Source organism: Corvus hawaiiensis, chromosome Z (assembly GCF_020740725.1).
Source record: "Corvus hawaiiensis isolate bCorHaw1 chromosome Z, bCorHaw1.pri.cur, whole genome shotgun sequence".
Classification (NCBI taxonomy): domain Eukaryota; kingdom Metazoa; phylum Chordata; class Aves; order Passeriformes; family Corvidae; genus Corvus; species Corvus hawaiiensis.
This window is the reverse complement of record NC_063255.1, coordinates 52,322,405-52,547,983: the sequence shown is the minus strand read 5'-3', so window position 1 is coordinate 52,547,983 and position 225,579 is coordinate 52,322,405. Positions and strand designations below refer to the sequence as shown.

The following is a 225,579-nucleotide window of genomic DNA, read 5'->3' as shown; positions in this document are numbered from 1 at the left end:
TGTGCAGCAAGATCGATTTATTTAATTATTTTACAAACTCTTTTATAGACTTTTTTCTTCATAGTCTAATTGGACAAAGGATCAGCCACCCCCTGGCGTGATTAGCTAAAATCCTAAAACATCCATTGTCAAAATATTTTCTACTGTACCATAAACAAAGCTCTGCAAGGTTGCAGGTGTTCATAGTTTATAGAACTCTGCTAATCTCTTCCGTGAGAGAGAAAAGTATCTCACGGGACTGGAAAAAAGCAAGAAAAATTCTTGCTAGCAGCAATATTGTATCCACAACTTAATACTTAATGGCTTTGATTAAAAGCATTTTATGATTTCTTTACAGAATCCTTCTGATGACTTGGTGACCAGTCAAAGATGCAAAGATTTCTTTACATAATCTTTTCTCCTTATTTCTTCCTTTCTCCTTATATTTGTCCCATATTTAAAAGCTGATCCTTTACCCAGTCTGGGAATACAGTGCAGCAGTAATCCCCTGGTTTATGGACATAAGGATGAGGAAGAACAGGAAAACACAACTGTGGCAACCTGTAACAAGACTTTGTCTTCTAGGAAGAGCCTACTTGGAGAAAAAGAAAAAAAAAGAAGTTGATTTCCAAAGATTTAGATTAGATGATTTGAAATGGAATGGCTGTCCATGCCTCTCCCCAGGTGCAAGTTAGCAGAAATCCCTCTGTTATGGGTCATACTAATGGCACATTATCTGAAAAATTCAGATACCTGTTGATAGTCTCTAGTCTTTAATCCATCAGATTTCATGAACATGATCTCTGAGGACAGTTATAAGCCCAAGTAATAAAAGCGATGCATCCCACTAAGTCATAAAGTGGAGTTCTGGTACTCCCTTGGATTTTGTGAAAACCTTCTTCCAAATTCACCAGTTTCTTCTTTGAACTCTTTGCTGATAGAGTCTATCTTTTACTGATTTTACCTTAGCTCACGGAGCTAACTGGTTTTGCTCACAGCTTTCCCTTCACTCTTTAAGTTGAATTTAATATTCTGCCGTGTTCTTTCCCTATTTGCTACACATGCATTCTGTCGACTTTTCAAAAGAAGGGTCAGGAGTTGCCGTTTTTCTGTCAAGAGTCCTCTGTTGGTGTGCACTTTTGAAGGACTCAGTACAAATCTTAAAGTCAGTAAAAAATCATTCACAAGTGGATTATACTGTGTAGAATTGCACTATTCATCACAATGACACTCAAGGTCACTCCTGGTGATATGGGGAAGTGGTGAAATAAACCAGCTAAACAACTGAGAAGATCAGAAAACAGTAAGATACAGAAAAGAGGAGAGGAGAGGAGAGGAGAGGAGAGGAGAGGAGAGGAGAGGAGAGGAGAGGAGAGGAGAGGAGAGGAGAGGAGAGGAAAGGAAAGGAAAGGAAAGGAAAGGAAAGGAAAGGAAAAAGGAAAACATCTCTGGATCCTTGGACACATGAAATGCATTTCTAATCCACCTTTATTAGCTAATCAGTCCTGCTATGAAACAAATGTTTCCCTTGCTACTTTAAGTGATCATGTAAACTTTCACTCTGCAGATGTTTTGCTGCATTAGCAAGAAGATCTTTCTGTTATCTGTGAGTACAGTCTGTTTATTTGAGTACACAGTGGTTTTCAGTCCACTTTTGAAAAGCAAATAGGTTTGAGAATGTCCTAGGCAATATGCAACAGCCTTATAAATTAATTTTACTATCTATAAGGAATGATGTTCAAAAGTACAGAAGGCTGAAAACATTGATGTTTCAGAAATATCAAAATTTGAAGCAGATTTTTATAATCAGAACAAAAAGGCCAGCATGAAACAGCATGGCAAAAACCACTCAGAGTCTTGTCTACAAATCTGATGAGATTTATGATCTGCAGTCCTGGCCCATGCATTTTTGCAATGCTGAAAAAGCAAACACAAGGTAATGGAAAACAATTATGAGTCATTCCTTTACTTCAGAGGTGATTAATGTGACACGGTCAAGTTAAATCCTCCGAAGAGACATCAGGTATGTTTTCCACTGATGGGTTTTGTAAGCATGGGTTTGATATTCTTGCACAGGAGATTTTAATTTCCTGCTAAAAGATATGGTTCATGATCAAAACCAAAAATATATATAAATACTAGCTGCTGAGCTTGTAAGACTGATGGTTTTCTTATCAGCAAATGGTAAGAACACAGCACATCTTTAGTTTTATGATACAAGTAACTGTGAAGTACCAAAAGCATGCAGAACTGAATTGAAATATTCTATTCGACTATGCTGCAAAGGATCTAATAGCATCTCATCAGACTACCATATTCCAGGTCTGTGTGTGCTCTCAGTTTAAAAACTGAAAGTATTTGTTGCTTTAAGTGAAAGACAGAGTGGCACTCAGAAATACAGGCTACAAAAAGGATGAACTCAAAAATACAGAGGTCCTTAGAAATGCTGCCAAATGAAACTGTCTAGAGCCCAAATCCACCCACCTGGATTGTCACTTTGTCACCGTGCTTGCAAGCATTATTGAACCTTCATCTGGCTCCCTGAGCGTATTTGCAAGCTTACTGGTGTGGCTGCAGAGGGCACAAAGTTACCTCACTAGTTTCTCTTGGCACATGTCACTTAAGGTGCTAATCCAAGAGCTCAAGACTGTCTTTCATCCAGTTTGTCTCCAATTTCTAATGGGAAACATGTCGTGTGGATGCTTTGCCATTACTCCCATCACTTCCGTCTTAAAACACCTCCATTCAGACTCACGATTCCAGTTTTGAGTGTGCTAAGTTAGCCCAGCTCTTCTATTGCCTTTCTCAGTTTTCAGCAAATCAGTAGTTGGAGCAGCCTCTCCTTTGGACGGGAGCTGAGCCCAGAGGTTCCCTCCAGTGTAACTGAGCCTACTTTTGTGGATGGGCTGGAGGGAAGTGTTTTGCAGAGGTTACTTCAAATTTTGTCTTCCCTTACCTGTCATCAGGATGTCAGCTCCCAACTTAACTCGCATCCTATTTCCGTGTTCAGAAAGGCAGAGATTGGTTATTTGAAACTAATTTTTGATGTATTTAGTGCAGTTACATTCCTCTAAGGTCACAAAATCAGGTACTGTCCTACCACTCAAAGCCTGAAGTGAATGTGTTTCTTGGGATATGAATGCCACCCAGGCAAAGTCTGTTCACTCCTTGTTTCCCTCCATTTCCTTAATATCACACAGGTGAACTCAGAGCTGTGTACATCCACATCCACAGATGTGTCCCGGTTCATCATCCCTCTGCAGAGGGATATATCTGTATTGAATTAACCATTTGCAGAAGTATTTAGCACTTTTATGGTCAGTTTGTTCCTAGGGAAATACTGGAAAAGCTCAGTGATCTCAGTGTTTACCTGACACTTAATGAACATATTTTTGGACACAATCATTTTGGCATTTGGAAAGGGATGACTCATTTAATAATAAATTTTTAAGAGCACTTCAGCAGCTTGTTCCCACCTGATCACCTCTGAGTTTATCATTCTTTGCATCTTTTCCCCCTCCACTTTTCACAGTGCATCTTCATTTCCATATTTATTTTGTTTTCCCAGATTTCACCCATAGCTACCTATATCCATATTCACCATACAGATACATGTAGTGGCTGCTCAGGCTTCAAAGGGTCAATGTTATTCCATTCTGTGTGGCAGATGAGCTGATGTCCTCCAGGAACTGGATTTAGGGTTTGGTGGCCCTGGAAAGGAGAGAGCTGAGCAAGCAGGTGGGGCTCGGCTCCTTCTGGCATCATTCTGTCATGTGGACTGCAGTACTGTGACTCCTGCTTAAACCCCTGCTAAAAGCCTTTGTTTATCTTGTAGGTAAATTCCTTTTCCAAGTCACCATTTCTCAGATTGCTCTCTGACACCTACTTGTTCTTCTCCATGGAGAGCTTCTGATACTAAATTTCTCTCAGTCAAAGCATATAATTTAGTACATTCTTTACACCAACCCTGAGTTTAGCGTGTCTTCACCTTTACTTGTTCTCACATTACTCATTTACAGAGATAGTTCTTATTTTCTATCAGAATTATTTTTCAGGAACACATAGTGTGACAGGTCTCTGAGGATTAAATTCCTAGGTAGTCTTCCAAGGACTCCTGGTTTCCCAGTTCTGTGTTGTAAATAAACACCAATATGCTAATCAGATTTTTTCTCAGGTCTATGTTAATCTCAGCTCTTGGGCAATGATTTCTTGCTTTGTCGGGAAAGTGTGAGGTGGGTGAGTATGTCCTCCTTTATTCACCCAACTATTTCTCTTATCTGTTGTTTTTAGCATCCAGACAGCATAACTGGAGTTTTTTCCTATCTTCATTTCTCTTTGTTGTGTTTTTGGTTTTTTTTGTGGTGTGGGTTCTTGTTTCTGTGTGTGGCTTTTTTTTTCTCCTGTTTTTTTGGGGGGACTTTTTTATCAGCTTTTGATGTTACTATTTATACAACCTGTATTCTTAACTTTGATCTGATTGTTAGGAAGTTTGCTCTCTTTATGCAGGATCCCAAGTATCAGATGTTAGACTGTACTTAGTCCTCTAGTACTGCTCTGTTACACTGAAGGTCCATAAAAGAGGAATTGCTTTAAATGTGCTGCCCACTAAAGATAAAGATAGCTCTTAATTCACCTTTTTCCTGAGAGACATCTTCTGGCTGCGAAACCTTTTACAAGGATATAAAGGGATAGGGAGTTTCTCATAAAAGAGAGGCCAAAGGCTGTTTGAACTAAAGCTTAGCCACATGGACTTTCAGTCTCAAAGATTTTTGCTTCTCCTTGCAAAGGCCTGAAATAAAGTCAAAGGATGAAGCTGAATCTTGAATTTATAGACACATGATTACTCACAACTTGTGGACAGAACTACTGAATGTGCCCCTTGTTGATGAAGTTTGAAGGTGCCCAAGAAGCATCCATCTGATGGGATGTCCAGGTGGGATAGCTTTTATGCTTGAAGAGTGTTCGGAAGTACTTTGGCACAGATCTAGGCTTCTGGTTTGTTTTGTTTTTTTTTTTTTTTTTTTGAAGGGCAGATTGTGCTCACTTAAATTGTTTTTTATATCTTTTCAAATTGATATGAATTCATAACCTTAGTCCTTGGGGTCTGTTGCTGATTTGGAGTTGGGAGTGGGGTCAGAAAGATAGAGAATTTTTATTTGAGTGGAGTTCATTTCACCACAAAGTGCTATCAAATTATTTATCAAGTGTCACATATATGAGGTGAAAAGAACTTTAGTGTTTCAGGGATCTGGCAATATCTAAAAGGGTGACAGAAAGGTAATAAATTGGACAGGGAACTAAACTATTACAGGATCTTGTCTACTGCCTCTGTTAAGATCCATTTAAAAGGCATTTAAGGCATTGCCAGCTTAAATAGATGCAATACTTGCTCACATCCCCTGTTGGATCCAGAAAGTTAAATGGTCAGATGAGGTTGGAGGCAGATGAAAAATTATTTGCTGCTTTGAATTCCATCAACCTTCATCTGTGGAGTTAACCCATTGTAAAAACCTTAAAAGTCAGTATGTGACAGTGGTGTCTAGTAATGTAAGTAAAAAAGAAGAAGAGGATCTATTCTCTGACAGTAATAAAATCCACATGCAAGGCAGTACTTATTCTTTGTTCCATAAAAGCCAGATAGTCAAAGCACAGCTTCAGTGTCTGCCTCATTAGCTAAAATGGAACCTAAATTGAAAGGGAAACAAAGTGTTTGTTTGTTTTGGTACATCTTTTAATATAGATAATCTTTTCAAGGGAAATCAACCAAGCGGGCTGGCTTTTGGAGAGTGGATATCTGAAAGGAATAGCACTTCCCAAGACTTCTGTTTTAAAATCATGCCTCTCCTTGAATACTGTAAAAGTAGCTAATTGTAACTGATAGTAAAAATAAATAATTGTGTAAGAATTTATGTTGTTACAATATGAATAAGATTATGGCCCTTAAATTCAGTTGAGATCCAGATTTGTTATGTAGAGCCCATTAATGCGTTATTAATTAATTATATAGTTAATGCATTATTAATGATTTGTTTTTAATAGTGTTTGTTATGTCTTTTGAATCCAGTTTTTTCCTAATTAGGGAACCTGGGGTGCTGCCACATAGGATTTCTTGAGGAAAGGATATCCAATGTCTGTTCCACAGCAAATGAAAATAAAAAATGGGAACACAGGCAGGTCAAAGCAGTGGTGTGCAGAGATACCTGGGCTAGGTGGGGTGCTGAAGTAGCCGCAGAAGATCAGCCCACTGCACAGGCTAATATATTTTGCTTCTCAGCAGAGTTGTGTAGACGGATGGATAAACATGGAAACACTACAGAAGCAGGTGCAGGTAGCTCTGCATAGCCCTGCAGTGGGCCATGAAGATGTTTTCTGTTATTGCAATGTAATAAGAACCCTTTTCTGAAATTGTTTCCTCTGCTGTGATGATGTAGGGTTCACTTAGTCTTGGCAGTCTGGAAGATGTTGAAACAAGAATATTATTTTAGCTAAAATAATGGTTTAAGATCACAAATTTGGAGACCAGTGGTGACAAATGATTCATTTTAAACTTTAAAAGAATCATTTGTATTCTTCTCCCTCTCATCTTCTGGCTTCATCTTCCAGTACTTTGTAAATAATTTTAAAGCAATTTCCGTTTTCTTTTCTTATATAACTGGTCACTCGTACAGGATTCAGGGTGCTGTGTGGAGCAGTTTTTATTTGCACTTGATTTTATCTGACTTGTAATTTTTTTATACTTTCTTTAACTTTTGGGATAGGATTGTCTGTACAATGACAGAGTAAGGCAGTCTAGATTCTGAAAGGGGCCTGTGGGTACTACTCTCCTGTGAACTGAAATAATTCTGGTTTGCACTGAGACTGCTTACTTATTTGTCAAGCTTCCAGGAGGGAAGTGGCAGAAGCAAATGCTCTGACTGCTGAACTGCAGCTGGGTGCTATTCGTCAGGATAATGTCATGCTAAGAACTGCCACAGAAGCTCACTCTGAAGGTGACTCCTATACCCATTATTTCCAAAAGTAGCACTGTCATCATTTCTGTCTGGACCATACACACACATGGCAAAGAAAAACTAAGGTGTGTGTCGGCTGTCAGAAGACTTTTAAGTATATCTCTTAAATGTACTTAAAGAAGAAAACTTTCAGCTGTTTCAGACTTCTGCTGGCTGTGTTTGTATGTCTGCAAGCCAGATTTTGCCCACACTAGCCAGTGACTTAGAAACCACCTATCTGAAGCCTGTAAGGCAAAAGAGAAATCTCCAGCAGAAGTGATTGAAGTCCCACCCAGAATTTATTCCCGGGTTCCTGGGCTGATGCATTATGCTCTTCCTCAGAGGGAATCTGAAAAGCAGTTATCTGCTTTATAGACCAGTATAAGGTAAGTCTGCAATGTTTAGCAGATGTGGTGTTTGGAGTAAAGACTTCCTGCTGTGATATCTGGTTAGTCACTGTACATTTAACCAGCAATCTGTAGGGTGCTTGCATAACTACTTATGCTTATCTGTAATGGGAAGAATAACAGCTCTATTTCTTCTCACTCTTATCTGTTACCCCTGTATAAACCTGCAGGCTAATACATGGAAAGAAGCTAAGTTAGAAATGCAGATGAAAAAGTGCAGGAGTTCTTCCAAAAGGCTTTTTTTCCCTCTCGATCTATTTTTAAAAAAACTTTTGTCCTGGAGAGGGGCTGATGTGCATTGTCAGTGAAATTGCACCTCTCAGCATTGAACAGGAACATGGAGGAGGCTCATCTGTCATGTTCCTCAAACATCACAGTGAAAAGATGATGTACAGTTGCCTTGGCCATCAGAGGGAAGGGATGCTTTTCATGCTCTATCTCATGGGCAGCTGACAAGGTTAAAAACATGGTTTCAAATCTGCCAAGTTAGATTACAGATTCGATACTCACTTTAAATTTTTAATCCAGAGTTTTGACAGAACTTCCTTCAGAACTTTGCTATGAACATCCTTCAGACTTGTTACACAGTCTGGCAGCTTGAGTGAGACACTACCCTGTCACTTGAGGTCATGGGTACATTAGGCAGAGCAATGAAGGAGTATGTATATTTTTTTGGTCTGTATTGACTCTGTTGGGATGTTTGCTTTCTGTTCTATAAGCATTCTTTTGATCCAGTCTCAGCTGCATTTTCTTGTGTAATATAAAGATCAGAAAGCTGACTCGTACTCAGATTCTTTGTTGGAAGAAGATTACCCAGGTTGTTTCAGAACTTCCAGAAATTAGACTCATTCCATTTGTTTCTTCTCAGAACAGATGGTGGAGTAGAATTTGAATCACTGAAGTGATAGTGGGAGAGAAGTTATAGTGGGGAGAAAAAAAGGGAATTGAAGTGAAACTTTTCACACTTTCCTTTTTTTTGCTGATTCCCAGCTTTTGTTTTTATATGAAGAGTTTAATAGATCTAGCTTTCATATTTGTCTCCATTATTCAGAGAACTATAAAATCAGATGGATAAAATCGAGGATATTCTGTACTTTCACTAGATACTAAATGGATACTCCTAAAGCATTAGACTTTCACCTCATGACTTGAGTTCAGATCTATTTTAGTGGGCTGTTTCCTTCTTTGTGTACATTCCCTGAACTGACAGAGCTAAAATCAGAATTAATTCTCCCACTCTTTGAAATGAGATGGATGTATGAATTTAGCATGGAGTCTGAAGAAGGCACTTCAAAGCCACCATCACTACTAAAACTGAAGCCCTGGATGAGAACTCAGTCTATTTCTGAATCATCCCTTTAAATTATTTCTGTGGAGACTTTTTAAATTTATGCTTCTGTATTGTCTGCAGTTGTAGAATCACAGACCAGGCTAACCCAAGAAAATAGCTGGCACAGGGCAGTCATGGAGATGGAGGACTGCACTCTGGATACCAGTAGAAAAGGCAAAGCTGAACCCTAAGCTTCTCTCTGCTGGATCTGATTTCCTTTTATCAGTGGCCCTTGTACATGGCACAGAATATCCTGAGAGAATACATGAATTACTGTGCCTTGAGCCTCTGTGCCTGCAGCTCTCTCACTGACACCAACAAAAAACCAGAAATGCATTGCTCCAGATTAGATGAATGAGAGATTTCCCCACCCCCCACTCCATAAACCAGTAAATTTAGTGGGATTTTTTTTTTTTTTGTTGGCTTCTCTAATTTCTGTTGTATTGAATCGCTCCTCTTAATGTACCATGCACAGAGCTGCAGAGGGCTGAGAGCTCACATCCCCTGTGCAGGAGGCTACAAGCTCCTGCCTTCAAACACGTTGCGGGTGGGCTCTGCAGGCTGACCGGACATTCACTGCATATGTATTGTTTTCTTCCTCTTTTGTTCACGTCTCAGTCTGCTCTCTCTGCTATTATGTGCCAAACCTCAGTGCCTCAGGCTCCCAGTGAGTATCACCTCACCCCTGCAAGGGTCTCTTAAGAAGCTGGCTGGGATACTTGTAGCATAGGCACTCGATACAAGGTTAGAGTTCCACCCGACTGGATTTTTATCTTCCTTCACTTGATCTGTCTTGACTTACATCTATGCTTTAAGCTGTGCTTCTGGGTCACTTAAGTAGCACTGGGGTTGTTAATTAAGCTTGTCAAACTGTTGTCTGGGGTAAGAAGTCTAAACATGGTTAAAAAAAAAATCTATAAGCTTCCAGGGACAGATTGAAAAAAGCACTTACAGAAAGTGCCTAAATGGAGAGATGTGAATAGCCCTATGGACTTCAGTGGGATTATGGATGCAATTAAAATTACACCTGTGATAAAATACCTGGCTGCACTGAAGTCTAGTCAGGGGTTTCTCAGAGCTTCAGCCGTCCTTCTGCAGCCCAAAGCCCTGGGTGGTTTCCAGGGGCTCATCTGCAGCCCCAGTGTGGTGCAAATGCTAACGGCCATGCTGTGCCATCGGCCTCCCCAGCAGCCAGGTTTCATTTCAGAAACCACAGATCTAGGCTGGGAGGCAGACAAAGGTGAGAGCATGGCTTTGCACGTGTCTCTTCTCTTTTTCTGGTGGATGAGCAGCACTGCCAGACTTGCTGGCTCAGTGACCTGTGATGCACTGGCAGATGCAGCCTCAGGGCTTCAGATCTGAGTTAGCCATGCTCGTCCCTTGCCACTCTTCCCAGTGATTTTCTGGCAGGGAAGAAAAGCGAGTTAGATTGATGAACTTTTAGGCAGCATTCATGCTAGCTTCAGGAAACACAGTTGTGGTCAGTTTTATCTCAGTGCCATCCAGTACATGAAACAGCATAAAGAAAGAAGCATAAAATGCAGAATAGTAAGAGGAAAATGTAGTAACACAAAAAAGGGTGAATTCAGAGAAGGACTATAATAGAAACATAAAAATAAAGGTGTCACAATTCATCACTGTGAAGGTAAAAAGGTGAAATTATTTAGTTTAACCCATTGCATACTGCTCACATGATTTTCCACCTCTCAGATATTTCAGATTGCTTTTCAACCTCTTTTCAAGCACTTCTATTGATAAAACATCAATTACAAGGCTGTTATCACATTGCTCTTATGGTTAAAGTTCCTTATTGCATTATTGAAATGCTTCAGCATACCATTGCCACCTTAAATACCCATGGTGCATTAAACTGTAGGTGTTTGTGGGTTACTGTAAATGTCTCTGCAAATAAAGGCTTAAACAGCTCTCTGTTGATTCCCTAATTTAGTTATCAGAAACCCTGCCTCCTCCTCCTCCTCCTCCTGCCTCTGGTCTCTCTGATTCCACACAACCTCATTAGCTACTAACCTTTAAATGCTCCCCCTGCCCCTCCAGCTCCACAGCACTCTCCATTAAAAGAGACAGAGCACGCAGTTGGAAGCCTTTTGCAAAGAGATGAAATTATGCCTTCAACTTCCCTAGGTTTCATTTCCGCTTAACAAAAAATCAGCCTGAAGACACTGGAGTCTTTCTAGGGATCTTGTCATGAGCAGTGGGGCATCTCAGGTGCCTGTGGTTAGACTGTTAATGGCAATCCCAGATGGTCATTTAGGAGACCCAGGGCTTGGCTTTTCCACTGAACAACTCAGTTCTTCTGAGTATACTGTCTGCTCCTCTGTTCAGAACTGTGAATCATCTCTGTGGAGCCTGATCTGAGACCCCTACTTCACAGGCATTTCCTCAACATCTAAGGCAAGGACTTAGTCCTACTTGATATTTTTTAAATCAATATTTCATTAAGCAATGCTTTTATGGCATTTCAGCATTCATCTATAGTAATTAATATAAGCCTTTTATCTGTGTAAATCAAAACACTTTGGGAAAGTTGGAGTGCATAAAAACTCTGTATTAAAGATGAAGAAATATGAATCATGCAGAGGGATTATGTACTTTGCCCAATTGCCCGACCAATTAACAGATTAAGTCTTAATCCAGTTCCATATCCACAGGGCCATGCTGCCAGATTTTATCTCCTAAATGTAAAATATTCTACATCTGAAAAAAACTAATCAAGTTAATGACACAGGCACTTTGGAATTCAAGCAATACTTACTTTTAATTAACTTAACAAAAAAATTAGTTTGATTAGGGCGTTTTTCAGAAATATCTGTATTTCAACCCAGTGTAAGATTTTCAGTTAATGACATGTTTAACACTCAACTGTTTGGCAACATGGTTAATTTTCCTTATTTTAATGTTTCACTCTGGTTGTCTGCACATGCAACTGGGAGAGAAGTCTGTGTCACAGAGAAGCCTTATTTCTAAGGTCTTTCATCACCAAGACATAAGTGAAGAATACAAGTGGAAAGCAATGTTTACACAAACTTGATGTTCTCTGATTTCCCTGTCCTTTTTTTTTCCAGGGGGTTAGCAGCTTTCCATTTCATAGCAGGAAAACAACCAAACCAGAGGGACTTCACCTACACAAATGCATTTGTGAGATAATTATTCAGCTGATATTACAGAGCTTAAAAACTCTCAGACATCATGGTCTCTGAAGACTGAATTCATTATATCTTAAACAAGACAGGATTCTCCTTTGGGAATTTTCTGTCTGCCTGTTTTTCTTGTATATATAAATAGTTTATCTGCTTAGGAATGAGGCAAGGAGAATAGATCAGCTCAAATCTGTTGATACTTTTGACACTTTATTTTTTTCTTAATAAAAAAAGAGAAAAATAAAAAAGTTGCTTGATATTAGAAATATAACCTACTTCTCATTATGTAGGCAGGCACATGCTTCTCTCCTCAGCTGAGACACGAGGCCCTATTCTTAGCTCCACTTTCATTTACGTTGTGCCTTGAGGCAAGATGCACAGGATATAACAGCTCTGCAGCTATGACTGGTTTAAACTATGCAAAATTAGAGCTCTCTCTAACATTACAGGCAATTTTAAGGGTATGCAGAAGGATGTTAGAAACCTGTTATAGAAACCCTATCCAAAGATATGTAACCCTGACAAGCAAGAAAGGAATATTAAAAATATTTGGAAATATTTGAATGCAGTCACTCAGAGGGGCACAGAACCAGCCTGCTGCTTCATCCTTGTGGCAGCTGAGAAGCGGGAAATGTTTGCAGTAAAGGGTCAGCTCCCCAGTGGATTGAGCTTATTTGGTTTCACTGTTGTTGATTTGCACAAATTGACAAACTAGACAGATTTGACAAATTGACAGACTCAGAGCATTCACCGGTGATGGATGCAGTCAACCTCCTTAACCAAACTAACAGTGGTTTGGTACAAACTCCAAAGAAGGTAAAGATCTGGGCCATAGGCAAGACAAAATCTCCCCCAGGGAACCCACAAAGGGGCAGAGTGACCCAGGGAGCATCAATGCACATGAACTTGGAACACCAATCATGCTGTTGATGCCACCGTAGCAGGTGGTTTTCCCAAGACTCATATGTGTGGGTACAAGGAGTCTCATGCTTACCTTTCCAGCTGTATGCCCTTGAACTGTGAGCCAGCTGCTTTATCCCGTAACTATGACAGCCTAATTGAGCTCTCCCTGCTAGGCAGTGTGGCTGCATAAGTGTGATCCCCACTGGAGCTGGGATGCCTCTCAAGGTTTGAGATTCTTTAGCTGAGATTGAGATAGCCTTCCTTACCCAAGGCAGAGAGATACCTTCTTTGCAACAGATCCTTGGTAAGTGGCTGATAGCACGCTAAATTAATGCTAATGAAATCATGTAATTGAATCCTTTAGTTAAAAACAATTGTCCAAGTCTGAGATTAAGACTGGCCCTAGCTGCAGCTAGGCTTCATCATGAGTTTAGAAAGCAAGGGGGTCCACTCTGAGCCTCATGACTCAAGGGGAGAGCCTCCCACACCCTGTTGCATCTTTGCAACTCTAAATGGATTCTAACTTGATTTGCCTTTGTGTGTTTCATCCATGTGGTAGGTAATAGAGTGAACCTTGCCACTGAACTTCGTTAATGCACATTTTTATAAAGTCATATTAAACCCGTTTTTGCTAATATCTTTGATGGTGATTCCTTGAGTGACCCTAAATTATTAATTTGTGACATCACCACTTGTTATTTCTCCACTGTTGCTTCAGCACTACCTATTACTCCTTTCTCTAAGACCTGCACCTTACCTACACCTCCCATCTCTGTACATGGGTGAAAGGGAAGCGGGCTAAAAACTGTCCTGGGAATAATGCCTTCATTATCCCAAAAAAGTCCAAATTAGTTCACAAACATCATAGATTATTTGGCTCTTGGTAAAAGAGTCAATCTTCCCGGTGAAAATTCTGTCCCATATTGTTCTTCACTCGACCCCCAAGATGTTGAGCAGAAGAAACAGTATGGAGACAGTTCTTATTCAAATCCTGAAAAGTAGGTGTCAAGTTGGCTGGCCATGGCTTTGCAGTCCATCCTACAATATCCAAACCAGCGGTTTGCCTTGCGGAACTTAGCTAGTTACCGGTTGTGTCTGGGAAGTGTTCTCGGGAGGTGAAGTCCTGGTTGCTTTGGCCTGGGATATGCGCAGGAGACATCGTCCTGCTGGTGGCGAGGCCAGGCTGCATTGTGGAGGTGCAATCTGTTCCACCTTACACCACAGTGAACATCTGTTGTCTTTGGAAGCTGTATATTTCTTCCTAGCCCAAAATGGGTGGCAAGATCCTTCTCCCTCCTTGTGAACTTCTTGAAGATTCCCTTGAAGCCCCTGAGCAGAGGAGCAGCTCCTCCAGGTGCCTTGAGGGGGCCTTGTCCCATTTTGGGGGGAAGACAAGGAGTGAGAGGAAATTATTTGTTTCTCTTTCTCCCTCACCACCTCTCCAAGTGTGCTACGGACACATGGGGAGGGCATGGATGGTTTGGCATCAGTCCCCTCAGGCACAGCTGCTCCAGAGCTTGGCACAAGGCTGGGAGCAGTGGCCATGGCTTGAAATACTGACTGATTCAGCACTGGTGCCAGCAGCAGTTATTCTAGTTCCTAGCTTAGGGATTTGGAAATAATTTCCCCCAGGTGAGGACTCTGGCAAACAGGGGTTTTAGGCCTTTAAATTACAGGCATCTGCAATTTGAGTGTTGGGTGTGTAAAGAGTTGGAGGCGACTTGATCTGTGACCATGTAAATCAGAGGGCTGATTAAGCCAGTGGCATATGTCTCCATGAGGAAAGACTCTGGCTTCAAATCAGTATCCCTGGCTGTTACTGAGAGTGAAGATAAAGCATTGATTTCATCACCACAACAAGGTTTTCAGCAATTAGAGCTATTGGCATGTCTTGCAGCTGGTGCTGTAGCAAAACTGCCAAGATCTGGACATTTCCCTCCTCTGCATAACAATGATAGATAAAGATGTAACTTCATAACTGACCAGGCGGTGGTTTGTATGCTCACTGGGCTTTGTTCACAATGTTTCCTTGCGCAGCACAAAATCGTCATCTGTTGTCTGCTTGCTCTTTTCCTTGTTATTCCTGAAGATCTACCTATGCCATACTAATACCCTGCACCAAAAAGCTGCAAACAGAACCAGTGCCATTTCTGCTGCCAGGGCATATACACACAGCCTGGAGCATTTATGTGGGACAAGTCAGTGACTTGACATGGCTATGTGATGACAAAGACATCATCAGACCTTCCTTCCCCTGGATTTCATGTCTTCATCTCTTACTGAAAGCACTTAAGTAAAACCTGGCTGCTGTGGTGTCTTGGATTCATTACATAGTAGCCCTCCCCTTCTATGTTAGCTCAATGCCAAGACTGCTAAATGGTGTTGGAGGAAGCATTCCACTACAAATTCTTTATTTGGGACATTCTCTGACAGGTCAGAAAAACTAAAAGACCCTTTGGTAGCATAGGTGCAGGGTCAAAGCTGAGCTACCAGGTGAGCTGGTATTGATGTACCTCACGGCTTTTTTAGGTTGGTGGTTCCAGAGTCTGTTTTGGATGCTGAAAATAGCTGTGCTGCTGCAAAAGTGCAGTCTTCAGGAAGTAATTTTATAAACATTAGAGTGGCTCTGCTGTGAAAAATAATCCAGGAAAAGGGGTGGTGAAGGGGTCTGTATTTATTGTTTTTAATAACTGGTTGGGATCCTTATGTGAGGCTGTGTCTTCTGCATCATTCTGCACTGTCCCTGGTAAAGGAAATGTGAAAGCTGATGAAATAGAGAAAACCTTTTTCTCTTTCTCTTGCTCTCAATGGTGTCAGTTTTACGCAACTAGAAAGCAGAAGGCAGTAAGAATCTATTTCAGTCACCTGAAATCAGCAGAAGCGACAATTCACAGAGTGAGCAGGTTCATTATGTGAGAAGGTGCTGCATTTGCAGTCAGTTTTCAGTGTGGAATTTCACCATGATTTCTCACTCACAGGAACACATGACTGTTTGGAAGAAAGACATTCATTTTCTCCCCCAGGAGTAACAACTGTCCAGACGCAGGGAGGTAACTGCCAAGGACATGACTGCTAGTCTGTGGTGGTTTTTAGGTAAGGCCCCTTTACCGCTTGCTAACCCTCCCAAACTGGAACTCAGTCCCCAGACTTGGCTGGGCAGAAGTTGTCTCTGGTACGAGGATTCCCTGAAAACTGTAAGTGAGATGCCACCAGAACGGTGCAGCATCTTCCCCATCATGACCCATCCCTGCATGTCCCTGATCAGTAAGAAGACCCTCTATCTTCCTTGCATGTTTTGTCTCAAATATGATGGAACTACTCAGTTTTCAAAAAGGGAAACTCCAAGATAGTCTTTATGAATTTGGGGCTGCCCAAAAGGGGAAGGGGTCTGTCTTGGGTAAGAACAGTTGTAATTAGCCTGAATCATGAGTTCAAACCAAGCTGGACTCATTCTCTTTGTCTAAATAATACGGCCATGCTGACAGTTCCCACCTGGACACTGTAACTGAAAAACAGAAGTTGAAATTAAATTGATTGCTGTCTTTTGTGCTGTGTGTTCTGTTAAGGCACTCAGCTCTTCTTACCAGTTGCTGCCATCTCTTCACATGCCAATGGCATTTTGCTCTGCTCTGGTAATGCTTCAACTCCTTCCTGCAGACCCCTCTCCCTTGGGCAACTCCCATGAAGAATTGGACTGCTCAGGATGGAAGTTATGAGAAGCAGGAAATTGATTAGCACTGTCAGGCAAACCCCATCCTCCAAAATGCACGTGGCCTACAGGCAGAGGTGGAGATGCAACACCAGCGCTGGGTTTGTGCTGTCTGTCCTCTCACCCACCAACATCCAGTTCAGTCCTCGGGAACCAGACCCCAGCCTGGACTGCAGCAACATGGGCTCCCTTCCCTCTCTTACGCACAACTGAGGTGTCATTTCCCCTGCTCACATCCATTCTGCAACAGTGGCGATCACTGGGGAGCACAAATGTATCCTTGTTTCCACAGAGCCATGGGATACTCCAGGAAAAAAGAAATCATAGGCTGGTGCCCTGGGAAAAATTTCCAAATTAGACTTCAAAGCTGGATTGGGTAGGGCCGCTGGCAATGACTGCTGGAAAATAAAAAGGTGTTCTGTTTCCTTGTATGTGTAGCTCAAAGTGCTGCATCTTGGATAGTAATTACATTCATCCAGGTTATTTTACTATTCCTCAGGAAAAAAAAATTAAATTCCTTAAAAATATGTTTTGTGTTCTAATCTGGCAGTGTGGCTTTCCTGAAAAGAGGCAGTTACCTCCAATTTATTTTCAGCAATTCATTGTAAAACAGTTGTGGGGCTTTTTCCCCCTCACAACCAATCAAAGTGGTCAAAAAATAAGTCAGTCCTCGGAATTAGTTATTGGAATTAGTCTTGACTTCACATGTTTTTAGGCCTAATTAAATATTCATATTAGGTCACTCTTAATTGTCATTTTGTCATTAAAAATATTAAGGTTTAGTAAGTGATTTTTTAATTAACTATTCTATGCAAATGCTTCTGTCAAAACTTAATTGTAATTTTCCTTGTAGTTTATTTATGGCACCTCTATAGCATTGAATGTTACATCTGAATTGACCAGGTTTTATATTTGCTCTTATTATTCTTCATAGAATCACAGAATCATAGGATGATTGGAAGGGACCTTAGGGTTCATCTTGTTCCAACCCCTCTGCCATGGACAGGAACACCTCACACTAGACCAGGCAGCTCAAAGCGCTATCCAGTCTGGCTTTGAACACTTCCAGGGATGAGCATCCTCCTCTTCTCTGAGTGTCCTGTACTGGTGCCTCACCACCCTCACAGTAAAGAATTGCTTCCTAATATCTAACCTAGGTTTCCCCTCTTTCAGTTTGTACCCATTACTCCTTACCCTGTCACTACAGTTCCTGATCAAGAGTCCCTCTCCAGCTTCCCTGCAGGCCCCTGCAGATACCGCAAGGTTGCCATGAGGTCTCCATGCAACCTTCCCTTCTCCAGGCTGAACAGCCCCAACTCTCTCAGCCTGGCTTTGTAGGGGATGTGCTTCAGTCCCTTTATTGACTTCATGTCCCTCCTCTGGACTTTCTCCAACAGTTCCATGTCCTCCTTATGTTGGGGACACCAGAACTGGACACAGCAGATGGGGTCTCACCAGAGAGAGGGGCAGAATCCCCTCCCTCGCCCTGCTGCCCACGTTGCTTTGGGTGCAGCTCAGGATACATTTGGTTTCCTGGGCTTTCTGGGCTGCTCCCCAGTGCCTCATCCACCAGCAAACCCAAGTCTTTCTCTGCAGGGCTGCTCTCAATTACTTCTACACCCAACCTGTAGTTGTGCCTGGGATTGCCAGATGCTATTATACCTCGATAATGAGCCTGGTGGGAAAGCCTGGTGAATATGAGATAAATAGGTCATGTATATATTGTCAAGACTGAAGCTGAGAAATAGCTAATTAGACTTTTTCTCCTTTGCTAAAAATTGCTATAAATTTATTGTTTTATCCTGGACAATAGTTGGTACCCTTCTTAAAAACAATGCTAGCTGAACTCAGTATAGTTTGACTTGGTGAAGAAATAGAGTGTAGGGTGAGAGGAGAACTTACAAAAACTGAAGCATTCTTCAGCTTGGTAGAAAAGTGAAAGGCTGCAAAATTTATAGTACTATACTGACCATGGTCCACTGCTGCTTCATTCATAAATATCTATATTCTATGTGGTTTTCAAGCAGAAACAAACCTTTGCATGAGTTAGATCTCATTGGACTAGCAGCCAAATTAACTTTAGAGTTCTCAGACCAAAAATAAATATTTTTTTGAAGGAAGCTTAGGAAAATGCACCACTTATTGCCATTGAGCATCTTGACACCAGTTCAGATTTCAAGCTGGCTATCCACTCAGAAGAAGATATATTTGTTTAAAATTAAACATGCCAAGAATTAGACTTGAAGGGGAACAAGGCGAGTTTGTTGTTTCCACACTGGAAATGTCTATGTCTGCACCAGTGAATTTTGGCTCCCTATATTTCCTACTTAAATTAATTGCTAACCATGCTAAAATAGAGCAATTAGGGCCTGAAAGCTCTGATGCAGTGGTTCTTGGTGAGGGAACTGGGGAGTGGGACAGGGGAGGGAAGGGTAAGTAGCGGCAAACCAGCCTTTATTGGAGGTAGAAAAATAACAGGAATGCAAGAGAGCTTGGGAAAATGAGGTCTGGTCTTTTAGTGAGCAGACTGTTGGGCTCAGATACAAAAGTTTGCTGTGTGAAAACCTGGGATTATGCAGTGGGATGAGGGAGACGAGCCTTGCCCCAGCACGTCTCTCGCAGCTGCGATGGACGTTGCTGCTTGAGAGGTATCTGCCAGGATGGTATCTGTCATGTCTGTGTTTACAGCAGGATTAGAAACACCCATTTTAAGGGGTCTGCAAATCAACTGGAAAAATTGGCTCGGATCAGGAGCCTGGCTGACAAAGCTATGCTCTTAAAGCAATTGTAAAAAAACCAGATCATCTGCTTTTCAAATCACAGCAGGAGAGCAAACAAATGGGCCTATTTTCTGGTTTATTTTTTTCATTTCCCTGGTTGTGATTGCATAATACTGGATATTTTATATATTTTAAATTAAACCATTGACTGTTGTTAATTAAAATTTGAGATGTGTGAGAAAGAAGTGTGAATGTATTTAGTAAAAAATAAACGGATTGATACTACAGTGTAAGCTTTTATAAATGCGGAGCTATATTTTGGTGTTGTAGCCAGATTGCAATATAGTATCAAGGTCAACGTAATTTGAAAACATCCAAATAGATTTGGAGCAGGAATGGGTGGGTGAAACACTATTCCCAGGGTATTTGGAAGACCACAGTAGATAATAATGATGATCTCTCTGGCCTTAAAATGCACCTTCTCTGAAGCCTGCCTTCCCTTGCAGAGACCCCTGCAGCCCCAGAGGGCTGGCTGGGTCTCTGGCAGGGCTGTGTCATGCAGAGCAGCTCCCCTCTCCCCTACTGCCACGGTGCTGACCCACAGCGGGGCATCCGGAGCAGCCCTCTGCAGCCCCGATCCTCACCCAGGCACAGGGACTCCCCTGGTCCTGTCAGCACCCTGCAGGGGATGTGGGCCACGGGAGACAGCGAGCCTTGTGAAGCCAGGTCCCAGTGCCCCGGTGTGCTGGTGCCCAGGCCTGGGACTGCAGCTGAGCTCGTGCCCTCCACCTTGGCCATTGCTGTGCTCTGTGAGTCCAACATCCCTGGATCACCAAAGGGCTGGATGTGCCCCTCAGGACGTTCATAGTGTTATCTTTCCCTGAGCATGCACTGGGCTGGGTGGTGGGGTGGGAACAGCATAGAGTGCTGCCCAGCTGGCATTACAGCTCCTGCTGCAACTGCATGTGGCGCAAACACCCTTGTGAATATGCACTTGTTTTTCCAGCAAAAGAGATATCTGTAACTTGGTTGTTTGTGAATGAGCAATCTCTTTGCTCATTTAAATTGTCTGTGTGAGACCTCAGGTGGGCTCTGGTGGAATGTCTGTGTTCCAACAGGGTCTCCTGATACGGCTGGGTGCCTGCAGATGGATGTGCTTGTGAGTGAAGTCTCCTGGCAGCGTAGCAGATCACTCAATTCTTTGGTTTGATTTGGTTGCCTTTGGCACAGTGGAAGTACAGGAGGCTGCAGCTTGTGGTGTAGCAATAGTAAGAAAGTCTCAGAGGGCCACTCATCTGTGAACTGAGCACAACTTGTGCCATTACTAGCAGCAGTGAAATATGGGACCTTGAAACAAAGCCTGCTGTTTCTCCCCGTTGTTGGCTGAGGCCTGTTTGTACAGGGAGAAGAATGGCAGCATCAAATGAGCAGGATTACTGAGGAAGAAAACATAGCAACAGCACAGCCTTGTCACTTAGTAACAAGGTAGAATTATGATGAAGAAGGAGGGAACATATATAAATAAAATATTCGGGAATATACATATTCATTAAAATGATACCCAGAAAACAGAAAGAAGAAGGGCAATAGCTAAGCATCTAAAAATGTTCTTTAATGAAAAAGAATTTTAAATATCTGTCTCTGCTGTTCAGAGCTCTGTGATGATATTACCTTCCCACATGAAGCTATGCTATTTCAGGTTCCCCTGGTTTCCTCCCCCCATCTCCTCACCTCGACTATAAGAGAAGTCTGACAGATGAGCTTGAAAGGGTTGCTTTTTGTTCCCAGACATGTGTTGCTGGTTTATTATCCTTACTGTGTCTATGTGAGTAATGTTCTTTGTGTCGCCATGCCCAGTGCTGATGAATACACAGTGATATATTTCAGCTCTAAATGGCATCCCAATTAATTTGCCTGCTACAATCACTTGCTGTGGGACCAAGAGCATGTTCATTGTTTTGATTGCTTTCCTTACCTCCTGGATCAGGGGAAGAGCAGAAGATGAAAAAACAATGCTAGTAACTAAATAAAACTCTTCCTGTCCTTTCCACACCTCTACACTTAAATTTATTCATAAGATGTCATCTTTAATTCAGGAAAAATAAAAAAGCCAACAAAGAAAATCCAAGCCCAAAATCAAAACCTCAGTGATCCAAAATTCAAACCACTTTCACAGAACAAAGAGTGAGAGCTTGGAAGCAGTTGCAAAACAAGATCTTGTGTTATTAGATGTTGTTTTTCTACCTTGCATATTTAATCAAATGCCCAAGTCTGTTCCCACATAAAGTGAAAGATTAATCATTGCACTTATAAATCATTCTCCTCATCTCCCTTTCATTTGCACTGAAGGTGCTCTCCTGTCTTTCACTGTAGAAGCTGCTACCCCTTATCTCCAGCTTTGCATTTTCTAAGGGCTGAAGTTGAGATTGCAAGTAAATGTTAAACAGTCACCTTTATTCCTTATTTTATGTATGGTAAACTGATCACAGGGCTTTTGTCTTCAATCCTCTGCTTTTAATAAATATTTTACCTTCCACTCCTGAAACACTTGTTATGAATTTTCATGAGCAACTTCACAAAATCTTCTTAACATCTCTCCACATGAACAGGGGCTTCAAAAGCACTTGTGCTGGCCAGGCAAGGGTCATCTTGTATCTGGTTTCTCTCTCTCCAGTCGAGTACTTTCAGGGATTCAATGGAACATTTAACATAAAGAAAGGTATTGTTCCAGGCTTCATTCATCTCTGTCAATAACAAATGTTTGACATGACTGGAGGCTACATGATGTGCTTGTGTAGCAGATAGTTTTGGTAGATTCCTAAGATAAAAATTGCTCCTGTTTGGGAAATACTCAAAAGAATTCACATTTGTGTTTGGATGTGTACCAAGATCACATTTGGTGTTTTCCATCTGAAATTTTCATAGTAAACTTAGCAGCATGTATTTGAAGTATAGATGCATTTAAAGCTTATCTGATGTGTAAATATTAATGTGATCATTTTGTCTGTGCAGCACCTGTCCATGGTTCATAGAGGTGATGAGGAGCTACTGGGGCAAATAAATGACCCTCATGTGAAAAGATCCACTGGCAGACAGCAATGCCATTGTCAAAAAGCTGAACAAATTCTTTGCATACATTGGCGTTCACTATGATGGGGACGCTGTGAATGGGGAGGGAGTCTGAGGAACCACCTCAAATGGAGGTGTTGGGAAAAGGCATGTTAGGACAAATTGATAAGCTAAACATTAACAAATTCTCAGTACCAGATGGTGTTTACACAGGAGTCCTGAAAAACACACACCACAAATAAGAATTTTCTGAATTGCTAACTATGTGTAATCTGGCACTACTATCAGCTCTGGGTTTAGAGGGAGGGAAGAGGGAACATGACGCCAGATTTTGAACAGGGCTTCAGGAGTGATCCTGGGAAGTAATGGTCAGTCAAAGATTTCACGGATAGTGGTCAGATTTGGTTGGAAGTTTGAGAAGAAATACAGGTGTGGAGAGGAAGGTCAGGCTTGACAGCCACAAGATTTCTCAGAAGGATATAATGACCATACACATTGTGCTTGTTCAGGCTGTGTAGCTTTCAACATGGCCTTAAGGGAGCAAGAAGGGCTCATAACAAATGACACTTACTATGGAACAGGAGAGTTTACTTATGGGCTAAACCCCAGAAAAAGGAGGGTTGGAAGAAACAGGCACCTCATACATGAGGAGGAGGTCCTACAGACACAAGACCTGGGTCTGGTGTTCAGCATCTTCCTAAGTGGCCTGGAGAAGGTGATACAAGCAAATAGTGACCATGTTTACAACTGATGAAATATTATTCAGGATGACCAAAACTAGTGTTGACTCCAAAAAGCCACTGGAATAGTTCACCGCACTAAAATGAAATTCTGTGTTAGGGCTGTCAGGGAAAAAGTGACTACTTATATAAAATCATGATCTCTTAACTCAGGAGAAAAGTGAAAGACAGCTTGAGTCATTGTGGAATGTTTGCTAAAAGCATCCAAGCACTGCTCAGTGGGCAAGCTGGCTGTTGGATCTGGAGTGGAGGCAGAGAAGTGCTTTTTCCTGTGGTGCAGAATTGCATTTTTGCTTCTGCATATTGGGGATGCCAGAGTACCCGTGGGGTGTGGGAGTAATCTGAAGGAAGAAGACGATGGGGAGCAAGTTAAACCAGGCAGCATGGCTACACCTTCTGGCACAGCCATGTCTCAAACTGGCAGGAGCACAGGAGCAAGGCAGAGGCACTTGCCCTGTTCCAATAGCCCCTCTGAAACCCTCATTGCAAGCCTTAGATGGCTCTGTTTCTTGGGATAAATGGGACTTTGGTATGACATTTTTCAAGGCAATACCAAATTGCCAGGCTTTCAAGGGTTTGAGATGGGTTTGAGTTGAGTTATTACACTCAGGAGAATAGAAGCATGCTGGTGGTGGGTAGGATGTCTGTCACAGCTTACACCTGTAGCTGGGCAGTTATGGTTGAGACATACCTAACCAGCTCCTAATCAGAGGTTTTTTTTTTTTTTTTTTGCCAGGACTTGTTTTATGTGCTGGTATTTGAACTTTGATTAGGTGTACTCAAAGGTGTCCTGTCTTATCTTACTTCATTCCCTGTCTGAAAATAACATTGTTTGCTTCCCCTGGAGAAGTAGGACTTGGCTCTCTGGTGTCCTAAAATTGCCCGCAAGAAGAAAAAATAAAGACCAAAATGAACAATGTATGTAGCTGCTTTGACCAATTATTCTGTATATGATTTATTGCCTGATTTTCAAGACATGAAGAAAGCTGTTAATGAGAATATATTGGATGGATTACCTTATTGTTTTTATCCTGGTGACTTCCTCTTTTTATCATGTGGGAGAGCAGTGGATTTGCATCTATTTGGCATTTGAAATGTTCTGGCTTTGGCTGATCTGCTGCTCTTTGCAGTACAATCCAGACTAAGAAAAGCCCATTTCAGTTCTTAGGACAGGTGCAAGATTAAGCATCAAGCATCTCATTTCTGAAATTGCTTGTGATTGTTGTCTCCTCCACAAATGTCTGCATAGCTAGCAATTAACTGCATCCAGAGATCAAATGTTAAATTGTCTCAGACAGAAATTGCTATATCAGAGCTTAGTGCTACTTGTACTGTACTTTAACAATCAGGCACTTCCACTGATCTTTCTTTGTCTGAAGGTGAAATAACAGGCTAGGCTCACTCTGCTGCTGAGAGAACAGAAAGGGAAAGAAACTCACGTGGTGAGTTGGGGAGAAGCACAGGTTTTATGGTCCTGAGATTGTAACACCACAGGAAAACATTGCTGTTTTCTCTGTAGGGCTAGAATAGTGAGAGAGGGCTCCTCACTAGACTTGCAGATGTGGCCTTGACCGAAGTGCCACAGCTGCCTCCCTCCTGCGTGATGGTGGGGGAAGCCCTGCACTGGCTCCCCTCTGGTGTGGTGTGGAGCCTGGGGCTGGCCATCTCCTGGCAAGACAGGAGGTGACAGCTCCATCCACCCAGCTGGGGGAAGATGGGACCCAGCAGGGAGAGAAGGCCTGAGTGTGGCCCCCCTCATGCTGCAGGCAATGTGGGCTCAGGGAAGCAGAGGGCTCCATGCCTTGGCGACTTTTTTCCTGTGATTTGCAGAGAAGCTCCTGATGTCTTCACCCTTAATTGCCTTAATTAGTCCATTATCCTCCTCCAGGGGAATTTTCCGCGGAAAGAGAAGATGTCATTCCTTGAAACGTTTTACTGGTAGACCAAAAACTCCACTGTCAGCTTTTTTCTTTTATTTTTACTATATTCTAAGTGGAGCTATCGTGTTGACAATTTAGCATCTAATCCTATTGCTCTAATTCAGTCATTTGCCTGTGCATTAGGATAAGAATGATTTGCATAACAGCCTTCAGTCTTCTGTTTAGCAACAAAATATTTTGATTTTTGCTCAAGTGGGATCAAACTGCGAACAGGCTGGAGAGTGATCCCAGGGGACCTGCACTGATTCTGGCACTGCTGGGGAAGCTGTGGCTGCTCCACTTCCCTGCCGGCTGCCTTGCAGGGAGCTGGGGCCTTCTGGCAAACGTCCCTTCTTGGGAAATCTGAAAAAAGAAGAGGAAAATGTCTTGCTTGCCCTAGTCATGAGTGGTTATATTCCACTTGCCTGTATTTATCACTTTCTGCAGCACTGATAAGGATTGTTTTAGTAAGTCAGCCTTTATGTGCTGTTTTCCTTCCTTGGAGCAGAAGAGGTTTGTAAATGAGTTGTAAACCTTCCACTGGACTGGCAGGACTGATAGTTTTTTGCCTACAGGAAGACAGTCCCCGAAGAGATATATACACCGGATTTTCCTGGTGAGAGCTGGAATTGTTCATTCCCTGTTTGAAGACTGGAGGGCTTGGCATGGCCAGAGTTGCTGTAGGTACCCCCAGAAGCCCCTTACCGAGCTGTGAATGCCCCTGCCCTGTTGCCCAAACAGTCCTGCTCCCACATGCTAAAGCACAGCCCTCATCCCATGCTTCCTGTACAGTGCTTTGTAATTCTGAGATGTCATTCTTCCAGTTCACCCCATTTAGTCTCTTCTGCTAGGCATTTTTATTTTGTTTAGCGGCTAGATTTTATACACGGACTGCTCTGTAGAAATTTGTTTCCTGTGGCTGGCAGATAGCATTTGCCCAATTGATTAAGTATCCTGACTTACAAAGGTAGAGCTGCCATATGTGACTGTAGGTACCTGAAAAGTTGTAACCCCCTGCGGCAGATCATTAACTTCAGATCAATAGGAAAATCACTTTTCCCCCCCCTTTTTGTAATATCTTTTTTTTTCCCAGTGTCCAGATGCTTCTCAGGGAGGTGTTTTCAGAGAGAGCTATCATTCCTCTAAGACAAAATTGCATTATCAAAGTACTTCTGCTGGTAGTACTATGAAAACGCTGAAATGAAATGTGAATTTAGACATTAAAGACATCCTTAATAAATGAGGTAGATTTCTTCAACCTCTCCTCTTTTGAATTGTACTTCTTTTCCTGGGACAGAATATGGAGATAAAGAAATGTTTCTACAAAGAGCCTGTTTTTACAACCCTCCCTCAGCTTTGGTGCATATCCTCCTGAGGGGAATGTGGGATCATACCATTTGCAGATGTCCATGTCATGTGATGTTCTCCATTGTATTTTAACATATATCTTTTTATTAGGATGTGATCTATCTATTTAGTTAAAATTACTACTCTGTGAGGGGAAAAAACTGTGAACATTTTAATTTTCCAGAGGCTGTTGATAGCCTGGGGTTTGTTTGTTGGAAGAATGTATTTCAATGTTTTCTCCTCTTTCCTGCTAAATTATATGCAAACACTCCTTCTGAAGGTAAGCAAAGTCCATTTTTCATTTTGAAGATAATGCTGGGATGCCCCTGTCTGCATGTCACCTCTTCCACGAATTTCCCCAGTCCTCTTTTAGCATCTCCCTGTGCTGTGAGGTGGAGGTAGTGGTAGGAGCAGCTGACCCAGCCTGTGGCTGGGCACCCTGGAGAAGGGAGGTTGGCTCAGGGGCTCAGGGACTGCCCAATCCTGGCGTGGTGTAGAGGGTTTGGAGCTTTACTGCATTGCTGGCTCCCACAGTGCTCCTGGATGAGGGGAGGAACAGAGAAAGTGGTAGGTCTCTTATGAACTGCTGGGTGTTTACAATGAGTTCTGTAGCATTTATTACCTCTGTCTCTCATTTATTACCGCTGCACTTTCAGACACAGGAACTGGCATGCTTGGACAGTGGGGAAGCCACTTCTGCAGTAGGTTTGGGTCACTATGGCACTGATCCTGCTCATTGCACAGCCACCGCCAATAGCATGTGTTAATACAGCTCAGCTTCTTGGATGGGAAGCATCCAGGTCCCAACGGTGTCCCAAGCTCAGGCCGTTGTCTGCATTACATAATTCATTCCTGTTAATGGGTCATGCTATTTTTCTTCTGCACTAGAACCTACTCAGAAAGACAAAGTGGTCCCCCTGGTTCACAAAGGGTTAATATTTTCAGTCCCAGGCCCTTTATTTTTATTTTATTTTCATAGCCTTAGTCAATACCATAAAGTCCCCAAATCCCTGGCAGTCTTTACCACAGAGATAACCACACAATGAGCCTATCTGCACATCACAAAGAGCCGACAGTAAATTTACAAGTACTCCGTGGGATATGGGGCCTCGTTGCTGATAACCAGCTTTGGCATTGAATAGGAGCTGTACACTTATGCCTTCTTTGTTGTGTTATGTTTTTCCCTGCAGATAGCAGCTCATTGTGGGAAAAGGCAAGGACTGCTGCTGGAGCACACTCAGCGCCCTTGAAAACACATCTGTACTCTGTCTCAGCTCTCCTGCCCAGTTTAGTCAGCACTGGTGTTTGTTTCTCTTTCTCTTTTTGTGCCTTCTCTCCCTTGTCTCTGCTAATAATTTCACAAATTCTATCTTATGGGGCAGAGATAATTTCTATTGAAACTGGCTGAGTTGCACAAATTTTGAGGTGTTGTTCCATGGTACTCTGGTTTTAATCTGTGTTGATGTTAAGAGCCTCTTCTCTGCTGAATGCTTGCTGGGGTATGAAGCATCTGCTTAGCTGTTATGTAAAGAAACATATTTATTAGGTAGTTAGTGTGATCACATAATCTTGACAGACACCAGTGGCCGCAGTCACAGTTCCATACTTTGTGAAGTGGGAGGATATATAAGCAGGGAGGCAGCAAAGCAAAAGTGGGCACATTTCTGCTGCTGACGAACACCTTGTCAGGATTGTTTCCAAAGTCTTTTTTCTGGAAAAAAAAACATAGGGTCATTAGCTATCTGTGACAACAACAACTGAGGCAGGGGTGGAGTGACCACTCTGTGTCCAGTGCTTCTGAGCTGGACAGGCACAGGGCAGGGTTGCAGATGATGCAGTGTCCAGGACAGGGGCAAACGACAGGTCTGGTCTGCTGGAGAAAGGTGCCAAAGACCCTCAACCATCTTAGCTAGTGGGAAATGATGATGTCCACGTAGGAGGTGGGGGCGGAGCAGGGGCATGAATCATTCCACAGGATGGCCAAGTCTGGATGGAGTTTTTCTGGGGAAACAGGGGATTCCAAGGAAGTATAGTGAGGATGATGGTCAAGAGGAGTTTCAGAGCATCATTGTTGAGTCGTTCAGCAGTGAGTGGCTCCTTCAGGCTGATTCCTTAGGTTTTAACTTTTATATTTTTCAAATTCTATACTGCTTAGTGTGTGACTCTGAAGTTTCTTGTAGCCTATTAATTTCTGCTCTCTCATGCTAGGTAGACATAACAAAGCCTCCCCGGGCCTGCTCTTCAAGGACACCCAGACCATCCTAGGCCCAAAAAGTATAAACCAAAGAGGCTCTAAGGGGGGCAAGCAGAGGGGAAATTACATCATTAAATGGAAGCTTTAATTGGAGAATCAACCCTGATATGCCAATGAACCAAACCTATAAAAGTGTGAAGAACTCATGACCTGTCATCCATCTTGGGGTCCATCTTGGCAGTAGCCCCTGGCTCCCCAGGGGGCACCTTTGAAGGTGTTTCAAATAAATACCCACCTTTATTCCCTTATTCCTGTCTAGTCTCTGTTTCTAGAAGGCCTCTTAAGGCATCAAGGCACAGTTGGTGACCAACAGGCTGTGTCAACTGGTTACTGCCCTTGAATATAAATGTTTCAATCCCTTGTGCTGTTCAAACTGCAGCAGAGTTGATTTCAAACGTACACAATTCTTAGCAAGGTGTGTGCAGGAATGGGCAGGGACAGGGAGGAATGTGTATGGAGAGATAGATCCCTGCACGTGCATTATCGGCAGGACTCCCTCTGCCTGCAAGGCCCAGCACTGGTGAGTGGTGGGGCCTGTCGGGAATCAATTCCACTGGAACAAATCCGAGAGATTCTGAGCTAATTGTGCACAATTGCCCCCAGGGGAGGAATTTCCTCAAAGCATTTCAGCGCAGAGCTGATGAAGGCCACAGGCTTGCTTTGTTTCCCTCATCCAGGCAGGAGCCAGAGGCTGTCACCCGCAGATCTCTGGGTTCACTTTGCCCACAAGACTCCAGTCCAGAAATTGGAATAATCTGCACTTGTGGGAGAAGTGCAGGCTAGAAATCTCCCTAAGCATTTCAGTCATGCAAAACTGTCACCTTTGATTTTCAGAAGGCTGCTACCCCCTTACCATCTGCTCCTGGTGCCACTTCCCTCCCTGGAGACACCCAACAAAATAATAATACGGACTTTTGCATGTGAGGCTGGAGATGATAAATAGCAATCCTTCCCACAGCAGCAGCACAGTATGTGAAGCGCAGTCTGTAACATTAGACTATAGGAGGCTCAAGAGAGACAGAAGCAATGCCCTGCACTTCCTTGTTGTCCAGCTTGTCCTAACGAAAATCCCAGTGCTCCAGCAATGTGGAAATTCTGCTGTGCTTGTGGTCTGTTTCCCCAAAGAAAAATGATGGCAGGAAAGGCTGAGCTACCTGCCTGCTCTGAGGAAAGTGGTTGCTTATGGAGAACAGGCTGAAAAATAGTTTTCTTTCTGTTTCTTCCATTTCTTAATGACCTCTGTTATACTGTCAAGACTTGCAGTGATTTGCTACCTTGGTGTCAGGCAGGCCAGCTAAATCTGTTGACTGGTTTATATACATATCCAAAGTGTTGTCCACCCACATGATGCAGGCAATTCCTATAAGGAAAGTATGAGCCACTTCTTTGGGCCAATTCCTCTATTTAAATATTTCTGTATCACCTGAATTCCCAGTATGCATTGCCAGCATTTCTGAGGTTTCTGGAAGGGATAACATCAGCATTGAATAATTACAGAGAAAATCCAAGCCTATCTATGGATTTTTTCTAAATTATTCAAGGCTGCAAGAGTGTTTCATGCAGCATGAGTGAGCTCTGAAACTGTGCATAGGTGAACCTACCAACATGATGGAGTAATGGTGTACAGAGCTTTTGGAGGAGTTGCTCCTCTTAACCTGTCACATTTGATGATGAGAAGGCAAAAATATTTTCAATTTCTTTTTCACTTCGCTGGTGGTTTAAAACAAGACAACCCACCACCCTAAGATACTTTTTCTGTGCTCCCCTGTCATGACAGAGGGATGAAACTGGAATACCTCAAACAGATGTATTAAATAGTCTCTCTCCTGTCACATGGCAGTCAGAGATGACATCCAATTCTTTCCTCACACACCATATTAATCTCTTTCTGAATTTGGAATTAATTGTAATAACCTGACAGAGCTCTAGAGATTTCTGAAAAATAAATCAAATCTGTTGTCAGTTTGCTCTGAATTTTCCATGTCTCTAGTGCCTGTTGAAGAGAAACCTTTTAAGTATGTTGTAATCTGCTATTAGACATTTCTCAAATTAGCATTTTCTGTAGCATCATGTGTGAATTAGAGTTCTGTTGATACTTATTTTTGTACTAAGCTGGTTATGTGATACATTAGGTGCATGCCATTGTGTCCATTAGCATGGATTTATTTTCAGCAAGTAAAATGTAAGCAGTTTAAAGGATTTTGGTAGCTGGTGATGTTCACTTTGGTATGCATGGATGGATAGTGAAGAAGGCATCTTTTCATTTAAACGTGATACCCTTTGGATAGGTCTTAATTTGCTTCACTCTGTTTACAGGGTGTAAATTCATCTATAAGTAATTCTTCTGCCAATCAAATCCTCTTTGCAGCACAAAACCACATAATGAAATAATAGTAGTTTCAGTAAATTTATGTTAAAATTAGCACTCTAATTTCTAACATATCTTAATACCTTACAAATATTAAGACATTTATGATAGGGTTATTGATAGGGTTTGTGATTTTCAGGTGTCACACTTCATGCCATTTTTTTCCACACTCCCACTTCTACCCTTCCAATAACATGTGCAATTGTTCTAGAGAATGTTACAAACACATCACAGGAGGATCTGTACTCTCAGTTCACCCGCCACATGCTGGGTAATAGCATCAAAACAGCCTAATCTTGTGGAAGCAAACTGACTTTCTGTTTAGAGCAATATTTACAGAGACGTGAGAACTGCAGCCAGCACTCTCACCACGTGTGCAAGGATGACCATTCTGCTGTCTCTAGTTCCTCCCCTCCAGCAATTTTGGCTCTGTCCTCCAAGTTTTACCCAGTGAAGCACCAAGAAGGGGGCTTTCCAGCTTTTTGAGCCTTGTGCACGTTTGTGCTGTGTTGCACAGAAAGCTGCTGTGGGAAGGCAAGCTCATGCTGCCGAGTGGCTGACAGCCACTGTGCCTGGCTACAAGCCAGCACTGAGCTATACATGTCTATCCCACACAGTTACTGAAGTTTGAGTGCATCAGTGGACATATGGACTAGTTTCAAATTTTAGGTGCAAGTAGGGAGAGGCACAGCATTTGGAGAGGTGAATGCTTTGGGGGTCAGGATGTGCCCTCTTCTTTAACTAAATGAGTAGCTGATTAACTGACCAAGTCCACAAGACAGTGCTTGGCCTTGCAAAACCTTGTTTGTTCCTCTGACAAGACGAACAATGTTTGTTTTGATTACAGGGTGGCAGGACTACCTCAGGAACACATTACAGGGAGGAGGAAAAGAGGCACAGATGTATCAAAGGGAAGGTCAAAGAACTCGCTTGGAAGCGATTGACTGTAGGGGTTCCTGTGTTTTATCAACGTTGCGTGCTCTCCAGCCAGCTCTGGAGAAAGGCCAGAAGAGAGGGAGAAACACAGAGACCCTTCATATTTTTACTAGCTTAATCTTAAGCATGGTTTTTCTTTCTTTACCTATGTCTTCAAAAGAATAAACTATCCCATCTGTTCTGAAGGTTGTGATTAAATGTTTCTGCATTCATGCAGCTTGATTTAAGAATGGTGTGAAAGTAATTGGACAGTGAGGTCTCTTCCAGCAAAGTGCTGCCAAATCCATCCTGTGATGAAGCAGCGTCTATCTCCCCTCTCTGTGGCTTTTGCTTGCTCCCCTTCACATTATCAGGTTTCAGGAGGGAGGAATGTCTCTCCCTGAGTGTGGTACCCAGGAAGGCTTTGCCAGCTCCCCATGTGTGTGTGAGCATCCATACCCTGTCATGGCATTGCTTGACCACAGGAGCTTGCCCAAGGTGAAAACAGTGAGTTTCCTCAGTTGACAGACTCAGGAAAACCAACCCTGGCAGGAATCTCAGCTTGTGGCTTGATGTTATGCCTGTGCCTTGCACCAGCTCCTCTAGATGTTCAGGAGACCCTTGCTGTAGGAGTGTCTGTCCTCCTATTTGGCTGGGGATGTGTGTGGGCCCACATAAGAATCCAGTCACCATACAAGCAGCTGATGAAAAGATGTTATTTATCATGAGGTAGAGGTCAAAACTGCACCAGCTTTGGCAGAGCAGTGCTCACAGTTTGATCTGAGGAATGTATCATTTTCCTTTCAGAAGAATCTCTCAGTGCATATGTTATCTGCTATGTCACCTAGTAGTTGTCATTGGCGAGATAAAACCGAGGTTTGCTGTGGAGTGGGTGAAATGAGAGTCATAAAAGCAAGTGATGGACCCAAGGTGGAAGGTGAGACCCTGTGGGGTGGGGGGGAGAGGATCCCTGCAGCACTCAACAGCCTTTAGGAGTCACTGCCTGGAGCTGATGGAATGTTGGGAAATGACACCTACAGACTGTACAACACCTACTCTGGGATGTTCACAGGGTGGCTGTGAGGATGGACAGGTCTTATGACTGAGGAATCAGAGACAGAGGAAGAGGTATCAAGGATGAGTGAGAAGGAACAAGCCTTGGAAAGCAGGGGATAAGGGATAATAGGAGGCAAGGGATAAAAGGGGACAGATGTACTTGAACAGGAATGGCAAGTACATTTTTCAGAGTTGATTGACTCTTCTGCTTGCTTGTGCATCCATGTGCTCTCAGTGCCAGCTGTGGGAGTCAGGCCATGGTCAAGAGGTCACCTGCCCGACTAGGATCCTGGCACCTGGGAGGACACAATGTGTACAGTTCTCCTTGGTGACTTGTGTGTGTTTGTGTGTGTTTCTGCACAAGAAGCTCTGAATACCAGGAGCTGGAGTAGGGCTGGGGTTTGTAAGGCAGACAAGGAGGCTTGGTGTTGGGGTCCCTCCCCTGCCGTGTAGCCCTGGGAGAGGGGCCCTGAGGGCACAGACACGGGGCTTCCCTGCCCCTGCTCAGCCTCGTTCCCATTGGTTGGTTTGTGTTCCCTGCGCGGGCAGAAGGACCCTTGGTCCGGTGACTGGAACAGTTCCTCAGCAGAGCTTCGGCCATGCGGCTGGAGAAATAAACATCTCTGAAACAGCTATCAAGAATCTGTCTGTCCATATATATTTCTTTTCCACGGGACTCCTGGTTTGATATATGCGTGTTGCAGGATCCCCACTGCAACATAATGGTGGAGAATTTTGAGCAGAACGATCCCCGATCCCTAAGCGACTGATTTGTGTGAGTAAACTCTGGAAACTTTGGATTCCTCTTCTTGGTTTTGCTTTGCTATTCCATATCTAAACTATGGAGGAACCGTGGGAAGACTCTTGGCTCTCAGAGCCGCATATGGACATTTATCTTAAACTTAAAATGATTCTTGAACAACGATTTGTAAATTTTAGCTTGATTCAAGCTCAAAAAGAACTGAAACACTTCCTGGCATGGTTGTTTAAGAACTTTTTCTATGTTTCTTGGGATTTAATTCTTACCAAGGGCTTTTGGAAAACCGTTTGGACACAGTTAATACTGGAGTCAAAATATATGCCGATGGAAGAATATTTTCGTGAATATTATTTAGTTACCGAGACTGTTGAGCAATGTCAGCTGTGTCCTGGCGAAGGGAAGCCTGGCGCAGGGACCGTGCGGCCCAGGCCATGTGCACCGAGCGCTCTGCGAGCAGCAGCGAGGCAGTTCCCGCGCGCGGGCGGAGCCACGCGAGCCGCAGTGTCGGTGGCGGAGCGAGGCGCGGCGGGAGCGGCGGGACCCGGCGGGACCCGCACGGCGCAGCACAGCGCGTGGTGGAGCGAGCCCCGTGAACGCCCGGCCGAGAGGGGCGGCGCGCGGGTGGCGGCTGGCGGCGGTGGCGGTGGAGCGGAGCCGCGCCCGGCCGAGACGCGCGCTGGAGCGGGGCGCGGGGGAGTCGTCGCTCGGGGGCCCGGCCGAGACGTGGGTGCAGCGCCCGGCAGCGGCAGCGAAACTGCGACCAGAGGAGGCGACGCGCGGAGAACTGAGCGGCGCGGCCCGGCCCGGCCCGCGCGGCCCCGAACGCGACCCCGGGAAGAGCGCGCAGGTACGAGCAGCCCCGACAATTCCAACACGGGAGCGACCGAAAGAGAGAGCAAAGACGCAGCGAGACAGAAAACAGCAGCCACTCGGAAAAAGGAAAAAATCATAGCAACTAAGATCTTAGGGATAGTAAAATGGTATAATGTTAAGCAAAATTATGGTTTTATAACAAGGTGTGACAACCAGCAAGACATATTCGTGCATAGAACTGCTATTAAAAAGAATAACCCTGAAAAATGCATCCCAAGCTTGGGAGATGGAGAGGTGGTGGAATTTAATATTGTACTAGGGAGAAAAGGGTTACAAGCATCGCAGGTCACTGGGCCTGATGGTGTTCCTGTAAAAGGCAGTATATATGCAAAAAATCGTAGTCATGTTAGACAATATCTCTATTGTAAGCCCTCCCTACAGTCTCCCTTTCCTAATCCCACCTTTCCCTTTTACCCTATGTCCTATTACCCCCAGTGTATTCCCAATCCGTTTTTTCACCCATGGTTTCCCTCACAAAACCATGCTTTTGCCAATTGTTTCCCCAAAAATCTCTTTCCAATGCCGAGTGGGGGATGAAAAGGGGGAGGGAAGAAGTTAAACCCTCTCCTGCCTCAGTTTCCCCACAAAGCATGCTCAGAGAATTCTGTCTCCCTTCTGTCAGCCCTAAGATGTTCCAGAGAATCTGTTTGGACATTTAAAGACTCAGGAGGGTGGCTTGTTTTGTTTTGAAACTGTTCTTGTTATGTTTATCCAGTTGTTTTCATTCTCCTTTTATTAAAATAAAACGGGTGAGGTGTTGGGGTCCCTCCCCTGCCGTGTAGCCCTGGCAGAGGGGCCCTGAGGGCACAGACACGGGGCTTCCCTGCCCCTGCTCAGCCTCGTTCCCATTGGTTGGTTTGTGTTCCCTGCGCGGGCAGAAGGACCCTTGGTCCCGTGACTGGAACAGTTCCTCGGCAGAGCCCCGGCCATGCGGCTGGAGAAATAAACATCTCTGAAACAGCTATCAAGAATCTGTCTGTCCATATATATTTCCTTTCCACGGGACTCCTGGTTTGATATATGCGTGTTGCAGGATCCCCACTGCAACAGCTTGGGGTCCAGGATCAGCTACAGCAGAGACTGCCTAAGGCCACTTGCTGGAAGGAGAGAAGAACCATGATCAGGCCACATGCATGCTTCCCATTTAGATGAGCACTCTATGTGTGTTAGGAAGCTCAGCCTTGCTGCTGGGTGGATCTGGGGATGCAGAGCAGCAGCAGCCTCACATCTGTCAAGCATCTCTTCAGCAACTCTGAGCACTGGGATTATTCAGTAATTCATTGGTTACCTGAATATTGGAGTAGGGATCATGCTTATCAGTGCTGCTGCAAGGAGGCTGAAAGTCTGGATTAACATTCCATGTAACATTGACAGTAGAGATATGGACTGAAAAAAAATAGGATATAACTCAATCGGGGTGAATCTAAAGTATAACACATAAGAAATAAACCAGCTGCACTAACAACAGTGGGTGAAAATATAGATTTAAATGGAAATAGACAGCAGTACACAGATACGGTATTAAGTGACAGCCCACCTGCCTACAGCACATGAATGGGACTGTAAGGTGGTGTAGTGGTTTGGTTCAAAATATCCATTACTTACTTATTTTCCTTCTGTGAGATAAGAATTAGGAGAAAGCAAGGCAGGCACAAAACTTAAAAGAATAGAAAGAAATTTATTAACAGAACTAAAAAGAAAAAAAAGTAAGAGTCAGACTAAACCTTCAGAACACTTCTCTTCCCCCACCTTTCTCTTTTCTCCCACTGACAATGTAAAAAGACAACCCTTGAGATTTTTTCAGTCAGTTTACCATCTCTATAATAATCTTTTTCAGTTCACTTAGGGAGAGGAGTCTCTCTTGCTCATGCTATGGAGACATCTCCACCAGAAGTTCTCTCATGGCTTCAATGTCACAATGAGACAGCCGCCCGGGATGGTTCTCTGCTTGCATGTGAAAGGCCCTTCCCTTGACTTACAGCTTCCCCCACAACTGCTTTCGAGGGTCCAATCTTCAGCTAATGGGGTGCCATTTTAAGAATGAGCTGTTCAACAACAAAGGTTCTCTTATCTCTGGGAGCATCTTCATCTCTAGGAACAGAGGTCTTCCCTGGGAGCAAGGGTCTTCATCACTTTCATCTCTCTCTGTTCAACCTCCTCACCAGATCACAGCTACTTCAACATTTGCTTGTTTCAGCACAGATACTTTAGCTCACAATTGCAGTTTGAACGCTCCAGTCCCCCATGCTTTCATGAAATTACAACGGGTACTCTGATGTATCATAGTCCACCACCATAGCTTTACAACAGAATTTCAGCTTCTAGGTTTGAAGCATCTCCTCTTTCTCCTCCCTCAGGGTTTCAGCTCTTCCTTCTTCACTGACTTTGGTGTCTTTATGGTGTTTTCTTCACGTGCCTTCTCCTTTCCTCCTCCTCTGAGTCGGGAGAGGATTGATGTCTGCAGGCTTCATCTGTTCTGGAGGAAACTTACAGCACTAAAAGGGTTCATCTCACCCGGGCCCCACAGCTGGAATTCGCTTCTCGCTGTTTCTCGCATGATCGTTGCCGGGCAGCGGCCTCAGATGAATTTCGGCCGCCCTGGGTGAGGGCCGGCCCGGCCGAGCCGCGCTGCTGGCCCGGCCGCCCGGAGCGGGGCCGCGGCTGGAACAGGGCTCCGAGGCTCCGGGGTGGCTGTGTCCCGGCCGGCCCGGCCGCCCGGAGCGGGGCCGCGGCTGGAACAGGGCTCCGAGGCTCCGGGGTGGCTGTGTCCCGGCCGGCCCGGCCCGCACTGAGGGGCTGCGCCCGGTGTCCAGCGAGCAGAAGCGGCTGAGAGATCTCGGCCAAGATGCGCCACAGCCGACCCGGCCCGGCCCCGCTGGGCCGCGCTGCGGGCCCCCAGCTACCTGTTCAAAAGCCAGAAGCAAGAGAGGTTTCCCGGTTTTGTTTGTTCTTAAATGTGGATCACAGAGGCGTGTCAAGCTTCTTAAGTGGCTTAAAAAAGTTGCCAGTATTCAGACTAGCCAGTTGATTCGTTGTATTGGGCCTAGAGGAAGCTGTAAGCACCTCTTTGCAAAAGAATCACTTCTGTGGCTGATGGAGCCCTCCTTAACTAAAAACCCAAACTATGCTAAACAATGACAGGTGGCAAGGAGACACGATACACATTTTCTGCTTCACACAAAAAAGTTCCTCAGACTACTGGGTGCAATTTTGGACACTGCGTCACAAAAAGAGGGTACCTTACTTGCTTAGAGCCAAGAGGATGGTGGGAGTAGCATAGGAGGCTAGAAAGCATGAAAAAAATTTGAACAAACTGTGCTTCTTTAGCCAGAGAAGAAAACTCCCACTGGAGATAGGATAACCTTGAATCAAAACCAAGTTGTGGTAAAGGGGCTGCTTGCACTTGATGTTCTTGGACAGGCAAGAAATGCTGCCAGGAGAGACATGGAGATCCTGGAGCAGGTCCAGCAGAGAGCTGCTATCAAATCTGGTCAGAGCTATCAGAGCTGGTCAAAGGTCTAGAGTACCTCTCTTACCAGGAAAGGCTGAGAGAGTTGGTCCTGTTCAGCCTCAAAATGAGAAAACAGAGATGAGACCTCATCAATGTCTCTAAGTATCTACAGGGGGGGTGCCAAGAGCATGGACAAGACTCTGATTGATAGTGCCCAGCAATAGGACAGGAGGAAATGGGCAGAAACTGATGCACAGGAAGTTCCATCTGAATATAAAGAAGAATTTATGGTGCAAGTGACCATGCGCTGGAACAGGTTGCCCAGAGAGGAGTTTCCCTCACAAAATATACTCAAGAAATATCTGGACACAATCCTGTGCTCTGTGATGACCCTGCTTGAGCAGGGCGGTTGGACCAGATGACCCACTGTGGTCCCTTCCAACCTGACCCATTCTGTGATTCTGTAAACCATAACAGAAGAACCACAGAACCACAGAGGAGGACAGATGAGGCTGTGGAGCTGGCTGCCAGTCCACAGGGCTGGTGGGGTCTCCAGTGCCCCAGGGCTGGTGCCATCAGGTAGGCACCTACTAGAGGTGGCCCTGGCACACAGCACCCCTCACAACCTAGTGTCCTCTGTGGACACCTTGAAGAGGTCACATTCCCCAGTCTGTGCATGCCATTGCTGGGAACACAGGCCAGGGTTTCCTATCTTCACCAGCAGAAACGTACAGACCACAGTGAGATGAGTGCTAGAAAGCACCAGGCCTCCCAGGCTCACCCAGCTCTGGGCTCACTGTCAACTGAAAGTCATGCTTCCCTCTAAAACTCTGCCGACCTGATGCTGTGTGGGAAACAAAGGACTATTGAAAGCTGCTACTAGCAACAGATGAATACAGAAAAGTGTTGCCTCCAGGCTTAGTATATAGGTCAGGTAAAAAGTACAGAGTTACTAACCCTTTGTAAATAAGTAATTAGGGCACTTAATGTAATTGAGTAGCATAATGAATAGTAGCAATAGAAATGAATTGCAAAACGCTCCTGTCCTTCAGAGAAATGCATAGGTACGCAAAAAGCGTTTGCTGGTATATGTTACTGTGTTTGTGAGTGAGAGTAGTTATCAGAGAGACAGAAAGAAATCTTAGGTTTTCCACTCCGGTGTTGTGCTGGGGCAGATTTAGTTCCAGCAATACACTTTACAGTATTTTGTTACAAGAACTATCAAAGGTGGGTGAAATATATACTTTTTAGACTCAGGTCCAAGAGGCTCAGTGGGTGTAGGCTGACAGAGCGCTGCTGAAGGCAGCAGGGGTGTGCCAAGTTACGCTGCCTGAATTAGCTAATGCACACCCAGGACAGCACATCCTGCTGGGCCCTGCCAGCCTCTGCGAGCTCAGCAGATTTTGTCATCAGTTGGAAGAGTCGGTGGCAGGTTTTGGCTGTCTTGCCTCCACCTCCCCCTCCACCACCACCCTGCCTTTCAGTTTCTTGCTGGCTCTGTCCCCTGGCCCTGTAATGAGGTAGCATCTCCCTGGCTCAAAAGATGTTGTTATGAGTCAGTCTGTTAAAAAGATCATGAAGTGACTGGGTATCACAAGGAGAGAAACCCTTTAATTATCTAATGTTAGGCTATTGGAAGCTGTTGCTGGGTATCAGAGGGCTAGATATATCTGAACTTCTGTAGGCTGAAGTGTGAAGATACGGTTTCTGGCATATAATTAATGTTTATAGAAGTTTCATAGACATAGCTCCTGAATTACTATGAGACTCAAATATTCATGAAGTATAACCCTAAGGGAAGCAGAGTATCTGGATATTTAGCCACTCCACATTTTCTTTAATTAAAAATTACCTTTTTTTCCATTAATATTTCATGTCCTGTGCTTGCTGAAGGCCTAATTCAGTTGCTCTTCAACTGTATAGCACACTGTTCATGCTTAACTGTGGTCAGCCCTGCTTGAGGAAGGATGGGGAGTTTGATCCCAATAGTGTCCCTCTGGTGAAAAACCAGAAGACAGTCCTTCTACCTGCAGACAGGTCATAGCTGGTGTTACCTCTCAGGCCTGGGCCCTACCTCTTGCACACCTGTGATGTGCTCACCAAGCCTTCATATACTCCAGAGCCCAGGATGTTGGTCCTGACAATGATCAAGAATACCTGAAGAGAGTTGGCAGTATAGTATGTTTGTATTTTATGTGCTCATTTTTAATATGGTTCCCTCGGGTGACTTATATATTTCTAATTTATTTTATGTATAATCTTCTGTGCAAACTACAATTACAGATTTCTGTACTGCCCAACAATGCAGTTGTAAAGCACAACAGTAAATAATATCTGAGTGAGCGAGAATACATGTTTTCAGATTTGAAAAGAGATGGGGAGTCAATCAGGCATCTAAATGTATTTAATCTTCATAAAGGAACTTGTGCTCCAGAAGGATTTTACCAGTTACTAGGGTTTCTCCTTTAGGCTACAGAGGATCAAAACTGCCTGGAGTCCTGGGCTGTAGCCAGGTTGCAAGCAGTCATCCCACACCACCATCTATCCAAGGGAAGGAGCAGAAGAGACTCAGTGTAGAGCAGGATATAAAAGAGCTGCAATGTAGAGCAGAAAACCTTCCCCTGCTGAGCCTTTCCTTCCTCCAAGGTGCAGTCTCATTGCTGTGAGTGGTCTGCAAAAGAACATTGCTCACCCTGGTCTCTTTGCTCTGGTTTCTAACATCTTATCGGGTGTCTGAGTGCAGCAGCTCAAGTTGCAAAGAAGGGGGAACACTCAAGACAGTGTTAAGAGTAGCTATGCATGCACATAAATCATGCATGTGAGTCCTGAACCATATATGGAACTGCAGAAGACCAAAAAAATCAATTCCTACAGTTCAAATAATGAGACTCTTCTATTTTTAAAAAATATCTAGGTTAGCTAAGATTTATTTGAAACAATCTTAAAAGACAAATAAAATCATATGATGAAATAAAATTAAGCCTGCTAAATGGAACAGCATTTGGCAAATAGCCTGTTTTATAAAACAAAAGGGTGGATAATTCCTCTCTGACGCATAATATTGGTCTAACAGGAAAGACTCACTCAGTTTAACAAAGAGCTAATTCAATATATTTGTGAATACAAGTAGGGTTGTTTCATGGATGTTTTCAAAGGAATTAGTACTTTTTTCTTTCTTGAACTTTTAGCTGAATGTGGGCTGAAGTATTTCAGGACTAGGTTAAACATAGTTTAAAATGTCCCTTTTTAAAGCTCTCCATCCCCTAGGTTTTTGCTGTCATGTCTTTCTGCTTCTAAGTAATTGAGAAATCTTTGAACTGCTTTTGTTGTGTGATTTGTTTGTGTGCTTTTATAGGTTAAAAGCCTCTGCATTCACATTTAACTGTGTGGGAAATGTATTATTTTCCCTGAAATAAGCTTAGACAAATGCTTTCTGTTCTCCCAAGCCTGGAGTCCCTCAGGTATTTTACGCTTTAAATAATCCTTCCGAATGGATGAAAAATGCCTTGTAACTTCCTAGCCAGCAGGGCTGGTGAGGTAGTCTGGTGGGATTTAGGCATAGTAGTTTTCTCTTGACCTGTGCCCTGTTCTTGGGTTCTCAAGGACAGGAGAGGATGGTATCCTGGCACTTTGTAGGAGCCACTGCTGATGCTGTGGGGCTTTGAGCACTGCCACCATGTGTGTTTAGACATCTTCTTCCTGGCCATCTTCTGCTTTGTTTTTTCTCCATACACTAAGACACCCCAAAAGACAGATGATGATCCTTCTCATGAGCCCAGCTGCTTTCCATTCCCCCTGACTTCTGCCATCCCTGGAGTGCTCTTGGTGAGCAGCCCTACAAAGTGTTTCCCTCCTGCAAGGAGAGTGCAGGCCTGTCCAGGCAGGTGGCAAAACGCACTCAGCCCCTCTGGGGACTGGAGATCTGGTTACAAGAACCACGTAAATCCCCAGATTTTCTTATCAGTCTGGCCACAGCTGTCTGTGCTTGCTCTTTCCCTCCCCCCCAGCCCATGGGATGGAGATGAGGGATGTGAGGCGGGTGGTGGGGGGCTGTGAGCCCACGTGTGCCTGCCCAGTGATGGTGGGGGCAGTGCAGGGATGCACCCATTAACAACACGGCTGCTGTAAGGAGGGCTTTGCTTTTCCAGTGAGTTAGCCCAGACAGTGTGATTCCATGCAGAAAGCTGTGCCTCACCTACCTCATGCTTTATTAGGCTATATCCCAGAGCGGCTGTGCATGGTTAAACAGACTTTGAACCCTATTACGTGACCTTTCAGGTCCTTGCCTGCCAATTGAGTTGCTTCCCACATGCCACTCTCCCCATTTACAGCTAGCACCAGACCTTGCCCTCTTCGTAAAGTATCATGTGTGTGACCTACTGCCATTTTAAGTGGAGCTTGGCTGTTACCAGCTATCCCTACACATATTCCTCTTTTACTGAGAGATCAGGCAAAACCAGATGTGTTCACAACTTGCTTTTTCTGTTCCTTCCCCTAAGTAGCCTAAAACCCAAAGCCAGGATTTTCCTCCTTGTACTGATAAATACATGTACTGATGAAGAGAGATTATTGTTTGCAAATAGGTCCTACTGTGCTTAATTTGCCTTGCACCAGTGCATAACACTCTTTCTAAATTCAAGGCTGTCCCTAGGGGCTGGCTGGGGGCAAAAAGCCATAGTGCTTTATCTCCTTCATGTCTGTCCCCAGAACAATCAGGTTATAGGTATTTGCTCCCAATATGCAAAGGCATGGAAAGAATAAAAGCGAAGAAACTGCTAGGGACCCATCCTCCTCTGCCTGGGTAGCCTCCACTTCACTGTGGCATTCCCTGGGGCTCCTGTGCTAGGAATCAACCATGGTTTGTATGCTTTGCATTTCCTAAGGGTTGAGGTTTGTGTTGTAAGATCCTTCATGCTCTGCTGCAATTTACAGGTTAAGTAATAATAGGATAATTATTTGGTGTTGCTTATTCTTCCTATTAACATGTGTTGAGGTTTAACCCCAGGCAGCAGCCAAGCCCCACACAGGTGCTCATTCACTATCCCACCAGCAGGATCAGGAAGAGAATCAGAAGGCTAAAAGCTTAGAAAATTCGTGGGTTGAGATAAAAACAGTTTAATAGGGATAGAAAAGCTGCACACACAAACAAAGCAAACCAAGGGTTTAATTCACTGCTTCCCATGGCATCTCCAGGAGAGCTGGGCCACATCACACATAACAGTGACTTGGGAAGACAAACACCATCACTTCAAATTCTCCGCCATCACTTCATGTTCTCTTCCTTCCTCCTTCTTCCCCCCACTTTAAGCACTGACCATGATGTCACATGGTCGGGAATATCCCTTTGGTCAGTTGGGCTCACCTGTCCTGGCTGTGTCTCCTCCCAGCCTCCCACGCACAGCCAGCCCTCTTGCCAGCGTGGCACAACTAACAGCAGAAAAGGCCTTGGCTCTGTGCAAGCTCCGCTCAGCAGTAACAAAAACATCTCTGTGTTATCAGCCCTGTGTTCAGCACTAATCCAAAACACAGCCCCACACCAGCCACTTGGGAAGAAAATTACCTCTACCCCAGCCGCAACCACCACAGCATGAACACAGTCAATCAAAAAGACCTAAGCAAACAAAGTCCTTTAATGTGAGAAAATTAGATGAAAATTACATCAATTGTACTGTTTTCAGTGAGTCTGGAAAAGGAATCAAAGAATATTTTAGATATTTAGGGGTTTTACCTCCGAAAAGCAAAAGGAAGAAGGCCCACAGTCATGTTTATAGCTTTTTTTTTTTGCACATCTACAAGATGTTAATGGTAAGTGAAAATACTGTTGATTTGAGGACAAGTAGGAATATTTTTTCTGTTCTGATATCTGGTTTATTTGAGATACACAACAAATGCCAAAAGAAAGCAATTTTTCATCAGGAAAATTCCTGTTGAAATTGTGCAGTATTTATTCTTTTGACCATGATCACTCTTTGTACTCAAGCATGTTAGAAGATAAAGTCAAGAGCACTTTCGCCTACTGTTCTGACGTATATCATTGCTTGTCCACCCCACAAAATGTTTGGTGTGTCAGAAGGGCCCATATATCCCACTCTTGGATCCTCTTGGCATTGTTTGTAGTGGAGGAAACAGTTTTTCTGTGTGATGAAAGCAGAGCAAACTGGTGTTTGCATCATTGTGCCATTATTGCCTTGTTTTCTTGTGATGAAACAAGTCCAAGGTTCACTTGCTTATCAGTGCTGTCAAAAATGCCTTTTAAGGGATGATATTTTTTCCTTTCTTCTTCTTTTTTTTTTTTTTTTCAGCTGCATGTTTTGGGAAGGGGGAACATGAATACCATGGTTCCTTTGGGTCTGAAATGTCCTGGTACACTCCCAGCCCTTTCGGCAGACACTGCTGCCACAGCAGGGGACTGGAGCTGCGGCTTTCTGTTTTTTGAGGAGCCCTCCTGTCCAAAGAAGAAGGCTGAGTCTCTGCCTTGTTTTACATGAGCTGACACAATTAGGTTGTGTGGTTGAAGAAGCTTCAAATGTAAAGTTTTACATAAATAAAACATAATAAAAAAAAATCAACAACAACCCTTTTAATGACAAAGGTAATTGTGACTTGCAAATGAAGAAATGCTTTACAAGTTGCTGAAAACTAGTATTGTGTTTTAAAAAACAACTTGATTGCATAAACTTCCTTAAAAGCTGTTTTTTTGTTCAGTGCCATGGCTGCAAAGACAGCTTGGGGGCAAGGCTGAGGGCAGGGAAAGCAGGTGCTGCTTTTGACTTGGCTGCTGATGGAATATAAAACCTGAACTAAGTCACTTCATCTCTGTTTTGCCTTCCACCTCCTTGGATTTCTGACCTTGGTGGGTGCCTCTTTGATATAAGCTACAGCATCTCAGCAGAGGCCTGCACGTTTTAATTCTTGATAATTAAGTGATCTCAGTGTGGCCCCTGGTAAATCACAGACTATTAAATTGTCTGGTGGTCTCCCTGCTCATCCCTCAGATGAAGGAAGGTGCTGGGGAGGCTGAGTCACCTCACACCCCTAAGGCCACATCCCAGCAGCCAAAGAGCATGCAGCCCATGCTTTGCATGGTGCAGAGGTGTTGGGACACTGCTGTGACATCCCTGGTAGCCGAATTCTGTCCTTCAACAAGGTCAAAAACCACCCCACTTCCTCTTCTGCATGCACTGACCAAGACTACCACCTCTGTGTTTTTCTACAGAGACACAGCTCTCACTACCTCCCTTCAAGCTGAGGTGCAGACTGAGCCCATATGGCATGTGGGAGCCAACCTTTCCCTGCATCCCACCTGAATTACCCAGTTAGGGTGGTAGGTTCCTGCAAACCCAAAAAATCCCTGAGATGTGGCATTCAGCTCAGCTCATTCAGCAGCCACAAGCCTGTCCTGCTCACTGTTCCATGCTGGGTGACCAGTACAGGCATCTTCAGACATCTTGTTGAAGTTTGTATCTTCTTTTGGAATATTGATTGAAAACATATTAAATAAGGGTGGCCCAAGACTCAGTCCCATGAGAACCCTGCTGGATCTAGCCCCATTAGTAATCATGCTTTAGGATTTACCAGAGATCCAGTTTGAATTTATCTTCATGCACAATTTATGCAATATTGTTTTGGAACCAAAACATCCATGTCTAGAACTTAGTGGTGTTTGAAAAATCATTGAATGATGGAACGGCTTGGGGTGGAAGGACCTTAAAGGTGGGAACCTTAGCATAAACCAGAACCTGGTCTCAAGGCAAGATTTTTTCCATGCTCTTAAGACTCTCAGAAAGATATATGAACATAAATATGGCAAGTGGTTGTATCATATCTGCTAAAAGTCACAGTGGTCTATGCAGTGTTTGGAGGCCAACTAGCAGGTGAAAGTTCACTGCTTCTACCATTTTTTTGTTTCTTGTTCTTGTTGTCTTTCTGGCTACTCTTTGGTATTGGTGATGATATGACTTAGGAGATGCTGAAGGCTTGAAGAATACTGATGTCAGCCTGACCAGGGACATTCAAGACAGGAAATGTGTTGCCCATGGACAGGGCGAATGAGGCAGCACAGCCAGCTGTGATGGCCGGTGCAGGATGCACAGGGCAGTGAGGGACATGCGAGGTGTGAGGACTTGCACAGGGGCACTGGGAGCCTGCAGATGGTGTGAGAACAGTGCAGAAAGAGGAGCATGGCCCTTCCTTGTCTGTCTTATACTTACAGCGTAATTAGGATCACATAAATGCCACTGCTGTTAACAACCATGGTGATGACTGTTGTATCAGAAAAATCCCCCTGCCGTCTGCCTCCCAGGTGTTTGCACTTACATATCACTTCCCATTAAAATGGTCTGTAGCAAGTGCCGGGGGTCTCAGAGCTGGGTGATGAAATTGAATTAGTTTGAATAACTGAATAAGTTTTAGATCTTGGACTGACAGCTTGTTCATATAGATCTTAACTGCCCAGCAGCATAATTTGCATTACCCAGGCATGGCTGTTCAGAGCGGCAGGGCTGTACACGGCTGGTGCTTGCTTTTAACCTCACTGCTGTCAGGAACCCTGCCTAGCAGAGACACTCAAGTGAGAGAGACACAGCCTCAAACAGAGTAATTGCAAATAATCCATCCTTCCTTCCTTCCTTCCTTCCTTCTGAATTCCTTCCTTCCTTCCTTCCGAATTCCTTCCTTCCCTCCCTCCCTCTCTCCCTTCCTCCCTTCCTCCCTTCCTCCCTTCCTTCCTTCCTTCCTTCCTTCCTTCCTTCCTTCCTTCCTTCCTTCCTTCCTTCCTTCCTTCCTTCCCTGCAACAGGGAAGTGTGCAAATTACTGCAGAAAACAGCATATATTTTGATTCTGCCTGATCCTGCACAGCACAGGCACAATGCTGAGGAGGGGGAAGTTTCATAAAGGCCTTTTGTATATCTCGTTCTGAAATCTGGCATCAGCAGATGAAATGAAGACTGAGCAAGCAGATTTTGAAGAAATATTTAATAATTTATGATGTACTTGGCACTTGCATAGCACCTTTCATCCATGGTTCTTAAAAGACTTCAGAGATGTCAATAAATGATACAAACAGAATAATGTCTTATTATAATAAAGCCATTTTGCATGTTCATAAAGAGGCAGAAATTGCATTTCTAGAAGAATGAACTGTTTTATGTATAACCAAAAAACAGGGAGTCTGTAAGAAAGTGGGACATAAAAGTAGAAAACTTAGTTTCCATCTTCCTTGTAAAGTTTTGGAGGAAATACAAAGCTTTAAGCAGAATAATAATAAAAAAATACCTTCTTTACTGGCATTTATTACCCACAGTGCTTGTAAGGCCTACATTTGTCCTCCTGCTCAGTACCCTGTCAGCTGAAGGGGTTTTACCTCTCAATAAAGCAGAAAACTGAAGCCTCCATGATTAGGCTCACCTGGAAATATTTTTCTTTTATATGTTACCAATAAATAAGAAATTGTTTGTAAAGCCTTTTTTCCCCAAAGGCAAAACAAGTAATGGATGACCACAAAAATCAGAGGCACCATAACCTGAGTCTCCTCTGGAGTTTCATTTTGTTTTATGATTACATTATTCCTCTCCATCATCCAAAGTATACATGGACATATTAGATTAGCTTAGTAGGTGTATGAGCTTTTGCAGCTAAAATTTCCAAAAGCCCTTTCAACTTGTGACAGTTAGGCTTTAATGAGGCATAAAGAAACACAGAGAGGAGAAGTCTGAGACTCAGAGCATGGTACTATCCAGCAGTGTCTGCTACCCAGCAGGACTGGTCTCACTTGGTGCTGCTGTACCCTATAGAAATGTCCTTTAGCTGATGGTAAATACACCAGAAGTTCATCAAGTGGCAATGTGGTGGATGTATCTATGAAGGTGGGTTCAAAAAAAGTCCAAAAATTTCCAAATGGCCTTCAGTGAGATTTTGTGACTATTTTACTGTAATCTTTTACCCAGAGGGTAATAAAAGCACCTGACTCTGGCTTGTGCATGCTAGTACTTCACATTGAATTAAATGAAAGCTAAGAAATTAAATGGAACTATTCAGAAGGAAAATTCCTTAATGTACATAGCCCTTCAAAATAGAATGTTACATGAAGTACTTACCATTAAAAACATTGTTATTCACCAGCACCTACCACATAGTGGCATCTGAGATATTATTCTGATATGCTATTCTAAACAGTCGGGTTAACTGTGGTTTCTTGGAAAATGCATGGGTTTTAATTGCAGTAACATTACCTGCATTAATGGACAGGGTAGGATGTGGGTAAATGTGTACTCCTGCTTAGGGCTGTCCAGTATTTTCTGCTGCAAGAGGCTGTTTGCTGCTGTTTATGCATCACCAGGCTTTGTCCAGCAGGAACACAGTGGCCTGAGCCAGGTGAGTGTTTTGAACTGATGCTGCTGTGGAGGTGCCACGAGCAGGGGGCTGTGCAGCCATGGTGAAGGAGCTCTTCTCTGCCCCATCTGAAAGACTCAAACACATTCTCATTTTAAAGTTTCAGATGTACTTTGCAGCAGTGCAAAGTTTTCGAATGTAGTGGGGGATTAAGGTGGTGTTAGGCCAGTGAAAATCCTTTTCACACTGACTAAAACACACACGTGATCTGAATAAGTTTGGTGGCATCTGACAACAACTCTTGATGCTCTTATATGCAGACAGACAACCTTCACGTATTTCACCATGTAGCTTTGTGTAGGCTATGCCCAGCCACTGCCCTGGAGGGACATCTGCTGAGATAAGGAGACGGAGCAATCTCCCAGCAGGACCCCCCCTGGGAAGGCAGTTAATTTTCAGTTACGGGTGAGAAGAAGACAGACCCAGAATCCTCTGGGAGACCCTATGCAGATCCTTTGTAACCCATTGGCCCTTACCCTCTGATACCCACCCCCTGTATCCCTATAAAGCTAGCCCTCTGCCCCTACGAGACAGAGAGAGTTCGTCCCTGGCCTCCCCTTTGTCGGGCCAATAAAGCTGCCTCGTGCGGAACAGCTACACGGGCCTCTCGTCTCTGCCTGGTCTGGCCTAGAGGCTGCCCTGCAGAGCTGAGCTGAAATCACAAGCTGATAATCACTAAAGAGCTGACAGCTTCTGCATGGGCCCTCCTCGCTAGCAGCTGAGGGAAGACATCAGGCCTCAGGAAGGCGATTCCTTTCGGGACCATCTCTCCGGACTGGTCACATCTTCCTCGGTCAGAGCTACTGACCCCTCACCAGCTGTAATAGCTTTGCATTCCACTTTTGCTTTCCTGGCAGTTTGCCTCTCTATGTTTTATTTGGCTCAATTCTTGCTTCAGTTATAGAAATCTGCTTTCATTTTTAATGTAAACACATAGGGTATTAAAAAACCCCCATAAAAATATACAAATACCTGATGTTAGAGAGCCAGGCTCTTTTCAGTGGTGTGCAGTGACAGGACAAGCACCAGTGGACACACACAGAAATACAGGAAATTCAGCTTAAACATAAGAAACTATTTTTTACCGTGGAGGCAATCTAATGCTGGAATAGGTTGCTGAAACAGGCTGTGGTGTTTCCATCCATGGAAATGCTTGAAATGCAAGTGGACATGGTCCTGGGCAGCCAGCTCTAGTTGACATTGCTTGAGCAGGGGAATTGGACGGGATGGCATCTACAGGTGCCTTCCATCCTCAGCTGTCCTGTGAGGCCTGTGAAAACATCTGGTTTCTGTAACATGCACAAATATATGTTAAAAATGATGACTTCATTATGTGGTCTGGGGACCTGGGTTTATCTCAGCCAGTCCATGCTGCTGCTCAGAAGAGTTTGGCTGACCTGTGTTGGGGGGGTGTTTCAGCTCTCCAGTGCTTCCTCTCTGGCACAGCCATGGCCACAGAAGGGACTGAAAACATCCTGAGATGAGAGGAAGGAGGAAAAGGATGTAGTTCAACTCCAAGTTGTTGGGATTGAAGACCTTCCAGGTCTCCTTGGCAGACCTGCTGTTCAGGGATGGCAAGCACCCTCCTCCCCTGTGCCAGTGCTGAGGGGCACATATGACAGGAAAAGAGAGCAGGAAAAGAAAGGCATTGCCATGTGCATCATGCCGGTCATGCTGTTGACTTCTGGGTCTTGTTCTGCAGGACCTTCCCTCCATTCTTTAGCCAGGAGCACAGAACAGCCCTAGGAAAGGGACAGCAGCTGAAAAAGCTGTAGGTAGTAGCTGGCACTAGCTTTAACTTAAAATAAAAATAAACACACACAAACCCTCCACAAATAAATGGAGAGAAAGGCTAAGTGAAGAACATCAAGCTGGTTTGACAGCCGCAGTACAGCTGATGACTGATTAGAGAGGTATCTTCACCTAGGCCCAATTACAATCAAGTGTTTAATTGCTTCTGGCCAGCATCAGCCCCCTGGGCAGGAGGCAGCTGGTTGCCTGCAGTCCTCATTCCCCAGAGGAGTAGGGGAAAAACTTTTCTGGCTCTGTGGATTGTTTGTCTTTGGCACAATTTGGAAACAAATCACTCATCATTTTTATTGCTCTAAATATTACACAGTTATTTTTCCTTTAAGTGAGGTAACCTTTAATTAGCAGCATGAGTGAAATCACACCCTCTCTCTTAAATTACTTAAATTTTGTCTCATTGGGTTATTTATTTTTTGTGGGAAGGTAGCAGATTTTCTAACACCATCTACTCCTACCCTACTCATTGAAGAAGTCTGCTGCTGCAAGTCCCCCAGCCCCTGACATTTCTTCCTCCTGTGACTCTGCCCTTCATACTTCATTTCTGTGGGAGAGGTGAGGTCTCTGAGACTACTGGGCAGCTTGCTGTGCCTCACCCCAGCAGCAGTGCTTCCCTCCTTGCATCCACCACAGCCAGGATGCAGTATACTGGGGCAGCTTTGCAAACCCCCACTGCTGTGAACAGGTTACAAGTTGCTGTACCAAGAGCTGAATATTGGCAGTTAATTTGTCACATAATCTCAAGATGAGTATTCTTTTTAATAGACATAAAATATATTTAAGAGAAGCTTAATATATCATTAATATAATGTAAATATATCTTTAATATCTTTAATATCAATGTAAACTACATGAGTATTTATATCTATATTATTGCATATATTTTCAGATATATGTCTGTCAATCAATCAATCAATCAATCAGTAAAGTTGGAGTTTTATGATCAATTCACTGTAGGAGGGTGAATTGAAAGCAGAAGTTCCTTGGTGCTGGAGGCATCCTGTTTTCCTTCCTGTGCCTTGGCAGCAGGATGTGCTGTGAGCACCCAGGCAGTGCCAAGGGCAGGGCAGGAGCTGTGTGGCACGTGGGGCTGGTGTGAAGTGGCAGTTAAGCTCGTGTCCTGCCTGTAGCTGCAGGTGGAAACACACCTCACCAGAGAAGGCAGTGGGGGGCTCTGTGGACCCCTCCTTGGAACAGATGGTCCGTGGCCCTCACCCCCTAGGGCAGCAGGCTGCTTTCCTTCCTGCTCTCACACCAGCAGCTTCTCCTCTTATTCTTCTTCCATGCTATGGGAAGGTTCAGTTTTGTTCCTGGGTTTTTTTGCTTGAAAGAGGAATACCCATGTGCCTGCCTTGTTTGGAATTTCTTCACAAAAGAGAATTCTTTTCCATTAAACTCCCTTTCCTTTTATTTTCTGTTTCTGCCACCAGACTCTCCAGGCTTCTGGAGTTGTGCCTTTCCTCAAACCTGCCAGTTATGCCGGGCAATTCAGAGGAGAATGTATGTGACAGTGACCTGGGACCTTGTGACTGCCCCTGTCCCTGCTGTTGGTTTGCAGGTAGCCTGGGACAAAATGGCTTCAGTCCTTACTTTGCCTGCTTGTAAAATGGGTCATCCAGCCTACTCTCCTGCATCAAAGTAGTCCCAGTAGGGCACGTAGCAATATAAGAGGGAAAGGAGAGAGAAAAAAAGGATTTAAAAGGAAACAGCCTGAATTAAGCCCATTTTGAAATACATGAAGGTTCCCTGTGTTCTCCAGATCAGGTTGAATGATCTGTGGATGCAGACAGACTTCCAGGCTAGAAGGGAGCAAAGACTACTTTTGTGTAACCACCACAAAGGACTGGGAGCATCCTTGCCACTGGCTGATCCTTGTAAGCCATACCCCTTCCTGCAGCTTCCACAGCACCTGTGTTTTGCAGTGCCAGCCACAGGAATGGCAGTGGCACTCAGGTGTTCCCCTTCTCATGAGGTGAAGGTCCCACAGACATGCCAAATCTATCTAAAGCACTGCCTGGATGATCTGAGCTAGTGGGGCAGCTTTTCATTTCCATCGTTAAAGCAACGGGGAAAGGCCACATACGTCTTTATCTAGGTCAGGGGAGAGTTTGTCCTTTCTCTTATATGACATAGTCACAGAATCCAAATATGAAAAATTAGTTTTTATTGCTTTTACACCAACTCTAACTATAAATAAAGTCCTCTCCATCATTAGAGCAGCTAGTAGTTCAATCTTCAGGTAGACTTGTTTTTCATACTTTCATTAAAAAATTAGGATGAACAAAAAAACTGCTACTGAGTTGCATTTGTTATACAAAATGGCATGCTCATTTAAAAGCAAATACTCTGGAGACTACTTAGTTTTCTGTCAGTCAGCCTAATTAATGCATTCATATTCTGTTTATCAAGTGAGATCTTGTATCAGCTGTATTTATGGGTGAGATGGGACTGTCTAAACAATCTCTGTGTTGAGCTGGTTACACTGGGAGACAGAACCAGAACTGCAGCCTGTTCAGCTCCAGACTCCTCCATTTCAGAAAGCCCCTTCTTGAAAGTCAGGTTTCCCTTCACTGACTAATATTTGGTATGGCTTATATAAATAAGTGTGTTTATCTGCATAGCGTTTTTAAACTCTAAATGCAGGTGTACTAGAGTTAGGAGATACTTAAGCACACAAGTTACACTAAAGGAGAGCTCTTTGAATGTAGATGTGAATTATTTAAATCTTCGGTAACTGGGCACTCTGAATAAAGTGTTTATGACAGTAAGGAAGCGGGATGCATTTCTATTCAGAAAGTGTTTATATACCTGTGGTGCATCAATGTGGGCTTAATTACCTGCTGATCTCAAACATGAAATCTCAGTTAAATGCATTTTAATCCTATTAGTACAACAGAGCCAGTACAGCAGAGGATGAACAAAACAGTGCTACAGGCTGCAGCAGCCAAGCCCTATTCCTTTGTCCTTGGTGTTTCCAACACACCATGGATACAGCTACTGGATGTGACACAGAGTAACCGATACGTCCATTTAGTGGGACATGAACAAGGAGAGTGGAAGCAGGCCCTGAGTCTGCAATTTACCTTCACAGGCATGGCATGGCCTTATGCCTGTTCAGCTCTGTCAGGTAGCTCCTTTAGATTTACTGGCTTGGTGGGCAGTTGTTCTCATGGAGTATCAACTGCTGTCTGGCCTGGGTTAGTTTAGAAGAAGCTCAGTACCATTCTTAATGTGGTTAGCAATGTGGTTTCTTCAGGAGGGGCCTTGTGGCCCTGCCCAGAAAAGCTGTCATTCTGTCCCAGTTTTAAAACAGGGAGCTCACTGGATGGAATTGTGCTTCAAGTCAACTGTTTCCCTGGGCCAGCATCTGTGTTGCCAGCAGGAATGCACTCCAACTCTTCCAGAGAGCACATCTGGATCCAAATGCTGCTCTCTCCACTACCTGACAAATTCAGGAGTTCACCAAAGTTCACATTTCTGCACCAACAGTAAATTTCAGCTCTTTGCTCACCTGCTGCTTGGACTGTTCTGTGCTAATAAAGATGAGTTAAACTCTCAGGACTGTTCTGTGAGTTTTCCCCCATTTGTCAGTTAGCTGCAGCACAGAAATTCTCCAGGATTTCACAGGACCAGAGACAAATACATCACCATGCACACTCCAGCTTGCCACTGTCCCAGACTTTGCTTGAGGAACAAAGGACCATCCTCTGCAACAAGGTAGTAAAACTGAGCAGCTGGAGTGGGGAGGCAGCAGTAAAGGATCGGTGCACTGGGTGTGTGCTTTCCAAAGAGACAGTCTGGTTAACTCGGGGAGGTTTGTTGGCTGAGGTTGATGGAGACTGTCATCTATGAATGACACTGCTTAAATTAAGTGCAACTGTTTCTGAAATACCTGTTTGCCCTTTCTCCAAACTAGGCAAATGGAGCCCTAGCATCTAAATCATATCCCCAGCCAATGGTCTGTTGCAAAGCAACTGCTTGTAAAATACCCTGCAAGAAATGGGGTGTGCCTTTGCTTCAAGCCATGCTGGGGCTTTGGTCCTGTCTGTCTGGCTCTGCTGCCTTGCATTCAGTGTTGTAGTGCTTCTGCTCTCAGGCCAGTATGCTTTTGTAACTGGACATAGTGCCGGGCAGAATTGCATGGGTCACAGCTGGGAGGATGACAGACACAGCAGCAGCACTGCACAGGGTCATGTATTGTCTAGCTAAGGACTTCAGCATACTGGGGTGTTGAGAACAGCTGTGGCTGGGGAAAGGGTTTTATACATCAACATTTCTGCAGTCTTTGACATGTACAGGAAGTGCATGTAATGGTATGTCACTATTAGTATCTATGACAGTAGGAGAGATGATGAAAGGGAATGCAGCCAGGTAAATTCAGCTACCTCTTGTTTGGATAAACAGCTGAGTTGCCCCAGTTAGGAACTTTGCATTTCTGGGGACACACTGCTTACACATAGGGAAGTGCTTGTCTCAGATGGGTGGATTATTAGCCTTTAATTAAGGAAGATCAGACACATGTCCAGATGTCTGAATAGCTTTGAAAAGCTTTGCAGTCTGTGGATATCTGCTTTAATCCCATAAATTTTTGTTGTGTGGTATAGGCTCCACACAGATGAGAAACTGCACTGGATCAGGCATGAGGACTATCTGCAACCTGAAATTTGGCTCTCAGCATTTTCAGTCATTGTTTTTTCTTTATTGTGAAACCACAGTGCTACAGATGAAAGGACTTGGTTTCTATCAACATTTTTCTTTTCTGTTTAGAGAAGAGATTTGATTATCAAAGAGGAAAATGTCCTTCAGACTGTGGGTTGCTGTGGTACGGGCCTGTTCTGTTCCTGTGAAACCATCAAAAGGTAAAATTGGCCAGCAATACCATACACCACACCAAGAAAAGAGAAAAAAAAGAGGGTCAGGAGAAACACACACTAGCGCACACAAGTCCTTGAACTTCCACAAAGAGATATCATGTTACATTTTGCAGTGTTACCTAGGAAACCATTTTAGTGTAAAAGGAACTCTTTGTCTCCTGCTCTTTGTAAAATTGTTTGAACCACCATATCTCGTAAAAGGTTGCTTCACAGACAATTTATGCAGCATTTAATAAAAGCTCAATCTGCAGTTTGCTGCACCATAAGAAGCAATATTTCTATCAGCAGTCTGAACACTTTAAATTGTATTTGTTGAGAATTGATAAGATTATGTCATAATTTCCAAAAGTCAGAGAAACAAAATATTCTAGTTGTCTTTTTCCTTTTTTCTGACATGGAGTGTCTTTCTCTAGCAGCAAGGCTGTGTATATATTTAAAAAAACACAAAGAACACCACCCCCCCCCCCCCCCCCCCCCCACCCCCCCCCGCCAAAAGGCAGAAATTGCTTTAGGAAGCTCTTATCAGCACCTTTTTACTGACATGTTCGCTGAAGGAAAAGTACATTTTGGTTTCTGTTCCTTTGAACACAGAAGAGGCTTGAACAGGATTTCCGCAATCACAGCTCTCACTCCCCGGTGTGGGCCATTGTGTGGCGGTGCCTACGTGCTGATGTGTGCCACCTGCTAGTCCAAATCCAGCAGGCTGGAACAAAGGGCTTATCTGCCTGAACTACCTGTGCCTGTCACTCAGGCTGGGCTTCCCCCAAACAGGGCAGGTTCTCAGCTGGTGCTGGTGGGGGATTTGCTGTGTAGGAGGGGCAGCCTGCTTGCTCTGGAGGGTGCAACCATCCCAGTCCCACTCTGCAGAGAGGGTGAAAACCCTGAATACTAGGGCAGGGCTTGCAGGCCAGAGAAAGAGATGGGTTTCCACTGAGGTCTTTGCCAGTTATTGTCCGTTATTTATCATCTCTCTTTAAATCCAGCACACAATGTCTGCTATTTCATCTTAAGGAGGATAAAGGTGAGGACTCCCAGGGCCACCATGGCTGCCAGCAGGCTGTCCTGTGCTTCCCCAGCACTTTGTTTAAAGAGCTGACCTAATGAGTTTTGCTCCCTCCTGTAGTCCCTGTCATTTACAGTTGCTATAATTTCCTGTGATAGCTACTTTTTTCCTTCGCCACCTCCTTATGATATTGCAGGATTCATCTATAAGGCTGATGTGCTCTGACTGCAGCATGCTAGATTTGTCTTCGTCTTAATATATTATTTATGATGCTATTATTCCTTGCAGTGGACTGCCTGCCACGCTCTGCATACAGTTGCTGGTCTTCCAAAGCATCATGGCCAGCCAAAGAAAACACTGATATAATTGAATTAACAGTGGTTCTGTTAGCCTTAATAGAGTTTGTCATGAAACACTAAGCAGATGTGACAATGATCTTGGTTAGTCATATTTTTGTCCCTACTCCTAGACAAGGTAACTGTTAGCCAGATCAGTGGGGAGGATAATTCTCCTTTGCTGATCAGTAATTGCGCTTACCCAGACATGTGGCAATCACTTTGGACTGATGGCTGAAATAAGCCAGGGACTTGAATAGCAGAAAGTTTTATATTCTGACAATAAACTTGGCTAATTAAAACAAGATGCAGATGGTACTGCCACCTAGCAATTTTCACCTCACTTACTCTGACTCCAATTATAGCCTTTCCCTACTGACTTACACTGTTTAAATTACATTCAGGGGATAGATGACTATTTACCTGTTTCTATTCATACAAAGATGTCTAACACATCATTGTTCTGCACAAGGCATGTGAAGATGGACTTAGTACTTATTCTGAAAAGTGTCTTCACTTTTTATAAGAAAGGGAAAAAAGTAATAAAAAAGACTACTTAGAGACTCATTAGCAGACACATGCATCAGCAGGAAGCATATGAATATTACACACACAATGCGTCTTTCTAACACTTGTTCATTGGAGCAGGTGCCATACTTCTGGGAAATTAACTTTAATTGGATAAATAGAAAACTGGCCGTAACTAAGATAGTCTAACCGACTTTCTTAGCTTATTATTTTCGTCAGACACTCTGAAATGCTTGATGTTGATCCCTTGGGTGACTTTCACTGCTCAGAGTAAAATACGTTTACAAGGAAAGGGTTAGACAATTGGTCATCAAGAATGAGTTAGGTTTGCTTGATCTTGCCTCAGTGCAGCAGAGTGGATAAGACTACCACTTGAGCTTCTCCACATTGCTTTAAACAAGCTTTAGAAACAGGCTTTAGGGAGCAAAAATCCGTGCCTAACAAGCGAGAGAACATCCTGCTAGTTCTGTGGCAGAAGAATGATCTGGAATTGCATCCCCAAAACTACTCTGGCCATCATCTGGACCATGTGTTGTGGTTAATGCTGATGCATTACTGTTATGGCACTTTATTCTGGCAACCCTTTCCCTGCAAACCAGCCACGTGTATTGCCATCCTGCTAGCAGCAAAAGTGCACTGAACTGAGCATGCTTTTCCCAATCGCCTAATTTTTTTCACATGAGGAGCTTTCAGGTGCAAAATATTTCCTGATGTAGAGCTGCAGTGGGGCAGGACTCGCACTTATCTTTGAAATCACACTTGTGGAGTTTGAAAATGTATGTCTGTTGGAGGGAGAGGAGAAGAACTGGGCAGTGGACCAGGATTTATTTACAGAGACCCATTGTTTTGCGTTATTCAGCTGGGTTCCATTCTGTGTAAAAATACGTATGCAAATTAATGCTGATAGGAAAGGAACTTCCATGCATCCTCGATGACATGCTAAATGAGGTCAATGTGAGTACCATTAATATGATGAATAAGATGACACTAACTTGAGTGAAGCGCTCAAAGCATCCTTGCTTTCTCTTGGCTTTCCTGTTTGTCCTGTTCAGCCCCAGGGAGCTTCTGCACTGTGGCACCAGAAGCCCCTGTAGGGGACAGATCTCATGATTCAAACAGAGAGTGAGTAGCTCAGTGGTCTCCTCCCCTGCCAAAAGCCACCACAGTGGCACTGCTTCTTCTGGGTGGGGAGCTGTGGGTTCTCAGTGGAGGGACCATTCCTTGGCAGGGTGCTGCTCTGGGTGCCTGCGCTCTGCTTGGCTGGCCAAGACTGCACCAGGGCAACATGTTTCCTTCAGTTCCTCTCCTGATCCCTCCTGCCCAGCAGACGGCAAGACAGGTCTCTGTCAGAGGATCTGTGCATTCCATCTGGGAGTACACCTTTGGGGAAGTGTTGCAAGGGAATAGTGCTTTAAGGGGCTAAGTTCAAATCTCCCTTTGGCAGAAGGTTTTGGACATGAGCAGAGCAGTTACAGACCCCGAATAGCTGGTGCATCAGGGCACCTTCTTGCTGTCCCTCCTTCATGCCTGTGTTTTACATGGACTTTCCTTTCACTGGCAAGAGATGGAGGAGCTGTGCAAAACGAGACATCCAGCACCACTGCTGGGCATTCTTGGGCCCTTTTCTCCAGGCTTATCATTGTTTATAGGGGAACATTTATATTAATTTTAAAATAGAGGTATATTAATCTTTGAATAGCTTCTGTAGGTGCTGCTGATACGAAGCATTTTAGACAACTATAGACAAAGGAATTTCACAAAGGATTGGCTGCAGGACTGAAAATTATACAGGTCCCTAAGCACCTGGAGAGCTTTTGCTTTCCCATTTGCTGCAGCTCTGGGAGCGTGCAGGTCAAACGCAGCAGAGAGGAGCACTGTGTGACCGTGCAATGTCCTCCGTCCCCAGGCTAGAGAGTCCCTCAGCATTACTCGCGGCACGCCCCAGTCCTGGTAGACATCCTCCCTGCGTGCACACCACACATCTGGAGGCCAGTGTGCCCAGCTTGAAGGGATCCTGCATGGGGAAAAAAACAGGCAAGTATGTGGGCAAGGCACTGAAAAATGATGTCTGCAATGCTCTGCATTTGCATGCCACATACATGGCACATATCAGGAAGGCAATAGGTCCTGAACAGGGTGTACTGGCAGGGCAGAAAAGCCCATATATGATCTGAGCAAGGGTAAATTACTGGATTAGATCCCTTGTTTCTATGGGGTCACACGGTTACAATGCCTACTCCTCTCACAAAACAAGTCCACTAAACCTAGTAATGGACATAACCAATGTTTATTTGTACCATAGTTAGTGGCTGTGCATAAGTGATCCCATTACACAAAATCAGGGTGTAGAATCACATATGTTTTAATGAATCTCAGGACTAGGTAGATTTTACACTCTTTTGTTATTATGTGTTTATTACTATTTTCTTGCAGAATAAGTCTCAGAAAAAATCCTCTAAATCAGGCCTGTGAAGCACAACAGATTTATGCCTGCTGAAGGAAAATACAGGGTACTCTGTTATTAATATGTAAAGTCTGGAGATGAAGTAACATCTGTATGATGGTCTACTTTGGTGGACCACGTGTTCGTAAATCCCAGCCTTGCTCTTTTAAACTATTAAGTCTGTCATAAATATTTGATGACGAACAAGCTTATAAAAAGAAAATGCAAAATATGAATAGAGGGAGAGCAAGTGTGTGATTTAATTTTTAATTAATTACCAGCATCTACAGTCCATCTTCTGTAACAGGCAGAAAGTAACAAATTTCTTCCTCACTGTAACCTGATCTAAATGATGAACATTGCATTTATTTGTATTTTTTAAAGGAAAAGGATAAATCATCATAGAAACAACAGAACCAGGAAACAAGGTAGAACAGTCTGGTTTTATTACCATATGTAATCAAGAGCTTTTATTTCCCATCTCTCCTCCTTTTTCTTTTTCTTTCCTGCCTTTTTTTTTTTTCTTTTACAACCGACATTAAGTTGTGAATCATATGTTAGGGGGATGTGGAAATGAAGGGAAACTGGTGACATCACAATACTTTACAACTTTACAACAAATGAGAGTCTGAATTTGTTGCATCTACCAGTGTATAGCAAGGGTGGAAAGCAAAGGCACACACAGGTTCATGAACCCCTCAAAACAGAGGGTGGAAGGGAACTGGGGTTGGGAAAGGATGAAAACAAAAGACCCACTGAATACAAAATGAACATTTCGAGGTCAACCCAGTAACTGCGCTGTATGTTGTGAAGGCAGGTCGCTGCACAAGCTGTTGCCATGATTATCCATCTCTATGTTTTGGGAGAACGCTTTGAGGGATAATATCAAGGGAACCCTGCTTCAGGGGCTTGGAGCTTGGTAAAAACATTGTTAGTTGGTTCTTTTTAAAAAAAAAAACCTTGCTACCTACTGTTTTCAAAGGGTTTTCAGTTTGTTTTTATTAAAACAACAACATTGCTTTGGATACAGATCTATCTACTCCAGTCTGCATAGTTCACTACGGGTGAACAAAACTGTTTCATAAAAGAAGCCATGATGAAATGAAAGAACATGCAAGCACCCTTGTTACACACTTTGGTGTAGACCATCCAGACTTTATATATACCATCTATAAGCTAGTGTACTTAAAGTCTGTCTTTTCAATCATTCAGAAACAGAACCAAAACCCTGAAAAACAAATGGAAGTATAAAATTTTAAAAAACAAATTGAAACAGAAACAACCACCTTACTCAAACATACTGTTCAGTAGAGATATATATATATATATATATATAAAAAGCTTAGAAGCGATCCCCATCATTTTTCTACAGTATGTTGACACAGTTATTGTAACAGATTAAAAACACAGCTACGTTTTTGCATAAACTGAAAGACTGGAAAGGAACTTACACGCCTGCGCACACACACACGCACAAACCTGTGCGCGCGCACACTCCCACGCTAGCTACATGCACAGTCACACCAAAGAAACAAAAGAAAAAAACCCCACGTTTTTCCCCAAAGAAGTATATGCAGCATCCTTCTGGAGCAGCAGGTAGCTACAGCAGGAGCCTGCCTGCCTGTCTTAGCTCCATGAGCCCTGCATGCTGCAGGATGTGCGGCCGGGCTTTCTGCAGGGCTTGGCCCCTCTCACCAGTGCTGTCCCCTGCCAGGGGACATACCAGCTCCATGGACAAGGGTGTTAGTCATTTTCCTGCTGCCAGTGAGAATGATCTCCATGCTGACATGCTGTAAAGGGGGAGCGGGAGGTGGGGGAAGGCAGAACCCCCAGCATGGTGCCTTGGGAGCATCACTGCCTGTGGATGGTTTAGAGAGAGGACTTGGCACAGCTAGAAAGTCAAATTGGAGGGTATGGTGCTAGCCTAATTTCTTTAGGGATGTGGGGTTACGACAATAACCACCACATTCTTCTTTCAATGTCTTTACTCCAGTTTTTGAAGGGGCTTGGAGGAGGAAGGATCAATAAATATTTGCATTACTCAAAGGGGAAAAAGAAAAAGGTTTTACATACTACAGCTCACAAATATACACAACTGAGGGTGTAAGGCACAAATTTACATGTGGAAGAAAACAGGCTATTCACAGATATATTCCCACGAAAAACCCGTGTGATAAGACCATAATTTATGCATGGTAACAGCCGGCATATTAGCTAGTTCACACTGTTTGAGGATTTTGTTTGCCGTCTCACATGCAAGGTGAAATGAGATGGCACATCACAAGCTGGTGCCTTCACAGAAAGTATTAGCTACTGACAAAGCCATGTTGATAGCAATGGTGCACAGATGTGCAGCTTTTAAGTTTCGCTTGCAGTTGCTTTAGAAGTTATGAACTCGCGGTATTTGTTGCTGTCTTAGGTCAGAGGCCCAGCCAGCTAATTAGCTGAGAGACTTAAATAGATATCCCCTTTTTTTTTCAGCTAACCAGGCAGTCCAGGCACAAAGTTCAGAAATCCAGCTCCAACTAATCTAACTCAGTGAATTTCTTGGAAAAATAAAAGAGTTCTAATTACTCCAGTTAATGGGTTTCACGTTAAATAGGTATAACTTTCAAGGTACTTCTCTGAAAAGCTGCTCATGGGATGATAATGCAGGTCAGTTCCTTAGGAAAAACAAAAGTTGAACAATAAATAAGAGGAGTTACTCATGTTAACAGTCACATGTTATTCATTTAAAGAGAAGGGTAGCAGAAACCTATGTTGTAGTTTGCCCAACCTGGCATTTAACTGCTGTGACCAAATGGCTGTAACACTGAAGGGCATCATTTCACAGTACCTGCTAGTAGTAAACTTCTGCCATTGTTAAGTCAGAGTTAGCTTTATCAATTGGTTTTTTTTCTTTTTTTTTTTCTTCCTTCTTTTTTTAAAATTTTTTTTTCTTTTTTTACGTTTGTGTGTTTTTTACATTTGTTTTGCTTTTCAGAGCACTCTTTCCCAGTTCAGGAATGCACTGTGCAGTTGGGGGCAGGGGGTGAAATGTCACAGTCATTTTCACCTGTGTGCTTTTGGCTCAATGTTTGTGATGGAGGATTAGTCTTTTGAGCAAAGAACTGGCAGGTTGTAGGGGTGAATCCTGCAATTATAAACCTTCAACCATGGGTCATATGGCTCGGGTTTAAAAAAATATTCCACTTTTCCCAGAGAGCAGAAATCCAACACATCTTCAGCTTGCAACAACTATCTTCTCAGAGGAGCGAGTGATAACAGTTGCAGAACACTGGCTTCCAAGGGCAACTTCTGTGTAATTGCCATCCTCCTCCCGCTCCCCCTCCCCCCCCGATTATGTACATGCATCGTTGGGCTTCATGGATGTGGAAAGCGGAGCAAAGGAAGGTTTGGGAGGTACGTCTGGCTTTAGCGAGGGCGTGCGTTTCAAGCCTGACCTCGTCAGTGAGTTGTAGGCAGTGAGACTTGGCTGCCGGGATACAGTCACAGCCTGTGCCTGAGCAGCGTGGACCTGTATGGAGTCCACTCGCTGCGGGGCCGGCGGTGGGTTGTCACCCCGGCTGAAGCTCTGATTGCGGGAGAGGTGGGATGAGTTGGAGGAGTTAGTGTTGTTTCTTTTGAGGGTTGATGCCTGATGACTTCTCGTGAGGGAGTTTGTGGGGTAGCTTCTCTTGTAGTCCACGTTGTAAGCAGAAGAGTGCATCTCCAGCCGCTTGCTCAGGCCGCTCTGTGACAGCGAGGCACCCGGGGGCCCCAGGGATGCCTCCCGCTGGGGGACTTTCGGTGGCATGCTGTCAAGATTTTCCACCAGGTTAACTCCGTGGCTGGGGCTTTTGCTGCTGAGGTGGTCCTTGATAGTTTTGTACTCAAGGGTGGCATTCTGGTCCTCCACAGACATCTGAGCCCCATCGCTCATTTTTGGCTGGTCAACATACTCATGCTGGTAGCCTTGCTGGGCTATGGGCAGGACCACAACACTGGGGATGTGGCTGGGAGAAGCCCTGAGCGGCAGGTCAGTTGGGATCACTGGTGATGCCATTGAGGGGATATCTTTTGTGCAGGCATTGATGAGGTTCTGGTTTCTCTCCCATTCCCTACTGCCTCGGCTGGGCTTTCTCTTCTGTTGCAGGGTTGGGGTGGACTCGGGGGTTGGCAGGGCAGCCAGGTCCAGATGGTGCTGGTCAGCTTTGATTAGCATCTTGGCAGTGCTGCCTGGGGTAGTCAGCTTGCCATTGTGCATCAGAGGTGTGAGGATAGCTTCAGGCTTTGGCTCCTTGGACTGAGCATCCCCAAAGAGGCCACTGAGCTTGGAAACACTGCTCATGGAGCCACGGCGGGAGTGGGTCAGCTCCTTCTCCTTCCTCTGCACAGCAGCCATGTCTCTGCGGCGGTGGTCGCAGATGCAGTACACTATGATTCCCGAAAAGACGGCCCCCATGACAAAAGCAAGAATAACAGCAATGGCCAACAGGGTGACTGGCACCAGCTGATCATGACCTTTCAGGTAACTCTCGCGAATCACTCCTGCAATAGACAGCATACAGTGGTTAAACAAACTAAGGACGAATGAGGAGCGGGGAGGTGGGGGAGGCTACTTATCATTAACTACTTTATTCAAAGGCATGCCCCTGGGAGGTTGGTTTGTGTTTTGCAGGGTGATTTTGTTTATCAGCTTGCTGATAAAATTTGGAGACATACTGTACCTGCTAGCTACATCTTCCATGTGCAGCCTTCAGCTTTCAGTACAGCTTTCAGATCTGGAGCTGAAGACTACAAAGTTCAGGAAGGGAAAGGGAATTCACTTGCAGGACAAATACAATTGGTTTGAAATCCTGGCCCTGGGCAATTCACAGTGACTTCAGCAGATCAGAGCTATTAGCTCTCCTCCTCTGACATATTGCTCATTGCTGACCTTCCTCTTTCTGATCTCACCTAGGCTAATACCATCTTATTTTTGTAAGTAATCATCTTATTTATGGTAAGTAATTCTCACTGAAAAGCCTTTAAAGGGAGGAGAGGAGATAGAACCTCAGCGAATACCAGAGAAGTGTATTCCACATTGTTTAAGGCTTCTTTCTCTCTCTTCATTCTGTTTTCTCTGTCATGTGTTTTATAAGTCAGTGTCACATGCCTGAGCTTCAGGAGGATGCTTGAGTAACTACGAAAGATAGAGCAGAGTGTTGAAATTTATTGAGCCTGCTAGATGACTGTCCTTGCTATTTTAATTTTAAAAGCTCTCTCTTTTCTGAACACATGAATAGGTTGACCTCTGTGCTGAAGCCTATGCTTTCTTTTCTAAAACACCTGACTGAGTGCCTTATCCTATGGTTCTGTGCTGTGGTCAGAGGTCACTGTCAAATCCCACTTGGCCATCCAAGCACCACTGTCTGAGGAAGTGTCTTTGGCAGAGTGCACCTCCTCCATCTGAAGTCCCTAATGCAGCATTAATGAATACTCTGAATTTCTGAAGAAAGTCAGTTTTTTTCTGTTATAGGCACCAGGCCAGCAGCACTAATGAAACACAAGCAAAAAGCCTGTAGTATGGTTTTTTTCATTTCTGGTTTTGTTCTTACTGCTTACAAGGAGCAGCCACAGTTTGACAAGGAACTGAAGGAACATCTCTCCCATCTCTTCTTCCAGAGAGGGCCCGAGTGCCAGGGGATTAAAAGCTCCACAGGGGATTAAAAGCTCAAAGGAAATGTAATACTTGTCCTTATTACAGAAGAGACAGCAAGGCAGAAAATACAACTCCAAGGCTCTCACAAGACTTTATGAAGACACAAAACTTTCACACTGTAAATCAACTTCTAAAATAAGGTCTTTTCATGTGTTTTGTACAGAAGGTATTTACAATGCAGAATTAGAACCAAAATACCTCTCACCAAACTATCTTAAAAGAATACTTAAAAGTTGCCACTATCTCACAGAAGCCTTTGTTAAGTATTCTGGATAGATATAGTATTGTTCACATTTTTCTGTTCCAAGTTAACTGCAGCATTTAGGTGGAAAAGGGATATTTGTTTACAAGAGATGAACTTCATATTTAAAAGCAAAACAGCTCCTGAAATCATAAGCACCTGCATGTGACATCACAGCTGGGTGCCACAGAAATTATTGTGCTACGACAACACAAAGGATTATGATTTCACAAGGAGAATAAATAGCAAGAGCAGATGATCACTTAAGAAAATAAGAATCCGGCATTCATATAAATATCCTAATAGTAAAATGTAAAGGCAGGAAAGTAAAACTCAGAAAACAACATAAAATTAGAAACAATCTTCAAATTAAGTGTTTCTAAGAGAACCCTTTTTTAAAGCCCAGCAGCTTCTTCAAAGGCAGATTCTACTATTCTTTGTCATCAGCACTTAACAAGCAGCAGTAAAACCTAGTTCTGTAATTTAAATCCACGTACAAAATTGCTATATGTAGAAGCACAGTCTAGTGGTTACAGCACAGTCAGCAGGAACTATATTTCACTGCAAACGTGTTGGTCTCCTGTGGTCCTTCACCTGCTGATATTCACATGCTAGACTCTGCAGCATTTTGAGGCCAAATTTACTTAAACTTGTAAAACTGTTTGCAGTGATTAACTAGAGAATCAGATACAGAGTCTTAAATGGATGGGAAGAATGGTCACGAAGTTAAGAAAGGCTTTGCCTTAAAAATCTGATTTAATGGATTTCTATGCAGAGACTTCTCAGGCATGTCCCTTTGAGCACTTGTCCAATGTGTCTCACATGGAAAAAACTCAAAATCCCTGCTCAGTGCCTACCTAAGGGTGTAAGTACCTACAGTCAAAGCCAGCATGGGTCCGTGAAAGGAAAGTCATATCTTATTATCATATCTTACTTTCTTCACTGAAAGGGTGGTCAGTCATTCAAACAAGCTCCTATGGAAGTGGTGGAATGATCATCCCTGAAAGTGTTCAAAAAGCATGTTAATGTGCCACTTGGGAACATGGTTTAGAAGAGATCATGGTGGTGCTAGGTTAAAGGTTGAACTTGATCTCAGAGGTCTTTTCCAACCTAAATTGTTCTATGATACTATGATTCTAACATTCTTTTATATATAGGCTGGCAGCAAGATGCTGGAGTGCAGCCCTGTGGGAAGGGAAATGGCATTTTTGGTTTATGGTAAGCTCAATATGACTCAACTATGTGCCCTGGTGGAAGAAAGGGCCAACCATATACAAATATTGGAATGTGCCCAGAGGAGTACAACAGAACTGGGGAAAAGACTACAGGGCATCAGTGATGAGGAATGGCTGAAAATACATATTTTTTTCAGCTTAGAGAAGAGGAGACCTCATTGCTATCTAAAACTTCCTCATGATGAGGAGTGGAGGGGAAAGTGCTGCTCCCTCTCTCAGGTATCTGGTGATAGGATGAAAGGGAATACCTCAAAACTCATGTCCATGCCTGACATTTCCTACTGGCTGAGGGAAACTTCAAGTTCTGCACTCTCAGTCTTCTGCTTTAGGCTAAGTCCTACTCTGTCAGTGACAGCCTTCAGCACAAAACTGTATCACTGCATACAAAAGCAATGTGAAATCTTCAGTTTTAGGTTATCAGTAAGTATCAAAACATTAGCACTCACATTACAAAATTGCTACACAGTCCAGACTGAGTGACCCTTTGTGTTCATGAAAGGGGTAGTTGAAATGAAGTGCACACTGCAGGTGTTTTATACACAGAAATTTATGACTGTCTTAAAACAGCCTGATTCCAGCTATTTCCCCTTGAACTCAAACCTTCCTGACGTTTATTACATTTTCTACACTAAAAGATATTTAACATTAGTGGCTTTGCTCTAGGCAGGCAGATCTTCTCTGGACACAGTGTCAGGTTAATATATAGTTTATTTTTTATCAGGGATCGCTTCCATGTGTCATTAGTTATGCAAGCAATCCCACTAACTTAAATGTAAATAAAATAAAATAGGCAAGATTTGACCCTGCATCAATGACTGTGGAATAGGTAAAACCAAGCAATAAAAAAGTAGGAGAAATGCTCAGCATCCTACTGTCATGACCACAGGGTGGGTGGGGGTAGTCTGGAATTTAATATGATATAGGCTGATAATGGTGGTTGTTGTCTATCAACATATTCAAACCTTAACATCAGCAGTAACTGCCTGCACAGTCTGGGATGAGTAAGGAAGTATGTGATCCCAATCATGTCAAGTTTGAGGGGAACTGTTCATGCCACCTTACAGACTTCATTGTGTGTGCTTTTACTTATCCTGCAATTCTTAAAGAACCGCACAGTCCACATGGCAAGTCCAGCATCCTTCATTTGCACTCATTATTCAAGGAATTAAAATGAATGGAGAAAATAATCAGAAAAATCTAGGGTCTACGTTTTTGAAAGACAAGTAAAGTATTTGGACTCCCAGCTTTGAGGAAATACTTGCTATTAAAAAATCTTACAGCTATTTATTATCTGACATAGTTTTAAGACATTATGTACTGGAAAACTGACTGGCCTGGCTTCATAGAACCAGACTGTAAAATATGTCTGATATAAGTATCATCATATTGTACTTATTTAATAATACAGTTATTATTCTAAATTAAATACTTTTAAAGTGTTATGTCTAAACTTTCCTGTTTGCAACATATCATTTACAAAACTGAAAAGACTTTGCTTATTTCATTTTATGTGGTCTGAATCCATACTCCTGACTATTTTCTCTAGTGTATGGAGACCTATCACTTTGGGTAACAACAAACTATTCTTTTGAAAGGGATAGTTTTGACAGAAATACCTATATAAACATTGTACTCCAGAGACGTGTGATGGTAAAAATAAATCAAACCCAAAAATGTTACAAAGACATAGATGACATCAAATATGTGCACCTCCAAAGATCGTATCTTACATGTCATGTCACTAATGCCACAAATATGCTGACACTGACCTCTCTGAAGTCTTCCATTTAAGTCAAGCTCTCTCCCTTACAAATCACAGCTGAGCTTACAACTTCAGGGTCTTCCTCCCTGTGATGAAGTATTACTTCTGGCTACTAAAAGAGCCAGTCTAGTCACCTGATATTCTCCCTTTTCCATGGCTATTCCGATTCCCATAGACAACCTGATCCTTCCACCTCCATTAACTTTCTGTAATTTCATCCCACATCCTTTTGTCTGCATCTCCTAACATTGCCATTCATTTTCTCAGTCAGTATACCCTGTGCTGTAGCAGTCTGGAACACGCAAGCAAAATCACCTCTTCTTACTCATCTAATGAAAGAGAAGACCTGATATGGTATTGTGTTATTCTGCTATGCATAATTAATTCCTTCTTCCAGCAGAGCTTCTAGGTAAGGTACACAGTTTGGGCTGGCTGGTTGGTAAAGAAGACATTTAGAAGAATGTTTTCAGACCTCCAAAGTGATTCAATTCTGAAATGAGCTAGTGCGTGTACAAATCACAGGTAGAGCACTGATCTAACTAAAGGTAGTTGGGGAATGACCAAGGAGACATTACATTTTATGTCAATAATACTTATTCTTTTGTTAAAGTTCTGGAAGATGTGAAAAGCAGGCTTGTGGAATGTCTCTGGGTAAAAATAATACAGAAAAGACCAGAGGTTATTCAAAGATATAGGTCACTTGTATGCTAGATTATCATAAGCAAGAAGGTGAGCCTCCTTCTTTTCACCAATTAACAAAAGTATTCAGGCTTTTGGACAGTACATATGCTAAAAAAAACAAGTTAAAAAGCAAGATGTGCAGAGTGCTGAAAAGAGTACTGTATGAAATGCTGATGAAGCTATTCTGGAGATGCTCTGCTCCTTCTAATTCTAATAGGAAAGAAGTTCCAAGGGCAGAAATGTAATTCAGATGAAATAATCACAAAGGAATAGAGTTCATAATTCTAAGGAATACATGGCATGTGCATAACTTGTGCATAATAAGAATAATGAATATCAACATAAAAAACTTCATTAAAGGAGGATAGATAAGGGAAGACATGGAGAATGAATTATTTACTCCTTTTCCTGCTGCAATTTTCAACAAAAATTCCCACTCTGATCTGCGATCAGAAATGTAACAAAGTTAGGGAGTAAGTGGTGACCATGATAGAGAAAAGAAGTAAACCTATTTAAATAATACACATTTTTGAATTGTCTTAAGAAATTTGTCCCAAACTGCTTAACTAGCCAAAGCAATTTCTAGACACAGTAAAGTATCTTGGACAACACTGGAGGAAGTACAAGCATAAAGAGCCCTGGAAAAGGACAAGTATATTACATGCCTTTGTGAATAGCCAAAGGGTGGACCCAACCAAACACAGACCTGCCAGCACAATCTTTAGAATGGAGATGACACTAGTACAAGTAATAAAACAATCAATTTCAAAGTAATTAAGAAGGAAAAAAAAAGGAAAGCAATTTTTCCAATAGTAAATTCCATTAAAAAAGACAAATTTCCTTGCTTGGCAGGATAAATGGCTTACTTTTTGTGGGGAAGGAGTAAGTATGATAGCCTTTGACTTCTCTAAAGTCTTTGACTTATCTTCTTAGAAGTAAATGAAAGCGAGCTACAACCTGCTAAAAAGCTGCAGTTGCACAGTGCTGACCAAAGGTTTCCCTGGAAAGAGATCTGAAGTAAGGTGTCTGTCTCAGGAGAACAGCAATTAACAGAAATCTGCAGAAAGGACACCTCCACTCCAGAGGCCCAGCAAAAGCTGTGTCCTTTTAGCACGTGCAGCATAAAAAGAAACATCTCATGATGAAGGCACATTTCCTTGTCTCACCTGCGATCCCAGTGTGACAGGAATGGCAGAATATCAAGAAAAGCCCCACAATCACAATCCTTTCAGTTCTGGCGTATGCTTTACAGTGAGTACAGACTGAAATTCCAGCTTGTAATCCTCACAACTGGTCGATGAATGAAAACAAACAGCAAATGACTTCCAAGTTTGAATAGCTTGATGGGAAGCTGTTTTAGTGATACGAGAGTTTGGATGCTACCTTCTTCCACAACTAGGCTGAAGTTGGTGAGGATAACTCAAAGGACAGAGCCATATCTGGTCTGCCACTGCAAGTTCCGGTGTGTGAATAACAGCTACCTGTCCTGAAAAGTAACACCTTTCAGTCTGAGCACTGCAGTTTGCTGTAGTGTGGAGACAAAGAAATGATTTATGGCTGGGAGCAGTGTACCCTGAGCAATGAGAAGACCATATGCCACGTGCACCACGATCGCTTTGTGATCAGATCCGCAGGGAGCTGTCACTGTCTGTCTTTCCAAAGTTGCCTGTAACAGTTGGTAAAGTAATAACCCAAAATGGTGATACACATGAAACTTGAAACACTGAAGTGGGAAATGAAGAATGATGTTTTGGGAGGGAAATGAGGGAATAACTACCAGGAAATAAGGTAATATTTATCTCCTGACCACATATTAAGAGCAGTTGAGGAGTGAGTGCCATTGCTGTGTTAAATGTCACCTCTCTAAATGGGAATGAGCCCACTTCCATCTCCAACAGCTACAAAATCACTTGAGACTTTCCACAGAACAAGTCATTGTTACAGAAAGGCACAATGATTTCTTTACTATTGTTATTTAAGGGAAAACTCAGCAGTTAATTTCATTCTTCAGTACAAGCTTCTCTGTCAGATGTACATCTCCCTCTCCTTAGGCTTGCAAGAAACACTGGTAAAAAAACTCATTATGAATGGAGGTTTTTATGGGCTTCAGAATACCTTTTAAAAATACCACTGAATCGGTTTTCAACTTGTGTCTCTAGTTGTTAGAAATGTGTTTACAGGTAGTCTCATGCTGCTAGAAGACTATTTCGGACTGGTAAATCCCTGCAGGTATTAACAAGCTTTCTTCCCCTTTTTTAACTAGCAATAATAGTTTTTAAAAAATCAAAAAAAAAACAAAAACAAAAAACAAAAAACAAACAAAAAAACCAAACAAAAAAAACCCCAGACAAATTTAGACTGAACTCTGAGATTTCAGTGACAAAAAAATAGAGGAATGACCAAAGTCTACCCTGCACTTCTGAGATCTTATCTCATGTTTTCCCAAAGGAATAATTTCAAGATTTGACATAAACCAACCACACTATTATCCCAATGATTTGGTGTTTAAAATAATTGCTTTGTTGTAAACAGTAGCAAGGCTTTTTCTTCATCTTTGTCCTGGCTGCAAGGACTCATTGTGCTGACTCAGTGCAATACTACCCAGTACCCATTCTTCTGGACTCTTGGTGTCACCAGCTAGAAAAAACCCAGCTCAAACATTCATAGTTAAAGCTGCTGGAAAATGCTTTTCCCCTGCCTTCCCTCTCAGTAAAACTATATTGTTGACTTGTAAAGGTCTGCAACTCTTAAGTTTTGCATGACTGTGTTGAGAACAGCAATCCATCTCCTCTCTTATGCCACTCTAGGGCTCTGAAAGTCAGTTGCCTGAGCTAGTAGTCTGAGGTATCCAGCAAAGAAAAAGTGGGCGCATGCAGTTGGAGAGAGAATGAATTTGTTAAAGAAAAAACCTTCAGCTACAAGAAACCTGGGGATCATTGGAAGTGTGAAGAGAAATCATACTTCAGAACTATGAAAACAAAATCAGTATATATAATGTAACTGAAGTAACATGCAACAAAGCCCTGGAAAAGATCTAAGCAATCTGATCAGCTATAGTGGCCTCTGTTAGGGTTTTCTGGCCCCTTATCAGACCTATTTCAGAAACAATCCCTCCAAGACAGGTTTATCAGCTGATCTTTAACAGTGGTTTAATTTCTCCTTTCAGCTGGTTCATCGTTATATCATTTCTCTCCACTTTCCACGAATGACTGCCAACATGACTGTCTATAGAAAAAAAGATGGTTTTCAAAAAGAAGGGAGATCAACATGTCCATATGAGATAACTTGTGACTCTTGCAGCAACATTTTCAGAACGGATTTCAATTATCTGTTTATAGTTCGATTATGACCCTGCAATCCAATTTTTCTGCATGCCACAGTGGCCATACAAAACTCACATCATGGCCTTTTGAATTCACACTTGTGAATTTTGAAACAAGAGATTATTATAGATGGAGATTACAAAATCTGAACCAGAAAATTCATGCTCAGATAACTTCCACCCACACTGGAGTGAAGGGGAGGCAAGACCTGAAAAAGACTGGAATAGCCAGCTCTTAAACCTTTTTAAAGTGTGTTACTTCTGACTTGTAAATGAACCAGTTTATTAAGTTTGCAGGTATGGGAGAAGGTTTGTTTGACACAACCTCCTGCATATGTAATATAACAAAGGTCATTACAGTCCTGAAGCCAGCCCAATTTTGTTTGTCCCAGAGGCTAAGCTCAGGGCCAGCTCTTTCAGTAGAAAGCATTTGACAACCTTTCTCCCACTGGCAGGTGGTACGCAGTGGCTGATCATTTTGAACTTTCCCGATTTCAGTACTTTCCTTCACCTCTCACCCTTTCCCACTGAGTGATGATAATTTTAGATGCCTTTGCACGATGGAGAGTAAGCAGACACATCAGGTCGTTAAAAAAAAAAAAAAACACAGGCGCTCACAGTAGTTAAAAACAAGATGTATAAAATCCAAATGTCAAGGAAAATTAATTCTTTTGTAGCTTGTCTTGGCAGAGACAAACTTTATGCTGCTTTGCATCTTAAAACACAAATTTCCTTTAAAGTCTGCAGCATTTCCTCTAATGACGTAAGAAACCTCAGTGCACATTCTGGGACCTTCCTACTATGCCTGGGATAAGCTTAAACACATACAGCTGCTCTTTATTAGCTTACTTCAGGGGATCTTTCACAGCTGGGTTAAAATAGATTTACATATGTTTGGCTGCATATGCATGATTTCAGGGCTCCAGAGAAGTTGTTGTAGCCTGCAAAGTGAATCTCTAATCTTCACAGTTCCCATTTCACTGCATGGAGCTCCTCTGATGGCACAGAACAAGTGTGTGTTTCTTTTTTTTCCGTTTTTTTTTCCTTTTCCTGATGCAGGCATTATGTATTCTGAGCAGCCCAGTGCCTTTCTGGAAGCAGTTTTTATGAACAGTGTCAAGGAAAAAGAAGCTGTCGCTGAGAAATTCTGTAGCTTTTCCTCTCCTTTTATACAGCCTGTTTTGAACTATGGCCTTTCTGCACAACAGGAAAAAGTAAAGCTTGCAGAATGTCAACATAGGCAGCTCTGCTTAGCAGGCTGAAGCTCAAAGCAGCCTTATGGTAGAATTTGGGTTAAATTTCAAATACCGCATATAATCTAAAAGCAAAAATTGTTTCCTCATCAGCTGTGATCTTCTTTAAAGACACAAAAATGTAAATGCTAATTTTGAGCTAGTGGTGCAAATGAACACATCACAGCTGAACTAACAAAAGAGTAATCTATTAAACATTTAAAGACAAATAGTAAGACAGTACCCTATATTTCCTATTCCCTGAGGCCCCTGGAAATCATAACTAAATCGTTGAACAACTATGCGACCAAGCCAACAGTGTTTATTCATGCACATAGACTGTGTTTCTTAGGGACAGTCCTTCTGCCCACAGCTGGGCTGCTGGAGCATGTCAGGAACGTGGCTGGATCCCTTGTTAGCTCTGCCTTTGTACAGAGGGAGGACGAAACCTCTTGTGTCATTAAAATGCCATCATTGTATATTGCATGACAGAAAGCAAACACTGTGGATTAACTCTTCATTTCTCCTCCACTCATGAATACAGCAGGTGTAGTCAAAAGGCCTAGACTTCAGAAGTAAAACATGCCCCTGCCAGGGATACTGAGACGACTGCTTCTTCCAGGAAGACTTGCAGGTGTTGTAGGCAAAAAATAGATTATACATGTCACTAGGTTTACCATTTCCCTTTGTACTTGCAGTCCCATTGCCTCATCTGCCTTTAAATACATTTAGTGACTGAGGAATTGTGATGAGTTTGAAACACTGGCTGTAACAGTTAGCAAGACTAATTTTACTGTTAGTTCTTCTTTGATATCTTACTACTCTTCAAGTATAAATATCAGAACCCTTCTTTCCTCTGTTACATTAATTCAAATCCATAGTATGTCCAGTAAAGCAAGCATAGTTACTCCAGCCACATCCTGAGGTAAAAGATAGCATTTCCCTGATGGACTTCATGTCTGGATGCTGCTATGATCTCACTTAATTTTCTTAATTTACCTAATTTTCTTAATTTCCAGTGGTACCTTCTTTCATGCATTTTTCTGTCTTATTTATAGTTCTCTGCTTTTTTGTAAACCTAATTATTTTTACCACCTCCCTACCTTGCAGATGCTGTGTGTACATTAATACTTTAATGCCATAATCTCATTGATGTTCCTGTGTACATTTTTTAACATGCTCAGTAATTACTATGGCCAGTCTGCTTCCCTGAATGAGGTGAAAGTGCAGCTTTATCTCAGAGGACATACTTCGGCAAGCAGATGCCTGCCCCAGCTCCATTAAAGCTGTCCTGAGTCCAGCAGTAATCTAACTATGGTAGTGTGGGTAAACAAGTGTCCTCTCCAACCTACATTCAAATCCCATACAGACACCCTCTCAATTGTCCAGCAGCAGGCCAGGCAGACATACCTGTCTGCTTTACCAAACATCTCACAAACAGCAGTGTTGCTGCAAATAACAACTTCCCCGGCCTTCCAATCAGTTCTGGTACTGGGTCAAATTTAACTTTACTAGAGTAATTTGTCCAGTTTCTGCTCATGCTCTTACGTCAACCCAGCATTTTCCAGTGCTGCAGGAAAACCAGGGAGCTTACACAGCTAGTTAGTCAACATGAAGGTAGCTCCTGTAACAAGGAACATGACTGGCTTTTTCCCATTTGTAGACTAGCTCTCAAGACATGTTTACTGATCTACAGATACACAGACTTCCACATAAGAGGTTAAAACCTCATTTCTTTTCCTAGCATTGGAACCCTATCAATTTTTATCATGATCTCTTTTCACTTGGTGACATATAGTTATTCTCCTCTTTTCTAAACACAGTGTAGGTGAGATCAAAACTTTCAGGGAAGCACAGCTGATGTTATCAAGTTGTCTTGCCATGAGCAAGTAGAGATAAACTCTATTGTCTTTCCAGGTCTTGATGCTGGGTATATGAAAGTAGCTGCTGATTTGATATTAGTAATTTAGTTCAATGAGTGTGAACTTCACACTGAGATACGAAAAAAACCCTGCGTACACGAAATTAATTGGTCTTACTGGATGAGTACCTCAGGACCTTGCCTGTTGCTGGTCATATTTAGCCAAAAAACATATAAAGTGCTGCAGAACTGTAAGATTTCTTTAACTGAACAGAGACCCCTGTTTTGCAGAAATAAAGCTGAATGCTGTCTGTAAAAAAAGAGCAGTGCTCTGTATGTTCCTTGTTATGAGCCATGATTGCACAAATCTCTGGGCAGGCTGTGGTGAATGCAGGGGGTTCAGTGTGGACAGCAGGCAGATGAATGGACAGAGGGCACTCCTGCACCGTGCCCTCCTTTGAGAGGCTCATTCGGCAGTGACTACACATGGAGAATTGCTGAACTGTTTGATGGGAGCTATAAGCTGGTAGCAGGAATTAAATTTCTCTAGCGACCATGGGCTCAATGTCACTACTGATGGCCTTTTCTGCACCACTTGGTAAGGTCACGTCCTTAAAAAGTGGGCATCCTTAAAAACCAGCAGTACTCAGTGTCCACCCAACATTGTGGCTGCTGTCGCACTCATCCTGCTTGCTTCCAAACAGGAACTCAGTATTGATTTAAGAATAAAAATACACCTATTTAAAGAATAAGAAAACACCTAGAATATATGCGCTTCTCGAAAGACTTTTGGAATTATTTCAAATGAAGGCTTTGGTCAGATGTTTCTCCACAAGCCTAAATTGTCTGTCTGTGCTGGTACTGTTTGCGTTCAGCAACTGCAGATCTTTCAGGCTCTCCAAAAATACCCCTCTGTCTCTTTCTACAAGAACATGATAGTGGATAGCAGTAGCTTTGTAGGGCTTAAAAAATGTGCCTGCTTTCCCCCTAACCTCCTTTTTTTATATAACAGCTACTCTTTTATTTTCTACCACAATTGTGGGTAAGATGGGATGGAACATGAACAAGATGGCATACTATTGACAGCATCCAGCTGGTGTTATTTTCCAATTAAAAAATCCTTGATGGGCATATGAAGAACTGTCTAAGTTATGCCCAATTGTGACAATGCTATCAAGCTGCACCTTCAGCTAAGATTTTATTTCACAGAAGATAAGCAATCTTTGGTTGCTGGTAGAAGAACAACAGCTTAATATCCTGGCTAACATAAAGTTGGTGATGAATGTGCTGTTAGCCATTTCCAAATGTTTGCTGTATTGTATAGCTGTGCCAGAAATGCTTCTTAATGCTTCCTGAGAAACTACTCTATAAACTGCCCTAAGCCCTTCTAATGCCATTGGAACTGTTAAAATATGCTTCAGCAGGGACCCTGACTTACTTTGCTCTGCTGGAGCAGGGAGAGCTGTTAGACTATCAGCTGGTGGTTTAAGAACACCAACGCTCAGTGTACACAGAATTGTTTGTGTATTTAGTTGCCTAACTGTGACAAGTCTCTTCTGGGCATGAGGGACTGAGATTTTAAAAAAAACCTTACAGCTTTGCCAACAAAACTCTTTTTTTTGCTCACAGGGATGTTAGGATGCACATTCTTGATACAATGGTGAATTTGCACTATCTGCTTCAAAACTTCTCAATAGAGTGCCCTTAAGACACTTTTTTGGCAACATAAGAATAACAACATATCTGTTCCCTATCCTCTCTCTCAGCTACTGGCACAATCTTAGTACATGATTAAAGTCTAGCAAAAGTAATAGCAATGGTAACTGGATATCGGAGACTATAGTGCCTCACTAAATGAGTTTGAAGGAACACCTGCCTAAATACCTGACTAAACGAAGGAAATTCAGAGGAACAACTGCTTTCCAGACAAAATGGCATTTGTTATCTGTACTTAATGTTCAATAAAACTGAGATTGCAAAACCTAAATTATGCCTCTCCAGGTTTTTCATTTTTTAATTAACTACATCCTGTTGATCAGTAAGCACCAGCCCACAAAGAATTAAGCGTGCCTTTTTTACAGTCAAAGAAAACTAATAAAAATGGAAAAGTTATTTGGGATGCTTCCTACATAATTAAAGAGATGTTGATAACCATTAACTAGAAGTTAATGTGTATGAGAAAAATGTAGGTGGTGCTTCTTACAGGGCAAGTAATTAAACAGTTGACAGTTTACAGACCATATTAAAAGTGCTCTGAACCAGGACTGTGAATGTTTAGGTCACTGTAAAATTACTACATTACATCTGAGCTATTAATTAATACACTTTTTGAAACTAGGCACATCCTATATGAGAAAAATGAATTATTCAAGTATCTTTAACAGCATATTGACATTTTAATTGTACACTGGCATAAACAACATTAAAAGGTGCTTTAAATGTCTTTCAGCTACTAGGTTTTCTGCTATTAAATCCCTTTGAACGCAAAGCAGTTTCAAAAATGTCTTGTTTAAAGGGCTAGACTGCGCTCTCAATTCAGCATCTTTATATGGCACAACATCTCCTTATAATCAATATAAACATCACAAAAATGAAATTGGGTGTTACTCAACATCCTGTCCACCAACTATGCTTTGCTATTTCTAGATAGAGTAGTGGCTCTGTGGAGCAAGCACACCCTACAGCGAGTTCCCAGCTCTTGATAAATATGTCAGTGCTACAAAGGTCACACAGGAGCACGAGGCAGTCTGTGTTCCTCCACTGAGCTATCCTCTCCGGGTGACAGTGGATGAATGCAGCTGGGGATCTGGTCCCTCACACAATAGCTCTAGTGCCCTGAAACCTGAGCAGCTGCCTTGACAAATTAGGCGTGGCCTCTTTTATTGAAAAAGCACATCAGGGTCCTGGGGCAATGACAGCTTTCCCCTCTTTTAGTAAGTCAAGCTCGTACTGCTCATTGCAGCCTGGAAACAGATAGCCTGACTTGAAATCTATGCAGGTGGACAATTACAGGTCAAGGATACCTGCTGTTTCCAGAAGCCACACTTGACATTTGATGATATCTATTTTAAAATTCACCATTCTTTTATTTGTAGGATCTACTAATTTGGGAGCAGAGAAGCTCTGTTTTCATAACCAGGGGTTGCACATCAACACAACCTCTTCTGTTATCAATGATGTAATTTTTTTTTTGGCTACTAAACAGCAAATGGCTCTTGGTTCTAATCTTGCCACTCAACATTTCCAGTTCTGCTAGTTAAATCTGAAATCTGTACTGTTAGTGAAACGTAGAAACGTTTTGAGTTCTGAAAATGTTAAGTGAGTGCACCAGTGCTGAAGTATAGGCATTTCTTTAAGTGTGGCACAGGCAGTTGGTGTGTGCTGGAATATACCCCACCATTATTTTGATTTCCTCATCCTTCCCTGTCTTTTGCAGTTAAATTTGTTCCTTTCCTTACACTTTCAGATGGCTGCTATAGAAAATCTGTGACGAAATGAGCTGTAGCTTTCTTTATATAAAGTTTGAAATGAAGACTTAGTCACAAAGAAGGCACACTGAATCACTGCCCCGTACTCTATTATAACCCCATGTTTGACTAAAATTGGCTTAAGGATGTGGCCCTGCTCAGGGACTTAGCTCCTGACATCTTTATTGAATGCCTTGTCTCTGCTCTGTCTCTTAACTCTTGTTCTCAGGGAAACTTAGAAAAACATCAGAAAAACAAGTCTGAAGAAAGTCTGTTGTCAGAAACATCCTTCCAGCATTCTTATTTCATGAATTTTATATACAATTTCCATTTTATTAATTAGCATCTACTTTTCTACTGTCACTGTTTGAACTTGAGGATGTTATCTGAGATGATTAGCTGTCTTTAGCCCTGGGAGCAGACAGCTCATACATGCAAGACAGAACAGAAGAAGGATCAATGTCATTTCTCTGGACAAGCCTGGTGTGTTCCCTTAATCCTGACTGCACAGCCCTCCTGGTGCATGTCACAGGATACCAGTGATTCCAGTGTGGTGAGATCATCAATCTTCTGGCATGTTTGTGAGTTATTAGACTGGTCTAATGACTTAGGTATCTGGCCACTAAAAACTATGCTGGGAAATTTGGTCCCACATAACTAACAATGGCTTTCTGGTGTTTATCTGATACAGCGCTGAAACAGTGCTCCATAGTAGGTATGCTGGGATTAGTTTATGAGACATTCAGTTCCTGGACAAGTTGCTCATTAGAGGCATTTTAGGCAAATATAGGGTTGGTTGTTTGTTCTAAAAAAAATATTTTTTTAAAAATTTCAACCAAGCAACCACTATATAAATAAGGCCTCCCTCTGGAAACAGGGATGTTTACAATAAGCTGAGGCTAATTTACTTAAGAACATTTCAGAAAAAAATCTATAGATTTTTGTTTAGCACAGACTCATCCAACCAACCTCTGTTTTCATCCTAATGGGAAAAGTCGGTACGTTTTAATCTAGATGTGGCTCTATACAAGTTTAAATGGACTATGTCATCTTGTCTACGTAAAATCACTTTGTGAACCACTACAGCTCTGAGTAACCACACCTCTCACTCCAAATCTCAGCCACATGCTACAGAATCATAGACAAAATCAGAGCAAATTCTCTACTCCCTTTCTCACAACATTCTTTTACTAGACTATGGGCAGAAGACTTAAAAGTATAGTAAATGAAGGATCTGGTCTGATTCAATCTTAATTGTTTCCTCAGCGTTTGAAACTTAGTGATCTGCAAAGTACTTGTAATTGTTTTATGTTTGTGCATACAATGGTTTGAGATATGGGAATGAATAGCAGTGTTTGCATAGTTTCCCCCAGAAGCACATGCTTTGGGTGAATACATCTCTTCCCAATCCCATTCTTCTCCCACAAGCCTTACACTTGTTTCAGCATCAATCAGTTCCTTCTGACCGTGTCAGGATGATGTCACCGATGAAATACAGAGTATTTGCTTCACCTTGACACCTTGAAAGTCCAAGCCCTTCCACTCAGACCTGCAAATACTGACTCAAAACCTAAGTTTTGACATATTTTGTGCCACTTTAATTCCTCATCTGATTTATTACATAATGCCAACAAGATAATAACATTCCTCTGTTTTCTCTGACATAGAAACTGCTTTGAATCTTTTAGATCCTGGTACATATTAGCATATAAAAATATTTTTTTGTAAAAATATACTCTGCAAATGTACTTCTTGGTGCAAAACTCAGCTCTCCTGTGATGAATATTAATTGTTTAACTTATGCAAAAAAAAAAAAAAAGAAGAAATTTATGCAAAAAAAAAAGTCTGAAGCTTTGTTTTGCCAGAGATTTTTTTCCCCACTCATTTCATGTCTACTTGTAAAGTATCTTGTTATATGAGCACTTTACATTCTTTATCATAACTGTACCTGAAGTTTCTTATAATTTTGTCTCACTGCAGCAGAATCTGCCTGAACATTTGCAGACTCTCCAGAGACAAGCATTGTCAGCACTTGGCAAATCTTTCAAGTAGTGATAATCACAGTAAAATTTAGTAACACTGCCACTTGTGTACAATATGAAGTATCTTCTGGAGGCAGGTTTTAAAAGGCACAGCTCTTGGGCTCCCCAAGAGCACAGCCCTCTCCAAATAGAGGAGTTGACTATTGCTAATGATTTACCAGAGAAAGAGCTGCAGTAATTAATAATAATAATACAGATTATACATTCTATAAAATAATAGGTGCTACCAGATACTGTCTCTAAAGCAGCACTCCTGATATCCAAATAAACTAGCAACTCTTAACTCTGTAAACTGTGTTCATCACGTCCCACTTCTAATCAGTTTTTTACATTTGTTACATGGATATCAACAAAAGCCTTGTTAAGGAAAGGAGATACCACCTCACAATTTTTACCTAATGAGTGCTGAGACAAGTAAGAATACAAGCATTAAAGACTGCTAAGCACTACAATTTTGTCGTTCAGTGCCCAGCTCAGCCACTTCCATCCGAATGCTGTGAAGAAGGAGCTGTAGCAGAGCCACAAAATCATAACCTGAATTTTCAACCAATTTATCAAAACTGTGATTAAAAGGCAGGTTCTAGGCAATTAGGGAATAAATGAGAAAACCGAGCTGTTGGCTACATTTGCACTAATGAACCCTGTACTAGAGAAGCATGAGGCATTTCTGAATGGAGGCAGGAAGGACAGAAGGCAGCAGAGAAGGGCAGCAGGGTAGTGAGAGACAGGGCCAGCTACTCTTGAAGAAAATCACTTTGTTTTCTTCATGGAGGCCTGTCGAACAGCCATACATCTCTACTCCCCCCTTTGTTAGTAGGACGACTACAGAGGGACGCAGCACTACGGCACTACTGGGGTGTAGAGGGTAAAGCCTTGGAGTGCTCCACAGCAGGAGCTTCATGACTCCGACTGCGGAGAGAGGAAGACCAAGTACAATGGCAGCAGGGGGGAAGGTTAGACAGCAAGGTTAGGGAAACTGTTTCAACAAAGGTGAGAAACACACAATTAAATTAACACTAAAACACAGCAAGAAAGAAAACAAAACATAAACATACTCTAGAACATGTGCTGTTCTTTTGGCTTTTTTTTTGGTTTGGTTTGATTTAGTTTTCTGGGGAGATGGGAGGAGAATAGGAAAGAGGGTTGTAACTTGCCAAATCAGAGCTTTTTTTTTTTTTGCCTGCAATAGAAAGGGCAGATTCCTTAATGGCCAAAATGAAAATGCCAGTGGGATGGCAATGCACAATTCCCACTCTATGGGTTGCACTACACATTTTCATCTTGGCAAGAAATGTGATGTAGCTCAGAAACAACAGTCCCAGAGTATATTTAGCTACTAAAGCTGTGGCACACAAATGTCACATTCCCATGAGTCAACCCTTTTAAAGAACCCCGTCTTCACACCCCCACAGATATTCCCCAAGATGCCTGCACTGAATTAAAAGTGAAGCATATGGATGGATGTGACATCATCAAAGCAACCATGCTACAGTAAAGAAAACAGCAAGTGGATTCTATACAATTAGTACAATCAGTAAGGAGCCATTTGTGAGCACAGAAAAAGAAAGAAAACACTGCTCAAAGGAATAGACACAACCAATGAAGAAAAACACAAAGCACCTTGCAAAACAAGGAGAAAATATTAAAAAAAAATTTTCTTTGTGAATGTGTGAAAGCAAAAGAAATCACAGCAAAAGTGGAAACAAAATCTTGATAAAAGGATTGTAAGTGTAACATTTCTTGATTAAACTTTGTGTAAGAACTCTTTGCTTTGCCCTTTTGAAACAACAAACCAACAGAATTTTGGAGCTAACTGGCTCTGACTGGGCAAGGCAAGGAGTAACAGCACACTAGTAGATGGTAATGGTAAACAACCATGCGGTCACCTCTGCCGCCATTGTTTTGATGTGTGTAGACAGCTTCCAGCTTTGTCAATATTCATAACTAGGCACCAAAGAATGCATGATATTTAAATGACCCTGTCAAGTGCTTATAAGGCTCTTTGGTAACCATCACTCCCTGGGGAGGGAAGTATTGAATGTAAGCCACTTCATCAGCCAGTGAATTGAAACAAAAATTATTAGAATCCAACAGCCATACATTTATTAATATTTTCACTGCATGCTTTTCTGAAAGCTGGTAGTGGCATACAAGATGCTTTTAAGAGCTAGCTTTCCATCTATTAAGCATTGCTTTTCAGAAGACTTGTGAAGCAGGGACTCACACATAACAAATAAAGTGCCATTAAAATGCATACACATCTCTGCATTCCTCTGGGTACATAAAGGGGCAGATCTTCCCCTTTTGGTGGTTTCTGACACCACTCTCCTGTCTAGAAGCAGCAGAGGAGCTGTGTTCAAGGATCCATCCCTCTATCCCTCCCTTCCTTCCTTCTGTCCGTCTGTCCGTCCATCTCCCCCTTTCAGGGTGGACAAGAGAAAGATACCACTTATTTTCAGAAGTGGGAACACTGGATTTTCTAAGAAATGTCCCCTTGAATGAAGTATTTTGTATAACAGGTGTTAGTAACCGATTGGACAGAGAAAGAAAAGATCCTCATTTTTTGGCTGTCAGCATTATCATTGACATTGTTGAGAGGAAAGAAGAGTGCTAGGTAAATCACACGCCATCTTTAGGAGGGCATGCAGGTTTATATGCCTTCCCTCTGCTACGTAAGTGATACCCAGAAACCACTTTTGCTCAATTGCCTTTCTACAACTGAAGAGCAAGGGATGAGGAATTAAAAAATGAAGATGGTATCTCAAACTGAGCTTAAACTGGAATTAGGAGTGTGATGTTTCATCTTCCTTGCTGGCAGTCCCTTGCACCTGAAATGATGGTTTTGAGTCTGAGTACTGCAGCCACCTGCATTTCCTCCTCTGCCAAGGCTCAGCAGCCCACAGGTCTGCAGAGTGCAAAGAGGCTCTGTGCTTAACACACAAATAAGACTGATCAGGTTCTAGAAATTCACTTTTTTTAGTTTACATTTTACAGTTATTCTCCCAGAATGTCTACAGGGTTAAGCTCTAAGAAAAACAATTGTTCAAACAGGGGCAGTTTTTCCCTTTTTCTATAGGAAAAGCTAATTAGCTGGGAGGTGGGGGACAAGTTCACATCCTCTGCCTGTGGGAATTTAAATCTTCATATTCAATTTCCTGCCAATAAGCCTAAAAGCCAAGGATACTAGATTAATGCTTTCCATGGTATCTCAAGAAATTTTACTGTATCTCGTGCCTAATTTGACTGACCTCCTCAGCTGGAAAAGTGCTTCAGGCTTTGTCTCTGCTGGGCCAGCCAGGTGACGCCCATTGCCTTTATGGTTAGGAACTGTGAGGGCTCTTTGAGGTCAGTCCTGGGGAGTTCCGTGAGAAACCCTGGATACTCCTGGACTGTGGGAGGCATTGTGTATCTGGGGCTGTCATGAATAACAGGCACTGAGGTCACAGTCTGGGTCCAGACCACCAGCAGCTGTCGTGCAGCTCTGCTGAAGACTGTTCTGTGATGTTAATGTGCTCATCACACCCCTTGCTGAAAGCCTCCACAGCTAATGCAGAGAATTCAAGATTCAGTGGGTCAGATGGGGGGGAAGGAATATGATTTAGTAACCTACTAGTTTGGGCAGACAATGGAAAGCATCAGGTCTCGCATGCCAGTAGCTTCTCTAGGAACAGCTGATGCTTTTGTCTAATGAGTTTTTCATATAAAATGCATGAACAATAGAGACTGGAATCCACATTTCAATTAATATTTTAAGTGTTTTATATCAAATATTCCTAGCAGAAAGAACTGAACTTGTGTGTTCCCGCCCCTGGTGAGTGCCCTAACCACTCAGCAAGTGAGTTTTGCTCATACTCATCTTCCTTCTGACACACTGAGTACTTAATTAGTCCACACAGAGCAAAACATCTTCAACAGAACAGAGGTTGAAAGAAGAGATCTAAGAACACCCTGGAGAAGAATAACAAGGATTCAGATCTCTCTAGGCAGTGGAGCTATTTGAACCTAATTCCCCTGTTTGAAAGGGACCATTTTAAAGTCTCTGAGATACAGATTAAAAGGAGCTGGAAGAATGATCAGGGTCAAGATACAATGATGGGCACCACCATCTTTACATAGGAAAAAAGGTTCCTCTTCTCTATGTTCAAGTGGCAAATTTTGGAAATTCTCTGCCTAATTCCCTGTATGTCTGGCAAAGGGGAAGTGGAGGCCAAAGGACAGGGTTTGTATTAGACGCCTGTGCTTCAGCACTGGTCTGAGCACTGTGAAATGACACCTAAATCCCAACCTTTTGGTGTGTGAAAAACAAAACATAGAATCTCTCCACACGAGCAGTCATTTACGCAACATTTAATGTACGCTAATGATTCTAAAAGGTATTTTATGCTCAGGTCTCATTGAAGACAGTGGGACTGAGGCCCAGTGACTAGGGCTACTCCCAGTTCTTCAATTGTTGAACTAGAGCAGGCTGTCATTATCTATATTGGTATATGGGACCTGATGGTCACCAGCCCAAGTGAGCTGATAGGTGATGTCAAAGTGGCAGCAGTCTGGGCTGCAGTGATCATGCACCAGTGGATTTCACAGTCCTCAGGCATGTGGGTCAGGCAGACAGTAAAGCCAGGACCCTGCATTTTAGAAAAGCAAACTTTCAGCTCTCTCAAGGAGGTCAGGAGGGCCCCCTGGGAAACTGCCCTCAAGGACAAGGGAGCCGATCTTTAAGGATATCTCCCAAGAGGGAAGAGTGAAACCCAGGTGAAAGAAATTGGAGAAGGAAGACAAGAGATTGGATGGCTATATTGGGACCTGCTAGCTGAACTAAGGGGCGAAAAGGAAATGCACAGGTGGTGGAAAAAGGGACAAGTATCATGGGAACAGTATAGGAACATAGTCTGGTTGTGTAAGGATGGGGTCAGGAAGGGAAAAGGTAGGTTGAAGAAGGCATGCTCCACCTGGTGAGCAAGGCTGGCAAACTGCAGTGGATGAGGAGAAGGCTGAGGTACTCAGCAACTTTTTTGCCTCAGTCTTCACTTGCAACCTCTCTTCTCACCCCTCTCAAGTGTACGGTTCACAAGACAATTCCTGGGGGAACAAAGTCCCTCCCACTGTAAGGGAAAATCAGGTTTGGGACCACTTGAAGAACCTGAACATACCTAAGTCTATGGAATGTGACGAGGTGTATCCCAGAGTCCCAGGAATTGGCTGATTTAATTACCAAGCCACTTTTCATGATATTTGAAAAGCGTGGCAGTCAGGTGAAGTCACAGGAAAAAGGGAAACATTGTACCCATCTTAAAAAAAGGTAGAAAGAAGGAGCCTGGGAACTCCCAACTTGTCAGTCCCATTATCTCTGTGCCTGGGAAGATCATGGAACATACCTTCCTAGAAGCTCTGCTAAGGAACATGGAGGACAGTGAGGTGTTTAAGACAGCCAGCATGGCTGCACCAAGGGAAAGTGTTGCCTGACCAACCTGGTAGAGAGACTCCATCAGCAGACAAGGAAAGAGTATGTAATTTATCTGGAATTTTGTAAAGCCTTTGACATGGTCCCACACAACATCCATCTCTCTAAATTGGAGAGAGATGGATTTGATGGGTGGACAATTTAATGGATAAGGAATTCACTGGACAGCCTTATCTAGAGGATAGTCATCAATGGCTTGATATCTGAATGGAGATCAGTGACAAGTGGTATCCCGTAGGGGTCAATTTTGGGACCAGTATCTTCATCAATGACATAGTGGCTTTGAGTGAACCTTCAGCAAGATTGCAGATGACATCAAGCTGTGTGCTGTGACTGATGCACCTGAAGGACAGGATGCCATCAAGAGGGACCTGGACAAGATTGAGAAGTATGCCAATAGGAGCCTCGAGGTTTAACAAGGCCAAGTGTAAAGTACCTACGTCAGGGCAACTCCCAGCCCAGAAAGCAAAATGTATCCCAGGCTGCATCCCAAGTAGCTTCGCCAGCAGGCTGAGGAAGAGGTCTCTGCCCCTCTGCTCTGTTCATGTGAGACCCCACCTGGAGTGCTGTGTCCAGCTCTGGGGTCTCCAGCACAGAAAAGACATGGGCCATGAAGATGATCAGAGGGCTGGAGCACCCCGGTCCTGTGAAGACAGGCTGAGAGAGCTGGGGTTGTTCAGGCTGAGGAAGAGAAGGCTCTGGGAAGATGTTACAGCAGCCTTCCAGTACCTAAAGGGGGATATATCAAGGCTGGAGAGAGACTTTTTACAAGGGCACGTAGTGATAGGACAAGGGGGTAAAGACTGAAAGGGGGCAGGTTTAAATTAGATATTAGGAAGAAATTCTTTACTCTGAGGGTGGTGAAGCACTGCAACAGTTTGCCCAGAATTGTTGATGGCCCATCCCTGAAAGTGTTCAAGGCCAGGTTGAACAGGACCTGGTCAAGTGGAAAGTGTTCCTGGTCATGGCAGGGGGGTTGGAACAAGATAATCTTTAAGGTGCCTTCCAAATCAAAGCTCTTCATGATTCTATGGTGTTGAGAGATGGAAATAATGTGAAATTAACTGAGAACTGCTGTGCTGCCCTGGGAATACAGAGAAAGGCAATATAAAAACTCATCCTTAAGAACAATAGGAAGCCATGGCTCTTGCTTTGTCAGAGAACAGGGCAGATCAAATTTAGAGAGAGCTAAATCTCCTCTGTTTCCCTCATTCCCATACACATGCACAAAAATCTCTATAAAGGCATACACTTTATTTGCTTTGTGTGGTTTTCTCAGGCAGTGAATTATCTAGGACTGAATCTAAGATTGGCTGTTTAGTTTCAGACTTTACGATAAGCTTTTAATTATAGCACAGGAGTTTCATTACATGTTACTCTGAGCCAGCTGGAAGCAGTTACACTTTAGTCCTCCTCCCCCTCCCTCCTCACCACAGGATGTCATTTCCAAGGCCTTACCCTTCTTGTCTTGATGATTATGGGATGAAACTGCCACATATGGATCTGTATTTTCAGATGAACCAAGCGGATCCTTCCAATCCAGCATGCGTCCCCTAGCATCATAACCCTGTCGAGCGCGAGAGTCAGAAGTGGTGGTGCTTGGGACTAGGGAACTGGAGTGTCCTGTTTACATTATAAATACAGGTAGGGAAGACAAGTCTCATTAGTCACTTACCACGCTACCTCCCCATGCTCAGGAATGTATGCACTGCTCTGCTTCTGTGACGGGTGAACATCCTGTCTTAGGCTGAGCAATGTTTCAAAAGTCCTTCAAAACATGACTCCAAAGAAAGGGGATTTGAACCTTCCAGATCAGGGTGCTAAGAGGTGCTGCCACTGGGCTGGCAGTTCTTTGCTTCTCAACAAATGCATATGAAAGAGGGTAAGCACACGTCATCGAAGTCAAGCATCTTTTGTCTGGATTCAGTACATATGCCTGACTCAAACTGAAGTGTCAGCCCATGCTGTCTGGTACTGGCTCAGTCAAAAAGCAAATAAAAAATCAATTTAAAACAGAGCAACGTCTAAAATGGCTGAAACTCAGTGGGAATGCCAGAAGAACTACAAAACGGTGACATCATGAGGCACTCTACCCTCATGCCCTCCAGGGGAATGAAGGACTTCCTAACACCAGTGTGTTCACTCTGCAGCATTCCTCTCCAGTTGGGAAATGTCCCGGGCCAGCTTGCACCATCCCTATTGGTCCTTTCTGAGCTGATGGTACAAAATGGCTCTGAAACAAGCACAAGGCTGAACACCATTTCTGCTCAGAGTGACAGTGCAGACAATGCCTCACCCCATGGATCTGCCCAAGAACCCATGACTCCAGCGGCAGCTGAGACTGATGTCTCACATGCCTTTTTTCCATTACAAATGCTCTAGACATTTTTACTGCTGTCCTGAACTGATCAGCTTCTCACATATCATATATACCCCAACAAACAGCACATTCACAGAATGTGCCCCACTGGAAATACTGCACAATTTGAAAGGTAGTTTGGCGGGGACAGCGGCGTGTTTGTAGACTCAAACATTCTTTGCAGCTAGATCTGAGAAGTACATCAGCACCTAAAATGCTTGAGATGCTTGGGGTCTAACTGTCTCTGAAAGACAGCTCCCACCTGGACTTCCCAGTGACTCAGCTGCTTTGGGGAGAGGGCACCAAATGCCACCCACATGACAGCATTTTGACCTCAAAACCATTCTGAAAGTTTCCTTTCAGTACATGTGCCAAAGTGAGTTATTTTCATCAGGACTCAAGGAATTCTGGGCCTCCTTAATTTGATGTGGAGTAACTATGTCCCATTACCTACTTTTTTTAAAGAGCCCATTAAAAGAGGGATTTTTGACACATGCTCAAACACAAACTAACAGAATTGGATTATTCACAAACATAATGGCATATAACTCTTTTTCTTCAGATAATGCCAGACAGACTGACAGCAGCCCTCCTTTCTCCTGTCTCCTTTTGAACAGCCCAGCGAATTAATTTTCCTTCCCTAGATGAATCTCCCTTGGAGAGGAGTCCAATCACCTGGCTACAGGCTGCCCTAGCAGGGACCCTCTCCCTGCTCCTTCCCTTGATCTTGCTTCACTGCTCAGAAAAATAATTTGAGACTCACTGGGGCAGAGACAGATAAACACAAGGAGCTGAAATTTAAAGCCTCACAGAGAAGGCACAGGGTTGGGCAGGTAGAGCCTGTGCTTCTGTAGTTTATTTTAAACAGCTACTGGCTAAGCACAAAGCTTTTGAAAGCTGCATCTCAAAAAGGCTGTTTTAAATGGCTTCTAAAGCCATGCAGCCCTCACTCTCAGAAGTGTAGAGAGAGATGATGAACCTAGATCCTCAATTCCACTTCAACAATCAAAAATCTAAATGTTGGCCACCAATCTCCCCAAGCTTTTTGATGCACCCACATGCTTCATTTTATCCAGCCCTTTTACCAGCGGTGTTGAACTACTGATGAGGTCAGCAAAATGCTGCAACTTCTATTAAGATGCTGTTACGATTTAAAGAAGTCCTGTTGAATATTAATGATTTTACATTAAAAAAAAAAAAAAAAAAGCCTGTGCTCCTCTGTAAGTTTTGGAGGAGCCCTTTTGATTTACTGCGCCAAATTATATATGGGAGCATTTTGGACTATGTTTTGCATAGGACATGGACACAACATGAACTCCCTTAACTTGTATGCTTAGAAAGAAAAATTGGTTAAATTTATAGTGCTCTCACCATGAAGCCAACCTTCAACTACAGCTGATTGTTAACTGATTTAGCTCTGGATGTCAGTCTGAAGACTTACACTGAAAAGGGCAGTGGATTATTTTTTACCCTCTCATGGTAGAAAGTGAGGTTTCTCCCAGCCATCTTTCTTTAACATAGCAAATTAAATTTGTTTTGTAAAGACAGAGCTTTCAATGTTGACCAAATAGAAAAGAGAAGCCAGACATTATCCTCTTTTAAAAGGTTTCCATAAGCCACAGCATGGCTGGGAATATTGGTAACACACAGATAGACGGCAATGAACTCCAATCCAAACGTGTTGCCTGCTCCACAGCAGTCCTGCACCAGGACAGTTTGTGTCCAAAGGGACAGGCAGAGGTCCAGCAACTGAAAACACACTCCCTCTTGAAGCAAGAATATGCTGGATCCTGAAAGCGTTCACTCCAACACTATTTTACACTTGTCAACTCCTGTGCTCATCCCCAAGAAACAAGACAAATAATAGGGCAGAGAACAGGCTAGAAAACAGAAATTATGGAATTTTCATGTTTTCTTTTTCTAAGGAGTAAACCACAGTGCAAGCATTCATGGGGTTCCAGTCTTCAAGTTAATACCCCATTCAGCAACAATAGTAATGTGTACAGTATTTGGTCAGCTTACAAATAGTGCTGCACTCAGCATAAGAAAGCAATTAGTCATTGCTTGATAAAGAGGTAAAAGAGAAGAAAATCTTGCCAAGTAGCAATCATATTTTATGCCTGTGTTTGATATGCATTTATATGCCTATATCTCTTTCCAAACACTTGCACTTTTAAGTGTGCTTAAAGGAGGGATTCCAAGGAAAAGCTGTAAATATGGTTAAAGAAAAACATTTCGTAATACAGTAATCTAGAGGAAGTATATGCCTAAGGGACACATTTTCTGGGGAAAAAAACCAGATTTCTTGAACCGTATGTTGCCAATACACAGAGAACTTCCTGGTAATGGAAGGCGAAGGCTTTGTGAAGATATTAATGTGTACCAGATGGTCACTAGGTAGAGAGGGGTTCCACACAAATGCAAGAAATCAGCCTATTCTCTCTATTACCAATGTATTAGTCTAATACCCACTGAGAAGCAAGCTTACACAGCTAATTGAGATAAACTTTCTTCCATTTGATTTTGAGGAAGCAGGGCAGGAGCAGATTAAACCTTAATAGCCTGTCCTAGTTGTGTTAGACCTGTATTTTTCAAACACTTACCATAGGCAGTGATCCTGCTCCTGTAAGCAGTATCACAGTGTCCTGTAGGTGCCTGAATAGCCAGTCCCACTGGGTGAATTTCACTTCTGAGCAGAGTGGCACCACAAATGTATGAGCTACTTAAGTTTCTCTCAAAAACAGAGAAAAGACTGAAGTGGCAGGCAACCCAGTCCTGGCCCTCTCACACACAGCCATTATCAAGCCTTTACAATGCGCTGTATAGTTTGCAATGTGTAGTGGGCCTTTTTTTCCCATTACACCATTTTTTGCCACTCTGACTTGCAAATAAGCTTTGTTGAAATTTAACGAGGCTTTAGCCCATCTGAGATGTGGCCAGTACCTCTGTGTTAATAACGGTTAATACAAAAACATCTGAAAAAACAATTCTGCCTTTGTTTTAAAACAAAGCTTTTGAATAACTGTATGCATGGTGCTTTTCAAATGTCTCTGTTTAAAGAAAACATGTAAAAATCAAACAGACACACTCTAAAAAAATCTGGTTTAGGTGCTTCCATTATTTGCAAAAACTTTTCATTTGGAGTGCTGTAATCAAGCAACAGAGGCAGAGTAAAAGCACTTGGTGTCTACAAGCACAGATAACCATTCAAAAAGGCTGCACTTCTTTAACTATAGCTTGTTCTGAAGTGCACTTGTAAAATGTAAAGAGGTTTTTTTTTCAGGTTTAAAACAAAGACAGAGATTCAATACTATCAGTATTTGACAGTTACTCTAATATGCACAAGTCATTAGAATCTCAGAAGTTAAGATATCTGCACGCTATCCTATTAACAGCTATAGCAACCTAATTAGACAATTAGAGGGAAAAGTTAAATCAATACTATAGAGAGAGAGAGGACTATGGCTAGGGGGTAATATAAGGGCCCAATTCACTAAGAATTGATGTTTCCAAAGGTAATTGAAGCTGCTTAGAATTTTGCAGAGGTATCCAGCTTAATCTCCTTGTTTAAATATGTGGCTCTTGCATAATTTCTCTCTGACTTTCTGCATCCAGACTGTCAGTCTGCTATCCTCTCCTTGGGTGTCACTTGAGTCACCTGTGTGGACTTTGCACTTGTTTGCAACTGATAATGTGAGACTGCCTTAGGAAGAGAGGCCATGTGCCAAACTTAGGAGGAGGCTGGTGCCAAGAACACAAAGATTAAGGGCTTGGTTCTCCTTTCATTCACACTGCTAGATTGGCAGTAAGTCTGTTGAAGGAGGGTGATTTATAGTGGAGTAAATGAAGAGAATCAGGCCTTATGACTTCTTTTGGAAGTTTAGATGACTTTGGATATATTTAGCCCACTGAATCCAGCAGAGCTCTGAGCATTCACTTGGTTGGTATTCTGGTATATCCCAGTGTTCTGAGGCCTCATCCATTACAACATACCATTTACTTTTGCATTAAACTGTGCTCAGTAACATCAAATTAGACCATTCATAACATTTTTGTTTTTTCAAGAAAAAGAATTACTCAGACCAGTTACTACAGTTGGCAAACATGAACATGTTTACTGAGACTGTTTTACTAGCTTATCCTAGAATTTTTGCACTCCTGATGTGGAAGATCAATAGAGGAGACAAGTGGTAGGTGAAAAGAAAGCCCAACTGCAATAATACAAGAATAGGTATTTTAACTAAACCCATAAAAGGAGGAGCTGACTTGCATGGAGACCATGTTATTAGGATGTACCTGAAAGGAGTCAATGAACTAATCTGTAAAAGACTGGGCATGAATGAGAACCCATGTTAATGCTGGGTCAGTGTTTCTCCATTGCACCTGTCTGTAAGGTCCTACTTTAAAAGCTGGGTTCATTTATGGAGTCTGTCTTTGGCCTTGACATGCCTGGACAGTAAAATGTACTCTCTTTTGTTAACTGTGCTCTCTTGGACTTCAGCTTTCGTCATTCTGCTGCTCACTTGAAAAACTCTTCTGCTTTCTTGGTCAGATTAAAATATCAGTTTTTACTAAAGTACCTACTAATACTCTAGCTGGCAGGATCCAAACCGTAGTTCCACAGCTATAACTGCAGACTATGAATTCTCTTAGAAGCAGGAAATCTAGAACATTTCTGGCACATCAGCACTATGCCCAAAGCCACTCTCTTTATCTTTACATTCAGCAGTATGGATTTGATTGTTACTCTTCTTTAATTACTGCTCCATGCATTGGAAATACAGAGATTTTACAATGAAAGAAAGTATAAAATGTATATGCAGATGAAACTGTCAGTCTTCCATACACTAGAAAGTCTCAACTTGCCTTTGATTTTGTACATTCCCTCCACTGGTTTTCATTACCATACTTTCAAATAAGTTTCACCTGCACATTTTTCATTTCCTGGTAATAAAAAGCAAGGGGAATTTGTCTGTATTTTTACAAATGCTGAACAGCATTACTGTCCCTCCAGTTATTTATATTCTGCTGTACTGAGTTGTCATTGGTTTGGTCTTACACCTACATATTCTGCAGGCACGAGATGAAAGGATCAAATAAAAGTTCATCACAACTTCACATTAACCTACCTCTTGCTATGTTCAGCCCAAAGTGTGGTGAATTTGATCCAGCCCTAATGAACTGCTAGTCTTGTATGGCCTGAAAGCAACTTCACAAGAAAGCTTCCACCCCAGATGGAATTTTGCCATTGATTTCACTGGCAGCAATACCACACATCCTCTTAGCTTGTGAGTACTTGTCTTTGTTCAGGATGTCTATAAGAAAAGCTATTGCAGTATATGTCTAGGTTTGAATTTAAAGGGATTATTTATTCTGCATTTATTCCTCATGAAGACATTTACTCTTCACTCCAAGAACCAGCGTAATCCACTTCCAAATGTGCAGAACAAAGTGGTAGAAAGCACTGTGAGCACAGAGTAACAGCTGCCTCATGGGAACCTGCTACTCTAGGCTTGCAGAAATGATCCTCTTCAGTTCAGGTAATTTAATTTGCTATCTGAACTTGAATGGACAACATAAATGACTCACCCTAGAAGTGACAAGAACCTTCAGGAATTGAGGCATAATCCAGTCTCAACCCACATGGGCAAAAGGCTAATTTTCCTTATGAGAGATCTTTCTGTAACCCAGGGATAGTTCTGCTGCTTTCCCTAAGGTATCTGACTAGCTGCTGTAGCTGTAGTGACACCAGCCTGGACAGCTCATGAGTATGATGTGAACTACTATCTTGTTTCTCCTGGCGAACAGATAAGATGCATCACCGTACCCAAGTGTTTCTTTGAGTGTTCAGGTGAAGCATGCTCTTAATCATGACTGCTGGCATGCCATTAAAATAGGCCATATCTGAATTTAATTCAATGGAGACAGTTTTGAGGGAAGACAAGAAAAGAGAGATTAAAAATTGTAGGGACCCAGAGTGCCAAGAATATTTCTCTGCCTGTTTTTAAGGGTTCTTACCCCCCTGAACAACACTGTTTTTACCTCCAACCTTGGAAAAAATTACCAATGATCAGACAGGAACTAGAAAATACAGTGGTGTGAATTAGGTGATAGACTACTATGTAAGATTGTCACAGGGTGAAAAATTTATAGAGGTTTTGGGCTACTCTTTGTAGTAAATAGATAAGAGTAAAAAATATCAAAATGGAGGATTGTTGTTGTTCTCTAAACCTTCTTCTCCTTCTTCTACTACTCCATGTTCTACAGTAAAAGTAGTTTGGAATGACTGGATAGAGAATTCCGCAGTTCCTGGCTGTGTTACTGAATAATTGGTAGGAAAGTGAAAATAATGTACGTTTTTAGTAACTATTGGTTAAATTATCTTTAAAAGGCCGTGTAAATCTTGATAATTAGAGACTTCTCTCCTGCTTTCTGTGCTCTATGCTCTACCTGGGTCACGCTAGTGGCTCTGTTCCTCTGGTAAGACTTAATAAACAACTATCTGGCAGCATTGAAACTCAAGGAAAAGTCTCGGTTTATCTTTGAAACTCCTCGCAAGGACTTTTAGAAAATTCTCTCCCATCAGGAGGGATTTGATTTATGGCACGGTTCAGTGTCATAAAATCAAGAGGTAAGACTCAATCCTAGTTGTGATTAGTGAATCGGGCCCTCAAAACCAAGACAAAACAAGTAAAATAGGGCAAAAACTATTTGAGTACAGGAACTACTAGCTGACACAAGGATTTGGGGAGAATTTTTAAAAACACTCATAAACTGACCATACACTGTGTAGTAAGACATTTCATGATCAGGTGAAGCAGTTGAAATGTCTATGAACAAAATAAATTGGGAAGAAATATTAAATATAACAAAAGTATGAAAATACTTAAAAGTTTAGTAAAAAGTGATTCCTCCAAAATGGATTTGCTGTCAATAAATAATGAAACTAAGAACTTCCTTACCATTCAGGGCTACGAAGGAATCTGAAAGAAAAATAACAGGGGAAAAATCATTATTTCTATCTTGCTTTTTCTTTTAAGTAGTTTGCTGCTACTAACCATTAATGTTTCAGCTGATATTTATAAATGTGTGAATTTTACACTAAGGACCCAGGCAAAACTAATATTCATACATACCCACAAACAATGTCTGGCTTTGAAAGTGTTCATGACTGGCTCTGTACAGGAGATATGGGAGTGGGAAGACCAGTGCCCTCCCTGCTTTCCTTGCAAGTCCTAGTCTAAGGCAAAGCATTGCAGGGGATGCAGCCAGCAATGTGAGTCAATGAGGACAAAACTCAGGTGACCCAAGACCACATGAAGTAATAAGATCAGCTGGGTTAGCAGGGAATGAAATCTACCCCTGTGCAGTGTCAAGGGTCAATGCATCATTCAGGGCTAAAGAGGGATTTAAGCAGGGTAGGGGCTTTGTTGCTCTCTGCACAGAAGCAGATCTCTGTCCATGAGCACAATGTGCTGCTCCTGAATAATTTCCTACCCTTCTTTTATATGTAACTGATATCAGCTCCACTCCACTCCTGACTAACCTATTTGCCCAAGGAGAGCAGAACTGGTTGAAAAGGTCAAAGATACATTTTGGTGCTAACCCATTTTGCAGGGGAACAGGGGGAGGCCTATGTGTACACCTCCTTCAAAAATCTTTTTACACCTCCTTCAAAAATATTTGAGACAGTCTATATTACCCTGTCTTAGGACAGAGACTGAAATCCTTGTACTCCTTCATGCACAGTGATCACAGGAATTAATGGCTCTTGAATAAGGATGCACAAGGCATGAGAAGGCTCTGGCTTTCTCCAGAGCAGCTGGCCCACACTGTGTCCCATGACAGTCTAGCCCTCTGTTATTTTCCTCTGTATTGCAGAAGTAATGACTCTCTCACTGTACGTTGATTCCTCAGCTTCATCTGTTTTACTGCATCAGTGCAAATTACACTGAAAAGAATGAAAGTCTTGATTTCATGAGGTTTATAAATAATATTTGGAGATCAGAATTACATCAATCTCAGTGAGAACATTTGTAACAAGAGCTGTCCTGAACACAGACATTGGTATTCTTGAAGGCTCAGAAGTCAGCATGCGAAGTTTCTTTGCATGCAGTGCAAACTATGCACTTTTAAGCATTTCAGTACAAAACTGTAAATGTTTAAAGACTGTGTTTAAACTTCCAGCTCACGCTGTCAGTACTTAAGGTTTACCATTAAAATTTCTTAGGCAATGCCAATAGTACCTGACCCTTAATACCACAAGGTTGTCCAGACCGTATGTAAAATTCCCTAAGACTCACAAACTAAGAAGTTGCCATTTCTTGATCTGGATCCAAAATCGAAGATATATTTCACTGTCTCACAGTGCTGCATGGGAATGTAGTGCAAGTCACAGACTACACCAAGAAACCAAGCCACGTCTGCACATCTATGTAAACAACCCAACCACCATGGCTAATAAAGACAATGACCCCAATTCATTATGCCATTGCTGTAATCAATATCCTCTAGAGCTGAGCTTTTCTCATTATGTAACCACTCTGAAGTCCGATGTTTGTATAAATCACGTGAACTGGGCTATTTTCCTCAAACATATTTAAACAACCATTCTTCTTCTGAACCTGCATCATTAACTATATTGCTGTCTCTGTTGTGGCTTACGTTGCTACAAAAGAATGCCTGACAGGTACTGGCGATTTGAGGCATTCAGAAGGATACTGTGACACACGGTAAACAGAGGTAAAAGCTTTGCTTACTTTGGCAGTCACCCAGGCCATCTGTATTGCCACGTTCTACGTCCTGTTCAAATGCCAGTCTAAATAATAGAAAGAAACAAAACAGTATGAATAACAACAGTCATAGGCATAACCAGAAAGAAATTATCATGTGTTCAATTGAAATAAATCCCTGCTGTGAAACTGGCTATTTCTTTGAAAATTCCACACAAAGGCTGAAAAACTGCAACATACACATTTGAGCTATTCATCACTGTTTAATGATTTCTTGGCTTCAGATGATACTTTATATTACTACTTTTTAAAAATCCACTGCATGCCTCGTTACCAAGGGAAAAAAAGACTTGCGTTTTTTAAACTGTTAAATATATAATGTTATTGGGAGCAACTGTAACCCTACCTTAACCTTTGCACAGAGCAGACCATGTGCACTGGCACTTTGGTGGGAGAAGGAAGCCAACCCATGGGGCAGGTACTGTGCTTGAGGAAGACAACCTGCATTTCAGCAATCACTTAGGTATGACACTGGATGAGGCTGGAAGGCATAAGGTCCATCCCTCAAAAGGTGTTCCCTTTAACACAGGGGGTTCTACTGACAAACACATGTTTTTCTAGCTGACGAGCTCAGCTTATTCTCCTAACCTCTCTCTGTGATTTTGGATAACTATTGAAGCTGTTCTTCCAACTTCCTGTGTGGTCAAAGGTGAATGACAAGAACCTTGGAAAACTTCCAAATACAAGGCCTTGTCTATATTCGTATCCTGCCCTTGAGGCATAATTACCCTCGCAGACAACTCATTCTAACTCTGTGTTCTTAAAACACCTGTTCAACTGTCAGCTACTCCAGGAGGGCACCTAACATCTCTACCTCCTGTTGGCTTGCTTAAAACCTCACCAGATATCATCACAGCTGATCTGGATCCCCTTCCTAAGCACTGGACAGAACATAAGCTGCCTTGCTCACTTTTTGACTCCATCAAGCTGCACAGCCTCTGTCTCGATGGATCTATTGATGAAAGTGGCAGCTGCTTTTAAAAGTGAGGTATGGAAGTCCCCTGCAACTTGCCATGGAAGTTGAAGAAGTCTCAAATGCTTTTGGAGTAATGAAAAACTGATGTGGACACAGGTGCGTTTTAACATTACCCTACCAAATGTCAAATCAGGAACAGCCCTCACTTTTGTAGTCAAGCATATACAGACACATACGGCTATAGCATCTCCAGACAAAATAATTTGAATTGAAATAGCAAATTAAGAACAAGACAGAAGCACAGGGATTGTAACTTGTCCATTATATACTGAGGACCTGTACAGAAGCAGGGTTAAGTGGCATCAGATGTGGGACTGGCTGTCAGGGCTCTGTGATGTCTGCGCTACACTTCCACTACTACCTTGAGGGAGTATAGCTGTATACCTCAGAATGGGCAGTCATGTGGTGTGTCAGAAGTGGCCAAGAAATGTGAGCTCTGAAGTGGGTTTGGTCCCTGTAACCTTCACAGACTTTCATTATCATAAAATAATTAAATTCTACTGTTAAGCAAGGGGAGATCCAGCACTTCTCTAAACCCGTTTTAAGCCCTTACTGTGCTCTGTGATTCCTCTTAGTAATGTACAGTAAATTAGAAGGACTGGTTTTGTTTTCAGTGGACAAATTACTTCAGTAATTTAATTTGGATTCTATTGCCTCTTTAATCAGCTGTGATGGCTCCAGTGCAGGCTGGTCCAGACATATCCATCCAATTCGCTCCTTTCAATAATATGCAGACCTTAATACAGCTCTTTCAATTTCTTCTTCCTCCTCTTTCAGCAGTTACCAATCAGCTGACAGTTCACATCAAAAAAAATTTGTGAGACATTTCGGAGGTGAATGCAAATAAGGTAGAAACAAACACTTCCCACATTTTTCCCTCTCTAAAAGCCCCGTGTTTCAAATAGCTTTCCCCAAGACTGCCTGGCACCACTGCCAGAGTTCCACAGCCCGTCCAGCCAGAGCCCTTACTCACTTGGAGCCAAGGACCAGCTGCGTGCACACTCCGCTTTCCTTCACCCATCCGCAGTACGGGTCTCTGGACGCTATGCAGGCCCTTGGGAGAGAAGAGCACAAGCTGGCATTCATGAGTGCTCCAGCTTCCCCCCTGCACAGGCCTCTGACAGCCACCACAAAACACATACTTTTTGCATTTGCCGTGGCGCTCGCAACGTCCCAGGGGAACCTTGATGACACAGGTGGAGAAGGCGACGTACAGGGCGCTGCTGGGCTTGTCAAGCTGCATGCCCATGATCCGCTTGTCCTCCAAGCCATCATAGCTGCACCTGGTTTGGAGAAAAGTGAGATGTGGTTACGAGTGTGCTCTGCTGGGAAACCAGGGGAAACCTTAATGATCCCCCAGGCTGAAAAAAAATCACAAAAAACTGCCGAATAATCTGCAAGAAAGGTAGAATTGAATAAGTCAAGGAAAAAGAACACAAAACAGCCACTAAAACCACTGATAGACATATAAGCAAGTACTAAAAATGCATGGGATAGTTAAGAATTGCAGAGAGACAGCACACCAGAGAAGCTTCTGACGGCCCTTCATTTTTGTGTTTATTCTTCTCCAGCACTCAAAGTAGCTGAAATTTCTGCATGATTATGGCTCACTTCAAAGTCCCCTTAGGCATATTTGAGGAAGACTGAAATGTGGAAAATTTCTCTCGGAGAGCAGCTTGCTGCTTGTTGAGTTATTTGGAGAGGAATCAGGGTTTTTTATAGGATTAGAAAATTAATCTTCCTTTCCAGAACTTCACTTTTAATTACCCATCAGCTGCTGCATAGGATGGACTATTTTCTACACATACTGAATAAAAAAATCTTATTGCAATGTAGAGACTGATAAGCAGACATCCCCTCCCTAAGCAATTTAAAATTACTCAAAAAACTTGGCTTCTCTAACTACTTCCCTTTCCATGGGACAAGTTATTCTCTGGGAAATCAGAAGTTCAAAGTCACCCATACAGGAGTACAAAGAACCAGATACACACTTTTCAGGATTGTAAACATTGATCTCCTCCAGGAAAAGGCTGTCATTTAGGAAACCAGTGTTTCCCATCCGTGCCAAGAACTTCAGGATGATTCCCTTCTCTGACCCCAAGAAAACCACAGTGTAGTTCTGATACGGCCCAGCAGCAGAGTCAACAGCAATTTTGGTCAGGCGATATCTAAAATGATAGAGCAATTTCACAGATAAATCACAGAGATAATCACAGAATTGTCATTTATTTAATTCCCTTCTTCACATCAGATAAGTGTATGGTAGACTTCTAGCAACCATAAAACACATTTAAGCACTTTTCCTACCTGACTATAAGTCAACACAGACTGTACCAATTTGGCTCTTCAGGTGTTCAGGAATTTTCATGTGTTTGCATGCCCACATGTCCAATAGCTAGATACACAAGTGTCTAGAAGTTCAGAAAGCTGAACGGGTGCTAAGAGTCTGAGGGCATTCAGGAATTATCTGTCCAAAAGCCTGGTGATTTCTTCAGACAGGGATAGAGAATCAGCACAGTGAACTGTTTTAAAATTTCAAGCTCTGTCGCGTTAAAAGCAGCTGAACTAGATTCAACTTTTTTTTTGTCAGGGAAAGCTGTGTCAGTGCACTACAACAGTGAGATGCTAAACACCATTTTACCTCACTAAAAATAATCACAAAACTACCACCAAGCAACTTCAGTGCTGAGGTGATATCAAATCTTGGGATGGCACAATTTATGGAAAACAAGTACTAGTGATTTGGTACCAGTTAGATGGTGCTGCCTATCAAAGGGAAGCACTGTGGAGCTTGCTGTTCCCGTCTTTGGTTGGAGCTACAGAACCTGACATAAAAACCTGACAGAAAATACATTACTAAAACTAAGTCAGACCCTTCCAGAGCTAACTGCCCAACACAATACTCTACCCTTGTTCAGAGGAAGAGATGAAAATATGGCAAAAGTTAGTCACATTATTCCATTCACAGCTGGACAGTAGATAAGTAGTATAGTGACCACAGCAGAGTGAGAACGTATTTTGATAGGAAGGGGATGGTGTATTTAACACTTGCTGATTTATGAGTTTTTGTTCAAATCTGTTATTATTTTTTCTTGTTGCCATAGAAAGTATGGAGACTATGAGATTCCTCCTGCCTGTATGCTTCTGCAAACATTAAAGCTTACCAGTACATAACCTGACAGACATCTACGTATCCTGTGAACATATCCTGGCAGACATGTTTGTATCCTGTGTACTTATTCCTGAGGTGTCTGCTGATCCTTGCCCAAAGTTTTTACAGAGCTGTCTCAAACACTGAGCGATAAGCCAACAGACGGGTAAACCTTCCCTGCACAGCATTTCCTGCAACATCCATTTTCAGCATGGTGTGGCTGGAAAGGACTGAGGTCTTTCCTATCTTGAAAGCTGCTCAGGGAGTTCCGCAGCATCTGCTCAGCTCTGTCACCATTCCTAGCTGGATTCATGCCCAGGATACCAAGGACATTTACAGAGTTGGAGGGTATTTGAAGCAAGGCTATTAGCACAGCTTGACAGCTACAGCGAGGACAAGAGTTCACTTGGTGGTGGTACATACCTGACCATTGTTCTCAGGAACCAGGGTCGATTGACAATGGAAGGTACAGCCTCGTCCATCAGTGGATGTGTTTTGATGAAGTTCAGAGTATCATCTGGGAACTCATTAGATGTTACATATTTTTCTAATGATGTAGAGCCAGCACAGCAGCCAGGCCTATGTAAAACAAGAGAGTAAAGCCAGAAAACTTACTTGACATTGAGGGCAAGCTTCCCTTTGTGATGAAGCTCTCATTGAAATGTGACATACTTTACAGGAGTTTAACATGGAGGAGGATTGAGAAGTGTAGTGGACTTGCTCAGCCCCTCAAGGGAAGTCTAAAATCCTGCTCTATCATTCAAAAGGACTTCATGTGTCACTTAAGAGCACAGTAATTTTTTCATCAGGAGTGTTACACACAGAGTTTGTAATTTATCCATTCATATGGAACATAATTGCTGCATGAGTGCATTTGGCTTGATGCTTCCCACTGGCACAGTTCTGATCTGTGACTTGCCTAGCTGACTGCTCTTTCCTGGAATAAAAGCAGTCCCTATAATACAGAAGGAAGTTAATTTTTTTAACAGGTGTGAGAGAATACCACTTTCAGTCATGTCTGATAGAAAACAGACTATTGGAGAAGACAAACCTGATAGCATCCACGTAAACACCAGTTTTACCCTTTGTTCAATTTGGATGAGATGATATAAGAATGGTAGCACACTGAGGACTTTCACTGAAAAGTTATCTGTCATTCTTTGACAACCTAAATGCAAATCTGCTCACACTATTTCTAAAACCTACCCTGCTCCTCCTAGGCGGTAGCGCAATTTTCTTGCCTGGACATGCCATCTCTCAAAGGAAGCAGCAAAACAAGCAAACGTTTTGCTTGTTAATATCGTGTAGGTAATTTTCTCCAATAAAAGGTCCATTTAATCCCATTTTCTAGAGCACTACGATTCTTCAAACCTTTGAGCCAGTGTGAGATGGGAAGGTGAAAGATGGACCATTCACTCATAAACACACTGCATCATCCAATTTTCATCTATTCTGATGTGGGTAAAGGCACTGACATCAAGAGCAATGTCAACTTGAACAAATACAGGACTGGTCCTATCATCTGTGCTGCTCAGATTTAGATAAATATTCAAGCATTAAGTAACTAAATCTTGTATGGGAAGGTAGCATAGGATTTGAAGGAACTAGCTGTGTCAACAAGTCTGGTCCCACAAGAGCTCAGCAAGGAACATTACATGCAGACAATGTGTGCTCTTGTCTCTTCATATCCAAAATACTTCAGCTGTCTTGTAATTGCACGTAGAACTAGCAATAGATGGAAAGAAGGAGAAACCAAGGACACCACTGGTTTCCTAGGTCCTTGCAAGGGCATTGACCCATCAGGCAACATTCCCAGAGAACCTGAGGGAGCAGCCTGCACCTTCTGGCACCGTGGTGTCTACGGTTTCTGTGTATCTAATCCGGAGGCCTATTTACTCCTAAATCCTGATAGCATGATTGGATTAATCCTGTTTTAATCTCAAAACTGGTTTAGTCGAGTCAACATAAATCCAAGCAAACCCTGCTGTCTGGCCAAACAGGGAAGCAGCACCCCTGAAGGGCTCTGGTAGGTTTCTGAGAAATGTTAGGATCAATAGGGGCAGTAATGTTTCTGCACCATACTGAGATACCCAAATAAGAATGACCTTATATCAAAGGTGCCTGTCATGTACTTCACTGTGAGTTAGAGGAAATTATTATTTCTATTAAGCAGATTGATGGCCAAATGTTATGTGAAACACTGTTCACTATTCATTTCCCATTGTCTCCTTCAGGCTCAGGAAGAGCAATATTATCCCATCTTCATTGTAACAGTTAACCTGCTGTTGGCTCATCCCAAACTCACAATGCAACTTTCTCTTCCTCTTTCCCACTGAAAGTGATTTCGCCTTATTCTTTTCCCCTTCCCAGCCAATATATCTCAGTAAGGTCCAAACAAATGACTTTGGAGCCCTCATGCAGCTTTGCACTCCCAAGGCAACCTATTGTGTCAACAACTTGTTTGAAACACAAAATGAAGAAGAAAATCCTGCAACACTGCTAGAAGCTGCATTACTAAGGCTTAGACTGAAAACAGACACAGAATTTACCAGATTTTCCAGTCATCTCTAGGCTCTTCTCTTGAGTGACAACTTCAGAATAAAGATGGCACAGGGATTCTACACTTGGTAAATCCAAAACGTGATGGGCCAAATTTGGATTAGGCAGAAGCTCAGTGTCCACCATGGCTCTTCATAGAATCATAGGATATCCTGAGCTGGAACCGACCCATAAGGATCACTGAAGTCCAGCTCCAGCCCCCGCACAGGACACCCCAAGAATCACACCATGTGCCATGAGTGTTTTCCAAAAGCTTCTTGAGCTCCATCAGGCCTGATGCTGTGATCACTTCCCTGGGGAGCCTGTTCCAGTGCCCAGCCACTCTCAGGGTGAAGAACCTTCTACTGTCCGACCTAAACCTCCCCTGACACAACTTCTGGCCATTCCCTTGGGCCCTGTCACTGGTCTCCACAGAGAAGAGATCAGTGTCTGCCCTTCCTCTTCCCCTCAGGAGGAAGTTGTAGATTGTGATGAGGTTGTAGATTGTGACTCCTCCAGGCAAGCCAAGCGACCTCAGACACTCTTCACATGGTTTCTGCTCTAAGCCCTTCATCATCTTTGTAGCCCTCTTTTGGATGCCTCCTAATACCTTTAGATCCTTCTTATATTGTGGTGCTCAGCAATGCACAGAGTACTTCAGATGTTTTTTTCTTTTGAAATTATTTAAGATATCGCAAGCAATGTAAAACATGCACTAAAGTGGTAAAGCTTAACTGAGATAAATGAATTTATCTATATACATATCAATATCTCAGAGCAAAATGCCATTGGTGTAAATGAGTTAAAAAGTGTCTGTCAACAGCAACTTGTATGAAATGATACTTGTAAGAAATATGAAGAGTGTAGTAGAGGAGATGCATGCAAACACATGGAAGCAGGGAAAACAACTCATAGGAGGAATGAAGTAAACTGAATCTCCAGTTTGGTGGAATGCTCTTTTTTTCTCTCCATAATGCATCCACTGTGGCATTTAAACTGCATGTTAATCATAGAACAGCAAACTGCAGAACTGGTGCAGGTTTTGTAATGAGATATGTCCATTACTGAACCAATTTGCAACGTGTAACTCACACCACTCTTAAGTGATTACTCTGACCAAGTGGATGCTGGCCTGATTTATGTTACACAAATCTCATTTAAGTGGAAAAAATCTCAACTGCATAGTTTAGATCCAAATTCAATTCAACTTTTACTTTACTGCTGCAACATGTATGATTGTATCTGCACCTTACAAGGCTGTTCAAATTATCAAAAAAACTTTGTAGCCTGCATAAATGAACAGAACAATATCACTATACATGAAACATACCTGGGCTTGGGCACTCGTTCATCTGGAACTGGTGTCCATGTGGAATCTGGAGACTTTTGTTCTTTAAACCTCCCAGTAAACACATTGGCAATGTCAAGCATGTCATAGGCACAGACTGCAGAGCCAGGGATGCTGCAAAGTGACATTTCCCAGAAATTGTTACTCATTCTGCAGTTATGCATAAAACCTTGAGTGAAAAATATGCTCTGTAGAAGTCTTCCTGTCACAGGTTACTCAATTCTGAACTCTGAATCTGGTACCGACAGGAAAAGCCAGCCCCATGGAAAAGCCGGAATACCAATCAGCAGGCAGCTCCTGCCAAGAGAATTTAATTCAAAGCCTCTACAGAAAGAAGTAATTGCAATAATCTTGAAGAAGGGAAAGAATCTGTGAAACTCTGGCTATCACTGGCAATGCATGAGGAGTAATGGCCAGTCTCATTCAGAACCCATTACTTGGAAATTCTAAGTCACAACATCTCTCAGTACCAACTCTTGTAGTCCCTGCCATGCCTCAAAACCACACCACAGACAGTTCAGAAGTTGGTTCTAATCAAACTGGAAGTGTGCTGCAATGTGCTATTGACCTGGCTTTTACATGTAATTTGTTCATGCTCCCACAGCCTGACATCCACAAAGGGCTCCCAGTGAAAAGGAGTTAACTATGCTCAGGAATTTGCTCTACTCAATGAAATGTAAAGAGCTTATAGAAACAAATTTGATGTTTATTTTAAGATCATAGCATTGCAAATTTCAACTTTTTGAATACTTGCATGCAACTGCATGACAGCATTGTCCAAACATAGCTATATTCTTACCTACATACTTTCTGAAAGGCTTAGGGGTTTACCATGGTCAGTCGCTTGGAAGTATGAAATATTCATTTATCACTCATTCCTTTTTTTTTGTACGTGAACTACTGTATTTGTGTCTGACTTCCATCACTTAATTTTATTGGGTAAATAGCACGAACCCAGCTGGCTGAGGCTTTCAATACTGCTCTTAGCTAGTAGGTTATTACACATCAAAGAAAAAATGTAGGAACTATAATACTGTTACAGAGGATTAAGCTAAACTCCTAAAGGTATATAAATTGATAAAAAAACAACCCTTTGAATAGTAAAAAATTTCAAAATGCTTTTTACTGAAGAAAAACAACAAGTAGGGAGACAGTACAGTAGTCTTACTTTGATCTCCACAGGTTTGTCTTTTTATATGGAAGGAAACTTTAAAGCTCTTTATTAATTGATAGTACACAGCAGGAGTTTTAAAAGGAGGCAGCCATACTTATGTTGATATAAGAGATGGTCAAGGATTTATTTGGACACACAGAGGACCTCTAGAAGACAGCTCAAGATCCACTCCAGCTAGAATATTTTGCACATTGCTGAATTAAGTCCTAAAGAAAAAAAACAACCATAAAATCTTGGGGTGTGTTACACACAACTGAAAGTGCTGACACCCACGCTCAACACACAACTACACACTGATGGAGGCATTGCCATGGTGAAAGGACTGCAACATCTTTTACTCTGGAGGGTGGCAGATTGCAGGATGGAGCACTGTGGGTCACAGCCAAGGAGGTCCAAGCCACCTCTAAACTATTGGACTAAAGCTCATCACTAGCTTCTGCCCAAGTGACCTCTGATGAGACTGAGGAATCTCTTTCACTTCACTCTAGAAGGAAATTTTGTTCCAGAGACCAAAGGTATTTCTTGCAACTTTACTTTAGTGGAGGAGGAATGGGAGAGATGGTTCCCTGTCAAAAGTAGGTTTCATAGAACTACAGAATCACAGAACATCCTGAATTGGAAGTGACTCACAAGGGTCACTGAAGTCCAGCTTCTCCTGCACAGGACACCCGAAGAATCGTACCATGTGCCTGATAGCATTGTCCAGGTGGTCCTTGATCTCTGTCAGGCTTGGTCCTGTGACTACTTTCCTGGGGAGCCTGTTTAGTGCCCAACCACCCTCTGGGTGAAGAACCTTTTCCTAATATCCAGACTAAACCTCTATGACTCAGCTTCCTTGAGTCCTCTTAGAGGTCACCAGAGAGCAGAGATTAGTTCCTGCCCCTCCTCTTCACCTCATGAGGAAGCTCTGAACTGCTGTGAGGTCTTCCCTTAGTCTTATCTTCTCCAGGCTGAACAAACCAAGTGGCCTCATTCACTCCTCATATGACTTCCCCTCAAGCCCTTCACCATCTTTGTAGCTCCCCTTTGGATGCTCTCCAATACCTTCAGATCCTTCTAATACTGTGGCACCCAAAGCTGCCCCCAGCACTTGAGGTGAGGCTGCCCCAGTGCAGAGCAGAGCGGGACAATCCCCTCCCTTGCCCGGCTGGCGATGCTGGGCCTGATGTCTCCCAGGACACACTTGGCCCTCCTGGCTGCCAGGTCTGCTAATAAGCTGTCTCCAAGAAGATATGCCTTCCTGTCATCTTCAGTGTCTGGCAAAACCTTGAGCCTACAAAATAGTATTTTTCTTTTTACACCAAGTACTTAGATTTTAAAATGCTTAAGGAAAAGAATTATTCATGACACACCACAGAAAATACTAGCAGAGTGGGAGGACAATCTCAATTTTGAGATAATTGTGAGATACAATCTATTTTCTGATGTTGCATCTCTATTTGTTCACCTGTTTTTACTATGCCAGATTGCATGAAAAGAGATCATTTTAGTTTAAGCCTGTATTCCCTATTGGTGGCATAATTATTGCATTGCAGTTCCTATTGTTTTGATGTCAAAAGCAGTGATTATAGATTACAGGCCCAGGCTTACTCGCATCTGAAGTCAGTCCTAGCTTTGACCAAAGGTGGCAAGGGTACAGCAAAACTAAATGAATTTCATCAATAAAATTCCTCTTTCAGCTCAAATGTTACTCTGTGAAACTGCGATATATTTTGTAATTAGAATGCTACTATTTTTTAAATTTCTCTGGGAGTTCACAATAATTAGATACAGTTATTCTTCTAATAACTTCCAGAGAAACATGCTATAAAAGTGTAAATGTAATAAAATCTCTACAGATGAACGGATGCTTTTGGATAACCATGCAAACAATGTTTTGGGTTAAACACAGAAGGTGTTCTGGGGACCCTCCTTTCCAGCCAGCAAGACCTTGGTTCTCCTGGGAGAGTCAGGGGGCAGCAGGGTCAATGCAGGGTCAAGGATCAAGCAAGAGTTACCAGGGATGCATGAAATAAAGAGAAAGAGATAACGCGGTTCTTGGAGGTTTAGATATAAACAGGACAGACTCAGTCCTTTCTTTCTGAGGAAAAAATACCGTATTTTCTCTTTGGAATAATACTTTGCAAGTTACAAGCTGCAACACTTCTTGGTGGTTAGTGTGAACTATTCCCATAAAGAAAAGTATGTCTGAGGAATGTGTCCAGATAGTAAATGAGTGAAAGCTGCTCCAAGTCATCAGGTATGAAATGCAGTAAGCAATACCAGGGTACCTTGAAATTAAACACAAACTATCGGTAAGCACAGAGTACATAAAAATTACATTGTATGAGCAATCACTTCTTGTGCTTGCATAAAGTAAAAAGAAAGTGCAATGGAAAGCAAAACACAAAGGTAAAAGGTAGAAGGTTAAAGGTTATTGTGACTATTACCTATTATATGGAGTGGAGAATGTTGCTAAAACAACATCCCGGCCATTGAAATGGATAACATCTGTAACTGACTGCAGTATGTTAAAGTAGAAGTGTGAGTCGCCAGGAACTGAGCAGTTCAACCGAGCCTTGAGAAAGGAAGTCCACTGTTTTTCCAGCACTCGCTGAGATCCTCCCATGTCATTTTTGCAAACCTGGGCCACCCTCGGGAAAACCACCTGGAAGGAATAGAGCAAAAATAATGGAGAAAATTAAGTGTTTGCTTGAACTAAAGACTTTGTTGGAATACTGCTTTTAAAACACTTGGAATAACACAGCAAGGCGCTTAATTTAATACCACTTTTCTATAATCTGTGACAAATAAGAAACAGAAAAATTAGGCTTTGGAACAGTGTGCTATGAAAGATAAGACTGTGGCATTTACTATACAGCCATAAATCCTTCAGGAGATCTGTTCTCAACCCATATAAAACTTATTTCCATACAGACTGCTTAGCTTTCTATTTCCCCAAACAAAAGCACATTTCATATTCACAATCCCTGCAACCCACACTGCTGCTCAGATTCTTGTGTTTTCAGCACTTAAAAACTATGCAAATCTTGCTCGGCTTTTATTCCTGCTCTTCACCTTCGTGACCTTGGTCAGCTTTTCTGACTGCTTAGTCAGAGAGCTATTGTGAAATTAGCAAAAATGCAGAAAGCGTTTAATTATTCTTTGCAGAATGGCAGAGAACAAAATTCCTACCCATGTTTACTCAGCACTCTAATTCATATTTCTTACATAAAAATTTCTTCCTGCTTTGGAATCCATTTTTAACAATTATCTACTATGCTGAACTAACTACATTAGCCTTGTGCTTTTTATAATTTCAGAAAAGAGACTCCAGCATACACCATCACTGTAAGAAACCACAGAGTTTCCTTTCAAGACAGTGCAATGTTTCACTCCAGCCAACCTTTTGGCTTGAGCAATAGGAATCTTCTCAAAATGCTGACCTTGTCATCATGATTTATGGTTCTCATTTCAAGGTCACTCGTAACAGCGTTGGTCCAAGAATAGCGTAAGTTTTCCTCCTCCTGAATCTGACAAAATCATTCAAGGCAATGTGTTCGCCCTTACCTTTCCCATGCTGTTGTACTCCACTGCTATTTCCCGGAAGAAGAAGTATATGTAATTGCCATAGTCAACTGCCTGAACAAAGTACGGTTCTAGAAGAAAACAACAACCCAAGACATCTGATTTAGGCACCATGTACAGGATCCAGCATGCACAGAGAAGCCAAATACGTTCACACTTAACATCCAGAGGTGAAATGTCTGCATTTGACAAACTTGATCAGTTTTCAGAATGAACAAATCACTGCCAGAAAAGAATCACTGTCTGGGGACAGGAGAGCTGGGAACAAGTCTGTGCAACATCACTGCAGGGTAGTTAAGTCTCTGCCACTAATACGTCTGCCCTGCATGGAGTAAGAGGAAAGGTAAACAGGCATTTATAACTGTATGCCTGAGGGGTCCAAGCAGTGCTCTTTATGGCATGCAGGCTGTGAGCTGAGGGAATAACAAACCACGTAACTGTTTCTGCCCACACGTGTCTGTAGCAGCAAGGAAAGTGGGACAGCTGAAGTTGACACCTGGCAAAACATTTCTGCATGCAGAAAAATACTTGAAACTATGGCTTTGCTCTCTGTTAAAATCACTCCAAATGCTAACAATTCTTAACACCTACATGAAGATAAACAGCACGGTCCTTAACAATGAGGGCATTTACAGCACAGAAATTGCCTAACTCAGTGGCAGCAATACAATCCTTAAGAACCGTAACAGAAAGGCTTTGTGCAATATCCCCATAATTTTAGTTTCATTAATGAATCTTAACATTACAGGACAAACCTTCTATACTTCATAAAGCCTTGATTGTTACCTAACAGCGCTGTGGCAGGAATATTTTCAAACACAGCCCAAGTACACAGAGCCCTGCAAGGTCCAACTTTTACATCCAACAGATGTAAACTGGTGGATTGCAGCTTGGAAAGCTCACTGTAATACATATTCTGATCTACCCAGCTCACAGCTTCTGTCAGGTCCAGTAACTTTGGGTCAGGAGAAGAGTGAAAGAGATAAACAGATCAGTGTAAGCAAGAGATGTAATCTACTTCCTTCTTTCTGCCAGAAAGCATTGGTGAAATGACATGACAAAGAGGTCTGTCAGAAATCCAAGACTCCTCAGAGATGCTGCTTTTTTCTCCTTGTTTGTTTATCTACCTTTCAACCACTTGGAGTCATGTTTAACTGTCCGCAGGGTTGGGCTGTCTCCAAGGCTCCGGTATATTACTGCATCTATTGCAAGGAAGTCGGTCACTGTGGCAGAATACAGTTTTCCCTCTGGGGAGGAAGGAAAGAAGAAACAAGGGGGGAGGAGCATTAGAAATAATAAAATTGCCTTCTCTCATCAGTCACATGAGATGGGGGGAAACAAAACCATCACAGTCTACTTAGGAACACTGAAGGAAGGGAAAATTCCAGCTAGGTAAATGGAACTGAGTACTGAACAAGCAAGTCACTCACCACTTTGCAAAATGGTAATTTCAGAGGGGTGCTATAGGAGAAAATAACCTTATGGAATAATTCTTCCTTGTCTTAGGTATGTCACACTGAACTACTCTATCCAGTCACATGTTCCTAGTTAAATGCTCAGAAATTCTGCCTAGGTATGTCAACAAAACAAGCGTAACAGAACTCTTAGTTTTAACTGGGAGTGCAAACCAGACAGGGCTTGAAGACTGTGAGCTAATTGACACTTATGAAAATTTCTCCCCTTGAGAGCACTTCTGCTCTGTCAGAGATCACTAACAAAAAATTAAATAGCATGCTGGGAGCCATGCTGAAACAGGAATGCAAAGAGATGGGGAAGGATTGCCCATCAATATTTCTTTTCTAGCATGTATTTTAGGCATTTCCTGCATGCATTATGCATTCCTCTCTCCTAAAGAATGGAGGAGAAGTGATAAGAAAGGGCCTACAAAATGGCACCCAAAGGACAACCAAAACAAACAAAACTATAAGGACATAAAAGCATAAGCCTCAGCAACATTTTTAAATTTCATTTTTTGTCTAATCTGTTTGCAGGTCATGGTAACTGTACAGGACTGTTTTCATGTGTGAGATAGGTCTTGGAACATGCTGTCTGCTAGAACCCCAAGCACTGCAGCACGAGCACACCAACTTGTGTTTCTATTGTGTCTGCATAAAAATCAGAATTGTCTACATCTCCTTCGACAGAAATTATGTTCGTGCCTTGAAGGCACCAGCACTGAGGACATACCCAGGACAAAGCAGAGAGGCTTCTATTGGTCAAGTGCTCCTCACTATACTTTCACCCAACATTTAATTTAAGACTGAGAGGGAATCTCATAAATGCATAGGACTATCTCAAAGGCAGCTGCCAAGAGGATGGTGCCAGACTCTTTTCAGCGGTGCCCTGCGACAGGACAGGCCGTAAACTAAAACACAAGAAGATCCACCTCAATACAAGGAAGGACTTCTTTACATTGAGGGTGGCAGAGCACTGGAACAGGCTTCCCCCAGAGGTTGTGGAGTCTCCGTCTCTGGAGACATTCAAACCCCACCTGGGCACATTCCTGTGTCACTTGCTGTAGGTGACCCTGCCTTGGCAAGGGGGGTTGGGCTGGATGATTTCCAGAGCTGCCTTCCAACCCTAACAACTCTGTGAGTCTGTGAATTTCAGCTCCAGATTTAAAGTTCAGACTGTTTTTTATTAGGAGGACTGTATGCTTTGTTCTAACTTACGCAATTCTTGTCCTTATTTGGCTACCTAAGAATGATAATTTTTTCTTAGCAAAACAGAAAAAATATTTACAGCATGCCTTCCCTCCCCCCCATCCCCCAAATTCAAAATAGAATAAAAAGATGAATTGTTTAGATAGAGATGTCTGAACTCATGTTAATACAGCCACATATTTATTTTCTTTCCTGCCAAGTTCCTGTGACCAACTACAATTCACACATATCAGCTGCAATAGCTGCAGGCTGCAAGAAGAGCCATATTCATGTCAGTGCATCCAACAAACTCAGATGACCTGGATTAGTGCCCTAAACTGTTCTGAAACTGTTTTTCACTGCACTCTGAAAAGTTAGCACAGGTATCAATACGTATGACACATAAAACAGTGATTTTCTGAAGCCAGAAGATTTATGGGGCATATTCTACAAATATTTATTTGAATTGTATCAAATTTATTCTGAATCACCATGAGGGAGTATGATCCTTTCTATAAATATTCTCTTTACTTTCAAATTATGTGAGGGTTTCTTCAGCAACAAAGCCGGAGTCATCTTACTGAACTTCATCTGCATTCAAAGTGAATGTTTACAGTGGGCTGGTCATAAATGCTTTCTTGGCCAGTACAAGTGAGAAAGACCCTTCTGAAAGGTCATTCAGACTGCACTAAGGATAAGGAGTCTGAGATATATGGGAAAAATGTTTCTCTGAAGGTGTTTCTCTTTTTCCATGCTTTATGAATTACCTGCTACAATTAGAGAATTTCTACTATATATTCCTGTGACTGTAATTAAGAAATCACATAATACCACTATCATCATCACCATTATTTTTGAAACAAAAGGACCTATTTATTTACAAACAAAAGGACCTATTTATTTATAAAGAGTTAAAAAAAAAAAAAATTGAAATAAAAAAAATTGAAATAAAATCTCTCCTTTGTGAGGCAGATGATGATACCTCTAACAGAGTAGTACTTAAGAGAGCCCTTTGGGTATAGACCCATTTGAGAATGGCTGAAATACTTGCACATTCTCAATCTTCAGAGAAATAGCTTAAGTATTTCCATGTAAGCACCCAGGCTCTGCTTTATAGCATCACACCTGCTGAAGAGGACTCACATTACCATGGATGACTTCTTTATTATCTTCACCACCTATCTTACAGCTAGATCTAGGAAAAGATCAGCAGGATTCACACTAAGAGAAGTTCAATAAAGAAACAATTTAATCAGGAAGTCATGAAGAGATAGACAAAAATACCACACAACCAACAGCCAAAATTAACCTCATTTATAAGATCTCACTTTTTCTAACTATTATAGTAGAAATCAGAGCTAACACTGTTCTCCTGCATGCAGCATAAATTACCACTGACCAATAAAGTTCTCTCCTTTGTCTACAGCAGCTCGTAAGACCACATTAAGATGTTTTCAGGTTAAAAAAAAAAAATCCCCTTCCCCTTCCTCCTAGATCTAGAAAAGGGCATGCCACAGCATTTTCCCTAACTTCCTGTTATTATGAATATATCCTGCTTAATTCTTATTAACGCTTACACAAGCTTTGACTTCCTTTGACGTTCATAGAAGCTGGATGCAGCCAGAAATGGTGCCTTACACTGGCCATATTATCAAGAATACAGGAAATACTGAAATATTGATCCAGGAAACTGAGGCTTCATGCAATGTTGATGATAGTGAGCTCCAGAGATAGGAAGGCTTTTTTGCTAGGGATTTCCTTATGCCCCCTATTTTTAGTCACTGTTCACTCCCCTTGACACCTTTTAGATTTAGGCATTCTGGGCTCAAGCAAGAGGCACAGCGTTCTCACAAGCCTGGACTGCAGAACAAAAAGTAAAAAGTTTGTTTCTGTCATTTTACCTGCAAACAATGCAACGTTGGCATGCTTTGCATCATAGGGGCACCTGGCCATTCCACTGAATTCTTCTTCCAGGTACTCCAAGGTATCCATCTGAAAAATGAAAGGGAGCTCCTCAGATAGAGAAACAAAACTTCTTACCCGGAATGAGGCTTATGACAGTGTTTCCTCTTGTCAGAGCAGAGGAGAAGGCCCTTTCTCTAACTTTACTCCTGACTATGAACTAAAAACCTGACAAGAATCATAGTAATAAATAAAAGGAGTCTGAAGAAAGTATGCCCAGTAAGTCAGGAATTCTTTTGGAGCTAATCACTCTCACCTTGACACATTTTACAAAAGTCTTCAGTCTATATTTTATCTGTACACAAGTTTTGTGTTTTGAACTTTAGCAGGCTATGTGGTGTGTGGTTCTGGCAAGGCTCCAAAATTTATCCTCAACAGTGACCCAACAGAAGCGCTCTTAGACACAGAAAAGACTGCAAACCACAGCAGTCAAAAGAAACAACACTAGGACAATTATCTCTGTGTGCATTTTTCTCCCCCAAGTTCAGAGATCCTTCTGCTCTAGTCTCAACAATCGTGCTCTCTTCCTTGATTTGCATATTCAGAAAGATGCTCTTCAAGTTTCACTATATCAGTTGAGGTCTGTGTCACAGAGAAATCCTCTTAACATCAGGCAAGAATTAGTCGGTGCAGGAATTGTAAATTCTGAGGCTTATATGTAACTCCTGGGAAATAAATTCACCCTGGGCACTGATAATGACACAAATATACAGATTGACTATACATGAAGTTCAAGCAGGTTTAGTGAGCTAAGGGAGAATCGTACACCTCTTACCTCTTTAAGATTCTTATACTACTTTATTTTGGGAATAAGAACCTTTGTAGCATATTCAGGTTACTTGTCCAGCTCATACCGTATAGATCACATACAGTAAAAGTTCACAGAGCATGAAAAATAAGCCACATCACCCCATCAACAACTTAAATCAACTTTTAATTCATATGTTACAGCTTCTAAGTCCCTTGGTGGATGATTCGGCATCATTTGTTTTCTGTCATATACTCTTCCTGGTCAAAATCCAGTCTGAGGGGAGTTAGTTGTGTTTACTCAAAGTCTGAAAAGCATTTCATGTGATAGTGAGAGGAAATGAGTTACAGTCCTGAGTAACTTTTCCTGCACCAAGCTCCACACCCTGGGCTCATCCTCACAACCATTGGCATGCTTAAGGGACAGCCTTGCTTTCTGTTTGGCACGTTTAGTTCTCTCTCTGTATAATGAAGAAATACATGGAGGAAAAGCCAGGGCAGGTGTTACAGAGGGATCATTATCCAGCCCTGCATCACAGGGAATGAAAATTCTGGAGTAAGGGTGAGGAAGCCATTTATATGCCTCACATCAGGATGCCAAAGAAATCGGTAGTTGTATCTAAAAGCCAACTTCCTAGCAAGGGGACTGGCTGAGATTTGTTAGCCTCATTAATGGCATTCAGAGAAAAAAAATTACAAACTGTACTAGAAGACGAAATACAGCCCTGAGAGATCAAGAAGCTTCATTGCATACTAGGAGCAGGCAAGGAAAGAAAAAATAAAATAAACAGCTGTTAACAGAGCAGCTAACTGTACCTCACAGTTGCCATGACAGGCTTGTATTCTTACTCAAATTTGGTTCTTCCTCCACTGACTGGAAGAAAATGCTACCCTGCTCTTCTCTCCCATGTTTTCTAAACTGCAGCCAATATAGTGGCTAAATGAGGTAAAGTAGCATTGCACAAAACTCAAGGAAGAGCAGCAGACACAGTGAATACCACTAGGGAAGTAGTTTTCCTGGATGTTAACGTCTTTATTCTGTTTTTTTACTGTAACTCTGAACCCAAAAACTGAATGAGAATTGTGATTTTGTCAGGAGCAGCATTAGTAAAACTGATTTTTATTTTTCCAGAAAAAAGATGAGAAATGACTTGTGGGACAAAACAGTGCCTAGAAAAGCAGAACCTGGATGTCAAATGCCTAAACAAATTCATTTCAAAGCTACTCCAGAGACATCCAGTGTTGGGAGTCATATCACAATACAGTGGTGAAAGCCTAAAAAAATGGCAAATATTTGAATGAAGGGGTCCTGTTGGGATGCAGATTACTGAGACACACTATGCCAAAGGAATAAATTGGCTTCAGGGCATAATGTCAAGAATGCATGGACCAGCACGGTTTTCTACACTGCTCTAGATAACGTTTTGGCTTTGCAGATCCCCAGCTAGTGAGGAATACCTCACTGTTCTGCTGTATTGTTCCTTGTGGAGATTTGCTCTTCAAACATTTCCACAGCACACAATCCCATAGGATCTCCTCAGTGTCCCTATCCAGGGGACTCACAAGAAACTCAGGTTTTGCTTGCATGGCCTGAAGCGTCCTGAGAACTGGTTTTGAGATTGAGAACAGTACAACATAAATTTAAAAACATGCTACTCAGAACCAATAACCCCCAATATTAGTCTATGACTTGATGTGGGTGTCAGTGACAAGCTGAGGAACTTTCTCAGGAGTGACTACATCCACAAGCAAGGATCTGAAGGACTCCGCACCTATGGAGGACAATGTAAAGTGGCAATAGTCTTGATGTGCAGGAGTTGCAAAGAACTACGTCTTTAGTCTGAGATATTCTCAGAAACCCAATCAACATTGAACTTGGCAGCACTGAAATAAGTCACGATAAATGTTTCAGAGTTGAGTGGTGCACAGTTGAATGACAACCTCGTGCTGCTGCCAACATAGTCACAATAAATCCAACCAAAAGACAAGGCATAAGGGAAATCCCAGAAACAGATTACATACCTTGTAGTTTCTGCAAGAAGGGTTGAATGCATTTGTTCCACAGATAAACAGTGTATCCTCATTTCTTTTTAGGAGAACCTTAATAAAGTTATGACATTCATCCTGAAGAAAAATAATAAAATTTATTTCAACTACTGAATTTTGGGCATCTGTTTTTATGTTTAAGCCGTGATATTTCATTGTCAGGTTTAAAATTAAATTGGCTGGTACCAAATTGGCTGTGATATTCTGGCCGTATTTTGTCTATGTTTAACTGACAATGAGCAAGTTCTAATTAATTTATATTCTAGTGGTTTAAAAATTACAAAGAACTGAAAATACAGCTTCATATCACAGGTCTTAGTTTGCTGTTGTTGACAAAGGTGAATTTTGTTTGAAAACTGTTGCTTTCCTCAAGAGTGAAAAGTCTGATCTTTTTGTCACCCATGTTGCTGTCAGACAGTGACATCACCACCACAATATACTGGCATAAAGTATCTGTAACTAGAAGGGGAAGTAGATGTAAGTAATCAAAGAGTCTGCATCTAATTATGATACTACTTGTGCCAGTCATAGGTTACAGTAGGGCAAAACTGCTGTGAGAAATAGTCCTTCTACAACAACCACACACTTGTGTTTTCTGATGCTTTGCCTGAACTCAGTAAATTCCCACAGGGTTATGGACAGCAGCACTTGGCTTTTGAAGCAATGGTAAGCAAAATCAGTACGCATTGTCACCTTCTCAATGCCTTAAGTATTTCAGGGTATTGCTGTGGCTTCTGTCGTAATATTTTACCACTTTCAAAGTCAACTATTTTTGCAAATTAAAGCCTTCAGTAAGTTGATGGAAAAGGCAATTACTGGTAAGAAGTGAATGGCATGATCCATTCCACATCACAGTCAGCAGCCTGAGATAATAGTGATGCAACTAAAGTGGCAGTTGCAGAAGAAATGAAAATTGCCTACCTTATGTTTTCCCTTCATTCTGCATGTGTCTACATCAGCTTGTCTAGATTTCCATGTCAATTTCTGCAAGATTCAAGAAAAATCAATTAGAACTCAGAGGTTTTTTACTTTTGATTTCAGAAGTAGAAATCCCTTAGAGGAAACTAGCTTTTGAACATACATATATTGAAAGTTTTTTGCACTCTTTCTTCATGATTAATTCACCACAACAATGAAAGTTCAGTGATGTGGAGTGTTCATTTGATTTTGTTTTGCCACCAATTCATGAGACTGGAAACCCATTCCTCTTTTTTTAAAGCCCAAACTAACAGAATTCAACAATAGGCCAACTTTGAAAACCGTGTACTTTTCTTAAAAGTACTAGATATTCTCTTCTTTTAATTAATATTGCTTACAAATCAGAATTATCATTTACGGACTATGAACCTTCACTGGATTCTAAATGAAATATGCAGTCTCAAAGACGACATTTTAGATCTGGAAAGAAATCAAATCCAGGTAATTCTTACCACTTCAATTCATCTAACAAGCTCAAAGAGTTTTCCACCTGTCAAGACATATCTGACTTTATCTGCTAACAGTCTTCCTCTAGAACATTTACAGGTAAATCCCAGCCATGATTTTTTTTTGAGATGAGTTTCAAAAAAGGTCAAATGTGGAAGGCTTATTAATTATAATAAGACTTTGTTTAAAATCATGTGGGCTAAGATGGTATCACCTTAGACACTATTGCCATGATAGTTCTCACAGTGTTCTTGATGAGTAAACTGAGGGGTCCAAGCTGAAACAGTAACCATGAATGTTTATTTCCATTATAAGCCTAGGCCCTCACTCTTTGATGAGTAAAAAGTTCATCTTCAGCATCATTCACAGTTATAATGAAGCACTGTCCCCTCCTCCAGTGGAATTCATCCAATGCCCAAATTTGTATGATCCTCTGCTGGACCAAGGCTGTGTTTAACATATTTACACAATATGAATACACTGCAAAGGAGCTGAAGGGAGATTATTTTCAGTATGTTCATGTTAATATACAATACAGTAATGTAGACAAAGCCTTTCTTAGTTTGAATGCAACTTCCCATGGAGATAATGTGAATACATCTACAAAGTGACGCTACAGTAAGATTTTATTTAGTCAGTTCTTGCATGAGTGAAAAAAATTTGTGCACATGTAAATATGTAACTTGCTTTTTGTGATGGAAGTTTCAGTAGATGTAATTGGGATAGTATAGCTGTTATAGAAAACTGCTGCATATAAATGAATAGATGTTTGACAGATGTTTCATCAGGGACCTCACCGTATTTCAGTATAGATTGCTTATCAGCCCAGCTAAATCACTTATCAGAAATTCACAGAGGACAAGATTGCTATTCTAGCTCTCCCCAAATATGATTAGCAATGCCATCTTACTTGCTTATTATAGTTTTACAGCAGTGCTGGCAAGTTCTTTAAAACAATGTCATCATCCTATTTTATCCTAGCTTGTTCTAGTGTCCTTGGTTTCTGGGTGATGATAAAAGCTACTTACTTTGCTAAAATAAATTTCTTCTGTATGTGATGTGTCCATATCAACAGTATAAATATGGTCCCTGTAAACAAAAGGAAATGAAGTCAAATGGAGTAGTCAGACAGTTCATTTTCTGTAAGAGACCTATCTGTCACCAGATAATCCACAATCCACTTACAAAAAATCACAGGTCTTACTAGGAAACATTCCTGGCAGCATCTCCTGCTTCTCCCACAAAAGCATTTTCACATATAAACTGTTTGCCTTCCCATAAAAAAAAAAAAAAAAAAGGTGCTACAAAACTTCGGAATAAGGTTCTTTCCCAAAAGCAATTATTTGAACAAATGAGATTTGGGAAAGTAGATAAGTCTCACATGATTTCTGCTCTATCAGTCATACAGCAGATTCCACAATCTAGCATGCAGATGTTTTTCTGTATCTTGAAATCAGCTGCAATAGCTTTTAGGCAGCCTTTGCCAGATTCCTGGGCTAGCAGTCACTGAGTCACATTTAGCCATTTAGGGTTAAAAAGAGGCTAATCTTTTCTTTTTACTTTTTTCTCCCTTTCCCTTTCCCTTTCCCATTCCCATTCCCATTTCCCATTTCCCATTTCCCTTTTCCTTTCCTTTTCCTTTCTTTTTTCCCTTTTAATTATATGTCTAACCTTAGCTGTTATAATTTGATTGACAATATGGTAGACAAAAGGCTGACAGACAAAAAACTATTCCCAGAAATCATTCTTCTTTTCACACACTGCTGGCCAAACTAAACTGTAAAATACTTCTCTGAAAAATGTTCACACTTTTTTTCTTGCATTTACTTTCCTATTTTCCTGAGAACCTGTCCCTCTCTACAATTAGCTGCGAATCTCTTATTGGAAAGAAGAAATAGACACAGGTATTCAGGTAAAGAGATATTTTTAGACATTCTTCTCCATGTAAGCTGAGAACAAGGATAGCTCTGTACAGAACTCAAAAGTTGAAAAAACCCACCAACCCACAACACTGTAGTAACCAGCACATCAAGCTGGGACTGACACCTCATTTTTCCTTGAAATAAAATTGGATTTTTTTCAACATGCAGAAAGCTGCACAGCTGATGCAAGATCCACGGCACTGGAGGGGTCTGCTAAAAGCACTATACAGGCTGTTTCCATTTTAGAAATCCCTGTTCTGAAGGTTGGCTTCATTTTATTGGGTTTTGGGGAAACAGTGCTAGTGTCTTTAAATAACGTAAAAAAAAAAAAAGAAGGAATACTGCTACAAGAGAAATAACATCTCTCAGGTGGGGAAAAGAGGCAGCACTGTGGTAGGGAGCTGGCTTTTAAAAATTTGTCTCCTGTGGAGCTTGAAGCTGTTTGCTTTGTAAGATGCCAAATCGAGGAGTTGACGGGTTTTCTTCTCCTCCAGACTGTAAAACCAGAACTGTCATTTACTTCCAAGATTGGTTTAATACTTCAGTTTGTTATTTGCCTGACTTCAGTTACAGAGCAGTGGTCAGGGTTGGTTCTGGAATAAAATTATCTATTAGTACAATATCAGCTTCATAGATTACGTCATGGTTCCCCTTTTATATGCATTGCTCTTTATTGCTGTCACTCCTCCTATATAAAAGTGGGGGGAAAAAAATCTCTTGAATTGCAAATGAAGTGCGGGTAGACCTCTAAAAGCCGTCTTCCTGTACAGCTCTTGGTTTTAATCATCAGCCTCCCTTTCCAGAGGTTATAATTTTTCTTTTTCAACAAGACAATTAGAAAATACAGCGGTGGTGCTCAGAAAGAGTAGGGTTATTTAGTTTCACTCTCAATAAAACAGCCTTCAGAAGACTTTCTGGTTCAAGAAAGGGTTCAAAGGAAACTCAGATGCTAAGTTACGGGATTGTTGGAAAGAAGGTTAGCATCAGGAAAATTACATATAATTTTCTCATGCCACAGATGAAACACAGTTGCTGACAGTGTCAGGAGAGAGCGAAAGAACTGTCAAATTCAGAGAAGGACTCCCTAATCACAGAAAATGTGGGATTGTCCTCTCCCTCCTTTTCCCGCTGCTGCCCAACTCCTACTATCTACTAGCTGTGGTATGTGTACAGTTTGCTGCTAATTAAGTTATTCTAACACAAATTTACTTAATCCTAGAGCTTACATTTCTCCCACCTCCAGTCAGCAGAACGGAGTTTTGTTGCCATGGCACAATCTTGTCGAGGAAGGGAATTTAAATAATGCCACCGGCTGTGCACGACCCTTGGCGCTTGGCGCATGGTTTGGAAACAGGTAACTGCAAATGAGGAGAGAGCCATCCTAGCCCCTGCTCCTCATCTGTTCCCTTCATATGCACGGGGTGGCAGGTAATGTGAACAAAAGCTGCCACTGCACGAGACAATGGGAGGAGGAGACATAGCAAACTTAGAAAAGGGTGTGTGTGCCTGGGTGTGGGTGAGCTCGAGAGAGATGGCATGTGAATATTCTTCCCATGAGAAAAAAGATGACAGAGCTGGTCCTTTGAGACTGCAAGCCAGATATTCAGACAGTAAAGCTTTATGGCCTCTGGCTGAGTTACTCTGATTTATATTGGCTGCGTATCTCTGCCGGATAATATGAAATAATGCCTTTCTGCAGCGACACAAAACTTTATTTGGTAATAGCTAATACAGGAGTCATGTATCCCATGTGACAAAACAAGTAGTGAACTGACAGAAATTTTAGTCTATGCCAGTTTCCCATTAATAAAATGTTAGCACTTCTCAAATCTGAGTTTCTGCTGCACTGAAACTGTCTGCAAAAGTCAACACTGGATCTTCTAAAATAAGCAAACAAAAAAAACCCCAACCTAAAATAAAAACTTTCAATATTTAACCATTTGTTTTGATTGTTTTTTCAGATAACTGGTAAAACATAAACTTAGGATCACTATATTTCAATGTCTAAAAAAAGCATGAGAGCAATATCTCATATAACAGACCGAAGACTTATGTTAGCTACAGTTTTCAATGAATCTTGTTACAAAAGTCTTTGGCAAACATCTTTGATTGTGTACAAATTTGCTTTCCATCTCTAGATTTACTACTGCCTCTGAAGGAGATGCAGTATTTGGGTTACAAACTTTCATTCACACTAGATACTGAAGGATGACTCGTTTTCTGAAGTTTGTTACTTAAAGATAAAAATTATCTTTGAATTTTAACTTGTATCACACAGCCTTGTCAGACCAGGAGGGACTTTATTCAGCAACAAGGAGGGGAGAAAGAATACGTCAAAGAGGTTTTGAGTTACCAAAGGGAAAAAAGTGTAAGAAGATTTTTTTCGTGCTTGTGTAAGTAGAAAACAGACCAGGTCTTTATTCTTTTTTGTAGGTCACACAACCCTAGGACTATATAAGCACTCTCATTGTAGCAAGTTGTTTTATACAAATAGGGAAGAACGCATATTCACATACTAGTACACGTTATCCCCCAAACATTAGCATTCTTCATATAATTTGTGCACACAGTGGTTTCATATCCCAGAACCATTCTCTGGGTTTTCCTGCTGTAATGCCAGTTGCTTGGGCACTGTGACAGTCTAATTGCATCAATCTCAGTCTGAGAACACACTAGGAAAACAGCAGAACAAAATCTGCAAAGCAGATTTACCACTGTCTCACTGCAAATAATTTCCTAATTTAAAGGAAAACAAGTAAGGAAAGCAAAGGGAGCTCAGCTATGAAAAGGAGGAAATCCTGCCACCACCTTTCAAACTTATTCAACCCTCTGCCCTGCCCCACTCATTATCCCACTAAACACAGCAAAAATACTAATGTCTGAACTCAGGCAAAGCGCAGGGCTTTGCCACTTGCCGCAGGGCTGACCTCTCCTTGTGCCCTATGACCAACACCACCGCAGCTCCTGTGGAAGGATACTTGCTCTCTGCCTGGACTGGATGCAAGGTCTTGGCGTGAGAACCCTGAGCTCTGCCAGCCAGACCCCATGCAGAGCAGGGTATGCAAGGAGCCCGAGGAAGCTGCGATTATCCAGAGCAGCTGCGATGGCTGGGTAGGGGAACAGGTGTGTTGTTCTAGCAGCCAGGGACTGAGAATGTCACTCAGTGACCATGCTGGTGTAATGCAATTACCAATTACGTGGTGCCGCATGGAGATCCACAGGGAGCTTTCCCCCACAGGACACATCTGACCACCCAGAAGATGGGGAGTGGCTGTTTGCGAGGAAAGCCAGGCAGCTCCCAGCGGCTGCCAAGGGCTTTGCAGACAGGGCTGGTGGTGAGAGGCTGCCTGTTCAGCAGCTGTTCCCCTTCACTCCTGGCCATCCCACCCACCACTTCTCCCATCTGCAGCAACAGCCTGGTTTTATGTGGCACATGTGGAAAGGTGCGTATTTTTCCAATGGAGGACCAGAAAACAGGCAGAAAACAAGCTGCTACTTGAGAGGCAGCTTGCAGGGAGGTCCCAAACAGAATCTGGGTCCAAGAGCTCCTAAACTGGACTACCCACCCTTGCTAATCAGTACCACCCACCCTTGCTAATCTGGACTCATCTTGCACTCATTTTACATCTCTAATGTAATTCCCACTCTAAGATCCTCAATCTTCTTTGCTAACAACAGGTAGGGAGATGAAGTGTTAATATCTGATCTGTGCCAGGTTGGCAGCTGTGTAATGGGTGTAGCTCCATTGAGGCTGATAGTGCAAGATGAGCTAGGCAAACTGAATGGGTGGCTCTATGTGCAATTTTATAGAAAGAGGTGCTCATGTCTGCACAGTATAGCTCTCCAAGCAAGACACTAAATTCAATTAACCTTTCAGAAGCATGTTTGCTTCTTTTTTTGGTCTTAAGGTATTAAAAACATGCCTAAATCAGCAAAATTACATTCTAATAACACTTATCAAAAAATGCATTTGTGCACAGAAGAATTATGCTCTAAAATTTGTCATTTTTGGTGAGCTCAGGCGGAATAAAAGGATGAGGATGGAACTGCTTTTCCACGGAACTAAGTTATTTCTCTGGCAACTTCCCTCTTGCAGGTTTCAAAGGAAGGCAGACGCATGCAGTCCTAAAATACAGGTGTAGCATATCACAAAACTTTAGCTGACCACCTAGCAAGGTTTCTAATATGCCTTTCTAACAGGCTGCAAAACTCTCTCTGAGTGTAACAGTCCTAAAACTAATGTGTCCATCGGAGAAAAACTCAGAATATTCCTTGTCTTCTCCTTCCTCCTCTTAAAGCAGTAAGAGAGGATTGGTGAAGCAGGAGATTACTGACCTAGCAGCAACGTAGAGGGTCCTGTTCATGACCATGACAAGCTGGATGTCCAGCCGGTGCCTCTGTGTGGTGTTCCGCCCTGGTTTGTGACCCACAAACACCGGATACTGTCTTGTATCTGTAGGAAGGAAAAAAATCAACAGGGTCAAAAGAGAATAACAAACTGAAATTGTGCTAACATGAAGCACCGAGTGGCCCAGCTATAGCCAAAACCTGTGGTTTCTGTTGTGTTCTGGAAGCACACCCTGAGGCTGGAAGGCATGAGCACAGAGAGCTGGAGAGTTCTTCAAGGTTACAGTCCTTGCAGCTGCAAAGGTGAAAGTCATCACCTTTGTAGAAGACAAAAACTGTGAGTTGTTTTAAGTATAAATCTGTTCTGGAGCTCTTGGCACACAGGTATATGGCACTTTCTCACAGTTTTTCTTTCACTGCTTGCAGAGCTTAAATGCTTGCTCCTGGCTGCCAAAGCACGTCTATCAGGACAAAGCTGTCCCACAGTGGCCCATCAATCACCACCATGACTGGACTGGTAGTGGCTAAAGCAAAAGCCTTGGCTCCCCTTGGTTCAAACTGCCAGTTCCTTGGGTTTTCTACAGGACTGGACTGCTGTCACAGAGCAGCTGCGGGGATTTCTGAGAAATGGTGGGAAATCACCACTTGAACTTATGAAGTGAAAGTCACTGCACATTATTTTGGCAACTAGTCTGATGCTCCAGTCCTGGCAACTGGACAGTAATACTGATTGGAATCCCCGTACTGGGCTTATGCTATCAACAACTCAGCTTCCTCCCCACCTCTACCAGTCACCCAGAGCATTTATTGTCTATTCTCAGTATTTTTTTGGGTGAGAACTCAGCATACACAGGGTGTTCCACTGCTCCTCAGATAAGTGTACAACCTGTAGCAACAGGGAGCACTTCTGATCAGGGCCACTTCACATTCACACACATCATATGATCATGGCATCTAGGTGCACAAACAAGGAGCTAATTAAGTAAATACAAAGACAGAAGACAGGAGGAGGATGATCCTCTGATGAGCATTATCACTGCAGAACTGCTGCAAGTGCATGTTAGACAGGGCTGACAAGCATCTAGCTATGCCTTTTCCCCATAAATTTTTCCCAGAAAATTGCAGCTCTTTGAGGGAGTCTATTTCTTTAGAAACTCATCTACTGCTTCAGTGTTTTCAGCTATTGTCTCCTAAAAGCATTGTACCTGTAAAGCTTGGCCAAAGTATTGATTCATAGCATGGCTTCAGCAAAGCACCTCAAAGCACCATGTGCCAGAAAGTCTGGTGACAAAACTGGTCAGAAAAAGGAACTTCTCTCCGAACCAGATGCTGAGACCTCTTGAAGAAATAAATTAAGACACCAGGCAGGATTTACATGCAGAAGTTTAATCCTTCTGACCATGTCCTACATGCAAAATGCCAAGTTTAACTGTCAGGCTATTTTCTGTTCAGTAATGTTTCCTCTGTGACTCATGGATCTGGAACAAACTGGGGGCATTCATGTCCACTTCAGCATGCCATGCTGCAGAGGAAAAATTATCCCATGTTCTATTTCTCCAAAAGGATCAAGGCTGGCACATTTTTGCAAGAATGATTAGCACTACCCTTCTAGAGTGTGAAAATGTTGGTGCTGAAGATCCAGTGGTCACACTAACCATGTTTCACCTGGGTTCACTTCAGAGCAATTCCTCCCTGTTCTTGTATCCCAGTTGTCTATTAACATTTGCAGCACATCAGGTGTGTCCTGGAGTCTTGTCTTTCAGATTGGTGTTACACATGACAGACAAGTTTATGGGTGCCAAGGTCATTACAAAGCACAGTAAACATGGACAATTTAAAAACCAAATTCCTGAACAAAAAGAGAATTGAACACAAGCCTGCTCTTGGCTGACTTGCTACACCCTAGCAAGAGTAGGGAGAGGCCCAGATGCTAAACATCCTTATAAACATCTGAAACTTTGAAGAATTTTCTTCGCAATAATCACAACTGAGCTGAAACAAATGTGAAAGAATCAGTTAAGTCAAGCCTGAAGTCCAGAGTAAAATGCACAGAAAGCTCTCCACCTGTTTAGCCAGCAAATTTCAATATGACTTGCAGCTGTTGGTGTTACACTAGATTTTGGAGAGTTAGCCAATCTCTACTGGTAAGAAAAGGGAGAGCTTCTGTCATAAAAGATTCTTTGTCTTGATTTGGTTTTTAGCTACAATTCTGGCTTGGGAAAAAAATGCCTAATGCTCAAGCAGAATCCATCTGAGCTTAAAGAAGTAAGTTCAATTATTTGTATCAGATTAACAAATCATAAGACCATGTGAAAAGTCATGTTCCCAAATTAGTATCTGAGAACGTAAGTGGCTGATATGGGTGAAATCAAGAAAAATCAACTTTATCCACTGCAACTGTAGTAAAATAATGTTGATTTGACGTCCCCTGATCAGTATTAAATGAAGTCCTCTGGCCTCCTCATACTTACAGTTGCCATGCGAAATACTGATAGGCTCAGAATCTTCTGGGAAACCAGCCCCAGCAAAATGTAGCAGTGTGAAATATAGCAGCAAGGCTTCTGACCTCATAGTAGTTCAGCTGTGAGGCTTCACTTCTTCACTTCACCCTGTGGAAGACAAACAAGAGTTTAAGTGCCTTCTGTTGAACCAGAGCTTCAAAGAGTCTGTGAAAAGTAGAGGGAGCTGTCCTCCTCAAGCCTCTCACTGAGGAGGAAAGGCCTGAGGAGACATGCTGTGTTTCTAGGCAGGAACTGCCCTGCAAAGCCAGTTATTATTCAGCCCATGCCCCAGCAGGGCCACATCTTGCTTAAGGACAGACTTAAGGACCTGTGTGTTACAAAAAAATTTCTGCTTCTGCTGCTTATTATGCAATGAAGATGCTTCATCTCCTGCACTGATCAACAGCTGACAAGTTTTCCAAGAAATATTTTATTTTCCCCTTCTTTGGCTAACATAATTAGATGCTGACATGATGACACACACCATAAATAAAAAAACCCCCACACTACATTATTCTGGTTAAAAAGAGATTAAGAGTTATACTACAGGACTGATTCATACCCTGCAGAGTTGTGAATCAAGTGAAGAAACACTGAGACAACTTGATGGAGCATTCAGAACATGTCATTGGGCTTTACCATAAAAATATATACCCATAAATTTAGGTGTCGTAAAACCAATACCCAACTTGTGATAAAATAAGGAAGAAAAGAACTGTCTAAATCCAGCATTTTTTTCCCTGTGTTCCATTAATGCATTCATTCATTCATTCATTCATTCAGATTTCATGTACAAAAATATCCCTAAATCTTAAAGATAAAAGGAACCACTGAGGTCTCTGGATACAGTGAAAGAAAACAGCACATAATACAGTAAATACTTCATAATTCTCAGGCAAATTTCACAAAGACATTGATCTGTAGGGGAAACCAGTGCAAAAGTGGGGTTTTCTTTTCATCCCTTCCAGAATTTCAAACCTTTGATGCTGCCTGCTAAAGATTCCTTTTGAACAAAGCTATTTTACAGTGGTCTGTCAGTCATTCAAGATTCATGGGCAGAAAGTCAAACTTCATAACCTACATAGTCTTTGAAACTTAATCTGGCAAACAAAGTGCTAACTTGCCCTTCTGCAGCACTCTTTAATATTAGATACCTGTGTCTCCTGTCTTGATGCCAAAAAAAGCATTAGCAAGTCTTAAATGTTGGATTCCTCATTTTTTAACCAATTGAAAAATGTCACAATAATTAATTTGCCTCATCAGATGCTGGTTTTCAAATAAAATTTCAGTTCCTATAAATGGTTTGGAAGGGGGGATCTGTTGCAGGGGGATAGAGTCCATAACGACTACTGATTTATTACACTTTCTGTTAGTCTATTATTATTTCAACATGCAAATTGGAAATTTGGCTGATTCTCTATTTCTATTAACAAAATAACTGAGAGACCAAGTTAGACCAAGACTAGGAAAAGAAAAATAATGTAAGGCAATGACTGACACCTTAACTTAACAAAGTGTCAGATAGATGGCAAAGGATAAAAACAGCACAAACAAATGCAACACAATGCAGACACTGTCTGTTATACCTTATAGGAGAATGCATACTAAAAGATAGTACATACAAGCCCCAAGAGAAGCATTTCCATCTAGCACTGGTTAGGCCAATAGCTCTGTATGATTACTGACATAGCTATGTCTGCCTGCAGACACTTTCTCTATGCATTTCCTCCATTTCTCTCTTTAGTCACCTCTTACATTTTCTTCTGACTGTTAGCTCTCTGGCATAGGACCCATTTCTTTCTATTTGTTGTCATTTGGGGCCCTTTGGAATGCCCAAAGAAGAAATAAGCAGCAGAAGTAAATAGCATGCTTGGAAAAACAGTTTCCCTCAAAAAGGTTTTAATGAAAAACAAGATACACACATTAAAGGGGCTAATTCCTTTATCTCTACGTAATTTTTCAAAATGTCACTTTGCTGGTTTAAAAATTTTGCCCTTGGAAGTACACTGCAAAATGACAAAACAAAATGCCTTACTACACAAATTGATTGAAATTATTTTCTCCTTGAAATTGCTACAATCCAATGTACAAATCTTTTCTGAAATGTACATGAGCAAAAATAGTTTAATGGGAAGAACTTAGGAAGCAATCCAGTTCTTCCACTTAAACGGTATTCATCCACAGTATCAGTCTGCAGGCTAACAATTCAAACCACTTGGCTCACAGTGAGACTCTGGAGCATAAGAATAGCTGCTTTCTGTTACTCCCTATCAGCACACAATTCACTATCTAACAAGGAGTGTCCTGTGAGGAAAGCATCACAGTATGGCAGACGCAGCTCTGCCACTCCCCTTTAGAACCTGAAAAACTTTCCCCATGGGTGATTCTGCACCATCAGTCTCTACTGCTCATTCAGACGTGTGTGCTGCTCTGTGTAAATCTGTATGGGAGAAAGCTTCCAGGAAAATGAACAATGCCCTGCAAGCTTACTTTGTGATTTCATGTGCATGCTATTGGGCCAGATCTGCTTTCTTTTACCTGGGAAAAAAACCCCAAACTGGCAAATGAACTGACATAGATTGGTAGGTTTATAAGCATATGAAATTCTCTCTCCTTCTTAAGGGGATTCTTTTGGGCAAGAAAAGAGGGAGAAGAGAGGAAAAAAGCATAATTCTCTGTTGCTCTGGTACCAACATAGTTCAAATTCACAAGATGCGTATGCAAAGTATCTACTTTGACATGTCAGTGATTCAAATGGACTACACGTGTATCAGTGTCTGTGCCAATAAGTTGACACTGAGGAAGACTAAGCTGCATCCAAAGGCAGCTTTTTATTCAGAGGTAATTATTCAAACATATTGCCACTTATGTAGTTCTTACAATGGCAGAAAGAGCCATACTGTTTCAGTGGGATTTCAGAGAAGTGTGGATTCAAGAAGGTCACACTTATTTTTAGTACAATTTTCTTTCTGGTTGGACCCCGGGAGTGATGCAAATGTTCTCACTTGCAACTGTGCTGAAACTACTTGCTAATCAAAAGTGCTTGTGAACGCAGTGTCTGATGAAGACAAGTAGTTAGACAGTGGTGCCAACTGAGTACAGGCACTGTCTCAAAATAAAAGTTTCGCAAACATCAATGAAGAGCTCTCCATCCTTCATGGAGAGATGTGAACTGCAACCCAATCTGGCCTGCGCTGAGGCATACTGGTTGAGAGAGAACTGGGCCTGAGAACTCCAGTTCTCCTAGTCCGAAACATTGTTATTCTAGTTGAAGGAAGCTACCGGTGACAAGAAGAGTGAGTTTTGATGGTCTTTTACTATCAAGCATGCTATTAAAATACAGCCCTGCAAGTTTTTAAGAGCATGTTTTATAATCTATGTCTAATCCAGTGACTTGTAGTCATTGACTTGGCAGAGTAGATTAGATTTCTTCCAAGCTTCAAAAAACCCACAAATAATCTGCTTTTTGCATTCTTAAACCAAGGTAAATAGGAATTTTTTGGAACATACATTACTGCTCTGATTCTTCTTTCTGAAGATGATGTTTCAAATACCTATGTAAGACATCTTGTTCTGGCCACTTGTGTGTTCCCTCCTTTTTGTCTTATTATAATTAAATATAAACAAACCACATGATCTCTTAATGTATATAGAAATCAAAGTTTTGCCTTCTGAGGTGGAAGAGATTTCTCTGTTTGTGCACTTCAGCCCAAAGATGAATCACTTCTAAGTAGTATGTTTGGATACTAGCACAATATAGTTGCTATTACTGTTATTTTTACTTAGTCAAAGTCTATGTATACATGTACATATACATATACATATACATATACATATACATATACCACCCACATATACATGCTTGGCATAGGATAATTTACTTTTGTAAAATTCATGCTGTTGGCATGAAGGAGTTTCTGAAGCCAAGAAAGTAATTATCATTTGAAAACAAGGAGAAAAGTCTAATTTTCCTGTGCCAAGTGCCTTCCACAATGGCTATCCATGGCTATTCAAGCCAACAAGAAGCCACCATGACAAGCTTTGCTTTTTGCTGCCTGGTATTTTCAGCATTTACAACAGTCTGGGTGGACATGCATATAGAATATCTGCTTGGCTAGGCAAAGAATTATGTGGTTCTTGCCCTAATACCCTAGTAGGAAGGTTATTCTATCTACAGCTTGTTTGTTCCAGAAGGGTTACACAAATCCAGTGAAAAATCTAAACAGATGAGCGAACTTCCAGGTAAACTCCACAAAAGTGCAAGGCCAGATTTGATCCTGAGAGCAAATTCAACAGCAATAGCAATGACTGCATAGGCACATCTTTAATGAAAGGGATGCCCTTTCATGTTAGAAAACCTCCCATCTTATAGCTTTGACCTCACTGTACATTCAGCTAATCCCAGAGTAACTCCAAGAAAAAATCAAAGTATGCAACCATGAATTTTCCCATGGCACAGTAAAACTGCTCTGTAATGAACAGATCTTGTTATATTCATTTATTACAAAACTTCTTTCTACTATGATCGGTTGTGTTCATACACAACAGCTGCACTTCAATCCACAAATTATTAAGCTTAATGTGAGAATCACCAGAAAAAATTCCATGGTCTGTGTTATGCATGAAGCAAGGCCAGGAAACCTACTGGCCCTAAAAACTTGCGACTGTCTTCAACAAACTCTTTCATTTCTACAAATACGTACAAATAATTTATTCTTCAAAAAGACAGTCCAGCAAGAAGGTACAGCATTTAACCAAACACTGAGGAAACTAAAACTAAAGCCAGATGAATTTGAACTACTGCATAAAGAAAAGTGAACAACAGGGAAAGCAGCAGCCTACATGAACTGGTCCTGGAAATACTCAGCAAATAGCCCTTAGAATCATAACCATCAAAAGCAAAAGTACCATTAAAAAGCAGGGAAGAACAGAGGTTAAAAGACTGGAGATTCTTCTGTGGTAAGAGCTTTAAAGGCACACAGGTGATTTAGGAGCCCAAGTCCTACTTCAGTGTCTCATCAAAGCAGACTCACAGAGCAAGATCTGCCCATACATAAAAAGCAGGTATTGACCTACACAGCACATGTCTTGCCGCGCTGAAGGCAGAGCACACAAACCAGTTGGCCAACCTGCCTGCTGTTCCCTGCTATGGTACAGATTTGCCATGAGATGCTGGCAAGCATCCTTCAACTCCTTTGGCTAAGCCTTTGGAAACCTCTGAGTGGAAAACACCATCACTGCTATTTACCCTTTTAAATTCACAGCTCCTGGAAAGGGAAAGACAAGAGTTCTGCGCAAGTCAGAGGAAGGAATTAGGAGTAATGCAACAACAACAGCAAAAGAGAGGAATACAACCTGAAGGCTGCAGCTTCCAGAGAATGAGGAAAGTTAGGCTGGCACAGCAGAGCTGTTCAGGAGAGCATCCTTTGTCTAAGTCTGTCTGTGTGGTGTGTTAGCTGCGGCTCAAACACCTCGCATGGCTGCACCAGGCAGCAGAAGGGCTTGTGCAAAATGCCTGCTCTGAGTGGTGCCAAGGGGATCAGACAGATATGAGTGAACAGAAGCTCAGCAGGTGCTTGGGAAGCTCAAGAGAGATGAGGCACAAGTGGCTATCAGCAAGACACAGCATGGAGTGCCAGACATTGTAACTGAATTGGCAATGGCAGGACAGTGCCTGGGATGGACAGCTTCTTCACCCGTATTGTCCTTTCTCTACCAATTGCTGCTCAGTCACCTGAATGGTGCTGCAGGTGGCTACAGAGACTCAATGCCAGCTCCATGCCCATCATCACTACCAACTTCCAACATCTTTTTGTGACTGATGGTGCAGCCATCATTCATCTTTCCTCTCCTGTTCTGCTCCTGTTGTCTCTACAGCTGGCCATACATTTCATGTGGCCAAAAAAGCACTCTTGCACGCCAGGTAGCTGGCCCTTATGCCAGAGAGACTGGTGCATGAATGCATTGGTGTAATCACCTGAACTCCTTCAGGTGTCATAGTAACAAGGGATTGCTCCTGAACACTGGTGAGGGCAGAGAGGCAGTGCCTAAGGGAAGCCCACACCTGTCTGGCAACACTGTGGACCCTAAATTATGTGAATGAAGCAGCACTCTCTCCCATTTGTGCATATCAAAAAGTTCTCCCTGACTATAAGAGTACTGCATGGGTGCCCTCTGCTATACATGCTTTACTAGCATTATAATTGAATTCAGCACTGCTTACTCATTGCCCAGCTGCTGTGGGCTGCATGCCAGGCATGACGATCAGGCCCAAGGGAAAGAAACCAGTAAGAGCGATTTTGCCACATACAGTAAGCAACAGTACCTACCTTCATTAAAAAGAATAATATGGACTTCATTACTAGTTTAATGAAACACAGATACACGGGCCATGCAGATTTCCTCACAAAGACTTGCAAAAATGCATCTAAAATAAAATTTTGGCCCAAATACAAAGTATTTTCACGCAAGTTTCAGGGGTACTTGCTTATTTTGTTCAGGTTTACACAAACCTGAGCCTATACCAACTGTTCTCTCCCCTCATTTGCACCTTTACAAAGCCATACCCCATGCACAATAGTGTCACCTATGATATGTGGCATCACTACCTCCTGCCTCAGTAAGTGATAAACTGAAAAGATCTGGAGAACCCCCAGGCAGCAGTGATGAGCCTCAGCCTGTCGAACGAGAGTAGCAGGTGTCAAGTCAGTAGGCAAAACTCAGCATGCTTAATGCCGGCAACCTGTCCTCTCAAGATCCACATTGCTGCTCCTGCCAGTGCAGCGCAAGAAGAAAATGTGAAGAACAAATGGAGGCCTAAATAGAAGAAACCCTCTGCTGACCTGAGTGAGACATCTCTGATGACTGCAGCGTTAATAGGATGCTGCTGCTCAGAGGGGAAACAGTCAGATGGAAGATGAACATCCCCCAGATGGAATGAGAAGCATCTCAGGCCTATCGATTTTGGTTGTAACCTTTACTGTAAACAGTCCACGGGGGCCTCATCAGCCACCTGTTCAGTGATATTTGCATTGAAATATAGAGCCAACGCAAATGAGAAAATGGCCACAGTTCCTTGCTAAAGCATCTGCTCCAGCAAGATGCATCTATCTGTGCATCACCAGCAGCAGCACAGGTACAGGTTGTAAAGGAAGGGGTAACGCAGTGGCACTAGCTCTCTCACACGGCTCTGAAACAACAAATGCTCCACTTGTCATGATGTTGATGGTGGTGGTAGTGATATTATATCATGCAATATTTCACTTTCTAATAATTGCTCAGTTTTATACTGAATTCAGGCTTGCCAAAACTGGGAGGAAAGCCATCTGTGCCTGGAGGATGACTGCCAGAAACATTTGCAATTTTATTTTGGGGTTATAAACCTGCAGAATGGAACAAAGGCAATGCCTAAATAACCTCTTTCACTCAACACCCCCAATCATACAGAGCAATAGACCTAAACTCTGGAACAGCTTGGTCAGTCATTACAAAGATGTCTTTATTATTTTTAAAAGTCTCACTCATTTAAGAGATAAAAATAGCTTTATTGATTATTTGTGGGACTTCAGCAAAACTGTCAAGATTCTGAATTGATTTGAGAGCTAAATGTAGCAATCACTGCCTTTTGACAGGAGAGAACACCACCTCTAATATATACTTTGCTGTTTCATCTCAGCATGCTTAATAGAAAATAGATACACTACCAGCAACACCATTACTCTCTCCAACACTCATTTTGCCTGGGAAATATCAGTGCCAGTCAACTGACCTTCTATTCCCTAATCTGATGGAGGGAATAAAAATTATGTAGCTGCAGGTGACCCAAAGCTGTAGTGGGAGAAAAATGTGCCCTCCCTTGTTTTCTTCTCCTTTTGGACAGCAAAGGTAAAACACAAAGTCTGGTATGTTTTCACAACAACATTTACAAATGTCACCGATTAAAAGTTACACATGGTCCTGCAAGCATTGTCTCAGCTGCCACATGAACATTGCAAGTGCATGTAGTGATAGGACAAGGGGAAATGGCTTCAAACTGGGAGGGTGCTGAGGCACTGGAACAGGCTGCCCAGAGAAATTGTGGAGGTTCTACTGCTGGAAGTGCTCAGTATCGGGTTGGATGGTTCTTTGAGCAACCTGGTCTAGTAGGAGTTGGAACTAGATGATCTTTAAGGCCCCTTCCAATCTAAACAATTTCATGATTCTATGATTTTAATATCACCATGGTTAAAGCTCAGTGTAATCACAAATAACTCTCCTTTGCTTTTTGTTAATGCAAGAAACACTCAAGCACTTAAATATGAACCCTGGCTATATTCTTCAGGACACTTGTCCCATTCACTTGAAATTAAAGTGTCTATGTTCTAATGTGATGGAACAGTAGAGAAATGCAAATCCTCACATTTAAGTCAGCTGTTAATCAGAGCACACTGCTTAGCTGTTGTGCAATTTGGCCAGTTCTGCCCCTAATCCATTTATGCAAAAATTGACTCATTTAACCTGCCGTGATTTACTTGAAGAGAAATAGCAAATTTTGTTGGGTTGTTTTTCCAAATGGCAACCAATCAACTTTGTCATGAAGTGATTGATAGCATATCAAACTACATACCTACCCTAAAATGTGAATGAAACCTACTGTAGTACTTCAAATAGTCAAGAACCTTACCATTTACATAATAATTACTCCAGCAGTGGAAAATGCACTACCCGAAAGTAACAGTCACCACTGCAGAGTGCACCATTTGATCCACACAGCAATAGTCTAGCCATGGCAGGAAAACTCAGGCCAAACCTCAACATCATATTCTGGGCAGGGAGGCTCAGCACAAGGACACAGTGTGGTCAAGCAATCCAAGTTAAGACAGGCAGAAAAAAGGGAAAGGCTTTTCCTTCTGGAAACCTGGCAAAGTCTTCAAGAAAAATTATGTTTGTCCCTGGCAGATAAAAAAAAAAAATCCAGATGAGCAAAGAGTTCTCAGTATGTATTTATAATTTTATCCCCTAATTTGTTTATGAATTAGTTATGTCAAGTTTCTCTATAACTTACAGAAAAGCATTAAAGAAAAACATGAAATAGACTACCACAAAAATGCAAAATGTCAAAAAATGAAAAATGTCCACAAAACAAATGTAATCCCTAAGAGAAAATTTTAAATTAGTTGTGGATAGACACAGGTAGAAGAGAAAACCAGAAGACTCCGAGTACTAAGAAAACAAAAACTAACTGGGAACATTGCCTCTTAGAATCACCTCTGAAATCTCTCTCCCTCAGACAACCATCCACTGCCATGGGCCCATACAGTCACAGACATTCACCCAAATTTAAAAGGCTCACATCACAGGAAAGGTTTTCTTGTTAAAACTTTAGAGTGATTTCATAGATCTCTATCTTTCATGATTACTCTTCATTGCCAATGTTTTTTTGCTGGTATTTTTGGAAGCTTTAAACGAGTAGAATAAATCTGACTCTGAGACAGAAAATCTATCTAGCTTGCTTTTCCTCTGAGATGAGCATGATGCTTACAACAATCTAGCACCTGCAGCTTGCTAGTAATTGCTAGTTGCAAGTGTCAGACTCTGAGCTTTGCTCTGTCTAGATTCCCATGCCCAGTAAATTCCCAAATTTTAAATCATATAAAATCCAAGCAGCTTTATGGACAAATTAATACTATAAAGTACCCTATCCTCAAGAATGAGTAAAGAGATCAGCTCAATATGCCAGCATGACATATTTTCCATTCTTCTCTTCTTTCCACCACTTCAGAGTTACGAAGAAGACAGAAGGCATAGCAAGAAGTCAACAGATACCTAAGAAAAATACTATTTCCAGGATAGTGCTCAGACAAATGTTACTGTATGCTAACCTGGACATAAGGCTAAATACTGTAATTGAGTATATTTTAAAGAAAAATACTATATGCAGATATAATCAATAAACCTCCGAATATAAAAAAAAAATCACAATTCCTGTAGCTAATAGAATAGTTTAAGATAATTTTAATTACTGAGGATCTCTTGTTCAGAGGAAACATCAAATAGCTGATGTGATTGCATTGGCAAACTTAAAATTGAGGTGGTATGGGTCAGAAAAAGTAAGAAAAGAGATTGCAGTTAGAGTACGATGAGCCCTTGCACCACAGAAATACACTACTGACACACATTCACCCACACACTGAAGAATACAAGCGTCCTTACACATTTGTTCACACCTGCTTCTTAGCACAGCATGAGGGAATTAGAGCAGCATAGAAGTCAAAGCAGCATTGACAAATGCCTGTAGTACAAGCTACAAAAGCAGTAGCTCTGTTATTATTTGCTTTGCTTCTTTGGACAAGCTGTGGAGAAAAAGGTTCAGTGTAGCAAGAGAGAACAAGCCCACTGAGTATGACTGCCTGAATGGGGCATGATGGATGAGCTTCCTTGCAGATAGGAAAAACCTCTAATCCATTCTCCGGCTCATTGCTAGAGCGAGGCAAAGTCATTCTCTTCTTCTGCGGGAAATAACCTCTGCCTTTTCGATACCACGTGCAGGGCTTTGCAAAGCACAATCCAGACTGGCACCCAGATGAGACCGCAGCCTGTTTCCAGGTCCCACACTAGGGGAGGCTCAGCTATGCAGCCCAAAACCCCAAAGCAAGACAAAGATGTTTCTATATTGCTTGTGCTTCCTATGGCTATTTTAGGAATGATTGCATGCATTCAGGTTCCAACAACGAATAATGAGAGACACAGAAAGAGAAGTCATTTTCATGGCACCAGCACTCAGCTAGTGACTGAAACTGAAACACTTCTAATATTCCAGATAATTTTATGGAGCTGAAAAAACCTACTCTGTGTGTAACAGACAGATTGCAAGCATCATCTCAGCAATGAAATAACATCCACCAGCACCAGGATGGGAAGACTTGCTCTGGGGTTCACTGATGAAAGTTTGACTCTAACCAAAATACCAAGGCTTTCTCAGACAAACAAGGACCTGTTCCCAAACCTTGTCCTCCCCCACACCCTGCAACTTCAGCCTGTAATGGTGGGTGACACAGGAAAAGCAATGATTCATTAGCTGACTGCATTTAAGTGAATTCAGCAAAACTGCTTCATGAGTAGCAACACACAGTTAAGGGTTTTTAACAAGCCTGCCAGGTGTTTTTTAACCCAAATGAATCCTTCCTAGCTTGCCTGACAGAACTGAAATTCCTGTGCAGGAACAAGGAAGGTGACTGCATAGCTGACAAGCTGCTGCTGTTATTTCTTACCACTGCTTATGCGATTTATATCAAATGCTGCAGAGAGAGTTTCCTCTAATTCTAGGTTGGCCTCCATAATGTGGACATCGAACTGATCAGCTGCCAGGAGCTGATCAACAGCCAAGACCTAAGTTCCTGCCAGCATTTAGAAGGAAATAAATGCACAAAAGACATTAGTCCAGAGAATCAAATTACTTTTCAATGAGACTCAAGGCTGTATGCACGGACCGTGCTGAGCTCACTGGGAAAGACTGAGGAGATCCAGGCAGGCATCAAGGTGTGGTGTTCTCAACTGGACTCCGATCTGGCATCCCCCCCTTGCCCACAAGTATGACCCAAGTCTTACAGGCTGCGCTTGCCTGCACAGTCACAGAGCAGTGACTCTCAAGCTTGCAGCACAGTCACAGAGCACTTACAACTAAAGGGCATCGGCTTGTTTTTGTTTATGCCAGTGAAAATGCTGACACTGACATCTGCTAGATTGTGGAGCACTGATTCCCACTGGACTTCAGAAGGACCTGTAGCTGCTTTACAGCTTGTACCACCTGCATCAGCTCATGCATGAGGTTGCTTTACCTATTTATAAGCCTTCCAGTTACAGAGAATTGTATATATATAACACTTTCATCCTCATAAAGTACACATACTCAGATGAAGACTCAGTTAAATTCTGCTAACTTTACATGGGTTTTGGACCAAGTCTCCCATTTAATTTCAGGAAATGGAAATAACTACATCCAAATTCCGTGTGAAATTTGAGGTTATACCTAATCTTTTAAAAGAAGAAATTATTTTGCTTTGCATTCTTACTCTCTTAAAGAAAGTAAATCAGATGGTCTTGACCATGTTCCACCGTATTTCTTTTTGTTAAAATTTTCCTGTAGCAATCCAAAACAGAATTATTCTTGTGGTAAACATCACTACACCAGCTTGAAGCAAAAGAGATTCTTTGCACATGAGTGCCCCTACATTCAACATACACTTGTGAAGAAGTCAATTTTGCAGTGTCTATGACCATACATATTCATAACTTCTGGTACCCTGAACAACACGAATAATGCCAAAAAAGTGTACTCTGATGGCTCAATAGTAATAGATTTTTTGGAAAATTTCTCTATTAAATAACTTGCTGCAACAAAGAGGTCTGAAGAACACAATTTCAGGCACTTACCCTCTTCTGATCGAAAAATGTGACTTTGAAAGAAAACACTTAACCAACAAAATCTTTTCTGGAAGCTCTGAAGGACCCTGTCACCTGACACCTCAGGATGGTTAGCACCAGCTTTTTCTAGACACCAGCAACAGAGGTACCTTGATGAGACAGACCAAAGCTTCCAAATGCTCTCACAAAGCTTTCAGAAAGGAGAAAGACTTTTACTTAGTTCACTTACCAGCAAGCTATGCCTACTGCATGTGAAGTCAGAAAAATGTCCAGCCACTGAACAAACAGCACTCTGAGAACATGCCAAAGAAAATTTTATTTTAAAAAACCCCAACATATGAATATTGAATGTGTTCTCACATGTTTAAAGCACAGAGGAAAAAAGGTGGGAATTTATTGATAATTTACCTCACTGAATACCAATGCCTACCATAACATCACTCCCCCATGCAGAGCTAGAAAGCAATTTTTTCTGCCAGAAAAGTACCATGCCTTTTTTCCTCTGGGATCCTAAAAGTATTACTTGCTGTCCCAGGCAGGAAGAAACAACCTGCACAGTTGTGCATGGAGGGGCATCTGCACAGGAGGGGCAACACAAACCTATGACTAGCAAGACGAAGTTGTGAACTGGCAATGCTCCACAGTAAACTGCTTCTATAAAGAATGCGACTAGTTTGTGAGGCTGAAAACTCTGATGCCTCCATGATAAAGGCTGTGAAGAATGCTTGTATGTTTCCTTTCTGAATCCTAAGGAGCTCCCCACAATCCCTTCCCTTCCCAGCACTGACATGTAGGGTCTCTCTCTCTCGTAAAAGGACTTGGCTTTCCTTACACAAGAACAGATTCGGCTTTCCTAACACTGGAATAGGTTACTCCCCTTCTTCACACACATCCTTACGTTCCCCAAAAGCTGAGAACATTATTTCTGCTGCAGGCTCATGGGGACAGATTGTATCTTCCCTCCTTTTTTGGACAGCTTAAAGAAGATTGCTGGTGCTTCCCATAAATAAAAAGCTAGCACTTGATGTTCAAAGGATAACTAAACTTGGAATATATCTTTTAATGTACATTTTAATAAAGCTGACTCGTGACTCAATTTCTCTTAGCTGAATGTTGGTAAGCTCTAAAGGCAGGTATTAGACAGAAAAAACAAAGAGATGTGGTAGCTTTCTCCACATCTGGTACTGGACAATGAAGAAGATGGAGAGCAAGCTCCTTCTTCCTGGAGTCCGCCAGGCATATTACTTCTTTTTCTGCCATGGAGACAGACCGACTCCCACACTCTTTCTCTGTCAGCAGAGCTAGGCATCCTTTCCCTTGACCTCCCAAAGATAACTGTTTCCCTCAGCCTGGAACAAAATGAGTTGCCCTGTTGTGTGTTCCCCAGGGGTGGGACACAGTCATCCAGAAGAATTTTGCCTGACTGGAAATGAAAATGAGGACAGAAATCTTTTCAGCACAACTTACGCTTCAATCTCTTCTCTTGCTCTGCACGCGCAGAAGTACACAAGGTCAAGCATATTAAGACAAAAATTCTAAGCCATGCATCCCTTGTAAGGTCCTCCTGCCCAGTTCTCAAGTAGGATTAATTGCACTGTGTGAACCAACACACACAAACTGAAAAAAACTGTTGTTTCCAATATGCCGCTTTCAAGGTATTTATAATGCAAACATAGACAAAAGGTATGCTCTCTTTTATGACAAGCCTGAAATAAAGCAGCTCTAATTAGCAAAACCAGATATGGCGTCTGAGGTAGCACAGTTTGCAGAGCAAGGATAAGAAACCTCTCCTTTGGTCTTATTCAGCAGCAAGCAGACTTATGCCCTTCCTTCTTACAACTTTTTCTCTTTGACTCTGCGAATAGATCTATCTGTACAATAGATGGATGAATTGATGATTTCCCACAATAGCAATTTGATTACTGATTGCTACTTTGTCACAAAGCAACCACACATCATCTACAGTCAAGCAATGTCCTGCATCATCCAAACAAAACTGTGCACTACACAGCCCTTCAGTGCTATCATTTCTATTGCCGGCTGGACCTTCCTATAAACTAGTGGACTGTAAATTACTTTTTGTCTGCCTTTGCTGAAAAAATAAAGTTTTGGCTACAACCCATACGGCAAAATACTGCTTGAGATTAAAACAGTGCTACCAATAGAAAGAAAAAAGGAATACCTCCACCAGCAGATATTATTGTACTGGAGTTCCTTTTGGTTACTCTTTCCTCAACTTGTGTTTTATTTCAAGAATGCTATGTGCTGTGCAATTTTTATTAAAAAGGCATTGTCTTGAAAAGTTGTCCACATACACAACACACACATGCGTGGGTGAAGGAGATTTTTAAAAATTTTTACAGGTACCAGAGAAGCTGTTCCCAACTGCAATTCTTCTGATTCAAATACATAAGTCTTCTTTGGCCCCATTTTTAATCTAAGCAAACATTTTAGTTACTAAACTGCAAAAATACTGACAGCATTCCTACAGCATAACAGCATCCATAACTGATTTCCAACACCCTAAACTTCTCACATCAACATTTTGGGATCAAATGAATACATTCAACTGTTGACCTCCAGCCCAGTACCAAGTCCTTAAAAACTGAATCATGCACACATGCACACAGATGGGATGCATTCCCTAAGACAGAGGAGCTATTGCTCGCAGTTTCAGTGGGGACACGGCTTTGGAGCACAGTTTTGCACTTCAAGGAGCACAAACATGATGATTCATCTCACTGAGAAAATATTAAACTCAAAATCATGCATTTTTTTCGTTTTTCCATCTTTACCAACTGGTCTGTCAGAGCGACATTTTTTTCTAGTTATATGTACAAAAGTCACACAAATAACAGAAGAGTTGTTACTGAATCTTTTCCTAGTCAGATTTTAGAAAAACACTAATGTTTGAGAAATCCTGCTCAGGATCTGGGAACAGACTACAGAATTAACCACTCAGTCTTGCTTCAGTACCAAGAAGAATGATGCCCCACATATTTCAGTTGTCTTATGAAAGATTTCCATCATTCTGTCCAATCAATCAAGTTAAGTTATATTTAATGTCTAGATTCAAACATCTTGGCTTAACCAGAATAATCTAATCATCACAACAAATTCACATTTAAAAGCAAACCTCAGTCACAATCTCTTGGACAAACTGAAGGTTTAATGTGCAAACAATTATCAGATTATACAACTAAAAGAATACGTTTCACTAGCAAGTAATTAAGTTTAAATTCCAGTGTAATGAGAAGGAAGATAGCGAACATTACTGCTCAGAAAGAGAGAAAACAAGAAAGAAGGAGAGAAAGAGAGAAAGAAAGAGAGAAAGCAAGAAAGAAAGAAAAGAAGAAAGAAAGACAAAAAATCAGTATTGAAGGACGAGAGTGTCATGAGCACCAGGGACAAAACAGAAGAACAAGAACAGCCATCTCAGCACATTACAGCTTTCTGCTAAAGCCACAACCAGATCTGGTACAATATAAATGGCAGCAGCACTTCCCTTGGGACTGCAATGTTGTGTGAAGCTTCACGCAAAACACTTCACTGATGTCTCTTTGGGACCAGAGGAGGCTAAAGGTCTTTTTTAGCTAACTGCTCTAATCCTCCCATCACCTCCTCCCAAACCAACACTTACCGTCTTCTTCAAAAACAGCAGTAGTTAAAAGCCTAACTATGCACTGCTTCAAGGATCTCACACTTGGTAAAGCTCTGGAAGTTTCATTTCTACTAAAAATAAACTTCATAAAGCTTACTAGTCTGTATTTTTGGTATCCAAAAGCAATGAAGGCTCCTGAGAGACTAGCAGGTATCCCTGAAAAAAGGAATAAACACCACCACACCTCAGTCTTGCATTGCTTACCACTTACTCCTCCCCTCCCCTTATTTTGCTGACAGCAAGATGGACAATACATGAAAATTTGATTCTCAGTAAGCTGAGTAATGCAAATTAGCTTAATGAAATAGATGACTTTGTGTATGTCCCTTTGATACTGATTAAGCTCAAGTATCCACTCAGCTAATGACTAAAGCAATACCATGAGAGCTCTTGTGGAGGTGTCATAGCTATACTTCTTTTTTTTTCAGTAGCTCTTTGCTCAGCATTTATTTCTACCTCAATCCCCCTGTCCAGGCCAGCCTCCAAAGAGCAGGCAGGAGCAGTCAACAGCTTAAGACATGAGTGACGTAACATAAAAATCTGCAGTTACTTTACACAGCTTGGGCCTCAACATAAAAAGGCGATATGCCTTTGTGCCTCCAGTTTTCAAAGCAGATTACCAGTGTGCTGCAAGGGGCTGCTTTGACTCTGTAATTATAGCCATCTTAATAATGATCTGCTCCATGGCTGCCTACTGCTGGTGCCCAGACAGTTTAATCACTATGCATTCAGCTGTAGAGAACTAGCTATCCTTCCTGTCATTTGAAACATGGGACATGTTGTGTGAAGGCGGTGTAAACGAGCTTCCCCTGAACTAGCTGGCAAATACACTTTCACCATTTAAAGCCCAAATTATAAAATAGACCAGTAAAAGGGATAATGCATTGCCTCTTGCTACAAAAAATGCTTTACCTCTGCTGCACTAGATGAACAGTCACTCCTACCAAGCCCATACATATATTATTCATTGAGCACCAGCTGTGTGCTTGGCACTGTACAGACACAGAGAGATGTGCTCCTCTCTCCTGGGAAGCTTTTACAGTCTAAAGTAGTGGAGTTTGGCATTCATTCTGCCTGTAGAAATCCCATTGACTTCACTATGGGGAGCAGTTGCAGAAGCAGGTATTATGGCATTTGTAGAGCCAGTGTAGTATCAACTGAGAGGTACAGTGAGAGGTAACATTCAAGCTGTGTTCCTACAGGAGCTGTGTTTTAGGCCCTGAGGAAACTACTGTGAAGACTGACACTGAGGGGTTGGAATGTACTAGAACATATCATGCAAAAGCAAAAAGATGATGCAGTGTCCCAAATCCCCTTCGTGCTGATGCTGGCTGCATCTGCCCACACCCCACTGCTGTGCGGTTGCTGTCTTAGTATTTTCTCATACTACAATGCTTTCAAGGCAATCCTGATCCAGTAACATCCAGTGATGGAGGAAACAATACCCTATATCCTCCAGTGCTGGGGATTTGCGAGCACTCGTAGCCAAACACTACATGCAGGCCCAGCGTGAGTGAGAATGAGGCATGAATCACCACCACAACATCCAAAACATATTTTAGACTTGAAATGAAATCCTACTCTCAGACTTGTACAAAGATTTCCACAATGAAGAATATAAGTGGCTGAAAGTACAGTTCTATTTACATGTGGTGGATGGAAGAACCTGGAAAAGAAATGGGGAAGAGCAAGAGCAAAGAGGGGAAAAAAGGAAGCAGACCTGAGTGCAGGCACTGGGAAGAAGAGAACAAATACTGTGAAAACTGGGAGCTGGAAGTTCAGGCAGGTGAAACAGGCTAAGAAGGGAGAGCTGTTATGGCACCTGGACATGTAGGGAGATAAAAGATTGGCAAGTGGGAGAAAGCAAAAAATAAAAAGGTGAGAAGGGTCTTTCAAAATTAAATAGCTGTAAAAAGGCTGTGAGGCAAAAGGACAGATGCAGGTGTATGTAACAGGATCTCTAGAAATGAAGGAATGCAACTATTAGCAAAGGGAGAAGAAAGAGAAAAGATTCAGAGGATTCCTAAGAAAATGGAAATGAGAAAAGGACATCAGCTGGATGGAAGGAATCAAAGAAATAAGAAAGCACATTGTTTAAGGCTGTTGTTGTGTATCACACTCCTTTTCATTTGGAGTGTGTGCTTGGAAATTTGGTCTCTCGGGTCTGTGATATTTTTGTTTCTTTACTAACACATCAACTTTTTAAACTCACAGAAATGTTCAGAGAGAGAAAAGGACAGAAGGAAGTCTTCTGTGTATTGACTGATGCCACGTAGCACAGGAGGCAATGATGTTGTCTTCCCAGCAGCTGGCTCCCAGGAAAGCTGTGGGTATGAATATGATGGCTATGTCAAAACACAGTTCATGGTTTGTGTCCTGTGCCTCACTACAAGATAAAAGACAACTCCCCAACACTTCTGTCAGCATCTTGCTGATCACAAGCCATCTAAATACATTAAAATACATTAAAAACCTTCCTAAATGCACTCTTGAGTCCAGTGTATCTGACATTCAGAATCAGCAATCACTGCATTTGTCTCAGAGATGAAATTTAATTACAAAGGAAGGGGAAAGTAGTATTTAGATCATGGGTGAGAAGACATGTAGTCCACCAAACAGCATTCTTATATCTACACTGAAAAACCTGGAGACTTACTGAGCCAAGGGAACTTTGCCTATGCAAACTGTCCTTATGCTTCAGAGATGAAGGATTTGGTGACTGGGCCCAGCCCCCTGTGTGTATCCATGTGTGTGTTGATTTATATAGTAATCGTGTCTGTCGCCTGTAGCACTGGGACTTGTTATAAAAACACAGGAAAACATCCTCCTGCCCAGCACTACCACAAACCTCAGTCAGCAGCTTCCTTGGACTGGACTGACAAATGGCCCACAAGGAGGAAGAAAAGAATTCTAATCCTCAAGGTACAAGAGAGAAGAGCAAGACGAGAGGGACAGAAGTGGGGGAGAAGGAGAGGCAGAGTGAAGGGAACCTTCATGAAATAAGAGAGACTGGATATATACAGTAAGCCCAACACAATATGCACCTAACCTGCCTCATGAGAGTTGAGTGGGTGAATCTAACTGGAATAGACCTCTATTTTCATACAGCTGCAAAGAAGCATGCTTCCCATGAAACCATCATAAAACCCTCATCTTCAGGGTTGATTTAAAAATTGTAACTCAGCTGTTGCGATTTGTATCGGACTTGAATTTGGCAACCCCAGACATCAAGTCAATTCAAACTGAGAAGGGGACATACAATGCTCCGTTTTACAGCCTGAAATTGTACTTTCAAGGGTTTAAAATGTTTTCTACACCACTACAAAGTGAATACAAAGTATTAGGTTAGTTTTTAAAATGCAAGTTTAGTTTAGTTCTCAATAGTCTGTAGAAAGATTGAAAAGATCCACTTGGAAATACAGAAAATTCAGAATTTTTATTCTCAAAAAACCCCAACCCCCTGACCCCCCAAAAAACCCAAACCAACAAACAAAGCACAGATATTTAAGACAAGAACATGTAAGTCCTTTGATAGTGGTATGTCACTTAACAGCCAGCCATGCTGTTATCAAACTCATTGCTTGTTTGCATACAGTCATTCATTAATTTCCATGCTTTTAAAAAAAATTGTGTCATATTCTAATGGGGTTGTATCTCCAACACAAGGCACAAAAGTTAGTATCCCACATGGCAAAGATCAGGAGCTGTGCACTCTTACACTTTCAAACTGTTAAAAATATGCAAACTGTGTGTCTGGATCCTGAAAAACATAGGCAGATGAAGCTGCCATTTTATTTAATAGAGTCAGTGGGAGCGTAGCCAGCAAGTCAGACCTTATGAAATTAATATTCTGCACTAGCTAGGCTGTGAGTTTATGTTATAGGATGTGTTGGGCAGCGTGAAACACAACATACCAAATTCAGCCTCACACAACCTTACAGCAGGAACGTTCTGTTTGTTTATATGGAAACGTTACTACTAAACAAGCACTGGAACCACTGAAGTCTGGCTGTTAGGAATTTGTGTCCTGATGCTGATGTCTTTAAAAGGCTAGTTAGCCACACACACACTTTCCCTCTCTGAAGCCACTCTTTCACCTTCTTGCCTGATTCTGAGAGAAGCCTTGGAAAATAACTATCTTGCAGGCTGAGCTAAGTAAACCCGAAAATTCACAAGTTACTGGGAGCTGACAACCACCTATACACAGACAATGTGATCACACATGCCTTGTTCCTTTAGGATGTCAGGCTAAAAATACAGCCATTTGCATTAATTACTAAGAAGAATTTTAGCTCTGAACTACAGTGGGAATTGTACCCTTAGTTGCACAAATTTAGGGATGGAGGATGAATGAGGCTGAGCTATCTCTGATCCCCCTCTCTTGCAGATTTCAGACACTTCCTTCACCCTGTCCTGACACAGTTGTTTGTGCTTAATTTTAATTTCCTGTTAACTCATAAGCAAACAAAGCACCCTCTCCACTAGCTCTGCAATCCCGGCTTGGCTGACTTTAAATAGATGAGGCTGACCAGATACTGGCCATCAGCTCAGCAAAGAAAGAGCCATTGTGTGAGAGACCCGCAGTCACCGCCAGGGACCCAGACAGCACACTGCCCATCACAGCCTCACTGCCAGCGTTGAAGAGGTGGTTTTGGAAGACAAGAAACATGGACCTTTATCACGTCGGGAAAAGGGTCATGATGCAAAAATCGCAGAATAGATGCTGGCAAGTAGACAAAAATTTGTTATGTATTTACAAGGATTGTAATGGGAAAGGTACAGGCAGAGTAAATACCTCAATCCTCCACACAGAGATGTGGCAGATCTCCAAGCCCAGCTTCTCCTGAAAAACTCAATGTGTCAGTGTTACCTGCAGGTACTACTTCAGTGTCAACAGCAAGATGTTCTCAGCAGCAGAATAACAGCTGCACAATAGGAGCAGCAACTGAATGGTTGAACAGCTCTTTTTACAGGCATGGTGTGACAAAAACCTGGTGTTCTTTTGTGCTTCACAAAGGCCCTACTTTGCTGACTCCAAGTTCAAATCTCACGGGCTATTAGGAAAAGGAAGAAGGACAATGCATTAACATGCATGGTAGAAAAGAATGTGCTCTATTCTGGAAACCAAGCCTGCACTAGAAGCTGTGTTATGTCCTATATACCAAGGCAGAAGCTGCTTTCATGTCAATAAAAAGGTATGTATTTTGGCATGCAAGGATCGTACATTTTGTCAAGTGTAACTCAAGCTTGATTTTCATGATGAGGTGCTAAACTGAGGGTTTTCCCCTCACTAGTGCTCCCCAACAGGGACAAACACAGGAGATACAAAGCTATCACCAATTGGTGGTCTTAGAATTTATTTTTTAAAGGTTGGGAAATGTGTGATTTTTACCAGTTCCCAATTTTTTCTCCCCAAAGAATAAATCAGCCAAATAACTGATAGGTGAAACTCCCTTAAGATTGCTTAGTCGAACCCTGTTAGCAGACAGCTAAGCCACTGCTGACTAATTTGAATTGCCCTTGAGGAACAAGAAGCAAAACAAAATAAAGCATCAGAAAATAAAAGCAGAGCAGAACAGGAGTGGCTCTTCAAAGTGGAAAGTGAGTAGCAAAAAGAAATATCAGGTCTCAAAAGTTCCAAAAGTTTTTGTTTGTGGATGTTATTTTTGTTTGTTTGGGTTTTTTTTTTTTGTAGGATTTTGTTTTTGTGTGTATGTGGTTTTTTTTTTTAATTTTTTTGGTGGTTTTTTTTTTTTTTTTTTTTTGAGTGGTGGGGGGGCAGCTCTTTAATGTTCTCCTCTTAACATTCAAAGCCAACTTCTACCCAGGAGTGGGATGCCAGGTAGATGTGCTGAGCAATATAGGGGAGATTCACCTGCAGCCACCTGTCCACCAGCACATTATCTCATCTTTGGGTCCCCCTGTCCCAATCTCACTTATGACTTTGCTGAGAATTCCAGGATTGCCCAAGACCTATGTTTACATATTCGCAAATCAGTGTTGCAATGTAGTACCTGCTTCACAAGGAAGTTACAAGCTTCCATTAATTCCTATAATGTACTTCAAGACAGTCAAATAAAGGATGCCAGGCAAGAGTATGATAATGTTATTGTGCCTTGGGAATCCTTCCCTTTCCTAGCTGGCACAATTCTACATTTTACCCGCTTAATTTTAATCTCTCTTAGCCCTTGGGCTACAGTTTATTGCTCTGTCTCTAAATTGAGGCAAAAAACCTCTTTGCAAATATATTTCTACGAGCAAAGCTGAGTCAGTGTCAAAGTTTTGAGTGTAAACTACAGGAATTCAAACATGCCAAACTGACAGTAACACAAAAACTCAGCTGCCTCAACTCTGCTGCAAAAACTCTTTACGGAGCTCACTAAAAGATGACAAAGTGCTTGAAGGTCAACAATTGCTTTTGTGCCATATGGGCTGAAGGCTGAGCATCCCTGTGAACACTTGCAGAGATTTGGGGGTGGGGACAGGTGCAGGTGCAGGCTGTAGTGAGAAAAAACCCAGCAGTAAAGGAAAGCTTGAATTACATGCTGGCCTTGGTGAAGCAAACTACTAATTAACTGAAATTAGCTGAGTTTAAAAATCATGAACTTGTTGGAAGTGAAACCAGATAATGCAGTCCTTCTGTCTATCAGTCATACAAAAACAAGGTGTTCATTCTGAGAAGAAAAAGAACAACTGCAAAGAGATTTCACTTGAAAGCCACGATGTTCTGAATAAATAATTTGTATGACCATACATAGAAGGATGACACAAATCATGCAACACATACATTATACAACTATATATACTAAAAATATAGTTGAAGTAACTGCTAGAAAGATTGCCATGGACATAGGAAAGGGTTAATTATTATGTACTGAAGATGATAATCCAGCCACATAACTTTTGTCTTCCAGCACTTAACAAATTATTGTCATTACAAGTTCAAACACTGTAGTAGTTCTAGCACACTTGCTGCTGTCTTACATGTGGCTGGATATCTAGGACAGGAAAAGCTCTAAATTCTGCTAGCTGCAAAGAAGATTGAATTATCCACACGGGAATTCTCCTGTGTAGCTGTATCACACCCTTGTTCCCATGTTTTTTTTGCTTTCTGCAACCCCCATTAGAAAATTAGTGCTCTCTTATTTCAGTGAGTTATTTCACTTTCCAGGTTTCATAAAATCCCTCCAGTCTCAAGGAGAGCATTTAAAAATGTGCAACAAACCCTACTGTGGTGGAACGCAGAAAGTGCTTTTGATGGTCCAGAGACTCTGAGGACAATCTCAGCCCTCACTGATGTTTATTCACTGACATGGTGCTCCTTTCAGCAGACCAAAACAAAGGACTTCAAGCTTCAGTTTACCAGAAGATATGCAGTCTGCTAGTCCCAGCAAAGGATACCATGCTAGCAGTAGTGAAACCTATGTAGGAACTCTCCCTGTTTAAATTCTCCTCTGCAGCAAAATTCCACATTAGGGTCATCTCACTGAAGTAAAAGATTCTTTCCTAACTGCCACCAGGTAGACTCATACTAAATAATGGTATTGGATTCAGTGGTATAATTCCTGACTTCCTCTGCTGTGAGAATGAAATAAGTTACAACATGCTTTTTACTAGAATTCAATGGACAGCTAAACTCCATGGTTGCCATCAGAACCCATACATTTTTAGCCTTTGCAGTGCTTAATAACATGGTTTTTACTAAGCAAGCTGTGGTCTTTCCTCCTGAAATAATAAATAATATATTTAATGCATATTGTCTACTGCCCTCACACTTCAATTTTTTTGCTGTTTTTCTCTTTGCCTAATGAATTGAAAAGCCTGATTTAAAAATGGCTAAGGAGAACAGGTAAGTTCAAGTTTGAAGAATTCTTGTTTTCAAAAGTCGCACTCATGAAGGTCGTGGCATTTCCCACATCAAAGAACTTTCAGAATACCTTAATTTCACCTTTTTTTTTTTTTTTTCTGACAGGATTTGTATTTCATTCTTTGCTCCTTAAAAAGCTCAGTTGTCCAGCTACAAGGCTGCTTTCCCTTTTTGCACTCACATTTGTTGACTCAACTTGTGATGAATAATCAACACGTTAAAACAAGCTGATAAATCTGAGTTTCCATAGATCCCAGCACTGTGACTAGAGACCTGTTTGAGCCTATGTGGTACTTTTGTTTATTTGAAGATTATAAAAAGTTGTGCAGATGAAATAAGGGGAAAAGCATATGCCTTCACCTTCTAGCAAGAAGTTCATTTGAAGGCAATTAAGGTGACGACAGGTTTGAAAGAGTGCCAGCTGCAACTGGCGCAACTTTAGAATATGAGAAGGTGTGCTTCTTATTTTTTTCTGGCCAGACCTGAGCAACTGTATCCTGGATACACTCCTTGTTAATGTACTGAAACAACCCTTGTCACTAGGGATTCCAGCTGGACTGTTCTGGGATTCACTTGCAAGCTGAACTTGGGACATCAAAGGTGATTGGACTCTTCCAGATTTTCTCATCCTCCATTTCCCTTTCCATTTTGAGAATTTGTTTTCAGTTGAAGGATTACCTCCATCTCTGCTTTCACCTTTGTTCGTCATTAAAATGAACAGAAGAAACTGCAAGCTATGTACATACCAGAGTTAGTATAAAAACGTTTAAACTACTACAGGCTTTCCAAACCAGGAAGTAGCATATACTGCTCTTAGATACACACAACTGATGTGTGCACTGGTACTTCTTCTGAATTCCAGCTTTCAGAGCAGCAGAGAAGGCAGCCTTGATCCACATGTGAGAAGAGATGGATCTGCATCAGAAGCAGTTCTGTCTGCTGCCAGTTCAGAGGTCTGAGAGCACAGACAGGGAGTAATGAAGGGCACCCCTGCTGTTTCATCCCCAGATAAATCTACACGTTCAGAACAGTCTGCCAAGAACCTGGAACAAAATCACAGCTAGTGAGAGTTTTTCCACTGACCTCACAAGAACAAGTATTGGTGTCTTGCTGTGAGGCTCACACTCATACTGACGCGACCAGGAAAGCACCCATTTTTCCTTAAGATGAAGAACAGCAAAGCACCCATTCTTTTAAGATGAGGATATGATGATGGATATTTCTGCCTATTTTGTACATAAAGTCCATAACAAAAGCTGAAAAAGATGCAAGTTTAGCAGCTAATCATGTAGTTAGATCTACAGATGATTGGTTCCACTGACACTCATTCCCAAGCACACACCATAGCTAACATTTTCTGTTGCTGCAAGAATAGGCATCATTAAAAACCATTTAACTATCAAAACAGCTCTGCTAGTGATGATTATTTTTGTATTAGCAGGTTAATTATCAAATTATTTTCAATGATACAGAAAAATGAACACAAGTCTTTTCCTTCAACGTAAGAGTAAATTTTTGGTTTAGTGGTAGTTGCTGGTGTTGGGAAAAATTAAGAACAAGCTGCAACTGGAACTCCAGCTGAAATCCTGAACCCCATCCACATTGTGTTCACATTTGCATAAATAATGCTTCATTTCTATGCTGGGCTTATAATTTTCAAAGTAAGTGTGTTTATTAATACGATGTAGGGATCAATCAGCAAATAAATTATCTTCTTCTCAGGGATCTCCTAAACTCAGAGGATTCAGGTTTTCCTCAAAGACTCATTCTACAATGGCTCAAAGAGCCTGAAGATCAGACCTCTTAAGATGTTATCACATGCTAGAAGACAAGGGCAAATAATCAAGAGGTAAAGAGTCAAAATTTAAGCAAAAAATAGAAGAAGGAGAAGGCATCACTGCAATCAAGATGTAGAGAGAAACGCAGTTGAAGTTACAGAGGGAAAAGGAGAAGGCTTGAAATATGAAACCTTCAGAGGAAGAAAGGATTTGGTTGAACTGCAGTAAATATTAGAAGCTTGTACTGAGATACTGAGAAAAGTCAAGACAATTGAAGAAAGATGTAAATTCAAAGGTAATTCTTAAAACATACTAATCTTCCAAAGCATGCAGAGTTAAGACTCCTTCAGAATAAGATCATTCATGCAGGGGTCAAGGCAGTTTAATTAAAACCTAGTTGTACATAATGAGTCTTACCTATCTGTGTCCTGGAGAATAAGCACATGGTGACATACAGAAATGGAGATATAAGAAAATAAGACACAGAGGAAATAAGAGACCTGAAAATATAAGAGACCTGAAAATATAAGAGACCTGAAAAGTCTGTTTGGCAAAATAATGGTGAGACTCCATCCTAGCCAATGAGATCCTCATCTTCTGACAACCTGTACCCAGTTTCTCCAAAACCTGCATATGCATTGCTGGTAAATTGTAAAGGTTTGTTCTGCAGGTTCAGGAAGAGATTACATCCTAGAAGGTTCCTGTGGATGTGAAGATCACATAGCCTGCTGTGACTAATCAGCTGGATATCCTGTGCATTACTACAGGAAATAATGAAAAGCAGCAGAGGCATTTCAAGTAAGAGCACAGGATATTTCACCTCCCCTGTTCCTGTTATTTTAAAATTTAGCTTAGAAGGTAAGAGCACAGAACTTTGACACAAAATGAACTGTTCCTTCACACACAAACCCGCTTCCCATCTCAATCCTGCCAGCAGAAATTTGCAAGTACCACAAATTCCTTTCCAGCCACCCATGTGACACCTGGACACACAAGTTGTTTCTCTTGCTCCTTTCAGACAAAATTTTTGTGATTTTTTTTTGTACTGTAAACTACAAGACCTCACTGAACAAATAAAACAAAAGTTCCTTCTCTCAAGCAACTTGTGGAATTCTCCGATAAGGATATGGCCAGTACAAACAACTGCCTGATGTGGGGTAACTCTTTCCACCATTTCCAGCCAGTCATGTCTGGAGTCTCTATTTACCCTGATAGAAGACGGCTCCAGACCTATCAGCAGAGAATTCAGTCCTGTGGAGTGCAGGTGTTGTACTCCACAAGGCATGCAAGAATGCTGAAGTCTACTGTAATTAGTTTCCAAATTCAGTCTGGCAGTTTAGTATGACTTATGTGCAATAAGTAACGAAAACAAAAAAATGTGTCCTAAAATTAAAGAGAGTTGAAAATGAAAACAAAGCTAAGAAATATTTCCTTAACCCTTCTTGTTTCACAATGAAGAACTATTTCTGCTTTTGAACTACAAATCATCAACAGCACTTTTTTGTCCAGCTCATAGAGGTTTTTTGGTTCAGCCCCTTTCAGCATTGTCATCTGGGCTCTGAGGGTAAACTGGACACAGATCTCTGCAGCTGAGCTGCAACGAGATTATTTTCAGAAAGAGAACTGTCTGATGTTGGCACAGAGCTGCCAGGTTGTGTCCTTAACGACTGCCTCCCAAAACACCACAATACGGGAAATAAAGCAGGGAGAGAGGCTGTGAACAATGCCTCTTTGTGTCCTACCGATTTCCAGGAATAGTATGGCCGGCCCCAGGCTGTGACACTGTTTTCACACACCTCTCCCCAGCACATCCCTGAGCCAGGCTTTCATAACCAAGGGCTGCTCTAAGGGGCCGTCACTCCACGTGCCAGGTTCCTGCGGGCTTCTGCCACTCTCGGGAATCTTACAGGCTATTATGAGCAATGGGAACTTTCTTCTAGAGAGTCTGCAGTCAAGGTCTATAGCTTCCCCTGCTCCTTTCAAATCTTGAAAATTACAGTATTGTTACTTCTCTAAGGAAGGAGTTTCAGAGCACAGAAAATTAGCTTTGTGAGACTGGGTTGAATAATACCTTCTAACCACTGTGAATTCCAGCAGGAAATTAATTCCCACTAACTGACTTTATTTCGTAAGTGTTCATACACTACAATGGTTGGCTGCAAAAATGGTTTCTACAGGAACTGAAGAGGTAAGTTTTTTTCAATGACAAGTAATTATCAAATATTTGGTTTTCTTGTAATGAACAGAAATACCATTTAGCATCATATTAATATATCTACTTTATCTGGGGACTATATCTTGTATGTTGAAAAAGTGCAAAATCTTAATATCCCTAACATCCATAAATCTATCTGATTAATTTCTGAACATTATCAGGAAATACCTATGTTTATGGTTTTTATAGTCCTTTTCAACTTCTCTACAGAAATAATCTGGTCAATGAGTTAATTTCCTGAAATATTCCATAGGACCAACAAGCACAGCTTTGTGTGAGCTTCATATATAACGTAAAACAACAGTGAACCTACATCAAACAAGGGAGTGAGTGTATTAGAAGACTCTGAAAAGCAATTTTTAGACTCTGGCAGAGCCTTGTGCTGACAGAGCCACAAAGGTTCTGCACAAAATCCCCAAGTGACTACTGGTAAAGCTCTGCACACTGAGCTGTGATGATGCTCCTCCTATTCCTGCACTCTAATGCCTACATGCAGTGGGGTAAAAATACTTTTCCCTGTCAGCTTGCACTACAGGAGCACCTTGCTGCTGTGGGCACGGGGCTGCTGCAAGTTCATTCACCAGACAAATTTACTACACTAATTCCCAGCTCTTCAGCAGTTTGTTTTAGTGGTGTCATTGCTAGATTGCTATTTTTTTTTTTTTAAGGGTAACCTGCAGATGATACTTCTTTTCCCAGTGATAGGCTGACTACTGATGACAAATTTCTTGTAAAAATTTCAAGAATCTAACTGCAATGTCACCTGTCTCATATTCTAGATGAGTGGTAAAAAACAATTTTGTGAGCGTCATGGTGTTCCCAATTTCCTTCTTGTGCTGCCTGAATTTTTATTGCACTCCTGAATTTTTAAAGTTATTCTAAGAGTTTCTTCTCAGAAGTACAGACTCACAAAAAGACTCCTTGAACTTAAGACACTTTTTCTTGGTTTATTTTTCCTTTAAATATGCAAAGCAGATGCAGATGTCTGCTTGCATTTTTCAACCATCTGCTTTAATAACTAGCTACAGGACGGACTCTACACTGACCTTGTTTTCCAGTCTCTGAGTATATGGATAAAGCTGTTTAAAACATGATTTAAATCCAACGACTGACTTGCAAAAAGCAGGCCTGGAGTCTGAAGGCACACTATTAGTTTCACACACTGTCTGCTCAAAGGGAATGTCTCCTTTTTTACATACCTGACAATGAGTGAACAGTAACATCAAAGTTTATAAACTCTTTATTTCTTTATTCACCAAGTGATCTTTTGTTTTAAGAGGCAGTTGACAAAGACATACCCTTTTTTAAGAAACCCAAGAATCACTAGAAGATTACTTGCCAGCTAATACAATGGATATTTATATCTTTAAAGAAAAGTTCTCCTGTGTGCCAGTTTTGCTAACCCGTATAATTTTTTATCACAAGGCTATATAACATTGGGTATTTTCTTTGATGGTCTGGCTTCTGAAATGAAGATATTAAATTAATTTTTCAGGAGTAAGAGAACTCTTTGGTCCCTTGAGACATGTTGCAAGCTTCCCTATTTCATCATTTTGAATATCTGATCAGGAAAGCTTGGTAACACCATGTCTCTTCACATTTCCAGAGACTCCAGAAAAACAACACTCCTATGAATGTTACAAAAGACTTTGTGACGTATTTTATCACCACTCATCAGAGACCCAGGTTAAGGAATTCAAACCACTGATAGAAACGAGCTTTCTGAGTACCACTTCTTGCAGACAGAAGTGAGCTTGTTCTGGCCTGGAGCAGAGTTCTGTGCAACCCAGCAGAGCCCATAGAGGGGTGGAGCGGGTTGGGGTGCCAGCACCAGATGGGCTGATTCCACCTGATGCCAGTGGTTTGTGGGGATTTTGCATCAACAGAAGTTGCAGAATCCATTTAAAGAAAAGACCATTGGTGCCTATCCTTGTAAGCAAAAAGTACAGGTCTGTGTGGCCTGCCCTGCCCTTCGAAAGCATCCTGCACCTTACAGTGCCATCAGGACTCCTTGAATATTCAGCAGTTCTGAAAGTCATGACACCTTTCTTAAGCCTCCACAAGTGCAAATTAAGCTAAACCATAAGAGCAAACCCCTGGAGAAAATAAGCCCCTTTATTCGTAAGAGAGGAAAAATTATCAAACACATCTCCAGTATGACATTCCCTTCAGCATTAACCTTTATTATTGAACAAAATAATAAAATCTACAGCTCCCTAGTATTTCCATTAAGAATACAGAGCAAGCAATTAATAGTGAACCTCTCCACATCCCTATATAGAAAAGAATATTTTTCTCTGTTTTGAAATAACTGGACAATATTTTTAGTGGTCAGCACCAAGCCATGATCACTGAAGAGATCAGAATCAAAATAACTGTAGGCACAGTGCCTTCCCTGCCAGTCCAGTTTTCCCATGTACAGGTAGAAAATACATCTCAGATAACTAACACACATTCCTCTTCTGCATAGTTGCACAAAGAAAAATTATTTAGCCATAGTTCCATTTTACTTTACAAAGCCTAGATCAGTCCTCATACACACTGAATATTAATGAACTACCAAGAAATAGAAAGCTCATCCTATAGAGCATACACATACCCTTCAACACCTTTCACAGATTTTAATGTCTTCAGATTTTCATAATCTCAATGCAATTTATTCCTAATGCCAATTTCTGAATTTGCAACTTCCTCACAGGGAAGACACAAAGGTAAGTACCACTTGTTTCCATCTAATCTCTGCAAATGCACCATCGAGCCTGATGGTTGCCACAAACTCAGCAACACTTGCGAGGATTGGCAAAAGGTTAAAAATGGATCTACTCCCTCAGGTATTACTGGATACTGCTAGACCTGCAGCCGTTTAATCCTTAGTCTTGAAATTAGCATCATGAGGTTAACTGTGGGAAGTCAGTCATTACTAATGCTATAGGGAATGTCCATGGAAATTACTGTGTTACCAAGGTGGCTGATGGGTACTTCAAATTTCCCTTTATTATTTGTTGCCTGTTTCCAGCAAAGAGCTAGAGTAGTAACACTGTATTTTTTTCATTCCGTCTGCATACAGAACTCCACCAGTAAATCTTTAGCTGAACAGCAGACAAAGGCACATGTCCAAATTTCTATATACCATCAGAACACTGGAATGGAGATACTGGCCATTATGACCAGAAGTTCATGTACCTTGCTATCCCATCTTTAGCAACAATCATGAACAAGCCTCCAGAAAAGAGCCAAGAACAGAAGCATTACTGAATGCTTGTAGCACTTCACAAATTTAAACTGTCTTATGGCTTTGTGCCATTTTCTACATATTTTTGTGAATATACAAATTTAGTGCTTTAGCTACCTCACGTCTGTCTACAGAGGTGGATAAAGAAGGGAAGAAAGGAAAAATCTGTAACTAATTAAAAATTCTAAACCTCAAAATGACCCAGTCTGAGGGGTTTTTTTATGCACATTAATGCTATACTTCTGGTACCTATGTAAGTCACATGGCTAGGAGGCAAACAGCATGTTTCTCCTAGGAGGTACGGAAATCTCTGTCTCTGCATACTGCAGAGCACTGATGCTTGATAGGGAGCAGTGAGTGAGCAGATACAAATCACCTGGGGGTCCAGCCATCTGCCTCTCACCCTACCAGATCAGAGGATCTCAGCTTCAAACCTATTTCCTGCCTCAGCAAAAAAAATGTCCTTTACCCTTGGCAAATGTACATCCAGGTGGGACACTCTTAATTTGCTGGGTAAAAAGTCAACCTTCCTATCCCAGACTGGGTTGTTTGTTTGTTTGTTTGGGGGTTTTCTCCTGCAAGAAAATGCCATCCGCCCAAACTATTCAAAAAGGCTGAAATTGCCAAAAGTAATCTTGGAGAAGAATTAGGAAGTAGATGTAAGGTGGTAATAAACGTTATTTAACTTCTGACTGTCATTCATCATAGATGTCACTGAGCACATGTAGCATACAAAAGAAACATTAAAAAAGGCCCTTCCCACGTGGCTTTTTTTTTTTTTCTTTTTCTGAATTGTAAGTTTGGTCTGGGTTATGTTTTACTTTTTTCTTTTTTTCCCCTTTTTTAATTTTTTTTAAATTATATTGCATTATCTGGCTTAGAAGGAACAAAACAGTATTTTACAAACTTTATTTCAATGTTGATAAAACATAATACAAACTCAGCAATTGCTTACCATATCTCTTCCCTCAAGACCACCCTGAAATCCTAAACAAGTCAAAAGGGCCATACTGAGAATAAATATCAAAGACATTGCCAAATATGCCTTTCTATTTAATTAGCAGCCAAGCCCATTAGCAGAAGAGCTGTATAGGAGAGTTTGCCTGCAGCCCTTGCTGACATCAAGGACTGCAGAGAAGTAGGTTGCAGTCACAGATGCAGAAAGCCAGCCAGTGCTGGCAGCAACAGCAGTAGATGGCAGAGCTGGGGACAGGGATGTCTGTCCTCTGATGCAGGTGTAACTCTGCAGCACACTCTGACGAGAAGTGAGATTTGGCATCTTTGGGGGGCACCCAAGCAATGGATTCACCAGCACAGAGCTCAAGTGGCAGAGCACACCCCTGTTCCCGTGGGAACATTTTCTGCATGCGGGAGGAATGGGTGGGAAAGACAGCCCTTGTCTACAGCATGCGGATGCTTGTCTTGTCCCACAGAGCACCACACGGTGAATAAACCAACACAGTCACGAGTGGTAAACAAACACTACCATCAGAAAACATATGCAATATCTGTGTGTGCGGGAGGGGATGACTGTCTGCACCTAGTCTGCACGGTGAAAGGGAATAGCTCACAATGCAGCCTCGGCAGCCTGCTTCTGGGTCAAACAGCCTGTCACTGAGCAGCACCATTTTTTACTTGGCTAGATTTTAGTACTTTTTCAGCACAAAGCAGCTAATACTCACAGAGTGCTCCAGGAACTGAAAAGACTATTTGTCTGAACTAAAGGCAGCTCATTGCAGCCTCTCCAAGAAGGAGCGTGTCCACGTTATTATTGCTGGGCTGTTGTTGAGGACATCTTAGTTCAAAATACCAATGAAATCTTCATTTACAACAATTTGAGGATTTCTTCAACCCTTTTCTATTGAGAAAATAAAATCTGGGGGACTTGTGTAGTCACAGCTGTTACTAATCAAATTTATTTAAGAGAGTAATGTGAAACAGCATGTTTGCGCAAGTTCATAATCACAGCAGAATTAAATCATTTTTACAGAGCATTTATTTGAAACGTTCTGTACACAAACTTTGAATATGGCAGAGAATATTTCCCTTACAGTTTAGGTTTGATTCCATTCCTGGAAACCACTATAAAACCCCTGCTCACTTGTGGTAGGGTTATTTATTTATGCTCAGTTTTAGTTTTAAGACCTGTGACAAACACCAGATTGCTCACGTTCGTCACGACACAGGCAGAGTCACTACACATCCTGCCCTGCCTCCTGGTACTACCCTGCCAGCATAACACACTCCTGGCTCACTCTGGAGCAGCCTGCTCAGCAGGTTTCCCCTCTGTAGGCATCCAGGTCTGGAGCTGGAAAAGGGGCTTTGAACATCACATGCCTCCTGGCCCATCTGCAGTTACAGCCACAGTGTCACAGTCACTTCTTAAAATGATGATCCTTGCATCAGTGTTACTCTTCCCTTACTGCAAAGATGAGCCCTGTACTGGTTGTCTGTACAAAGACAAGTCCTGAACATCTTGGCAAGAATTTTGGATCCAGCAGAGACCTGGAGGCCTCCTGCTTCCAGAGCCACTAGTTTCTCCCTTTCCCTTCCCCACCCACAAATCCCCTCTTTTAAAAAAACACATGCTGATAATTTTTAAAGGGGTATAATATACCAAAATCTAACTTTTAGGGCTTTTAGCCTTAGTGTTCACCAGACTTTTTCTTCTCCAGTAAGTCTACTAACTGTTTTCCTGAACCGTGTCAGGTGCAAGGACTTTTTTAAAGGGAGCTTTACTAGTTCAGTGGAAACTGGCCAAAAGCCATGAACTTGTTCCAGGCAGCTGACCGGCCAGCTGCAACAGGTGATGCCAATGCCCTTTCCTCATGGCTGAAACATGCCAACTCACCACAGGCCTGGCAAGAGGATCACACAGCCCGTTAGCAACTTCCCTTGAAACACACATATTTGTAAAGCCTCCTTCCACCTCTTTGCCCAAGCCTTAGTACAACTAAGTTGCTTACTGTCCTTGTTTTTAATGTCTCTTATCTCTGCATTGCTGTGTGTCAACCTTTTTTCCCCACAGAAAAAAACCACTTCTCCAAGCCAATCTCTCAAAATCCTTGGCAGTGATGGAAAACCTTCTTTACCAATAGCTTGTGAGAGAAGATGGGAGTCTCATGAGATTTCTGAGGGCAAGGAGAAACGTGGGGATGAAGAAGAATCACATCCGGGTTTTTTTGCTCCCCCACCCACCAAATTCTATGTGAATGGCAGAGAAATCAGGCAGAGAGACAAATGATGTCACTTCATCTCCCATGTGCCATCTGTTTTTTCCACTCCAAGCTTCTTATATACTTTAGATGGTGACAGCTCATCAGAAAGGAATCATCCCACAGCATACTGCTGTTTTGTAAGGCAGAGAGCATTTCCACCCTGCCCTCCTCTCCTCTATTTTGGCACTTCAGCTATTCCTCTGTACCAGCCCTGACTATATACCTACACCTACTCCCTTAATCCACCTCTTTTGAGAAATCTTCCACTTCTCAGCCTTGACCTTACAGCTACTTTCCTTGCCTCCTATAACCATTTTTTCCTTAAAAGTTACTCTAACATATCTGTGTTTGTCCCATGACTTGTGGGGGAAGTTGGGAGCTAGCAAGAGCAGTATGGCACCACAGCTGCATCCACTCATAATTTCAAGGTTTTTGGGTTTCTTGTTGACTTAGTCTTTATGTTATTTTTTCAAAGACAGTATTTTTGAGAGATTACACACAACAAAAGCACTGATATGACTCCATAAATTCAACTTCAACTTAATTAGCTGGAAGCATCTGTAAGAAACAACTTTCTCATTATTAAAATACTTTGAAGATTCAGTCAAAAAAAAAAAAAAGTGGTCAAGATAAAGTGGTATCTCAACTGAGACCATCTTAGTGGTTTTATTATGGAGGAAAAAAAATCCGCAAATTATTCATTGCTTGCAATCTCTCTTGCAAGCTCAGAGAGCAGGCATTAACCTGACACATAAACTTTTACAAATATTATTAGCACTTCAAAGACACCACAAATATTGAAGTAGATAAATTCTCTATTACTTATTCTCCTCCGATATATCCTTAAGCAGGACAACATAGGTTGTCATCTTCTGCCTGCTGAGTTATGGCTGATAATATGCATTAGGTATGAAGTATTCGGTTCAAGGAAAGGGCTTCATTTTAACTGATAAAAAGTGAGAATTTTTCCTGCAATTAAGGGAGACATCTTGTCCTTAATTTTCTATTTAGACCTGTAGGTTCCAGAAATATGTTTCATCTTTTTGTATTCCACACTATAACATAAAGTTGCAATGGAGTTTTAAGCACGGAATAATGGCAGTGACTCTACGACATCCTAATATTTTCTAAGTCTACAACATGGCCAAAGACACTGACTCTGTTTCACACTGTTTAACCTGTTGATGTCAATGGAAATACCCTGTATATTCTTCGAAAGTCACAGTTTCCATTATGAGTGTGTTGTAACATTTTACGGACCATTCCACTTATTTCTTAAAAGAGAACCAGTCTAACTAGTTAGTATGAGCCACCTAGTCACTCGGTGGCACTTGTGTTTCCTTCTATCTGGTTTCACCACACTGTTGCAGAAAGCACTTTTCCTTCTCTCAATCAGCAAGACCTAAGCTGGAGGTGGCAGTGGGTCGTCTATGGAGCTAGGGCTGCTAAGGCACCACTCTCAGAAGGATGGCTTGGTGCTACAACACATCCTTCGTGTCTTGTGTTTGTTGTCCCAAAAATCCCACCCACTCTCCAACCTCCCTACTTCCCAGGCTATTCAGTGAATATTAAGATGGTCATGGGACAGATAGCTTGAGCCTGTGGTTCGCACTGAGACAAACTGGCTTCCAGACTTGTCTTCTTCACACCTGAAGTTATGAGCCTGCACAAAGTAGAGATCTAAATAAACGAATGCCTGGTCTGCAAAGTTTGGTTTACCATAAGGTAACAAGTGTGAGTGAAGAAATCAGGAAACATCTTTAGTTGTACATACATTTCCATGCATCACCAATGCATTTCCTGCACAACATCTTCATGATGTACCCAGGAAGAGAAAGTTAAGAGTATTTTATAATTCATTTGGCACATCTGATTTATTTGTGTATACATTTGATTTGTATCTGTAAAATGTCTCTAGACATTTTAGTCATGACACACTGAGATACGAAAAGCTTGCTAGCTTTTTAAAAAAAGTGAGACCTGATCAGATGAGACTGAAGAACTAAGAGCTTTCTTTGTTAACACATCGCCTTCCTTTTACACACAAGGCCTGCTGCTTGATAGCAGCTTTCTACTCAAGGTTCTGCCTAAAAACGCCTGCGGGCTTGCAGATCTAGGACTTGAGGCATGGATTGAGTGGTGGACAAAGGTGTGAACTGGGGTCAGAAGCAAGCATCTGTCCATAGGGCACTCGCAGGATGCAAATACAAACATGCCACATTTTCAGAAAGGTTCTCTCCAGATACAAACCCCCTGGCAAAATAGATTTGGGGAGGGACACAGCAGACACACAAGTTTAAAGCCACAAGAGGTCTAAAATCAACATGTGTGACCACAGGCATCCTGATCAGCCAGCTGTGTCCTTCTTCTGATTTCTCAGCCTGTGCGGACCTGAAATCAGCAGGACTGGGAACAGAATTACACACGTGTATTTTGCTTTGAAGTAAAAAAACTACCAACCAGCCAAATAAACAAACAAAACCCCAAAACATGCTAACCTCTGCAAGTCCTTTTTGTTAAGACTTGAACACCTGGGTTTGAGTCCTTAATGCATAAATAACTCTTAGATGCCTAAATAAAAAACTTTTCAAAATCTGCATTTTACTCTCTCTGGATTCATGACTATTGTTAAGAAAATGAAGACTGAAAGATGTTATGTCTCAAGCAAGACATAAATTAAATGGTTTGAAATAAGCCCTGAGTTCTCATGGGACTGACCTGAGGTAAAATTTCCTATCCAAATGCACAGTATTTCTCAAGAAAAAAATAATAAAAAAATTAACTGGAAAATTGAAAGTTAAAATGACCTTTGATTTGTGGATCAAGCCAATTTTTAGCTGATTTTAAAATCACTTTTAAAATAATAACTTGAATTACTATTTATTTTTTTCTAAACACTGGGACAACACACAGCTGCTGCAGTCTATTTTTCTGCATCTTGCAAAAACTTTAGATAATTCTGGAAGCTCTTTAAACATGAGAGAATATTTAAATACTCTTTTGAGCTACAGAAAATATACTTCATATGAACAAGGGGATGTGGTCGAATTACTGCCAGAAATTACTAAATGGCTTGCAGCAATATCTATGCTTCTGTTTGAAGAGGAGAAAAAAAATGTTTAAAGTACATGGAATTCTCTTCTCTTCTCTTCTCTTCTCTTCTCTTCTCTTCTCTTCTCTTCTCTTCTCTTCTCTTCTCTTCTCTTCTCTTCTCTTCTCTTCTCTTCTCTTCTCTTCTCTTCTCTTCTCTCTCCTCTCCTCTCCCCCAACTAATTTGCCTTAACCTAATCTGTGCTTTTAGCCTCCCTTCCCTATGAGTATTGAACAATAAAGCAGTAACAGAAAAGAAGCCCCAGATAGAACACGTAAATGTTAATCTGGCACAGCCATTGTTTCTGCTCAGTGCAAATTGCATTATTTTGTGTTCAATTGCTTGCATTTGTATATTTTGACTGTCTTATCTATGCTGTAGGGCTGAGCAAAGTGGCACACCCACTGAAACCAAACACGAATTTATTTTCTGTAAAAGCAGGGCTGAGACATGAAAGCTGTGAAGGAATCTTGTTAGCAATTCTCTGTGTAGGCAGCATGTTTCACTTTAATCATATGCATTACAGCTTCTACCCATCGCTTCAAATTCACTCCTAGAGCTATTCTGCACATCAGTTTGGCTAACCCACTTTCTGATGTTTCTGCCTCTGTATAGGAAAGCTGAAAACCATACTCCTTTTTACACCGCAAACAAAACAGCAAGACAACGCACACGCACGCACACACAGAGGCAAAATCAGTGCCTTTGAAGTGCACGGCTCATGCCTATCATTCCGTGGTTCTGCTCCATGTTTTCCGCTACTCCGTTGTCTCCCGGACGGCTGAGGCGCCTGCACGGAGCTGCTCAAACACAAGAGGGCAGGCGACATGCGAAGGAAAGCGCCGCGCATCGCAAAGAGCCGACCTTGAACAGGCTCTCGGCAAACTTCAGAAATCAGACAAGCGCTTCTCACATCCAGCATAACAATGTATGTGACCCAGCTCTTCTTCTGTTTCTCCAGTCATTACACTATTAGTTACAGCTGTACTCCTGCATTACAAACTGTGTCAAAAAGCGAATGTTCTTACTCTCTTGAAACCTGCAGCAATTTCTACGGCCACTCTAACAGGAAGAAAAGTTGCTTTCCTTCTTTCCGAGACTTGACGTGCAGCCTAGTGAAAATGCGACAGATTCTCTCTCAGTGTGTTCCACCCGCTGAAATATTTAAGGCTCTCCCCACCATAAATGTATTTCGGTAAATGTGTTCGTTCTTACACAACCCTGCTATTTAAATGTGGGTAGTTGTTAGAGCAGGCTGTCATACGACGACTGTCTAGAAGTAGGCAGTGCAGCTGCGAAGTAGCGCACCAGCCCCCCTACTAACACGTTCTCTGCTGGTTTACTGTTGAAAAATTTCCAGTACTTGAATCTTTGAAGCTAAAATACCAATTCAATATACAGATCCTTTGCAGTCCCATGCCCTCTTGATAGTTTTGATATTTTTATTTATTATTATTGGTATTTTGAGCTTGTGAGTTAAGTTCCTAAGAAAAATAATCAGCAATTAATAACTCCTAATGAAGTCAGCAAGCTTTATGTCACCAATACGAACAACCCAGAGGTTAGCTCTTTTAGACAAACTCCATGCCTAGTAAAATAAGCATGGAGATACAATCTGAAGCAAAACTGTGCCCTCATTTTTCTGTTTGATGGTAATGGATCAAAAATTAGATCCTGCCCACCTGTATTTTCTTGTCTCCACCCAGCTCCTCTTCATTTATACACATAAGCAATGTAATTGGTTCTGATGACATGTTCATGTAAACTAAGGACATTCATTGGAATAGACAGATCTGGAGCCTGGCACAAAGAAGGAGGTGAGGAGTAGTCCTTCTGAAAATGCAGTGGTTACACATCTGTGTAGATATTCTAGGTTTTGAGTTTTTTTACTATGACAATGTGACAACAATGAATTCCTTTATCTGCTTCAATCTAAAACAGATTACTGACCATTTATGGAAAAAAAATAAAAAAAGGTCTAATGAATTGATTTGATATTGAAAGTTAATTCAGTGCAAGGGTTCTCACATACCCGTTCTCTGACATCAGCAGACATTATATAGTCTACATTTTCCACCCCTTTGCAGAGCATCACCAGCATTTAGTTGTACCAACATGTTACCAGCAAGGTCCTGGCTGAATTGTCCCTCTCACATAAACAACACTTGAGTTGGGTGTTATGTCTTTGGTGGTTTGTGTGTTTTTTGCAGCTGATGTTATCTCCACGATTTCAGCTACACAAGAGAGATTATGACAAAGATTAACACAATCAAAAACAGTTACAAATGAAAAGGCGCATTGAAAAGCAATTAAAATTCAGGTGTCAGAAAACTTCCTCTAATCCACAGGCTGCCTTATATTTTCAAAGTTTTTCTCTGACAGGCACTTTAACACGTGTATGTAGTACTCTTAATAATGTTTTGACAAATAAAACCTGCACTTTTCTCACAGTCATCCAGTCACCAGCCTTCATGTCACACCTTCAGGCCATTAGCTCCAGGTTGGCTAAATTTGCCTTTTGGACTACATGTGTTGTTGAACAAGAACAGGATCTCTTTTGTTTTGTTTTTATCTTGGGAAAGGAAGTGTTCTGGCAGCATGTCTAGGTCTTACGCATAGAACAGGATAAAGCAAAAAAGATGACACCACCCTGAAATATATGCATCTCGTGATAGAATTAATCAGTTTCTGAACACGATGAACTTCCCTGCAACAGAATTAAAAGGAAACACCTTGCAGATAATAATGAAAAAGTGTGGTAGCTAATGCAAAAATCTTTCCTTTTCCCAGAGCAGATCTTTAAGGATTTAGTTCTTAATTTCTTTTTAAAGAAGAACAAAATCCTATTCCAAATCAAGAGTAATTTCACTGGGTGAAAAAAAAGCATTCTAAAGCATCACTACAATAAAGTTTGTCTTCTTACTTCTTCATAAAACTTGACATAACTCTCCACTTAAAGTTCTTCCTAAAAACAAACAAAAAAACCCAACCAACCCAAACCCCAAAACAAAACAAAAATTCTGAACAATGCAAATCTAGAAAATGAAGTTCTACTGCACGGACACAGTTCTTAAAAGATATGTTACATAATCACCCTCATATAACAGACTACAGCAAATTTTAAAAAATCAATTTAACTATGATAGTTTCTGATTTAATATGGTTTGGATCAGTAAGTCGTAATTGGAAAAGCTGTACATTTGTAATTAATGAGTACAAATTATTCAGAAGTGGAATGGGTTGAATGCCATTAGAAGTTTATACACATGGTACCAAGTTCTGTTCATACAGAAAATTAAATTCCAAAGCTGATTTTAATGCACGATGCCCTTTTTTCATTAGAGAGCTCTGATGAAAAGCCAGTAATATAAAGACTATTATGACTTCAGGTCATAACCCGAAGTTCAAGACTGCAGTTGAACAGCCTCTAATCCTCTCCATATAATAAAAAAGGCATTTTTGAATCAAATACTAGGCTGCATTTAGCCATGCTCATGGCGTGAAGTACCACTCGAGAAAGATAATCCCGCGGGAGTCAGCCTCTGCTTTACCATCAGGCGGCAGACACCAGGCTGTGCCCTGCGTGCGGAGCATCTGTCGGAAAAGGCATGTCATCCCATCCTTTTCTTTGCTGTGGTGTTTTGGGACAGGATTCCCACGCAAACCCAGGCATGCAGGCTAGGGCTGCAGCTGCCCTCCATCATTCCTCCCCATCCACCCTCTCCAAAGCACCAGTGGAATGGGTGTGCTCCGCCTACACCCGCTGACCAGCTGCAGGCGCTGGGGGAGCTTTGAGGCTGAACAGGACACAGTTCTCCGCTCTCAGCTCTGTTCATAAACACACAGCCCAAGACAAGCATCAACCTTCCAGGAATGTTCAGGTGGTAAGATGCTATCGAACATGTGTGAGACTTGCAAAGGAAATGCTGTGACATTGCTTAAAAGACACAAACGCAACCATTACTTTCCCAGAAATTATTATTTTCTTTTCTTGATAAGATCAGTACATTTGATGCTAAAATTCAGCTGTTCGGGGATGCAGAAGAATCTTTATTATCAACCATAAATAAACTGAAAGAAAAATATTCTCAGGGAAGTGGCTGAGTCACCAACTCAGGTATTTAAAAGATACATAGAGGTATATAAAAGACGTGTAGATGTAGCATTTAGGTACCTGGTTTAGTGGTGGACTTAGCAGTGTTAGATTAAGGGTTGGACTCAATGATCTTCAAGGACCTTTCCAACCTAAATGATTTTGTCATTGTATACTGAACTCTAAATGAAGTAAGGGCTTGTTGATGGGTGTTGAGTAGAAATTCCTTTTAACCCTCCAACAGGAACCAGACTGGTCCTTTATACTGAGTACTGACTAATTACTCACTTCTCTGTTTTTGGAGGCAAAAAATAAATAGCAAGCAAAAAACCACACCCCACCAGTGTTAAAGAAGGTACAATGTTCCTTATAGAACTGCTTAAATTAATTTCTGTGCCGGGGGATTCTACACCTAACCTGAAACTAAATGGAATATAATAAATTCTGAGGAAAAAAAAGACAATGGAATTTATACATCTACAGGTTTTGACCCAAGATATTTCCTCACGGTTACAATTTTCTTACTCAATCACCACCTTCCTTCCAAAAGGAAACACAAAATTACAGGGGCATATTATTCTGTCAGTCTAATAGAGACATACACATTGTGAGTTTACCAGCAAAAAGACTGGGATTAATTTTATGCAAAATATGTGTATACAACACAGATCCAGAAGATTATAAACCAGAAAATTCCATACAATGTGAAAGTATAAAATTACAAATACAGATTTAGTGTGCATGTACCATGAAGTGAAACTTTAAAATTAATGTAAAAATTTTGGACTTTAATTTGTTAAATTCGTAGAGTTCCTGAGGATTACCTATTATAGGCACATGTTCTCAATCTGCTTGTTGATGTCACAAAGAAAATTGACAAGAATGGGTAGTAAAGTCCCAAGGTGAAGCTTTAAAACTAATCTTTTAGTGCAAACTAACCATCTGAAAGCAAAAAAAGTGGCTATTTTCCTGATTAATTCCAACGATACAGAATTCTTTGATCTCAACTACACATATTTTTAACATTATACTTTGATTTGAATAGTCAAGACTGGATTTTTTTTTTTGTAAACAAGATACATAGGAAGTTTATCTGTGCTAGACTCAAATTGCTTCCTTAGAACTGAAGGGATACCACATCATTCTGGAGACATTAAAATGCAAAAGAACCAGTATTTAAATATCTGATGAAACATGTGGTTACTATCACTCACACAGAAGTGAGGAAGATTTTTTTCTCAATGGGAAAAGAAAAAGGAAACCATGATTTGCTTACTGAAATACGTTTTTGCATTATTTTATATTATGCATAACAGACAAATCAATTAATATTGACCACTACATTGACAAGTCAGTCTTCCAGCTACTTTCCTGTCTGACATATATACTACTTCACCGTTTTTCTCATTCATCAAAAAAGCTATTTCTAACTTCTCACAGCTCTGCATTTCTGAAAGTATGTATGTTTTAATGCTGGGTTTATGAACAAACATTGAAACATCATTGAAAAAATACTGCCAGTGCCAACATAGCACTAAAAGAGCTTTAGTTCTGTCTGAAAAAAATAATTTCCCATTTTCTACTTTGTAATTTGAGCTGTTCTGCAGCTAACAAAAAGGTTCTTATTGTCTTATTAAATTTAAGGTAGCAATAAACATTAACCCAGTCTCAAACATGACATCATACCATATGTAGCTAGGTTGAAAGGGAATGTAAAACAAATTACCTGGACTGCTTAAGAAACCCTAAATGCCCTAATTTACCCAACCATTTATCAGAAAAACTAATGAAAAGCCTTTTTTGTTCTTGCAATGGATAAAGGTAGCCATTAGTCTCTGAAGTGTAAGATTTTACCAGCAAGACAAAACAAAAAGCAAATCTTGGGAGTAAATATCAGCTGGACATTCACATAACGAGGTCCAGAGAGACATATCCAGAAGTTTCTGCTTTTAATCCAACTCTGAATAATATTGGATGCTGTTCTCTGTTCCTTCAGAGCTCTTCTCCTGCCAAAATAACTGCAAGGCTTGCAAGTCCGAATGTATCGTAAGCCTTTCCCAAGGCACCCCAACACTATCTGAGGCACTGAAACTGTGGCAACCGAATAAGAAAGCAGCTTCCATGATTAATAGATGAAGATCCCAGCGACAGTGCCTTGCTAGGCCATAATTCAGGAATGCAGGAGGAATTAGCATAGAATCCATCTCAATCTACCAATAAAAAGTAGATTTTGAAAGGCATCAACAAAAACACGTTTTTTTCCTGCAGAAAAAAAACCCCAACCCCACAAAAAACCCAAACAAAAAACCCCTATGGAACTATAAACTGTTCAAAATCTCATTAACATTTCAATGAATGGCTGCCTCAAGAGCAAGTAATGGATAAATGTTCACGAAAAATGGTGAAGGAAGCAACATAGGAAATTTTCTATTCAACTATAAAAGCCATATGAGGAATACTCAATATATAGAGCATCTGAATGAAACTGAGCAGCCACAGATAGGAAAGTACAAATAATGTTTGCTGCAGTCAGGAATATAGTTGGATGCAGTTTTTCCCATTGTGTTGGGAATTCCTGTGGGAGAGTACTTTTCCATCTGCTGGACTGGAACACCTGACCATATCTATTATATACTCTACACATTTTCATTATTAGAAGATCCCTAAGTCTCTCAGGGTCATTGCAAAATCAATGACAGTAAGGAATACCCTTTCTTTTTAAGCACATAATGAAACTTCTGCTATTACTGCCAGTAAAAATACTAGTAGAGTGGTCTTCATTCAACAAGATGTTCTCAGACTGAGGTGCATAACAAAAATATTGTTTATTTATTTCCATTTTCATAATCATTAAGTTTTCACTGAAGGCAATTGGTTACAGAGATCATAAAAATATAAGAATGCTTTTTTTTTTTTGCCTGCTTCATGGCAGTGGTATAATGCTGCAGCCAAGGCATGGCTCTACCTGGGAAGGATGAGGGTGATGACACCAAAGGCCTCTCCTGAGGACAGCACCCACGCTGCCCTGTCACATAGGTGCAGCAATGCTCTGCATCTGCCCCTGGAAACTCTTTAGCTTCAGAACTGCAGACATATTGCAAAAGTGTACAGCTGTGGAAAGTTCCTCAGTAGCAGTTTTCCTCAGTAGCTAAATAAAGAAAACCAAAACAACAAACCAAAATCCCACCACCAACAAAAATGGCATGGAGTAGTCCATGATCTATACATTTCAAGTATGTAATATAAATACTCATAGAAGTGCCTATTATTAACAATACTTTTAAAGGAAAGGTCATCACTGAATGTAGTGAATTACCATATGTCTTCACTCTAAAGATACAGCAACTGGCAGCTCTGTTAATATCTGGTTTATCTTCTTCATTTTACATCTCTATTTCAGCCACTAAAGAAACAATTTGGGGCTTGGGGAAAAATTTTTTTCTTTCAAAAATAACTCTGTATTCACATCAAGCATATTACACCCCTCCTTTGGGCTGATAAATAACTACAGTAGTATACTAGAAAAGACTTCACAAGATTTTGCAGCAAATTACAGGAAAATTCATCCAGGGTTTTTCTCACCTTCTTCTTCCTTTTCTGAAAGCTGGGGTTTTTGGGTTTTGTTTGTTTTTTTTTTTTTTAAAGTGAATTCTACTTTTTTTTTTAAACTATAGCCAGAGTTAAACTTTAGATTTCAGAAGGCATAAGGCTGGCAGCCTCATTAATGTTCATCTGGTGCATGAAAGCTGAGAACATGATTATTTTATGGGGGGAAGCATTGATCTCTTATCCCCTTCCCTATTTCCAGTGCTAGCAGCCTTTATAAGAAATGACAAAACCTGCAAATGTCTCTATGTATGCCTGTCTTTCAGAGAACCCCTCCTAAGACTTCCAGAATACCTGATTTTGTACTTCTTTTCTATTTTTTTTCTCCCTCCATTCCCATACCACATTTAATTTTGAATCCTTTCACATCTTCCAGAGGCTAAGACGAAATAGGCAAACTAGAAGCTCCACAAGACACACAGGAGCTGCAATACCTAAAATTGTAACACAGTAGGTGGCACTCTTCCCTTTAAAACCTAAAGCTGTGTCTTGGAGATGTGCTGCCATATTGACATGTTGGAATCAAGACCCAAAACCAAATCATCCATCACCATGGATAACTAAAGATCTCTTAACAGTGCAGAAACACAAGCGCTCAGTTATTTCCATGGCCATGGGTAACACAGCACATAAAGAAAATAGAGATATACAAACTTTGCTCTGCCAGGTTTGTGCTTGAACTGGAGTAGTCCACTTTTATCTTCACAGACCCTAAACACATCTAAGCTGTTCCTCACTCAGAGGACTGATGCAACAGGCCAAACCCAAAAATATTCCTTTAGAGACCTGTCAGGCTCAGGTCCAGGCTTTCCCCCAGTGGCTTGTTTCTGCGTTAGAATCCTGTTCATGGTTGCTGTACACTGTTGATCAGCAGTCAGACTCTGTGCTACTGACTCTATCTTACTGCCAAAATGTCTTGCCCACCTCAGAATAATCCTGATGCTCAGAATTCACGAGCATAAAATGTTTAAATGGTCACCAGTAAAAAGCATTGCTTAATACTCTTATTTTTCTGTTGTCCTTTCAAACAAAGCTTGTCACAATTTGTTGGATGTGACTTGCTTCATGACACACAGATGTAGGTCTGACTTAACATTAAGGATCCATCCAGACCAAATGTACTCACAGGATAGCTTCAGGCCCTTAACAAGTATTGATTCCCAGCAGAGAACAGTATTTTCAGTTTGGGGCTTAAACACACAAAAAAGTCCCTATTTAAGTAGTACGTCAGCAAATGCATTACTCTCAGAAAATTACTCTGGCAGCCAAGGCTTTCCTGGGTCAGCAAAGCTCACCGGGGTGAGTGAGGCTGCAAAAGATGAGGGCTAAAGATTTACTTCATCGATAAGTGAATAGTAGGAGGTCAAATATTGCAGCATCTGTGTCAAATTAGGATAGTGAAAACTTCTGGTTTGGTATGGTTCAACTTCTCTAGCATATGCTGCATCTAATATAATTTCAATGTTGTTTTCCAGAATTTACTGGCTTGTTTGTTTTCAGCACTCTGCTACAGCATATGGGAATCAGGTACTACACACAAAACATTTGTTTCAGTAGTATAACAATGTGTTCTTGCAAACAAGTTGGATGTGAGACATGTATTAGCTCAGGTCAATTTAATCCTAAAACATTTTATGTCACCCCTGCTGTAAACCATGTGAGCTCCTTTCATGTGTATTTATGTATGACTCTTCAAAACAAGATGACAAATTTCCTCTTCCCTTCACAAAACATGCACAAGCAAGTTCACAATCACCTACTTCCTTTCTAATGCAAACAATTCTAGTCTGGATTTATCACAGGTCATTAATTTGATCCCTGTGCTTCCCTTTTTCTTTTTCATTTTTTAAATTCTTTTCAAAAATTTAATGAAGGCAACTCCTCATTCTTAGCCTGATCCACCTCCTTCAGTCTTAAACACGGGTAACTGCAATCTTCTATTTACAAACATAGAGAAGTGACTATGGCTAATTTCACTTCCATCTTCAAGCAGCTAGAAATGTTAACTAGCCGTTTTCCTCATAGATGTCAGTGTTCAATTATTTTTTGGTTCAAGTAGTATGAGTTCAGTTGATAAGGCTGGTTTGCTATTAAGTAAGAACACACAGTTTTCAAGTAGACTAATTCAGAACACATAGAACATCTGTGACTACATAATTTGTAGCCCCTGAAAGCATTCACCCATGCTTCAAGCATTTGATGCCTAGTACATGAAAAGCAAATGTTACAAATAAACATTACAGTATTACTTACTATTTTAAATTTTGTTTAGCATTTAGACAGATATCTCATCTGGCCATGTTGCTCGTGTACTAAGCTTCCATGAATGCCAGAGATTTTCTCTACTGAAGAGTGGTGGAGAACGGAAACCAACTTTTTTATGTATATGAAATTATTTGGCTTTAAAGAGAGCTAGTTCTCTCTGTCCTGTAACTTATGAGAAGCTACCATATTAAAACCAGGCTCCTATTACATAAAAGGATACCCTAGACAGTGAAACACCTTGGCAACTATACTTCTCTTATAGTGACAAACCTTCTCCATCCTACTGAATCACGTACTTGCTTTCAACCATGTTCAAGGCAATTCCACAAAGAAAGAGATTTGCTGGAGCAAATCACAATACATAATCACAATATTCATCACAGTACACCAGAACAATCTCATTAAAAAAAAAAAAAAAAAGCTAACCACAGGAAGATCATTTTGCTTTTCTAATCTGAAAACAAACAGCAAAAGAAACCCTGAACATGGTAACAGCTGCATAAATCTTACCATGAGAGGAATGCTATAAAATATCAATGAATTTTGAGTGAATTTTGTATCAAAAGAACCTGACTCTACCAGACTTTGTCATACTGACATCAAAGGATTTAATCACCAAGTAAAGATTACTTGGATGAGAATGGTTTAGTTGATGACACCTAACTTAGATGAATGCACACCAAAAGCAGTCACTGAATTAATTGTTGCAAAGACAGTGGGGCAAATCACACCTTTAGCTACTATCTTTGAGATTAAGTTAGTAATTAATATCGTTGCTGGATAATACAAAACAAATTAGCTGAATCTATGTCAAATAATAAGCCACTTCGTGCAGGCTGTGACAGAAAATGGTTGTGGACACTTAGCACTTCGTTATTTACAACACCTGCATGCTGTGTGTGCGCCTACAGAAAATAAAGCATTCACCTTGCTTGCAGCGCCAGGAATTAGTATCTTTTACAATTTATCACAGCTAACTAAAGCCTTTATTTTTTCCTGTTCTATCAGTGAAATAATTTTCTGCAGCAGCTAAACATCCGTGCTGCACAGACGCTGGCACAAACGTGCATGTTTACAAACTTCAAAAGCAGCAATTAGCTCGGTAGAGGAACAGGAGAACAAATTACCCCTGAACAAGCGGTCAAGGTTAGAAAAAGACAGAGCCATTTGCCTAAAGAAAATCCAGCAGTTACCGCCTTGCCACTCACCCTGGGATGAGGCAGGCAGGAGAGAAGCGGTGGCGACGAGCACAGGGGCATCTCCACTGCAACTGACCGGGCTGCAGTCTCAGCCCCGCTTCCCCCGCCAGACGCACGCCGTCCGGTCCACCCCCCGGAAACGCCTCCCGCGGACAAGCCAGGCAGTCAGGCACGAAGAAAGGGGAGGTAGGACGGCCAAGCCCTCGCAAAAAGCAGGTACTTTTTTCACGCGTGGTGGAGACCCAAACTTTTCACCGCCCCCACTGGCGGCGGAGCGAGGGGCGGTGCTGACCCTCGGCCGCCCCAGGGGCTGCCCGAACCCCCGCCACCGCCCCTCCTGCCTCGGCGCCGTGTCGCCAGCGCACCGCAGACGGAGGCACAGCCTCCTAACGCACCCTGCCCTCAGCTGGGAGCCTTCCCTCCCTGTGCAGATACGGGGACAGGGTGTGTGTGTGTGTGTGTGTGTGTGTGTGTGTGTGTGTGTGTGTGTGTGCAGGGTGAAATTCCTTCCCTGCTCAGCATACCTTCCCCTCAGCATCACCCTGTTCCCTGCTCAGCATCATCCCGTCATCCCGTCCCCTCCTCGGCATCCCTCCCCTCAGCATCCGCGGCACGAAGGAGCCCCGCTCCCGGTCCCCGCCCGGCCTCCCCGCGGGCCCCAGCGGTCCGCGGCGGCGCGGGGCGTTTGCGGGGCGCCGCGTCGCCAGCCCGCAGCCCCTCCTGGAAGAGCAGTCCTGCTACTCCCCATTAAAAAAAACTTTGTCTTTTCCGCCGTTTCTCCCGTCTGGCCCAGAGCCCAAGGGCGGTGAGGGGCTGAAGGAGCGACAGGGAGAGTGCTTGGCGCAGGGAGAAGAGATGGACTGCCTCGCACGGCTTCCCGCCCGCCGGGCCGCCCCGGAGGGGTCCGGCCTTCCCCAGCCCGTCTGCTTACGCTCCCCAGCCAAGGAGAAGCGGCTTGGCAGAGCCACCGACCTGCGGGGGAAAGAGGCTTGAGGCGCCAGGCAGAAAGGGGCGGGGAGCATCCCTACTCCAGAGCCACCCTTCGCGGGACTGGGGGACGGCGGCCGGCAGCCCACCTTTGCCGGGGCCAGGGCGGAGAGGAAGGCGGCTACTGTTCGTGGGGAGCGGGCAGGGAGGTGAGCCCACGGCCGCAGCCCATGATCGCGAACAAAGCCCCCGGCAGCGCCTAGGGCTGCTCCACGGAAGAAGTTCCTCGATTCCCGGCCACTTCTCCCAAAAAAGCAGCGCCAGCCTTGGAGAAAAACAACAAATAAATACATGGGCCGCGACCCAACTACACCGCGGGAACAGTAGAGACGGCGGGGTTACGCCTCTACACGGAGCGCCCACATAGTTCTTGTAACAAAGACCCCACCACCCAGCCCCACACGATGCCCGGCGGCGCCGGGGTACGCGCCCGGCGGCCTCGGCCCCGGCCGCGGCGTCCCGCGGCTGCCCAGCTCCCCACGGTGTCCCAGCGGGCGCGACCCTCTGCCAGCTGGGTTCGGGGATGGGAGGCGAGGAGCCCCAGCACGGCGCATGCAAGCCGTGCCAAGGGCTGGAGGAGGGAGGATAACATGTTAGGCAATTGGGGGAAGGGGGGGGGGAGAAGAAAAAGAGGGGAGAAATGAAAAAAAACGAAAAGAAAGACGAAGCCACGAGATGCCGGGAAAGTGACAACAGCAAGCGCAGCGTGTGCACTTGCGGGCGGCTCTCCTCCTCCCTAGGCGCTGCAAACGATGTCGAGACAGAAGGCAGCAGCCTGCCTCAAACCACACACCACCCTCGCTCCTTCCGAGCCTGCCGGGCGATTCGGGAGTCTTCCCTTCCGAGCAATCGCAGAACATAAGGTAGGGGTACGGACAGGGGGGTACTGTACCTTTTCGGTGCATGTATCTGGGCAGCTAGAGGACAACTAGCTGATGTAGTGTCCCATTTAGTAATCCATTTTAGGGGATCTCTCTGGGAAACTGGAGCCACTCTCTCCTTTGCAATCCTTTGTCATTACTACATGAGTACTTCCCAGGGGATGGTATATTTAATATTTCTACTTTCTGAATTGCAAAAGCAATTTGTTCATTTCCAATGATGGGCGAAGAGGGGAGTGATCAGGGAGAAGAATTCAAAAAAAAAGAAAAAGAAAAAAAAATGCCTTAGCAACTCCTCTCCAGACCCAAATTCCACTACGGTTCCACTCCAGTAAGTCCCCTTCAGTCGCGCCTTGGGAGGTAAGTCATTTCGGGGTCTCCTGGTCCCTCTCTACCAAAAGTGCTCCCGGTGTGACGGCTGCTTCAGGAGAACTCCGAGGCTGGAGGCACTCGCTGTGCCACGGCAGGAAAGCGTAGTCGCTGCTCGCCTCGAGCTGCCGGGCATTGGACTGTGCGCGGCGAAGACGTGGGAGCCGCTGCCTCTCTCTCTGTCCCTGTGTCCCGCTGCTCTCCCGCCGCTGCCTCTCCGTCTCCCGCCGCCCCCCCGCTGCCCCCGGGACGCGGCTCCGCCGGCGGAGGCGGAGACAAAGCCGGGACTGGAGCGCGGCGGGCGGGCGGGCGCGCCCCGCTCCCCGCCCCGCCCCGCCCCTCCCGCCGCGGGCGGGGCACGCGCGGCAGCACCGCCCTGCGGGGGGCGGGGCCGGGGCGGGGTCGCGGCGGCGCCGGGCGAGGCGTGAGGGACCCCCGGGGGGCGGCCGCGCTCCGGCGCTCGCTGTCGGCGGCGCTGCTGCCAGCGACACCTCGGGGCTGCTACCGAGCGTCACCGCGCTTATGTCGAGCAGGTGTCTGCGGAGGGGACCGGCCGCCCCCGGCCCTCGCCCGTCCCCTCGGAGCTGTCGCCGCCTCCAACCATCACTGTGGTTCCGCGCCGGCAGGGCGCGGAAAGGCGGCGAGGGGCGCGGGACGCCCGCGGGCGGCCGGAGTATGCTGCGCCGCCCGGGGCAGCGGCGAGAGCACGGTGCGGGACGGGGGCAGCCCCCCGAAGGACTCGCCGCTTCTCCGCGGGATCCGGGGCTGCGGCGGGGCTCGGGGCGGCAGCGAAGCCCCGCGCGTGGGGCTGGGGCGGGCTGTACCCCCTTGGGCGCATCCCGCGCGTCCCCTGGGGGAGCGGAGACTGAGGCCGCAGGTGGGCGGCGTGGCCATCCGCTTATCGCCTTTCCGCCTTACCACTGTCTCAATCCCGCCTCGGTGGTCGCTGGCTGCGCTAATCCCTGTCTAGGAGCCGATCCAGCCGGGAGCAGGAGCAAGCGGCGCTAATACATTAATCCCCCCTCTCCCCGTCCCCGCGCCGAGGCCCCCCGCCGCTGCCGCCGGCGGTAATCCCCCCGTCCCGGCCGCGGGGCGCTGCGGGGGCTGCGCTGGGCACCGCTCCGCACCCGCCGCGCCGGGAGCCCTGCGCCGCCCCCGCCCGCCGCGCTCCCGGGTCGGCGTCGCCGCGGGCGGGAGGCGCGGAGCCTCAGCCGCGCCGGCAGACACCGCCGGGGCGCTCAGCCCCAGCCCGCGGGCTTCCCGCCGGGGGCCTCAGCCGCTCGCCCCTGAATCCGGCCCTCCGCGCCCCTGTGCTTCCCGCTTTCCCCGGCCCCCCACTCCTCCCGCGCCCCGCTGACCTCTCAGAGCATCAGGGCTGGGACGTCCTGCGGACGCCCTGAACTATGGGAGCGGGCTACGCTGTAAACCCTGCAAAATAGCTCCAAGTAGGTGAGATGAAAATCCGCGTGCTCATTTCTTCGACGGCAACATACGATTCCTCGAGTTTTAACAGTGATTTCCACCCTCTAGATATCACCGGAGTTAAGGCTGCGGAGAGCCTTTAGTTGTTTCAGCATGAAGGTATCTTGTTTCCAGGGGATTCATTTGCATGTGCAATTGCTTTAACATGATTTATGCTTTTTTTTCTAACCAGATAAGTGAAAGGACAGAATGCAACTAGGAGAATTGCTGTCAGGTCACGAAGTGTGGCATTAAAATGAAAATAATTACTTGTTTATGGCAGCTGGTTTTTTTCTGCCTTTTTTTTTTTTTTTTTTTTTTTTGCAGATAATGAAAGGACTCTAAGACACTGGTTTTGGTTCTGTATTTGATTTGGGTTCTAAAATTAACCACACATCCGTTCAATTTCTAGTTGTTGTTCAATTTGCTAGTAGATTACAAGGGAAAACCTTCATCTGTGTCAAGGAAAAGTTTCTTCTTTCCTTTCTGTCAGTTTAAACTGAATGTATACTTAGGGTAATTTTATGACCAAAGGATCTGAGACCTAATATATATTTTCTTTCTTACTTTCCCTGAAAATCTAAAACAGAAGTGAGTTCTGCACCAAACAGAGTAATTGCTGGGGACAGATAAATTTTAGTGAAACAAACTTATCCTGGATCTGAAAGCAATTAGAGAAACTCAACTGGTATAAATAATTTCTGGGTACCCAAGCGTGTGTCAGGGGGGTAAACCAGATGGATGTACCTTGATTTGCCAAGACCCCTAACCCCATTTCCACAAAGAGGCCCTCAGTCATATCATGGCACTTCTTCCTCTGTCAGGAAATGAGATCAGAGACTGAACATAGTCAGGATTTGTGGGGAATACCCATTTCAGAATAGCTAAGGCTGACATTTGATCATTACATTATGTTCAATCACTACATACATTTTGAGGTGTTCAAAACTGCCACCAACTTTGTTGTGGGTTTGAACTGTAAGCAGATATAAGTTTGGTCTTTACTGTGTGCTTCAGATACTTCACAAATATTTCCACAATACTGAGCGGTTTATTTTACACTTGCGTTTCTTCATTAATCAAAAAAGGCTCTCTGACAGAGAATATTTTCCCATCCTATATTTAGGCTTTTGAAAAATACAGACCAGATTTTTATACAATAAGAGTTCTGGAAGAAGCAACACTAAAAAAATCCTATTTTCTAGATACTGGTACTAGCTAAGGCATCAATTACTAGAAGTTTTATATTCATGGGTTTTTACAAAATTGTTTTTCATTCATCCATTTCCTTTCCCTGTCTTTGATTTCCAAGTCTGCACTGCCTAACTTCAGTTAAATCATGCACTGTAGTCCTTTTCCATTTAGCCCTCTGCAAAAATGACACCCAGCTCTTCTGTCCTTCATTGCCACTCGTTTTACTCTACAGACTCTGAAGTGTCTTCATGGCTTGAAACCCCACCCTCATTTCTTTTACCTGACTCCCTGTTCCCTTTCTCACTCACTACTCAATCCAATAAACTATTCTCCTGATTTTTTCTCTCCCACCAAGTTTTCTAGGCTATTTTTGTGGAACTTTAATGTCAATCTCAATTCTTCATGCTGTCAGATTTTCTGAAAACAGAGACACAAACTTACTTGTTTTGCCTAGACTAGTTAACAATTGTGGGCTACTCACATGGGCTTGGGGAAGGGAATTATTACCCTTAATGGTGGGAAAAGGCATATTTTTTTTCACTGGCTGCTTTTTGGCAGCTGCAGCAGTAGAGTGTGGTGGATTTTCCAGTCAGGAATTCTTGGTGAGGTCTCCATGGAGCTGTGCATTTTAAAATCCTTATCTGAACAATTCCCACAGGCTGTAGAGAACTTCTACAACACCTTCCAACCCCTTTGCAAAGTAGGTCTTTATCAAAGATTTGATGTTAGTTCAAGTGAAAATGTTACCTCTACTCCTCCTTCCTAATCACATGTGAAATATGTTTGTGAGACACCTGGCCTGTATGGGGGAAGGGCATTTGGGTCTCCTTCCCTGGCAGCAACTGCCCCTTTCAGTTGGGATGTTCAGAATTTGATGCTACTTTGTGTGCTGAGCCCCACATTGTATAATATATATTTTCTACTGTCCTATCTTCCCAGAGCCATGTGATTGTAGGAACAGCATTCTGTTATACACACCTCTCAGGAGCTGGGGTACTGTAGTGGTGCAATGGCACCTTGTTGAGCTCATCCCCGTTCACTACCTTCCTACACCAGAACATTGAACATGTATGCAGTATATATGCAACATTGCGTGATTCCAGTTGTTACTATTAGATTCAGTTCAGCTTGTTCTTGCCACTATTTCAAAAGTTCAAAGTGCAGCAGTGTTTTACATTGCCAAGAAACAGTGCAAATGGCAGAGCTGAGGACTTTGGCAGCTGTCTGGGAAATACTAGGGGGTTTTGCCCCAAGGAAGGTATGAGATAGTTTTGATGTCCACGAGGCACTTTAAGCCTGTAATCTTAGGAGTGCTTGTACTCCTTTTTCCTCTTTCCTACTTTAACATCAGAGGAGATGCTTTTACCTGTGGAGATATATTTCACCACAAATAAAAACCAAAATGTTGAGTGCAAGCACATCTTAATATAAAATAAGTGTTGACTTCTTTAATCTTATAGCAATACTGAAATCTCATCAAACTGCAAATATGATATTTGTCAAGACAAGATTATTGAATGCCTGGCAAAGTAATTACTCCTACACAGAGAAAAGTAAGATCTTTCTTTTAACCACTTCAGGGGAATTCATCAAACTCCGAAAATGTGGTTGAAAGTGGGGAGATTTTTTTATCAGCTCATAGCTGTACTTAGTGCAGCTAAAGGAAACAAGACTTGTAAAAATCAGAACATACCCAATTCCCAGCCTCTTAGTGTAAAGTGGCAACAGGTCTTTTGCCCAATTAACTTGTGCAGAGTCAGGCTCATAGTTTAAAAGTATGAATGCTAGACATTTTATGTCTCTTTCTGAACATGTAAAATGAGATGAGATTAAGAGTAATGAGGTTCCTCCATGGATGTGATTTTTAATGGTTGGTGAATCCTTGCAAAATTCTTTCTGTGAATAAGGACCTTACCAGAAATGCCACATTTTTAGGTTGCTAGATGGCATATATGGGTTTGCTTTTCTTAATCGCTTGCTTCAGACATCTTCCAAGTGGGTATTCAGATGACTATAGCTTGACATGGGATGTGCTCAACAAGGAGCACCCAGAGTATTCAAAGTTCAGCGAAGTAGTTTGAAATATTCACTGGAAGTACCAGTGAAAATTTTGCCTCTGCTGGGAACCCAGAGTGTCTCTGTGCCAGTTCTGTGCAGGTTGGTCTTTACAACTATGGAGGATTTTGGAAGGCAAACAAGGCTTCAGAGCAGATGTTTTATGCAGGAGGCTGCCCTGGTCAGCTCCTGCTCTGCTGTGCCAGAAAAATCAGCAGAAATTCATGTTGCACTGTGAGCAACATTCGCATGTCACTGTGTCATCTAGTTCCCAGAAGAGGAGAGTGTTACATTATGGTGAAATAAGGAGAGAAAACTGTGGATAGTGGCTGGACCATATGGTGAAGGGAGTGGCTCCCTGTTAAAAAACCAGAGAAAACAACAGAGCATGTAAGATCAATATGGGAAAGTGATGCAGAATTTAACAGTTGTTAAAACCAACAGAAAATTGCAGTGATTCATTATCAAATTACTCTAAACACACATGGGCCAAATCCTCCTGTTTAACATAATCTTATTAATGGTAGTGCATCCGTAACAATCTCACCTGCTAATGTGTTTTGTAAAATTTCACTAGGAAGGGATTTTATGGTAATTTTAAACTAGCCTGGAGAACTCCACAACAGGCATATAACTGATCTGTTGTATTGCGTAGGCACTTAAGTTCAAGTCACTAGAAAAATTATTTGCTATTGAACTCTATTGGATTTTCCATAAAGGGAAACTTAATTTCTTCACACGTTGGATGTTGATGATCTCACATTAGTCTCTTGTAGTTAGACTCTCTAAGAGGAAAATTAATTGGAAACTATAGAGAGAGCATCTGAAGAGAGTTTTCAAGGTTTCTTTCCCCTCAGTTTTGCTATGGGAGAAGACAGCATGCTCCTCACTTACTTAATGGTGATTTTATTTCAAGTAATGTGCTCTGTTTTTAGTTCACTCTTTCAGAAGATCCACACCCCCAGCTGTTCCACATTGTTCTTAGGTATTGCACTCTTTTTGAGTACAATGAGGAATTGAACAGAATAAAATGTTTCTCTCAGCTGCTGTTTCTCTGTATGATTAAGGTTTGATGCTAACTACTGAGTTGTCTGGACAGTAAGTGAAGAAGTCTCTCTCTTTGAAAGACTCTCTGAAAACTTGTAGAATGTATTTTGATTGAAAAGTTAAGTTGAATTCATAGCTTTCTTGAGGCAAATCCTCTGTTCTCATCAGGATTCCTTCAAATCAGGCTTGATCAAGAGCTTAAGGAAAACAGTGAAGAAAGATTTATTTTTGGCTTTGCCTATGTTCTTGCAGTAGATAAATGGGTTCAAAGTGAAACATTGCAGTGGCTCCCCAAAAAAACAATGAACATTTCATATCTATGTGTGGTAACTAAGTGTAAAATTATCATAATTGAACAGACAGCTCTGAAACAAGTAAATAGTATAATAAAAATGTTTTAAATACAATTACTACACCAAACTGAGAGCAAACCAAATTTTGAATAATAAAAAGTAGTTAGTTTAATAAGTCAAAATCATTACTTTCAGTGTCCCTTCAGCTGAACTGAGCTTAGGAACACCCAGTAAATGGAATTGCCAGGCAATACAATATTACCAAATAGAAACTGTTAATGGTTTCAGTATTGGAAATAAAGAGGTTTTATTCCATCCTCCTACCCAACACACACATACACAATTCATAACACTAACTCTCATCCAGCTTTTCTTTTCTTTTTTTAACCCTCAAACTGATGACAGGGAGTAGAAGAAAGGGTTTGCAACTGACAAAAGAGGAAGGAGTAGGACAGAGGGGAAAAGAGGAGCCAAGATAAAATGGAAGAGTCTGGAAGATGGCTCCAGCTGAGAGGATTTGTGAGTATGCAGTGGGCAAGAAGGAGGACAACCAGAGAGGAGTGATGGAGGAAGGTGATAAGTAGAAAGAGGACCAAAGAGAGTGGAAAGCAAATAATCTGTATGTGCAGCAGAAGATTAGCAAGATAAAATAAAGCAGGGAAGGAAGAATGGAATTGGTTAGACCTTTACCATTGAGCAGCTGATTGACAACTACCTTTTTAGTCAGGTTTTATCCTTCTATCCTGAAAGATTACTGAACTAAAACAACACAAAATGAGAGACAGAGTAGCTCTAGGTTTACACTTGCTTTTAAACAATATGAATATTTTTGCATACTAAATGAGGAATTGATGTCAAGCACATTATGGCCTGCTAAGATACAGAGGAGTGCCTGAAAATGTGTTAAAAGACATGACACAGTCTTTGGGAAGAAGCTGTGTCCTGCTTTTGGCAAAGCAGTTTTCATCAGTGTCAGCTACCTCCTAATAGACTCTGATGAACTATTTGGACCCAATTCTGTGTGGAAAAAGCACACAGTATAACCAGGAAATAACAGTGCTCCAGGACATGGGATCAGTCTAGAAAGGCAGCAGCTTGACAGGCTTCATCTCTGGGTGGGCTGGATGGAGATTGGTTCCTCTTGGCTCACAGCTGTGAGCAAGGTGAGATCAGCAGGTGAAAGGAAACATGTCTTTCACATCCTCTCTGTGCACCTTCCCTTGCCAAGGCTGGTTTAATGTCCCTGGTCTCTCCCAGAGAAGAGCAGAAATTTATTTGTCTCAAATCGAAAACATGGGATGAGTCATAAGTTTGTAACACAGTGTGGTTTTTATGGGTTGCAGTGGGGAGTTGATGAGGTCTCTTGAGTGATTTCTGAGAATGCTGTCTAGCAAAGATATTCAGGAAAAAGACCAGAAATTTATATTTTCCTTCGTCTGCTTGTCCGTAATCCCTTTTCCTAAGAGGAAAACGGACCAGATGGTGTTTCTAGCTCTAGTTCCATTAGTGGTGTAGAAAGAGCTCTCTTTTGGCTTTTTGGTATTATGTTAGGTGAAGGAAAGTAATAAGAATTCTGGAGATACACATTTGGTAGTCTGAATTTTTACAGATAATTATCTGTACTCTGCCAATGGTACCTGTATTCAAAGGAGTTTGACTCAGTAAGAAGTCACGCTGAAGCTCATACAAGTACGTGAAGAGTTAGATGTTTCTTACTGTGTGCAGATGTGATAGCCTCTGGCCCATCTGAGGATGATGATGAGAGGTGCAACCCCTCCCTTCCTCCCTCCTTCCAGGCTCCAGGTAGTCTGGAGTTTCCTGGTGATTGTTAGAGCTGAAAAGCATTTGCTAATGAAGCCTGCACTATTAACAGGGAACAAGGGAAAGAGAGCAGAGACTTCCTGTGTTTGCTCATTCCTGGCAATCATTACCTATCTGCTGCTCCCAACTGTGACTCTCCCAGGTAAATCACAGCCTAGACATTCCAGTCCTGCCTAACTGAGTTTCAGTCACTCTGCTGCCCTGATATTAGTGCAACAAAATTGTGAGGAAGTGAGTGAAAGCCTTTTGGAAGGTTAGTCACTGTTTCAACATAAAGGACAAGAGGCCACGCAGAAACTGACTGCTGGGAGAAATCTGTTTAATTCACCGTGAAAAGAGGGTTTCCACTGTTTGAAGATGCATATTTGATTTCTGACTCAAACGGTTGTACTTCCCGTAAACCACCATACCAAACTTTTTACCAGTCTTTTAGCGTGTACTTACCCGTGCATGTGTGGAAGTTTAGTAGATAAAGAAGAATACCTCATACTAGGAGAAATGCAAGACTATGCATAAAGAAGAAGAAATGTGGAGGAAGACATCAGCTTTCACGCAATAAAGCACAGGCATCCTCATTTATGTGCCATCAGTAATGAAACTCCCACTATCTGAAAAACAAATTAACATTATTGCCCAGGGTGTCATTTATAGCAATATTCTTGGTGACTAACTCTTTATTTGGTCTGTCCTAAAGATACATTGTTCCTCACTTTTGGCAAGAACTTCCTGTGGATGTGTCTTGGATTATACTTTCAGCCCTGTGTGGAATATGCATTACTTTTCACAGAAAATCAGCAGAAAACATATGTGCATTTTAATATCTACTTATACACTATGTCAAAGACACAAATAAAACTTGATGTTAGAGTATTAAATTTTTGCTTGGGCCTGTGTTCAATTGAAATCTTTAAGTTGGATGTTCAGTTAAATAAAAATCAAAGTATATTTATAAACGTGCTATGTTTGATGTGGGCTAAAGTGCTTGGGGAAAAGAAGTGGACTTAGAGAAGTCTTTGGGAGTTTCATCACTGACTTTCATGGGACCCAAACATCACTCAAAAGATAAAATTGGTAACATTAACCAGTTTGTAACCATGCCTCCTAACTCTGTGAAAACAAAAAACTAGCGAAACCATAAGTGTAAAATAGAATTAAAAACACCTGCTGGGCATTAAACTGTAAAGTCTGGTTCAAGTCTTGGTCTCACTTGAATCAGTGGCCAAACTGTAGCTGACCTCAGTGTAACGAGACAGCAGTTTTCAAGCTCAAGTCCTGATTTTGGTGTTGTCTTTGCATGTCAGATAAGACATTCAAACCCCACATTTCCCACTATCTACTTTATGCTAATTAAATGAATATATAATTCATACCTCTTGAGAACTGTTTTCACAGTGACTTTAACTGTACTAATTGCTGTCAGGCCAGTGTCTGACACAACAACAGGTAATTGTGTGTTTTGTTTGTTTGTTTGTTTGCTTGTTTGTTTTGGTTTTGTTTTGTTTGGTATTCATGTGGTTCTTTTTTGGTTTGGCCTGTCCAGAATTTAAAAGTGGACAAGACTGCAGCCAAAAATACTCCTTGGTTATCCTTAAATTGTCAGAGTTACTTGTAAGTAGAGGGCTTGCAATGAAAACTCTACAGTGACCTTAGTGATGGTGGCAGATTATAATATGCATGTTGCTAAGAGGTCTGGTTAATGAATGTCAGTAGGATTAGAAAATTATGAGTGCGCTTTTTAAGGTTGCCATGCTGTGATAGATTTTTATCACTGAGAACAATGAAAGGTGAACAGTAATCTATGGACACTGCCTCTTTCTTTTTTCCAGAAATCAGCACCGTCTCTTATTAATTAAATTGAATACAGAACAATATAAATCTCTCAGTGCTTATTCCACTCATTTCATACATCCTAATGAGGATGAGCTTCTGAAGCTGGTGGTTGGAATCATTTATTCAGTGGTGGGAAAAATAACATCAGGATTCAGACCCCCTGCTGACTTTGCACACTGTTGTGCTAGATTTATATTGGCCTACTAATAAGTAACTGAATATATTAAATGAGACGCTCGTCACTGCAAGAGTTACAAGGGACTCCTTGTTTTTCTTCCTTGTGTATTCTTTGGTGAGGAGATTAGGGGAGATGGGCCCATTATGTAAGTCTCTCCTCTTGGTATTTCATCCATCAGTTCAAAGCCCTCTTTTCCAAACAGAAACTATGCCAAAGCTCTCATCAATCATTAAAAGTCCCAGCAGTTACAAACTCACTGATTTTGATGTGAAGTGCAACAGTCCTCCTGCTTTTCTTTCACATAAGAAAGTGAATCACACTACGCTTAGCAGTTCAAACTCTACATTGCACAGTATGCGTGATTAGTGAAGAGGGAAAATACAGAGCATTCAGCAGCCAAAGAAATGTCTCTTTAGAGCTCCTCTTTGGTAGGAAATACAATGAAAAAAGCAAGCTGGGTATTCCAGTGCTGCATATGTAGCTGCAAAAAAAAAAAAAGATCTGGGTGAGTCCTGTATATCCACATCTAGTTTTTAACTAATAGACCCAAATTCCCAGCCTTCTAAATGCAGGATGGGAAAACAGTGTGCTGCCAGACAGGAGTTTCTGTTACAAACTTAAAATACAGCAATATGATCATGCTCTGTAGGAAATGCCCTATGTTCACTTGATGAAGTTTGATAGGGAAGCATTGAATAAAGTAGTGTATGGCAACTGACAGTAAATGAGGATTTTTAAAAATCTGTGACTGCTGTATTTATTATGTCTATCAGTTGTTAGAAGACAGGCAAAACTTATCAGATATTTAGATCAGTAGACTGATCCCTTCTATAGAGGAGTTTACAGTGTGACATGGAAAACTCAATTAGCCTTATTAGCTTAGCTTGTGTAACTGCACAGGTAATTAAGTGTTGCCACCTCTGTGAAAAGGCCCATCTGAACTATGTGGCTGTACACAAGAGTGGGAGGCACTTTTATTGTTTTTACAAGCAAATTAGCAGGAGGAAGACAACATTTTCTGAAGAAGAAGTAATATACTGGATGCAGATTGGTGCAAGTGGGACTTCTATGTAACCATTATCGCCAAACCGGCTGAACAATTAACTTTTTTTTGGATGAGTTGAAGAAAGAGTTCCAGGACACAATTAACGGCATTCAAGTTATATGACTGGAATACCAGGACTGAATTAGTGTAGGGGTGAATGAGGGAATAAAAAAAATGTAGCAGAGACTAAATACACTCTTTTCCTTATTTGCATTTTGTGTGGCAATACATATGTGAAACTCGGTAAAAGATTTTAATATATGTTCCAGTTGACTTTGCACTGTACGTATCACCCTCTGGAAAAAAAAAAAATCCATTTTGCCATGCTTCTTGGTTGCTATGTTTTCTTCCATCTGACAGCTCTACCTATTTTGTGAATGGAGCCACTCTTGCTTTTGAAGTTGTAATTTGTCTTGGAAGAACTACCTGGGAAGCATGCTTTTATTGTTAGATCTTGAATCAGGGTGGGGCTTGTTAGTCACCTCTGAACCTATGGCTAAATCACAAATAGTATCTTCTATCTCAGGAACTGAAGTTTTACATTATAACTTTTTTTTTTTTAAAGAGATGATGCTCTTGCACACACTTAATTGTTTATGGAACTGAACATTTCAACAACAGCACTTTCTTTAGAACTTATAGCCTGTATAATGCTAGTGTCTGTAAATAGTAACTATGAAGTTTACATTTGGAAGAATTTGATGAAATATAGACAGCAGTCAAAATAATTTTGCTATAGTGATAGGAGCAAGATGTAGACATTTTATACAGAGTGGGTCTTACCTCATTGAATTTACCTCCCTCATCTCACAGATTTAAAAAAAAATTCCTAATTTTTTCCCCATTTTTATTGCTAGGTCTTAGGATCACAGGTTTTATGTGTGTTTAATACACAGAGGAGACACTTAGTAATAGATTATTAGTCAAGCCCATGACCTCTTTGTTTTGATTTCAGTAGCTGCAGGACAAAGTCTCTGTAACACATCAGTTATAGGCCCACGAGAAAAGAAATAAATTCAAGAAACCTATGTCACTTACAGTCTGTTTGCTAAATATGGACATAAAGCCTTAAGATCTTTTAGTTCACCAATCCTTTGCAGTCTTAAGGGTCAGTTGCCCTATGTATTTACTGGAAGTATCTCTGAGTACATCCCCAAAGTTTGGGCAGGAGGAAAGAGTCAGCTATATGGATGAGGTAGAGATGGAAGTTGCTATGGTAAGTCTGTGAGAAGTTTTTGGAGCCTGACGATCTTCTCTGGATGATATCCAGCCTTGGGATGCAAATTTTCCTGGCTGCAGTTTCCGGCATTCAGAGTCTAAAATTATGACAGATACGTAGTGCTTTAAGCTACTTCCTACTCAAATGTCTGATTCCTGGACTTCTGGACCACATCTAAAATTAAACCATTGCTTGCTGAAGATTATCATCCATTCTCTGCTAAAGAGTGTTCACTAAAACTGCATGCATTATCATTAATCACTTACAGTTGCAAATCTTCTACATCCATGCACTATTTACCTTTTGCATTGTGAATATATTGAGGAAAAATTATGTGTAGGGATTTGTTCAGCAAAATATCTTGTGCGAATGGCACAGAGTACACAGAGGACAGTTAGGTGGGGTCAGATGCAGAAAGGGATGCTGGCATCTAGCATGTAATTAAGATACCATATCCACGTTTTAACCTCTGTTTGTGACTCTACTTCTAAAGTAAGGGACTTAAGTAGCCACTGACTATTGCCAGTTATCTCTGTATTGTTTAAATGCGGATTTAAGTCACAGTGTTGTCTTGAACGAACAAATCATGCTTGAGAGGGGTCACACATAAAGAAATAAACTTACAAATGCTGGAATTCTGTCACTTACATCAGGAGTACTATAAAAGAAGGACTGAATAGCAAAGCTGGGCCCAGCCCAATGCAATTTTCCATAAAAGAATAAATCTATTCAGATAAACAGCCTCAATCAATTTCTGAAACTCGAATATGTTGTAATCATTCTGAAGCCAATTTTTATATGGATTTGAATCCATTAAATTCCTTGGCATTATTCCTTTTTTCCACTTCTAGTGATACACATTATATTATTAGTGTCTCTTATTGGAGAACTGCTCAATTCTGTCTGCCTCCTTCTATTTTATGTACAAATACTATATGATATCCAGGAGATGTCTTCTGTGTCTGATAGAAATTCTTAATGCATTACAGTGTGAGTGAATTCACCTGTTTATTCAAGCAGTGCACAAATGTCACTGAGCTGGTTTACATCTCTCCCTTGGCAGCTGGTTTCTGCCCTCTCAACACTCATACACCTCCTAGAAGAATGAGAGGCAGCTCTTGTCACGGCCCTCATCTTATTTCTCCTTTCATCAGGGAGCTGTAAGAACACACCTGTGGGCATGACCAATAGGCCTCACAGGGGGTGAGGAGTTTAATCTTCATGACATGTGTTGTTTCAAGCAGTCCTAGAAGTTGGGATGCTGAGGCTGTTCCTCGCTCTGGTCATTTGGATATGACCACAAGGTAAGCACGCTAATCTCCAGAAAATAATTTTTAACTGCAGCTAGTAGCAAAACACTGTCAAAATTACAAGGGATTTAGCAATTTTTCTGAAGGAAACATTTAAAGGGCCTTGTTAAATCAAACATTCCCATCTACCTCTAGAGGCATTCCTGTCCCAGGTCTGCAATGTTTGGTTACACTTCTATTGTTTGATGTAGAGCCTTAGATCTTCAATTAATATGCAATTCAGTGTTCACTGGGACAATGGCAGGATCTACTCAGCATTCTGGCAGCCTGTGAAACAGATAAACTCTAACCTTTGCCAAATACAAAGGATGATAAAAGCAGAACTCACTTTTTTCAGCTGAATTAAAATACACTGCCAATGTCTTTGTAGTCCTCATCTTTTTTCCTGCTTTATTGTGGTAACCTTCAGCTGGCATTGCATAGCACCTATAAAATACATACTGCAGAATTAGAATTAAATAGAGTTGCAGCAGCAAGCAGAAAACCAGAGACATTGAGTTTGCTCTTAAACCGTTTTCATCCCTTAGATTAAAAGTGTAAAATATGTTGGTAGATTATGCTAGGCTGTCTCTGAAAACAGGTAATGTCATAGCAGTTTACCTTAAAATACTATTAAGTTCAGTGGGGCAGGATTTCACTGAGGTTGTTACATGGGAGTAGGTTGAGATAGCATGTGCCTGTCTAAGGGCTGAGATGTTGAAAAAGTTGAGTCCAAAACTGTATGAAAACCTGTATTCCTTTAAATTATTTGAAAGTTAAGAGTGCTGTTTTCTGCAAAGAAGAAAAAATTTAAGGTTATTTTTTACGTGGAAGTCAGTAGACAGAGGCAGAAAAAACCCACACCCGAAAGCAAAAAGAAAGACCTAAAATACATTCAAGAATTGTAGGTTTGCATCTTATGAAAGCCTCTGTGTGTGATTTGACAGTTCATGACTATATCTCAGGGTTGAGATAGAGTCCTGTGTAAAAGAGGACAGCATATTTATGATTATTTTGTTTCTTTTTTGCAGACTTGGGGAAAAAGAAAAAGTTCCCTGTCTCGGTTTTGAAAGACAGGTGTCTGCTAAGGAAGGCAGAGGCCCCCCTTGAAGTGGCAGATATAACCCCTTTTCCCTCCAAGTTATTATATTTTGAAATCAAGGGCCTTTAGGCAAAGATGTGGGAAATAGGAATAACAGTTCTTTACTCTATATATATATGTATATAACCAGTCAAACAAAACAACAACAACTCTGGCAGTAACAGCAATCACAAACCCAGTCCCAGCCTTCTCGGCTGTCAGGCCCTTTCCCCTCGGGTGCAGTTCCGCTCGCAGCCGGCAGGGGCGCTGGCGGCTCCCGGTGAGCAGGGCAGGTGCGATGGTTCCCCCGCGGCTGCAGGGGGCGCTCCGGAGCGAGCTCGGGGAGCACGCGGCACCGGTGCCCCGGGATCCCGGGAAGGGATGGAACAAAGGCTTCACAAACCGCTGGGCAGCTGATCCCGGGCTCTCAGGAACAGCAGGCTGGAATGGCAGGGACGAACGCAAATCCCGGGTGGCAGACGAGATGTATCCAGGTGGGAAAAACCACGGAGGCCCAGGCAGGCAGGGCGAGCAGGGCTACAGCGTAGCGAAAGCTCGAAGCAGCAGCGGGGCAGGGCAGCCACAGCCCGGTCTCCAGCAGGGCAGGGAAAGCGGCTTTTGGGGTCCCGGCGTTGCTTCCAGCAGGAAGAAAGAACGGCCAAAAAGAAAGCAGCAGCAGCTCCTTTCTCTGCAGCTTCTCTCTCCGGACGCTCAGAACGAACTGTCCCCACACCCAGGTGTAGACAAAGGAGTAGCCAGGCCCGCCCCACTCCCCTTTTTGTCTTTCTTAAGTACAGCTATTTGTCCCCTAGCAACATGCATATGGGAGAAAATTCCTTTAACAGGAAAACCTAAGACTAAACTAAAACCCCAACATTATCCACCCCGAATTTTTTCCCATACTAACATGTTACATGAAACTTAACTTTTTTTTTTAACCATATAAATCTATGCATTACCCAAATTATATACAAATATACATGCTGATACTGATACAAGTACAGAGCCATGGGTAGTTCACCCTAAAACAAGGTCCTCTTGAGGTAAGCATCGAGTCTCTCCATCCTTTTGCATCACCCACCAGGTGCAACCTGGTCCCTGAGCAAAAACAACCCCACGGATGGGTTTGTCTTTTCTCAAGGCAGACTTTACCCAAACAGTTTTTCCAAGCATACCTCTCATGTGCACCACTGGAACCTTATCTCCATCTGTTGTTTGTAGGGGTTCGGATTGGGCAGGGCCTGCTCGGCTGGTGGAACCTCGAGTGTTAACTAACCAGGTGGCTCTTGCTAAATGCATCTCCCAGTTTTTGAAAGTCCCCCCACCCAGTGCCTTCAAGGTGGTTTTAAGCAGTCCATTACACCGCTCAACCTTCCCAGCTGCTGGTGCATGGTAAGGGATGTGGTACACCCACTCAATGCCATGTTCTCTAGCCCAGGTGTTTATAAGGCTGTTCTTGAAATGAGTCCCATTATCAGACTCGATTCTCTCAGGGGTGCCATGCCTCCAAAGGACTTGCTTTTCCAGGCCCAGGATGGTGTTCCGGGCAGTAGCGTGAGGCACAGGGTAGGTCTCCAGCCACCCAGTGGTGGCTTCTACCATTGTGAGCACATAGCGCTTGCCTTGGCGGGTTTGAGGCAGTGTGATGTAATCAATCTGCCAGGCCTCCCCATACTTGTATTTGGACCATCGCCCGCCATACCACAGAGGCTTCACCCGCTTGGCCTGCTTGATCGCAGCGCATGTCTCACAGTCATGGATAACCTGGGAGATACTGTCCATGGTTAGATCCACCCCTCGGTCTCGTGCCCACTTATAGGTGGCATCTCTGCCCTGATGGCCTGAGGCATCATGGGCCCATCGAGCTAGGAACAGTTCTCCTTTATGTTGCCAATCCAAGTCTATCTGGGACACCTCTATTTTCGCAGCCTGATCTACCTGTTTGTTGTTACGATGTTCTTCATTAGCCCGGCTCTTGGGGATGTGAGCATCTACATGACGGACCTTCACGGATAGCTTCTCTACCCGAGTGGCAATGTCTTTCCACTCTTCAGCAGCCCAGATTGGTTTTCCTCTGCGCTGCCAGTTTGCCTTATTCCACCTTTCCAGCCAACCCCACAGAGCATTGGCTACCATCCATGAATCAGTGTAGAGGTAGAGCTTTGGCCACTTCTCTCTTTCAGCTATGTCCAGAGCTAATTGGACAGCTTGGAGCTCAGCAAATTGGCTCGATCCACCTTCTCCTTCAGTGGCCTGTGCAACTTGTCGTGTGGGGCTCCATACAGCGGCTTTCCATTTCCGGCTAGCGCCTACAATTCGGCAGGAACCATCAGTGAAGAGGGTGTATTGTCTTTCACTCTCTGGTAGCTCGTTATATGGTGGGGCTTCTTCGGCACGTGTCACCTGCTCCTCTTCTTCTTCAGAAGATAACCCAAAAGTCTCACCTTCCGGCCAGTTTGTAATTATTTCCAAGATCCCAGGGCGACTTGGGTTTCCAATTCGGGCGCGCTGCGTGATGAGGGCAATCCATTTGCTCCAAGTAGCGTCGGTGGCGTGATGCGTGGAGGGAACCTTTCCTCTGAACATCCACCCCAGCACCGGTAGTCGGGGTGCCAGGAGGAGTTGTGCCTCTGTGCCGATTACTTCTGAGGCAGCCTGGACTCCTTCATAAGCTGCCAGGATTTCCTTCTCGGTGGGAGTGTAGTTGGCTTCAGATCCTCTGTAGCTTCGGCTCCAGAATCCCAGTGGTCGGCCCCGAGTCTCACCAGGCACCTTCTGCCAGAGGCTCCAGGACAGACCATTGTTCCCGGCTGCAGAGTAGAGCACGTTCTTCACCTCTGGTCCTGTCCTGACTGGGCCAAGGGCTACGGCGTGAGCAATTTCCTGTTTGATCTGGGCGAAGGCTTGCTGCTGTTCAGGGCCCCAGTGGAAATCATTCTTCTTGCGGGTAACCAGGTAGAGAGGACTCACGATCTGGCTGTACTCGGGAATGTGCATCCTCCAGAAACCTATAGCGCCTAGGAAAGCTTGTGTTTCCTTCTTGTTGGTCGGCGGAGACATTGCTGTGATCTTATTGATGACCTCAGTGGGAATCTGACGTCGTCCATCTTGCCACTTTACTCCCAGGAACTGGATCTCTCGGGCAGGTCCCTTGACCTTGCTCTTCTTGATGGCAAAACCAGCTTGCAGGAGAATTTGAATTATTCTCTCTCCTTTCTCAAACACTTCGGTTGCAGTGTTCCCCCACACAATGATGTCATCAATGTACTGCAGATGTTCTGGAGCCTCACTCTTTTCTAGTGCAGTCTGGATCAGTCCATGACAGATGGTGGGACTGTGCTTCCACCCCTGGGGCAGTCGGTTCCAGGTGTACTGCACGCCCCTCCAGGTGAAGGCAAACTGAGGCCTGCACTCTGCTGCCAGAGGAATGGAGAAGAATGCATTGGCAATGTCAATAGTGGCGTACCACTTTGCTGCTTTGGACTCCAGCTCGTACTGGAGCTCCAACATGTCTGGCACGGCAGCGCTCAACGGTGGAGTCACTTCATTCAGGGCACGATAGTCCACAGTCAATCTCCATTCCCCGTCAGACTTGCGCACAGGCCAGATGGGGCTGTTGAAGGGTGAGTGGGTCTTGTTGACCACCCCTTGACTCTCCAGCTCGCGGATCATCTTGTGGATGGGGATCACAGCATCTCGATTTGTCCGATACTGCCGGCGGTGCACTGTCGAGGTGGCAATTGGCACTCGTTGCTCTTCCACTTTCAGGAGCCCAACTGCAGAAGGATTCTCAGATAGTCCAGGCAGGGTGTTCAATTGCCTAATGCCCTCTGCCTCCACAGCAGCAATCCCAAATACCCACCTGAGTCCTTTTGGGTCTTTGTAGTAGTCATTCCGGAGGAAGTCTATGCCCAGAATACACGGGGCCTCTGGGCCGGTCACAATCGGATGCTTTTGCCACTCCTTCCCAGTCAGGCTCACCTCAGCTTCCAAAAGGGTCAACTGCTGTGATCCCCCGGTCACCCCAGCGATGGATACAGGTTCTGTCCCCACATGTCCCGATGGCATTAAAGTACATTGTGCCCCAGTATCAACCAATGCATCATATTTTTGTGGCTCTGATGTGCCAGGCCATCGGATCCACACCGTCCAGAAAACTCGGTTCTCCCGTGCCTCTTCCTGGCTAGAGGCAGGGCCCCTCTAGCCCTGGTTATCATTCTTTCTCTGGGCGTACATGCTCGAGGTACCTTCAAGGGGATCTGACATATCATCCTCCCTTCTGTAATACCTGGCAGCTCGGTCACGGGAGGCTGAGGCTACCTTCACCTTAGCGGAACCCCCTCGGTTAGTGCCTCCCTCCCTGAGTTCACGCACCCGCGCTGCCAGGGCAGAGGTGGGTTTCCCATCCCACCTTCTCATGTCTTCCCCATGCTCACACAGGAAAAACCACAGCTCAGCTCGTGGGGTGTACCCTCTCTCTCTAGCAGGGGGACGACGGGCTCTGACTTGGGGGCCTGTGACTCGCACTGGTGCCACACTGACCCTCCTCATCTCCTCCCTCATCTCCTCCCTCATCTCCTCCCTCATTTCCTTCCTCATCTCCTTCATCTCCTCTTTGAGGTCCTGGACCACAGCAGAGACATGAGCTTTCAGCGGGCCATTGATCATGCTGTCATAATGCCTGAGCCTGTTGGCAACAGAGCCCACTGTTTCTCGGGTATTGTCAGCATCAATCGTTGCAATGAAGGTGGTGTATTGCGATGGCCCTAGCCTTGCCAGGTTCCACATCATCTGTCCTGTGCACCTGACCTTATCGGGGTCATTATCATGCTGTCCATCCTTCCCAAAGAGTACCTCTAATATTGCCACCTCTCTTAGCTGTTGGATCCCTTGCTCGAGTGTCTTCCACTGCATTCTATGATGATACTCCTGCATTCTTTCTTTGTGAATGAACCTTTCTCTCACACTCATTAAGAGCCGCTCCCAGAGAGAGAGAGGCCCTGGCTCCCTCACAAATATCTGGTCCACACCTGGGTCCTGGGTCAACGATCCCAGATACCTTGCCTCACCACTATCCAGTTGCACACTTGTGCCCATAAGGTCCCAAACCCGAAGCAGCCAGGTGGTATAAGGCTCACGCCCCCTTCGCACAATGTTGTTTCGCATAGCACGGAGACTGTCGTGCGACAGGGACTCAGTAATGATTTCTGGCTCTGGCTCTCCTGCTGGTTGTGAGGGCCCTGGTTGCCCATCATCATTAACTGGTCGTACTGATTTGGTCTTATACTTCCTCCTTTGCACAGGGGCGACCGCTGCTGGCTGTGGTTGCCCTTGTGGTTCAGCTGAAGCCTGGACGGTTGTAACATCCGTGGGTTCCACTGCTGCACCATCGGACTCACCCTCTTTGGGGCAGGGAGAGGGTTTTTCACTAGCTGAGGAGGTGTATTCCCTTAGCAATTGGCATATCTCCTGGTGTACCTGGCCCATCTCCTGGCACATCTCCTGGCGCACCTGGCCCATCTCCTGGCACATCTCCTGCATCCCTTTTTCCAGTACCCCCACCCAGTTTGGGTAGTCCATTTCTGAGGTGGACTGTTGGGCAGTATCAGTCTGTGGGGCGGGATCTCTAGTGTCTGGGGCTGTGGCAGGCTCTGGCTCTGGGGTAGGATCTCTAGTGTCTGGGGCCGTGTCAGGTTCTGGGGTAGGATCTCTAGTGTCTGGGGCCGTGTCAGGCTCTGGAGCAGGATCAGGCTCTGGGGTAGGAACTCTACTCTCTGGGGCCATGTCAGGTTCTGGGGCAGGATCTCTAGTCTCTGGGGCTGGTGTCCGGGTAGATATCCAAGCCAATCTCAACTTATCCTTGAATGCTAAATAGAGTAGGCCTATCAGCAGCAGATGGTTAGTATTCAGAGGGAATTTAAACCCTTCGAAAATTGATGGGGTGGGCCCAAAGAACTGGTTGAGGGGTTGGGAGAAAACTTCCCCTGGTGTCATTTCCTCACAGAAGGTACCATTGTTAACATAACCCCAAAAACATGTGCTCAGTGTGTGATAGCTGTTTATCCATGAGCCCACATTCCGGAGGAAGTTAAAAACCCATGAATTCCTCACCTTCTCGACCCATAACGCAAGCTGGATAACAGCAATGGTAGCCTTAGTCAGAGGACCCATACTCAAGTAAGGAGCTGCAAAGGGGAAGAATATAGCCACAGCCACATGCCACCCGAACCAGGGTAAACTAGACCACATAGTGCTGCCTAACAAGGTTCCAATATCCAGCACACAAAATAAAGTTATCGAGGAACTGTTATTCCTTTTCACCTCTATCTCTTAATGCCCTCGTGCCCCACATTGGGTGCCAAGATCTGTCTCGGTTTTGAAAGACAGGTGTCTGCTAAGGAAGGCAGAGGCCCCCCTTGAAGTGGCAGATATAACCCCTTTTCCCTCCAAGTTATTATATTTTGAAATCAAGGGCCTTTAGGCAAAGATGTGGGAAATAGGAATAACAGTTCTTTACTATATATATATATGTATATAACCAGTCAAACAAAACAACAACAACTCTGGCAGTAACAGCAATCACAAACCCAGTGCCAGCCTTCTCGGCTGTCAGGCCCTTTCCCCTCGGGTGCAGTTCCGCTCGCAGCCGGCAGGGGCGCTGGCGGCTCCCGGTGAGCAGGGCAGGTGCGATGGTTCCCCCGCGGCTGCAGGGGGCGCTCCGGAGCGAGCTCGGGAAACCCGCGGCTCTGGTGCCCTGGGATCCCGGGAAGGGATGGAACAAAGGCCTCACAAACCGCTGGGCAGCTGATCCCGGGCTCTCAGGAACAGCAGGCTGGAATGGCAGGGACGAACGCAAATCCCGGGTGGCAGACGAGATGTATCCAGGTGGGAAAAACCACGGAGGCCCAGGCAGGCAGGGCGAGCAGGGCTGCAGCGTAGCGAAAGCTCGAAGCAGCAGCGGGGCAGGACAGCCACAGCTCGGTCTCCAGCAGGGCAGGGAAAGCAGCTTTTGGGGTCCCGGCGTTGCTTCCAGCAGGAAGAAAGAACGGCCAAAAAGAAAGCAGCAGCAGCTCCTTTCTCTGCAGCTTCTCTCTCCGGACGCTCAGAACGAACTGTCCCCACACCCAGGTGTAGACAAAGGAGTAGCCAGGCCCGCCCCACTCCCCTTTTTGTCTTTCTTAAGTACAGCTATTTGTCCCCTAGCAACATGCATATGGGAGAAAATTCCTTTAACAGGAAAACCTAAGACTAAACTAAAACCCCAACATTCCCATGACATGCTATTTTTAGTCACTCACAAAATCACTGCAGTTCTATATTTCTCCTGCTTAGTGCAAGTGTTTTGTCTCCAAAATATTTTCAGAAAGAATAGGTGTGAAAGACTCCCATGTGCCTCTTCAAAAAATGCTTTATCTGCTTTAGACAAATCAAGTGTTAGGGCTTTGCCAGCCTGACATGTCTATATTGAAACGTATTAAAGTGAGAATCACAGGAACAGCTCCCCTAGAAGATCGAAGAGGGTGATAATCCAGGCGAGCTGCAGAAAGCTGACTTGGGAGACCTGGGGTTGGCACTGGGTGATGGATGGAGTACTTAAAAAGTCGAGTGATTAACCACAGTCATTTGAGACTGTGCATCCAAAGGATAACACAGTGTGGGTTACAGCCTGGGTAAGGAGGTCTGGAGGCTCAGGGGTGAAGAAAGGAAAACTTCACACGCTCTGCTTCAAATTGAGTGGAGTTTTCTTTTGTTGGGAGGGCCTTTAGCATTGATGTCATTTGCAGTGGCAGCTTCGTTCATCCAGTAGTGTGGGGACTGGTCTGCTCAATGGCTCAGACAAGGCTCAGGTTCAATCCTCTCCTGTCTCTGAGAAGGCTCAGAGCTTGGAGTGCTGCTGCCTCTGACACATGGCTGGGCTGTGAGGCAGAGCTACTCCAAGCTTTGTGACACTGTTCCACTGCATGTGACCAAATTGAAGCCGTTGCACTGAGACGGCGGTAAGGCTGACAAGATATGAACACGGAGATGGATCACCTTGGAATGTTGACAGTGCTGCAAGAGATGCCATGTGAAATTCTTATCAGGGGGATGGGAGAGCTGACTTCCAGTGGGCACACATATCACCAACCCATGAAATTAAAAGGGGCATGGGTACTGTTGATATGGTTTTCTGAAGCCTACGTTGGAGATTGCCTGTTTAGCTTTAGGTTTGGGGCTTTTTAAAGTAAAAAATGATTTAGCAAGTTTGTAACTAGTTTCAGGACTATTAAATCAGGGTTATGGCTTGAATAAATGGGCTCCTCACTGGTTTCAAGAGAAAAAAGGTACATCTGGACACAGTTCTTTTATTGTCTACTTCCCTTGAGGTGGTCATCAGAAATCAGAACATCAGAAATCATTCTACGTGGAAATCTCTTTAAAGATATAGCCTATATTCAGTTATTTCACTGCCCAAAAAAAAAAAGAATTCATATGAAAAAGCATTTTAGGGTTATTTTTAGTCCTAAGGTATGTATTAAGATGCTATTGCATCCCTAGTGATCTTACAGAAATACTGGCAGTAAGGGGGGTGAAGTTCACATCAAGTATCCATGATCAGAGATGGGATGAGTTAAATCACTGACCATTTAATTCTGTTCACCTTTCCTCTGTAGATTAGCTGCTTTAATTTCCTGCATTTGATTTCTCCAGTGATTTTAAATTAGCTGCTCTACAACTTAAGAAAAGGGCCAGATTGTCAAGTTTTCAAGTGAGTTTGCTGACCAGAAGAATCTCTTAAGAGGTTCACAGTAAATCCAGTGGCACAGTACATTTTGTTTAAGTGCTTGTCATTAAAGGTTGGAGTGCACAGTAGACGTGAAAAGAGTTTGGAAGACTGATTCAAGTAGTAGCATTATTTTACACATGAGTGCATCAAGAGAGAACTTAGAAGGTGATAAGAAAAAATTGCAACCATGGAAAAATGATCAATTCACATTTTCATCTCTTTTTAATTAACTTGACTTCTTTTTAGTCTCTGTCATTTACGCATAGCTAGAAAGTCATACCTTGGGTCCCACTGCTTTGATAAATGGAATGAGGAATTAATTTATAGTGGTTGATTTTGCTTATATAATAATTATATCCCTGAAACTGGGAAAAACCCAAAAACTGGTTGACTGATATGAACATATTTGACATCCACTGAGTGTCTTTTTCTTTTCCCTTGGTTTGCAGTGTCTGAAATTAGTTACTGAGCACTATCTTTTCAGCTTCTTCCTTAAGAAATCTTTTTGATAAAGCTGTGAAGTCTCCAGTATAAAGCTTTACTCACAGAACCAGCACAAATCCTCCAATCCAACATCACGCGTTTTCACTGATGCTGACAATTTCTGGCACAAGCCTGTGTACTCAAGACACTCTAAATCCCTACACAGCACAGCACTGCAGAGCACACAGCACATTACTGCTTGGAGGCGCTTAAGCTGTTGTTCTGGTGATTTAAATGATGGGTTGCTAGCGGGACAGGCTTGACATATCCTCACAGGCAAAAATTTCCTTCCCCTTCTCAGTCCATTGGCTCTGTTGACTGTTATTTTTTACACCTACCCAATGCTACTGCAAAGCTTGCCTTCTCCTTCAGGCTTGTGGGAGTGATGTGAGCAGCACAAGCAGCCACAGCAGCAGACACAGACTGTTCCGGTTTGGCCAAATTTAGAAATATATATATATACTCTGAGAGAAGGCACAACCACCCCTCCCCCCACCAGGTTCGGGAAAAAAATAAATTTTCCTCGAAGGAAAGTGAAGAAGATAAAACTATTTATTTAACAAACACACGGGGAAGGAAAATAATGTTAGATGGTAAAATCTTTCGCTGTGGAGGAAAAACCTGGGAAAGTGTTCGAGTCCTCCCTTTGGTCTCCTCGGAGCTGGGGCTTGGGCCGGGGCCAGGCCCTCTGTGCCCGGTGGAAAGTCCTCCCGATGTGCTCTGATGTTACAGCAATCAGGCAGTCCAGTAGAAAAGGGAGAAAATCCGGAATTCCAGAGAAGGAAAAGTTCAGCTCTCAGCCTCTCTCCAGAGAACAAGGAACTGCAAAAAAACTGGCCAAAAGCTGACTGGAAAAGCCGCCAGCCGGGTGCTTCCTCGCTCCCCCCTGCCCCAGCTGAAAAAAAAAAACCTGCTATCTTTATGTGACCTTGAACAAGTTTCAAACTGCTTTGAGAAAGTTTTGCTCAGTTTTTTCTTCCCCCTCTCAGGCTCAGTTCAGAGGCATAGAAAGGCCAATAATTAATTTCTGGGCATAGGCAGCGATATGGGATACACATCATAAGGTCACCCCAAGACACAGACAGAACCACATCAGAACTGACACCACAGCCAATGGTTTTCACAGCAATGCATTGAAGCTGCACTTTCTGTCCCCCCAGTGGAGCTTCTAAGAGCTGTCTGCTGCTAATAAGTTGCTCTTTCCCCCCCTCAACCACTGCTTCTCCTGCCCTTTGAATGACCATTGTCTTCTTTTTTTCTCTCTACTCTCCCGCTCATTCTCTCTCTTTTGCTCTCTCTTTCTCCTGGTACATTTCCACATGTGTGAATACACAATTTTCTATTACAACCCCTCTTATCTACCTTTCTCTGATGGTGTGTTATTACTGTTGCTGTCCTTATTTAATAAGATATGCATTAAATATTTCCTTATTAGTTCCACACTTCTCCCAGTAGAGCCCTACGCTTGATGGGAAACACTGAAGAAATTGGTGCCTAATGCCATATATTTGTGTATATGTTTTATATAGTGGCAATTATGGAACTAAAAGAACCTTGCTTTGTATCTAGACGCATAAGCTGATTGATGCTTCAGAGAATGAATTTTTACCACATGACAAAATGTGAAGAGCTTAAAGACTGCAAAACGGGTGGAATTATAAACCAAAAGAAATAAAAATAAATTTCCCTCAACAGGTTCACAACCCTTCTGTTTTCTGAAAAAAGTAGTGCAGGATAATACACCTGTCTGTGCTTCAGCTTATAACAGAATTATTGTTCATCATCTCTGTCTGACACAATTCCTTGCTTTGCAGCATTTGGTTCATCCAGTGAGTCTGTAAGTAAAACCAAATGATTCAGTTGGACAGACCGTAAAAAAAAAAAGAGCTACTTTTGCCATGATGTCCCATTCTTTCTTGCTGTCCAATGTGGATATATGACGTACTGTATGTGTCTGTCTAATGGATACTTTGCACAACCTAAAACAATTTTCAAAAGCCGCTTTTTTGTGTCTTGTAGAGCAATGCTGGTTCGGCAGGGATTATAGTGGTAAAGGTTGATATACTAGGAGTCCTTATCAGAGATTTTGTCCTCATATAAGAGTCTTAAAATGGGAGTTACCCTGTTATGGGATACTAATAATGACTAGGTGCTTGGGAGGTGTTTATGGAGGGTGAGCTAGATCTGGGGAATTAATGAAGAGATGCAGATTTTCAAAGGCTGAATATCAGGAACTGGTTTTATAGGCAATGGTACACCTATTATAAATCTTTTGAAACAGGAGCCTGTATACAGCTAAGGCAAGTGTAGAAGGTGTTGAATAGGAGCCAAGAATAAACCTCGCACAAATAGCTCCAATAATGAATAAGAATATCAGATGAAACTTAATCTTTTTTTTTATGGATATTAGCTCTGAAAATTAATTAGAGAATCTCCTATTATGGTCTTCTGTTCTCAGATCTAAAGTGTAATTTTTTCATTTTATAGTTACTGACAAGGGCAATTGCCTGAAAGAGACAAACAGAACGGAGATAGTTTGCAACAGAATGGATCATGAAGAGAGAAGATACACATAAATGGTATGTTTCTATATTCTGATTAAAAAAAATTCATCATAACAAGAAAATCTAATAGTTCAAGATCCAAAAATTAGTCATCTATATGCTTGTCTTCAAGGCTCTAAATATGTCTTAAGAAGTATCTGAAGTTATAGCTTCAGATATTATCTTTAAAAGTAAAATATTTATATTAAAAAGTCAATGCTTTTTCATAGATACAGATATTTGGATATTTTGAAGACTTGAAAAACATATCATAAAAGAACTTGCTTTTATCTCTGAGGTGTCTTGTGAGTGCTGAGATTAAATAATCACCATCACAATTTTAGTTTGCTGAATACCAATCATAAGCATTTCCCATTCTTTATTCAGTTTTACTTACAACATCATCAGTCAGATTCCAAATAATTGGGGGTTTTTGTCTCCTTAAGCTAAGACCAAAAAATTACATGGCTATGAACTCTGAACGGAAAAAATGAGGGACAGGTGCTTTTGGGAACGGGTATGAACACAGAAATGAGATGAAAAAGCTCACCCAGAACTTATGAAGTGTCCTGAAATGCTGTAAACTTATGCTGTAGCTTTCATGGGATGAGCACCTGCAATTAGGTAAGGCATTAAGGGTCATAGTTCTGACCCCTTTATTTCAATTCCTTCTATTGAAAGTGCAGGAGATTTGCAAATGTTTGTGTAGAAATGAGGGACAGTAAAGCACTGGTGGCACAAAACCTGTCTCTCCCAGCCAAGTGGCGCAAAGAGGCTGCTCTTGCTGTGCTGCAGTCCCCATGTGAGCTGGCTTAACACAAGTGTTGGGTTGCACTGATGCAGCTATGCCAGCATAACCCATGTAAACCCATCCCCCAGAGCCTGCCCAGGCTCCCATACAGATGTGGCCTTGCTGTTTTTGTGATCTATGTTTGCTGACAGCTTGGGAGGACAAAGCAGATGCAGTCTTTGAAACAGAGACCTTCACAGAGCACAGCTTGTTCAAGGATCCTCCCTCTTTCTGGGCCCAGTTCTGTTAGCAAACCCTGGCTGCATTCTCAGTGAATGCATGCCTGTACAACACAAAACCTGTGTTGTAACAGTGGTTTTAGATGCTTACTGGGGAAACTGGGGAGAAAGACAATTTATTTGACCATTTGGAACTAGAAGGAATATAGATCTTAGAAGTCATTCTAAAGGGTGGTCTTTAAGATGGTCTTGTATTCACTGCTCTGCAGACCCCAGGCATGGTATCAATAAGTTTAATAAGGCAGGCAGTTTTTACAGTTAGATGAATCTCCTGATAAGCAAGGTCACAGTTACAGGGTTCACAATCCTCGAGTTCAAAAAGGTTAGAAATCTAGTTCCCCTGACAGTTCCAGAAAGCATTCTTACTCTCTACCTAGCAAAACAGATGGTCTTACCTCCATATAAGCCTTCCACTGATTCAGACAGAGAGCTGAACAATGCCATGTGAGTAGGAAGATCGCTTCAACAATTAAGAAGGAGAAAGGTATTCCCTCAAGAATTTTGGCAGGAGGCAGTTGCAAAAGGTCCAGGTATCTTGCAAGGAACTTTGTGCTTCATGCAAAAGTTCTGAGATCAGTACTTACATTTCTGTAAATCATCTAGCCAGACATTTTGAAGTTATCTATCTCCATAATAGCTACACTTTTTTTTTCTTTCCAGGAGGATGGTGTGGTGGGGAGGAGGAAGGTCTAAAATAGTGTTTCCTTTTAAATTTGAGGAATGAGAAAGTTTGCATGATATTCTGTGAAACATAAGGGCAAAGCGATAGATACTCCTTCAAGAAAATAAATAGATTAGGTGCAATTGCCCAACACAATATATATTACCAATTAACAGCAGCATTAAACCATTCCAAACAAAATCATTAATTTCTCTTTAATTTGCAGCATTAGTTTGGTGTCCTTATTTTTTAGAGACTGTGAAGCCAATAAATTTCCAGACATACAGTGTTTTGCTATCCAGTCCAATGCACATAAAGTAAAATATAAATACAGACCACTTAGTTCAATAGGCAAAGAGATTTCACTAAGAGAAAGCAAAATAGCGGCAGATTTTTTTTAGTAGAATTTGCACAAAGCTAGCTGGCTTTGTACCAGTGTGATTTGACATCTGCAGCAGTAGTGGAGCTAGTGACAGGAAATGACCAGGTGCTTGACAGTTTCTGTTGGCTGCATCAGGTTGTCTTCCTGTAGGATGCAGCTGTTCACGTATTCTTTAGTGAAAGCAGATGGAAAATTCATGTAGCTAATTGGTACTACTGACATGGGAGTCAAAGAAATGTTGTTACTTTTTTTTTTCCCTTTGACTCCCTTTTCTTCATGCCGAGTATTAACATTCCAGATGGGGAACATTAAATTATGTAGAATTTCAAACAGAAAATGTTTTTAAGATGATGAAAAATGTTCATAAAATAAATAAAGGCTGCTGAAGCAAGGACACATGCTATCTATTTATTCAATTAGTAATAAAGTCCTTGTGGTATTCTTAAAGAACTGTGGAAGCTCTGACTGAAACAGTCATTATTTTTGAGATACCACTGTTGGATGAAGGGAAAATAAAATTCCCAAATTGAGTTGTGGAACAATGCTGCTTTGTAGATGCAGAGGTGCTGGTACTAAAGCTTTGTATAAATATGCATGATGAAGTATTTGTACAATTCTTTCTTGGTAGGACCCTAAGAGATTATTTTAAACTGCTGAGTTGAAAGTAAGACAGATTGCTTGATTACACTTTCTGAGAAAATATGAATTTATAAAAAATTAATCTTAATTCATATACTGTGTATGAGAGTTATTTATAATGCCTTCTTCTGCTTTAATATGCAAGAATATTAAGAGTAGTTCTAGAAATAAAAGGATGTGACTTGTCTACCTTTCCATATGACATAAATACCCAAAAATATTAATACTTTTTGTTTTCTCAAAATGTCTTGAGTTTTGATTTCCTATAGATTCCTACAAACAGAAACAGAAATTTGTGGAAAGCTTGGGACCCAACAAAGGCCTCTATTAACAGTAAAAGTAACAAATTTTAGTGTAAATGCTGCCTTAGCTTAAAATGCTGGCAACTGATGGACACATGAGACTTCCTTTCTTTAACAACCACTTTTAGCGTCATCATTTTTCATGCAAAAGCAAAATATTTCAGTGTACTAGTTGAACTGATAAGACCGGCTTTTTTAAAGCCCCTGTTTGTTTTCCTCCCTGTTCAGTCAAAATAAAATTGCATAGAATTCAAACAGAAAACGAAATCCTTATTTTTTTGCTGTTTTACCTCGTGCTTAAGCCCAGGGAGAAAAACCAAACAGCTTCATTATTCAACAAACCACTTGATTAAAATATTAGCTTTACTTACATGCTGTATATTTCTTCTAATTACTGGGAATCAGCATCAAAAACATTACATTATCTTAGAAAACATAACTCATTTACAGTTGGGGGATCTGCATTGTTCCCCTGAGAAATCCGCAATGAAGCAACCTGAGTTTTTTTAATCTTAGTGAAAGGGTATCTTAATGACCTTTTCCTGCCTTCCCCCACCAAATATGTTGGCCACCCCTCTGCAAGAGAGGTGTGTAATAACAGGACAGGACAAGGCAATGAGTAGGAATTGCAGCATTTTCTTCTAGAGTTTTCTTGGACTGCAGCTCTTCCTCCAAAACCTCTGCACAGCCTAGGCTTACATTACTTTGATATGTTCCTGGGAATAAAGGAGCAATTCCAGCATTACACTTCCCAGGAATGAGGGAATGGATGCAATAAATGACTGGGAGACCTCTAGACAAATGTACATCTTATTGGGGATCTCCACAGATCTTAGAGGTTTAGCGACCATTTCCTGCAGGTGAGCAAACCATGCAGTGTGAAAACCCTGGTGAGGTGTGAAAACCCTGGTGAGCCAGCAGAACCACAGGGACAATTAGCTGGTGTAAAGTCAGAGTGAAGTTCTTGGGCAGGTCAGTACAATGCTGATATTATTGAAAGTGCTGGTGGCTTGGCACGGAGTTTTAGCAGGGTTTCATGCTACATTTCAAAGATTAATCAAACTTGCTGTCCCATCTTTGGATGTGAAGCAGGCCTGTGAATTTCTGGAAATGTAATTCCACTTAAGATTTTTATCTTTTGCATTATTTTTTTGTTTACTTTGGCTAAAACTAGAAAAAAAGCCCAAAAAAAGCAGAACAGTTACAGAAAGGGGAAAAAAAAGGTAACCAAAGCCGGGAATAATGTGACAAATACTCTTTGTAGAAACAGAAAGAGTGATCTGATTTCAGCAAAATGGAGCACATCCCACCCCCTCACAATGGATGGACTTTTAATCAGAGACAGGAATCATCAGTCGTCAAACAAGGACTAGTTTTTGACTACACATACATTAAGCTGCATTAAAAACTGAAAGTTGTCGGGGAGGGCAGATAGTCCAAGCACACAAAGCAGCTGTGCTACAAGCACAGTAGTAAGTCCGGTAGCCTGTGCAGCATCACAGTAATGCTGTGAGGATGTTACTGATATCTAATTGTCACTTTCACAGACTGGGGATGAGTAGCATTAAATACCATTGGGAGAAAAAGCTGGCCTTCCTTCCTTCCTTCCTTCCTTCCTTCCTTCCTTCCTTCCTTCCTTCCTTCCTTCCTTCCTTCCTTCCTTCCTTCCTTCCTCCCTCCCTCCCTCCCTCCCTCCCTTCCTCTTTCCCTCCCTCCCTCCCTTCGCTCCTTCCTTCCCTCCTTCCTTCCCTTCTTTTCCTCTTGTTTCCCAGGAGAAGCAGTTTAGAAGTGCAATACCTCACAGGCTGCCTCATTGACTGGCATGCTGGAAAGCAACATATGGCACCAGACATCCTGCAGTGCAGTTTTGGACTGATGTAACTGAATGAACAGTCTGAATATAGGTCACTGTAATCAAATGCCTTTAAGTTATTCATACCTTGAAAATCTGCAATTGGAATTTAGAGCAGACAGTCTGCCTTATTCTTCCCACAAGGTGTATTTTACATTAAACAGTCATTTGATAAAATGTCTGATGTCAATACACAGGGACTAGTTTTAGTATGACAGATGGACACATTCACACTCAGTATCTGTCCCCACTTTGCTTTGATATATTCAACAGCAAGTGGATCCACAACAGGAAAACCCGAGAATAAAGAAGTCCCCCTCTTACCAGGGCAGGTGACAGAAGAGGAGGGGAGGATCTGGGATCAGATACACATTTTGGGATCCTCTCAAGTAGGGAGGAAAACTGAAATATATTTTCCCTAAGCAGCAGGAGCAGTGGTGTATCCTCTCCATCGTCTGACACACTTGGGGGCAGCGCAATGGTCATGCTTTTTGCAGCACCCCATCTGGAAGATGTGCTCTCATAATTTGGATTGTATGAAGCCACTAGTTAAGATGTGGGTGGTTGAAATCAGTGGCGCTTACACTTGAGACAGACAGTGCTGCCAGGGCTTCCCAGTCATTTTAGGAATGACCAAACATTAGGCGTAAGTCAGTGTAATGCTGTAAACTTGAGATCTTTCCAGATTTAAGCAACAGCTGAGTGACTTTTCTAAGGACTGAAATTTATATTTACACAGCTAATGACTATCTTAGATCTCTAAAGGCTTTTCTGGATCCCAGAGTATGATCTGTGAGAGAGGAAGCATTTTTACAGTAGGGTTTTACACAGCGGAACACCAATCTGACCAGGATACTAGGAGGTACTTAGGCAAGTTGATAGAATTTCCTCAGTGCATGCAGTCAACAGCATGACTTGCAGACTATTTTTTTATTCTATTCTTTCAAAGAGGAATAGATTATTTTGTATTGTTATTAGATCTGAAGGAGAAGTAAGACTACATCTGAAAAGCAAAGCTATGGAAAATCACATCTGTTTTCAGGGCAGTAATGGCTCAGCTGTTTGAGATCTTCTACAGACTAGTTGTAAGTGAAGCTCAATCATAAAACTTAATATGCTCATGCTCAAAGGAAGGTATGCTTAGACACACCTCTGGGATGATTTTCATCTAGCTTGCTTTTAGCGCTAGGAGAAGGTATTACAGAGTGGATTACTGCTATAATAAGGTTTTCTTATGGAGATTTAGAAGTTAATGTGCTTTATTAAAATATTCGTTAGTGGTTTTCTCACATCAAATGTTGTGTATCACATTAATAATTTTAATTTTTTATGCTACACATATATTTTGAAATCTTAAACATTAATGAACATTCAGTCTCAAAGGTCAGTTTAAACTGAAACTGAACTTTCAGGACCAGCTCTCTATGCCGCTCATTACTACTGAATAATATGATATTGGTGTGAAAAAATGCGTATCTCTCTTCATGTACAGCAGTAATATTTGCAGGACTCATCTCACAACAGCAATTAACAATTTAGAAAGCACGAGCCCACTGTGTCAAAAGGGAGCCTCCAATAGTTGAGGGATAAATAATTTCACCCACTACCTTGCATTGCATCTGCACTTTCTGAATTGAAGCATCTTCCAGGTTGTTTGAGTAGACTCTTACAAGAGCATTAGTTTGAAGCAGGTAGGTGAACATGAAGTAATTTCTGTTTCCTAAGTCTTCATGACATCTGATGCATGCACACAGTAATATAGGGAGAAGAACAATTACACATTGCTGGTAATTCAAAGGCAGTGCAATCAATTGCCCTATAGCTGTGACATTTTTAGCATGTTCCCTCTCACTCTGTGCGTGGATATATGAATACCTCCATATTTGATGGATTACTTGGGGCTTTTCTTCAAAAAACATTGTTAACACCCCCCATCTCTTAATTAAGGAGTTATCATCATGAAAAATGACAGAGTTTTCTGTCTTGTAGTTTTCTATAGCTAAGAATACTTCAGCATTTATTTTGGAGTTAGGGACAGATGCTGTGTTTGCTAAGATGACTATTCTTGAATCTTCCTAAACACGTGTTGCTGAGCAAATGTAGTTTATGGATTTTAGAGCAGCATTGGTGAGCTCTCATGCTCCCATCCTGTGGTTAAACCTCATTTTTCATCTGTTATACTGAATGGTCTCCATTTTAAGAGGGAAGAGTTTTTCTTTGGCATGTGTTACACAGTACTAGGTGAAGGAGAGATCTTGTGGACCTATGTGATTTAAAAATTTCTTGCATGCTTATTTATACTTGGCAACCAAAACGGTCCTTTCTAGGTTCTTTCTGTGTTTCTACACCAAACTCAAATGGGCATCCTCTTTGATATCCTAAGGTGGGAAATCCTTCATGATCACATAATGAGGCCTGTATTGGCTGTTTGACATGCTTATTATGAAACGATAATCTTGTGGGGTGAAGCAGAGCTGCATGAAAGCTTAGATGAAACTAGCATAGTCTAGATGCTTTTCTGTATGTCAGCTTTTCTCTTCAAACCTTTGTCCACCTCCAGTCTGAACTCCTGAAGAGAACATTTCTCCTAAGCTTCTGAAGATGTTCATGCTCCTTACCCATTCCCATCTTTGACCTAATTCGTGAAGACCTTGTTTTTTCTCATGTCAGAGCAGGCCTAACCTATTTGGAAAGATGAAACAAAGATATCACACAACATCACCTCTTCTCTTTTGGTTTTCAGGTTACTTTTTTCCCCATTTAATATTTGAATTTTACAAGGGAAATGACGAATACACTATGCAGCATGAACTAGCATTAAGACCCATGGCAATGCATTTCAGCTGTATTCAGACACACAACCAAACTTGCAAATGTTTGTCCTAGTAGAAATCTTCATTGTGAGGTTCTCATTTACTATTTTACTGCTTTGCTCATCTGCAAAGAGAGAGCCCAGAAGTAAATGTAGACCTGTTGGTCTAAGAGAGGCTGTGGATCTTCTTTCCAAGCCATAGACCCACTTAAAAATTAAACCACTTCTGAGAGAAAATTATAGTCCCTATCATTATATCATTGCAAGTTACTAACACAGAAACTCTCATGAAAAAAAATCTGAACTCTCTCTTTTCACTTTTAGAATTAAAACCTTTATTTAAAACTAGAAAGTGATTAGTCATCAGAAACAGTACACCAATACCTAGTCTGATTTGCTTTTTTATAATGTTTGACAGATTTTCTTAAAAGTCTTTCAAATTGGTCATCCTTTTCATTCTGGAAAAACACAGCTGCTTTCCCACCTTTGAACACACCAGTATTTGACAGGCAGTGGGAATCCATGTCTTTGAACAGGCTTTTACAGTCCTTGTCTGAGGCAAAGGTAAGTGTCAATTCCTCTGCAGAATTGTTCCTTACCCTAGTTGGTTTGTCCCTTTTCCCCAAAAGTGTCTTGCAGTTGCCTACTGTACTTATCTTTACTTCAAGGCCATTAAGACCACCTCTGGAGAAGGCATATACAGCCCTATCCCCGAGAACTGCCAGCATTACGGATGTATATCTTGATGTGCCAGCTTTCTTCTTGCTCATCCATAGCAGGCTGCTGCTTCACTGGCTATAAACCAGCAATTTTCCTTCTAGTTCAGGCTTCACAAGAATTAACAGTAAAAATCAGCCCTGGTTCTTTTAAAGACAACCTGTCTTCTGAAGGCTGCCATCGTATGCTTGCCATTGATGTCAGCCAAGCAAAGAATAAGACTCTAAAATGAGTTCAGTTGTTTTTAGGGTTCAGTAATATCTCTGTATCAAAAAATAATAAGCTTTTTACATCTGGAAGTCAGTCTACCAAAGACTTTAAAATTAGAGTCCACGAACAGGGAGAGATAGATGGTTGCACCTGGACATGTGGCACAACACCTTTTGCATCTCTGTTTTCCTTGGCTTGGACTAGCCAGATTTTGCTTGACAGTGCAACTGAACCCTAATGATGCTGTTTATTTGTTTTCAAACAGTGGAGAAGGCACCTTCATAGAACTGGCACTCAGTACAGAGCTGCTGTTCCACTTTGGGGTAGTGCATTCCCTATTATACTTATTGTTCTGCATTTATTCTATTGCCTGGTACTGTAATACACTGCTCTCAGTATGCTAATGGGATTTCATGGGGCTGCCATCACCAGCTTGATTTGTAACAGGAAGCCAGAACAATAAAGGCTTTGAGAAGAATAATATGAGAAATGCATGCCCCTATAGAGGGGCATCAATGCAAAATGAAAAACAACACTGTCTTCCATTGCTTGTTACTGCCATCTCATTTTCACCAGTAAATAACTAGTGCATTTCTCTCCACAATGAACACCAACAAAAGGAAGACAGCCTTTATCAACAATGGGCATACTATCGGAGGGGACAGAGAGGGCAGAATTCCTCTCAGGCATTCTGTACAGTCACCTGTGATTCCTCACTGCTCCCAAGACCACTGTGTTTAAAGAAGCTCCCTCAAATTTTACTTCACTGACAACCCACAACTTTCTATTAGAAAATTCACAAGGCATTAACAAAGGTTCTGGCAATTTAGGAGTAGGTTCTGATTAATGAACACATGAAGAACTTCTAGTGAAGATGTTTTGTCTACTCCCATAATTCAAATGATAATCTGCATTTTGTAGAAACAGAGTGTACAACAGTGCTGTTGACATCAGAGCAGCCACCTAGCAGCAAGGTAAGGAGGCCTTAGGAAATGGTTTCTTAATTTTCAGTGGGCATACATTAACATGACATAAGTTGGTCCAAAGTTACTGGTTGTTTTCTAAGTCACTCAGTGTTCTTGCCTTTATTTGGAAATTCAAATAACTAAAAGAAGATAGGTATTTTTATTAATTTCTGTCTTATCTATTTGCATTTCAATTATGTTGTTATTTCAGTGCAAAAAACTACAGCAGGGGATGGAGAAAAACATTGGAAGAATGATTAACATGAAGTTATTTCCCTTGTTGAAGACCAGATTAACCTTTCAGGAGCCTTTGGCAGGCCACACATCAGGTGCCACCTGAAATATGAAAACAGAACCAGCTGGTGTGGCATGCATGCAGAGGCAGTGCAGAACGTATTATATGGCTCACAGGCTGCCAGGAAAAGGTTGCATTAATATGCAGAAACCAACATCATCCCAGAACAGTTCCTCAAAAATTTACATGGCCCTGGAGTCTTTTACTCTACTTTCCCCCTTGGAGTGCCACAGCTTTGGGGTGATGCAAAAAGTGGCTGTGATGCAAACCAATTGTTCTGGATCACAAGTGCTCCTGCTTGTGTCTGCCCCCAGCGATTCTCATGCTCTCTTATCTGCAGGTTGTGTGCTAGGCACTGCTCCAAAAAGCACTTTTACAGCACTATTTTTGTGTTTAGCTTGGGAATTAGTTTATTTAGCTTGGGAATTTCTTAGCTCAGGTACTATGCCATCCTTCTATGTGCTGACTTCAGGAAGCTCAAGGAACCAGGCATTAGCAAGAGGCAGCAGCTGTACCTGGTGCACATCCTCCAAGTGCCCATATGTCCAGAAGTGTCAGAATTTTTTGACCCAAGACATGCAGCTCACAAGCTAGCTCTGGTTTGCTAGAAGGGTCTGACTGAGATAAATACAACAGCATTTCTGAACAGTGCCTGTGTGTTAGTACATTAGCACGTAAATAAATAAAAAGTAATGAATAACTGGGAGAACAGTTCTGCCTCCTGTCACAATTAAGCATACTGGAAGACTGCTGTGGGTCCATGTGCTATTTCTGATAACAATGCAGTGTGTTGAGGTGTCTCATTTCTCATGTACTCTAGACAAGTGTGCACGGTAACAATACCTGTAATCTACTGCAGTAGTTCTGCTGTGAAAGTAGTAAAAAACTGGCTATTTTGTGATGTATTTCTTCACTTAAGTGTGCTAGACGGGTTCTAAATTGATTTAAGTGTGACTTGGTTAAACTGTATTAAAATCTAAACTCCATTAAAATATTATCAATTGATGTGCCTTGCAGGAATTTTACTTCATGAACAAAACCATGGTTTAGAGATTTATCTCCTCTTTTCCTTGTCAGTCTCCTGGAATCTAGACTCCAATGAATGCATGAACAAATAGTTCAAATCTGTGACTGTTTCATTGTTCTGCTCTTTAGCTGTGATATCCCTGTAGGTTTTCTCCCTTTTCTGCATGACTGCGTGGATGTGCTTGACAGCTCACTGCCACAGACCTAGGAAACTTCTCTGATTTGGCAATGGTGTACAGAGAGGTAACAAATTTTGATGACAAAACCAAGGTGCTTAGGATGGCAATGATGGAGTTACCTGTGCAGAACTGTGGAAGAACTTTGTGGGACTATGGACTTGGAGATTAAAATTACAGATGAAATTTAACAAGATAATTACAGATGGATACACACAGGACATGGCCTTCCTCTCCTTTCCCCCATGAGTTCATAGGGAAAATATAAAATAAGTGGTCTGAGCTGACAGTAATGAGTCAGGACTTGGACTTGAGTTTGTAACAGAAAATTTCATGAAAAAATCTACTTAGTGGTCAAAAAAGCACACTAACTGTTGGGAAGTATTAGGAAAGAATACAGACAAAAGAATTTTACTATCGTGTCAATCTGTAGTGGGTCTATTTTCTTTTGCTTTCAGAAAGTTGGTCTTTAGCAAATATCCAGAAAAGGACAAGTCAAGACAATTAGAGGAGATGGATCTTGCACACACTATAGGTAATTACGTGGTAGGAATTCTTCACCATAGATTCCTGTGAAACCTAATATTTCACACCTAACATTTAATTTCATTTTTTAATGAAAATTGAACTAACTAATGGAAGGTGGATACCTGAAGCCTTCTAAAATGTGAAAAATCACCTCTGACTCAGGAACCCTACAAGCTGCAAGTTCTGAGAACCTAGAAAAGATTTAAGGGAAGACCAGCTGTATCCTTGCTTTGCTCTGAAGGCACCTCTCTAGGAGATAACTTTTGACCCATCTTAGGCCAGAAATTCTGACCAACTCAGGCAATTTTTATAATCATATGGTGTAAAATACATAAATAAACTTTCTAAAGCCCCTCCAGAGAAGGAGGGCACGGAGGTGGCGGAAAGGCTTAGCTTTCTGCTTCTCTGGTTGTAATAAGGTTTTGAAAGTGTATAGGAACACGCATAAAGACTGAGATTCAAACTGGATGTAAACCACCAAAAATGTTTGAGGTTCTTTAGACAAGAATTGCTCTAAGTGACAAAAGTTGATTGAATATTGCAGTTCTAGTTTGGAATTATGAATCTTGTGTGTAATCTAAGTGTTTCTCTTCGAAAATATTAAGTAGTCCCAGACAATTTAGCTGACAAGGATTATTCAGGTGCTTGTCTTTAAGTGGGGGGAAAAAGTACACAATGAAGAAAGAATAAACACGTTGAAAGATGGACTTTTGAGTTGGATTTTTTTTTGTTTGTTTGTTTTGTGGGTTTTTTTTTAACTATTCACAGCTAAAATGAATTCTAGGCTGTGTTAATTTCATTGTCTCGTACTTGCACTTGCAGGGAATTTTGGTCTTCTGCCAATTTGTTTCCAAGTGATTTTTGGCCAGGAAATATTAATAAATAGAGCTCTAGTAATTGCATGTTCTTTTTTTTTTAAACCATGTATTCATGGGTAAGTTATTTTTAATCTACTAATTATTTATGTAGCTTCTATTTTCCACAGTATATAAAATTTTGCTTCAAGCCTGCAAAATTTAAAATACTGAGATCCTGAAAATAATAAATAATTTGCATAAAACTGAGAAGACAGTTTAAGAATTCTGTCAATGAAAAACATTTTTTCAAGGAACAAAGAATATTTCGCTATAGGTGCCTATTTTGGCACAGACTCTTTCTTCAGTGTCTGTCTTGTAATGGACATCCCCCATTTTGGAAGGACAGTGGCTACAAAATCACCAAGACATCAGAGGTTACTTTTGTCCTAGAGTTCCTGATACGTTTGAGTATGCATATAAAACATAAATCTAACAGAAACATGTCATATTGTCTACTTTGCTTTTATAAAATCTTACTTTCAAAAGTTCAAATATCTGAAAAAATCAGTGTTTCTATCGCAGTTAATCCTAACTGGAAGATCCACTTATCTGTGTCAAGATGAAAGCATGAACTATCCCAAATAAAGGGCTTTCATGGCTAAAGTAGAACCAGAGTGGAGCTACACCATGAAAGTGTAAGACTGAGGTCCATACATACTGTCTTTCAATTGTAGCCCTGGGCATATCCTTCTTTGACTTAAAAGTCTTAAAAGCGCTCTGATTCAGAGATACTTTTGCAGCTCTCAGTGCTAAGCTCCGTGTTTCTGCCTGATACTATGCACGACTCCACCTATGTGCTACCCTCCAAATATATGTGACTCCTTGTTGTCAGGATCAGATTCTCATCTAAATGCTGGTGTGGTCAAATCGTTTGTCTCAGGAGAGAAAGGAGCAGCCACCACTCACTGGATAACAAAAGCATTCAGTCAACTTGTGGGAGACTTCGGTTCAGTCCTTCTCACAGCTTGAGAAAGCTTGCATGTAATTTCCCACTCCTGTGTATTCAAAGCAAAAAAGAAGAATGATAGTTGTCCTCATTTTCTTCCAGACTTTTAGTCAAGAGAAAGGATGCTGCAGGTTGCAACAGCAGAGCTCTTTGCTTGGTGAAAGCACAGGGTGCCTGTCTCTGCAGAGCACCACATCACCTCTTTGGTAGCTGAGGCATTCAGCACTGGAATGACATTGTTGTACGGTGGTGAGAAAGTTTCCCTGCTGTTACAAGGAGTAGGAAACAAGAAGTTACAGGGAAGGACAGGATGTCTTCCTCCCTCATTGCCTTCCAATAAAACACAAGTACAGTTTCAACTGCTTACTAAAGCTGGGCTCAGAGCTGGAGCATGGTGAGGGGCCTGCCTGCAGCCCTGACACTGGGTGTCACTGTGATTTCCTAATCACTTGCTCGATTTGCAAGATGTCCAGATTGTCCTCCCAAGGGATTTTGGCTCCATTGGCAGTATGTATGGGGCAGAAAACACCAAATTCAAAACTATGGATGCCGCTCCAGAGGCCTGCATGTTTCATATAATTTATTATATGGCCCTACTGGGTCATTTGTTACTCTACATACTGTATTAATTTGTGTTTTCTAAAAGCTCTCATATGAAATGCAATTTTATAGCTGAAGTGCCCTGCTCTGCTGTGTGGTCAGTGTGTTATCATTGTTGGATATGCATCACAAATGCATTTTTTTAGTATTATTATCAAAACTACTTTACATAGAAATTTTAAAGAAAATGAACTAAAAGTAGAAAGGTACAGCTACTACGCTGTGGTCATCTTGTGTACCATAGTGCATCAATGGTGTCTATAATCAACCAAACATTTCATTTACACCACAAGTGTTTGGTGAAATTGCACTTTTAAAGGGTACTGGTTGTTCAGATCTATGCAGTTGGCTCTTCTTTTGCTAATGTTTGAAAGAATTGAACTCAACTGACATAAATAGATATAAAAACAGTAAAAGAAGACATAAAATAAAGTTCATATATATCTGCACATGCCAATGAATATATTAGATCTAATACATTGTTCAGATACAAGACAGAGTTACCATGTCTATTATGCATCACTGATAAGTGATTTTAGGTATGGTTATTTAAAAGGTGAGGTAAAATGTTCTCCCTCATGAAAGCTGAAACTTACTATGTTACTGCATTTTACTGCATGGTTGAGTGTGTGAGTTTGTATGTGATGAGTTTTCCTCGTATGAATTATACTTGGTTCAATGTGCTAAGTGAGGGAAACGTGGGCTGTGGCCATCAAGGAACTGACTCACACCAAGTGCTAGGACAGTTTGTGAGGAACCTGGGCTCACTTCGAACAAACTTCAGAGCACCTTATCTTCACTGCCACTTGGATCATTCAAGAACGATGACCAGTATAGTTATCACCTACACCTCCTTCTGTGAAGCTCTTCTTACAGAGGAAATACTGAAGGCATATTAAAGGCTAGGAGAGATAAATGTAAGGGATGACTGGAAAGCCATTTTCACTTCACATCCTGAGCCTCAGAAGGTATCCCAGGTTACAGGCAAAAGGAAACACCAGGCTACCTCTCTGTGCTAGGCTGGGGTTGAGAGGCTGTATTTAGTAACGAGACTGTCTTTGATACACCTAAAGTAAGCTGGAATTAGAGTACCATCAAACTCTGCAGTTACGTCATTGTAAATATTAAGTCCCTCTTAATTTAAGGAATATAAAAGATAATGCCCAGTAATTTAAAACTCTTCCCAATATTTCTCTCTTTAAATAATAAAAGGCCTGAAGAGAAACTGGCTGTTCCACACTGATGAAACAACCAGATATTGGTTTTGGCTGTAGCTGCTTTCATCCTTATGAAATACTCACCAAATAACTATTTCTGGATGTAATATCTCTGGAAAATCTCCACTCCATTGATTCTGAGCATGTGTGTATCTGTACAATCAGCACAAAGCACTGGTGCATCACTGTTCTGGGAGCAGTTTCCCACAGTGTGCACTGATACTGCTGTGCCTTGCTTTGGCTTTTTTTTTCTGGGTGTGAATCTGTATCCTTCTAGAAGTGCTAAATATATTAGTACAGAAGAATTAGAGGGCATTTTGTGATTTTGAAATCTAATGACAAAACTAAACAGCATGACAAAACAAAATCAGCACTTTGATGCCTGTGCTTTGAAAAAAGTTGGTTCTAAAAGGTTGGTGACTCTGGCAGAAGAAGGTCTTCCTTACAGAGGTAGCTGTCTATTGCTCCTATTACTTGAGTGGCATTTGACCATTTGATATGGCTGTTAATACAAGAGAAGATAAAATCATATGAGAATCTGTCCTTTAACACTATTCCCTCTGTGGTGAGTTCACCTTGACTAGTTTGTCAGCTGCCCACCAACATGCTAATCTTCTCTATCACTCTCTCTCCAACAACAGGACAGGGGGAGAAAATGTGCTGAAAAGTTCATGGGTAAAGCTAAGGCCAGGGAGGTCACTTACTAATTACTGTCAGGAGCAAAATAGACTCCACTTGGAGAAATTAATGTAATACATCACCAATTAATTATAACAGACTAATATAGTGAGAATTAAGAATAAAACTCAAACTCCTTTTTCTACCCTTCTTCCTAGGCTCAGCTTCTCTCCTGCTTTTTCTACCTCCTCCCTTCTAGCAGTATGGGAGGATGAGGAACAGGGGTTATTGTCAGTTCTTAGTGCTTCACCTCTGCCACTTCTTCCTCACACTCTTCCCTTTGTGGTCCTGGCCATGGGATACGGTCCTTCACAAATTGCTCCAGAGTAGGTCTTTCCCACAGGGTGTGGTTCTTCAAGAGTTTCTCCAGTATGAGTTCTTACCCTGGGGTGCAGCCATTCAGGAATGCCTGCCCCAGTGTGTGTTGCCTGCAGAGCCACATCTGCCAGAAACCCCCATCTTCCGTGGGCTGCAGCCTCCTTTAGGGCACATCCACCTGCTGCAACATCAGTTTCTTCAGGGGCTGCAGGGGGATCTCTGCTCTACCATGGACCTCCCCTGGCAGAGCTGCCTCACCGTGGGCTGTGCCATAGTCTGCTCTGGTACCAGCAGCACCTCTTCCTGCTCCTTCTTCACTGAACTTGATATCTGCAGGACTTTGCTCTCACATTTTCTCACTCTTCTCTCTCAGATGCTGTTGTGCAGCCTTTTTTACCACTCCTTAAATATGTCATTACAGAGGTGCCACCAACATCATGGACAAGCTTAGCTTTGGTCAGCAGCTGGCCCACTCCTTCTGTCCAACATGGGGACACCTTCTAGGGTCTTCTCACAGAAGCCATCCTGTTACAACCCATCCATGAAGGCAAGGGTAACTGGGGTTCTTGTTAATAGATCCCCTGGGGTGGATTAGAGTGAAGTGACACTGAATGGCCTGTTTTTATGTATATATCTGTGTATTTATATATAAAATATATTTATACTGATTTTAGAGCAATCTTGTTTGCAGTGGAAAGAAGGTATGTAGCTATTTTTGGTTATTATCTATAGAAATCTAGCAATAGGAAAGTATAAAAACTAACACTTAAGAAAATACATAAGGAAAAGAAACAGAAAGGATAAGAGTTGAAAGGTACACAGTCACCACCTGTGGATCCAGTGACAAGACTTGATTGTTTCAATTTCAATATCCATTGGGTGAAGTCACGGTCTCAGTCTTGATCTGTCTGGGGTGTGGGAAGGGCCTGAAACACAGAATTCAATGTGTCAATTAATATGGTCAGGTGGGAATGCCCAGGTACCTCCCCTAGGGCAGTTTAACACTGTTGCAACACTGTGTATCTGTTGCAACACTGTGTATCACAGCCAGACCTCTGGTGGGAGGCCCCAGGAATGAGTCTGTGGGTTCTTGGGAGGTCTTTGATGGTTTATGACTCCTCCTAACACATGGCAGCTGCCTCTCACGTTAGTGTAGTTGAGCCAGCTATGCCCCATCAGAAGGGATGAAAACCCTCAGGCCTACATGTGAATGTGAATGTCACGATAAATCCCCCAGGAGGTAGTTTTACACCTGAACCATCTGCGTAAGGGAGGACACTGGCATGATAAAAAGCACTACCCTATCTCCACAGGGTTGGTTTCTTTTTCCCCATCTGGCTCACAACCCATCCTGTTGCTAAGCAAAGACTGGTTTGCCACGGTCATCCTCTGGCGGTGGGTGTTCCTCCCTTCTGCACCTGGGCTGTCCTTACGCAGATCAGAGGTTTCACTGCACACCCAAAACCTCTCCTCCTGCCTTTCAGCTGCGGGTTGCAAACTGGCCTCAGCAAAGCACCCACTCTTTGGGTCACTGACCCTTAACATTCCTGTCTCTCACACACCCCTGTGGTCCACGTGCTACCAAAACCTCACCAGGTAACCCCAACAGACTCTAACATAGAAGTACACCATGGAAAGGAAAAGGAAGTACAACAGCATAAAGTCATGCATTACCAATGCAGGATGGCCATTTGTTCTATAACTGTGCTGTCATTTTGCATTTGACTGTGTGGCCCAACCTTGACAGGAACCTCGTCTACACTGAAATTCAGACTTCATATTTTCATCAGAGGATAAAAGAGTATGCCCTACACATTTTAACATTTTGTTTCACACAGCAGGTTATGTTATGGCACATATTTGCAATGAACATTCTAAATTGTGGCAGAAGAAATGGTCTGTAATTTATTATCCATTCCAGGAGCAATGCTGTCCTCCACCACAAAGAATTTCCTCACAGACCTCATTCTATGCATATATTCATCACATAATGTACCTATATTCCATATTAGATTTTAGGTCTATTTACCAAAGCATGTGCAAGGCTCATGTTTTCTCTTGCTCCTCTTTAAAACAGTGAATACATTATATATGGGTTCCAAGTCTCAAATCAAGCTCCTACAAGAACTCCAGAAAAACTTGTTTGCTGACTATCATGTTACTGTCATACTTTCCACCTTCCTAAAGTCACCTAATTGTCATGAATTACCAAATGAACACGTAATGCAGAAAGCTTAGCAATTTACTGTTTCCTCAATTAATCTGAACTTTTGTTTCAGATTGGTTCCTGTTCTCCAGTTCCCGAATTTTTAATGCACCATTTCTTACTGGAACACAAAGGTTTAACATCTCTCACACAAGACTCTTGGTGGCATTTTATCACTTGAGTGTTTCCCTCCCACCCCACATACTTTTCCTGTGTGCAGTCTGGGTGACTTTTTTTCCTTGCTCAATGGCACACACCACAGAAGTGGAAAGATTTGAAATATGAGTTCAGTTACAATTTAAACAGCAGTAATGGTACTGTATTACTTCAAGCTGGTTTCTGCACAGTTTTTTCACTGACTTAATTGCATGAAGTGGTGGTATGCTGGTGCATTCTCCTATAGCTAATCTTATAGTAAGGTATAAGGATACTTTCTGTACCTTTAGCTTACTGCTATTCTCTTCCAGGACCAGGTTCTGTGGGTTTACATACTTTTATATCAAACTGACTGCATCTGTCCTTGAGGGCAATGTTGCACTTTAATGGTATGGTTAAACACAACAACTTTTGTGTGTAGACAAACCCTCAGGGCTCAGACAGATGCTAAGTTTACTGCAGCTCAACGAGTTAGTGCACATCAGCAGAGCCACAGTAACCAATCATACACATGCACTTTGTCTGTCCCAAATGTGAGGTAAAAGGTAAGTGCTTACAACTCTCTTGCTGAGTCTCTCTTTTTTCTTACTTTAGCCAATACTTGACATGGGATTAACTTCTGTACAAGCACAAAACAAGTCTGACTGAATCTAAAACATATAGGAGATCACTTTTTAAAAAGCTGAGGAGGACAGAACTTCCACGGGACAGAACTGATCCATTTAGAAACCAGTACTGGAGAAAAATAACTGAAAGTTGCCTTTAAAATGAATTTACTGACTTTTTCCTCCTGTAATTGACTTAAAGCCCTGGGTCTGGGATACAAAATAGTTGCAGCATGAGGATGCTGTGACTCCAACCTCTACTTCTGGTGAGGGTGAGGGCGTCTCATTGGGTGCTTAGGCTTACATGGAGAGACAAAGCCTTTTTCCTCAATTTGTTCCTCAAATATATAGGTCATCAAAGCAATTTTAAAATCAATGTAAACTCTGAAAATGAGCCAGCACCCAGTCCCTCAAGATTACTGTGATGTGCTGAGACTGCTCGCTCTGACAGCAGCACTTTGCAGGCTCCAGAGTTTAGTCATCTTAATGCAGGAAGCCATAAAGTAAAGCAGTACAATTGTCTTACAGATCACCACTAGTGTACACCAGCTGTGATAGATTTGGCCTAACTCCATCTGTGTGTGATGCACCAAGACAGACGGGTCAAGTGTAACCTTGCCCACTCTTTGCAGACATGAGAGGTAACCTGCCCTCATGCAGCGTGTTGAGGAAGGACCTCCTTACAGATACTTGTAGCATAAATGAGCAGCAGTTGTAGCACTAATGGCCTCTGAAACTTAGCATAGTTCTAATGGACCAGCAATGTGGATAAATAAACCCCCTTGCTGTAGAAACATGCCCTTAGACTGATGTTATGCCAATTCTACTGCTGCAGAACCAGAACACACTTTCTCTAGCTGGCCCTAGTGTTATATCAGCTTTCCTTAAAATTAACCATAAATGTGCTTAGGACAAAAGACTCACAAAAATATTGTTTTTACACTCTCTCACTCTGCCTCATATTCAAGTTTCTGCTTAAAACCTTCTTCCCTAGCCCTCACTGTCCTGCCCTGTCACTGAGCTTAAAGGAAACAGTGAAGATAATTACTATCACTTGCAGTGGAGCCAGAACTGTGGGCTGCAGAGTTTTTTGGGTTTTTTTTTGTGTCTCTACTCACCAGGCCTGTTCTACATATTCTAGGAGGATCCTCTGATAGGGTATATTAAGAGCTGCTGACAGTCCCAAACTGAGATTACATGGCTAAAAAGTAATGGCACATCTTCAACATCCTGGGCTCACTGCTACTGTGCATTCCCAGTATACAATGCAGACATTTCTAGCCAGATTTTTCAATCAGTTGAGCCTATTTTTAAAGCATTTTAATTTTTCTTCTGTGTTTTTTTTTCATATTTATGCATTCATACATTCTGAGTTACTAAAACTTTGTAATGCATATTTATATGACAACTCCAAACATTATG

The 225,579-nt window shown here is 42.1% G+C and overlaps 2 protein-coding genes and 1 long non-coding RNA gene across 8 annotated transcripts; 2 read left to right on the top strand and 1 right to left on the bottom strand.

The window, feature by feature from the left end:
• Positions 1-59,750: 59,750 nt before the first annotated feature.
• SEMA6A (semaphorin 6A) lies at positions 59,751-178,930 on the bottom strand. 6 transcript variants are annotated; one of them, XM_048290638.1, is made up of 20 exons: positions 178,317-178,930; positions 127,781-127,918; positions 125,298-125,415; positions 120,069-120,129; positions 118,537-118,599; positions 117,592-117,693; positions 114,762-114,852; positions 111,346-111,465; positions 110,201-110,289; positions 109,081-109,298; positions 105,460-105,591; positions 102,015-102,170; positions 100,432-100,608; positions 99,583-99,723; positions 99,414-99,494; positions 97,432-97,490; positions 95,635-95,655; positions 95,452-95,502; positions 87,772-87,936; positions 59,751-63,856 (listed from the first exon to the last, which is right to left on the bottom strand). In XM_048290638.1, the coding sequence occupies exons 2-20, from the start codon at positions 127,878-127,880 to the stop codon at positions 62,667-62,669; spliced, it is 3,135 nt and encodes a 1,044-aa protein (XP_048146595.1). In that variant the 5' UTR covers positions 127,881-127,918; positions 178,317-178,930; the 3' UTR covers positions 59,751-62,666. The 6 variants fall into 6 exon arrangements, with proteins under 6 accessions (XP_048146595.1, XP_048146596.1, XP_048146598.1 ...); XM_048290639.1 differs by lacking the exon at positions 178,317-178,930 and adding an exon at positions 146,086-146,181; XM_048290641.1 differs by lacking the exon at positions 95,452-95,502.
• On the top strand, positions 165,996-177,742 carry LOC125320272. Its single transcript, XM_048292405.1, has 4 exons — positions 165,996-166,202; positions 174,449-174,500; positions 176,330-176,653; positions 177,231-177,742. Exons 1-4 carry the CDS (start codon positions 165,996-165,998, stop codon positions 177,428-177,430), a joined length of 783 nt encoding a protein of 260 aa, XP_048148362.1. The 3' UTR covers positions 177,431-177,742.
• On the top strand, positions 178,068-218,999 carry LOC125319456. The gene is made up of 3 exons (XR_007200737.1): positions 178,068-178,287; positions 204,925-205,016; positions 213,130-218,999. It is a non-coding gene; the product is annotated as an uncharacterized LOC125319456 (long non-coding RNA).
• Positions 219,000-225,579: the final 6,580 nt, after the last annotated feature.

What these genes read in the sequence shown, in the direction of transcription:
- SEMA6A (XM_048290638.1), bottom strand. Translation starts at nt 127,880, where the DNA reads ATGAGGTCAGAAGCCTTGCTGCTATATTTCACACTGCTACATTTTGCT. An exon ending in CAGCTGGTCCTTGGCTCCAA is followed by an intron (nt 97,491 to 99,413) that starts GTGAGTAAGGGC and finishes TCTATTATTTAG; the next exon opens with ACTGGCATTTGAACAGGACG. An exon ending in TTCCTTCGTAGCCCTGAATG is followed by an intron (nt 95,503 to 95,634) that starts GTAAGGAAGTTC and finishes TTTTGTTCATAG; the next exon opens with ACATTTCAACTGCTTCACCT.
- LOC125320272 (XM_048292405.1), top strand. Translation starts at nt 165,996, where the DNA reads ATGCCTATCATTCCGTGGTTCTGCTCCATGTTTTCCGCTACTCCGTTG. An exon ending in CTCACATCCAGCATAACAAT is followed by an intron (nt 166,203 to 174,448) that starts GTATGTGACCCA and finishes GTTGTTTTCCAG; the next exon opens with AATTTACTGGCTTGTTTGTT. An exon ending in CTACAGCATATGGGAATCAG is followed by an intron (nt 174,501 to 176,329) that starts GTACTACACACA and finishes CTTCAAAAGCAG; the next exon opens with CAATTAGCTCGGTAGAGGAA.